This window comes from Psittacula echo (assembly GCF_963264785.1).
Source record: "Psittacula echo genome assembly, chromosome: 5".
Lineage (NCBI taxonomy): Eukaryota > Metazoa > Chordata > Aves > Psittaciformes > Psittacidae > Psittacula > Psittacula echo.
In genome coordinates, this window is record NC_137739.1 from 80088981 (window position 1) to 80365917 (window position 276937).

The 276937-nt window shown below is 43.1% G+C and overlaps 4 protein-coding genes across 8 annotated transcripts in view; 2 read left to right on the top strand and 2 right to left on the bottom strand.

The window, feature by feature from the left end:
• AP5M1 (adaptor related protein complex 5 subunit mu 1) overlaps window positions 1-9080 on the top strand; it is a gene marked incomplete at its 5' end in the record, with an annotated part of 10859 nt that extends 1779 nt beyond the window's left edge. Inside the window, 13 exon segments of the mRNA XM_080618306.1 lie at window positions 2096-2410; window positions 2412-2459; window positions 2461-2608; window positions 2614-2700; window positions 2704-2730; window positions 3860-4087; window positions 4467-4520; window positions 4524-4568; window positions 4574-4605; window positions 5356-5438; window positions 5531-5646; window positions 5915-6011; window positions 7119-9080. Coding sequence (XP_080474432.1) covers window positions 2096-2410; window positions 2412-2459; window positions 2461-2608; window positions 2614-2700; window positions 2704-2730; window positions 3860-4087; window positions 4467-4520; window positions 4524-4568; window positions 4574-4605; window positions 5356-5438; window positions 5531-5646; window positions 5915-6011; window positions 7119-7231 — 1393 coding nt within the window. The 3' untranslated portion in view covers window positions 7232-9080.
• Window positions 9081-48731: 39651 nt separating this feature from the next.
• Window positions 48732-68586, top strand: NAA30 (N-alpha-acetyltransferase 30, NatC catalytic subunit). 4 transcript variants are annotated; one of them, XM_080617197.1, is made up of 5 exons: window positions 48732-48838; window positions 49135-50043; window positions 57606-57729; window positions 59780-59835; window positions 66720-68586. In XM_080617197.1, the coding sequence occupies exons 2-5, from the start codon at window positions 49138-49140 to the stop codon at window positions 66855-66857; spliced, it is 1224 nt and encodes a 407-aa protein (XP_080473323.1). In that variant the 5' UTR covers window positions 48732-48838; window positions 49135-49137; the 3' UTR covers window positions 66858-68586. The 4 variants fall into 4 exon arrangements, with proteins under 4 accessions (XP_080473323.1, XP_080473325.1, XP_080473326.1 ...); XM_080617198.1 differs by having other exon boundaries at window positions 48798-48858; XM_080617199.1 differs by lacking the exon at window positions 59780-59835.
• Window positions 68587-86888: 18302 nt separating this feature from the next.
• CCDC198 (coiled-coil domain containing 198) lies at window positions 86889-98010 on the bottom strand (the record flags this gene model as incomplete). The annotated part of the gene is made up of 6 exons (XM_080620012.1): window positions 86889-88020; window positions 89229-89394; window positions 89849-89947; window positions 90639-90725; window positions 94518-94594; window positions 97794-98010. The coding sequence occupies 6 exons, from the start codon at window positions 98008-98010 to the stop codon at window positions 87812-87814; spliced, it is 855 nt and encodes a 284-aa protein (XP_080476138.1). The 3' UTR covers window positions 86889-87811.
• Window positions 98011-105223: 7213 nt separating this feature from the next.
• On the bottom strand, window positions 105224-239764 carry SLC35F4 (solute carrier family 35 member F4; the record flags this gene model as incomplete). 2 transcript variants are annotated; one of them, XM_080619125.1, is made up of 8 exons in its annotated part: window positions 105224-105465; window positions 108198-108287; window positions 109997-110189; window positions 112037-112162; window positions 119501-119720; window positions 127203-127497; window positions 131681-131869; window positions 239662-239764. In XM_080619125.1, the coding sequence occupies 8 exons, from the start codon at window positions 239762-239764 to the stop codon at window positions 105224-105226; spliced, it is 1458 nt and encodes a 485-aa protein (XP_080475251.1). The 2 variants fall into 2 exon arrangements, with proteins under 2 accessions (XP_080475251.1, XP_080475250.1); XM_080619124.1 differs by having other exon boundaries at window positions 127203-127500.
• Between the last annotated feature and the right edge of the window lie 37173 nt (window positions 239765-276937).

Genomic DNA, 276937 nt, shown 5'->3' on the forward strand with positions numbered 1-276937 from the left:
AAAAACTGAGATCTGAAGGGCTAACTAGTCATCTAATTACTCAGCTAAAGCTGGGAAGATTCAGTGAGAGGAGGAAAAGATTGCTGTGGTATGGGGGACAGCTTCAGCAAATGCAGCAGACAGATGGGGACAAAAATAAGACAAAACTAGACTGAAGTATCTCCCCTTCTTTTGTTTTGGAAACACTGGCCAAAAATAACAGATGCTCACCAAGGTTACATGTAGCTTCTTATCAACAGCCTTGCTCTGGAAGTCCTCACAAATATTCATGATGCAAAACCACTCTGTATCTTTGCACTATAAAGTAGGCGTCAGGCTACAGGGAGGTGTCTTAACTGTCACTTGTATCCTGTTTATGGATTTTGTAGTTCTGGCTTCTTTCTACCTATGCATGCTTTTTCCTTATTGACAAAAAAAAAAAAAAAAAAAAAAACAACAAAACCCAAACAAAAAAAAAACAACCTAGATGCCTGATAAAGAACCAAATTAAAAAGCAGTTGCTGAAAATAGGAAGCGTAACTGCCACCAGCAAGAGACTGCTAAACTCTGCTACACAGTTAAGAAAAGATGATGTAGGTGGGACTTAGAGGCAACAGGATAAGAACCATGCAGGTGTTCAGGAGCAGAAGGGGAGTGCTACATATGTCTGTCATAGATACAACAAAGTACCACATTGATGGAATTACAAGTTTCATGGCAATTTAAGAAACAGGCTGGCAATGTGTCCTTAAAAAGATGGCATAAAAAGGAGATCAAATATGTCTGCATTTTTTTCCCCCATGTTTGTGTGTTAGCATGGTTCTGAGTGCAAACAAACATGCAGCCTGAGAACAGATCTGCCAAGGAGATGATTCATAAAGTGATTTAACTACTTGCCTGGTGTGTAACCTGTGATATGCTCTTTGAAGGTCTGTGGATAACTACTAAGGGAATCCAAAACAGAGAATATAGAAAAGCTAGCCTGTTACCAAACTGAATGTAAGAGAGACTCATGGGAGTCTGCAGTTCCGAAAAAGGATGAAAACCAATCCATTTGTAGAAGTAATAATTTTTCTTTTCTCAGCTATTTATTAAAAGACAAATTCTCAGTTCCTCTTGATAGTTCTAGGTTAGCTTGAGAAGAAATTCATCCTTCTCCCCTTTACAAATAATACTGCTTCAAAGGAAAAAAATCCCAGACACAGCATTAAACAGCTAGTATAATTTTTCTCAAATACTATCTCTAGGAAATTTAAAATTAAATATATACATGGATGCAACATAGCAATTTTGAAATATACAAAACTGTGTGTCTCTGTGACATTATGATTACTTAAATACTTGAAAAAAATGAAATTATGAAACAGTCATAAAAGCTTAAAGTCACATATACAGCACATGCAGTGTGGAATCTGTATTGCTTCCCTCCTCCCAGTCCATGCAGCCCATGCTGGAAAAACTGACTTATGTACAGTGAAATGCTGTTGGATTTATAATGCTTGTTAATCTCATTAATCAATTAAAGCAACTGCTGCAGATCAGTTGTGTAAGTTCAAAACAGCAGTGGTATATTAGCATACTATATCTAGGCAAAAAGCTGTTGTAGTTGGATTTTATTATGTGGGACATCTGTTTTCTTAAGTGTCTGAAAACTTGTCTTCTTGAGTGTAATTTCACCTCTTAGAAATAGTTCACTGTGAAGTTTTGCTGGATTGGTGTGAGTCATGCTTGGGTTCATTAATGTTGTTTAAACATCCCGTACCTTTGTGCAACAGGAACGGTAGACAGACAGGTTCACGTTTTATCTAAAAAATGAGTGAATATGTTTGCTCAAAAGTTTTCAGGAAAAATCCACCTGCTATAATGAATCCTAATTACTTGTGAAATAATTTTATTGGCAGTGATTTAGATCACTGTTCCTGCCACTGTTTCTATCAGGATGCTGCTGGCTTAAATTTACACAAGGTTCCTTTTAGTATCAGAGGGGCCTTTAGGAGTTACTTGAATACCTAGGAGAAACCCATCCTTCATTATAACAGCAGATTGTGTGGTTGGTATGATAATTTGGGTGGGAAAAGATGTGCAGCATTAAGATGCTCTTATTTCTATGTCATAGATGTTACCCTACTGTTGAAGTGTGCACTAAGACCTTCAACAGGTCAACACATGTGCCTGTACCCTCTGACAGTGCTTTTCTTAAAGCCTTGCGTTTTGAACTGGAACTCATAGATGACCATATGTTCGTGAAGCATCGAGATACTTGTACCCGAATCAATCATTCATTGGTATATTCAGTTCGCACCAAAGAAGGGGATCTCCAGCCCATGCTTGCTTTTCAGAAGAGTGGTCCAATATACGCATGTCTTCCAGTAGTTGAGGAGACCTTGGAGACACAGCAACCCCTCCTCACTGTTAGTGGGCTCTTGCAAGGCTCTTTTGTTAGGCATTGTGGGCTACATCTCTTCAAGATGGAAAAATGAAGCTCAGTGTGAAAATAGGCCAGCTTCAAAATTTGCTTATACAGACCTGTCTGCTTGGCACCCCCTTAAACACAAACATACATAGTTTAAACAGCTTGTTTGATGACATTCAGGAAATACCTACAGATAAGAATCAACCGGCTTGGAGATCCAACAATATAAAGGCAAACCTCAGGTGAACATCTGTATCACTGAAAAAGTCAAGTGTATGCAGTATGACACAAGAGATGTTGTGGACATGTAGCAAGTTTATGGAACTGTAAATTGCAACGTGAGAGCATTTTATGAGCAAGTCTGATCAAAGTATTTTTCATACAAGCACACTGGGAAAGTAAGTACTTATGCCATTTTACTTTGGGATGTGAACAGTGAATTTTTAATACTGTAATATTTCTAAGTATAATGAAATATTACTTATTAGACTGATGTGTTAGTGTTTTTTATTTTGATCTTTACTGATTTTTTTTTCCTGCATGCTTTATGCATTTTTTCAGTAACTATTTATGGGACTTAAATGTCCAGCATTCCAAAACCAATTTTCATTGTTTAATATTAAAAATTGGGGAATATTGACTAAATAGATCAACAATAATTATGAAATACATCAAAATTTGTGTTTTCTATAATTGATGTATTTAACATTCATTCTGAATTATGCTTAGAAAGCACACTATGTTATTAGAGTATTTGTAACTGTCAGTGTTTCGAGAGGAGAAAGGCCTAATAAAGTGGATCATGACAATTCAGTTAATTGCAAGAGGTGGGATATTCATCTCTGAAGGAAGCTAACTGCAATTCCAAAGACTGGGCTATTTCCCACCAGTAATGCTGGTAGGAATTATGAGGGTGTACAGCTTCTTGCTCTCATAGGGACAAGTTTCTAGGTCATCTTGCAGAGGGGATAGCCTTACATAAGAAGAAAACCCGGTGTAATCATGCACTGCTGAGCTGGCAATGGATGTGCTGCACATGGTTGTTGTGAGAAAGCTGACGTGGGACCACAGTGGCCATTAATAGCATGCTTGAATCCATTAAGCGGATGTTGTAAAAGTAACGGAATTAATTAGACTGTCAGCAAGCATGTTTATGTAACATTTGTCATATTGTAGCTATACATTAGTCCTTGGTTTGCTTATCTGTTTTCTTCTTGCTAAAGAGTATTTGTCAATTAAGAGACACTTAGCTAAGACTGCATCACTAGCCCTACCACATGGCAAAGGCTACTGAAATGGGAAAGGGACTTGGTTTTGAAAGTATTTGGCAGTACTAATGTTTGAAGACAGCTGAAAATTTTTAGTGTGATTTTATTATTTTTTCTTCTAATGCTTGTATTTGATTTTTGAACATCTAATTCTGACTTGAGGGAGTTAATCTAAAATAACTTGACTTCATTTTTCAAGCGTGACGTAGAGGGATCTGTACCAAACATAACCCTCAGCTTGAATCTCCTGACTAATGGTCCTCCACTCAAAGATACTGTGATCCGTCACTTTGTGACTTCCAGTGACACTGCCATGCTGATGTCCAGTAGTGCGGAACCACTGGATGATTCTGTGTACAACGGACCTTACAAATTTCCTTTCATTCTTCCTTCAGATTCCTTCAATTTGTGTTACCACACTTACCAGCTAGTAACATCGCTGACCCTTGTTATTTTTGACTCTTCAAGCAGGGATAAAAATACCAGTGTTGTTGAACGTGTCTGAATGAGTTTCAGTCTGATAGAGGCAGGTAATGTGTTTTTTATATAATAAACTGCTTGGAAGGCACTTGAGTCATCTGAATCACATTCAGGAGGTGCCAGTACCTTTGCTTGGCATGGCTGCTCTTACTTTAAATGAACTATTTAGATGCCTGAAGTAGAAAAATATATCCAGGCTGAGATATGTCAAGTGCATATACCGCAAGTCTGTGTATCACAAATAGCCTGAAGAGTAAAACAGTATATAACTGATCTTATGATGATGGTGTTAACTTATCTTGAGAATTAATGTATTTTTTTCCCAGGTTCCTGTTCCACCAATTTTGGAATTTTATCAACTTGTTGAAGAGAGATCACAGTAAAAAATAACAGTTAATTTAAAGCTTCATGAAAGCATAAAGAATTTTTTTAGTACTGTAAAGCTCGTATACCTTTTTTCAACAGGTAAGAATAAAGAAATCCTAAATAAATTTCTTCCATTTCTCTGTAATCTTCCTGAAATAAACCTGTCAGGAGTCAATATAATAGATTATGGTCCATCAAAGTACTACCAGTGGATAGTGGCCTTGCAGTGTTCTGATGCCCACTTGGAATTCTTGTAATTTCCAGAAAACAGAATTATATCAGAATATTTGGTAATGTTCTGGGTTCTTCTGTTATGCATCTCGTTCCCCCATGGTATTTTCTCACGGGAAATACTGCCGCAGTCCCAGGTGGATTAAGTCTCAAGATCACTTTCAATCCAGGGCTACCCGTTTCTTAAAACTGCTAATCCTAGCTACAGATCAGCTTATCAAAAATATAGTTGTTTAAAATTAAAACAATAGTTTTCATTTAAGCCTTTCTGACAACTGCCATGACTACACTATCACATAATTATCATGAAAATTTAAAGATTAAATGATACCAAGTTGCTGATGCTGATCATAGTGTTAGTAAAACACTATCAGTGAACTAAGGACAGTTAAAATATCATCTGCTCTTCTTTGATTACTAGGTTGAGACTGGTGATTTCTTCCTGCTCTGTAATTTTTTTTGTTTTCTTCATAAATTAGCTGTGTGCTCAGGTATGATTTGTTTCTGTGCACATAAATAATGTCTTTCAGCATTGTGTTGCTTTCTTTAACAAAATGGTGTTAGCAAATACTGAGCGGTACTAGTTCCAATGGTTTTATTTATCCTCTCTTACTGTAGGGGCCCAATCACTCAGAGTACAAAGTTATGTTATGGCCAACTGGATTTGTCCCAGGAGAAGAGCGTACTGGTTTGGGTCATTGGTAAGCATACCCATGTTACTTCCTCCCCTAGTCAGTTTGTACAGTGCAAGCAGAGCTGTGTAATTTCTTATAGATGCTGTTTCTGACTTTAGGACAGAAGTTCCCTAAATCTTTGAAAGTTTCTCTGACTGGAACCATGGTTTTTGGCACTGCAGGCAAGGAGCACCCAACTGATTATATTTGCACTGGAAATACTGTTTACATAAAAGCAAGTTGCTGACTCTGTGAAAAGAGGACTTAGTAGTCATTTATGTTATTATCTTAAATCGTCTATGAAGATACCCTGATTTAAAATCAGACATAATTATTAGCCTGTTTGTTCTCAGCATGGAGTTTTTTGTTTTCTTGCTTACAGGATTTGATGTCCTGTCATTTTATAGTATGTTTGCACACCAAGAGCATGTAACAGATTGCCCATATTTACACAGCAAGGATGACAATATGCATGTAATCATGTTTTCCCTCTCTTTCTATAGTTGTATTTTAGAATCCCAGACTTTATACTTACTGGATGTTATGTAAACCAGCATCCTGTTGAGATCTTTGTACCAGGAAAACCCAAAATTACTGCTTGTGAGTTGTTAAAAATGTCATTTGTTTAACTGAAACTACATATTGAAGTTATGAACTGGATGTCAGTGACTAAAATTATGTAGCTAATGTTGAACAAAGCTCTTTCCTGTTTGCTTGGGATATCCCAGAAATTTTGTTCTCTGCTTTGTACTTTTTTTTTTTTGCGTGTGTGTGTGTGTGTGTGATGCTTAAAGTGTCTCTGGAATAGGGACTGGCATTTTGCTTGAAGAACGCCCTTATTGCTCTGTTACAAAGTCATTCTGTCCCTTGGGCTCTTTCTCTTTCACCCTGTAATGTTTTACTAGGCTCTGCATAATGGCAAAACTTCTACTGGAGAGCAGAGAATGACTCTCTGCAGTCTGGCCCCTTATTTTGGATCTTTTTGCTTGATGTGATAGATGAATTGGGAATACCCAGCTACAGAACTCAGCTCCTGCATGGAACGTGAGACTGTTGCTGTCAGTGTCATCTCACCAGCATCCCTTGGTGGTTGTGGGCTTATGTGAATCTGTGGAACAAAAACCAGATCTACTTATTCTTGAATTAACACATGACTACTTCCAAGTCTGCACCAAAAATACACTAATTTGGAACCTGGTAGGCACACATTAAATCTGAGCAGTACTAATGGAAGCGTTTTTATTTGTAGCAGTCTATCTGTTGCAGCCTCTTGTCAGTCATGTTAGCGGAGTCTGTAAGTGCCTTTTGAAAACTGTGGTCTACACCACTAATTTTGTGACAGGTCATATTCAGTCCTAAATTGTAACACAGAAAAGAGTTTTTTTCATATTGTATGGTTTATATCAAGTATGCAATTTATAGTCATTGAACAAAATCCAAGCCATCCCTCTGCTTTTGATTTAACCTCTGTTTGAATTTTAAGCTTATGAGTGATACATTAGTAAAGGTAATTGAAGCTAATACTTTAAATGTCTCATTATCAGAAACTATTTTCAAATAATAGTAGGAGTCTTAGCAGTTTAAAGAGGCCATTATACCTTTTCTGTAAACTAGTAAGGATGGATTAGTAGTCTCTTAACTTGGATGAAGTAACATCTGATTGTAAGGCGCCCTGTAATGATTATTTTTCTTGCCTTTTTTTTCTAGCCTGGGAGCTTCTTTCTTCCAGTTACTACATCTGGAATTCCAAAGCACCAGCAGCTACGTTTTTTTACACTGTAGACTTGATTAATTTTCTTGTGAATGATTTTTGCATTTAAACAAAGCAGACAGCTAATGAGAGTAGTACCATGATACAGTGAAAATAAGTATTTTCCAGCACTTTGTATTTTGTATGTTTGCTTAAAAATTTCTGTTAAGGAAAAACAGAAGAAGTCACTTGTCTTAAGAACATAAGTTAGTCTTAAATTGGTTAGTCCTGTGTAAGAGCTTAGAGAATACAATTTGAAATGTACTTGCCACAGCCATTTTTACTTACCATTTTAACGTTAACTGGTACAAAATAAGTACCTATTGATACAGATACAGACTGGTACAATTGCGCTTGTCTTCTGGGAGGACTCCCAATTACTTCACTGGTTTTGTAAGCCAGACATGAATGCTGTCAGTGTCTTATTCCTGTCCTGAATTCACAAGAATCTGATTAGATTAACAGGACAGTTAAAAGCAAGAGTGCATACAGAATACATACAAGTCAGTAATTTACAAGAGTTTTGAGAGGGGGAGTATGACATGAGCAGCACTTCTAAAAAAGGAGAGGATGCAGGAGTCTTTTTGCCTCTGTGAAAAGTGGCAAGTCCCCTTTCACATGTGCTGTGAAGTGCAATGTGTGAACCTGGCTCTGAGCAGACTAAACCAGCTAAGTTTGCTGGATGTTCCAAAAACATCACTGAACTTTTTTCCTTGGAAAGATAGGTGGAAAAGGACTCAATTTACAGAGGCAGACCTTTGATTTTTGAGAAGAAAATTGGTATCTGCAGGAACACTGGAAATGAACTTTAAGAGAGTTATCAGGAAACGAGCAAATTCTGAGAGGCTGGTGAAAAACAGAACGTGGAGGGCAGCACAAAAGAAAAGAATGCTTTCTAACAACTGAGCATGCTGGCTACTCCTGCCATACCTCTTGTTTAACTGTATGCTGTGTGATAGATAAGATTAGTGATGACGTAAGGAGAAGAGTTTTAAGTTACAGTTTAAAAAATGCTTAGATTGAGACAGTAATTTAATTGGTTGATTAAAAATTCTGAAGGGTGGATTAATTTGAAACATGCCATTCAGTTCAGACTGCTGTGCAAATTTATAAAACAGAGCTGTGCTGCTGTGACCCATTTTACATAGGTGATATGTTGTGGAATCATAGAATAGGTTGGAAGGGACCTTAAGATCATCTAGTTCCAGCCCTCCTGCCATGGGCAGAGACACGTCACGCTAGACCATGTTCCCCAAGGCTCTGTCCAACCTGGCCTTGAACACTGCTAGGGGTGGAGCATTTGGGCTACCTGTTCAGTGCCTCACCACCTTCACAGTAAAGAACTTCTTTGTTATATTTAACCTGAATTTCCCCTGCTGAAGTTTGAAACCCTTACCCTTTGTCCTATTGCTACAGTCCCTGGTGAAGAGTCCCTCTTCAGCATCCTTGTAGGCTCACTTCAGATATTGGAAGGCTGCTGTGAGGTCTCCAGTGTGTCTATTTTAATTAGCAGGCAACAGGTGAATTAATGATTTTGCCTAGAATCTAGCCCCTGCCTGTTACAGCCATCTGCATGCCCAAACACTACAAAGTCAGTGGAGAGAAAGGGTCTCTCTTTTCGAAGGGTTTAGATAATTTTCTGTACACCAGGCATCCACCACAGGATTTTAGTGTGTGGTGTTTGCTTTCCACCCGTAAGAAAGATGAGAGCTGTCTGCTCTGCACAGCAGCACTATGGAGGAATGGCTTTTCTTCTTTACCCTCACAGGTTCGCAGATTATTCCCCAGTAAATGCTGTGAGGTAATGGGACTGTCAAAATTCACAGTGCACTAGAAGACACCTTGCATTTAGTAGCAAGGGTTTCCTACCAAATCATGATCCTTTTTGCTTCCCTCTTGTGCATGTCTGACTCTCAAGGTTAGGAGAACGGCAGTACTCGGGAATGGAGGCTGCTGCTCTAGATTACTTTGCAAGCACCTATCGATGCAGGTTTGGAGGGAGGGAGGGGATGGATGATGTTTCTCTTCTAGCCCTGAGCAGTTTTCTACAACTTCATGCAAGCCATGTGCAGTCTTGGGCAACATCTGTGAGACACTCGTGCTGATGGAGAAAGTCAGACAAAGCTTTTCTCCTGACCTGATGGCTATACTTGTCCTTGGGAAGGGGAAGGGCCCATTCTCATGGAAGCTGCATAAATCTTAGTAAGCTGGTAATCTGGTAAAGTAAGCTTAGTAGTGAACTCAGTAAGCTTCATAAACTAGATGAAATCAGGAAGATACTGAGAGCTCGTTTGAGCTTGACAGAGGTGGCATGTAACAGTAGTTCTGGTGGGCTTTAATGATGATTAAACTCTTTGTCAGTGGTATTCATTGAAAAATAAAAACTCTTAAAAAAATCAAGGTTGTAAAATGAGGTTTTTTTAAAACAACAGTTTCTTTAATACAACAGTTTCTTTAAAAGTACTATATATCAAAGTGAAAAAATAAGAATTCTCTTGTGGTACAGATGGCTGTTTCTTCTACAACACTGGAAGTGCTTATAATTTCATCAGAGGTATAGACTGTATGATGTCTGTTCAGATAACTGCACAAAGACTTCAGAAGTGTTGGCCGAAGAGTTCTCCAGAGTTAGTATTGCATTTCAGAGGGCTAGAAGAAAACTAACATGCACATAATTGGAAAGAATAAACATAAGGATGTAAATAAATACTGGGTTGTCAGCCCAACATTTTCCCAAACAAAATAATGGTTATAAATAGTTTAATGCAGAACTCTATTAATAAATTGAATTTGATTCATGTAATTCAAGTTTTGGGGTAATTAAATAATGACAACTAGCATGAACTTAAAGCAAATATATACTGACAAAACTTTCTGGAGGAGACTGCACACTTAGTTGGCAAAGAGAATTGATGTAACAGACCTCTAAGAAATTAAAATAATGCAAAATCCATGTATAACTCACTAAACAGGGCAAAAACTGGCTGACATTTCCAAATGGGAACCATCATCAAACATGTTTAGGAGCCCAACTGTGTTATTTAACACGTTGTGGAAGGAAATTAAGTTCCCACATGATGCAATGGCTGAGAAGCAGCTATTAACTGAAGCTGTCATAGCCCTCATTCAAAGCCTGATGGTTGGAATATTTCAGGGGGAAAAAAAAAATCAATGGTCCAGGATAGGCAGGTACAAAGGTGTGGATCTGAGAACAGATGCCATCGATACAGGGTGAGAGGAGAAGGGGACCAAGGAGTGTCAAAAAGACCTAATATGTGGCTTAGGCATGCGTTGCTGTGGCCAGAAGGACCAGTACAATCACTGAATGCACAAGGGATAAAAATGCAGGAATACCTGGCACTGGTGTGATTCTCACCAGTCCATATGGCCCCCAGTTCTAGAAAAATGTCCAGACCCTGAAGCTTCTGAGAACTCATGATCTCACCAAAATTTGCCCTGTCCTTCACCTCTACTCCCTTTCTACTCCTGGTATAGCTGGCCTCTCTCTCCAAAGTGTTGTGTCCAAAGGTTTGTACCTAGGTGCCACAGTGAAGAGAGGGTTGCCTTCAGGTGCCTTATGTGCATTCTTCCCACTCCAAATCCTGAATTGTACTAGAAGCAAGACTGGACCAAGAAGCCCACCTTTCCTTGACTGGTAGCTACTGCTGGAGAGCAGCTTCCCAGGCCCCTGGGAGCACTCTCCCACCACAGTCACCTCAACGCATCTCCTGAGCTTGTTTGGCATGTTGGGAGGTGGTCAAAAGTGTCACCAATGTGAGACAACAAGTATGTACCCCAAATTCCCATGGCCTGTACATCTCAGTACAGGAGGGAATTAGTCCATCCAACACAGTTCAAAGTTGTCAAATCTGTGCTGGCTGTTACTTATCAGTACTCAGTAATTTGGTGCTTTTATAGGTTTCTCAAAGCCCTTTTCTCCCATGAGGGTCCCGAGGTATTTGGTGACAGCTGCAAGAAGGTATATGCCAGTTCTTAAAGTACTTTGAGTTAAATCCTGTTACTTCAGATAATTTGTAAGCAGCTACTTTTTCTGCTTAATTCAACCCTTCCATCCTCTGTATTTTTATCCTGTTTTTACCAGTGTTAACTACTTTGTTAACAAGTAAGCCTTGAAACAACAAGGCATTAAACATTCAAAGACAGTTGTCCTCTATTTATTCACACTATCCTAGAAATTCGCTACACTTCATCCTATTTGTACAAGCCCTGCTGAGTTTCAAGTCATAATAAAGCTTGTTAGTTCGTGTTCATCCTTCACTACTTTTGCTGTCTCCTTCACTGCCACCTCTCATGCTTTAGAGGATGGCAACACTTTAAAAAAGACCCACTCGTCCAGGCAGCCTTGTTCCTTTGACTTACTGGCCATAGGCTCCTACTTACCAACTTCCTGAACATGCCAAAATTTGGTCCCATTCCTCTTCTTTCCCATGGCTAGAGTTCTCCAAGCTTTGCTTTACTGTCCCAGTCTCCCATATTGCCTTCTACTGTCGCATCGTCTGTTGGCTCCTCAGTCCTCAGACTGCAATCTGAACCTGTTCCACATTGTATCTGCAGTGAGAATTCACCTTGTAGCAGGACAAAATACAAAGTATTACCAACAGCATCTTTTAGGGGAGAGAAAACCAAGCCCACCCAAAACTTGTGTTCATCCTGAGAGCACCATGGCAGGAAATCCCTGCAGCCCTCAATCCCAAAGGAGCCATTAGATGTGAGTTTTGTGGATCGCAGTTTGGGAAGTGCAAGCTTCCTTGGAAGAACTGCTATAGCGCCATATGGTTGTTACTGGGAACCAACAGGGGCACCGTGGGGTTGTTCCTAAATTCAGTTCCCTTCATGGTACCTGTGGTGGGTTGACCCTGGCTGGACAGAGGTGCCCACCAAAAACACTCTATCACTCCCTTCCTTAGCTGGGCAGCAGAGAGAAAATAGAATGGGTTGACATAAGAAGGAAAGTTCCCCATCTATTACTATCATGGGCAAAACAGACTTGACATGGGGAAATGAGTTTAATTTATTACCAATCAAATCAGAGTAAGATAATGAGAAATAAACCCCAATCTTAAAAACAGTCCTTCCTTCTTTACAGACTTCACTTCTGGATTCTCTACCTTCTCCCTTGCCAACAGCGCAGAGGGACGGGAAATGGGGGTTGCAGTCAGTTCATCACATGTTGTCTCTCCTCTACTCTCTACTCCTACCTCCTCAGGGAAGGACTCCTCACACTCTTCCCCTGCTCCAGTGTGGGCTCCTCCCACAGGAGACAGTCCTCCATGAATTTCTCCAACATGAGTCCTTCCCATGGGCTGCAGTTCTTCATGAACTGCTCCAGCGCTGGGTCCCTTCCATGGAGTGCAGTCCTTCAGGAACAAACTGCTCCAGTGTGGGTCTCATAGGGGGTCACAAGTCCTGCAGCAAACTTGCTCCATTGTGGACTCCTCTCTTCACGGGGCCATAAGTCCTGCCAGGAGGCTGCTCCAGCACAGGCTTCCCAGTCCGGTCACAGCCTCCTTTGGGCATCCCCCTTCTCCATCGTGGGATCCTAGATGGGTTGCAGGGGGACAACCTGCCTCACCAGGGTCTGCACCCAGGCTGCAGGTATATCTCTGCTCTGGTGCCTGGAGCAATTCCTCTCCTCCTTCTGCACTGACCTGGGTGTCTGCAGAGCTGTATCACATATTCTCACTTCTTTCTCTGGCTGCAGTTGCTCCTGTGCAGTAACTTTTCCTCCTTCTAAAATACCTTATCCCAGAGGTGCTACCATTGTCACGGATGAACTCAGCCTTGGCCAGCAGCAGGTCCACCTTGGAGCTGTCCAGCTCTATGGGACATGGAAGAAGGTTCTGGCAGCTTCTCACAGAAGCCACCCCTGTAGCCCCCCCCCCCCCCATTACCAAAACCTTGCAATGCAAACCCAGTACAGCACCCCAAGATATTCGGGTGCAGTGAACAGAGAATAGAGTTTTAATTCAGTCTGACTCCAACTGACACCAAGGCTAAAGATTCCTTGGACACAAGTAGGACCCTGTATGGGCCCATTGCTGGCCACTTGGGTAGGTGCCTCTCACAGTATCACAGTATCACAGTATGTTAGAGATTGGAAGGGATCTCAGAAGATCATCTAGTCCAATCTCCCTGCCAGAGCAGGAACACCTAAATAAGGTTACATAGGAATGTGTCCAGGCGGGTTTTGAATGTCTCCAGAGAAGGAGACTCCACAACCTCCCTGGGCAGCCTGTTCCAGTGTTCCGTCACCCTCACTGAGAAGAAGTTTCTTCTCAAGTTTAAGTGGAACCTCTTGTGTTTCAGTTTATACCCATTACCCCTTGTCCTATCATTGTTTGCCACTGAGAAGAGCCTGGCTCCATCCTCATGACACTCCCCCTTTATATATTTATATGCACTGATAAGGTCCCCCCGCAGTCTCCTCTTCTCTAAACTATAGAGACCCAGCTCCCTCAGCCTTTCCTCATAAGGGAGATGCTCCACTCCCTTAATCATCTTAGTCGCCCTGCGCTGGACTCTCTCCAGCAGGTCCCTGTCCTTCTTGAACTGAGGGGCCCAGAACTGTACACAATATTCCAGATGCGGTCTCACCAGGGCAGAGTAGAGGGGAAGGAGGACCTCTCTCGACCTACTGACCACCCCCCTTCTAATACACCCTAGGATGCCATTGTCATGATTATCTAAAATTTTTGTTCCTTATTTCTTCAAATTTCATGTTGCCCTAAGATGCACTGGTCTGCCAGTTTTTGCAGGAATAAGATGGTGATTCATGCAGGGAATAGGATCTGATGAAAAAAAGGGCTCTGTTCTAAAAATACAAATTCTTACTCTTGTGAGCAGCCTGTCAATAAAGCCACTGGCTCTCTCCACCCATACCCGAATCTGACTACAGTTTCATTGCTTACTGCAGCCCTCCAGGAGACAGGATGACTAGTGCCATGTTTCCAAGAGACTTTCAGAAGAAACCAGCATCCTTGCAACTTGAGTGCAGGTCCATAAGGAGCTGCTGAATGTACAGCCCCACCAGTCCATCCCAAGTCAATGGATCAGAGAGGAGCTGGAAAACAGAGGAACTGTGCTTCTCCCAGGGGAAAGATGGTCCACTGTACCCCAAACGCCCACAAAGGGGTTGTGAGGCTCTCCCAAAACACTTCCCATCGCTTCCCATAACGCGTCTGTTTGCGTACATGGCTCATCCTCAACAAACCAAGCCAAATCCTGATGTGGAGGGCACAACCTCCATGGAGTTTTTTTCAAGGACCCACAACCCACAATGAAACTTAAAATCAGGCATTTTAAGGCAATGGTCTGCCTCCTTTTCTCCTTCTTGCTTTCATGGAGCCTCCTAGAAACCAGATTGAGCTCTGGATAATTTTTTGAAAGCCTGATGCCAACTGTAGCAACATGTAACAGCAAAGAACTAAACCCAACCCATTTTCTCCCCAGTGCAATCAGCTGGTCTCTTTTGATTTTCTCTAGAAACGTATCTCTTTGGGATCTTTTTCTTCTTTTTCATTTTTGTTTATTTTTTTCTTTTTTTTTTAAGTCAAAGTCTGTTTCCCGTTTGGTAGGTGACCTGTTTAATGTTTTCCCTGTGTCTGGGAACTCCTTAGTGTAATTAGTGACCTTTGAACTCCACAACTAATCCTGAGCTATTTTGTATTCCTTACTCATCTTTAAGGCTGGACCTTTCTTTTCTTTTGAGTCCGCTGCCACAATTAAAGAAGAAACAGCTGCATTTCAAAGGGATTCCAATTCCAGAAGCTTAATCGTGATTGACATGTTCTTATTCTAAGCTATAAGAAACTCTAAGAGTCCTTTCTTGGGTTAAAACTTCAATCATTTTCTAAAAAATTATCTCAATATGGATTTTATTCATTTTCTTTGATAACCATTCTTTGCATTTTTTTTAACTTGAAAGATGCTTTGAGTTTGTGATGAATATGAACTGCACCCACTGAAAGAATGAATGGTGTCAGGCACAGGCTAGATGCAGAAGTGGCTAAATTCCATTTATTGTCAAAATCTGATTATGAAACCTGACGTCCGCCATATAGCTTGACATCCTTCCATATGCCCGAAAGGTAGGAGAGGTGGAAGTGCTTGCAAATGAACCCCTGGAAGGCTGAGGAGGAAGATGGCATAAAGCGTTCTCCAGAAATCTACATTTTTTAACTGTTTTTCACAGTTTTTATAGTGGAGATTAAAAAGCCATTGCCTTCCAGCCCTGGAAGAGCCCTACTTGTCTCTTTGAGAAATGAATTCTCCATGAAAAGTCACAGCAAAAACAACTGCCATAAACCAGGGATAATTCCTATGGCTTTAAATCATTGCCACAACTGCACAACAAACCCCAAACAAGGCTGCAGTGCTTAAATCTCTTTCAAGGACTGATCATAGAAAATGATGGCAGCCTGTTGGGTCCCGTTATTTAATTATCTCAGTCTCACATTTGAATTGAGCGTGACCTCCGAAAGATGGGCTTAAAAAAAAAAGGAAAAGCCTGAAAATCTATTTGTGTGCATGTTTGCACAGATCCACATGCATGGTGGGCATGCACATCCAGGGGCATCACTTGCAGATGCCAGGATAAACCTGTACAAAATCATCCCAAAGATCCCTGGGTAAGGCAGCCAGCAAGACCTGGTGTTTCTAAGACAAAGGTCAAATAAAAAAGGGATGTTAATAAACAGCCCTCTGGTTTAAAGGGACTTTTTTTTTTTTTTTTAAGGATTACATCTTAAATTCCAACAAATCAGATTTAGGAGTTACTGAAAGTGAAATTGATCCATCCCTCAGCCAAACTTTGCAATACTTTCCTGTTCTGACATCATTTAGATAGTTAGCTGTATTATCAGATTAAAAACCATTGTACAGGGCCGCTGAAAGGAAAAGGAGCCAAAAGCTAAACACTGCCTGAATTCTGAACCTTTTAACCTGGTTGAAGTACGTTGGTCCCTGTTATGCAAATACCTTCAATCCTCTGCTAAGTTCAGTGGAAATAATTTTCTTGAATGACAGGTTTATTCAGCAAGGATTCAGTTGGCGATTAATCCCCCTTTGATCTAAGGTATTTCACTTAACTACCAGTTACCTCGTCCTGACAAAGTGCAACCGAGATTAGGGAGATCACTAGAACACGACCAGGGTGTGCGTTTATTCTCCCCAACCGTTCAAAGCGAAGCACCAAGAATGCAATCTATTTTCCGTATTTGAAGATGGAAAGTCCTGTCTCCTAAGTTAGAAAGTCAATTGAATACCAAATGGTGTTTGGTCCTGATGGAACGGGACAAGTGGCTGAGACATCATCTTCAAACCCAAGATATTCCCACTGGCTGTGATTTTTGCTGTGACCTACCCCCAAACCCTGTTTTCCAGACGGGTTTTCCCTTGCTCTTACAAAGCTGCCTCTTTATTTCAGATTAGCACATGGCACGTGTAAAAGATCCCTGCTTTTAAAAAAGCAGATAAGGCACGACATTTTCCAGTTTTAATCTGCTCAATATTATTCCTTGGGATTCACCTTGCTTTTTTGGTAGAAAAACCCCTTTCTACTTCTCCAGTGAGTACAGGAGTGGTGCAATATTTTTGTGCCAAAATGTGTCCATGAAGGAAAATGCATCAGGAGAGATTAGAGAAGTCATTCCCTAAAATAAAACATTTCAGGCAACTGATCTGTGGCTGTCTGATATCTGAAGTAATAATATTTTTAAAAAAAATTTTATTATTCATTCACTAATATGTTGTCTTTTTGCTGAATTATGACATAATTTTGTAGAAACATAAACTGAAAAATGATGCAGCGACTCAGACGGCACCATGGGAGCGCAGTCCTCATCTGGGGCTTAGCTGGGTCAGCCCGTGAGAAGCTGATTATGGGATTGGGCATAAAGCTCTATTTTCTTATTGCAAGTGGAAAAGCAGAACAATATAATTTGCGGGATTTTTTTTGTTAAAGTGTCTCCCAGGACTTTCACTCTAAACTCTCTGATTTTAAGGGGGTTGTTTGTATGTAAATATGCCTGGGAGAAAAGAGAAAAAGTACTTTATTCAACTTTGAGGACTTTACCCACTCTGAGATATTAGGCAGTTACTTAAATAAATTCCTTGTCCACAGAATCTCTTAAAATCAATATCCTAAAGCGAAACCATGTACATACGTCCTTGAAGAATCAGGGCTGTATTTGGGCATTTCTATGATCCACAGGCAACATTTAAACCACCCTTCAGTTGTGTTATTGGCTTTTCCTTTTTTTCCCCCTTATGTTAAATACTTTGAGTTTTAAAAAGCTGCTCTGAAGGGTGAATACTTCCATGTGAAGGGGCTGTGGCCTGCAATGTGGTACCTTCCACCTCGGTTGTATCCCCTCCCCATTACTCCCATTTCCAATGAAAATTCCCAACATTTCCTTGCGGGACTCCTTGCCCGCAACAGCCGAAAAATCCCCCCAAAGGCTCATCGAAGGTCCTCATCACACTTGATCAGGTCAGTAATACACAAACTAAGAAGGATTTGCACTCGAGACAGTAACAGCTTCTTAAGAGCCATTACAGTGTAGTGGGTTTAAGAAAGAAATCCCTTTTAAGAAATGCCAAAATCTGGAGCAATGTGATAGTCTGTAAAGCTTTAGGGCCTTTCTGGTAAATATAATGTTACATGTACTTACAATTTGGTAAAAAAAAAAAAGGGAGGATTTGAAAATATATTCCATATTTACTATATTGACTATATGAGCTCTGCAACGAGCCAGTGAAGGAAAGAAATTGAGCTTTGAAAATTAGCCCAACTGTTCTGTGCCTAATGTTATAGCACAACAAATACAACACAACAGCCAGAAGCAATCGAAGCAAAGACCCTCAAGCCCCATGCTGATCTCTGTACTGCCTCACTGGTGATAAATAGTTCATGACTCGATTTAGCTAATGATTACATTAAATTATTTAGGAAAATTTGGTTGTATTTATAGGAGATACAGAAAATGGTTCAACTGCATCACTTGTGTTTTTTAAGCAAAAAGAAAAATTGGAGGGGGTGTTCTTTCTTTGCAGTGGTTGTGTGAGTCTGTGTTCATGTATATACAATGTATAGGTATATAAGTATATCTTATAAATAAGAAGGGAAATATCTTAAGGCAAAATATCTGAATGGCATTTATCAGCTTTCTTTGCTGTTTTTCCCAAATTGAGCAGTAGGAAACTTTCATTAAGTACATAGTATAAGATGAAATTCTATTCCAATTACATTAAAAGCTATTTCCTAATTAATCATAGTAATCTGTTGCTTAATTTCTTAAGAAATAGGGTTTTGTTCAAAAACAGAAGGCATCTCCAACATCCCCAGAGTGTGGATAATTTATCTTTTCAGACCTCAGCAGTATTTCTAGAGAGCAAATAACTTAAACCACTGCACAGAGCTCTGTTTTAAATGTAATGTGCAATAGGTCAACCTCCTAATTTCAATAAAGGGCAGAGATATATTAATAAGGGAAAAACTTTCTTCACTTCAGCAATGCTGCCGTTTTCATGAAAAAGGCTGATATTCTTCGAAGGCCTTTTCTGCCCTCTGCTGGTGGCACTAAACCGGCGCTTCAGCTGCTAAAACCTGCCTTGCAGGAAGAGATGGATGGCTTCTTACTTGTCATTTATTTTATGTTGCTTATATATGTCGTGTGGGCTACCCAGCAGATCACTGCTCCACTGGTGCGACTGGTTGCTGCGCCTTATATTGTATGAGCCTTGCAAACTGCTTTGCTCTGCTGCCTTGGATTCAGCCATCTTGATCTTCACCCTTTTTATTTTATTCTTCCATTTACTTCATAGAGTCTGGCTAGGGGTAGCTTAACTTTGGGGATGGAAGAGGGTAGGGAATGATTTTGTTACCAAATTTTGGCATTTTCAAATACTTAGGCTCACTCTCAGCTTAACGTCACAGCATCTCCCATCCCCCTTGAGCCCAGAGCAGCCCGGGACCACAGTATCCCTGGGATGATGGTCCAGGTTAGCAGAGGTACGTTATTCTGGAAAAACCTCTGATGACTATGACAAGCTATACAAAACTTGGAAATAGATTCAGGATTATATTTACAAATTGCTATGAAATCACTTTGCCACTTGCAGAACTTCTACAAGGTTTCTTCCAGTTTTCAGACACCACACCTGCAAGACTTGAGAGCACAATGTTATGTGCCTTTCACCCTTAAACCTCATTAAAAATGTAATAGCAAGCATTAACTATGATTTTTGTTTCCATTCATCTACTTTCTGGCAGATAAGGTGTGTCCATACTTAACCCTCAGCATAGCTGAGAGGTGGTAGAAACAAGGTCAGACTCCAGTTGGTATTATTGTATTTTTGATATCAGTTGGTGAGCTGAGAATGCAGACTAAGCAATTAGAAAAACAATGCTTCACATTGCTAAAATAGACCCACTTGGCCTCAAGCCGCAGAGTGAGCAAGCAGCATGAAATAACAGCAATCCGTTCCTACAAAATCAGTTTTTAAATCACTGCACTCCCAACCCTTGCTATAATGCATCAATTATGCTTCTCAATCTCATTTGTTTGTCCAAGGAGTAGGTTGGAGAATAACTGGTGCCAGATGAAGGGAGTTTTATTGTCCAGCCAAGCTGAGAAGAGATTCAGGGGCTATCACCACGGGAATAAGTCATATCTAGACATTTCTTCACCTTCTCAACAGGTGCATGTATCTGTTTCTGCGGCCGAAGGGAGCTGCTTTCCTACATGAAATCGTAGATCCTCAGGCAAGCTCCTGGTGGCACTTCTAATTCAATTAACTTACTCACTGGAACTACCAGAGAAACTAAATATGACGAGAACAAGAGGAGAAGCTGGGCCAAATTAACAGGATGAGATCCTTTTACAGGCTGGCCAGCAATCCTGATCAGCAGCCCTGAAAAGCAAATTGGAACAAGCAAATTGCTGTTGAAAAATTCTTTCAGCACTCAGCTGTTGCTACTCAGCCAGTCATTGCCAGGAGTCAGAGGTTGAAAAATCTCAGGTTGGTGCTGACAATGGAGGCATTATTATGACAAACATTTACATTTTATTTATTGAAGTGTTGGAGGTAGATTAGTCTCATCTTCAACTGCTCTGGATGGACTGCATCAATTGTGAAGGAAGACTAGCAGAAATAAGCATTTTATTGTCAGAGGGGGAGAGAATAATTATTTCCCACTCCTAGCCTAATGAATGGAAACTCAGATTTTGAAGATTACACTCAGGAGAAAGCTTTCATCCTCCAAGACTCCTTCTTTTTAGGAAAAAGCACAGTACAGGGGATTTTACCTTATTCCAAATCAAGTTCTCTTGAAAAATAATGTAATTTTATGCATATGGCTGACTTGACATGTGCTTTATGCAAAAGTCCTGCTTTCCTTCATGGAGACCAGGGTACACAGCAAACCATCCATTCAAAGTGTCCATTCAAAGCTTTATACAGATGCAAACTAGTGTGTGGATATTGTTTAAGTGGTTGTGTAATTGAATATAGTGATCACATATGCATGGGATATTTGGTAGCTTGTAAAAATAATTGCATGCTCATAGCTGCAATTTCCACTGAATCTTTTGACTTTAAATAAGCAGTGGAGAAGCAAAGGGGGGGGAAGCTGAGTTGGGGAAGTAGCTATTCATAGGCACATCATGAAACATCCTTCTTCTGACTTACATCCCAGATTTTATTTTATAGATAATAAAGTACCAATGCATCTGTAGAATAAAATGCTGGGCGAAAGAAAAGGGAAACATGCCTGGTTAGAGCTCAAGTGAATGGTTTCAACCGGAAAAAAAATTACAGCAATTAAAGAAATTAAAGAAAACTTACAGCAATTAAAGCTGTAGGTTCCTGTCCCTTGTGGCAGTGCTGGCTCTGATGCTAATGGGGCTTGTGTTTCTGGGGAGTGCCCTGTCCTTGGATGTTTAAGCGGGGGGCACCATCCCTCCCGAGTGTGACCTAAAAAGCTTGGTGCCTGCTGCTACAAAGGAACAACATTGATCACCACACTCCTCCTCAGCTCTCATGTGACGGAGGACACAGCACACAGCAGCTCTGGTGCTGATGTTTTTCTCAGTAATGACCTGAAATCCAGCTCTGTCCTTGTCAATTGTTTGGGAAAAATAAGCCCCAAATCCTTTTACTCTCTTCTGCTGCTCTTGCCTGCTGGCACGAGCCAGGGGTGCGCTTGTTCAGGGGAAGATTTTTTCAATTTTTCTATGATTTTCTACTCTTCTCCTTGACATCTGGGGGCAGAGTCTGGGAAGAAAAGATAGTGAGGGCGGCAGCCAGTCCTTGGGTAGGATTTGTGTTGAGTGCTCTTGCCAAGTGAGGCTGCTGGTGACCTGTATGCACAGGCCCTGCCTTTCTCTAGAAAGCTGAGTCTCCATTGGTCTTCTTCCCCAACAGGAGAAGCCACACTTGTCTAGCCTAACTTATGTTATATATATAGGATATATATATATATGTGTATATATATATATATAGGAATGCAGTCATGGTGTCAGGCAGAGGCTATGGCAACACAGTCATGAAGGTTAAGAGCATTTTGGGAGTGACCTTTTACCTGTATGTCTCGAAGGGTAGCACTCCATGGGCCACAGCATCTTTTCTGCACCACACTCCAGAAGCAGAAGTCCCAAAGCAATCCAGGAAAGTGTATCTGACTGTAAACACATGTGTGTTCACTCTGTCTCTCCCTAGGCAGAAAAGTCTTGAACAAGGCACAGCAACCCCAACCTGTGCTAAATATCCTTTCTGTCACTGCCCTTCCATGTTCCCTCTTCCCTCCTGTGTCTGGGAGATGGTGTACCCCAAAGCAAGGACGACCTTTGCTTTGAGTCTTGCAAAATGCTACCAGCAAGTTTCACAAAAGCACAACCTAAACAGCTTCCTCAATCAAAAATCTACAGGTGCTTCTGTCAAAGTCCAGCTAAACTGTATTCTGCACTGGAACTTGGAGCATCATCATGCACTACAGAACTATGGAGAGGAAAGATGTCCACTGATTTTCTTTTGCAAAAGCATAATCTTTTATGGAAGGAATTGTTCCACCTGTTTTAGACTGGATTAGCAATAAGTCTTGATTTATTCCTAGGGAAGGGGTGTAGGATCCCTGTACACACCCTTGTAAGCCTAATGCAACCCTAGCAGTTTCAACAGTGAGACTACTGACACCTAGTCCAAAGAGTAAGGTTAGTATATTAAATTCTTTGGACCCTTTTAATTCCAGTGACTTTATTTAAAGCATTTTCTATCATTTTTGTTTCAGCTTATTTTTAGCCTTTTTTTCACTGTCAGATGTATTGAAGCTGACATAATTATTGCTCTGACTTCCCCAAAGGCATGTATTTACCTACTTGTTAAAAGCCTTTTTCCATGCTGCCATGCTGTTGCTGTGACAAGATGACTTTGAAGGCACAGTAGGTAAAATAATACTGTATATTGCACAGCAACCCCAACAACAAAATGTTAATTTAACCAATAAAGTAACCACATCGTAATTATAATAATCACTATTCCTTATCTCTTAACAGGGCTAAAAGTAGAATTCAGATTTGCCATGTAGTGCTTGTCAGCACTGAAATTACTACACAAATCACTCAGAGCAGTGAAGTTTTTAGTCCCATTATTGACAGAAAGTGAGGAAAGGATTCTCTGGAGCAGACTGGTGTGGTCTCATAGCCATCATCGTCCCACACCAGCTCCCTCTTGCTATAGCTTTCCATCCTGCTGAGATTTTCTTTGTCAATAAATGGGATATTTGTGAGGACATACGAGATTTTTCCATCTTAGTACTTTGCCAGCTGCTATTAATGTATCCCTCTGCTCCATAGTATGAGGAGTCAAGTAAAAGAGCCCTCACTAAAGCAACCAAATTCAAGGTATTAACCCTGAGGAGCAGGTGAAGGGAAAAACCATCACCCCACAGAGCAAGGGGAGCAATCAGTTTGGCCAAGCCCAGCTGATTTCACTTGGACCTACACTTCTTCATGTTCTGTTCTGAGTCTGCAATGCTAGGCCATGGTCATCCTCACCATTCAGACTGGGACAGATTTGGGTAGCATATGACTCCTTTTACAGGTTTTCATCTTCCTTCCATCAAGTCCATGGGACCTGATGAAATCCATTCGCAGGTCCTGAAGGAGCTGGCAAACGAAGTTGCTAAGCCACTGTCCATCATATTTGAAAAATCATGGCAGTCAGGTGAAGTTCCCGACGACTGGAAAAAGGGAAATATAACCCCCATTTTCAAGAAGGGGAAAATGAATGACCCAAGGAACTACAGACCAGTCAGTCTCACCTCTGTGCCTGGCAAAATCATGGAGCAGATTCTCCTGGAAGGCACATGAAAAACAACAAGGTGCTTGGTGACAGCCAGCATGGCTTCACTAAGGGGAAATCCTGCCTGACCAATTTGGTGGCCTTCTATGATGGGGCTACGGAACTGAGGGACAGGGGCAGAGCAGTTGATGTCATCTACCTGGACTTGTGCAAAGCGTTTGACACTGTCCCACACGACATCCTTGTCTCTAAATTGGAGAGACATCAATTTGATGGGTGGACCACTCGGTGGATAAAGAACTGGCTGGATGGCCACACGCAAAGAGTTGTGGTCAATGGCTCGATGTCCGGCTGGAGACCAGTAACGAGTGGTGTCCCTCAGGGATGGGTGTTGGGACCGGTCTTGTTCAACATCTTTGTCGGTGACATGGACAGTGGGATTGAGTGCACCCTCAGCAAGTTTGCCAATGACACCAAGCTGTGTGGTTCAGTTGATACGCCGGAGGGAAGGGATGCCATCCAGAGGGACCTTGACACGCTTGTGAGGTGGGCTGATGCCAACCTGATGAAGTTTAACCATGCCAAGTGCAAGGTCCTACACCTGGGTCGGAGCAATCCCAGGCACGGCTACAGGTTGGGCAGAGAGGAGATTCAGAGCAGCCCTGTGGAGAAGGACTTGGGGGTGTTGGTCGATGAGAAAATAAACATGAGCCGGCTTCAGTGTGCTCGCAGCCCAGAAAGCCAACTGTATCCTGGGCTGCATCAAGAGGACCGTGACCAGCAGGTCGAAGGAGGTGATCCTGCCCCTCTCATGAGACCTCACTTGGAGTATTGTGTGCAGTTCTGGTGTCCTCAACATAAAAAGGACATGGAACAAGTTATTGGAACAAGTCCGGAGGAGGGCCACAAGGATGATCAGGGGACTGGAGCACCTCCTGTATGAAGATAGGCTGAGAAAGCTGGGGCTGTTCAGCCTGGAGAAGAGAAGGCTGCGTGCAGACCTCATAGCAGCCTTCCAGTACCTGAAGGGGGCCTACAAGGATGCTGGGGATGGACTCTTCATTAGGGACTGTAGTGAGAGGACAAGGGATAACGGGTTCAAACTTAAACAGGGGAAGTTAAGATTGGATATAAGAAAGAAATTCTTTACTGTTACGGTGGTGAGGCACTGGAATGGGTTGCCCAAGGAAGTTGTGAATGCTCCATCCTTGGCAGTGTTCAAGGCTAGTTTGGACAAAGCCTTGGGTGACATGGTTTAGTGTGAGGTGTCCCTGCCCATGTCAGGGGGGGTTGGAACTAGAAGATCTTAAGGTCCTTTCCAACCCTAACTATTCTATGATTCTAAAATTGAGGTTCAAGAGCAGCAGTGCTCATGCAGTTCTCAGTCTTGTAGCAAGTCATCCAGGGCTGTGACAGCACATACTCTCTGATCAGGTCTTTTAAAATCAGCTGTAGGATATAGCTATCATTCTTTTGTGCTTCTAAACCTCTCTTCTGGCTTTAGAAGTCCATTTCTTCCTGATTCTCCAAGTTTCCCTGATTCTCATTTCCAATGTCACATAAATAAAAGGACACCAGGTTCTCTTTTAGACTCAGAAATGAGTTACTGAAAACATAGTAAATTTGTAGCAATTACAAACGTTTAGGAAGGCAGAGAGCTTATGGGGGAAAGAAAAGGAGAGAGATGGAGAGCCTTTCTGTGTTTGTAGGCATGGGAAAGAGATATGACAATGTTGCAAAAACTGTCCCTGTCCTTTCGCTGAGCAGCAAGCTAGGAAAACAGTGGTTCAGTGTAGCTTGAGGGATTATATCTAAAGCTGTACAAGGGAATTAGCATGTTTTAATCCATGGCTGCTCCCCAAAATGACAAGGCAGGAACCATCTCAGGGTGGTTATCTCAGCTCCAATGAGGAAGAGTCTGGCACTGCAGATCTCACTGCTTGGGGTGGCAGCAAAAGGGCTACTGGCCCCAGCCTGTGCCCAGTGTCCCACATGTATGGGGAAACCCACAAGCAGACTGGAGAGGTCCAGGGAATGGGCTGTGACTGGGAACTGAGTCCAGCTCAAGTGAAAGGGGCTCATTTCCTGCCCTTACAATCCTGTTCCATGGCAAAGATGGGATGGTCCAGCTGAGCATTAGCTCAGCACTCAGCAAGGGCAAGTTCAAAAGCCTGTGCTGGGAAAGTGCCACAAACCATCCTCAGATGCAGGGCAAGACTTCTAGTGCAAATAGACTTGCATAGGGTGGACCGGAGGCAGCTGCAGGCAGAAGACCCTATAGATCTGTCACCACAGTGCCAAGCCTGGACTAATATCTGCTCCTGCTCCAGGTCATGGCTTCCAGACTGAAGATGCCCACAGCCCTGCCAGACAGGAGACCCTGTGGTACAGGGATAAATTTGTCCCCCCAAGGGTTTGGATCTGTAAGGGATCTCAGGAAAGTCACAACATCCTCTGCAGAGAGGCTTCATGAGGATAATTATGCTACAGGCTGAGCGGCATTGAGATACATCAGCACCACAAGCCCATGTGACATCTGAAAACAGATTTTTCCCTTCTCACATTTTATGGGGTGTGGAAATAGAGCCAATCCACATCCCAGGACAAATACCCCAGCCAGATGCCAATCTGGCTTCTGACTGTGATCCTCAAACTAATACTAACTAATACTAACTAATACTAACTGCTACAGGCAGGCTTTCAAGATACTACAGTCTTTCCCTTGCCTTAAAAAGCCATTGAAACAACAGTATTTCAGGTAGCATGGTGCAGTAAACCTTGGTAAATATCAAACTGCAGTCCTTAAATTGGCCAAATCAGCCCACTAGAAATGAGGCAGCTCTTGGTGAGGCTAATGGATGCTGTAAGCCATGGCTTATGTTGTCCTTTTGTAATATTAGCCAAATCCAGCAATATATTTCCTATATTTCCCATTGCTACTCCCAAAGCTGATCTTCCTTCTCCTCCAGGGATATTGCAGGGGCTGGACACCAGAATATTACCTGCAGTGAATCCATCTTTTCCTTTGGCTAATGAGGAAATGTACCAGTACCTCTTTCCTCTGCGTTAAAAGAGAGCAGGTTTAAGCCACCTCCGCATGCGTTCTCATCACCCCAGCACTCCCAAAAGCATTTAACACCAAATTTGCAACACGTATGGCATTTCCCAGGTCTCAGTGGTGAGAAACCTTCATTGTCACCAGCAAATGCCACATTGTATGTTCAGGGCACTAATGGTGAGAAAATGTAACCATGCCTCTTTTTAATTTTCTCATCAGATTAGAGGCATGTACATCATAGGGGTTAATTGTCAGAAACTTTAATTGTTACCCTATGACTCCTGCTTCCCTTGTGTGTTAGTGGCACGCAGTCAGGGCTAATAGTGAGAAAATTTGATTGTAGCTCTACCACACTCTCTTCATTAGGCTAATGGAACATTTTCCTCTCATTTTCTCCCTAGGGTAACTGTAGGAGTGCTACCTTATAATTGTTGCTCTTACTGTAATTGGCAGTAGTAGGAGGATGTATAATCTCATTGTCTTTCCTGTGCAGTGGTAGATTTATTTATGACCTATTGACAATTCCCAGCCAGCAGCTGTAGCGCAGTGAGTATTGCATTAGCCTTTCCCCCCAGCAAAGGGAAGACTGCGCAAAGGTTGTTATTAACTAGAAAGAACATGAACCCAAGATGTCCCACAGGACCAAATGTTAACATCACTAACAGCAAACAAAGGAGTTGCTGACCCTGAAGATAAATTGGTATCTTATTCCCAGGAATAAACCCAACCTTTGTGGATTCTCATGGTTTCTGTCATGCCTCGTTTCACCTGTAAAACACAAATGGTTAATTCATCTGCAGAGCTGTTTCAGCTCATTAACACCGAAGATGGACCAAGCTGTCTTCAGGCAGATGCCACACCACCCTGCACCGTAGTTTGGTGAGAAAATGTGATCTTGATTCAGCAGACCCTGTAAGTGTGAGGGGATATTCCAGCCTCACTTAGCAAAGCACATAAAGGCATGCTTAATTTTCAGTTCCTGCTTTGGGATTTTGCTGAACAGGGACCTAAATTGGTTTGGCATGAATAAACCTGGTCCTTCTTCCCAAATGTGACTGTTGGGATCCAGAAGCAGCTTGTAGGTCACAGCTGCTGTTGACAGGTTGCTGGAAGACACAGCTTTCTGTAGGTGACACCCTTCAAGAGCTTATTTCCATCTGAATTTGTCAGCGATCTTGTTTATGTCTCCATGTCCTTCCTACCCAGAAGTTGCTGGTCCTCTTGTCTCCAGCTCCAGAGGAAGGCTCTTTGTGTTTGCTCATAGACCAGCATTTTTGTAGCAGCAGCCTCAGACCTTCAACAAAGCTGGGGTCAGGGCAAGTTGTGAAGCTCTGCAGGCTGGAGAAGCACCCTCCTGCAATAGCCTGTGGACAGGCACTTAGCCAACAGGCCAGCAGAGTCAGGATCAGGCCCTGAGCCAGTGTTAAACTGTGTTGCAGGTGTCAATGTGCTACACTGATGCTTCATAAGCAAGGTGGAGATAACAAATAAAGCGAAGTAGTGGTGTCAGTCAGTGGAGGATCAGAACTTGAATGAAGCTAATGCGGACCTCTACCATTATCTGGTTTTCAGTGGGTGAAGTGATTCTCCTTTTTCCACCTCTCATTCTCAAGGCTGAGGCAATCAAAGCAACATTTTGAAAATCTCTGTGTCTCCAAACTAGGGAATAGGTGAAAAGCAAATCTCTCTCCTCCATGTTACTAGCTTTGTTTATTTATTTTTCCATATTCTCTCCACTTTTCAAAAAAGAAAAGAAAAGAACAAATGAAAAAAAAAGAGAAGTAAATAAAAAAATACCCAGATTCACTGGCTATGCACAAAGAAAAAGAAGAGGGAGGAAAACACAAGATGCTTGCATCCTGATCATGCGCTCATGCTTATGACAAGGGTCCTGGTCACCTTCATACTGCTCAGCCAGGTCTATCTGTGCTCTTGACTTTTCCCAGCCCAGGAAAAGCAGGTTCAAACCTGATCAAGGGTATTTCATAGCAGCAGGGTTTTCTGTCACAGAGGCATTTGCCAGCTATGCCTCAGAATGTGACCCGGGTAATGAACTTCGCCATTTGCCATGTCGCATGTGAAAGTTATCATGGGAGCCAAACCAGCTTTCCTTTGCTGCTGAAGTGCTTTTAATTTGGATGGGTTGTCTTAGGAAGGCCTCTAACAATGCAAGCCGTGTCACCCACCCTGACATATTTGGAACAGTTCATGGTGGAAGCTCTCCCAAGAAAGGCTGGGATTTTCAAAGGGAACATTGTATCTCTGGGTAGGATTGGAGATCCCACCCATCCAGAGATAGAGATGCTGGACACGGGGTTGCCCATGCTCTGCTGGAGCCTGGCATTAACATGGTGGGAAACCAAAGCATGTAGATGCTCTGCAGGAGTGAAAGCTTGGATTGTCCCATGAGAGCGGGAGCTATGGTGGCCCTGAGGAGTCACAGCCTGAAAAAAAGCTTTTAAAGAGAAACAGGCACATGGCCCATCTGGGAGGAGATGAATGCAGAGCCTGCCGTCTTTGCAAACCCCCTCTTTGAACCTTGCATACCCTGACAATGGGACCACCCTGCCATATTTCTGAAATCCCACCACCAATCCCACTCCTTGCTCTTTGTCCATGCTCAAGTCCTGATGTTGGCTGCTTGCCCTTCCCACCACTATAATAGGGTCCAGTTTTCCCAGTCTGAGCCTCATGGGGTGCCAGTAGAAGTTTTGCTTGCACAAGAGGGAAAACCCAGTCCTTATCAGAACAGAATCAGCCCCTACTAATGGCAGGATACACATATTGATAGACATGATGGATTTTTGGTGTCAGAAGAGTGGTTTTGCTTATCTTTCACTGCATACAGATGATCTTATTAAAGCAAAGTAGGTCAGGTATATGATATGACAGTATGATCTATGTAAAAGGCACTGGGAGGTGTTCATTGTGCTGAGGCACTCCACACCTGACGGATTATTCCTCTTCATAAAAAAAGACTCTACCAGAGTAAAATCTCCCCAACAAAGCCAATCAAAAGCTCCCCACTAACTTCAGTGAGCCCAGGATTTCAGCATTGTTCACTGGTTTTTGCAAATAATATTTTAACGAGTCCAAAAAAGAAATTATTCTTTCTGGAAAGTATGGGGGGAAAAAAAAAAAAAAAAAAAAAAAAAAAGGCTTGGGTTTTGGCTTTGGTTTTTGTTTGGTTTTTTTTTTAATAATAAAAAAAAAAGCCTGTAAATAAAATGCAGAGCACAGTAATGACTTCAGGAGGAGCATGAGTTTGTTTCTACAAGCTGTAACAGTTCGTGCCATCACTGAACATAATTGCTGTTGCTCTACCAGACCCAGCCTAGCAAACCTGAGATGATGTTTCAGACTCACACCTGAGAAAAAACCATAAAAATTAACAGGATTCTGAATCCCGGAAAAATGATTTTGGAGTACATGAGACTTGTCTGCATTGTGGCTGAGCCTCGTTCTTCCTGACACAGCTGCATAGATGTGAGAAACCATATCTGTCCCCTCATCCAGCTGAGGAATAAACAGGTTTACTACTCCTTCATTCTTAGCTGCATCCTCTTCCTGTCCTGCCTGGCCAGAGCACGGATGCTAATATAAGCCTGCAGGCCAGATATATCCTAGAACTTCATTTCACCTCGTAGATAAAAAATTTAAGTCTCATTCAGGTATTAGCTAACCTTGACATCTCACTGGGAGCAGCTGGAAGTGGTATCTCCTGCAACTGCTATTAGATCCAGCAGAAGATGTCTGCTGCCAGCCAGCAGAGATAATCTCCCTCTTGCGTGCTCCCCAGTGACACACACTATTCAACGTTGTCAAATCCAGTTGGTTTACGTGACTGCCTCTTTCTCAATCAGCAGCTTATTTAGAAAAGTCAGTTTGCTAATTGAGAAAAGTTTAATGAATTTTTGGTGTATGAAAGAAAAAAAAAAAAAAACAACCCAAAAGATTACCTTATATAACCAATGTGTTAATTTGAAAAATTCATTACATTTATGTATTGTGTTTTCATGTAAATACCTCTGCCAAAATATATTAGCAAAGAATACAATATTATGGTTCATGGTTCATGTGGGATCTGAAAGGAATAATTGTATAACTAATGAGTGAAAACAAAGTAAATGTTCCTCTTGAGCTTGTACACTAGAAAACTGAATTAAAACTATCCAGGCTCAAAAATGCAAATACGCCATGTTTCCCATCAGCAAGACAATAAAAAAAATAATATTCAGAAACATACCCGGAGACCTGTGTTCAGCTCTGGGGTGCTCAACACAAGAAGGATGTGGACATGTTGGAGCAAGTCCAGAGGAGACCATGAAGATGCTCAGAGGACTGTAGCACCTCTGCTATGGAGACAGGCTGAGAGAGCTGGGCTTGTTCACCCTGGAGAAGAGAAGGCTCCAGGGACTTTATAGCAACTTCCAGTGCCTAAAGGGGCCAACAAGAAAGCTGGAGAGGGGCTTTTTATAAGGACCTGTAGGGACAGGACAAGGAGGAATGGTTTTAAACTGAAAAAGGGGAGATTTACATTAGATATTAGGAAGAAGTTCTTCTCTGTGAGGGTGCTGAGGCGCTGGCACAGATTGCCCAGAGAAGCTGTGGCTGCCCCATCCCTGGCAGCGTTCAAGGCCAGGTTGGATGGGGCTTGGAGCAACCTGGTCTAGTGGGAGGTGTCCCTGCCCATGGCAGGGGATGGAACTGGATGAGCTTTAAGGTCCCTTCAAACCCAAACCATTCTATTTTATATAGAATGATTCTACATATTATCTATGATTCTATGATATTATGATCCAGTGTCTCTCAGATTTTCCAACAGTATCATCACAAGGCACCAGTCCAGTCTTCGTTCAAGCCACTTCTCTGTACCACCATCCTACAGCTTCGCCAAACAATTCAAAGCTAGTTTAGATTTGTGTAGCTTATTTCTGGAGGAGTGATTTTTAAATGTAACTTTCTCAAATGATCTCTCTAGTGTCAGGGCAGAATGGGAGCAAGACAATACAGGGAAACACCCCAGAGTCCCTTGGAGAACAACCTGCTGTTGAAGGATGCATTTGAATATATCAAAGCAGATAACTGGCATTGATAATTCAGAGAGGAGAGCTGGGGAAATGGACTCAAGCCTGCGCTCCAATCACCAGGTGTGAAATGGAGCAGAGCTAAGGGACTCCAAATATGTCCTCTGCTCTGGGCACTGCTGCATCTCAGCCTAGCTCCAACAGCATCTTCCAGGAACAGTGGGACTCAGTGACTCTCTTCTCTCCGTGTGACAGTCATCTCACAAATGATACAGCACCAGGGCAGAACAATCTGTCCTGTTTACCTGCACAGTTCCTCAGCCCAGACCCAGGAGGGAGAGCTGAGAGGAAGACTTGGAAATATATAAACTCCCCTCTAAGAGCAAAGCAAAGTCACGCCCAGCACGAAGCACCAAGTGGAAACGGCCATTTGCTGGGGAAATGCAGCTCCTCCAAACCCTCAGTGCTTATTTGGGGTTATCTGTAAAATACAGATAGGAAGCAACCAGCAGTACTTCCAAGTTGGAATAATGATGAACTAATGGCAATTAAGTCCCAGTTATTTCCCATTTATATATCTCTATTCATGTATATATGTAGCTCAAACTGGAAGCATAAGACAGCTTTTCTCATTGATATTGCAGGGAATCCCATCTTTACTACACAGGCTGCTCTGAAACCCCACAGATCACACCAAGCAGGTCAGAAGGAGGGAGTTCTCCTGACCCTGGCAATTCCCAAAAAGTAGGGGAAAAGGAAGTTTTTCCTCAGACTACAGAGAACTCAGTGTGGTCACTGATGCTGTGTCTCTGATGGACTCCAGGACCTCAGACCATGCACAGCATGGAGACTCCTGGATGGGATCTGCATGACCTGACAGTGAAGGAATAAAATCCCACAAAAAACAAAACAAAACAAAACAACCCAAACCACATACACACACAAAAAAAACCACCTAAAAACAACAAAAACTGACCAAAACCCACACAAAAACCAAACCAAAACAAAAAAACCCCATCCAATAACAACAACAAAAACCCCAACAAAGCATGAAGCAAGAGGGGGGAGGGGAGGGGAAGAGAATCGAATTCCAACACCACTTTGGGACTTTCTGATCTTCACAGCCAAGTGCCAACAGCTTTTCCGTCACTGGGTACCAGCAGGGCTGATGGGCTTCACCCAGGCTGCCTCCTTCCACAAACCCACAGAAAGCAGAGGTGGAGGAGATTCAGGACAGCCAGGACAACTGCCATGATCACAGGGTACAAGATGGAGAGCATCCAAAGCCACTCACCTGGGGAGGAAGAGTAGGCAGAGCTGCCTGTTCCCAAGATAAACAAAGTCATCCATGAAGCCCTACATGGGGTGACATGAATCCCAAATCTTTTAATGAAGTGAGGACCCCCATCCCTCAGTCCAGCAGCTGAGGTGTCCCTTTTCCCAGCACCACACTCATTCCTGCAGAAGGGCTCATATCCGCAGTGCTAAATTACTCAATTTAGGGCACAAACTCTGCTCTGAGCCGAAGCTGGGTAAAAGCATTGACGCAGGCTGTTAAAGCATTTTGGGGGCTACCGCAATAGCCTCCATCATTATGGATGCAGTGGCTGAAAGGTATTAGCTGGTGCCTTCTCGGTGGGGCAAGTTCAGCACCTGCTGCCAGCCTTGGCCTCGAGCAGGCAGGACAAACCAGAAGACCACCTCTGCTCCTGTGGGCTGCTGTGTGCAGAAATGGCCTCGCTCAAGTGTGCACTAGCTCCCTTTAACCACAAGAGTGTGCCTGGACCACAGTTTTGGGAAATGTTAGCAGTTTCCTATGATGTTAAAACCTTTCCTCATCTGTAACAGAAAGGTCCTGCTCTACCCTCCTACCCACACGGGATCTCCAAAAACACTGTTGTCTTCTCTGGAAGACGCTCCAAGTCTCCTAGCCCCAACTATTACTGCTTCCCGCAACTTGTCCTCCTCTTAGTAAGCACCAGCCATGACATTTTACAGGCTTGGAGTGAAGATCAAGGGTTTTGGAGCAAGCACTGTCTTTTGCTACATGTTTGGGTAGGGGGTTTCTGCCTCAAGGGCATTTTTATTTTCAGGCATATAGCACTGGGCATCAGTAGTGTTTCTTAAAGCTATAAACTCTGGAGACAAGTCCCTGCATCTGCAGGGTGGAATAATTCCCACCAGTCTTTAAGGGGTGTCCTAACTGCTAACTTCATCTGAGCTGGTTACTCAAGTTCTTTATTATAAATAGGCATTTCTAGGGCAAGACCCCTGTGAACTGCTTCAGTCAGTAGCTGTAGGATGAGCATGGACTGCAGGATTAAAAAGCATATTTCAGGCCATGAAAAGGGAGCCAAGGGTGACCCGTCCAGCTCTAGGTGTTGTAGATGCTGTTTGGTCAGCAAACCTCACCTCTGCTGTCTGAGTATGATACGTATTTCTATGACACTTTGGGATAAGGTACCACCTGGGGGATTATTTTAAGGGACACCAAACTGGTTTGGAAATTCACTCCTGCTCTTTGAGACCTGCTTTCCATGCAGGACTGTTCATATCCATATATCACTCACTCATCTGGGAATGACTGCTCTGAGCATGGCTTGATCTCAAATCATTTGAGCATCAACTCCAGTCCCGTACTGCAAGCGCTCTTCTTTCCAGTGTCCTCTGAATCAGCTTGTGCTGATTATTGCCAGAAGTAGGAGGTGGTGGAGCAGTGAGTCAGTGCTGCAATGGCTTCATCTTCTGCACAGATGGGCAGCCTTCTGCAGCCAATACCAGCTGCAAGGCTCAACACATAGGCAAAAAGTGCTTGTCTGCAGGGGCTTCAGAGTAAAGCTCTGTGCCTTTAAATTCACAGTGACATACCTACCAGACTGATAAAAGTAATTGCTGACCTCCACAGTGTTGAGAGTTCTCACAGCACCCATATGGTGGGCTCACTTTGAGGATCTGAGATCTACTTTGGAGCTGAATGCTCACACATCCATGGGTATTTGGATGGAGTTGTTTGGGAGCCACTGTAGGAATCAAGACAAGCTGCCAAATCTTGGCCTTGGTGCAAAGCCGACCTCGCTCAAAGCAAAAATGATGGGGAAGATGGATTTGGGTTGGCAGTAGCTCCCTGTCATTTTCCATTTGCAAATGAAGACCAAACTCTGCCGGCAGTTGCCATCTGCATCAGCCTACTTGGAAGCAGCCATTTCTCTGCATGGGATCCAGGCAAAATAAAACAGCCAACATGAAACATTTGATTCAAAACCTGCTCACAGTCTACCCAGAGCAAAATGACATATTGCACCTCTGAAGGCCAGGGCACCTCCTGGTCCACTGTCTAAGCTTCCAAAATGGGACTGGTGGCCTGCCTTGTCTGCTCATTTATCTTGATGTCACCTTTTCTTACTCATACAGGTGGGAAGACTGAACATAATATACATGCTATGAAAACATAAGAGCAGAGAGTGTTTTGGAAGCTACCTGGCTATTTCATCAGCAGTGGTTTCCTGGCTCTTCATCTATTTGGCTTCTCACATAAGCTCATTTTGAACAGCTTTTTGTCGCATTAGTTCAACAGAGTTGTTTCTGCAGGCCTTTCATGAGGGGAGGTAGCTGGCGGCCTCTGTGCGTGCACTGCAATGTTTTCTCCCTGTGCTTTGGGGGGCAGCAGATTCGGGGAGCATATTCTGACCAGGCTTCCCAGCTCCAGTCTGTGTTAGGACACAGATTCTGCCTTCTCTTTCTCTGCCTAGTGCATTACTTACTTTCTTGTGTTTTGCTAGGAACTGAATACTTGTTTCCATAGAATTATCAATACTGTCACCCAGATGTCTTTTCTGAGCAGGTAGTAGCCATTAACATCTACCATTGCATATATACAGTTAATTAGTTTCTTCCAGGCTTATTATTTGGTACTTATCAACACAGAATTTTCCTGGAGTTCACTCTACAGTCACTAGGTATTGGTATCTATTCTCTTCCCTTGACACAAATCTTTAGCTTTGACTATCCCACATAATTGTGTACTACCAGCAAGATGAGGCACCTCAGAAATCCCATTTCTTCCTGGTCAGCTCATTAATAGTTTGTCTAGACCTTTAGAGGACCCTGCTTGATAACCTCTCTGTGGTGAAAAATGGTCATTATCTCTATTATCTTTCCTCTTTTCATCTGGTAGTAATTCTTGACAGGGCTTCCCTCTTACCCCATGAAAATGTCATTTGTTAAAAAAAATATTGCAATAAGCCTGCTTTCTGTGGTGACTGATCTTCCCTGGTCTCCAATATTTCTAAGTATCCTAGCATAATAGTAGATGATATGTCTTGCCAATTTGCCTGCTGCAGAAAGAAGACCTGCCAGCCTGCAGTTTCCGGGACACCCCTTGCATCACCCAGAATCATAACCACACTGACTCAGACCGATTCAAATTGCACTTGTGTTTTATCTTGTCTCCAGCACTGGCCGAAGTCAACATCTAGGAAAAGTACAGAAACAGGGTGAGCATTAAGTGATGTTTCCTCTGGTACTATCTCAGTCTCCAATAATTTGACTCTTGGGAACTTCCTGAGCCAAAGATGCTCAGAGATAGCTAGAAACACTCAGTCAATGCTTTTCTCTGGCCTCTTGAACCCACATAAACCACTGTCATTCACAGTTCCACTTTATCTACAGCCTTCTACCATCCCCCGAAATATATATATATATATAAATCTACTTTGTCTATATTCATAAAAGAACCAGAACTGAGATACTTAAGGTGGAGTGAGTCATGCATTTACACCATGACATAACAATGTTAAAATCTGGTGTCACATTTACCACTTTCCATTCCTCTGCTAAGCATCACTGTGTTCAGGAGATTTTTTTAGTTACATTTCTGGTGCTTATTTTTTCTCTTTATAAGATTCAAATTCAGGAAGTTTGACATTTTCTACCCTGAATGTTTCAGAGGATGCTGGAAAACATCCAGTACTCATTTTATCACTTTATCTTTTGGCCAGATTTCAGTGCAGCCTTTTTGCTTTTGTGCAGAATTAAAAGATCATACAACAGGTTGGTTTTTCATATGCTTTATTGTTTTAAACAATTAGTTTGATTTAGGCTCCTTTTGTGTTTTCTTTTCACAGACTTTACAATCAATATGTTTACTAGCAAATGAAGATATCATGAATACATGTGTGTATTAGAAGATAAATGCAGAAATTACATTTTGAATTCATTGACAAGAAGCATTCACCCCCAGAACACAATTTTGAGAGTTTAATCAAGAAACAAAAACTTGTGAACCCAAACAAAACATCTTGACTTTCTCATTTCAATTGCTAAATATTCACCCAGGCTGCACATGAATGAATTACCAACCCAAAATTATGTGCATACATTATTTGGCAAACAAGTCTGAGTAATGAACAAATGTGGGTGAATTGCTGTGTTGGGGAAGAGAAAGTGAGGAATGATTCATTCAACCACCTACATGTTATGGCAGATTCCCTAGGCTCAAATTAGGCAATAATCAAGGATCCTACAGCTCCGTGGCTGGGGCGAGCTTGGATGCGCTGTGAGCCTGCAGACACAGGATTTGAGAACTGCATAACTGGGCCCACAGCCTCCAGCACCCAACACCCATTCACAGCACTGAAGTGCCTGGCCAGTTCTGATACAGACATTTGGTTACCCCCCACGCATCAGGAAATTGCAATTCCTGATCTCACTTCAAAATACTCTCATGTGTCTCTGTGACAAATAATGGTCAACACACAGCCTAAGTCAGACCAACTGCTACCTTGTATTATAAGACAGTTATCCCATCAGCACAGGTAAAACCTCTCTTGTGTCATATCCAAGTTTTAGTACTTACAGTGGATACAGAACACGCCCTGAAGGCTCAGGAGGATAGCTCCTGCAAACTCCACTTTTGGCACATCCCAGAGGATAAACCCCAATGAGGATTTGTTTGTGGGAAGCCCTGTCTTCCAGCCTTCGACAGAAAGGGCCACTCTAAATATCCACCCATAACCCTCCACAATGCTAAACAATGAAGCAGAGGGAGGCAGGGCTTTCACTGCTGTTCCCAGGACATCAGCCTGAGCCTTCCCTCCAGTCAACCCACAGTGACTACTGAATCACACAAGCTCAAGCAGTCCCACCATTCTGCCACCTCGCCACCATCTACAAAGCCCTTCCCTGTGCTCTCCTAATGGATCTAAAGAGTCTTTGATAACAGGCTTCCCAGTAAGTGGGTTATATTGCAGAATAAATCATCCCTTGTTCTGCTATCTGCTGTGGGATGACTTCCTGCTAAGCCAAGGAGCAAGAGGCACTATTATTGTTATGCATATCTGCAGAGCAGAACAGCCATTACATGAAAGTGTAAAAATGATGTATAGACTAAATCAGATCCCAATCTGTATTGCCAGTTGTGATTACATAAAATGTTTTGGAGTGATTTAGGAGATCTCTACCTCTTGAATAAGGCTGTCTTCTAACCATTTCTACAAAGGCATGTTCTTTTTCCATGCAGAATTATTGGTCACTTGGATTTGGAGGTTTGCATGGCATTTCTGGAAACCTTGCTCTTGATGAAGGATCCTGACAAACTTGTACACAGCTTATACAGTCAGCGTGACCTCTAACAAACAGCTGCTCTCCATCCAACCATGCCCTCAGCCACACCTCTTCCCTTCTGAGCCAACACAACACACAAAGTTCAGGTTCATCGCTTTTCAGCTGCCCTTCAGCCTCACCAAGCATGTCTTCCATAGTTCTGATGTGTTGGGGAGAAGTGTTGCGCTAGCTGTGCTAGATGGTTACTCTGTGAATTCACAAAACAAAGCTGGCATCCAGAGATTATCCAGGAAGCCAAGGATCAACAAAACACCTTCTGTCCTGAAGCTTTTTGGTTAAACACTTCTCCAGGCAGACTTCTGGCTACTTAGTCTTCTGCTAAATTGCAGGGTGCAATGCACACTGTAGTAGAAGGCAGTATATGGAGGTTTCGTGTGCAAACACCGGAGTATATAGTTTATTAGCATGGGCAAAATTGAGCTATGTTCTCCTTTTGTGTGTCTTCCTCACATTTTTAGGATGTGCTCCTGAAATGCTTACAGCTTTGGTTTTGGCTAGCAGGCTCATTCGGTCCTTAGATAAGGTAGATTCTATGTTCAAAATACTGTGAATAATGTAGAAGCTACTATCCTCATTTTAAAGGAGGAGAGAAAGAAAAGCAGCAAAGAGACTAAAACAAGCAGTCATGTAGAGGAGAAAGAGGTTACCTCTTGTACAAGTTCACTGCCATGTTGATAGATTTACCATTAAATGTTCTCTGTTTGCTGCAAAGGCTGTAGCTATTGTGGTTGGTTTGGTTTTTTTTCCCAGTGCATAACTTTTAAATCAAGACTGGAATTGTAAGTTTTGTCCAGAGTTGTGAAAGGGCACCAGTGAAAGATCAGAGTAAAAGCGTTTAGAGCAACATAAATAACAGGGTCCTGTTATTTTTCTTTCAGGAAAAATGTACAGCAAAAAGAGATTAAACATTCAGCTAAATCTGAATTTTGGTTCTGCTGACCATCAAAACAAACATAGAAGTGAGATTCACAGGCAACTTCCGCTCCAGCCATCCTCCTCCAGCAGCTCCTGATTTCCTGAATATCAGTAGCAGGTGGTACAGGAGAAATCGCCATGGTTCACTTGGAGGATATTTTTGAAAGCATTAAAAATTTTCCTTGAACTATTCTGAGCACTGCAGGCAGCACTTTTTTCCTCAGAAAGGAATGTGGAAACTTGTATTTCCTCACTAAAAGCAAAATACCACTGCCTATCTCTGGCCCCGCATGAGCCAACTAAGCCTCAGTGTAGAATAGGCAGTATGAGCTGAATTCTTGCCCTGGGGAAATCAGAGCTGAGTTATTGTTCAGTGGCATAAGGATTTCATTCAGTGTGAATGGGAGAATAATCAAGGCAAAACTATGAGATCCCAGCCAGCAATATACTTAAACCCATATCTAAGCTTAAGGTCATGAATAGTTGCAAATCAGATACAAGTACTGCATGTACTGGTCTGAAGTGAATAAAAATGGTTTTATGCATGTACAACAATAAATTTTAAGAAGGATGATTTTTTAAGCTGCCTAATTCCCTGCAGCATTTTGGAGTTTCTGTTTCTAGTTATCTGAAATATGTACACCATGATGAAGAGAGAGTGACAAGATCATCATTGCTGCAGTTTGGTATGGAACAAGCGGGTGTTTCACTTCCCATCCCAGCTATTCGCCCTCTCTGCCCCCTGAGGGAGTCCTGTTGACAGGTAAATTTGCCCGTATAGTGTCATATAAGAGAAGTAAGCAACAGTTTCATATGTCACTTTACAGTGAATCATTTTTTTAATACTCATTGTAATGTAACTTTAATATAATTAGATTAGCAGTCACAAAATACTTTGCTAGTCCAGTTCCCAGCAACCTGCCAGTGAAGTTAATATAATGAGTGATATGGTGTTAGTTTCCCATTAGATACATGTGACAGTGATGTAAAATCCACTTTTGACAATAAAAGGTTATTATATTGCTAGAATTTTAACTAAAGCACAGTATGGAAAGACCTCAAGAACCTTCCCTCATCTATTCATGTGTAACAAGGCAGGATCAGCTGTACGTTTTTGTTCTTAAAAGGCTTCCACGATAACCTTCTCTAGGAGCCCATTGAAAGATTTCATTATCTGCACAGTTAACATTTTTCAGAATTCTTTCATTCAGTACTTCATGTCCACCATGTACCAGAAGGAAAGGTGATGGTGTCCAATGTTAGGTGATTCTTTCACAAGCTGAAGAAACCCCAGCATGCTCACTTTTCCATCACAGATGCTGTTTCAAGCCCTCCACTCGTTGTGTGCTTTTCTGCATGCTTCTGAATTAGCCCCCGTTGTTGGAGAAAAGCCCAAAGCTGGGCTCCAGCCGATGCTTCCTGACAGCTAAGAGGAGAGAAAAGGCTGCTCTTCATGCTCTTTTCCAAAGAGCTCCAGCTGTTCCCCAGTTCTTCTACAGCCTGTATTTGTGTAGCTGTTTACTCCTTCCTAAGCCTAGCATCATGTTCTCATCCTTAGCAAAGTGTATTTCTGTATTTCTCACGATCCTTCACAACTCTGGCCCTGTCTTTGCAGCCCATCCTTGCATGGCTTTGCCTCCAAATATTAAAAAAAAAAAAAAAGAAAAGAAAGAAAAAAGAATTCTTTCTAGTCCACTGAAAATATTGAATAATACAGTAGATCTCACAGAATGCCTCTTACACTTCACTGGTGAACAACTGAGAATTATTCTCTGAAATACTTTGCACTCAGCCCCTCATAACTTCATATATACCACATTTCCTTGGCTTTCTTATGACAATGTCCCATCAAAAGTCTAACTAATGTTCAGACTTACAACTTGCGCTGATTCTCCTCTGTCTCAAAGCCTCTTTCCCTGCCATGTAAGCAAGTGAGATTGGTTTGACATGATTTGTTCTTGACAAATCCACATTGACTGTCACTAATCTCCTTGTTTTCTCTCAAATGCTTACAAATTGTTTGAGTATTTGTTCCAGGTTTTTTCAGGAAATTGAAGATAAGCTGATGTGTCTATAATTCCCTAACTCCTCCCTCCAACCTTCCACTTCTTTAATAAGTTTCCATCTCCACCTTCTACATCCTCCACAGTTATTAAAGGTACTTACTCCACCAAATATGTCATACCATAGGCAGTCCATCAGAGAAGAAAACCAGCAAGTAGCAGAGGACCTTCTAAAAGATTATCATACTTTAATGATCAAATATGCTGACTGATATTTTAAATAGCTTTAGGTATATTATTACTGAGTTTTTCAAAGACTGTAGTTCTGGTCTCTTTCTAACGTACAGCTTTCAGCAAGCTCACTTAAAAACATAGTCACATGATTTTTTAATATGCTGTAACTACACTCTCCTCTTGCTTCACAGATATAAAACAAACCCAACTGAAGTGGTCAAACTGAGCCTAAAACTTTTGACAGGTGTTATTGCAAGAAAGCATGCCTGAATTTCCTTCCAGTGTGCTCCTGTCACACAGTAAGCAAGACAGGTCAGAATGTGTGGGTGACCAGTTCATGAAAGAAGATCAACATACTGACTTGCTGAAGTGAAAATACCTCCTTGTGCAATATGGAGAGCACCAAACAATGCTGGAAGGAGCAACCAGCTGGATGAGAAAGACAACCATGCATAATTCTCACAGAACTTTCCCTTCTGTGCCAGGGACTGTTTTCAGCTGAGATCTTAGCTACTGACTTGAGCTTTACAGCTATACATTGAGCTGCTTTCCCGTAGATCATGTTTGTAGCTATCCTCTGAACCTTTCCCTCTCTGCTCCTTTTTGATAAAGGGCTGGGAAGAGAAGAGCTGTCTCCAGCTATTTGCAGTGCAGCACATAATTTTATATTAATAATTCCCCATTAGCCTCACAGGCCAGATGCCAGGCATAGTGGAATCAATCCTCTCCTATGAAATCATCTCCTAATAAACATCTCTGCCCTTAAGTACACATTCAGTGGGTTTCTAAGCACACATCAAGCCCGTGTTCAATAGAAAGGCAGGGGAGATTCCCTCTGCTCTTGCCATTGTTTCTTCCAATACTAGGGAGGGCTGCTCGTCCTCATAAGATCAAGAGAAGTGAGAAGAATCTCGGCAGAGTAGCAAAGACAGAAACTCTTCCGGAAAAGCTCCTTACTAGAAGGAGCATTCATGAATGAGGCTACAGTAACACCTTTTACTCCTTCTGCTGAATTTAATATAATTAGATTAGCAGTCACAAAATACTTTGCTAGTTCAGTTCCCAGCAACCTGCCAGTGAAGTTAATATAATGATTTCTTCCTGCCATTGACAGTAGCACAGGAAACAGAAGTCAGTTCCCAGTTAGACATCAGACATACATGATTTCACCTATATTAGGGGGAAAAGGAAAAAAGGAAAAGGAAAAGGAAAAAGAAAAGGAAAGGCAAAAAGTAAAGGAAAAGAAAAAGGAAGAGGAAAAGGAAAAGCAAGGGAAAGGAAAGGAAAGGGAAAGGGAAAAGGAAAAGGACAGGAGAGGGGAAGGGAGGGGAGGGGAGGGGAGGGGAGGGGAGGGGAGGAAAGGGAAAAAGTTAAAACCAAGAAATTAAATAAATATTGTCCTGATTGACTGATCCTTTACAGGTTTCTGGGTTTTGTTTTGTTTTGTTTTAACCTGTCAAACCTCTCTCGTCATTTCACACTTGGTTTCAATGTAGCTACAAAGGTGGAGATGGCAATTCTGCTTCTGTATTGATCTTGACACTACAAGTCCTTGTCTCACACTGAGAAAAATGTTATCCTCCCAGGGACTGCTGTCAGAAAAGATGCAGTGACTTCCGTAATTTCCTCTCGTAAAATAAACTTGGTTTGTGACACAGGGTCACTGCTGAGGGAATTGCAGAGACGCTGGAGTGCTGTACAACACTACCCCCTTGTGATTTCTCTTGTTACAACACTTAATCGCATTTTTGGTAGGCTGACCATTTCACATGGAAGACTCCCTCTGAGCACGAATCCTACTATTAAACAGCCAGTTTCCTTAGTAAGAACTGAACAGTACTATTCGATACACACACATACATTTTGGTTTTATTGAATGCCTCTTTTCCTGTGCCTATAACCTTGTATAATTCCTGTATGATTCTATATTTGCTGTTTCAGGAGCTTGAACAGATCTGGTGTTTCCACCTCTGCCAGCACATGTTGCATTTCCTCTCTAAATGCAGAGTTCAGTACAGAAATTTCAGACTTGCATGTACATCTTTTCTATCATCTTGCATTTATTTGAGCTGCAGAAGACCAAAGCCAAGCTGCTTTAGTTGAATGACAGCATCTTTGCCCACACAGTTCATGGCTGGGCCCTGAAGAGATCACAGCTCAGCTAGAGCAGCTGATGCAGCCAGTTCAGCTTCTGACGCAGTACATGTGCACAAGTACAGCACCCAAAGTGCTAAAGCTGTGGATGTTTAGCAGTAGCCCTGCTTGAGCTGGGTTCACAAATCTCCACATACCAAGCACTTGTTCATACCCTCCCTCTACTCTTGAAGCATCTCTAAGAAGACACGAAAATTAGCACAAAGATCCCTGATCTCCATCATGAGGTGCAGGCATTCTCTTACACCCAGCTGTCAAAAAACAGCAAAGTTGGATGCTAGTCCAGAAGGTAAGGCCAGCCAGGGGCTAATGTAACAGTGACAGCAAGGCATACTGGGTGGAAAAGGTGAGGGCAGCAGGGTGGCCTCACTGTCAAAAGCACAGCCATCAGTACCTGACAGAGATGCTTTTGTGACAGTGACCAGGTTCAGCTGAGAGTCCAGATTACTAGGCAAGTCCATGGCGATGTTGCAAGGAGAAGCAGGCACAGTCATGCTGGTCAGCCACCAACTGCACTATCTCAAACCTGTCCCTGACCCCAAATGGGCAAACCCCTAGGAAGGGAGATGTCCTCAGGACAATAACACTGACAAGGCCTATGAAAAACTTTTATCTGTCTACCTGAAAAATCAGATTAAAAAACCTCTAAATTATTTTTGATTTGGAAAAGTGGAAAATTGTTGCTTTGCTTCTGAACTCAAGAGTTTAAGAAACATGGTCACTGTTACATGCTGGTTAACTTTTAAAAAGAATCATTGTTGATTAGTGAAGAAAAATGGAGAACATTTTAGCTGAACGAACTCTACTTCCATGTCAAACATTCATGTCAAAATACTTCTCCTTCTTTGAAAAGAAAAAAAAAAAAAGAATGCTTCTTTGTTAAGCATTGAACTGCTGCTACAGTTTATTGCCCAGATTAAGTGCAAATAGATTCCCTAAGGAATAAAATTACCTAAAGCTATTTTTTTGTTTTGTTTTGTTTTTTTAAATGGTGCCAGTTCTGGTTCAGAACACTGTTTAAAAAGCAGCTGTTGTTATAATAAAGACATAAGATAACTAAGAGGCACAGTGGCCATATGACACCTTCCACCTAACTTCAGAGAGTGATGGTGGGGGCATCCATCTGAGATGAAAGTAATTATGCTGAAGTCCTTTTATTTAATGGGATGATGACACCTCCAAAGCACAATTCACTCGACTTGCTTTAGAAATCTACTTTAGGATGAGCTGAATCCCAATACAGAAGTGCTTTTTTCTCCCCCTTAACAGTAAGGGGAATCAAAGGCACCAGCTTAGAGGTGTCTGTCGTACCCACATCTACCTTTGGTTAAACAGATTCTAGCTATGGACAGTGAACTGTTAAAATCAACATCAGAACTAGGACGTTCTCAGTTTGGAAGTGGTTCAACAGGTACTGGAAGTGGAACACAAAACGTTACTAGTGTGTTAAAGAGCACACAAGAGAGGCTTTTTTCCAATGTACCTGTAACCTTATTGTAGGTAACAGTGCTTTTACGATAGGTCAGATCATCTTCACCCTCTCTAACGTTTGGCACTGGATCATCTTCTTAACACAGATATCACTCTAACATATGGCTCAGACACTCTCAATCACACCGCTGCGAGACAGCAAATGAGAACAGAATTTCAGTTGTCTGTACGCTGAGAGACATTTGTTTGTTCTTTCTGTTTAAACTACCCAAGGGCAGTGAACTTAACAGCACTGCCAATGTGCCAGAACAGCCCCGATCAGGCCCACAGGTGTCCTTTGGTGCCTGAAAAAAACACAAAACCCCATTAAAGCCTTGAACAAAATTACGTATGTGAACAAATTCATAGAGCAGATAGACACATCTTAAAATAGATCTGCAGAGCAACTGCAGGACACATAAAGCCAGCATGAATAGAGGTAATATGCATTAATCTCGCTGAATGGAGCTTTGGAAGAGAAATAAATCTAAAAGGATTGAGACCCATTTAATTCTCAAAATTTAAGTATTTCCATCATTAATTACTTTGACTAAAAACCTTACAATTCACTGACTTTAAAACAGGCATTTTACTCTTTTTCTACTTTACTACAGAAGTCAGCAATTCATAAGCGGAAGACTGTAACCACACAGCCTATTTTCTTCCTGATTAAAAAGTCCTATTAGGACATGTAGAGTAGTTGCTGGATTTTCCTTTCAATTCCAGATCTGTCACTTACTTGAAAAATAACTGTAGCAAATAAAAATGAGCAAGTCTTACAACAGCCCTGCAAAGCTTCCATCTGAGAAAAGAAAAAACCCACTATGCAGCATTTTGAGGGGCCATGCATGTGCGTTAATAGTTGTTCAGCGTAAAGAGAAGGCTGCATGAAGACCTCATAGCAGCCTTTCAATATCTGAAAGAGGCCTGCAAGGACGCAATAGAGGGACTCTTCATCAGGGACTGTAGCAATAGGAAAAAGGGTAATGCATTCAAACTGAAACAAGTTCAGGTGAGATATAAGGAAGAAGTTCTTTACTGTGAGGGTGGTGAGGCACTGCTACAGGTTGCCCAAAGAAGTGATAAATACTCCCATCTCTGGCAGTGCTCAGGGCCAGACTGGACAGAGCCTTGGGCGACATGGTCTAGGGTGAGGCACCCCTGCCCACAGCAGAGGGGGTGGAACTAGATTATTTTAAGGTCCTTTTTAACCCTGTTCTATGAATCTCTCATGCTGTGGAGCTGACCATCAAGCACAGCCTCCAGAACCCTTTCCACAGCCCACACCCTCACAGACGCAGTGTTTGCGTGTTACAGAGGAGATTTATTGGCATCTTTGCACAGGGGAAAGCTCCCAGAGGGAATGGACTCTATCAAAGAGGAAGGGCAGTCACTTTCCAAGTAGTAACATTGTGGCTGCATCCAGTGAGAGGAGAAAGCAGGGAGAAAGTCATCTTTGCCGATGCTGTAGTGGTCAACGGCTGCTATGTCAAAACCATCCAGAAGAGAATGCTGCTGCTCTTGGCAGAGGTCCACTGCACGAGGTTCTTCCTTTCCTTGCAGCGTCCTGCACTCTGCCCTTCATTTCCCTCCTGCATGAGGTTGTCCTCATCTGTCCTCAGCTGTGAACACTGCAAATACAGCTCTGTGGATGAAGACCACCTTCAGAAGACCACCTTCAGTGCCCCTAGAAAAGCTGTGTTATAAGCTGATGTTATAGCTCCACAAGCTCATGCATTGCCTGCTCATGGGCAGCCAGATCCTGCACCAGATGCTGGAAGAGGTTGAATGGCTTGGCTCTTTGCAAGGCTGGGGGCAAGATGATCTCCCCAGGAATCTTCTCATTCCCAAAGAAGAAGTGGCCAGCTTCAGCCCATGGAGGGGCTCCAGACACATAAGCTGGCAGCAGACAGGGTCACCTTCCTGGGGACTCCAGCAATCAAAGCAGCTGCCCACCCTGATGGCTGGTACCAGCTCCGGAAAGAAATCCTTTGGCAAGAAATTAGACCATTGGCAAGCAACAAGGAGGCTTTCCACCAGTGCCTCCACTAACTCGCTCTTGGTTTCACAGTTTGTCCACTGACCGCTTGTTGCACATTGTAACATACATGTCCAAATCTGTTGTCTCAGCAGCATCTTTTTCTTCACTGTCTTCCGCCTCTTTGCTGCTGCTGTCCACCTCATAGACCCTTTTCCTAAGCCACCAGCAGAGCTCAACAATCAGGAGGAGCAGGATGCCAGCAATCACCCAGAACTGCCAGGTCCACAAGGCAGCAAAGAGCAGGGCTCTCCAGGTCACACAATCCTGCTCCTTGCTCCTCTGCTCCTGGATCTTCTGCTCCAGCTCTTGCAGCATCAGAGCCATCTCCTCCATAAGCATCTCTGAACGCCGTTGCACGCGGTTACTCATCACCGACCATGGGCATGTTCAAGAATATGCTTTGCAGAACCCAGAGTAACAGCTTTGTGAGAGCCATGGCCTGCAGGAGAAAGAAGGAATCCAGTGGGGCTGGGAGGGAGGGATGGAGGAAGGCAGCTGGTGGCAGGGTAGTGGGGACAGGAGCTGCAGGGAGCTGGGGACAGGCAGGAGAGGGGACGAGGCAGCTGGGAGGCAGCAAGGCCTGCGCCCAGGCCCGGTGGCAGCAGCAGCATGTCCTGTGAGCCTGTGATGCAGGGTGGGTACCCACCCCCAGGGGACCACATTTCTGTCCCGGACCTTGTGCAGCCCAGCCTCTCCCCTGCGTGCGCACTCACCACTGGCCCAGGCATACAAGGATGCTGGAAAGGGCCTCCTCATCAGGGACTACAGCAATAGGACAAGTGGTAATGCATTCAAACTGAAACAGAGGACATTCAGGTTAGATATAAGGAAGAAGTTCTTTGCTTTGGGGTGGTGAGGCACTGGAAGAGGTTGCCCAAAAAAGTGGTGAATGTTCCATCCCTGGCAGTGTTCAGGGTTAGGGTGAACAGAGCCTTGGGCAACGTGGTCTACTGTGAGGCGTTCCTGCCCACGGCAGGTGGGTTAGAACTGGATGATCTTAATGTCCTGTCCAACCCAAACCATTCTGTGACTCTACAAATATTGCTGAGGTATCTACTAGTGGGTTTTTAAAACAGAGATTATCTAATGCACAACAGCAGAGATTCCTTTGGACTTACTTCTTTCAGCTTTGCCAAGTTTCTGCTGTTATCAGTTGCACAACACAGTCTAAAGCCTGTCTTTGCCTATTCACATGAGGAACCACGACTCACATTGTTTTTGAAAGCAAGAGCAGCAGCTCCTGTGCTTTTCTCTGACCTGCAAGTGTCACCAGAACACTGCTGGCATTGTCCTTGTGGGCAGCACCTCTGACCAGCTGGGTATGGGCTGATCAAACCGCAAACACCGATGGGAGCGTCTGCTAGGGTGTGAGTGAGGGCAGGAGAGGCAGCAAAGGGAGGCGTTCGAGGGCAACGGTGCCGCTGCCGTAGTATTCATAGATTCAACTGGTGAAACCTGCGTCCACCAGCTCCCGGCCGCACACGCTGTGGCAGCACCGGGGCTGCGGCCTAGGCCGGGCAGAACCCAAGGCCCAAGCCTGACCCCAGTGCCGGCCTCACCCGGCCAGGTCGCGAGCCCCGCACCACCCGCAGGAGCGGATGCCGCCGAGCTGCCCAGGCCGAGCGGCCGCACGCTGAGGCGTAACGCTTCCAGCCTCATGTCCCGCCCACGTACTCCGCGCGGCCACCCCGCCGTCGCTAGGCCTCGCCGCCAAGGGAGGAAGTGTCGTAACAGCTGACAGGAAACTTGGCCGCGTGTTACGGCAGCGGCGGCCGCGCTTGGCGGCCGCTGGATGAGCGGAGAGTGGGAGCCGCGGCGCTGAGGAGACGCGGGAGTGAGTGGCCGTGGCGGCAGGTGGGGAGGTCGCGGGGTGGCGGGTGGTCGCCCGGGGCTCATGAGGGACTGGAGAAAGGCCTCTGCAGCGGTGGCGGGGGGAGCGGGGCAGCAGGAAGAGGTGGCAGAGGGGGGCGAGGCGGGGCCCGGGCACCGTTTCTGCCTTTGTTCGCGCCCCCCCCCCCCCCCCCCAACCCCCGTCTCGACCGTGGCCCGTGAGGCCACCGCTTTTTCTTCTCTCCCCCGTCTCGTCTGACGCCCTCCTCCTCGGTGAGTTTGTGTCGGTCTCTCCCGTAGGATATGGCCGAGATACCGCCGGGGCCTAGCAGCGTACTCTCCCCGCAGGGGGACACGCTCTCCCCCTTCCCCGGAGGAGGAGGAGGAGGGGGGACTGCTTCCTCCTCCTCTTACACCTTTTCTGCTGCCGCCGCCGCTTGTACCGGGGACCAGGACGAAGAGGCCGAAGAGGAGGAGGAAGAGAAGGGACCCGCGGGCGGACTGGAGCAGAAGCGAGGAGGAGGAGGAGGCAGCGACGGAGGCAAGGGGGAGCAGCAGCACCGCCATCACCATCATCATCCCCCGCACCACAACCACCAGCTCAACGGCCTCATCAGCCCCGAGCTGCGGCATTTGCGGGCCTCTCTCAAGGGCAAGATCCTCAGCTCGGAGGCAGGGGTAGCTCCCGAGGGGCTGGAGAACAAGCGAGCCAGCAAAACAATGGGCTCTGGACAGCAGCAGCAATCATCGCCCCCGACCACAGCACCGTGCTCATCCTCCCTTACCAACCACCTCCCTCCTCAGGGAAGGACTGCACCCTCTCCTCCTCCCTCTCCTCCAGCAGCAGCAGCAAGAGAGGACAGTAGCCAGCCTGCTGCCACAACTACAACTGCTGCTAAGACTGCAGCCGACAGTGGACTGACAGAAGGGACTGGCTTGGAGGAGGAAGAGCAGGAGGAGGGGAATAAAGGAGGGGAGCAGGAGGAGTCCCTGCTGCTACTCTCCGGGTCCTTAGCAGCAGCTTGTAGTTTGAAAGGCTCGGGAACAGATTCTCAGCCCGAGGAGGACATAACGATACAATACGTCCAATATGAGTCAGAGCTGCAGATGCCCGATATCATGAGACTGATCACCAAAGATCTGTCTGAACCCTACTCCATTTACACATATAGGTATTTTATCCACAACTGGCCACAACTTTGCTTTTTGGTAAGTGCCAGAGTGGGAAGGAATTGGGAGTGGTTTGGGGCTGGGTGGGAGAGGATTCAGAGGTTGACATTTGTGGAAATGCTTCGAATAATCTTTTTGTGGGTAAGGCCAAGCTTTTTTTGACCTACTGAAGTTCCCTTGTGACTTGTACATGTACAAGTAAAGCATGCACCTGAAGTTCCTAAGTTGTTAATATATGTTTTAGGTGGTGGGGAAAGGATTTGAGCACAGGGCTAGGATCCAGGAATTCAAGGCTTCTCATCTTGGTTTTGACATTGACTTTTGTGACCTTTGGTATCTCATTTTATCATTCTGTCTCAGTTCTGAGGTGTGTATTTAAAAAAGAAAGTACTTGGTCTACTAGTGTCTCATAGTGCCTAGTAAATCTTGCACAGTGGTTCTAAAACAGACTTGAGTATGGCTAACATACAAATGCTCAGTAATACATGGAGAGACATTGTGAAAGGTTTTGTAGACTTTTTGATCTGTGAGCTTACTTTGTAAAGAGACAAGTACAACTGTATTGTTTCTTACAGGTGTGATAGTGTGTGCAGCATTCAGAAATTCTTGTGCTGCTTAGATTGTCTTGCTGTACTAACAATATATTTAGTTTTATATTCTTCCTATTGCACTACTGTAAAGACTGATCTGGCTGTCACCGTGTCTTCCTAAATATTTAACAAATCTCATGAAGATCTCGTGTCTCAGTTCAAAAGCATGCTTTCAGGATGATAATCCATCCAGAGGTATATAAAACTGAGTATGAATTGACCTGAGGAGTACACATGCACAGTGGGAGCTTAGCTGTGTTTGATTTATTCATAGAAAAATGTAGGTCTGCAAAACAGAACATTTATGGGAGTGTGTGGCACTTGCTATGGTAAATGATGAATTCTTCTCCCTTGATGTTTTAATCAAGGCTGGACACCTTGCTGAAAGGTATGATTTAGCCAGAACCAAGGCACCCTTCAATTCAGGAGTATCTCTGTGAAATTTTAATAGGATATGAATACAGGAGGTGAGGCTAATGAAATCCATCTGGCCTTAAACTTCCTGAATGTTCTTGGTTTAGGGTTTGGTATAATTTATAGCAGGATTTCTATGATTAATGGGAGGATTTTCAGAACTGTGCTTCTTAAAACCCTGAAGAGGGAATACAGTAGGATTATAGTAAGTTGAGCAAAGCATTACCTTCTGGAGCAAAATAGGAGTACAGAAATATTTGCGAACATTGTTTGATGCAAAGTCATGTTTGTCATAATAAGGATGCCGATCAGAGCAAAATGGTATTTTTTAAGCATACAGCTATGTATGACTGATTTACCTCTATTGAAGCTAAATGCTTTTGAGCAACAAATGTTCATAGTTTCCTCATCAAGTGTGTTGCTGGTAAAGTCAAGGTAATGTTGGATACAGTTAGATCACAGTGCATTTGTTTAGATATTAAATCTTTAGGGGTTTTCGGTCAGGAAGTAACTTGAGAATTTTGTAAGGAAACCGCAATGTCATCTTGTTTGACAGAGCAATATATCAGAAGTTTATTCAAAGAAAAGATGTCACTCAAGGAAAAGAAGGTATCTTTAAGCTTATTTTGTAGTGACAGCTTCTCTTAGTTTGGTTTGGGTTTTTTGTTATTGTTCGTTGGTTGGTTTGTTTGGTTTTTTTTGATAACCTTAATGAATCAACAAAGCTTTACTTGAACTCTGTGTATTTGCCTTTTTTTTTTTTTTAAGGGTGGAACAGTGTACAGTACACAAAACTGTAGAGAAGAATATGTGGCTATGAATGACTAAAGCTAGCTGATTGTTATTACTTAATAATTTGAAGGTCTTGCCGTATGTTGAGTCAAATTTGATGGACTTCTGTGACTGGTTTTGGTATTTTTAAGATTTGCTTTTTAGAGATTGTTTTGAAGACTTTCTGTTCTATAAAATTCAGTTATTCCTGCTGCTAATGGATTATTGAACTACTACTGTTTAATAAGTCTCTTTAAAATATTTATCTTCCGTCAGGAACTGCATATTCCAATTAGCAAGAACAGTGTCGGGATACTGAGCAGAAGCATAGTGCCTGGTCTCACAGAATCATTTTTCTTTAATGCCTTGTGTCCTCAAACCCTTCTGGTTCTAGGTTTTGATTGCTTTTTGGGAGAGCGGTTACATTGCAATTTGATCGCTTTTGAAAAGTATATCTGTAGGAATTCAGCTAATTCCTTTACTGAATTTCACCATCATCAATTTTAAAATCCTCCAGTGTATGCTCACATCACTGCACTGTCATGGGCTCCTTTCACCTTCTCAGCATGAGGGGAAAATGCTAACACCATTTAAATTGAAGATGGGATGTGTAATTTCTGTAAATGATCACCAGTTGTTCCTTGCTGACATTTATTCACTAAGCCTCTTAAACACCATCATTTTCCTATCTAGCATTTTGGCTACCTGACAATGCAGAGCTGTTTTCTGGGGGCATTATGAACATTATTCCTGGCAATGATTATCTCATGGGTTTGAAGCTTGCTGAGTTTTAGCTTGCCTTCTCAAGGTGCACTATTGCTAGAGCAACAGAAAGAGCTGCTTGCCTTTTCTTTTTGTTCAACTACCTCTTGTGTTTCTCTGATTTGGGAAGCTAACATAGCCCTTCCACAACCGACACATATTTATGAGTGTGTCTATGTATATGATTTAGGGTCAGGTTTTTGTTGATTTAGGGCTTCAAATAAATTCCTAGCAGGGTGTCACTGTTGGTGCAAGATATGAGAATGCACAATTGGAGGGAAAACATGGTACCAACCCTTACTTGTTAGTTACTACCGTGTTCTGCTGTATCAAACTGCTTCCTAACTATACACTCAAAGAAGTTCATATTCACTTTAAAAGTGCCTGCAGATACTAGGAATCTTCAAAACCTGTTCATTTTAACATCAAATTCATTCAAACTGCCTTCCTGAGTTTAGGGTAACAAGTTGGGAATACTTGTTGATCAGTTCTGATGTGTTAGACTGCAGCATTACTGACTGAGCTGTTACAAGGTAAAAACTTTATTTGTAAACTGCAACTGTCTGCTTAAACTCTGGTTTCACCTGTCTTTGGAAAAGCAGGTTTGTGCTGTGTGCTAGGTGTGGGTGCCCTGTAAGTGACTGGTTTTTACTTATTCTCTGGAGCTCCATCAGCCCAGTTTCTCTTCTACGCTAACTACTCTTCTGTCAAAAAATGATCCAGGAAAAGGGGATCTTTTGTTTTACATGAAGCATTTTTAAGCCTCACTACAACTTTGTCCCCATATGTATTGTAAACACTTTTTAAAAATTGTAGCTTCTTTTTACAGTGCTTTTGTGGCTTCTAGTCCTGTCAGCATCGAAGTTCTGAAACTTCCATTTAGAACTGATGCCTTAAATGTTTCAGAAAATTGTTTTCAAAATACTTTAGCATGGGAGAGGTGAGCTTAGGAAACCTTGCTCTGTGCCAAAGTTTGAGTAAGACAGGACATAGTAAAAGCAGTTCTGGCTGAGTGTTGTAACCTTTCTTGTCATCCACAGTGCTGCACCTCTTGACTACCTTTTAAGAAAAAAATCTGTGCGTCTGGGTTCTTAACTTTGCCACTAGCTATAGCAGCATTTATAATTTAAGCTTTCACAAGTTTTAAAATAACCTATTTATACCATATAAGTGGTTTTAGGTGTGTTATAATCCTAAATGACTGCGGTTAAGATCTTCTTGTTTTATACTAATGCTTTTTTCTTTTTTCTTTTTTTTTTTTTTAAATTGGATTTTATGTAAGAGTAAATATACTTCATGTTGAAATTAAGACTTGTAAGACATTGCCCCTGTTTTTCAGTTGAGGACATAAAAGAACCAGAAAAGTTAGGAAACTGTCTGAGAAGTCTTCCTAGCCTCATGGCAGACATAGGAAGAAATTCTATAACATCCGTTCTCAATTTGCAAACTCTCTCTGTATTCCAGTTTCCTTCAAGAGTGATTGTGGTTTCAGACACAGGCTTGCTGTGCTGCTTCTCACTGTCAGCAGCGTTGTGAAAACTTTAGCCATTGCAGTATGAGTATTGAGTATATACGGGTATTGAGTACGTAACAACAGCTAGTGTAGTTTTCTGGCAATGCCCTAACATGGGAAGGAATTACTTTTGTCCTGTTTCATAGAGTGAAAACAGAGAAACTTAGTGATTTGCCCAGTATTCTAAAGAGCTCTGACTGAAGTGCCAGACTTTAGGTTAAAACCATTAGCCTAAATGTATCCTCTAATGGCATTCAGTAATATGATCGCTAAATGTAAGCCAAAGGATTCATACAGAGCTGTTTCTGTGATACTCTGGGACAGATTTTGGTGCATCTGTGAAAGAGAAGCTGTGTTGCAGTAGTGCAGGTTCTACTGCATTTGAATTGCAAAATATTTCCCTTTCAGGAGCAAGTTGATTGTTTCAGTATTCTTCAAATGGGAACAAATGTCACAGGGTCTGGGTATTCAATACATACTTGGACTGTGGCTGAAAGACTTAATGCCATCTTTGCTAATTAAATTAATGCCAGTTGTTTAATTTTGTAAAAAGCGCTGTTCTTGCTGATTTGCAGACGTTTCTGTGCTAAGTTTTCTGGTAATGGTTGCCATAGGAAGATATTAAAATCTAGTTTGTGTTAAGTATTTAAATTTACTCATAAGAACAAAGTTGATGCAAATATTGGGTTTGAATTCATATATTTTAATACTGCTAATGACCTACGATTGAAGTAAATCTTGTAGTACTCCATGGGGTTTATAATACATAATAGTAACTTGAGCTGCATTCTGTTTGTAGGAACTTGTATGTTTAGAAGTATTGTCATATACCTGAAACAAAAATTTGGCCCATGATTGTCTTTTCACAAATGGTGGTGGGTGGGAATTATGTTTTTCTTTTTCCTTCCAACTCTCACTATTTCAGTAGGTTTTTTGTTTTTGTTCTTATTTACACAGTTTAACCTTTTCCAAGGAATTAAATTACAAGCATCACAGAGAAGTTGTGGGCCCAAAGAAGCTGTGGCTGCCTCATCCTTGGCAGAGTTCAAGGCCAGGCTGGATGGGGCTTTGAGCAACCTGGTCTAGTGGAAGGTGTAACCTGCTCGTGACAGGAGGTTGGAACTAGATGAGCTTTAAGGTCTCTTCCAACCCAAACTATTTGATGATTTCAGTTTAATTTCCAGCACTGGATGAGGTTGGAGAGATGGAGAAAGAAGAGGAAAGGCAATACAATGCCTCAAATTGAGGTGGAAATTCAACACTCCCTCTCTAAGTGGAATGACTTAAGATTAACTGGTAGACCTTACCTTCCTAAAGTCAGAGTAACACATTTAAGTATTTGGAGAATTGGTAACAAAGTCATGCTTCACTTAGCTCTCTGGCAGCAGTGGTAAAACCATTGGGTATTTGCTTCTTTGATCACTAAACATAATTCTTTGCTATTTAGCTTTCTAATTACATGATTCATGAGCATCACTTTTCAGAAAAGTGCCCTAAAGAAGGAAGAGCACAGATACACCATGTCTAGAATGTCACTACTCTCGAAGTGTGTAAAAAAAATATATCTTAAAAATATTCCATATGGCTGATCAACAACTTGCACGTGTTCACTTCGGGCAAAGCATAACTACAACGTGCTAGTTTGTGGTGTGCCTTTTTTTTTTTTTTAGTGAGGTCTAAGATTACATCTAGGTACTCTGCATAATTATAGCAATGTTATGGAGAGTCTTTCTGATGACACTCTTTATTTAACTCACTGGTTTTCTCAGATCTGAGCTGAGATACAAAACTTGCCTTGAGCTGACACTTTACCTGCACAGTTTTAGTATAAGTACGCTTTTCTTTTCTGTGGAGTAAACTGTGTTGTAGAATAAATGAAAGACTGTTCAGAGGCTGTATTTCAGTCCATTTAGATAATGCTACAGTTTTTGCTCATTGTTTTTAAAAAATACTTAATTTAGACTGTTCAGGTTTGTTCTTGGATACCACTAAAAATGTGGTTTCCTGCCAAATAAAAACTTAGAAATTATTGTATTTGACTGATGAGCTTAAACTGTATTGGAAGTGGTGTCAGAATCTTGCTGTATCATAGCTTTAGAACTGCAGCTGGTATGTTTGGGGCTGTTTCATTTCACCTTTGGTACAGCTTCTGGCTGCCAGCTAACCTGGTTAATAACCCACCATCCAGGTAGCGATGCCAGAAGACATTATTCTTCTTGGAATGAAAAAACTGTGTATCCACAGTATAATCTGCATGAATGAATCTTCTGTCTGTAGAGCCTTAGCCTACAAGCTGTGTACAAAAAGGTTCAGGTGATTGGAGGCTTACGGAATGTAAACCATAGATTTTGGAGAAGCAAGTGCTGGGTTCACAGGTGGGCTGCACTGAGGTCTGGCAGCACAGGCTCTGGCAGGTTCTTTCCATTTGATGTGTGTTACTGTTGTAAATTTGGATTATTCAGAAGTGCCTGTGCTAGCACATGCTTGTGCCAATCATATGCTGTAGCCCTGGTTTAGTTGCTACACTTGAGCCCAAGGCTAGTGTCCTCCTGCACATAGAGGTCTATCAAAATATGGGGATCCATTTATACACCTATACTTACAATTATGAGTTTCCTTTTTATCTCTTTCAATCTTTCATTTTTATCTCTGTCAATCTTACTAATAGTAATTCATTCTCCCCCTTGGATGCTCTCCTACTCTGCAGCATTATTCAGTTTTAGTGCTGCAGGTTATAATGTTATTAATCTGATTCTGCCTAATCCTTCAGTTAACATATGACTCAGTTTTTCTTACACTTTTTCTCTAATATATTTCATTTGGTTTGGTGAACGCAGTGGTTGTGCAAGTGGTTTGATACGTGTTTATTTTTCCTCAATGTTTCAGAATGACTACATCTCCTTGACCATGCTTTTTGTAACAATACTATTGGGATTGACTGTCAGTACATAGCTCTTAAAGAAGGAAATCTCTGAACAGTTAAAATGTGTGACATTAACTCTGTGGTTTTTTGTTTGTTCTTTGGGTGTCATATGACTCAAAATGACAGTTTCTAAAGATTAAATGCAGCAACATTTTTCTGTGATCCTTTGTGGCCTTGACATTAAAACCAGACAAAAATTAAGCATTTTATCTACCACAACCCTTGCAGATGAAAATTTAGGAATGGACTTTTCTTCCTCTGCGGCAGCCCATGTGAAAGGATGATTTATGCCTTAACTTGATATTTTTATTTCCTCCCCCTTTTTTCCTATCACATGTGTTTTTGCCTGTAGACTTTACGGATTAATAATGTGATTTTCTCCAGGACAATTCATTGGATGTTAATTGACTTGTAACTTTATTTAAATATAATAAAGAAATAAGAGTCCCTTAACCTTATTTATACTTTTGGAGATGTTTTAAAAATTTATTTACTAATTTATTTTTTTTTTTATCGCTTTATGCAAATGTTGTGTGTGGCTGTTTCACTTAAAATGAACTGGTTTACTACTTTTGGTAGCACTGTAGATCACAAACTGAGAATGCATACGTGTATGTTTGTCTTTAAGGCCATGGTAGGTGAGGAGTGTGTAGGTGCCATCGTCTGCAAGCTGGATATGCACAAAAAGATGTTCCGCAGAGGTTATATAGCCATGTTAGCAGTGGATTCCAAATACAGAAGAAAAGGAATTGGTAAGAATAGCCTTTTTTGTTACTTCTTACTTAAATCCTGTAGTTGGGATAAATGCAGCTGACATAAAGATTTAAGCAGAACTGAACTTCTAGATGTGTGTTTTGTTATCCCTGCCTTACTTGACCACAGTGGCTCCCCAGTGGCTTTTTTTATTTTATTAAAATAACCTAAAATGCCTATGAGATTTACGTGTGGAATACAATGAAGCTTAAACAGAAAGGCAGTTAGCAGCTCCTTACCTCTGTCTGTTACCACTGTCAAATAACAAGTGGGAATTGCTTTGCATTTTGTTGTGTGCCTTCATCACTGGATTTTTACTTTGTGCTCAGTCTATCTTTTTTCAGTGAACTTATCCCCTGGCTTTCCCCTATCAATTATGCATATATTGCCCATTGGGGAGAATGTATGTAGCTCATTGTTGTATTAATAAGTGAAGAAAAATAGTTGTGTGTTGCTACTTGAATGACTGAAACAAGGATCTGTTTTGTTGGGAAATTCCATGATAAAAGAAATCACTTTTGGTAGGGAGTTTGCCTTTCCTCATTAATCAGTTTTGCCCTGGTGAAGGGATTTTCATTCTAACACCAGCTATCCTAGTTGGCTTAATTAAAGATCTGTTCTTATGGACCTTATTTTTTTTGTGTATGTGTTGGTTATTGAGAAACTACATTTTGTAACTTTTTTTTTTTTAAAATTTAAAACGTAGACGTCTGCTTCAAAGCTTAGAAATGTGTTTCACCGCTCATTTACTCTGAACAGCTCATACTTTTGTGATTAAATACGAAAAATTACTTGCAATGGAAAAATATGGTGATGCATTGCAGAATGGTACTGTTTTGTTTGTTCTCTTCAACCCCCCCCCCAATAAAACTCCAAGAAACGTGAAGCACTGCATGTTACCATGACTGTTCAAGCATGTGTGGATTGTTTTGTTGAAATTCAAAAGCCATTGTTAGTTTCTGTAGTGGAGCAGAAGGAAGAGGATACTGAGAAATCGGTGTCTGTCCTTTCCTTTCAGCTGAATAATGAAGGAGCCTGCCATAATTTAATTGCAGGTGCTTGGATTCATAAGTAAATAACAACTAATACTGTCATGAAAATCTCTGCAAGATTTTCCCCTAGTTTTAGTTAGTTCATTATTTTAGAATTACATAAATAGAATTTATATTTAAAGCCTTGCTTACTTCAGCGTTCTGTATGTTGACTTTTTCCTGCATTTGCTACCTTGCTGTTTCTCCACTTATGCTATTAATCTGAAGATTTGTTATAAATGTAGTACAGTCTTGTCATACATTTAATGAAAATCTTAATTGATTAAGGTTCTGAGAATATTTTAAAACATTCTCTAGATTCCTTGGTTTGTTTTCTTTTTCCCTTAGCCACCTTATAAAAGTGAGATTTATGCAATTTTGTGCAATTTCATTGAACACCATTTTTTTCCTCTAATAACTTTGAAATCAACTTAGAATTTCACTCCAATTCTACAGACAGGTAGGGATATTACATTTGCAGGACTGTTGAGAAATAGATGAAAAATAATGATAAAGAATTAAATTAATGCTTGACTGAGGGGAAGGGATAAGCTTCAACCATACTATTGAATACTAGCAAATCCAAATGGTAGTGAGCCACAAAAAAAGTGGTTTCAAAAGCTCTGTTACTAATAGAAGTATTTGGTTTAGTAAGAGGAAATTCCCTTGGAAGATGAATGTCCTTCAAGTACGTGCCAGCAGATTTTGACTTTAAATGCAACGAAAAGGAATGAATCACATCTTGGAAGGCTATATATAATACCATGTTAAACATAGAAGCCTGTTTCTAATATTCTTGTGTTAGAAAAATCTTGCGCTTAAGCTGAGTCTCTGGTTAACTTTATGGATTATTTTAATGTTCAAACTTGAGACTGCAGCTTGACTGCAACTTCTTTCTCCCTTTCTTTCCTCCCTGCTTTCCCCAGGTATCGTGTCATGTAGATAGTGCACATTAGTCGTATATAAACTAGCGTCTTTTGCACTGCAACTCTTGCACTTACTGAAATCTATATTTCAGGTACAAACTTGGTTAAGAAAGCTATTTATGCTATGGTTGAAGGAGATTGTGATGAGGTAAGATTTTATAATCAAGAACTTTCATAATGTAAATGGTTTGCATTCTCCTATATGTGGATTAAATTCACAGGTTTTTCTTCTACAGGACTTTTTTAGGTGGGAAATGGGTTGTTAAGAAGCTCTTTCCTTTATAATAAAAGGAAAAATAAGTCCAAAAAGGCATACGGCACAAATGGGAGAAGGATTTTCTAAATTTATCATAAGTGCTTAAATTCAGTGTTTCAGGTTTTGTTTTACGTTCTGATGCTGTCTCAGCCTTTGATTGCAAGCACATTTCCCTCCAAAGACTCTAGTCTGGGGTGCTAATGACCAGTGTAACTTAACCTGTTGTGTGTAATATTTCCATACTTTCAGAGTACACAAAGATATTGGAATAATACATGCCATAGTATTGCGGAATGTGCTTTTATCACAGCAACTCATCAGGCTGTTCTGACAGTGCATAACTATGTTACATAGCACTAACAGAACTCTGTAATGATTCAGTATGTCAGTGAAAACTTGGAAGGAAAGTGACTGAATCACTCTCAGACTTTCTTTGTACTATATGTTATTACTCTTTCCTTTTAGCACATTGCAGTCCCTACTGTTCAGGGCTTGCTTTATTTGGGTTTGATTATTTTTTTTTTTAACTTGTCTGTTTGAGGGGTTTTGTTTCATTTTTTTGTTTTGTTTTGTTTCGTATAATGGGGTGGTTGGTTGGGGTTTTTTGTTATTGATACGTACATAAAAATATACAAAGCAGCTAACCGTCTTTATATGCTGTGTTTAACCTGTGAGGAATGCTCCTTATATCCATCCTCCTTAGGCTGTCTGTCCTTCTTAGCCAGTTATCTGCCCCTTTAAATTTCATCTCGGTGGTACAATGCATTTGTGTGCTTGTTTCTGATTTATGAGTGCTGTGTCATTTCAGTGTGTCATGATTAAACATTCTTTGATCTCTCTGTTACATTGTTTCAGCTTCTCCCTCAATTGTCCTACTGCGGTGTGGCAAAGTTTCTTGTGTAAAACTGCAGGTTTTGTCACAGGATTTCTGGCACATACTCCTTATTTTTCTGCTTTGTGGTGTTACACCTCTTGCAGCACCCCTGCATGTGGTCTCACTTCATTGTTTGAGATCCATATTCCTCTCTTCAAATTTCTTCATGCCTGTGCTTACTGGTGTCTTTTTTTTATTTTTCTCTCTTCCCCCCACCAGTTTTTGTTGTACTAGGGCAGTATAGTGTAATCTGATAGTTCTGCAGTTCTTTAAGTTCTTTGCTTTGGCTTGTTTCTTCTATCATCATATGTAATATGCTTTGCTCTAATCTGTTTTACTACTTTCTACACTGAACTAATTAAAAAAAAAAAGTGTTGTGGGTTTTTTTTGATCTTTGGTTTTTTTTTTGTTTTTTTTTTGTTTTTTTTTTTTGGGGTAGGTTCTTACCCCACCCCTCTAACTTTTCAGTATGGTCTTGAATTAATTTGCCATTGCTAGAGTATTCATGATTTAAAATATTAAAGAAATAATTGCGGAATAGTATCACACTGTTCACACTGGAGTTGGAGAATTGAAATGTAATTGCCTGCTGTTGTTAGAGTAGTGGCAGAACTGGCTATTTCTATTCAAGGTACCAAAGTTGCAATAATTACCGTATGATTTATGAATGTATATGTACTACACACATAACTTAATTTCTGAATTGGACTAATAGGTATGCACATAGTGATCTCTCCTGCGTCTTTTTCTACAACTGTAATATTAGTCCAAGAGCCCTTCTTACTCTTTTTTATCTTTGGAAAAATTAAATAACTGTCGTAAGGATTACAGGCTAGTCTGCAGTGAGACCTCATTAACTCTTAGTCACAGATTTTCATCTATGGTGCTGTATAAATGCTTTGTACTAAGTGCAGAGGGCGTTTTTCAGAGACTCTTGCTGTCCTTCTTTAATCAGAGGTGCTACAATTCAAGCTCCTTAAAGTGTGTGCTGGACGGGTACAGGCATGTTTCAAAGACTGTGTAACTGTGTTTGTGGGATGATGATTCCAAACTAATTATGTCTTGCTTCTTGGGGGCTTTTGCATCAGCTGAGTCTTGTGCTGGCACAGCATTTTGAAACAGGAGCCCGTTACACCCAGGCAACATGGAGCACAAGCAGAGTATTTTTCCAGCTTTCTACAACAGTTAGCAGAGGCATACCCTCATTGATTTTATATATTTTTGTTGTTTTCATATACAGCTTATCTACAGCCAAACAGCCAATGTTTTCATGCTTTCTTTTTATTACCACCAAATGTAAGCTTCTTCCAGATATACAAGGTACAAAATAATGATGTTGCTTACTTGGTACCACGTAGTGGATTGCTGAGTTTTCTGTCATGACCAGAATCTGAAAAATCAAACTAGCGAGCTGTAAAAGGTCTGGCTCTGTTTAGCTCTGTCCAACAGAGCCAAAACTTTCGCTTCACCAGATTTTACGAGTTGTTGGGAGAAGAGTTTCTGGCCGTCTAATTGATGCCTGGAGCTGATCAAACATGAAGTAGTGCATCACAGCAATGTGTCTTTGTGAGGTGTGTAAATAGTTTAATCATTTCTGCTGCTATTAAGATATTTTTCTATTCACTTAATAAACTGAGAAACACAATGAAAATAAAAAGATGCTGCTACTTGATAGAAGATAACCTGGAATTAAAAAAAAAAAAAAATTGCTGCTTTTTGAAACTTTCATGGAATTGGACTAAAAACACAAATATGCAGCTGTGGGTATCGTCAAAATTTCCAAAGGCTGCTTGGAAACGATTTTCTTCAATCTAATTATGGAATAGGCGCAGTAAATGTACGTAATAATTTGTGGTATATAGTCTGATAAGTGCTTTGTTCGGTGTGTTACTTTTCAAAGTAGATAGATCGGACATTTTGAGGTATCAACATTAAGTCCTGAAAAATAAAGGATTTATACAACACCATAGATGAAAATATAGAAAATTCACTACCGATGTGCTGGCATTTCAACGTATGCTGCAATATTTTAGTGGTTTAGGACATATTTTTTTCCTGTAAACTATTTTTGTGGGAATAAACTAAGCTAAGCTGTGGAACAAGTGATTTGCAGTGCAAGCTTCCATGGTTAGCCAGCTGCCAAAGAGATAGTTTATGCTATATGCCATCCTTCAAAGACAAGAGGCATTATCCTTCCTTCCAGGTTGTTTCCCAGCTTGAGGAAGCTGGGGTAAGTGAAGAAGTGAATTGGCTGGAATGGAATTTGCATGGAGGGGAGGAGCTGGCCATGGCTTACATTAGAATAGAAACAAGGGAAGTGATCTGATGTTGGGGGGGTGGGGTATGTTTGAACTAGAAATAACCTTCAAGCCTGAAGAAAGTACTCAACAGCATGCTTTGAGCTGGAGTGTCTGGGGTATAGCATTACAAAACTTGAGGTATCTTTGCCTTTTTTTTTTTTTTTTTTTTAACTGTGGCTTTCTCAGGTATTTGTTGTTAATGAATTCTAATGTTTGGGGTACTGAACTGAAGGGTTTTAAGATTATAATGACCTGAGTTTCCAATAAGTCACCAGGATGAAGAATAATTTTATGGGCTGGTTGCATGGAAAATATGAACTACAGAAATAGATCAGGTGAAGGTGGATAGTTTTGCTCCCATGTATTTTTCCTGTAGTTTTGCAAGTTGGATTCAGGCTGAGTTTTGTACATTTGCTTAGTTTTTACTGACAAGCAGTTTTTAAAAATTGTAGTGCTTGAGACCTTCACATGGAACTATTCCATACCTTAATCACAATTAGAAAGGAGGAGTTATTCATTCACGGGTTTTCTGTCTGTAGCAAATGACTGCTTACAGTTCATTCACTTTGTATTACTGAAATAATGGACCATGTAACTGGTAACTAAAATAAGACTCTATGAAGTGGAACTTTTAAGAGCTGTTTTAAGCAAAATATAGAATGTGAAAAGGAATTGCAACTTCTCATGAGAATTTCCACTGAAATGTCAGAGTGATTTAAAGTGGGTTTGTTTGAGGGTTTTTTACCACCCCAGTAGGTGTGTCATTTTAATTCAGTACCACACTAGTAAAAATTACATGTATATTTCAATATAATCCTATTGACGTTGAGATAAAATGTTAGGTTTATGAAATTTAAGACTTAGGAAAAAGTAACAACCTTCAGAAAGTTACGACTTGCACAGAAAACGCAGTTAAACCCAGTCAGGCTTTTGCTGTTCTCCAGGAGAGGATATGATTGCATTATTAGAGGATTTAACAGTCAAAACCCTTTTTGTTTTGTACAACAAAATAGACCCTATGAGACCAAAAATAAATACAATAATTGAAGGTTTGGAGCTTGTTTGAAGATCTCACGCAGGTAGAAATGCATCCTTCACAAAATGAAGCTAATGAAATTTGGATAAAATGTGACTGTTTCCTTTTTAGATCCTAGAAATGTATCTTTAGATCTTTGAGATAAAAGCAGTATGTTGAGATCAGGGAGTTACTTTTCATTCTGCCAAGTCTTCCTTAGAAATACTAGAGGAAATCTCTTGCATTTGCTTTTAAGACGAGCATTGACTCAGGTAGTAGGATTCCAACAAACCTGAATTTCAACATTTAACCACTCCCTTAAATTCAATGATCTGCAGTTTTGGAAGTCTTCTAGTATTGCAAGATATTTGAGCTTGCAGTTGGATATAGACTTGTTATATCACTCTGACAGGTTACTAAACTTTTATGAGAGTGAATGCCATTTGTAGCTAAGAGTCTCCTACACTGTAGATTTACATGGGTCAGATTTCCTCTTTGGCGTAATGCTTTGTTTTAATTTGAATTAAGAAGTTGTACAATGTACAAATTGTGTAGGAAATGGCACTTTTCAGGAAAAATGCTGCACTTCCATAATTTGTTATAAATTGTTATACATTTTAATGGATTAAGGATGTTAAGAGTACTTGATCAAGTCACAAGACTTGATGGTAGTATTCTGTGGAGGGCCAGAGAGAGAAATCTTGCCATAAGGCTAAGAATTGAATTAGGTTGTCCTAAATGTGCAGGTACAATGGAGTGTCCTGCTGTAACTTGAGAACTCTGACTTAATATTTTAATGTGTGACTCTTAGTTCCTTTTCAGAAAATGAACTACTTCTGAGTCTTACGTTTTTCATTGGGTTGTTAACTCCAGGTTTACTATTCTTTCAACATTCTTACCCTGAGAAGTGCAGGGAGAATTATCTATTGGAATGTGGTTAGAGTGGCTTGAAACTTGAGTAATGCTCAAATATTAAATGGATTTTTAAATCTTATTGAAGGTGACCAGTCATAACTGCTGACTGCCTACCTCTTTTACATTGGCTTAGCCACTCCTCAGACTGCAGAAAACAAACCTGATGAGGAGAAAAAGGAAAGATTTTCTACCAAGTAGCTTGAAGTAGCTCAGCAATGAGCTTAGTGATATGGCCAAATAGGTGAGGGGAAATGGAAGTGTGTACCTGAAGGTAGTAGGGCCACAGAGTCTATGAAGTAGGTTGACTTAAACTGCTCTACAAATACACACTAATATTTTGTTCCTGGGTTTAGGAGTGCGTGTGGAGGGATGTTAACCAGTTTTCCTCCTAATTGAAAGAGAAGGTTGTCCTGGGTTGTGAGGTGGGATAGATGACTTTTTCTGGACTCAGGGAGTCTTACATATGTAGTTCTAACTACACAGAGTGGATATCTCTGTGTAAAAATAGTTGTTAGTGGACTTAATACCAGCAGTAATCAGTGGTTTGTTGCAGAAGTTGCTTAGGCTGTATTTTCATTATATGTTCTTTCTGCAGTGTCCATCAGCTCTTGTTTAATACCTGAATGTACATTGTCATGGGACTGTATATAGTCTAGTCAGCTTATTAGTTCAGCCTGGGTTCTTGCACAACCATGATTTGTCCTTAATAGCAGAATCATTAAGTAATTGCATTGGACAACAGCGAAGAGGCAAAACAAGGTTTTGTCATTTGGAGTGGGTACACAGCTTGCTGGTTAACAGCAGAGCTCTGTTCAGTGCATGTGGAGAAAAGAAGGGAAAACAATTCAGAGGGACATAGTTCCACGGTTTTGTAATTAACTTCTTGTTAACACCAGTGTAGGGGTTTTGCCTGTACTTGAGACTTCTGGGACAGTTTTGAATCTTTACTTTATTAGGACTACTCTTACACTTGGGTTTGGTCTGAGCTATTTGTGACAGGTCTTCCTGCAACTGGGATCTTACCAGCACAGGGAGGGGAAAGATGGAAAAAGCTGCTTTTTCTTTCCTGGTGTGCGCTCTGATTTGGGTTTGGATGCTTATGTTGAGCACAAGTATTGGTTGCAAACATTGGGTCAGAGAGCTAGTCCTAGAATGCTGAAGCTTATATCTGGGCCTTTATCTATTGAATTAGAGGTCAAGGATATTAAATGACTAAACAAGATCTCATGTGCCAAGTTCTTGTGACATGTAAAGGTTTAATTTCTCATTCAAAATTCAAAATATGTTTTGGACCCTAACATATTTGGTAGGTTGGTTTTGGTTTGGGATTTTTTGAGGGGGAGGTGTTGGGAGGTGGGGCTTATTGGTTGGTTGGGGTTTTTTTCCTTCGGTATTAGGTAAGGAGTTGAAATACTATTTACAGCAAAGAACTAAAATCTTGATATGAATGAGTAGTTGTTTATAGCTGCAATTGTTGATGAACTACTGTTTATTTTTTTAAAATGTGGGAATGGAGAGGGGTTGCTTGAATAAGTTGATTCCACTCATAGCTAATAAGTGTACCCTTAAATAAAAACCTTGAAATTAGTTCAGTAATTATGTGATTGCAACTGCTTTCTAAGATGATAACACATTTTTCTTCTTTCTTCTTGTTTTTTTTTCTCCCTCAAAGGTTGTATTGGAAACAGAAATCACAAATAAGTCTGCTTTGAAACTTTATGAAAACCTTGGTTTTGTGCGAGACAAGAGGCTGTTCAGATATTATTTAAATGGAGTTGATGCACTGCGTCTTAAACTATGGCTGCGTTAAAAGAAACCATCAAATCAAGAAACTGACGTCCCAACAGCGCAGGGTTGTCCTTTGCATGCAATGCAATTTGTACAAAATTGCTTTGCAGGTGGACTTAGTAATTTTCATACAGCTCTTAATCTGTCAGTGTCTCATTGAGTGTCGCACATATTTGTTGCACTTTGGCATGGCGCATTTGTTCAGAATTAAAACCGATTGTTTCAGACTTCGAGTTCTTTTGGTACCAGCAAGATGTGCCAGTTGATAGCCAGGATATTTTCATTCATTTGCAAGTCTACTGACTGTAATACATACACAGTGAACATTTTATCGAAGAACCTGTATGTGGAACACAACTTCTGGTTCCAGAAAAAAGCCAATGTAGATTGTAAAATTCTATAAGTATACTAACATTTCATACAAAAATTGCCATAGTTTTCTGGGAAAAGGCTTCAATTTTAGGTTTTATTTTTCAATATTGAATTTTCCATTCTTAAATATTGGTACCTCAGTGATTAGTGAATGAAAAACTGTATTGTAGGGTGGGGTGTGTGTTACAATGAGTAACAGTAACAATTAAATTGCGTCTGCCAGTGCCTGTATAGATAAGTATATTTGTCTTCACCTCTTAAGTTTGGAGTGCATGCTTTTATTCTTTTACTTTCTTCAATTGTCTTTGCAAGAAAATTTCTGCTTTTATTTAAATTCTGGATTTGATAATAAATTATTTCAGATTTTTATAATTTGGATACTTCTCCCAAATGAGGGTTTGGAAGACCCTTCTTATAGCAAGAAGTGTAAGCTATTTTGAAAACCTTGAGTAGCTGCTAAAAGAGAACCTGATGTCACCAGTAAATCTCTGCTGGTCTTGGATGCACTTTTTTCATTAAAAGAGTGAGGGACTTTTGAAAGAATATATAGAAAATTAATGTAAATTGGTATGATTTTATTTAATCAAAATTATTGCTAGAAGCTCAGAAAAACAGCTGGTTTAAGATAGTTGGAACAATTTTTTTTCAGATTCAGAGTGCTTTGCTTCACTGTTCTAAAATGCTTCACTCTTGGTCTTGGAAATAAATTTCAAGGTGTATTGTATGCATTTTTAGCTGCTCTAATTTTCTCTAAACTTTCATGAGCTAAATTATTGGGGGATTTTCGCCCCTAAAATCAAAGCAGAGGGGAAGGACTTCTCTCTTTCTGTTTCTCGCATTCGCTCTTGCTCTGTTTTTCTCTATTTTTCTCTTTTCTTTTCTGAAATTGGGCTTACATAGGTTTTGCCAACACCCATCAATATTTTCAGTAATTACAGTGTCTAGGCTTTCTTGTTCAGTGTAATTATACAGCCCAATTCTATGAATCAGTTGGATTTTTTCACTTTAGAAAGAAAAAAAAGGTATTAATTGACTTGTGGAAACACCTATGTAACCTGTGAAAAGGATGAACTCTCAATGAATCTGCTTTTCTGTAGCTGAGCGTACTCTTCAGATTTGCCTTACTACACTTTTTTTTTATTATTATTATTTTTGAGGTTTGGTTTGAGTCATGGGGTTTTTTGCTAATTACTGTACACTTAAAAACAAAACCAACAGAACCCCTACCTCCAGTAACATTTGGAAAAGAGCCCTGTGCAGGAAAACTTGCTTTAGAGGAACGCCTTATTTTGCACAGACCAATCGCACATGGTGATGGACATTTCTTACCACGTACAAATCATGAGTTGTATTTGAAAATAAAAGATTTTTAATGGAAATTGGCCCTTCTGAGTTTCTGCTTGCAGACACCATTTATGCTGTTGAGGGGGCTTGTATTCCTCAGTAAAGAAAACATATTTAAAATGGTGCCCAAGAAAAAATATAATAAACTGGAGACTGCTATTCACAGGACATGTTGAGTTCAGCATAAAACCTGTACGTTGCCACTGCTAACTTGTGATGTGCTAAAACCTTTTGTTCATGTCATCCCGATCTCCAGATTTGCCAGTTTTTCTGGGTGGCTTTTCAGGAGGTTCATAGTTCAGACTTAATTGTCAGTAATGTTAAATCAGTCGAAACAGACTTCTGTTCACCATGTTCCAGGTGGAACTGTGACTGCTCTGGCTTGCTTGATCTAAGGGGGCAGATCAGGGAGGTTTCTTACCTTGTTAACAGCTGTTGGAATTGTATCGCACATTGCAAAGGAGGCAATCTTGTGTGTCTGCTGATGTTTTAAAAACTGAAAAGCCAGACAGGCAAGTTTTCTATGGGTTAATATTTAAGCTGTGGGTGTCTTCAGATTCAAAAGCTACCTTAAAGGTTAGCTGAAATCACTTTTCACAAAGGCACTGCCAAAATCATTACTTCTAAGCAAACTTCAAATACAATTCTGTTTGTTTGTTGTAAGAAGTAATTGTCGCTGTGCACATTTTGAAAATACTGCGCAAAATAGGTGCATGTTTCTTTTAAAAGAGCGTGTTACCTGAAAGGTTCTAATATTGCTGCTGTGTAACACACAGTTCACAATGGGAGATTCTGAAGCTGTATGTGTTGGTTCATATTAAAAGAAACAGATTTGTTCTCTGTGTTGCTTGGCATTTGGATATCAAGTGAGAAGTTTTGAATTTGCAAAGAGATGAAAATAAGTTTTCAAAAGAAATCTAACAATGAAAAGTTGTTGGTTTTTTTCTCATGTCTGTTGCTAAAACACAGTTCTCTCACCCTCACCTTTTGCATTGACAAATCTTAACTAAGGAGTTGATCACTTTTATATTTAAATTTGCCCAAATGTTACTATTGGCTGACATGTCAGTATGGATGTTTGTATTGTTTTTTAAGAAATGATCAGGTTCATCACCTTCAAGAAAATAGTCATAACTTAATTGGCATTGCATAGTACATCACAAACTGTTTTTCAGGGCATTGCAAGACATCGCTAAAACTGAGTGCTATGTTACAAAAATTTCAGGTCTTGTGTAACCATTACAACCTATATTGGAGTTCAGGTATCAGGTGGGCATCTGAAAATATCAAGTGTATCTGAAAATACTGGACTGCTGTTTGAGTGGATTATACTCTTCTATCCCTTTATCCTTTTTGATGAGAACAAAAACAGTGGGGTTATGAAATGTACAAGCTGTCTAAATACAATGCAGTCAAATAAATGGTTGTTTATCTATTTCCTTTTTAATGGGAATTTATAATGATTGTTTTACTTTGTCTACAAAATATGAATTCATGCTTATTTTTGAGAGAGAAATGGAGGAAAAAGAAATTGTAAGAGTTGTTTACTGCTACTTGATTTTCATTTCCAGTCCTGTGTTGGAAGCATCTTGAATAGCTTTTACGTGAATGTCAGTGTCATAGGCTAGTTTTTTTTTCCATGTCTATTAAGTTATGACTAATGCAGTCATTCTGGGCTTCCCTGGGAGATAAGGAGTGGGGTTTCTTTTATACTTAAGTTGTAATAAGCAGGAGTTCAGAATTGCTTTGCCTTCCTTGCAGATCTGACAACTGTATCTCTTAAAAGTCTATGGGGGAGTCTATGGATTTTTTTTTTTTTAAATCCTATGTGTTCTGTTCCCTCTACAGTTACATTTAGGTTCCTAAGATTTCCTGGGACTTTGCCAGCAAGCATTGTGCCTCTTTGGCTGTGGGTTTATAAGAGGCATGCAGATGACTGAGAGTTGTAACCAACTTCTGCTAAAAATTGCTGGTTGCCTGCCAGCAGCACCAAAGCCTTTGTTCTTCCAGCTTTTTTTCTGATTCCTTACAGCTAGGGTACCTAAATACTAGAGTTCATTACAAATTAAGGCTTCACAGATGTTTTACCACTTCTTACATTTCTTTCTATTTATCCCAGTGGCAGGAAGTGTACATAAATGGGAATTTATTTCCAGCTTCAGGAACTGAATGCTGAGTGTTGCATGTAACTTTTTACACAGTCATAAATAACCCTGATGCTTTTTTTTACTCCTCCAATTCCTCCAAGTAGTGAATTCCATGAAGATAAGGGTTAAATTATTTTTGTTGTCTTGCACTGCAGTGTACTTATAGCTCTAGTATATCTACTTAGTATACCAGGGCTGAAACAGATTTGAAGAAGCCTAACATTTCTTTTAATGTGAAATTATAAGAAGTATTTTTCTCACAGGGAGTCCAGACTATACAAGACTGGTTAGGTAACATTTTTAGAGATGAGTGTTTTATGTGTTGCCCACCAATGCACACTTTAAACGTTTGATTTCTTTAAATATGCAGTGCAGAGGGATCCTGAGCTATGACTTGTACAGGGAAAGAGGAATGTCAATTAAATTTGCAGACAGGTTTTTGGTAAAGAAGTGTTTTTTCTCCTTCTCTTGCTGTCCGACTCCCTGTGGGACATGGGACTGTGACTACGTTTTGCTCTTGATCATCACACTTCATTGTGAGGCTTAAGGGTAGGGTAAAGAAAAGTGACATTCAAAAGAGTTTAGAATAGATGAAGTATTGATCTTCTTAACTTGATGTCCTACACAGGAGGACAATCCCCCTGCAGTGAAGTCTGTGTGAGCCCTCTACAAAGGAATTTGTGGATGCTTGCTGTTCCTGTGAATTTGAGGATTGAGGGTCTTTTGAGAATGGCTAAGTATACAAACCATGTGAGGCTCAGGAAGCTTCAGGAGCTGAAAATCCTCAACAGCTGGGAGACCATCCTTACTTTTCCTACAGCATCTCCTTGTGGCAACTATTCCTGTATTCCCATAATATGGCCAATGCTTGAGATTGGAGACTGGACTGGATGGACTCTTGGTCTAAGCCAAGGTGCCAGTGTAGGACAGAGCAATACTAACCAAAGGCAGGGAGCTGGCCAGCTCACAGGAACTGCTTTCACTCTGCGGGCATTAGAGGCTGAAAAGGCTCTTGATTTGTAGACTTTGGATCTGGGGCTCTATAGGACAAGTAGTGCTTTTGTGCAGTATTCCTTTGCTCTAATACAGTGCCAGGAAAGTTGCCCTGGATATAAGTAGAATTTTCTATGTGTTTTCCTACCAGGCCAGGGTTCTTTCCTCCTACCAGCAGAGATGAATGCAACACCCTGTTACAGCTAAGAAGTGCTTTCTCACCTTGAATTTTTCTGAGGTGTGCCTTGCTAAAAGATAATCTTGCACCTTGCTGGGAACGCATTTGGTGCAGTCCACTGCTGAAATACAATTGTTTTCTAACTTCTTTCACTGAACATCTGTTATCATTTAGAAAACATTGCTAAATAAAAAAAAACATCCTTTCTGACTCACTGCCAGCAATCCCTATTGATCTTTCTTAGCTACCTAAGATAGGAAAAAGGTCAAATACAATGTGTGATTTATGGTCTGCACAGTCCTCTGGCAAAGCTTGAGGGCAGGTCACTGCATGCTTTTGTCATATATGTATTACTCATAGGCTTTAGGTTGATGATTTCTGGCTTTTAGGTGATTGTGTAGCAAATCAGAGGTTTTCTTGGGTTTAAAGACCTGAGTAGAAAAAGCTTACTGAAAAGTTTTAATAAGACTATTTTCAGAAATTTTCAGGTCTCTGTGAGGACACGTATTGCCCCTCCAATTCAGATTTTGTTAAATCTCAGTATTTTATTTTAAACAAGGATGGAGAAATTTTAAGCAAGGATGGAGAATGAACGATTCCCTGAATTTTTAGGTGTTCCTTGCAGGTGGCTGGAGCTTGTCATCTCGAGATGGGAGATACAGATTTAAATTACACCTCTGCGCTGACCAGAAGTTCCACCCTGGACCTAAGCAATTCTCCAACAATCAAAACTGAACCCAATAAGCAACAAAAAAAATGTCTAAAATGGTTTTTTTTTTAACTTTGCTGAGATGTTTTCCTGGTTTTAGGACCAGCTCATACATTGAGTTTTTGGGTTTTCCTTAAATAAAGGATGCAGAAAATCATTTCTGCTGAAGGGAATGCTTCTCTCCAGGTGCTGCAGGGATGGGAGAAGCTGATGAAGAGAAAGTAGTGGCTAAAGATATAAAATGGCAGCTTAATAGCAACTGGTTTCTGCTTTCTGTCTGTAATAAGATACCACCTGCTGCTTTCTTTTTTTGTTTGTAAAATACCAATGAAGGTGAAGATTGAAAAAGCAAGTGACAGAGCAGCTTTGCAAAGGTGGGAAAGCTTTATGCAAAGCTAAAGTTATTACTGATGCTATAAAGGAGGAGGCCAGAACTGTTGTCCATGCAACACCCTTCCACATAGAACTTTGAAAATACATGTTCTGTCCACGTGAATGCGCTCGTTTCCGTGAGTAATTTAGAGCAGACAACTAATTGAATACTCTTGTGTTGCCACGGCTCCTTCCTGAGGGGTAGCTGCACTGGAAAAGGCTCTTAGTCTAAAGCAAAATTAGTCTTTAATATTGGAAAGAACAAACAAATGAGCCCTCTGATGCAGTACATGTGGTTGATGTGTCACTTCTGAATTGCACTAAGTGTGCTTCAACCTCATTGACTCAAAGCATAAGGGCTTGATAGAGAAGCTAATTATATTAAGAAGAAAACCAGCTGCTCTTCAGCCAAATTAAGGATGTCCTTTCCATCTCCCTTCTCCATGCAATGACATGCTGATCTGAGCATCCTGCAGCTTTCCAGGGAATGAGTGGCAGTTTCATGTGTGCAAAGCTGCCTTTGCCCAGTAGAGACTTGTGCCATGTGTGGCTAATGCTGCTGTTCAGTGATACAATTTGCCAGAAAATGTGATTGCTTCCCCTCCAGTTTTTTGCACACGTGACTTGATCCAGAAGCCCTTCAGTTGCCTTAGGTCCAAAGTCTCGTGGCTGGCACAGAGTGTGTTTTTGCAGTTCTAAACTGAGTTTGTTGAAGATGAGTGAGCTGGGCCATCTAAAAATGTAAACAGCCTCAAAAAAGTAAATAAATTGGGAAGTGGTTCAGGCTGTGAAAGGTGGTTGGAATCCTTTTCTGCAAATAGCAGAGATTTTTATCTTGCTGCCTGAAAGTGACACTCAAAAACATTGCTCCCTTGGGGCTGGAAAAGAAGTTCTTCATTACAGAAAACAGGGCTGGATATGATTAAAAAGAGAAACTGTTCTCCTTGGGGTTTTTTGTTTTATTGAAGTGAAAATTGAAAAGATGCAATCCCTGAGCAGTCAATGAACCAACGATCACAACAGTTTCATTTATAAGCTGACAAATGGAATATGCAGAAGGCATCTGCATAGGTGCTACCTTGCACTGAGCAAAGCTGAGACCGCTATATGATCTCAGGATACTCAATCCTTGCTACCTTGTCGAAATATACCAAAAATACATTTATTGAAATGTAAAACTTCAATGTTTTGGTTCTGGCCATGTAGAAATAGCTTTTCTGTCCCTTAGCAGGAATTCTGTAGTTCTCTGTGAGAGTGTTTTGCAGTAAACTATGCATTCTTGGAAAGTCCTTTTGGAAGAAGTACACTCTGAGAACTTTTCCAACGTCAAAATCCCAGGAACACCTTGAAACCTACAGAAAGAACCCTTTTTTCTTTCACAGTTCCTGGAAGTGACTTCTGTTTTTTGGTCACCAGCTAAAGCGCTTAGTAAATACTTCCAAGCATGGAAATAAAAATCAAAGATTTGGAAAAACATCTTTAAAATATCTTTGTAGAGATCTTTTACCAGCTTCAGCCCTCTTCAACCCCTGTTTGAGCTTGGCAGACTTTTAGTTTTCAACCTATTCTAACACTGAAAGAACATATTACTATGAGTAAGTTTTTTCTGGTAAATAGTTTTCAGGGATCTCTGAATTTCTTTAAGCAGCAAATTGCTGATCCTTGAAATTTAATTTTCTGATGTTTCTTTCAATTGCATCCAGCGCCTAAACTGTCTTCTGTTAATGTGCATCAGAAACCTAGCAGAATTGCTGGGGCTCTTTTACACTGAGTTGCTTCTAAAGCATTCCCTGTTGTCTTACGGTTCTTTTGGAAGCTAGCCCTGATGCTGTGCAGCGATGGCATTCCTGCAAACAAATAGTGAGCATCCAACCTGCCTCATCTTCAAGCAGAGTGGGTGATGGTTGTACCTCCACCTGGATGCAGTCAGCATTAGGCAGCAGTTTTAAGGCAGCTTAGGAAAAGAGCTGCAGTCCCCAGACAGGGAGAAAAAGAGGAAAATGAGGCAGCAGAGACTGAGCGTGCTGGCATCTTTTGGATACACAAATTCCAGAAATCAGAACCACTGCTTCTTTGATGGCAAGTGCTGTCATCATTCCTTGGAATATGTGGATTGTCTGAGTCTTGTACAGATGGGAGGCTTGGGATACACCATGCGTGTGTGTCCTGAGAAAACCTGTCGTTTTCATCCTCCATGGTTTTTTTCTCCTTGTACAAGAAAGAATTACTCCAACTAGCATTAACCTGCTTAAAACACTGGATCATATGGTGGTGGGGAAATGCATGAAAAAACAGAAAGCAAGGATTTGCTAGGAGTTTGTTAAGGAGTTACCTTTTATCGGTATTTAGTTATTAATAGAAGCCTGATGTCAGGGGCTTGTGCCAAAGCAGTTTTTGTGGGGGATTTCATGCAGCCACAGGGATTAATTCATAAAGCTGATCCTGACACAGGATGGGACCCCTGAATCTTGTGTCTAAGGTAAGGTTCGAGGGTTAGAGCACCTTACTTCACCAAACAGAAACCAATTCTTCCTTTAAAATTAAGACTTCAGAGAAAACTAGTGAAGTGCAGCTAATGAAACAGTAATAAAGCAAACCATTCTTTAGTGCTCAACTGGAATAGAAGCTACATCAGAAAATATCTCATCCTGGGTAGATCTCTGAAACCTTCCTGGAACAGACAATAGCTTTAGTTTGCAATGCTAAAGCCCTGCTGCTTATCACAGCCATGCTGGCTGTACCCCTTGCCTTGTGACACTGCTCCCTCTTTCCCAGCACAGATAGCAGAAGGACCCCCTGGCCATGAAACTACAGCTACAGTTATACCTCTGGTTATTTTGGCTGTTTTCCCAGTTTCTTGCTATTGTCCAGCAAGAGATTTCACCAAGGTGCCTGCAGACATGGGCAGTGAAAGCATTGAAGCAAATATGGGGAATAGGGTTGGTTTCAAAGGCTACATGTGTGAAGGTAATAAATAGGAGAATAAAAAGGAGAGTTTGGTGAGTTATTTTCACCATATCAGGTGTAGATCCTCTTAATGTAAGTCAAATCTCCTTTAGAATTCTGCTAGGTTTCTGAATTTCATCCCCAAAGTTTGCATACCATGGTGCCAGCTTACACCTCACACACATGGATAAAAACTACACCTCAGGCTATGCATGATTTAAATGATGCTTACAGCCCACTTTTCCACAGACTGGCCCAACTTGCTTAGAAATGAATAGAAAATGACTATGTTCTAAATTTAGAGGCCAAAGGAAAGTTTCCGTTCTCAGATACGGTGCCGTGTGTTTGCCGGTGACTGACTACTTGGTTTACTGCAGACGTATGGGTGAATTTTCAAACTGTTCGTTATCATGGGCTTACATGTTTAAGTTGGATGAATTAGGCTTGTCTGACTCCCCCAATCACAAGCATGCCAGTATCAGTTTGGTCGTAAACATTTGGATACTGAGCTAGGGGGCTTCGGACTTCTCCATATCCTTGCTCTGAATTCATGGTGGTTATTTAAAATCTCAGGACCCCGTACAAAGGATTTGTCTAAGAGAAACTTTTCATTCAGAGTAGCCAGATTTTGTGCCATGTTAACACCTAGACACCTTTTCAAGACCAAATTTACCACAGTTCAAGATTTTTCCCCTTGTGAAAGGCTCTGAAAAGGTTCTAACTGCTTTACAGTCTGCTGGCTTCTACAGCTGTGCCCCACAATGCTCTTTATCTAGTTCAACAAGTATTACCAGGCTGCTTTCTGAAAATCTGGAGTTTATACAGTGAGTCTGGATTCTGCTGGGAGTCTGCTTTGCTGCTGGCTGCATGATCTAGCTCATATGTGTTAGGTTCAGCTAGTGGAGGGAAGGCTGGGAGCAAACGAAGGGAGAGGTGGACCTCCGCGTATCAGCTGTGATGAACCGAGAGAGCAGCTAATGAGTAATTCTCAGTAAAACCCTCAGAGACAGTTCAGCTCTGAGCTGAATGCTGGCAGCGCTTACTGCCCTCTCTGGGTGTATTCCCATTGAGTAGCTTCCAATTTGGTTACAGAATAACCCAGATTTTACACCCAGATTAAACCCTGCTCTTGTGTACGTCTCCCGTAGGAACAAAAATGCCTGCCCTTCAGCCTCTGGATTTCCAGCCCCCTCTGATTAACCTTTCTTTCCCGCCAGCATGATGCACCAGTGAGGACTCTCTGCAAAGAGCTGGAAGGCAGAGGCAACTTCTCAAGAAGTTGCCCCCCTGTTCTGTGTCCACCGCATCCCCTGCCCTGACATGCACATGGCCAAAGAAGTATCATGATCACATCCTTGTACAAGCATGCTCTGTGTGCTCTACCTGTCACAGAGAGCCGAGCCTCCTCTGGGATGGTTTAAGCAGCCAGATAAAGGTTTTCATGTTTAAGAGCAGGGAATTAATCACACTGCCAAATCCTTCTTGATAAATAAGATTAAGCTTTACCAAGGAAAGCTGAAATTATAAACCCTACTTTTCCATTTCAAAACTCCTCTGTTTCCTTTGAGTAAAGCTTTTTCTTTCTTAAGAACACTGGAAGTTACTGTCTGGTTCTGGGAGACGTATGGTCAGGGCTTCCTCCTCAGAGCCTTCAGAAAGGTGACAGCTTTGTTTCATCTGCTCAGTTCTGAAATACGATGGTGCTCAAGTCCCTCAAGAGGACCCTGAAGGAACTTGAGCTCAAGTCCATGTACTTCACCATGAGGAGAAATGTGTTGGCTTTAAATGACCAAGGACCTATGACTCTTAAACCCTTAGGAAATGTGTCATTGCAGCAGAAGGCATTGCAGGTTGGCAACCTGGGCAGAAGCTGAACAGCCTCAGATAACATCACCTCAGGGGATGGGGAAAAAGCCCATGTGGTTCTTTCAAACCAGGCTCTGCTCTCCTGATCTTCCACTACATTTAACCCAAGATATCTAACTGTAAGAAAAGGCTTGGTTTCATGTTAACAGGCTTTAATTGTGTGGGTAATGCGCTTGCTTCTCCAGGTAGTGGGTTACTGTCTTCTGAAAGCAAAGAAGATTCTCCTCAAGATTAGGAGCCTCATGGGCATTTATTTTTCTGGTCTCCAAAATAACACCTTTCTTCTCGTGGCAACAGGAAGGTGGTGGTCCTTTCTCTGCAGTGAAAAAAGCATGAGCAGAAAACCTGAGATGATCTTGTTCACATATTTGGCGGTGGGTGGTTGGTCTGTTTTTCTGTCTGGGATCTTTTTGTTTGTCTTTTTTAAAAAAGTCATCTTTCCTGGGCTTTTTGAAATGCACCATGGCGATGATGAAGTGCAGGAAACATCCAGTCTCTGGGCATGATTTGTATATTAATGAATGAATTCAGCACTGCTGAATTGTACTACACTTGGACATCAAAGCAGGCCATTAGGGAATGGCTAGAAGATGATAGCCATGGGCCCAGGGAGGTGGCAGGAGTTGCTGGTGGCATTCCCACAGGAGTGGAAGTCCTGGCGGTGAGCAGCGTAAGACTCAACTTTATTCTTGACTCACCGGTGTTGTCTAATAGGAGAATTGCATATGGTTGGCAAAATCTGCCACTGAAGGGAAGTAACTTCATTGGCCTAAAAGCATTACATTATTTTTCTGATGACAGCAGCTGTCTGATGAAGCACTGTGGTATGTTGAGCGAAATTTTACAATGTCCTCTTCCCTGATTTTGTGAAACCTCCTTTGCAAAAACCACCACTATTTCAAAACCACCAGTCCCATGAACCCCAAAGGCAAAGGACTTCATTCTATACAAACAAGCAAAACAAATAGGTAGGGTTGCTATAGGCAAGTGTTATTTTCTTGGTACAGGGCCTGAATCTGAACACATCTGTGTTAAGAGTAATGATTTTCTTTAGAAAAATTATTACTCTGGTTTGGAACTGATTCACCCCCTGCTCCAGGTCTTGGCACCCTTTCGAGTTCCTGATGTGAGCACAAAGGCAGGTCTTATTGTGCTCAACTATAACATCAGTTACAGAAACCAGGCACTTCAAAGGTGGGAAATGAAGAGGTAAGATCTCATTCATTTTAACCATTTCCACATCATAACCACTTACATGTGTTTTTTTTGATGATAAATAAAAGCCCTTTCCCTCTCTGCCACTACCCAATTCTAACTTGGACTGATACTTAGCAGTCTTCTCTGGGTTTGGTTGTTGGGGGGGGGGGGGGCGTTGATACATATAATAGATTTTTTTTACTGGTTTGTAGTATTTTCTGACACAGATGAAGACTGCGCTCCTATAATTTTGACATCTCAATCAGAAAACTCATCAGTGTGTTGCATCAGAAGAGCAAAAATGGTGGGTAACCTTGTATTATGAGTAGCTGAACATCTGTTTTCCCATGGTAAGTGAAGTTATATTGCACCAGCTATGACCCAGGCCCTTCAAGTCCCCCATCCCGATATGACATCTTACTTTGGAGGCCACAGTCCTACCGAGAGGAGACCAAACATCTGATCCTACAGCTGCAAAATTGTAGGCTCTTCCATATTACTTGAAGGGAAGTCCTCTACCACCTTCACAGACCAGCATACTCAGCAGGACCACCATCAACCCCTACAGGTTCTCCCATGAGGCCATAAAGCTTGTTCTTGCTCTCGCACATCATTAGTGCCCTCACATTGTGTTCGCTAGAACCTTTGCCATACCAAGCTCTTTAAGAGGGATGGAAATCCATAGAATCATAGAATACCAGGTTGGAAGGGACCTCAAGGATCATCTGGTCCAACTTTTCTTAAGTTGTGAGAAGGGAACTGATGAAACAGTATTTCAGTATCACCCTCTTGGAGTAAAACCGCAAATAGATTGAAGCTTTGCAGAGCTGCTCTCTTTTGCCTTTAGACTAATTATGGATTTGAACTCTTCGCTCTTTTCCTAGACATTAGCTGAGATGGGGTAAAACATTAATTTTGACATGCCAAAGACTGGGGGCTTTTGCCATGGCATGGTAGGAAGGAAGAGAGAGTCAGAAAAGGAGGAACCCCCCATCCTTAGAAACTGTACAAGGCTGGCTGCCTTCAAAGCAGTTTCCAAACATTAACTGAGCTGCACAAGATCCCTGCAGGTAGTTAATTAAGTATCATCTTCTTTTGAAAGATGGGAAGGAAGAGAAAAAAAATGAAAGTAAATGAGGGCAGAGTGGGTATCAAAACCCAGAGCAGCAATGGGCTCTTCCCAGCTCCTCATCCTCAGCTTCAAAAGGGGGCCAGGTGATTTGTTCTTAGTAGGTAATCCTTCATCCAAAAGGTGTAGGGTCTGTGGGAAGATTTTAATCTTTGTTGCTTTATGGCCACTTCCAAACTCTCTGCTTACAACTGCAAAGTGGGTCTTGAGAGCCTTGGGAATGAGAAAATGCAAAATAAAGGTTAAAAGCAGGGGTTACTGTAAAAACTGGGTTTAGGAATCAAAGAGACTTCTTGGGTTTTTTCCTTTTATTCGGCTCTAGCTTTAGTTTTAGCACAATACTTTCTGACACATTTTTATGACTATTTTTAGTAGCATTTAGCTGGATTGTTGTTACAAATTAGCTTTACAAAGATAGTGACAATAAATTGTTGTGGCTGGAAATTGGGATTTCAATAAATCAAAACCAGAGAAAAACTCCAAACCAAAACCCTGCTTTTAAGCTTATTTAGTTTTCTTGGGTTTTTTTGAGAGTGGCCAACTTTTAGGGAAGAGTGCAACTTTTAAAATGTATTTTGCAAAGACCCACGAACACATTTTGAACAAAAATACTTTTGCTCAGAACAATGTCTACTTTAAATATCAAGTTTGGAAAAACATCCAGAACGATGTCAGCACTGTATGCTAATTCTCCATCTGACCTTAAAAAAACAAGCCTTAATTTTATCAGTCCTCATTACATTGAAGCAGAAATGGGCTCACGGTCCCCATATAGTGCAACATAGTGAAATGAAGCTTCAGTAGCTTTTTTTCAAGTCAGAGAAGCGCTAAAAGAAAAAGCAGCTCCAGCAAGTCTCTGAAGGGGGGCTTTGTGTAGCAAAAAGCTGTATTTTTATGCCAGCTTAGCTAAACTAAAAGAGGTGATTTGTGTGTTAAATATATGGATCACCTGGCTTTTGATCTCAGCTCTTTTTTCATGGTGCAGACAGAAGTCATGAGCTGTGCTGTTTGCTTTTGTGTGGTGTTTGCAACTGGGAACTAGTGGCTAACAACAAGAGACAAGCACTTGGTCCTCAGTGTTCAATGAAAGGTGTGCTTCTGCAAGGGATGACTGGAAAACCGGCACTTCTTGCTCCTCTCTTCTTCCAGAACGGTTGCTATCTAGCATTTTAATTGACTACCAAGCTAATCGAGTCATTTTGGATGTTAAATCATGTGCTGCATAAAACCTGGTTTGATTAAACGGGTCATTTGCAGTCTGCTGGACCACCAGCTGATGCAGCATGAGTTTCTGGTGTGTCTCAAGGTGACTTAGAAGGAACTGGGAAAGTCAAGGCTGGATCAGCAACGCAGCAGTTTTGCTCTACCTCATCATTGAGGGTATGTGTTAGCAAAGCATGCTGCTGATAGGAGTGAAGGAGAAGGAAAGCTGTGTGGATGAAAATGGGAGAAGCTTGAGCAGATGAAGGATTCCTCAGATTTGAGGCTTCTCAGGACCAGCACAGGTATCTCAACACTGAGGACACTTTGTAAAGGCTCGTATTTCTGTAAGAGCCATTGGGAGGCCAAGGGAGAGCATGATTGTTAAGGACTGAGGTGAGCCAGCTCAGCTGAGCTTCACTGCAACTCTGTGTGGGGATGAGAGCGCATCAAAACTGCTGCTGGAGAGATGAGACCTCATTCAACATCTCTGGCAGGAGACACAAACAGGTGCACTTGGCTCTCTCATGGAGGCTGAAGTCCACTCTGAGGAATGAGTTAGCACTATTAGCTTTGTGCATTGCTTAAGCCATCAAAACAGGATTTAAGTGAAGCTTAAGCAATGAGCAGGGTCCTGCAGAGACCTTTTGTCCTCTGATCAGAAACCCTCAGCAGAGCTAAGGAAGAAGGAAGGTCCCTTGGAAAGTCCCATGGGAAAGTGTGAAAGCCAGGCAGAGACTTTAGAGGGAGTTGACAGGGAAAAAAATAAGTAAACTGGGGAAAGATAGAAGGGGAAGAAATCAAGGCTTTGTTTTGCAAGTGAGATGCATGATTTTTCCCATGTTCCTGCTGTCTGGAATGATGAAATGAAGTGCTCAAGGGATGGTGCAAGGAGGGAGTTACAGCAAGGAACAGCCGATCAAATATGTGTTGCTCTCCTGTCAGTGTGCCAAGTTCTGTATTTACTCTCAAGTTCACTTTTGCAGCCTACTCAGCCATTGCTGGATGCACTATCAGTCAGAGCCGGTGCACAATTAAGCTTTTGTGCAGGAATTCACAGGATGAGCCATTCCCACAACATGTCAGTAGGTGGCAAAAAGCTACAACCCTTGTACCAAACAAGAAATAACTATTTTTCCTACTCCTGCAAGAGGAGGAGGTATGTGTGGGCTGCTCTGTCCTGTCAGTGGAGATGGATTGTGTTTCCCTAGACAGAGATCCATGCATCAGCACTGCTGAGAGGGAGGGGGCATCCCAGAAAGTCCAACATCCCATATCAGGAGCAGGCAGAGGCTCAGAAGAGACACGGGAGCTGCCTCTCTCCTCTTAATTCATCAGAGGATCCTTGTGCAATCTCTTGACCTTGCTCAGGAATTATTTAAAGAAAGCTGGAAAACAGAAAGGGCTTAATCACTGTTTCCCGCCTTGGAAAACAACAGGTTTATGGCTGTGCTATCGCAGTGCAGTCTGAGGATACCTAGTTAAACAGATGAAAACATACCACGATTGATATTTTTGAAGCTGATGATAATACTTTAATCTTCATGTACAGCCTGAAATGGAGCTGCTCAAGTCGATGTTCTTAGGCACTTTTCTCTTGTGGCTTTGCGTAAGCAGATTGAAGCAATCCCAGTTGCCTGTCACACACCTTCCAGTGAGGCAGGGCAGATAAAGGATTTAATAAGGTTACTGGATACATCTCAGTGGCTTTGACAGTGAGGGGTTTTTTCTGATTTTGAATGGGGCTGGGGGGAATGGAGGATTTTATATGATGCTGGACACTTGCATTCCTGAGGAGGTCAAATGCTCTGAGCACCAGGTGGGATAGAGCCTAGGAAGGTTAGAAAATGACATTAATCCACACTACTCAATGAGATCCAGTTGCAGCATGGCTGTGTTCAACTTTATTTACCTAACACCTCTCTTAATTAAGTGTAAGTAAACAATTTTTCTGCTCAGGAACAATAACAGAGATATTACAGCAACCCTGGCTACTTTTTAAATACAGAGGTGAGGTTCATTGGCATTTCCTCTAATAGGTTTTACATTTAATTGGTGGTGATTTTCTCAGACATAAACCACTGGTGCTGACTTCCACCAGCTCACCACTCACTCTCTGGTTCGAGACCATCTTAAAAACCTAAACGTACACAAGTCCATGGGACCTGACGAAATCCATCCGTGGGTCCTGAAGGAGCTGGCGAATGAAGTTGCTAAGCCACTGGCCATTATATTTGAAAAATCATGGCAGTCAGGTGAAGTTCCCGATGACTGGAAAAAGGGAAATATAACCCCCATTTTCAAGAAGGGAAAATGTGCGCTCGCAGCCCAGAAAGCCAACCATATCCTGAGCTTCATCAAGAGGAGCATGACCAGCAGGTCGAAGGAGGTGATCCTGCCCCTCTACTCTGCTCTCGTGAGACCTCACTTGGAGTATTGTGTGCAGTTCTGGTGTCCTCAACATAAAAAGGACATGGAACTGTTGGAAGAAGTCCAGAGGAGGGCCACGAGGATGATCAGGGGACTGGAGCACCTCCCGTATGAAGATAGGCTGAGAAAGTTGGGGCTGTTCAGCCTGGAGAAGAGAAGGCTGCATGGAGACCTCATAGCAGCCTTCCAGTATCTGAAGGGGGCCTACAAGGATGCTGGGGATGGACTCTTCATTAGGGACTGTAGTGACAGGACAAAGTGTAACGGGTTCAAACTTAAACAGGGGAAGTTTAGATTGGATCTAAGGAAGAAATTCTTTACTGAGAGGGTGGTGAGGCACTGGCCAGGGAGGCTGTGAATGCTCCATCCGTGACGGTGTTCAAGGCCAGGTTGGATGAGGCCTTGGGTGGCATGGTTTAGTGTGGGGTCTCCCTGCCCATGGCAGGGGTTTGGAACTAGATGATCTTAAGGTCCTTTCCAACCCTAACTATTCTATGATTCTGTGATTCTATTTGTCTCCTTCAGGCTGGGCATTATCGTTTTGTTTTAACATTTTAGCAAAACCAGTTCAGCTGATCCTGAGCTGGAGAAACCTGGTTGGCTCTGGCCACATTTATACCACCACCAGAAACTTCCTATAACCATTTCACTGGGAAGACCAAATGTATTTGTGTTCTGTGCCTGGGATCTACCTGACCTAAACTCCTCTTTCTTCATGGCTGTGCCATTTACCGATACCCACAGTCACATCAACTGTATAAAATCTCCGTTCTTTGTCATTTTGGTGAAAACTGGTAATGTGAATTTTCTGAAGGTGCTGAATCATGGCTGAGCAGCTTCTGCCTCAGCACAGATCCTGAGTGGAAACATGTTTAACCTGCAGGATGGGTTCAGCCTTGCATCAAAGCTGGGTGGGTGGTGCAAAATGCCTTGTCAGCCAGCAGGTAACTCACCCCATCCCAGGATAGACAGGGGAAATATCACCCCCTGAGATACCCCTTACTCCTCCTCTCATGTTCTCAGCTATTAACAGAGTAGGTGGTTGGTTTATATCAGCTTCACAGACCTTAGATAACCTTAGATAGGTCAAATAGCACTCTACTTCCCTGCTGTGAATCCTTCCCTCTTGGCTCTTCCTCCTCTGACTACACAGTGCTCCACACCACCAAAATCAAACCCCATGCAGGTTTCCTTTAAAACTCATCTCACACCTGTGCCTGCCACCTGGGATGCAGCAGTGCTCCAGCCTCTCTTCCTCCCTGTGGAGGCACGCTGGGGTCAAGGTGAGGGGCTCTGCTAAAGCACAGGCACAGGTTTCTGTGATGGGTGACTTGGGTTGAAGCTCTGTGTGCTCAGTTATGTTGAGTGGCAAGTTTCATCCTCTCCATTACAGTTGACTGTAATGACTCAGCCTTCAAATGTTGAGCTAATATCAAGCATTTGGAACCAGGAGCTATTCAGAGAAAAACAGCTCTGTGAAGTCTTCCTTGCTGAGTTGCAGCACACATGTTGTGTGGTTTTCTTTCCATCTTCCATAATTTGTAGAAAAGTCTAAGTTTCACCTTCAGTAAGAAAAAAACATCTTCATTTCCAGCTTCTGGAAAGATGTTAGAAAACAAGAGAAGAGGATGTGTTGCCATTTGCCTCTCTATAGGCTGTAATGAATTAATACAATCTAGAGCAGCACAGTCAAACAATTTTGAGCACCAGATGCAGGAAGCAGGTTTGGTGATTTTATAACCTCTATAAGAGCAAATTTTGCACTGTAAATTGATAAATTAGTGCTCAGAGTCTCATCTCTGCACCATTTGTGATATGGATCAACTGGTCCACATACAGTTCTCCGTGGGCAGCACTTTTCTCCAAGACCGGCAATGTGATTATTGGAAAACTAATCAGCTCTATCTGAGATAAATTGCATTTCCACCAATTATAGCTTAATTGTTGACAGATGGGAATGCAGAAGGGAGATGTATCACATAATTAAGAGAACAGGTGTATAGACAAGTGCCAGATTAATTGTTCCAGCCAATTAAATCATTGACCTTTTCAGCATACCCTCAACATCGAATTCAAGGCTCTCACGGTATTTTCAGCTCACACACAATGATCGTATTTATCAGCAAAGTTCTCAGGAGCATTTTTAAAACATACAGATTCCAGACACAGACTCATTAGCTCTGAGCAGTTCTCTTTCTCTGTGTTTGGGTTTGTTTTCTTGGCTTTTCAGTGAAATCATATATGGTGATTTCTCCAAAGAGCAGTTTTCTCCATGAAGCATGTAGACATGCTGTAATGGGCTATGCATTTAAGGATTCAAAAACAGAGGTGAAATCAGGACAGAGAAGCTCAGTGCTGGGCAGCTCTGCTGGAGGCTCCAGCTTTGATCTGGGGCTTTGGCTGTTATTTCCAGCTCCTGCTCCACACAGGATTTTCAATAAAGCTTGAGCTAAATACTGTTGAAACTGAGTCAGCCATGGGTGTCCAATTCTCCTAAATATGTGTAAAAATGCATCTCCTGCTTTTTTGCTGGCTGTGTAATCCAGGCAGTTGAGGATGCAGCATAGACATATCCAAAACAGCTTTGTGGGAGGTAGTGCAGGTTTGAGACAGTGATGCAGGACATGCTTCATCTGTCCAGAGCTACCTAAGCCCTGAGCTGTCCTGAGTAATTGAGACCTGACTCCAAATGTAGTTATTCTGAATGTCTTAACTTGTAAACTAAGAGGACAAGATTTTCAGCTGAAGGAAATGGAAGTCGCTGTGATGATAATCATGTCTGTTGCTCCTGGAGTCCCTGCCTTCAGGCAATGAGCTGATCTGAAGTGTTTTAGAAAGACCAAGTGGAAAGCAACTTAAGGAGACAAGCAGGAGGTACGAGGAAGAGTCAACTCTGCAACTTCGAGCAGAAGCAAAATTGATGCCGGGTATCAGGCAGGTCTTTTTCCCAGGACCAGGGCTGGTGGTGGATTCTCTCCCTCTCTTGTATAGCACCAGTCCCCTACATATCTGGTTTGCCACATTAAATTGTGTTATGTGTAACTGAAATCTCTTTTTATATATGTACTTGAATAACTTAGTGCGTTCCACAAACCTGATGCATCTGTCCTGCAGTGGCATTTATGGACCTACAAAGACAACCAGATAGGAGACAGGAGAACCGGGTTTTCTTTCAGATGACAAATGATTTCATCAGGAAAAACAGATAATTTTATGAAAAAATGCGGTTTAGAAGAGGTGGAAATTGCAGGAATCTCTTTGATAGATCTATCGCCCTTCATATAACCATCTTTTTCAACATACTTGGAAATGTCAGATTGCAACAGAGCAGCTTTTTCAAATTCTTGGTGGTGCAGCAGCCTTGACCACCACCACCAGGGTATGTGTCTGCAGGAGATGCTGGAGGTCCCTCAGTTTCCAATGTTTGCTGCACAGCACTGAACCCTGAACAGAGAAAACAAGTGAATGAAAACCAGCTTTTTTGGAAGATTATCTGTAAAACTGGAGGTTGGTACTGAAGAAAGCACCTATATTTCTGTGTCTGGGGCAGGGGAGGAAATAATAAAAAAAAGAAAAAAAAAAGAAAAAAGGAATTTTAGAAATGCAGAATATTTATTTTAGAGACTTCCTAAATCGGTCATTTTACCTTACAATTTGAATTGGGCTTTTGTGGTTTAGAAAAGGATATAAGGTTAAAAAAAAAGCTAAACAGAAAGGCTGAGTAACCCAAAGGCAAGCAAAACATTTCATTTCAGTTGGAACAATATTTGGGGTTAACCCAGAATTTTTTCCAGCTTCTGCTTAGGTTTTTTGCCAGCCTCCTCCTCCCTCTACCCCCACTTCATTGTTGCTCAGTCCAAGCCATTTTTCCCCCAGATATTTTAATTCAGACACATAACCCAGGCAGTCATTATTTACTCCACATTTGTGGTCTCCTCATTTCCAGCTGCCCTTTCCTCTGGCCTGAACTCCCAGAAATACTGCTCACTGAGAACATCGTGTCTCCACTCTCAGTCCATCCATCTGGGGGTTTTCAGCAGCACCAGAGCTGGTGCTTTTCTTCAGCACGTCCCTCTCACCCCAAGCCATGCCACTAGAAATCCCTGTCAAAGAAGTCATCAAAGAGAGAAACTCTCTCTGTCTTGGTTCTCACAAGCGTAGGTTTGCGGTAAATCTTCTCTTCCCTTTCCCACTCCTCAGACCCTGTGCTGGAGGTGTCCCAGAACAGATCCCTCATCCGCAGCTCCCTCATCCTCCATCCCTCATCATGCTGCCTGGAGAGCCCTCCATCCCACGTGTTTCCTTGGGGAGAGAGAAAAAAAAAACAACAAAAAACCAACTTAAACGAATCATAATTTTGTCAAAATGCAAGCCCCGTTGCCTGGAGTTTAGCTGGAAATGGCTATGGGCAGCTGGAGGCATGTAAAGAAGATCCTGAGAGACCGCTGTAAGACCAGACCCCATGCTCAAGGCTGTTGGTGGACCATGCAGTGATGAGGCCAGGAGCAAATTTCTGGCAGCTGTTCCTCAAGCAGCTCATTCTGCATTTCTTTCTCCTGGTGAGCCCAGTTCCAGCTTCCCAATGTGCACAAGGTTGCTCTGCCAGAGAAGACTGACTGCAAGGGTCAACACCCAAAATGTATGTGGGTATCTTCCTTCAGTCCTTCCTGCATTTCAAAGGGGGAGAGACAAGGCTGACTCTTCTCTCAAAAAACAGTCTCACAAGGTCCCTGAAAATAACCAATGATCCCAAATCACCCGTTTCCCTTTTACTGCAAGGCAGCATCACACTTGATTTCTCCAGAGCAGAGAAAATTGAGATGCAGTCAATCTGGTGCAGTAGAAGAGCAATTCTGAAGCCCTCCCCAGGGCACACCCCAGGCTTGGGCAGGAGGTTTCTCATGCTGGGGCAGAGGGCAGGGGGCAAAACCTGTTGTAAGCATTGATCTTCAGGAAGTCATTTTCCATTTTTTTTCTCCTTCATTCCTAGGTGAACATACGTCTTGGTGGAGCTTTAGAGGTTTCCCCCAGCCCATGTATGTTCACCTATGTGGTGGTGTCGTATATGCTCACATCCCAGGATACATAAACCTGATGAACACCTTGACTCTCCAAGGATATGGAGCCCCAGGGACACCCTCTGTCCTCACGCTCAGTTTGCTGTGCAGGGGACATGTGGGAAAAGCTCAGACTCTCCTGCCAGTGGGAACCTGCTCCCGAGGAATTTGGCTTTATGCCTCTATGGCTAGTCCACAGCTCTTAATTCACATCTACTCAGGTCCGTTTGGATGCTATCAGGGAAGCAGCCCAGAGACCTGTGCCCTGTTCTGAGGCATCCCAGTGCTTTGCCTTATAAAATATTGCCCAGCATTGTCCTCCCAACTGTTTTAAACCTGCATTATGTCACTGCAGGAGATGAAGCAGCAGAAGCAGCTTCCAAAGGGAAACTTTTCTGATACATTTAAAAGGCTGGTGATTTTTTAATCTCCTTGGAAAATTGCTCTACTTACCATGGTCAGCTCCATGAAAATGCTGATTGTGCTCAGAAGGGATGAGGTCTTGGCTTTCGGTGCTTTTGCCTCTCTGGAGACTGTCAAGGACTTTCTTCGGGCTGAATTCCTTCATGTTTTGTTTATTGATGTTTGCCTCCCTGTGGAGATTTCGCTTCAGCTCTGCCTGGGTTTGCAAACAAGTCGTGAACACAAACAGCAGAGGAGTGAACACGTTTTAGCAGCTCAACATGGCATATCACTAGGGGGTTGGCATTGAAAATAATTACACAGTCAAGTACTTCAACCCAAGAAAACAGTGCTTGCCAAACTGGGTACGTGACAGAATATGAGCCGGACAGAGATTTTGGTCTCTGCATGAGCCACAGCCAAATGAGGGCAAAGCATTGGAAAAATCAGAAGTAACTACAGATCACAGGGGTCCACTGTGATGCTCCCCACCTCTCCTCTGCCTGAGCCACTGAGAAAGCAGCAAAAGATCAAGGTGTCAAGAGTCAAATGAATGACCTTCCAACATAAATCTTGAAGCCTCCTGGTCCATAGGAGAGACACTGGGGCTGGGCAGCCCCCCGTCTGAGAGGGGAAGCTCCAGCCTCTCCCCAAATCCATCTCAGCATTACCTCTTGGCACCTTCGGGTCAAGTCCAGCATCTGCAGCTTGTGCAAGTGCTGCCGCCTACCAGGGAGGTGTCTCAGGCTTTGCCCCTTCTTCTCCAGAGCCTATAAGGTATTTAAAAATGTAAATAAATACACCTGCCCTTTCTCAAAAGAAAGGAACAGCTACCGGCTCTCAAGCCCACACCCAGCCCCTGAGGCTCTCCCCACATAAAGGCAGCGAGCATCTCCCTGCTTGCTTCCAAGTTGCAGAAATTTATCTCAGATTTCCACTGCACTTCACAGTTTTTCTCACAGCTCTGGGGCATGATGAAAAAATCTTCATTAAAACAATGTATACACACTTCTGCTCCTGAGGTGTTACCACATGGAGTCAGCTGCCCAAGATAATCTCATGAACCAAAAGAAGTAAACTCTCTGCATGTTCAAGGTTTCAGGGGTTGTTTAAGGCACATCACCCTTGCAGCTCTCTCCCTGATGACCGCAAGCGATGGGTGTTCATGTTGCTCAGCCATTTAATGGACTGGTCCTCAAACTTTTAGCCTCAAAAATATTTAAGTTCCTGGCCCAGCAGGTCAGCCTCATCAGGGAACTGTGATGCTGGAGAAACTTCTCCTTTATTTTGCATCCTTTCACCCACACACAGGTGTTTCAGCCAGCTCCCACACTCAGCCAGGGACAGGAGTGCAGCCAGTGTGAAACACCAGCTTCTGTTCTTCAGAGTGCCTGAATTCCAAGGGAAAGGAGCCTCCAGTCAGCAGCAGCTCTGTGCATAGGGCTCAACTCATGTGCTTACCTTTGGTTTTGGGCTTGCAGCCACTTCTTGCTGACTCCAGGGCTTTGCAGGAGCGATTGCTTGCAGAGGACAGGTGGGTTCAAGCCTCTGCACGTCCAATATTTATAATACTCAACACTGCTTGTTCCACACAATCATAAAACATGATATGAAACTATATAGCATTTTTCCAGCTCCAATTCTGGCCCAGCTACTTGGGATACAGGAAGAGAGGAAGGAGATTGGCATTTCTAGCAGATGCTCAGTGAGATGAACATCTCTTTTGGTCCTTCAGGAATGGGCAAAACCAAGGGCATCTCCTGCATTACAGTCAAAGCAGCAAATACCCAGTTTGACATTAGTTTCATCCCTGTAGGTATTTCTATACCTATATTGGATATAGGAGCCCAAGGCTCCAGCCAAGACCAGAGTGAAGACACACCCCAGCTCAGACTGCTTCATGTCAAAGCTGAAGTATGGAGAGGTATCATAATTTAATATGAAGTCTTCTAACAGGTCATCCAAGGGCAAATCCCAGTTACCCAAGATGCAGAGCACTGTTCCTTCTGCTGAACCAGTCTCTTTTATGTTGGCCTAAGACATTTATATGCAGAACTGTGCATGGTACAAAGTGCCTTTCGTGGTAGCTAATAGAAGCAGGCAGAGACTTGCTTTACAGATGCTCTGAGCATGGGGTTTTATCCTAAGGAGCTAAGTTGCCTCCTTAAAGCTTGCCAAAACACTAGATGATACTGGGTCATTTCATGGCTCAATATTGCTACTGTGCCTTCTAGGATGGGAGCTCAGTAGAACTTCCATAAAAATTAAGGGGAGCATCATCAAGGACTTCATCAATTAGACCTGACTTACACTTTATGTGGGACACCATTAACTCAAATATGAACAGGTGTCCAACAAACCGTGACATATCTCTGAATGTCTGCACTGAACTGCTGCTAAAGCCTGAGCTATAATTTTGAAGCTTCCTGTAGATCAGTGAAAAAATGTAGGAGAAAAAAAGTAAGCAGCATCATGTAAAGGGAGAATTCCCCATCACCCCTGAACACCAAGTTCACATGTGTCAGCATCAAGAAATCTCACAAAACTGAATATGAAACTTAAAGAATGGCACTAGGTGGCAGCATGTGACACCACAAACTGTGATCCGGGCTGTGCATCACTCCTAGATGCCACCAAGGCTGCCAGCACCAAGGGTGGCTGAAGGTAAATGAATTCCCGCATCTATTGGCTCATCTTGCTGTGCCTGGTGGGGAAGCCAAGTTTCAGGCTTTTGGCTAAAGTGCTGTCCCACGCTGAAAATTGACTCTTTTCTTTCATCTTTGTGAACCTCATGGGATTTTCCTCTGGAAATACTCTCTGACTGAAATCCTCTAAAAGCCCTTGGGAAGGCCACGTCATCCTGCTCTGCTATTTTTTAAAATATTCCCACAGGGAAAAAGGCTTTTCCAGTTGTGTTTACACTCCCCAACACCAATGGCAGAAGCATGGGGTAGGATTAACAGTGTCTGTCCTGCAGTGATCATTATGAGTGTTTTAATAATACATAAATACAGCCATAATGGAAATAAGATCAATGTCTAAAAATTACATGGTGGTAGGAGATTTCTAAAGGAGGCTGTGATTCCACATGACAGTTCTCAGGGTGTAGCTGGGCTCATTCCAGGTTCTGCTGCTTCATCCTCCCCCCAGATCCCTGGACACGTTATTCAATAGTTGGTGGCCACCTATGTTCTCTGAAGCCACCAGTCTTGGCCAGAGCTGCAGCCCTGGGGGGGTGGGTTGGGGGTGATGGTGTTTAACTGATCCCTACTGGTGACTTTTGTGTTCTTTATTATAGTTTAAAAAAAACTTAATCACAGCAAGGAAGGCTTGAGCAAGGACCCCTGCCCTGTAGGGTTAGCTTGGTGCTGGTGTAACCCAGGGCAGCCCCAGGTCTGCTCTACGTTGGGATGACCCAGCTCCTACAGGAGCACTACAGAGAAGTACATGGCCAATTCGGGCAAATACATCTCTTTTATGGGTTAAACAGCCAAGAAGTGTGTTTGCCTCTGTTTATTCCCAACCACACACCACTGAAGACTCACTCCAGCTGCCTAATTAGACTGCTGGCATGCTTATGCAGCTGAGCTCTTAGAGGGGTCTCAGCAGCAGGCACAACATTGGCCCTTAACTGCTAATTGAAAGTCATGCCTAAATGAGAGCATGGGGGGTTGGTTATTTCCAGTAGCTGGGTGCTTCCCCAAGCAGAACACCTGCATTTGGAGATGTCTGTTCAAGTTTTCCCCTTTCTTTACCTGATTTTGGGCCTCTGAGCCCTTGCTCTCAGTTTTGGAGCTCACAGACCTATGCCAAGTAGCAGAGAAGAAGCACAACCAAAAGCCTCAAGCAGGTGCTCTAAAAGAGAAAGATCTCAGGAGTAAAGTGGAGGAGCTGCAGTTCTAGGGCATGTAGAGTGGGGCTTAGCCTATGTCCCTGATGTCCTTTCCCTAACCCTCTGTGGGTACATAAGGACAAACTCAATCTCAGTCAAACACCGGCAGCTTTGCATCCTCAATGTTGAACAAGTAAGAGATGGGAAGTTGGAAGGTGTTGCTGTCTGATTTGGAAGGGTGTGGAGAAGAAATGAAAATTCAGGTGAAGCAGAGAAAGCAATGCATTTTTCTAGGTCTGGGTTTTAAATAACCTGATTTATGGCAGGAGTTGTACAGTCCTGATAACGCAGCTCCAGCTTAGCACTGCAAGTGCGTGACGGGTATTCTCCAAGGCCTGAGCCTCACCCAAGTTTTGTATTGAATAAAAGCATCAATGCAGGAAAATATCAGCACAGAAAATGCATGTAGTGGACTTGTCACTTCTTTTTTTTTTTTTTAAATGAAGTAGCATCTCTAACCCTTGTGCAGATGGGACATTAGCTGCACTCCTTTACCTCCTCTGCAGTAAAGTATATAAATGCAAAGATATTTCTGGAGCTTTACTTATGTTGTAGTGTGTGTGAAAAATTCAAATGCCAGGTCAGGTAGTCATGGATTTCAGGGCTTGGAGGCTAAGAAATCTGGGAAGTGCAGGAAGGGGAAAGGAAGGAGGTGAAGGAGGAGTGAACAAGGGTCTTTTATGTTTGTTTTGGGGGGAGTTTTTTAATATCTAGATATGCGGGGGGAGGTGTGTGCCCTGTATATATCATGCTATTGAGGGGAGAATGTGAAGGTATGCGTAGGCACACAGCGTGCATAGCAATTCTCAAAACCTAAAATAATTGCTCTGTACTTTCATGTGCCCCTATTGCAAATCACATCTGTCTGCTTTACCTATCTCTCTGCCTTTAAGCTGATGTCAGACCTTGACAGGATATTTGGCTTGAAGAGCAAAAACCAGCCCTAATGATGTAAATTGGATCCCTTCTGCAAAGGGCTCTGTCTTGGCCACATTAGCCCCATGAGAGCACCAAGATTGGCTGCAGGTATGCAGACACCACAAAGGGAAGTAGGTCATTACAGGAGAGGTGACCTCATGGCCAGCAGCGGGGCATGCGTCTTTGTTGGGTGTCTGCAGACAGGCAAGACTCATAGAGTCAGGTGGGAGAGTAAAGGCAGGGCATTGCTGCACTGATCCCTCTTTGGCTGTTCTTAGAAGATGAAGTCTTCACCTTGTACTAATGAACCAAAAATAACCTCTCTGTGGCTAGTGTACCTACTGTGCCCCAGGCATCAAAGCTGAGCTCGTGGTAAAGCTCCTACAGGGATGGTCATCAGACAGTAGAACCTATTTACATTTCTGTGGGATATTTGTTTCCCTTACCATGCTGCTGTGACATGTGCCCAAGTCCCCAAGAAAGCCCATATCAGTGAGTCAGAGAAACTCAGAGCTTTTCAAACGCCTTACTTGAGGTCTTCGAGGTGGGTGCTGTTTAATGATGCTGGTTTCTCTTTTTTCTGGCACAGTGTTGAAAGAAAGGGGTCCTTAAAGATGAGAGAAGAAGTGAATGAAGTTACTTTTGGGTGACCATCAACTGCTAGGCTGTACTCTGCAATAGTTTTCTACACTATTTTTTGGTTGGCATGTCCCAGTAAAGTCTCTCTTGATGTACTCAAGGTATATATAATTCTATTAGCTGCAGAAATGAAGTGAGCATGTACCTGTGCCTGCTGTTTCTAACAGATGCCTGCCATGTACCTCTCCTACTTCCCTCTACAACTTCTCATGTATCCTATATGTGTCAATAAACATCCTCTGTGTCTCCTGTGGCCTCCCTGAGCCCCTCAGTCTCCTTTGTGACCAAGGGCTCTCCTCTCCTCCTGTGGCCTGTAACCATCAGGTGGCCAAAAAAACCTCTGAGCATTGCTGTTTCCCCACTGCCTGCCCTTTTAAAGTGTGGAACAGGCAGCAGTTTGGATCTTTTCTTGCTCTTTATTCCCTGAGACTTTATTATTGTTGGTGTTTGGTGGAACTGAGAAATCTCTCTGACGCTTTTACAGACTGTGGCAGAGCTGGGCTACAGCCAGTGGGTTCAGAAGTTAGCAGGTTATGGTCAGACAAGCAGTGTGATCATGGGCCCTCATCTTTGGAAATCAGCTCAAAATAGCATGCTACACACCAGTGATCACCTGTTAGTTATTAAAGCAGTGCTTTGGCTGAGGTCTGAACATGATCTGGCCTTGGGTCTGTTCTGCGCTGGTGCTCTTGGATGGACAACACTGCCTGTGCAGTGCAGAGTGCATATTTCTTTTACAGAAGACTTTCTCTAACCCACCTATTCTCCAAAAAATTGCCTTGGTGCTTTCAAATGCCATTTTATACGTAGAATTGAGTGAGGTGTTGCTGAGCAGCTCCTGCTCCCATGTGGTGGGAGCCCCAGGGTGGCTGCAGCAGAGAGCTGGGGATAAAGTACAGGAATTGCATTATAGTTGATGCCAAATTTAATAGTTGTATTAAAAAAGAAAAATAATAATTTGGAGATCACCTTATGGGGGACTTCAGTGGGTCCTTTGAGTGAGCCTCACAGTGGATTGCCAAGGCAGGGATCCTGGAGAAGTGAGAGGACCATGGAGGGTTTTGGGGAATGGGAGAAGATGGTGACTCCATTGGATAAACGTTTGCTGGGCTCTGTAGAGCACTGGCAATGATTAACTGCTGAGCAAAGCTGTGGCTGCTCTGTACATGCAAGAATGGGTGCCTGAAGTGAAAATTTACAGTGCAGGAGGCTCCTCCAGAGACAAACTTCAGCTGCTGGGAACATGCGCTGAAATAGCAGCTTCTGATAAAAAAAGAGGGGTTATTGAGTTACTGCCTCTCAATCTGCAGGACAAATCAGTGCACAGGGAAATTCTGATGAAGTGAAATGTAAGGAGGTGCCTCATGGCGCCGGGAACATGGGACAAAGCACAGGCAACGGACTGCACCTTGGAGAAACTTGTTCTGGTGAGAGGTATGGCTTTGGGGAAGTTATTTCTCCTGGATGAGGTTTAATGGTTTGTGTTCCGTGTGTTTGGGGTTGTTCTTTAAATTACTCCCCTTTATCTTACCCATGTGTGTGTCTTGTAGGAGATTTGCCCTTATCCTCTACAGATACAGAACTAAGAGCCAAGTGGTCTCTGTCCCTGAATCTGCTTTGTCCTGGGGCAGGGATGGCTCCTAGCATACCTGCACGATGCCAGCAAGGAGGGACCATTGTCTCACTGCACTGGGCTGGCAACACCGAGCCCGAGCTGAAGGTGTTCTTGTGACTTCTGTTTTATTTACCTTTGCACTTTGGTAGCAGCGGATCCTCCCTGATGGAGGAAGAGGGATTTAACACAAGCCAAGATGAGCCCTCATAAGCCAAATAAAACCAATGCTCTTGGAGCCTTTGCTTATTTAGCCAGCAGCTCAAGCTAATACATCACTCCAGTACTCTTGAGCATATTCCTTTTATTTCTGAAAATGAAAAGTAATAGAAAATGACATTTGTTGAGGGAGTTTGAAAGTATGGGGGTTTTTGTTTCATTGTTTGGAGTTTGTTGGGGGTTTCTTTAATGAAAGTACACTTTTTTTCTAAGCACTTGTTAAATGCTAAGTGATAACTTTCCAGAACAGGAAAATTTGGTTGTTCCTCCTGTCATGAAGTACTTGAAATGCCCTCTTTTGCAGCCAGATCTGATTTGTATTCTCCCCCAAGACCTCCAGCTCCAGGAATGTCACTGCTATAATGCTAGAGGTTTGTTTGCTTTCACTGTTCCCTGATGCCTCTTGCTGAATGATCCTGAAGGAAATATCCAGCCCCTGGGGAAGCAGTGGTGCTTAGCGCTGCGTGGCATGTGTCAGAAGTTCATTTTTTGAAATGAAACAGAGGGGAGGAGGGTGCAGATCCTCCTCCCTCTGCGTTGCTCTGTATCAGACCACATTGGCGCTCATGGAAGCTAAGCTCACCTAACTTGGCTGTGGGAAGCCGTTTGTCACTATCCAGCTTGTGCAGAGCCCTGCATCCACTTTCAGATTGGTGCAAACTTCCTTCGTCACCTCAGGAAGCATTTGGGTATGGATGAAGTTTTAAACCTGCTGTGAAAGGCTGTGTGAGAGGCTGTATGATGCTACTTGTAGAAAAACAAACATACATGTTGTAATATATATATATAATAGCTATGCTATTTGCCTTTCCCTGCCTCTTGGCTTAGGAAATTAGCATGTACCAGACATTGCTATAATTTATTTTAATGCTGAGTTTTACCTGCTGAGCACATTACCCAGAATCTAATTCTAATCGGGGAAGCAATATCGACATGTGCAGCTGTGGCAGGTGAGCAGGATGAGTGTATGGCCAGGAGTTATGGGGCTGCTATATGAGGGTTTGCTTGGCTATAGGCTGGTTTCCTCACATGCCAGGTTGATGCTGGGGAGTGGATGTTGGCTGTTCCCAGGGGCATGACTGATGGGAGTAAGGAGCCTGGGATCTGGGCTCTGGTGACTGAGATGCTTTCCAAAACAAGTGGGGAATGGGGTGAGTTGAGTTTTCCCAAATCTAAAACATCCTGGAGATGGCAAAAAGCTACTGATGCAGAAAGGCATCTGTACACACATGTACACACCCGCAGCTGCCCTGCAGTGAGCAAACCCACAGCCCCAGCGGATGCCCCCTGGCTCTCTGCCCTGCACTTTGCAGCAATACAGTGGTGACCTCCTTACCTGCAGAGGCTCCTCCGTACCAGGTCTCCCGGAGAGGTGGAAGTTCCTTGTGAATGGTGGGGTTTCCCCACTTCGCCGCAGCCAGCAGTTGCAGACTGGGCTGTCCCGGCATGCTGGGGTGCCAGTATGGGGTGGTGAGAACAGGTAGGTCCTCCCCAGTGCACATTGGTGCCACCTTGGTCACCTTGGGATGCGCCTTGGAAGAGCTCAGGCCCATCTTGCAGAGCGGTGGCTTGAAAGGAGAAGGAAAATCTGCTCACGTACTGTCCTCCCTGAACACAGAGGGATCTGTGTGAGCAACTGCAGGGCCCACACATCCTTCCCAGCTCAGTTAAACATTGACCTGTTCCAGGCCATTCCCCTGCACGGGTGAGAAGTGGCTGTGGCTGATGGAGAAGTGGAAAGCAGCTCAGAGAGCAAGTGTCAAGCCCCAGGGAAGCTTTGTTTTCTACCTACAAGTGATTTTCAACCAGGCGCACCACCTCAGCTGGCTGTTGGCTGACCTGGAGATATTTCTGTAGGCAGCTGGCTTGATAAATATTAAGATTTTAAAGGAAATTTAATCCTTGGAGCACCAGAAGGATGAAAGCATCTCCCACTGCATGGAAGAAGTAGTGTGGGGATGAGGGCTGGCTGAGGAGCTGCTGACAGCACTGTGCAGCTTTAGCACAAACCCACCTGAAAATGTGGGCCTAAGCGAGCCATATTATGCACTTGGGGAGCTCCTGCAGGATTTGGGCCAAATGCAGCAGGATCAGTGTGTAAGGGAAGGATCTGCACTTCCCCACTGGCTCCCAAGCTGGGTGAGGGGTTCAGGTTTTACTCGGAACTGTATGTAGTCATTCATTTCCAAGGTGGAGTGGTTGGAAAATATGTAGGAGGATTACTTATGCAACAAGATTAATAGTGCAGGGTGGGTTTTATGGCAGCAGTAGGGTTGTGGGAGGAAGTCAGGACTGTGCTGCAAAAAGATGTGGAAACCAGCAAACACAGTGCAAGGAAGACCCCAAAATGGCATCAGAGCTGGGGTTCCTTCAGTGGAAGCTTACCCCACTGGGATTTCCTGGACGGATCCTGTATAGGTTTGGAGCAATTATGGCCTCTTTTGCCTTTTCCTCTTGGGAGAGGAGTGCTGGGAGGAGGATCGCACAGGGAAATGAGGGTTATGGCAGAGCCAAGCATCCAGTACTTACGGTCTGACTGTAGATCCACAGATGAAGCACTTCCCCTCCCCAGAAGTGAGGAGTTGAGTGCACATAGCCACTGGGAAACACCACTGGCCAGGAGTGACTCTTCCCAGAAGAAATCCTGGGTTCCTGGAGCAATCTAATAGGTTCATGTTTAAGCCACAAAGTACCAACATCACTTGTGACTTTGCTTTACCATAGGTCACACAGGGCAGGAGGAGCAGAAGAGCGTAGGTTTCGTTTTAGGTTTTCTTTGTTTGTCTTCTCCTCTTTTTCTAATGCAAATATAGAATCAGCACCCTGCTTTGCTCCTGAGTTTCTCAATGCTTAATGCCTGCTTATCTATTTTTGATTTTTTTTTACTTCCTCCTCCCCTGCTGAGAACAGGTCATTCCTGTTAAGCAGCTTGGGAAAACTGTGAATTAAATGCAATGATGGATGTGTTGGAGCAGTGGAAAAGCCATGTGGATTTCAAGCTAACATACATCCTCCTGTATCTGGGTGTTTCACCTGGATGCAGTGCTGTGGCCCTGGCACTGCTGGAGTACTCTTGAATCCCCCTGCTCCCCATGCTGGAACAACACTCTCTCTTGGCCAGGTTTCTTTCCATGCCATATGGGTTTCCTCACCTGCCACAGCCTGTCATACAGTGATTTAGGGAAGGAGAGTTCAAAGGAACAGATGTACCCAAGGCTGATTTTGCTCCAAGCACTTCATCTTTGGGTGAAGAGGCAGCACCTTGATGCTGCATTAGTTAACGACCAATATTTCCCAATAGATCCCGAAAAAGCAGTCTGCAAAAAGTCGCCCTTCCTGCAGGTTCCTGGGGCAAACTGAAAGCAAGTTTGGGGTTGAACAGGGTTCCATAGGCACCCAGTGTACTGGGAGAGGCTTCCAAATATTATTACTTGCAACTGCTGAGCCAGAATTACCCCTTCACACCTTTACCAGAGCTCCCTGGACAGCAGGGTGCTGTGTGGATGCTGGGGGGTTTGCTGGGTGAGCTTTGCATGTGCAGTGGTAATCATGGCTACTGGCATCATATCAACCTGCTCAGCTTGAGAGAGAGAAGTGGCAGCCCTGCTACAACACAAAGTGATGCTGTGTTAACCCCCTCACTTAAACCTGCCTTTAACACCAACTGATGGATTGGATGAAGGGAAGGATGTGTTGAGGTAGAACAGAATAGACTATTTCAGTTGGAAGGGAGCCACAAAGATCATCTAGTCCAACAGCCTGACCAATTCAGGGCTGACCAAGTTAAAGCATGGTATTAAGGGCATTGTCCAAATGCTTCTTAAACACTGACAAGTTTGGGGCACCAACCACTTCTCGAGGAAACCCGTTCCAGTGTTTGACCACCATTTCAGTAAAGAAATGCTTCCTAAAGTCAGCCTGAAGCTCAGGACTACCTTTATTACTGACCTGCTGGTGATGTGAAGCTCATCCTTTTTAACTGGGGTGTTACTTAATGCAGTCTTTTATCTGTGTTTAAGGTTTGGCTGGATTCCCAAGTGCTGTGCTGTAGAAACATGGTAATGCAAGGAGCTTTGGTCCCATACATCGCTGTTAGGGACAGCATGTGGTCCCTACCAGGAGGGTTGGAAGCTCTTTTCACCTTTCTCCTGTTTCATCAATTGCCTGAAATGCTCCACCAAATTCAGCCAGAACCCATAAGTGACACTGATCTCACCAGAACTGGATTTTCCAGCAAATCTTTTTGCAGTCAAAATGGAAACTGACCCCTGAGTGCTCTGATACCCTTGTTTTGAGGGAGATATCAGCAAAAACTCAAAGGTAGGGCAGTGTCATGACTTGGAGAGGGTTTTTCCCACTGAGAGGCAAAGTTTTTCCCACTGAGAGGCAGAGTTTGTTATTCTTTGCACATGTAGCAGTGGTGAATCAAGGGGAGTATTTGGCATGGGGAACAAGCCTAACATTGAACTGCGAGTTAACTACCTCTGCCTTAAAACTTCTCTGCTTTAAAGATAATTTCTCTGCCTTAAAATTTAGTTTTAAATTACAAAAAACAGAGATACAGGAGGAGACGGAAATGGAGCAGCGTGGATTTTAGCCAAAATAACACCTGGACTTTATGAAAATCTCTGTTGAGAGATGACCATTAATGATGCAAATAGGCTGGCTGTTTATCATGCCTGCAGTGTGTATAGGGAGCAACAGCATGAACAAATGGAGCAGTGAAGAGAGGAAGATAATCCAGCACCATTTCACTGCCTGGGATACATACTAGTGCAGCTAGTGGATCCCATTACTACACATCTGTAAAGTTGAGAAATATGGCTTGTTCCTCCCTCTGCTGCTTGTTGCTTGTATTAACAGGGGATGTTCATCTTAGCTAGCCAAGGCTGACAATACCGGTGGTGCTGAGATAACATTGTCTGCGATGCCTGGCTGTTGAGCCCTCAGGAGAGGACATGTGCAGGCAGCGATGCTCAAGGTGGGTTATTTGCAGCATGTTTTGTTTTCCTTCCAGGGAGCCAGGCCCTGGTGTGAAGGAGAATCTGATGATGCAGCTGCCAGACAAAACTGGCATTTTCCTTGGGGTGCAAATGAGGCAGCACAACTGAAATGAAACCCTCACACTGATGGAGATGGTAGAAGGGCTCATCAGAGACACCCCCAGCAGCGGAACTAACGGGTGTGATTACTGGTTGGCATACCTTTGATGGATTGTCAGCACCATCATGCAAAATAGCCTCCATTTATTGTCTGATTTTTGGGTTTTAATGGGTTTTCTTCAGCTGAAAGTCTGAGCTGAGGAACTCCAGGGAAAACAATTACTTTCCTCACTCACTGGATAAGGAAGAAAAAACTGCAGGTTGGGCAGCAGGTGAAGGAGGGGGCCATAGGGAACAGCTGAGCGGGATGAACACCGGTAGACAGCATCTGGGCATGACGCAATGAACGGATTAGGTACCTGCTTGCCTCTGGTGATCTAGGACACTTGTGGCTGCAGTGGCAGATGCTGCCTGGAGTTGCTGGTGGGGGAAGGATGCAGAAGCAAATCCCTCCTGCCCACCCTCAGCAGGGGCTGGGGGAAGCAAAGTGGTAGCGGAGAGGGGAAAGCCTTCTGTAGAACCTTAGCGCTGTTCACTGTGCAGGCAGCAACATGAGGGATGCTTGCTCCAAACAGAAAGCTTGGTTTGGGTTAGATAGTGTCTGTTAAGCCTGATCTGAGACGGAAGGTGACTGCTTGGCTCAGAGCTACACATATTTTCTCCTGGTGGAAATGCAAGGGTGATCACTGGTCCCTGGGAAAGGGACAGGCACAGGGTCTGCTTGTAGAGAGTGTTGAGAAATACTAGTTGTTAGCTTTAGTAAGTTTTAAATAGAAGAAGTCACTTCTAGAGTTATAATATTGTGTAGGTTAGTATGCTGTTTGCTTAGCTTTACCTGCTTAGCATGAGTAGCTAGATTTGCTGGAGCCTTAGTCTGCAAGCTGCGCACTTTCCTACAGATACGCTTTTGGTTGGAATAGAGTTAGTTAATTTTCTTAGGATTTTTTCCTAGTACGGTGTTGTTTTGTTTTTAGTATGAGAAGAACGTTGGTAATACACTGATGTTTTAGTTGTTGTTGGGTAATGTTTATCTGAGGTCTGGGACTTCAGTGTCCCATGCTCTGCTGGCAAGCAGGTACGCCAGACATGCAAACTAGGAGATAAGGAGGCCACAATCATAAGCAGCAGCTGCAACTCAACAAGATAAGAACGGTTCATGGCCTGCCTTCATGGAGACAGAGAATGAATCCAACAAGGTATTAGGTAACCTGAGACCAAAACCCACCATTGGACTAAAAATGCATGTGAAGATTTATTCACGTGCATAAATCATAAGGGTAGCAGCTTTTGCTGACTGAGAGTGACAGGCTGGCATAGTGACAGTCTGTGTCCCTGGCCATGAAACATCTGAAGTACGAAAAAATAGACTGAAATACAGGTTTTGCATGATGTTCCCTCTTGAATCCTCAATTAGGTTCCTTGAAGGATCCAGTCCTGGGCTTGAAGATGCGGCCATGTGGCTGCTTGCCAAATTTGTACTCAGCAATGCATACTAACAGGAAATGTTTGTTATTCCCATGTGTTCTGTTTGGCAGAAGCTAAATTTCAGTAAAACACATCTCTAAAACTATCTAGTAATGTAAATTAATATATTGAGTCCAAAAATTGACTTGGGCTCATGCCCAAGCTCCCATGTGCTATTTGTTTTCATCCCATCATATCTCCTGTTCAATATAATTTACTTCATATAGAATATTTTAAATGTTTACTCCTTTCAAAAGCAGCAGATAAATACCTAGAATTCATATAGAATATTTTAAATGTTTACTCCTTTCAAAAGCAGGAGATAAATACCTGAGCCCATCTTCTCCAGATGGGTTCAGTGCAAAGGGGATGGTTGGTTGGGTTGGTTTCTACAGACCTAATTCTGCAGCCATGTAATGGAAGAGCCCAAGTTTGCTTGGTTTTGTTTTGGGGTTTTTGTTAGTTTGGTTCTGGCTTTTTTTTATATACACCCAAATATTTTTTTAGCTCTACTGGTTGCAAGGAACAGTTTAGACATGAACATTAAAAACTATCAAATAGAAGAGAGTAAAACAAAAGAAGTGCTTTTGTTGTTATTTACATGAATTTGTTTGCAGCAGTATTCAGCCCTAATGGCCATGGGGACAAACTGGCTGCTCACCACCCTTCAGCCCCACCACTGCCTCCTCTGCTTCTGGGACCAGTCCAGCCCTAGGGCACTGCTTAGAGAACTGAGCAGCTTGGTTAGTTTGTGTTGACTTTTGAAAGACTTTTCCACAGTGGAGGTTAAGAAAACGTACTTGTTGGGCCCAGAGCTCTATAAAATAGGAACTGACATTTCCTTGGGATGCTGGTGGTGCAGGGTGAATCTCTCCTGAGAAGCTTGGTCAGCTGGGAGTGCAGCTTTTCTGGGAGAAGAAGAGCTAAAATAAGGCTATTCTTGGCTTTACTACTACTTACTAAAGGCACCCAAAATCCAGCGACAATGCAGGAAGTTGGTGTTGGGACAAGGCACAGCTCAGCATGGCTCTGGAAGAGATAAGGGGCTAGCGCTGGAGCCTGGTCAGGGGAGAGAAGCTACAGGTGCTTTGGTGTTTCCAGGTTAATAGGATGTTTGCAGCTAAACAGCCACAGGCTAGAGCAGACCATGAGTGCCATGAGTGGGTCTGGTTCTTTAGCAAAGGCTGGGACAAGGTGTGAAGCTGCCTAACAGCTGATCATAGCTCTTAGATCATAGCTGATCATCCTTCTGGAGTGGACGGTATGATCAGCACCAGCTCAGTACTCAGTTTGTGTGACTAGGGCTGCTAGAATTCCTACAAATCTACAAACTAGCAAAACTGTTTTCAACTGCTTTAACCAGCAACAACTCACCTTAAACATATGGTTCTCCTGTATTCAGCTATGGAATTCTCTCTTCCAACTGGACTGGGAAGCAAGGTGTCTCAGCAGTGCCTGCCTATACCGCTGCCCTCAGTCATATCCTGGGTGTCACATTTGTTAAGACATCAGTCATCGGTACCAAGCCATGGATTCCCACTGCCTGCAGGTACAGTATTCAATAGAGAGGAAACAACCTTGCAGAGCCATGTCTCTGACCTAACAGCACTGTAGCATGTCCAGGTTATGTGCAACATAACTTTCATCATATTTCACAATAACACAACATAATGAAAAATTAATGTTTTGCACCTCATAGAATATTTAGTCTGATAATAATTCCTAATATTGGCGTGAACATTGGCCTCTTGCAGAAGCGTATTCTCAAAAACCCCAGGAAAGGTTTGAAATGGCTTTCCAAAAGTACTACCTCACTGAAAGGTCATGTTATTGAAAGTTAAGTTGACATGTTGAATTCTGAGATTTAGTTGGAAATATCCAAGATTTGTATCCTTGAGAATGGCTCTACTTTTGCCAGCAAAAAGAGATAAACAATGTAGACTTGATTCATATTTTAAACGCACTAGTTGAGTAAGACACAAGCTTAAATGGTTTTTTATTACAAAACATTTTATTGTAGTTATTTACACCCGTTCCTTGATAAGTGTATAAATGTAAACATTTATTATAGATGTATTTCTCTTATCTTACGGTCCATCCCTTCTTCAGAGTAAATGTCATTTTTAAGCATACAACTAGTGAGGAAATTTAAGCTATATTCACAGAATATACAGCTGCGTGCAGTTGAAGTCCACCAGCCCTAAGCTAGTGGTATAGACACTGTACCATTAGCTCTACTTCTGCTTCTCATGTGTACGCTGGAGTCTGTGGTGTCGTCGGCATGATCCTCACTTTTCTTCTCTTTCAAGCTGTTGATGAACCGCAGGGTTATTTCATCCCATTCCTCAGGGAGCAGCATGAGCAGAAACCCAATGCAAATGATGATGGTGGCTCCCAATCTCACTACACTGAAGATCATTTTGTGCTTCAACAGATCCACAGCTGTGAAGAAGAAATGACAATGCCGTCAAAACTGCAGCAGGTTGAACTACAGCATCAGACCAGCCCGGCACATGTCCATAACCTGTGTGTTGCACTCTGGCTGTAATACTGGCCATGTCCCTCTCAATCCCCTAGAGTGACCAGCTCCTTGAGTTGAGAACAGCTTTGACCTGGCCATGTAGTACTGGAAGTGCCACATCTCCTCTGTGCTTAACCACCTTCATGCAGGCTCTAAGGAAGCTTTATAGAGCTGGTCTAAACCTCCAGGTTTTAATTTTTGCTATGAGAGGAAAGTACTTTATGTTAACTCTCTATCTACAGCAGGTTACCTCAGTGTAATGTTTCCTTGGGCTGCACAGACCAGTGATGGGGAGAGAGCATTACGCAGGTCAGAAAGCTGGAATCGATGCCTCTGTGCCCAGCCTCCCAGCTCCACAACCAAAAACAACAGTGCAGCTGAGCCCTTCAGCAGCCTCTTTCAGGTACTGACAGTTTAATAGCTCTGACCTGTATTCCTATAAAAATCGATGTTTCACAGTATCACAGTATCACAGTATGTTAGAGATTGGAAGGGACCTCAAAAGATCATCTAGTCCAATCCCCCTGCCGGAGCAGGAACACCTAGATGAGGTTACATAGGAATGTGTCCAGGCGGGTTTTGAATGTCTCCAGAGAAGGAGACTCCACAACCTCCCTGGGCAGCCTGTTCCAGTGTTCTGTCACCCTCACTGAGAAGAAGTTTCTTCTCAAGTTTAAGTGGAACCTCTTGTGTTCCAGTTTATACCCATTACCCCTTGTCCTATCATTGTTTGCCACTGAGAAGAGCCTGGCTCCATCCTCATGACACTCCCCCTTTATATATTTATATACACTAATAAGGTCCCCCCGCAGTCTCCTCTTCTCCAAACTATAGAGACCCAGCTCCCTCAGCCTTTCCTCATAAGGGAGATGCTCCACTCCCTTAATCATCTTAGTTGCCCTGCGCTGGACTCTCTCCAGCAGGTCCCTGTCCTTCTTGAACTGAGGGGCCCAGAACTGGACACAATATTCCAGATGCGGTCTCACCAGGGCAGAGTAGAGGGGAAGGAGGACCTCTCTCGACCTACTGACCACCCCCCTTCTAATACACCCCAGGATGCCATTGGCCTTCTTGGCCACAAGGGCACAGTGTTGGCTCATGGTCATCCTGCCATCCACTAGGACCCCCAGGTCCCTCTCCCCTACACTACTCTCTAACAGGTCGTTCCCCAACCTATATTGGAACCTGGGGTTGTTCCTGCCCAGATGCAGGACTCTACACTTACCCTTGTTATATTTCATCAAGTTTCTCCCTGCCCAACTCTCCAGCCTGTCCAGGTCCCGCTGGATGGCAGCACAGCCTTCTGGCGTGTCAGCCACTCCTCCCAGCTTAGTGTCATCAGCAAACTTGCTGACAGTACACTCAATTCCCTCATCTAAATCATTGATGAATATATTAAATAATACTGGTCCCAGTACTGACCCTTGAGGCACTCCACTAGATACAGGCCTCCAACTAGACTCCACCCCATAGACTACAACTCTCTGGCTTCTGTCCTTCAGCCAGTTTGCAGTCCACCTCACTACCTGATCATCCAGACCACACTTCCTCAGTTTAGCTATGAGGATGCTGTGGGAGACTGTGTCAAATGCTTTGCTGAAGTCAAGGTAGACCACGTCCACCGCTCTGCCATCATCCATCCACAATGTTATTTCCTCATAAAAGGCTATGAGGTTGGTCAAGCATGACTTCCCCTTGGTAAAGCCATGTTGACTGCCCCTCATAACCCTCTTATCCTTGACATGCCTTAAGATGGCATCAAGGATAAGGTGCTCCATCACTTTCCCAGGGATGGAGGTGAGGCTGACCGGTCTATAGTTACCCTGATCCTCCTTCTTGCCCTTTTTGAAGACTGGAGTGACATTTGCTTTCCTGCAGTCCTCAGGCACCTCTCCCGTTTCCCAAGACTTGGTAAAGATGATGGAGAGTGGTCTAGCAATGACTTCCGCCAGTTCCCTCAGCACCCGCGGGTGCATCCCATCTGGACCCATGGATTTATGGATGTCCAGATTGCTCAACTGGTCCCTAACCCATTCCTCGTCGACTAAGGCCAACTGCTCCAGTGACCTGACTTCATCTGAGGTCTCAGGAGTACAGGGCTCTTCAGGACTGCCTCCGGCAGAGTAGACAGAGACAAAGAAGGTGTTCAATAACTCTGCCATCTCTATCTTCTGTCACCAGGGCACCCATCCCGTTGAAAACATGCTCAAATAGCTGGCGTAGTGAGGCTAAGAAGGTGGAGGAGGAGACAGAGGCTATTCAATAAGATACGACTCCGAAGTAAACGTCCACATGTACATCCTGCCTTGCTGCTGCATGGCAAAGTCACCAGCCCAGTGCTGAGCTGCAGCAGCAGCACGCTGACCCCACCATTTCTCAGCAGCAACCAGCAGCTTTGGGCTGCTGGCTGGGGATCAGCCTGCTCTCTCCTCTGCATGGTATGCATGTACCCTGTCACTCCCAGAGAAAGAGGCAAGACAAAACCCAAATACTTTCACCATCTGAAACACCCACCATCACCAGGAGTATCTGTAGAAGCTGTAGGAGACAAAACTGCTTTTGAAACTTGTGACTTTGACTATGTAGACAATAAACTTCTGTTATCTGCATGCCCGTGTGTTTATTTTTCTACTAACAACCATGGTACTTGTACCTGCATTTCCAGGGACGCTGAGCACTGTGCCAATTGAGATCAGAATGGGGTATGTAAGCACGACACCAACATTAACCAGAATATTGAAAGCTAGGGATAAACAGAGAAATTAATATGTGATTTATGGAGAAAAACACTACAGTGAAGCTTTTGTCCTCCACCTTGACCCTACGATACATGCTCAGTATGCACACCACAGTGATGTAGTTGTCACAGTGATTCATTTTTAATTTTTTATATATGAGTGTGAAATGAGGGGCAGCTCTGCATGAGGGAAGAGGGAGGGCTGCATGCCCTTTCACTAACTGTAATACCACCGTTATCACACTGTATTTCACAGCTTTGTCCAAGCTTTAATCAGGTACCAACAACCCAGTTTTGCTGCCATAAGCCATCATTTCTCCTATCAGCAGGATGTGACCTTAGCTTCCCCATTTTGGCTGAGGCTGTGCTGTCCTTGTCTTAGTAAGACTTTTCACTGAGGAAAGGCCCCACCCCTCTCTACCTCAACCACACACCAAAGGTGATAGCAGCAGGAATTCATGCTCTAAAGGACACTAAATACAATTACCTGATGAAGTAAACTGTGAACTACGGAGATCGGAGTGAGATCATGGTCTTTCTGCCACGCTGAATGCAAAATGAAAGCTGACAGAAGTACAAATGTACACCTTTAATTTATGGGTTGGGGTATTTTTACATGACAGCATTCCCAGCCAACTCCAATTTCCTTGAGAGATCAAAACCAAACTGCAAACACTTGCTTTTCACACCATTCCCTAGGGTGCTCCTCCAGCTCTCGCAGCCAGGGACTAGTTTTGTGTGCTGTGGCAGCATCACAAGTTCCCCACCCAGACCTGCTGATGAGTCCTCTACATAAAAGGAGGAAGCCTGCCCACTCTGCAAGGTTGTTCCCTTGTGCCTGGGATTATATGCTTGGGTAGATAGCTGGGTGATAAATTATCCATACTTTTGTCCCTTAGGTGCTCACAGAGCAGCTGCAATTCTGGTTAGAGCAGTTTTAAGGTGCTGTCAGTTATCAGCCCAACCATGTCTTGGGATGGCTGCATGGATGGGCTATGTACCGGCCAATTACATCCTTTTGGTTTCCATTTAATACACTTGTAGTGGAGACAAAAACATCTTCAATTATCAAATAATACAGACTTTACTAAAGGAAAGGATGTTGTTACACCTGGAAATTAAAACGTCCCTGGGCTGAATCCAACTATATATTCTGGCTGGCTAGAGGATAGCAATTGCGGCTCTGAAAGAGGGAGCGTTGTGGAAGGGCATAGGGGAGGTGAAGACCACAGGCAATGAAACAGCACTAGCCTTTGCAGGTTAATGCACAGCTGTGTGAGCTCTGCCCAGAGCCCTGCAGCACCCACAGAAAGGTGCCCCAGCGCTGTGGGTGTCTCTGTCAGTGCACACACTCCACAGAGCACACCAGGAACAACAGGGTACACGCAGCCCTTTGAAACTGGATTTATAGCAATCAATCAAACTGTGACAGAGACAGTGAAATACCAACGAAATTATGGTAGGAATGTAAAGATGAAAACTAGACAATTAACATGACTGCTTCACGTTTACTCTCTGCTGTTAATACAAAGGCTTCTTATGAAAAACATGAATCATTTATCAAGGAGTACCTGTTTGCACAGGGATCAGATTTAATCTATGAGAGAGCTCTGCTGCTTAAGGGGGTGGGGAGAACTGTTTGTGCCTGAGCCTGTTTTTGTATTAGGGTAGGAGGCAGAAGAGCTAGAAAAATTAGTCCATTTTTTATCACATACCTAACCAGAGTCCAGCTACTCCACACAGGTAACCCCACGGCACAGCAGAGAAAGGGGACCAGTACTCCACTTTCGTAAAATACAGTATGATTGGGGTAACAGAGATGAAAATTAAATTGAAGAAGCCCAGGGTAGAAACAAAATGTGCCGCTTCCCCGAAGTTTGCACTTCCAAGAAACATTTTGAACAAAACCTGTAAAGGAGAGAAGAAAGGAGTGTTTTAGACATCATGTTTGTCAAAATTCTCCTTGCACAGAGTCTCCAGTCCCTTGGGGAGACAAAGACACAGTACAGCCCTGATCAGGTCAGTGTGCCACAACCTGGCCCTTTCCTACAGAGGAGTTTTGAACTGGGATCTTTGTTCTGATTTCTGCCCCTTCCTGCATTTTAGCACAGGAGGATACTACCTTATTATGTGGGGATATATCATTCTATGGTTCTATGGCAGCTGAGTCTGTGTAACAAAGCTTAATGCAAAATGCCATGAGGAGCCAGTGTAACTAAGAATTCAAGGACAACACCATGCAACTATGTTATAGGATTTGGGCTGTGCTTGGCACTGTTAGGATTTGTGAGGAGACTCCAGTGACTTCCACAGCATGACCCTGCTGAGAGAGGAAAGCCTACCCTCAAAGGACTCACCTCAGGCTCACAGACAGCACAAGCCTCTGACAGGATCCGCCTATGTGAGCTTAAATTCATACACTTTGAATCACAGAATGGTTAGGGTTGGAAAGGACCTTAAGATCATCAAGTTCCAATCCCCCTGCCATGGGCAGGAACACCTCACCCTAGACCATGTCACCCAAAGCTCTGTCCAACCTGGCCTTGAACACTGCCAGGGATGGAGCATTTACCACTTCTTTGGGCAACCTGTTCCAGTGCCTCACCACCCCCACAGTAAAGAACTTCTTCCTTGTACCTAAGGTGAACTTTCCTTTTTTAAATTTAAACCCTTTCCCCCTTGTCCTATCTCTACAGTCCCTGATGAAGAGTCCCTCTCCAGCATCCTTGTTAGGCCCCCTTCAGATACTGGAAGGCTGCTATGAGGTCTCCACGCAGCCTTCTCTTCTCCATGCTGAACAGCCCCAACTTTCTCAGCCTATCTTCATACGAGAGGTGCTCCAGTTCCCGATCATCCTCATGGCCCTTCTCTGGACTTGCTCCAACAGCTCCATGTCCTTCTTATGTTGAGGACACCAGGATTGCACACAGTGCCCTAAGTGGGGTCTCACAAGAGCAAGGAGGGGCAGAATCACCTACTTCAATCTGCTGGTCACCTTCTTTTGATGCAGACCCGTATACAGCTGAAGTTATGGTTAAAGTTACAGGCGAGTGACTTGTGAATGGTCAGAACAAATTTATTAGAAAGGCAAGCAAAGTCTAAAGCTGGGAGGCAACTTCTTACTGCACTTCAACCAAGTCTAAACTTCTGCTCCTTTTCACCCTCTCCGAGCTGACAATAAATAAAGCCATGTTTAGCTCAGCCTAACTCAGACTCTCCCCGCCTTCTTCATCCCTCACCTTCAAGAGCAGCCAGTACTTTCAAGCAGGGGGCAAGGCCCTGCATCACATGCACCAGGCACACACAGGGGCTCCAAGCCCAGCACGAGCACAGAATATGCAAGACAGCTGCACTGCAGAGCAGGGATGAGCCATCCGTCCCTGCTCAAGGAAAGCAGCACTGCCTGCATTCAGGCTCTCCTCTCTGCTGCAGATGGCAATCCCCTTCAAAATACTGTCGATAAAGTGTGGTACCAGGACATGATTAAAACATTATCCAAACTCCTTGCAGCATAGTGATGGAGATTTCATTAAAGGCTCATAAAGTGAAGTCATTCTGAATATTTGGCAGCTAACAACTAATTACCCTCATCGTAGATTTCCTGACATTGCAACATCTCCTGGTCACAATATGAATGATGCAGGAGGGATGAATAAAATAAAACATTTATTTTAAAGGAATTCCCTTTGCACTCATGCATTTTTAACATCCAATGTTAAAGAACAGAAGAATACTAATAAACAGTTATGACCTACCTTATACAATGCTGATGTAGAGGCTGATCCAACAGCATACGCTACTCCAATAATTGAATCACCCTGGAAACCATCTGCATATGCCATCATTACAATTCCTGTGATTGCCATTATTGCTGCAACTATCTGCACAGACAAAGCAAAGCAATGTAAAAGCTCAGTGCAATTTCATTACACAGAAAGAAATTATCACTGCATGGGGTTTTAATGAGCGTCACTAGCTACTTTCTCTGACTTAAAGCTTTCTTGTTTTCCCTTAAATGGGGAAAATTATGGACATTTGGGAGAGATGTAAAACATAATGAAAGTGTATGCACTGACAGCGATATGGATGTATAGTACTGAAAATTCTCCAGAGACCTACTGAAAGAGCACCCATCATTAAGTATTTTATAAGCTAAACATCCACTTTGGAATGTGACTCCAAGATCAATAAATGTTATGACATTATATTCTACTATACAACAAGAGAAATATTTAACGAAACTAAAACATTTAGATGGCCCACCTTCCTGGACATAAGCCCAGGAGAATGACCCTGTATCGTGGAATACCAGTGTACCACTGGGAGCTCTTACAGGTTGTGCACAACAGCCCTGCCAGCTTTCTTGGACAGGCATGACCACATTACTTTATGAACCCTTTATGTTTGTGCTTAGGTTTTTGCCTCATTTGAAAAAGCCCAGATTTCTAAGCAGATTCAAAGAAAGAGAACAGAAATAATTAACTACACTGTATCTGAAATCCTGGGTCTTGACTCCAAGGACCTTGAGAAAGCGGCAGGGATCACAACATGTTTTGTTCTTTGAAAAACTCCCCCTCTCTACCTAATTGCACTCAGCATGTAAATACGCAGTCTGAATCAAAGACACCAAATAGCTTCCATTGACTGCAGAGGAAAATGTGTTTCCTCAGACTTGTGGAAAATCACAGCCCCAGTTTTGAAAGATAGGGGTTTTTATAGAGATGATTATTTTTTAATTAGTATTAGATTAAAGATTTTATCATTATAAAAAGGATGCTCATGTACTAGAGCTTGGTGTAGAGCAGTAGATGCACAAATGCAGATACTGATAGCTGGCATTTACACAATCAACAGCAACATTTAAGGTTCCAAATCTGTCTTCTATTCCCAGATAACCATTAAATCACACAGCTTCCCAGTGGACAGGCAAGGCAGGCTCTCTCCATTTGCAGAATCATAGAATAGTTAGGGTTGGAAAGGACCTTAAGATTTTTAGTTCCAACCCCCTTGCCAAGGGCAGGGAGGTCTACAGAGGAAGAAACTAATGTGGTAGGTAAAGTAGACAGGGCTCGCCTCTGCAAATACTGCCGTATCAACTGTCTCCCAAACTCAGCGGCTGAGCCAAACAGGGCTTTTCATCTTCTTGCTCCTGCAGCTCTGGTACAACTCCTGAACTAACACCAGTGTGAGTTAGATGCTTCCTGGAAAACCTCATTAAACTTCATTTAAGATATATTTACTACTAGACAAACTTAAGCTTCACATGCTTCACACCACAGACTTTAAAGGCATCTTAATCAAATCATGTGCATCCTTTTGCAGAGAAGCCTGACTTTCAGATCTCTATAGTTTTACCAGAAGTCCCAGAAAACACACTGATACTTGTATAAAACGGATGTGAGCCAGACTGAGACACACAAAAATCCCATGAAACAATTTCAACAGAGCCAGTCTATAGAATAAAACCATGCTGCAAAGGACACACAAGACAGGGACACATGCTTGACTCAGGTAAATGTGTCCACACATGGGGGACAATGGGGAACCAAGAATCACCTCACAAGGTAGAACCAATCTCTGAGACTACAGGTAAAAAAATTAGTGCTCCTAAGTCCCATACATATCTAGGCCAACATCTTCACTAGGGAACTTATCTCCTGGGTGCAGTTTTAAGTATTTCCCTTTCACTGTTAGCCCTATTTTACTGGTAACTTAGTCACACAGGTACCCCCTCACATTGCAGTTGCAGTGCTGAAGGCAGAGTCACAAACCACAGTGCATGTCTGTATAGAATCACAGAATCACAGAATAGTTAGGGTTGGAAAGGACCTTAAGATCATCTAGTTCCAAGCCCCCTGCCATGGGCAGGGACACCTCACACTAAACCATGCCACCCAAGGCTCTGTCCAACCTGGCCTTGAACACTGCCAGGGATGGAGCATTCACAGCTTCCCTGGGCAATCCATTCCAGTGCCTCACCACCCTCACAGTAAAGAATTTCTTACTTATATCCAATCTAAACTTCTCCTGTTTTAAGTTTTAACCTGTTACACCTTGTCCTGTCACTACAGTCCCTGCTGAAGAGTCCCTCTCCAGCATCCTTGTAGGCCCCCTTCAGATACTGAAAGGCTGCTATGAGGTCTCCACGCAGCCTTCTCTTCTCCAGGCTGAACAGCCCCAACTTTCTCAGCCTATCTTCATACCGGAGGTGCTCCAGTCCCCTGATCATCCTCGTGGCCCTCCTCTGGACTTGTTCCAAACAGTTCCATATCCTTTTTATGTTGAGGACACCAGAACTGCACACAATACTCCAAGTGAGGTCTCACAAGAGCAGAGTAGCGGGGCAGGATCACCTCCTTCGACCTGCTTCTATTTAAAACATCCAAGCTCCAACATACGATTCAACAAAGCTGCCTAGCTGTCGCCTAAACCTAAAGATGCCATTAATATCTCCAAATCCACCATGAAATGGCACTTGAAACACAGGTCCCCCAACTTAATGACATGGGATGGAATCATGGAATCATATGTACTCAACAGTCTCTCAGGTGTAATGCAACGGTTTGATGAGATCTGGAAGCGCATTAGCGAGAGATGACCAGATGGCTTCCCTCCCCTCCTTTCCAGAATAACACATCTTTGCAGTTAGGGCATCCCAGGATGAGGGCTTGAGTCTCTTCATCAAGAGGAGGGACATGGAACCAAGACTGCCGTCTCTGGACTTAGGGTTCTCACCATCAAGCTGCTGAGGAGGTCAGAGGAGCAAGTTGCATTTTTCAGTGCCTAAAAGGGAATCTGGCCACCATTTCTTGTATGAGCTGGAGTGCTGGAAGACATCACCCTCTGTTGTTCTCCCTGCTGAAAAGTCAGGGAACATCTGGCACAGGACACACACACCATCACTCATACCTTATTCTGATCCCTGAGCTTACATCTTCCTAAGGATCTGTGAGCAAAATGAAGTTAAATTCTCTTAGAAGAATGAGTTTCAGTCCCATTCAGTGGAAAGGGTCCCTACAGAGCTTCTTCCTCCTATTTTGGTTTAGTGTATAATTCACTAGCACTATACTTGTGCAGTACTGCTGTTCTCCTTACAGCTTATCCTAAGGTACAAATACCACAAAAGCCTCAGCCTTGAAGCAACACAGAATTACATTCAAGGCCTCTCAGACATCAGCATGTTGCCTCCTATGAGTTTCCAGCTACAGCCCTGCTATATTGCCTGGCTAGTTTCATCTCAGCCTGCACTATACATCTTGCCTTGCACATCAATTCAGATGTAGCATTTCAGCTGTCAGCTGCAATATTTCAGCTATAATATTTCAAGCAATATCTTCTATAAGGCAAAACAGAGAAGTCCAATATAGTTATCCCCTCTTTCTGAAGGAAAGGATCGAGATTTAACTCTAAGTGCACTCATCGCTCAGATCCAGCAAGTCCTTTGTATTAATGAAAATGAGTAGATCCATCATCCCCAATAAGAAATTCTTCCTATTGGGAAAAACATCTTCCAGTCTGACTACTCCAAATTTAGAGAGCCAGTTTCCTATTTTAATCAAATATTTAGAAAGCCAGGCACTTTTTTTTCCTGAAACAACCAAAGTGATGGACACATATGGAGCACCATCTGATGAGATATTAGATAAAGACCTGACACCAGAAAGCTGCAAGAACATTATTTAAGTTTCAAAGCTTTGCTTGCAAACTGTACACCACTGCATTAGCACATCTGACCTGCCTAGCAATTGTCATGTGTTTGTTTGAGAAACCTGAGAGCACATCCTGCAGGCTTCTGTAAGCTGACAAGAAGCAGCAAGGTCACAGTGAAACCAAGCTGGTTGTTGTAGCTGACAGCTCATTAAACAAGGCTTTTAATTAATGGAAGAGGGTAGTAACTTTCTTTTCAAGCCTCTGAGGCAAGGAATGAAATTAGCCTGCCTCTCCCCATGGCCCTAGAAGAGAGCAAGGCCAACCAACATTTTACTCAGGAACATTTTTCCCATGTGGAGCACAGCAGAAAATGAGGTGCTGTAGTAAAGAAAGAAACCTGTCTCCAGAGTAGACTCAAGCTTTTGGGGGGTTAAAAGTCCCCAAACTACTCTGTATCTACACAATAAGCAATAATTCAGCTTCACAAATGAAACACAACCAAGGGCTCAAACATGCAAACATTTAAGCATGTGGCTAAATCTAAGCAACACAAGCCAACAGAACTACTCAAATACATGAAGTCTTGTAAATATTTGTGCTTGCTCTCAGCTAAAGCTGTCTGGACTTCCGCATGTCCCAGTGTAACATGGATACATTATCATTTGTGAGATGTTCAGAAGCGTCCAAGCGAAGAAGATTACAGTGCAGTCAGGGGTTGTGCTACGTTTCCTTGTGCAGGGGAGTGGATACTTCAAGGTACCTAAGTACCTGCACTACTTTCGTAGGTAAATAGCTATACAGTCATTGCTGTATATGTCCTTCTCATATGAATATGCTTTCTCCAGCTGGTGTTTTTCTCTCTAGGGTTGGGTGCAAGCATCTTCCCACGCTACAGCATCACTGCTGAGGGCATGTGGCTCTTGCTGCAGAACACACACTCCAGGTACCCAAAATGCAGCCAGGGATAATGAACCTTTGCATGCAGCCCCCAGCAGCCCTTCTGCAGCTAGTCAATGCTTCCACAGGCAAGATTATGCCATACCATAAGGTGGCCATAAAGACAGGCTTGTCTTTAGACAGCCTATCTGAAAATCCAGCCCCCCAGCCTGTTTTCCAGGCTGTGTGGAAGCAGTGTGCCAGCACACAGCCCGGGGACCAGAGAGCCATCATACAAAGGGACGTGCGGCTACCATGCACCCATGGGTGTCTGCGGGCGGTTCAGACAGGCAGACAGGCAGACAGGGAGCTGGCAATGCTGGGTATCTGCCACAGAGCCGTTGAGCCTTGATGGCTGCTGGTTCTCAAGCCCAGGCAGATGAAAGCTGCCTTAGGTACACATGCGCTGGCTGCATCCCCACCTCAACATGCTGCAGACGTCCCTGATGGCTCTGAAGCTCTGAAATAGCTGCTAGGATATGAGCTCCTCTGAAAAGTGGCTGTGCTCCTGGGTGCTGAGTGCTTTAGCAAAAACACTGGCTCAGAGTATATCATTAAGCCCTTATTTCTTTTTGTCTCCTCACTGTCCAAATAACCTAATTACACTGCTCTCTGAGAGGGTGAGGTATAAAAGCAGTAGAGGCATTCAAAGCACAAAAGGCTGGGTCTGTGCTGTTTTGTTGGACTTTAGTTCTCAAACACTTCTGTGTGGTTATTAACATCATTAAGTGTTATTCTGGCAGGAAAGCAGCTGGAAAATGCTGCTAACCACCTTTCCAGCAAAGTGCATCCAGGATCTGCCAGTTAGCAGCAAAACTAGTTTCTTTTATGTGCAGAATTTGCTGCTCACTTTTTCTGCCAGACTTTTCCAGTGCAAACCTCACAGTGTTTACAGCATTAATACTAATGCATATTTATAGCAATGGGTTTTTTTAGTCAGTGAAAAATAACTAGTAACTGAAAATAGCTTTAGTATTTTTCACCTAGGTTTCTTTCAGAGAGTAGGCTAGCAAAATGCAAAAGCAATGCTTGTTCTACAAAGAGGTTGCTTTGAGACAAAAAAATAGCTTAAAAGCTACAAAATTTCCTGTATTTTCAGCTGAAATCTGAGATGATCTAGGGGCAGAGAAGAGAAATTACCATTCCTGTTAATTTCTGTAGAGAAGAACTGAGGATTTTAAACCTTCTGTATTCTTTGTGTTAGTCATCAGCAGGCTGATGTAGGTCGCATTCACCTGATGCTCCTGTATTTTAAGTTGTATTTGAAATAGTTACGCCAGTGGCTGTCTTTAGCACTTCAAGATGAAATGCCTACGTCCTTACCTTCAAGGCTACTACGGCTGAGGTCTGTGAATCACAGGTTCACCTCCTCAACTTCCCCTGGTCTAGCAGACCCTTCATTGAGCCAGTCCAACAAAACCCTCCTGGGAGATCTCTACCAATGAGCTCACTTGTGTGATGGCACACGTCTTGAGGTGTTCAGGTACTGTGCCATTACTGTCCAGTCAGCCCATCTCATCAGGAAATTAGGGGAACTGTTTTACTTTAAACAATTTCCTCTTCCATTCCAAATCCCCAGCACAGTGCTCTCTTCAGTGTGCTGATGGGTGCTGCAAGAGCTAGATCATCTGCTTGTGGAACAGGATGCCTTTTCCTTTCATTTCTGAACCCTTCTATTACACTATTAATAGGAAAAAATCTACTATGCCGATTTTTAAAAAAACAAAGTCACTTGGATCACTGTCCTGATGCATTTTACACTTTTCATGAAAACACTTGTGGAAAATCCACCAGCTGGTGGCCTTTTCTGGTCACATGCATCATACCTGGCCCCAACCAGTCCCTAATGAAATTCAAGTCTCTTTATAGTTCAATCAGGATTGTACTCAACACGACCATTAGGCCTTCAGCCATTTCAGTGGGGGAATCTATCACCAGAAGTGGCAGAAATCCTAGCTACTCCTTAGCCAAGGTATAAAGTGAACAGTTTAAATTGATGCATATTAGGAGATTCGTGTATGTAAAATTACAGGAAACATGCTTGCTTTCCCCCAGATACAGGCACACATTGTTTTGTATGAATTCTTTTCTTTCTTTTTGTAGGGTCCACATTACTGCCAGTGAGTCCTAAACCACTTTGGTTTAATGCAAAATAATTGCTGCTCCTTTTAAGCCAAATTTGGCACATATATATTTGTGTGTAAAAAGTAATAGGTGGCATAAGAAAAATATATTACACATTAAAAATAGCTACCTACACAAACAAGGAATAAAATTGCTTCGGTTAGAACTTAAGCATTCATCACTAAGCTTAAAGTAGAATTAATTGGTTGTACTTCAGCACTGTAAGCCAAGACAGAATAGGTTTAATATGAAACTAGAAGTCCTCCTGTTCCAATTTGTCAAATTACACTTAGCTGTAATAGCTTCTTGAAATTCCCTCACTGAATTACTTCTGGAGCCTGAGATCTCTAACTGATCTTCAGGCTGAGGTTTGCATCATAAAATTAAATGAGAAATGGTTTCATGGTATATATATACCATAAAGCAGCAACACTGTGGCAGCACAATAGCTTATGGATTTAATGAAATTACAAAACCAGGAAAGAGTTGAAAAGCAGGCATGTCATTACCCTTGCTCCCATGAACCTGTCTTTCAGCACAATCCAAGAAAGCAAGAAGACAAAAGCTTTGTTACAACAGAATAGGGCAGAGACGTCTGTGGCTGTCAGCTTCTTTAAAGCCAGTAAATACAGGTAGTTAGTCAGAGTCCACAGAATAGAAAAGGGAGCAGTCCTTTTAAGAAAGAGTTTCAGCGTCAGACCATCTTCACCAAAAATCCGACTGCATTCCCTATGAAAAGAAAGGAGTTTAAAACTCAGCTAGGATTTTCCTTAGCATTTACACCAGCACAGCAAAGATTCATTAGACTTTTATCACATTCAATTAAGTGCTTTTCCTAATTACTCCGTAAACCCATAAGAATCTATTCTTTAATTCACACAGAGAAAATAACCTACAATCTTCTTAAAACAGCACTTTCACAAATAGAAAAGAAGTAACTTACCTGGAATAATCACACTCTATGCAACAATAATCCCAGGGACTCACACACAAAGATGAAGGTTATCTACAATGCACTGGCAGTTCTCAGACTCTGCCTTCGAGGCCATGAACAGAGGGATTATAACTGCAATTTTTTCTCTGTAGCTGACAATTTTTTCTTGCTTTGCTCCAAAACTTGATTTTATTCGTATTGAAATATATTCTCACGTATGGCCAAGTAAGCTTTAAGAATTGCCTAAAGATACTCAAAAATGCTGCCAGACACATCACCATGGTAGGAAAGTGAGCCACCAGCCAGCAGAACTGAGCCAGTTGAACAAGAGTGTAAGAAAAAGAAGGAAAGGGGAGGGAAGGGTATTTAACAGCTTTGTTTTATTACACAGTGCAAAGCTATGTTTGCTTAGAGACATTTCCTTTTGGATTAAATTGCAAACAAAATCTTTAGCTTCCCAAACATTGTCACACACAACTCCAGTGAGCTGTCTGCTTCTCAGGATTTCACAAAAGGGAACGGTCAGCCCAGAAGACACTGTTTTCCAGGACAGCACTCCTGGGCAAAGTGGTACTGTGTGGGCTAAGGGGAGACCAAGTACTCAAGCATGCAGCTTGATTAAAGGCACATCACTGCACCCCTTCTGAAACATCTCTACCTTTCCTAAATTGGGATGGACTTTTTTAGCAACTCCACTGTCTGCATTCTTGGTTAAAGGTATCCCTCAAAATATTCTTCAAGATATTCCCAGTACACTTCATTTCTTGACATGGCAGGCTCTCTGACATGTCTATTTAAAACATGAGAGTCCCACAAGTGAATCCTTCATGCAACTGAAACACCAGTGGAGCGAACTAAGGTACCATCAATCTGCAATGCATCCTTAAGAGGTAACATTAAGTGACTAAATTGCATGCCTCAGGGCCAAAACGTACCCACAACCAAATATGGCTGCATTTGGAAGACTGCTAATATGCAGAACTAATTAGTAACAAGAGATTACACTGCAATGTGAAGTTGAAAACATTTTTTGCTTTTAGGGGGGTGGGAGGTGGCTATGTGATAATTACCTTGATTTGGCTTTGCCTTTAAAGACAATCGTTTTCAGGACCCCTAAACCACTCTGGGGAATCCTGCCGTTAAAAGTACTGCATTTTTTTCACTAATCAGATTGGACACCAGCACTTTCATTTTGAGAAAAGTAGAATAATAACATCTATGGATAACATGAGATCAGCTATGTCTTAACCTAAATGAATCTGTGATTCTTCTTAGTAACTATTCATTCCCTGTTTCCCCTGAAATGACCTGGGTACAAAGCAGTTATTTCTGGTAATAATAAATTCCTTCCTCAAACTCTGTGCCAGGGTGTCCAACAAGATAACACTCGGGCAGGCGGATCTGTTAATTTTCTCATTCACTCTAGTTGACCTTGACGTTCTCAGAAGTCAGCCTGTTCTCCAAAGATCAGAAAAGAAACGTTACATACAGGAAGAGAATAGCTAGTGGTGTGTATCATTTATCTGAGATACAAAGCAAACAGTGAAGCAAATAAATTAATGCTTAAGCTTGACTGTAGGCTTTCACAACACTGATTGCAACAGGAGTTAAAACGGATGAGTTTCCTTGTGTGAGAATGGGCTCGCTGGTAGCACAGACTTGAATGTTTGTTGACATGCAGATACAGCAGTTTACACTTAAAAGATGATTTTCTGCCCTTGAAATTTAGCTGGATGCAGAGTGTGATTCTGAGCTCAGACTATATCTCACTTCAAGACAGGTGGCCTCTGACCTGGGTGCACCATGGTTATGTCACCATTACATGACAACAGAGCCAGCAGGCCCTGTCTTCCTGGCAATAAAAGATTTGTATTGTGAACCTCAGACCTGTATGAAGCCTGTTCTCTCCTGCAGTGGGAATTCTGCCAGCAGTTCTGATGCATTATTTGATCATTACATGGTTGTAAATCCAACCTGTCTCAGAAGTTCTCAGGATCTGTCTTGGAGGAAACAAGCTTGTGTTGTGTTAAAACAAGACAGAAAGATGTTTGGGCTGCTTACAGTAATGCAGGGCACAGTTAAATATCCTAGTGCCATGCTGACAGCATACAAAGGCAACAGCAAAATTATCCAGGCACATCACTCTGGTGGAGTCTCCAAGGCCACAGGAAAAGGTCTTCAACAAATGTGCCATGGGAAATTATACCACAGTCATCCATCATGGCCCCCACTGCCAGAGAGATGATGGGAATAAACCAATAAACCTTGTGCTTCTGCTCCTCCATCCACAAGGAAGGCAGGTGGCTTCCAAAGCCAAAAAGGGTGAGGAGGATGCCAGAATGGGTTAGGTTTTGTTGTCCTGCATATCTCTGGGATGTCTGCACACAGACAATCTCAGAGCAGAATTAGGAGGATGGACTCCAAAGTATCCTGACTGTGAGTCCTCAGAATGAGGAAGACTCAGTGATTATTGTATTATTCTAGGTTGGACTCTGTGGGTTGGTCAACTATTTGGGAGAGGCAGTTGTGGCAACCCTGCAAATGTCACTTATCTGAGTTCTCAGAAGCAGTGGCAGGGATGAGCAGAGATTCACAGCTAGGAAAAGAAACCTAGAAATACTTCACAGGTCCCAGGCAATAGGCTGTTTAAACAGATGGAAGAAACACCATCACACACAGCAGTGTACAATGATCAGACAAAATGGGCTAGTGGTTCCTCACCTCTCAATTAAAAGAATACAGCAAATATCTGTGACAGGGTCATGCTGAGCAAGAAAGAAACTTGACAAATTCACCTCTGTGCCTAGGAGAACTCCATGAATAATGCTCAGTGGCTGAAGAGATAGGAAGAATATTTTCCCAGTCATGGCCACAGTAGATTGCCTCAGGCTTTGTGAGAGCTGGTTGCTCAGTGATTAACTCAGCCTCTTTGGCATGCAACTAAAATTAAACTCGCAGGAGTCATCAGACATGACAGTGATTAAAACTCTGGGGTCAGGAAAGAGGGCTCCATGGATATCTCTCCGGTAGGCTGTTGACTTAAAGGCAGAGACATGTCTAAGGGCAGCTGACCCTGAAACTATGACACAAACTATTTCTAAATGCACAAGAAATCTATTTAAAACCTGCCCTCTAACATAAATAGCTCTTTTTATTTGCAGGTAGCCCTCAGCCATCAGCTCTGGGCAGTGCGCCATGCTCTCAGGAATTGCAGCACTTCAGGCAGTCATGCAGCTTTGCCTCTGGCACCCATTAAATCGCTTGTGTCGCATCTTAGTTATTCCGATGGCAGCCCATGCAGAAGAATGCGTTTATTCGCCCCTGACAAACAGACACCTTTGGAGTGTAATTCAGGCACTGGTTTTAAAACAGCTTACAGAAAACACAGAGCTTACAGATGCTACCTGGGGAAATGCAAATACAGAGAATGTAATTACATCACTCAGATTAAAACTTGGCAAGGCCACCAGTGACATTATGGTAGCAAGAAGCACCGCAGGATCTTTTTTCTGAGCACAAGTTGTTAATATGCCGTTTGGTCCTTCTATCTAAATGATGGCATCTACTGCAATAAAATACCTTCCAGCTCCATTTGAGGAGACAGATGGAGTAATGGTGTTTAAGCAACTGGTGAATTGTTTCCAGGACTGACCAAGTCTGAACACTAGGAAAGAGCCTGGACATCTGTATTTGTCTGTTCCAGAGCTGGAGCAAAAGGATAGGGAATTGTGCATGAACCCCTCACATAAGCAGTGTCTAGATCAGGGGGCAGCACCATAGGAATGCTGCATTCCAACAGGAATAGTTTGAGGGAAGCCCTGGTTTTGGGCACCTTACTGTTGAGCCATTCAGGGTTGGAGCAGCTTCAGGCAACAGAAATCCTCATCTCTCCTCTGAAAAGCCTTTCACAGTGAAGATCTAGATTTGCAGTACATTCTGTAAATGGCAGAGGAAGCTGGACTGAGCTACTGAAGCAACATGGAGAGATTTGTAGGTGAAAAACTTGTAGATGACAGATGACAGCAAGTATCAGCTACTTGGAGCTCTGTTTTTACTAGAAAACTGACTCTTCCCAACATGTTCATATTTGTGAAACCTGCACCTGCCAACACTCAGTGCCAGTGCCTCAAGGCTGCATATCACCTGTAGGACTAACCTCAGCTATTACATTGTGGATATATTCTGACAGAAAGCTGCTGTATGTCACAGTGTTTGCTCTTGAGAAGCCAAGACAGTGGATGAGGAAGCAAAATTCACTGACATTGAAAATATTATCCACCTACTCCAAATTATAACTATATTAAGATCCTATGTCAAGTCTGCGGAGTCTTCTGCTGTGGTAAATACTGGCAGGGTTAGATTTCCTAGTGCTGAGCTTACTGAGCTTCAGATTGTTTTATCCAGAACTAACGCAAGCAGTTTCAAGCTTCTTATGTGGGACATGCCTCTTATCCACAATACTGAGGGGATACCAAGAGCTGCTTCTTCTGCCTCAAGATAACCAAGATACTTTACTGAAATGCAGCATGGAGGTAATAACCATGAGTTAGTTTCTAAGACCACAAAATGTGATCTCCAAGATAAAGTGTAAATAGTAAGAAATATACAATTTACAATCTCAAAAATTATAAACCTTTCAGAAAGCAAATCTAGAGTTGAAGATTGAGACTTCTATCCTTCCAAGTGGAATTTATTAAAGTAACAGTGGCTCTATACAGCTTTGCTAGCCTGGGGCAGCACTCTGCAAGTCACTTGCATGATCACTGACCTCAGCCAGGATATCACAGACAGTGTTTGTTCTGATCCACCAGGAACATCTGCTGGACAAAATATCATATGACTTTAAAACTCCTACTGAGTAACTACATCCTCCAGAAACACAAAGAGAAATCACCTCTATACTCTGAGGCAGGCTTGGAATCACTACAGGATGGGTTTTATTGACCAAGAATTAGCTACTCCACAGAAATAAAAATAGCAAATGAAGCAACAAGAAATCATATAGAATGTAATAAAATGCTTTGTAACAGGAACAATATCAAGAACACAAACCAAGCAATTATACAAACAACTCATCCAGCTTTGAAAATAACTCTGTCCTTGGTAGAAGGTTGGGTTAAAGGACCTCCAACACCCTTTTTGAACTAAATCTGCCTACAACTCTCTAAATGTAAATACTAAAAATGATGCTTTTCATTTCTTTAAGTCACAAAAAAATCAAGTGCTCATCCTGAAGATGTGCCCTTTCCCATACCTAAACTGAAAGAGTTTGGCTTGTCAAGTCATAACACAGCACAGACAAAGTAGTTGATGTCCATAATAAACTCAGTATTTGCCAGCAGTTACCTCATCCCTAGCATGTGAGTTCCCTACATATCTGGAATAGGAAATACTCTGGGAAGATGCCCATCAGCGCTAACACTGGTCTCCTGTTTCCATGCATTCACAAACCTACTTCACATCTCTGTGTGTGCAAAAATTCTTCTGGGCATGTAAGCACGCGTCCTCATCTTTAAAAGCTGAACTCCTAACAGCTTGGGAAATCTATTAATTATTTAAGCATACTTACATTATGCACTGCCACAAATGTTTTGCCCAAAATTTTGCTTTGATGCATATATAATCAACCAACTAACTGCAACAAATCGATCTGCAAGGATATTTATTCTCACCTTCTTCCTTATCTGCTGTGCTTCTGCTATTACTTTACCCCATACCCAGAAGCCAAGCTGACACTGTTAATGTTCTCACAAATACTCCAGCAAGAATCTGAATGAAGGCATCATTAACGTACACTAGGGTTTTCAGAGAAGCAGTTAATTAAGTGTAACTGTTCAATTTCAGTCATGCTGAATTGACAGAAATGAGAATTTAGGACCATATTACATCCCAGATCCTGGCAAAAGCAGCTGAGGGAAGAATTTGGCCCTGCTACACTCCAGCCTGACAGTCGCAAATTGAATTCGCTGTGCATTCAATGACAACTGTGCTGAACCCTGTTAGCAGGAACAAGGTATGTGCCACACGCTGGTTAATACCTTGCAGAACAGACAATTCTGCTGAAGTCAGTAAGATTATTTTCAAAGCAAGTCTGCACTGCAGTAACAGAACTGGGTACCAGCTCAAAATCATCCTGTGAATTTCATCCCTCCATGGGCAAGGTGTGTTATATCTTGGCAAGCTGAATTTAGTTCCATCTTTTAAAGCAGCTTCTACGGCACTGTCATATTGGTAGAATAATGGAAGTGGAGGAGGAACTGGGAAATGAATTGTCCCATACCATGGTGGTACTTCCAAGCCCTGAGGATATGTCAGATATGGCTTTCTTAAGAACTGGCTCGGGTGAAGCTAAGCCAGCTTGGTCCTGCTGCAGTGCTTGTGGCTGGACCCGACGAACTGTTTGGATTCCTCTCTAACCTTGTATTTCTGTGATTCCACAATGCCTATTGAAGAGGGATTTACAAATTTCCAGCCCTGCAGAATAATGTTATAGTTGGTACTATGAGCTCCTTTGCATCTGAAGCTGAAAGTTCAATTCCAACGTACTGCCATGTAGCGTTAGGGAAGGCTGGAGTCACAGGGATGTCTTCCCCTGGCTCTTGCTACACAGAGGAAGAGGTATTTCCACATGGAGCCTGACGGAAGAAGGGACAAAGCCTTCACATCATTTCCTCAGGATGACAGCCACTAGGCTATGCCAACTTACTCCTCAGAGCTACAGTGGGAGGAAAACCTGCTTTAATTCCTACCACGCACAAATGAGAGCAGAGAAGGCTACTAGGATCCTCTTCCTCTGTGCTATGCAGCAGGAGGAGGAAAGGGAAGTTTTCAGCCTGCTATACTGACTGAGCATAGACAGCAAGCCATGGTCTTCTGCACGGAAGCCATCTCCTTAGCTTTGAGCATCTTTCTTCTCAACTATGAGTTGTTTTGGTTCCCCTTTACGCTACTGTTCTATCATAAATAGACCAGAACAGGTTAATTGCCTGATCCAGACAAGCACAAAATATAGAGATATTAGATAGTATAATAGCAAGACTATAAACAAATTACTGACCTTTTCAACTCAGTAAAAACCCCCTCTAACAATTAATGATCCATTTATTTAAGCATATATGAGTCATCTTTTAGCTTTTTGTAAGCTATTTATGAATGAGATTTTCTGCAGCATGACCTTTATTCTGCCTTCTGACACCATGGGTCAAACTGAGAAGAGCAGTGACCTCAGTCCACAGAGATCAGGCTGATCAAAGGGATATTGCCACAATAAAGCCTACCTGAATTTTCTGATTGGAGACTGCTTTTCCTGTGCAGTTGCAAGGTGCCCAGAATAATAAATGGGAAAAACCATAATGTTCCAATTTGTTGAGAACCAAGTCATGAAAAAAGGACAGTCAAAGGTCTCATACGTGATTTTAACAAACTGCGTGGTCCCGACCCAGGAAGAAGAGACGGACAAAATTATCAGAAATCTCCAGATAAGCTTGAGGAATGTGGATGTGCAAGACTGGCATCGTGTCTGTCCTTCAGCTTCTTGGCTGCTGCTCTCTGTGTGTGTTTGTGTTCCTTCTTCTCCTGAAGAAAAAAAATAGAAAAAGAAAAGAGTTGTGTACATTATGAATACATTCAAAACAGTTCTTAGCAGAATCTCCCCTCCGATCTAGACACCAGACACAAACCATCCCTTGCCTTCTCTCTGTAAGTCCCCTATGTCCCACAAACACTGAAATCCTGCACAGAGACCGTAATACTGTTTCTGTCACTTCAAGGGGATAGGAACAAAATACAAACACTATATCAAGGCCTGAGGTAACAGTGTTATGGCTAAGCTACGCCACTATTTACTTTATCAGCCCTTCATTTCTTCTGTCAGCCGAACTTCTAGGATAGAGCTATGAACCTTGGAGCCAACATTATAAAGTCAATTACTGTGCATGTGTGCAACTTAAAAACTGAGCCTGTACATCTGAAGTCAGGAGCCAGTTATTATTATTCAAGACTTTAACTCAAGAATCACTTTTTTATTTCCAAGTTGGGATGGGAGAAGAAATAGTTTGGTGGTTTTATATGCCCAAGTGGAGAAAGTTGGTATATTTATGTTTTCGAAGTTAAAAAAGGAAACTGGTCAAGACTGAAGCTTGGCATGCCTAGAAATAAATCTCTACACATAAACAAGGAGGAATTGGAAAGTTGTCGTTTCCTATTTTAGTGCAGGACTTTTCAGATCTAATCTGCAGATCATCTAATCTGCAGACCATCTGCAGATTTCCTAACAGAAATACAGAGAATTTAATCTTACCAACTGGTGACTTGCTCTCTGGCCACATCTTCCAGAGATGCAACCCGTGAACCCTATTTTGATTTCACAGATACCAGCTGAAAACAGTGAGTTGAACTGCATTGTACACAGAGGACCACTAACACTGTTGCCCCATGAGCTCAGGTGGCAGCACTGAGATCCAACCAGGTATTCCATTAAACCATACCATAATCACAGAATGGTTTGGTTTGGAAGGGACGTTAAAGACCATATAGTTCCATACAACGTAAGTTGATAGAATAAACAGGAGCTCCTTTTAAAAATCACAACCTGCAGCTATTCTTAACTATTACTATCAATTATTAGTCGCATCAACACATGATGTGATATATATAAGAAACAATATAATTGTTAAGAGGATCTATAGATCCACTGCAGCGAGAGCATATGCTGTCCTGCATTCACAGAATCACAGAATCACAGAATCCCAAGGGTTGGAAGGGACCTCAAAAGATCATCTAGTTCAACTTAAATGTGAAAATCGTACCCTTTCAGACTCAGCTTTATTTTCCTTTTGTATTACTGTTCTTGCTACAGCTATAAAGAAATAGCAAACTAAGGTTCAAAGTTATTATACGAGACCAACATTACATCTAAAAACCAATTCATCATAGCAGGAAGCATATTCACAATCAAGAATTTTCCTAACCAGGACATGGAGGTTCTTGTAATTGCAATTGTAGGGTGGAGTTTTTTTCCTAAGAATAATCAGCATTTAAGTGTCGCCATTGTTTAGTGGTGAATCAAGAATTTAAACAAAATTACAGGTTGATTAAAAACATGCAGACACTGGTCTGAAAATGCAAGCATCACTTTAGCATTCTCTTTGGCTGCTGAGAAAAAAAATAGGTATTTTTATGGTGCTAGTAATGACTGACATACTCTATTAAAAGGTAAATCACAGTTTATTTGCAAGTTAGAATGGCTTAAAAAAATATATTATGTAACATCCACTTGCAGGTTTTCCTGCTAAGTAAAACTACCACGCAATTAGTCCTTCTTCATACAACAATGAAAGACTAAAGCACCTGTATCAATGCATTCATTTTCCAATTACCAAATAACTATGTAATTGCTGTTACTATGCATGACACTACCTTTAGCATTTCCCTTGGATTTAACAGGCCCAAATTTGAATATTAGGGAAAGGCACAGGAACATACATTTCTTGCAAGTCCTACCTTGGATTTAAAGACCTATGTAAGTTTTAGCCTGACTAAACATAGTGAGGACTTTTCTTAAGTGCTTAATGAATGGGTAGGATTCATCCCATGTAATGTAGTTAGCAAATACTTGTGTGTTCAGGCCGAATATATTGTCTAGGGGCCCTTTATATTTGATGATAATGCAAGTATAGTATGGTGAGAAGGTAGCAGATTTCATTCTCATATATTTAAGCTCACTGGATGCAATTATCTCTTCCTATACTAGACATTTAAATTTAATTTAAGAAATTCAGATAGAACCCCAGCCAAAGTGACAGAGAGGCTTGACAGTTGCTTTCAAAATCTAAGGGATGTGCACACCTAAATTTTGGCCAAAGAATCAAGAGGACAATATAAGAAATGTCTTTAAAAATAATTACAGGGCTTGAAATAAAAGACACGCAGCAAGCAGGCACATAATTCATACTAAATAGGTTTAATGATTTCCAAGTCATGAAGCTGGGGCTGGAGTAAGCTAGAAAGTAGCACTTGTGTTCAGATACTGAATGATATGCTAATAAGGATAAAGAAACTGATCAGCCAAAGTGGTGGTAGACAGCTTCTTACATTTAGCAAAGTAGAAGAAATCCCTGGTGTCTGCATTTAGTTTGGTCTGAAACAAACCAACAGGCTTACCCTGTCAAGAGCACAGAAACAATCTGAGAACTCAACACAGATGAAATGACAGGGAAAGAATGCAAATGATATTGCAGGTAACAGATTGAGATGACACTGGTCAATGACAAACTGTGTTGAAAGGCAGCTAACAGAAATATCCCTACATGGTCCTTTTACTTATAATTGTTGCTTGGGATGTCCCTGTGACAGGATGGTAACAGAAAAGCATTTTGCTTTCATTTTTCAGCAGAGTGAGATGAGGAAAACCAAGTCCTACAGTTTATCTTCTGAACTCTTTTCACTATTTGCCAACTACATTCTAGAAAATAATATTTTTTATACTAGTTTACCTACCTGTCAGGTCAGCCCTATCTAGACCTCCCTGATCAGGAAGGGAAGATAAGGATAAAAAGAGAAATTAATAAATGCAAAATAAATGTTTAGAAAAGTATGATGTCAAAGCACTACTCTTTTGTCAAGTGGCCTGAAGTCCCTTCTTAGACAGATTCTGATTTTGGATGTACCCTAGTGCCAGCATGCACAGAGTTATTTCAGGCTGATATCTGCAAAAGTTATAATAGATTGGTTTTCTGGTATCTTAGATATCATCTTTACTGCAAGATGCTGCATCATCCACTCCTTGCAGCAACAATCATTTCCAATATTTTTCTGAGGGTTTCCATCAAAAGAGCATTCCTGAAGTATGAGGTCCCTCCATTTTCCAACACAAGAAGAAAATTGCTGGCTCTTGCTGCCATTGGTGATGAAATGACAAGAGGAAGGTTCATCTCCTACAATTCCAGTGTGCAAGGGAGATCCAACCTGTTCTTCCTCCCCTTTTTGCTCACAGTATCTACATAGGCAGTCTTCCAAAGAACTTGGATAGTTAAATTATTTCAGTCATTTAATGTCTGTTTCCTTCTCAACAGTACAATTCAGCAGACTCAAAAGCCTGTGGCTGCATATTTTAACTGCTTCTATCCCATCCCTGCTGGTAATGGGTGGATATCATGGAGAGAGGTCAGTGTACACCGTATCTCTAGGGTCAGTTGAGCTAAACTTCTGTAGTAAAGTGGGTAACATATTCCTGATGGAAGCCCTGATGTGCAGCTGATCGATGATCTGAACTGTGATGGTCTTCCCTAGATATCCTTCCACCTGTTGCTCCTTCTCTTCCTCTTCATCAGACTGTCCATAGTGTGAGCTGAGATTGTCATTATCTTTGAGAAGGAACATGGCTGGCTTTTAAGGATCCTGGTCTCTGGCCAGGCTGAAGCTGAGGAAACATAACCACTTTATAAAAACTAATTTGTGTGTCTGCTTTAATTATCCTTTCAAGATCTTCTGTGCCTAGTGGTCTTATGATTTCTGAGATATCTAACACACTACATGTATCTACTGAGGCTCAGGCCTTTTCCTCCCACCTTTGCTTCCTTCCCACCTAACCCTGGTTTGCTCACAGATACAGGAAGGGCTTTCATGTGGCTTTGCTGTTCACAGCACCGTAAATCAACGTCAACATGCTCAGACTCCGCACCATCTTTCAAAAGACAGACGAAAGAGGCCTTTCGCAGGCATGCTGTGACGCCAGGAATGCAGCTGTTATGCCTACCTGATCTGCTCTGCCTCTCGACTCTGCTGTGCCGACAGATTCCCGAGGGACTTCGATTCTGCAGCTCAAGAATGGGAGCAGCAGAATCTTCAGCAACAGATAGAGGCGAGAGCTGCCTAGTCATGCCTCTGTGTCTGCTGGGGCAGTTGCCTCCTGGCTTGCATTGGATGACAGATGATCGTGAGGCACCTGAGAAAAAAGAGTTTGCATCAGTTTGGCTGTAAGCTCCCTGGAGGAAAGTGGGGCTTTCAAACACTCTGTCAGTGAAATGCATACAAACGATTCAGCGGGAGAAAGGAAGCACACTGCAAAAATCAAGGTTTCAGCTCTGGTCAGAATAAAGTAAATAAGTAAGTAAATAAAGATTTAAATCTCTCCCCCCTTACAGAAAAAAAAAAAAAAAAAAAGAAGTGCTGTATGAAAACCAGCCTTTCCCCTGAAGAAATGAGAGCCCTATGATGCAGTATATCCTTAGCCCCACGGCTCTGTCCATAGCGTCTGAACAGTCAAAGGAATTTGTACTCACGTGGGCCCCTTCCTGAGCACTGACACTGAATCAGGCAAAAGAAGAGGTCACCATTCTCCCTTAGGGTGGAAAGGAGGGCTGAGGAACCACTACCACACAGAGTCAGTGCTGAGAGCCCCTCCAGAAGGGAGTTTTCTCTTTCCAGAATGGTCCTTGAGACTCTTGTACGGAATGTAGTCATGGTCACTGATAGGTCTTTTTGATAAGGACTTCTGCTAAACCACTGAAGTTTTAAGCCTTTACATGCACTATATCAGAATCTCCACATCTTCAGAGAAGTTGCTTTTTCTTCTTCTACTAGATGCAGATCACACCAAGATGCTTCATTTCACATGGAGGCTTTATAGAGGCACAAGGCAGCAGAGAAGACCCAGGTCCAAGAATTACCAGTGCTATCAGATGAAAAATCTTCCACTGACACCGCATTTCACGAGTAAGAGCTTGAAGGCCTGGATTAAGAACCAGCAAACAACAAAAAAGAGTGCAGTGCTGGAATACTGCAGAGTGTGCAGGGTGATCTTGCATGAACTCCCAAATTTATTGAAGGTGTCTGTGTAAGAGGTCAGTCAACATATGAGCAGCACAAGAGAGTCCTCTTCTCAGTCAGAAAGTCAAGATGACAGGCCATTTTGGTAAATATAAATGTGTGTTCATCACCAGTTGAGCTCACCCACTGCTTTTTTTGCAGCTGCTACTTCAACTGGTGACCATCTTACCTAAACTTATGGAATACACATATACCCAGAGCAGCCACTAACCTTGCCATGACTTGGAAGGATTTAATATGATAATCATACCTATTTCACATTTGAAAGAATACAAAAATAGAGACAAAACCCATGTGTAAGGTGCCAAATGTTGCAACAAATTTGGCAGACATCTCAGAGGGCAACATTCTTCATTGCAACATGATCCATTCCAGAACACTACAAATGCACATAACTCCAAGCCAAACAACACCACAGAAGTTCATTCTAAAGCAAGGACTGTATTCAAGATTCCAGAAACTGTATAAATCGAGGCAACACTCTCTTGCCCAAGGAAGCTAAGGCTTCATATAACCTTCAACAAACTTAAAGCTATTTGATTCACCGTGTCTAACTACAAAGATTGCAAAGGAAGAGATGCACAGAATAGGGTATTACACAGAAAAATCCTTTCTCAGCCTATTTATATCCTCCAAGGTCAGTTTTTACCCTTCAAATAGATAAGTGACTGAACCAGCAGCTAACCCCTAGAGATGATCTTTCTCAAACATGCTCCTTCCTTTCTCCTCTGTCCAGTAAAAGGGAACTGTGACACAAGGAGGACACCAAAGTCTAGGTTCCACCTTGCCACATAGTCCTATAAATTCAATCAGTGCAGTATAGAACCCACAGTCTGTGACTCACAAAAGTCAACTTCAAAAAATTAAGACCTCTATGATGTCTAAGCACTGTATTGTCTCCCCAATTTTTGGTGAGCATTACTCTTTACAGAACTTTTTAGAGCCTACTGGACATTTTCAGTGGCTTTGAATTTCAATAGCTTTGAAAAGCTATTCACCTCCTTATATTCATTTTTTATCAATCTAACAATCACAGAACTCCCCCCATAACTTTGTTCCACTCATTCCATTACTTCAAGTGTTACTTCTCCCATTTATCAAACAAGGATAACATTATCTACTTCATAAGACTTTGTAAACCTCTTGCAAGCCACTCTTGAGGTTGAAAAGCACATTAGAAATGGCAGCCCTTGGCCATTCACCCTGCCAGAAGCAGCATAGCACCTCTATTTGACAGCTGAAAGTTAGTTCCAGCCTCCATGAGTACCTCTGAAGGTAAATATTCAAAAAAGCACTTATGATTTTTCCGGTCCCCAACTTATAGGAGTTTTATTTTCAGAAAGCATTTGCTGACCACCTGTCGTTGGAGAAGCAGCCACCAAGGTGCCTTGACCAAATCACTGCTCACTTGATACGCATCATTTAAAGAGGTTTCATTTAGTTGAAGCACACATACTACATCTCAATTCAGATACAATTTAGAAGAAGACCAAGATTCATTTTACGCTCAGCAGAAGTCTAGCAGATGATCCACAACCAAAATCTCAAGGAAATCTATTTTTCCTCACATGCAAAAAGAGCTCCTAGTTATTTATATCTGGTATAACAAAGCAACATCAATCTTTTCCATTGAAAACTCAGCAGTTGAGACCTAAATTGTGATTCCAGAGATTGCATTTAATAGAAAGTCCCTGCTTGATTTACTGAAATCTTCCCTTATACTTGAAAGCAATCATAGCACAGCAATTTATCAATATTTCATTGTTACAGCTAGAAAGCCTGGGCCATCTAATGCTACTGCATCCAACCCTTATGCAATGAGCACGGACATCTTCAACTAGATAAAGTTGCTCAGTGCCCCATCCAACCTGAGCCCCATCACAACCATCCTGAGCATAGAAGTTTAAACGAGGTGGGACTTCTTACCTATTTTGCCTGACCTTCTTTTAACCTGACTACTTGATCTAAGAGGCTACACAGATACCTGTAACTCACTGTGTACAGAAGCCTCATCCAGTTTCTGTAGACTGATGCAACCAATGCTGAGCATGAACACAGTTTGTGGCTTTAGCAGAGATGAATCACATGCTGAGAATGAATCAACATTTTGGGCATCATTTGATATTTTACGGGAATGCTACTGGAAGAGATTGGGAAAACACAGACAAATAGGAAAAGCATTGCCAGACTGCCAGATCTTGCTGCTAGATGTGTTTCTTCATCACTTCATGGCTATAATTGATTGACAAAGTGATGAAGGAGGAAAAGGAGAATTGGAAAGGACCACATATAATTATATCAAGCACATCTTAATGAGTCAAATCCATCTGGATGCTCTTTCCCATTTCCTAAGATTACTTTTAGTTCATTATTCCATTTCAGCAAATCCTTTTCCTTGGCCTGCAAATGTGGATGCTTTATAGCATAAGAAGTTAAGGCCATTTTTCCACATATGGAGACCAAAAGGAAACAAGAAAGGGGAACCCATAGCTTTTCACATGCTTCTAACAAAGTCTGTCCATGTCTTGCACTAATTATTATATACTTACAATATATAAGTGTGCTTCAATTTAGCAAGGTAATTGTACATGTGACTAACCTAAACCACACGATTAATATCACTGAAGTCCATGCCTTTTCGCATCCGTGAACACTATTCTGAGTCCCAGCTGTGGGAGGAGCTGCTGCTCCTGAGCTCAGGAGCTGCTGCTGCTGCATTCATTCGAACTAGGAAGCAGCAGCACATACCTTGTCCTGACAGTCATTTTCACCATCCATCTGTAAACTATGTGCAGCTCTCTTGCCCCACTGAAAGATGCTATACATTACTTGTGGCTTTTCATGTATATACAGACTTCCATATGCAGCTCATAGAGTGAGAAAATACGTCCTCACCTTGGGTAGAAAAAAAATCATTTTCTTAATTTGCTAAGGGGCTTGGAGAGAAGTGGTTATGCTTTGAAGGTCAAGAACCAGTCTTTTCAGATTATCTTCATATATATGACTTATTTAGCATGTGACAGCAGTGCTTGGAATACAATAAAAAACCATTCCATTTCATTTGTGACAACTCTTCTAGTCTTAAACTTGTTACCAAAAATGGATTGAAAGGACTGCAGTAAACTAATCAATGTTAAAAAAAAAAAAAAAAGAAATTAAAAAAAAAACAAACCCAGCCTGGAAGTAAGTTTTATGGCCAGGCCATCACAGAATTGTTTTATTTTTCATTTCTTTTTTAACCAACTGCCCTGATGGAAATTTAGAACCTCTCAAACAGGCAACTGAATTCCCTTCTAAAAGCCATCCATGCATTCATGATATTGGATTACCAACACAAAGTGTTGGCTTATTTAGAGATACCTACACTTGGCTTGCTGGTATGTGCAAAAATACATTCTTTATTTTTGATTACACAACTAAACTGATGGTTAAATAGGTGATATAAATGAGCTGGACAGTTTCTTCATATTATGTTCCCACAGTCCTGCAGAGCAATGGTCACCTGCGGCTACCACAGCAGTTAGGAGACAGACCGCTCCAAAAAAATCAGTCAAGGCACCTGCAATCTACCTTTTACTAAATCAGTATTAAAATATGCTTATTTTACTGTGTCCTCAAAATCTCAGCTCTTAACATGTCATTGTTTTTGCACAGACAAAATGATGTCTTCGTACCACTACTGCAGAAACAATGGCTGGGTTTTGACAGATGGGTGGAGGTAGAACCCAGTCTGGTGTTATGTGGAAAGTACGTCAATTGAATGTTCCTGCTAAATTGGGCCCTGGTGATAGAATTTACAACATTTCCTCTACACTGTACCGTTACTTGTTAGAGTGAGCATTCACGGCGATGATGGACTTGCTCACACATCACAGGCCTATCACTTCCATCAGCCTGTGCACATGCTCGTGTTGATACCAGTTCATGATCATGAGGGCTGGAGACTTTTGCAATGAAATTCTGGTCATTAAGTAGAAGATAATGTGAATTCTGTGGCCAGGGAAATATCAAATGCACATGGCCTTACAGGAAAGGGGACTGAGTTGCACTGCTATTGGTAGAAGTGAAGAGAGCTTATTCTGTTCATTTTACAAGGATAAAACCTCATTAGGTTGAATTAGCCATAGCTTTAACTGGATTGTTTGCTACTGGTAGCACACAACAGGGGGGCAGGGCTATACAACATCGTCAATCCCAACAGTGAGTTAGGTCCATAAGCTTATTTTATTTCAGCCACAGGGACTGCCTGTAAAATGAAATCCTGCCCATCATTACACCAGTGTAAACCCACAGCAAGCCTGTACAATCAGCCAAGCTGTCTGGGTGTACACTGACATACCTGAAGATAACAGCTGACCTGAGAAGTTAAAATTGAACAGCAAACTCTCGCCAACCTTTAATGAGTTTAGAACCACCAGCTTGTCTCAGGACATGAATCCATCATTACATTTAATAAAACCAAGCAAACAAGTAGTAGGGATGGTATCTTTGCAAGCAGCGCGCTACACAAGTTCAAGGAATAAGCATCTCTTGTTCAGTGAAGAAAAATCATTTCACTGTATCTCATGTATTTGGAGATGATGTTCTCCATTTAAGTACATCTCTCTGAGACACTGCAATAGTCTCTGTGCATTAAGAGTTATGCACATATGCCTTGCTCATTTACTATTTTCTTGTTCTGAAAGTTCTTATATTTGAAGGAGACGAGGAGGTTACAACATTTTTTTTTTTGTCCTTGGGAAAAAAAACATGTTCAAATTTTAATGAGAAACAAATGACTCAGTGATGGTGTACAGCATTTCTCTTGTATAATGATTAACTATTGTCAAGAGCAGAAAGCAAAAGAAGCAGATATTTTTGTTGTGGTTTAACAGTGACATCCATCAGCAATTTCTGCCAATTACCCCATCAGTGTATGTACACAGGCATTCACTTCAAATCAGCAGACAGCAACTTGACTTACAAGCAAAAATCTCAGCAACTTCCATGTGCCCTCATATCCTTGCAATAAAGTGAACAGAGAGGCAGCACAGAGAGTAAATAAATTTTACATCCTATAACTAACTTTGTGCCTGATATGTGGATGTGTCACTCTACAACCCTGCACCTAATTACTCTTTACCAGATGAGTAGTTCCCGCCTAATTTTCAGAGGAGGAAATCCAAGTTAGTAAAAAAAAAATCACCTCTGTACACACTAGTCATGCACTGTGCTTAGGTACTGTCTCTAACCACCACCAACGCACTGCGCTCCAAATTAGAACAGACACTGCAACGGCAGCGCCACACTCTCTCCCTGTTACACCATCCAACATCTGGGGAAAGGCCACCCTCACATCTCAGTAGTGATAATACTGAGATTTAACACACACACTGAAGAGTCACGGAGCTTCCATTTATGCTCAACAAAGCCATGTCATATGGGTAAATATATACATACATGATTATTCACCTTTTGCATGTAAGGGAAGTGGGAAATAGTTGCTAAATAAGTCACTCAAAGGCATCTACTCATATTGTGGTTGATTTTCATCTCCTCAGATCCCCACAGGTAGCTGCTGGTCACTGATACTGGGGTTCCCATTTTAATTTTCATATGCTTGATGCTTGGCTTCTGCATTCAAACCTGATGAACACTTGCAAGTCTGTAAATGCATCTTTTTGCACATCATCTACATGTTCTTCTTATGAAGAACCTGCTCTGAGATGGATGCTTTCCAGGGAAACCAGGGAAGATGATGTGCATGGTCTGCATCCAATGCTGTGTTGTAAAACCTCCGAACGGGAACTGCAGCACAAAACATATTCCAGGATGCAACATCCATTATGTTCAACAGCTGCAACCATTAAAACACAAACAAACAAAAAAAGACCTTTTCAGGAAGCATATAAAAGCTTTAGTGGCCGTCAACAACCTGCAGATTGTGTTCTGGGAAGTCCTGATGCATGAGCGTAGTGGCCAGCTGTCTCTGGAGGTCTTCCCAATTTGTTTCTTACTGGAGCAAATGGCTCCTCTTTGTGTTGCTCTGGATCATGACCCTTCCCCAAAACACAATTATTAAAAACCATGAATCTCTCTTCAAATCTTTGTTCCACTTGTTCATCCATCTACATTTTACTGAAAGTATAGTTAAAAGCATGGAAGTTTTCCTTTTCCCTGGCTTTTTTTTATTTCTCCTTACTTTAAGCTGTGAAGACTTCCCCATTATCATTTCAACGTAACTCAAATTTATCGCTGCCTCTGTTTAAGCATTGACAAGGAATTCCATTGATTTGACACTAAAAATAAGACACGAGCACCAGCATGGGGGTGTCTGAACAGATCCTGGAAAAAATGTTTACCCGGGGAATTACAGACCAGTCAGTCTCACCTCTGTGCTGGCAAAATCTGGGAGCAGATTCTCCTGGAAGGCATGCTAAGGCACATTAAAAACAACAAGGTGCTTGGTGACAGCCAGAATGGCTTCACTAAAGGGAAATCCTGCCTGACCAATTTGGTGGCCTTCTATCATGGGGCTACGGAACTGATGGACAGGGGCAGAGCAGTTGACGTCATCTACCTGGACTTGTGCAAAGCCTTTGACACCGTCCCACACGACATCCTTGTCTCTAAATTGGAGAGATATTAATTTGATGAGTGGACCACTCAGTGGATAAAGAACTGGCTGGATGGCTGCATGCAAAGAGTTGTGGTCAATGGCTTGATGTCCAGCTGGAGACCAGTAACAAGTGGTGTCCCTCAGGGATCGCTGTTGGGACCGGTCTTGTTCAACATCTTTGTCGGTGACATGGACAGTGGGATTGAGTGCGTCCTCAGCAAGTTTGCCGATGACACCAAGCTGTGTGGTTCGGTTGATACGCCGGAGGGAAGGGATGCCATCCAGAGGGACCTTGACATGCTTGTGAGGTGGGCTGATGCCAACCTTATGAAGTTTAACCATGCCAAGTGTAAGGTCCTACACCTGGGTCGGAGCAATCCCAGGCACAGCTACAGCTTGGGCAGAGAAGAGATTCAGAGCAGCCCTGTGGAGAAGGACTTGGGGCTGTTGGTTGATGAGAAACTAAACATGAGCTGGCAGTGTGCACTCACAGCCCAGAAAGCCAACTGTATCCTGGGCTGCATCAAAAGGAGCGTGACCAGCAGGTCGAAGGAGGTGATCCTGCCCCTCTACTTTGCTCTCGTGAGACCTCACTTGGAGTATTGTGTGCAGTTCTGGTGTCCTCAACATAAAAAGGACATGGAACTGTTGGAACAAGTCCGGAGGAGGGCCACGAGGATGATCAGGGGACTGGAGCACCTCCCGTATGAAGATAGGCTGAGAAAGTTGGGGCTGTTCAGCCTGGAGAAGAGAAGGCTGCGTGGAGACCTCATAGCAGCCTTCCAGTATCTGAAGGGGGCCTACAAGGATGCTGGAGAGGGACTCTTCAGCAGGGACTGTAGTGACAGGACAAGGTGTAACAGGTTAAAACTTAAAACAGGAGAAGTTTAGATTAGATATAAGGAAGAAATTCTTTACTGTGAGGGTGGTGAGGCACTGGAATGGGTTGCCCAGGGAAGTTGTGAATGCTCCATCCCTGGCAGTGTTCAAGGCCAGGTTGGGCAGAGCCTTGGGTGGCATGGTTTAGTGTGAGGTGTTCCCGCCCATGGCACGGGGATTGGAACTTGATGATCTTAAGGTTCCTTCCAACCCTAACTATTCTATGATTCTATGATTCTATGTTTATTTGATAACATCTGTAGTGGAACTGGCAGCTACAGTATGTATTTTGAAACATAATGGCTACGTATCTTTTAGAGTTACTGGGCCTGACATATTTACAGCTTGAAGGAATACAGAAGTGCTGCAAATGAAGAATGATTTTTATATGTTGAAATCAAAACTTCTGTAACTTCTACATAAAACAATCTACATTGATCTACAGAAAAAAAGATTTAAAACATCCATTTGGAGTGGAGTATTTTGGACTGAATTCTGCTGTCAAAAAGCATTGCTGGCACCTCCATTTGCCTTGGAAAACAAACATTATGTCAAAATCTCATACTTAGCTGTGACAAATCTGGAGTTAGAAGACACTGATCCACAGTAAGGGTATGAACATCTCCTCCTTCAGCACAGAAATTTTCACATGCAACTAGCCCCTGCTTATTGCTCTTTCCTTACCCATCTGGACTCTATCCAGAATGAAGCCTGTGAAGGGCAGGACCAGGCATACAAACATACAAATAGTTGTGTCAAAGATTCTAAGATCCTTCCACACCATGAACATCTCAGAGGGCAACTTTCTGGCTAATTGCTGCCGGGGAAAGGCAAGCCAAGCTGCTCCAGCGCTGCAGAGGAAGAAAAGGGCAGGGGACTGATCCAGCCCTTGGTGCAGTTCCTGGGAAGACCAAGTGATTTCAGTGAGCTTTGGCTCAGCCTCTGAGGGAATACTTCCACACCAGACTGCTCTGTGAGGAGGGAGCTGGACTGTCAGATGCTTTTTTATCCAAGTAAAGCCAATGCATACCTGTCTGAAGGAACAACCCTGAGGAACTTACAAGCATTTGTCCCCTTATTTCAGCCCTGAAGCAAAGATTTTATTTTAAGCTTTTGCTTACATAAACAGTCCCTATGAGAGCCTCTCAACAAAAACTTCCAAATCAGTCCCTTGAACACACATTTAAAGGGATATCCTTTGCTGCTACAGATCTACATGACTTTCTTTTCCCCAAAATACACCTAACCCAACACCAACTCAAACCAATTGTAGGATTAATTGGCCTGGAGTCAGACCAGCTTTTCACCACTTCAGCACTGACTGAGCAACAGATAAACACAAATAATTTGCTTCAAAGCTGCACACCATCCCATTAAAGAAAACCTCTGTACAAACTTTGTAAGGAGCTATACCAGATGCACCTTCAATAGTTTCACAATTTACACACTTTACTCCAAAATAAAAGCTTATGAATCTCTATTAAAAAAACCTTTGACAATTAATCCTGTCATTGCTAAAAGTTAGCGACACTTCCAAAAAGAAACAGACATTCTGAATTGAACTCTGATTTTCACTTTCACTGCAGTAAATCAAGAGCAGCTTCAATGAAAGCAGTGAGGCTGCTTTGACATGAAGTTACTGTGAAAGGAGTTTAGACCCAGGACACTCCAGAAATCTCTTATATGAATTTCATTATTACCTAATTATGATATAGCTTTTACTTTCAAGAAACACCACAATAAATCCAGGCTGGTTTATGGGTCTCCTAAGATCCAAGTGTAAAAACAATCAGCTCACTGACACACAACTCAATATCAAATTGCTTGTATTTATCTCCTACACAAACTACTGCCTCTCCTTTTTGATGGGTGACTCCAGAGAGTGATTCATTCCAGCTTCCTTAGATAGTCTTAGGAGATGAATCACTTCTCAGAGGTGTCTAGCTCTCCTGCTGACTCCAGGAAGCTCAAGACAACTTTCTTAGTACTTACTGAGGCTGACATTACATGCACCTGGATGAGTCCAAATCTGACTGTCTCAGACTCAGTCCATGGCAGCACTGCGGTACACTCATTAAGCACATACTTCAGTTTTTCTCCACTGCCCTTGGGGTAATAGCTCCAACAGGTCTCAGCCCTGCCTTTCCATCATGGTACCTTTGGGATAAGTGTCCATACAACCCACCTGGCTCAGGCACTTGCGCACATACAGCCCTCTTGCTATAGCTGGCACCACGCTTGGGAGCGTGGGATGGCCAGACTGACATGAAGACACATTTGCAAAAGTATCTGGTGGTTGTGATCTCAGCTTGATACAGACCTCATCCTCCAGAACCACTCAGACCAATGCCCCAATCCTTCTTGCAGCTGGCTCTGCTCCATTTCTTTCCACGTAAGCAATGTTTCCTGGCCAGTGATCTTCAAATATCTGGGTGCCTCTGAACTGCTGAAGGAGTAAAGCAGTACTTGCCTGGATTTCACACCATTACCCAGGAGTCAGCAGTTTCTGTGGTTCTACTAGAAGGTATCTAGGAAGCTACAAAACTCAACCACTGAAAGACTGCCAACGTAAAGTGCACTGCTCCCTTGCTCTCCCCCCTGCACACAGGCCCAGAGCCCAAGTTGCTGCAGCATTTATTTCACATGCCTTCCCAATGCATGGGAGTAAAAGGGGGGGCAGGTATATTTGGGAAGCTGGCTGCTCTACCCCATTAGTATTCTTTGGGAATCCCTCATAAAATCTTTGCTGATCTGTAAAACTAGCTGCACACACTCATATTTAATGTATGGGTCCAGTATTAGTTCAGCTTGGTCAGAAGAATGCTTAGCAAGAATACTTCCATCTTCAGCCTACTGGATATGACAAGTGCTGTCATGTAGTCACTTCCACTCTATTGCCCTTTCCTCCTACAATGACTGTATTTTCCCTCCCTGAAGAAACAGGCAGTGCAATATTTGACACTGCTGCTGCAGCCCAGCATGGGGAGAAGGTTAAGACTGGACTGAGACACCTGACAACAGTTGGACTTGTTAAATTGGAGGCAATCACAGCTTGTGAGTTGTCTTAGACCTCACAGGGTAGGGACAGTCTTTAATCCTCTGCATTCACCACCTGCCACGACACGAGTCCAGTCAGTGCTGTGAGCTCTCAGAAAATAAAGAGCAGCAAATCACCCATTTACCCAGCACAGCAAGACAGCTCACCCAGCTGTAACTATGCTCCTTTAAAAGCAGGTGAGTGTATGAATTATAATATCATGCATCCTAAAATCTGGTGCTGTGCAACAGCAACAGATTGACATAAGCAGCAGATTTATCAGCTCCTTCAACCTCCTTTAGAGCATTTTTCCCTTAAGAAAGAAACACCAGGTAACTACCAAGCCTGCAGAATACTCAGTTTCTCACATATACTCCCAAGAAAAATGACACAAACTATTGCCTGCTCTTTCAAAATCTAGCCCCATCTGAAATTTAAGTCAGTTCGACGCAGGTAGAAAGGGAAATCACGCTCTACTGACAAGCACTGGACCGTGTCTCTTGCTTTTTTATCTTGGATGTAGCTGAATTTAACTCACCAAAAGGAATCATATTTTCACTGCTGGTCGGCATAACAAAGCTCAAACCAGAGACGGCAGGTACCTTGCAGTTTTAGGGCTCGAGTGTTTGTCACAACGTACCAAACCTGGTTGGAAAAGAGTTCATTTCTGACAGAAGAAGCAACTTCCCAAAGTACTGCATGGCTCTTTAAAACATCTGACACTGAACATAATAAACTTAAAACAGTGCAGTTAAAGCCTCAGATTTCTACAGATATTTAAAACAAAAACTTGAACTCGAACATTAGCTATATTTTTATAAAAGCTTTCCTTTCAACTTTTTTATTTATACTGCACATATATCTTCTGTGTATTTTCGGCATGACAAGCTTCAGATCTGCATCACACTATAAGCACAGTTGTATCTCACACTGGACAACATCACCACATTTCCAGTTGTCACAAAAGTGTGATGTGAAGTTGGTATGTACTCTTAAAGAAACGAGGCTGTTATGTCCAATTGAGAGTATACAACAAATTTCACAATTTCTTGTGTTTTTTGTATTAAGGAATTGTTTCTAAAACAATCCTTAATTCTGACACTTTAGAAGCTGACACTTCTGAAAATAAGGGGGGGTGGGGGGAAAGCCGTTTAAGGGAACAATTGCTATCTGAAGCTGAGGAATAGCAAGCACAAAGAAGTTGGTGCCTCTGTCTTTGAAGCAAAAAGGACAAATCTACAGCACAATGTTAAAATACTATGGAAAATTCAATAACATTCTATGGACCTAATTTCATATAATTTTAAAAGCCAGAATTGAAGTACACAACTTTATCTATGGTTCACAGTTCAACATTAGCTTCTTCATCAGAAATTATTCACACAGCAGCTGAAATCAAGCAATAGAAATTTAACAGCACTTACCCAGATGGTATTAAAGTGCTAAAAATGCTATCCAAGCATTAGTTACTTTATAAATACACACACACACACACACATTCACATTACTTTGCACAGAACAGAGCATGCAAAGTAAATTCCTGCCTAGTGTTAGATATACAGGAAAAAAAAACATTTACCATCCCGCACCAGCGAATTTAATTCAGAAACATTGTAAGACGATAATGGTGCCACTCTTGCTGAATGTTTCTTCATCCTTTGAACTTGTTCCCCTACTCATACACTCACTTCGTCTTTAGTCTGCATCGCTTTTGGTCCCGAATAGTAAACACTCGGCTATGGCTGGTGGCTAGATGTTGTTCTGGAGATGCTGCAGTAGGCTGTGAGTACTGATTTGCTGTTTCCCTGGGAAACCATTTGCAACACATTCAAACAATGCTTGACCTCTGCTAAGACTTTTCTTTCATTCAATTGTTAAGCACAGCAGATAAAATATAAATGCATTATCTATCTCGCCTCATAAACTTGAAAGCGCAGCAGCCCCTTTGCATGAAAGCCAGGATTCCACATCAAATATCTGCACTGTGTTAGCAAAGCAGACGGGAGATTTCTGAGACAACTGCAAGGAAATTACACAAGGCAATGTGCTGGTTCCTTATACTGTGACAATATCTGGATGATTACAGTAATTATTTTAAATAAACTTTGAATAATATAACTCTTATAGAGCCGCTAAATCAGGAATGCCTTGGGCAAAAGAACTGGTAGCATACAGGTCTGTATCTGATAACAAAGCAATGGTATTGCAGGAGTCTCTTGTCTTTTAACACCCTACAAAAATTGTCACAACCAGGAGATACATATAGGCCGTAACTTTTCCACATTCTTTCCTCACTTCCCTTGAGACTCCTAAGACATTTTAATTCTTCCTTCCCTAGTAACTTCTCTTTTCTACTCCCTTTTTATTATTATCTGTATTATTGGAAGTTGCTCACTTAAAGCAATGAGAAAGTTTCACTGAGCAAACCACTGACAACCCATACAATTTCTGCAACTCTTAGAAAACCCATCCACTTGTGTAACCCAGCAGTGTGCTGGAAGCTTTCTTGGCTAGGAGGTGATTACCAACACCTCTTAAGAGCCCTGACTTCAGAGCTCTTCACCAACAGAACTACTATCAAGTTTTATCCAAGAATTTGTAGGTTGAAAGCTTTACCATTGATATTCAAGGTATCTGCTATAGGAACTATGGGAAACAAAAAGGAAATGGACAGAAAGGCAGCTTAGCTCTAGCAGAATCTGCTAGCAAAGCTGTGGAATTTTTAAGGGTCACCTTTCATCTACAGTCTTTGTGCCTTTGTGTAACACAGTGGGTATTCCTGATTTGGGACTTGGTCCTTCATCCTCTACTATACCACCAAACAGGAAGGTATACTGGCTGTAAAGAAAGGCACAAAGTTATTTGAAAAGGATCAAGAATCAGTGACCTAGAATGTCCTGTGCTGAACTTTCTAAAGCAGCCTTCTGGGATCTCATGTGTTTTAGTAACAAGTACCATGCTCTGGGTATGTGTGAAGAACAGTTCCCTTGACTCACCTGTAAAGAGTCATATGGAGGAGAAGAGGGGAGGAAGCAGAGTCCTGGCTAGACTATCCTTCAAATGCAGCCACAGAAAATCTGGGACATGAGAAGAACTGACCTGTAGCATCCTAATGGATGAAGCAGCTCATGACTCCACTGTACCCAGAGTAAGAAGTGATTACTGGGTCTTTGGGGCAACTAAGCCAGCAGCATAGGACATTAAACACATCATCTTGCCCTGTACATCCTTTAGTGCTGCTTTCTTACTTCTCTTTATTATTAAGATATGGTGACATACTAAGGAAGAGACAGTGATTAATCTGACGGAAGGGAACCAGAAAGTACCTCATCACCCCCTCTCCCAAGGACATTCCGCACTTCCACATAGTGTCCCCCTAGGACACACTATGGAAGAAGTATGGGAAAGAGTAATGTTTACAGAGGCATGGTTTTTCACCCAGCATTTCCTGGAAAGATTGGAGCTATCCTTTAGGATCTTCATTATATCCCTTGTGACAGATAAGGCCATGACAATTTTTCCAAAGCATCACACTGCGTTACATGAAGCTAACCAGCTTTTACTGCTTATCTGCATGCAGAGGATTTCCAGCACTGTGTAACAATCACTATTCCAAAGAAAATTATCTTCGCAATTTGCAGAAGAAATTTTATTCTCCTCTTCAAATAGCTGAGAGTCAGCAGACTTTGTGTTAGAGTAATCACCAGTCAAGTAATTGCTGCTTCTACAACCACAAGGCTATTAATATGTGTCTAGTCCGTCAGCATTTATATAATATAAACAACATAATAATATAACACAGATTGTTTTTAGAAAACCATTTCTGCAAATAGGAGCTTATAATGGAATCATTAATGGACCTTAGCAATGGTGAGGATGAAACACGAGACAATGTCAAGCAATTCAAGACATTTCTTTCAGACAATTTAAAAGTTAATGGCAGGACATGACTGCATCTAAAAGTTGCTGCACTTTTTTTAAAGGAAAACCAGCCACTGTTTCAACACTTTAACTCAGAAGCCACATTCAAATTCATAAAGCATTTTTTCAAATATCTAGCCGAGCCATCTCTGCTTTGTACAACAAGTCCAAGAGAAATGAAGCAGATACAAAACTGTTTTAAAAACATATGTGATTGGTCCCTAGAACTCCCATCAAAGATGGCAGCTTGAAAAGCATCAGCTTCTTTGGCTACACAAGCAAGAGCTTTGACCATCTGTTTCTGTGCCTACTATAAATAGCACGTTGCATTTCTGTATGAGATGCTATTCATATAGGTCCTCTAATCATTCTTATGTACTAAGTGTACATGAGAAGAAAATAATAAAATAATACAGAGTGGAAGTGAGAGAAGCAAGCTCTGTCCCTTTTTCCTGAGCTACACCAGACTCAAATCCACCCACAAGTGGAATGTAACTTTACCAAATTTACCAGAATAGCATGATATTTACTCCACAGACTACAAGTCCACGTGGAATCTGTGGTCCTGTGCCATCCCACTCACCTCATGTTTATGTAAGGCACCACAGTGGGAAAATATGCTTCCCTCCTCCCCCTCTAGATTTAAACAGTAAAATAGTTTCCAGCTTGCTCCTGAAGCTCTGTGCTTTCAGTCTGCAACACGTTAAATTTCTGGCTCACAATTTCCCCAACCATGAGCCCCAGATCACTATCAGCTACTGCCCAGCATGCTGGCTTGGCAACCTAGCCCCACGTCAAAAGCCCCTCTCCAGGTTTCTTGTTGGCCCCTTTAGGCACTCGAAGCTGCTCTAAGGTCTCCCCAGAGACTACTCCTCTCCAGGCTGAACAATCCCTGCTTTCAGCCTGCCTCCATAGCAGACAACCCTCTGAGCAATTTCGTAACCTCCTCTGGACTCACTCCAACATGTCCATGTCCCTTCTATGTTGAGGTCCCCAGACCTGGATGCAGGACAGCAGAAGGGGTCTCATGAGAGCAGAGTAGAGGGGAAGAATCACCATCTTCGACCTGCTGGTCACGCTTCTTTTGATGCAGCCCAGTATACAGTTGGATTTCTGGGCTGCAAGCACACACTGCTGGTTCATGTTCAGTTTCTCATCAACCAGCACCCCCAAGTCCTTCCCCTCAGGGCTGCTCTCGATTCAGCCTGTACCTGTGCTTGTGGATTTGTGTATTGCGTATTTGTGGATATTAATCCAGACAAGAGTACAGGGAAGCTGTGAGTTTGCCAACTCACTAACTAGACAGCAAACCAGCACTGGAAGTGGAGTCAGAGAGTGCTGAATTGCATCCACTAACAAGTACTCCATGCTCACAGCAAAAAGGGGCTGATGCTATCAAAATAAATACTGTTCTCTTAGTTTAAATCATGTCTGTTTTCAGTAGTTATAATGTATATATTATATATGTTAAATATGTATACATCTTTAAATACATGCATTATAATGTTAAAAATGCATTCATAGATATTTAAGGAAGCCACTGCAAAAGTAAAGGCTATTTACGCTTCTTCACTGGAGCTGCAACCTACATCAAAAGCTGTAGGTGTATTTTACATGTCAGCCCCACACGTATGGATATGTGCTTGCAATAACACTGTAGCCATAGACGTACTCAGTTTCTACTGATAAAACTGGTATGAGAGAGTAAAATCATCTGGAAGTTTACCTTATGGTAAGATATAGAGGATAGGGTCCCCATGAAGGACACCATCTCACATTGCTATAGTGTCTATAGTCCTCCTCAATGAACAAATTGAACTGTGTCAGGTTCAGTTTAGGGAGCCATTTTCCTCCATGGGAAACAATTAATAACTAAAATTACAATATTAATATAATCCCAACATGGAATGACAAAGTATCTAAACAAGAGAAGATGACAAGTGTACTACAGCCCCAAGGAGACAGAATCATCTCATCTAAAGGAAAAGAGCTGTACAAGTACACAAAATACTGAATTTTCACATTGATAATGGGATTTACCTCATTTTCAACACCAAAGTCAGAACCAGCTACAGCGAAGATTTTTTAAGGTGAGTGGTGTGAAACTGATGGCTCAAGAAGACAACTTGCCTAGTCTTTCTTAGATATCTATTATAAACTGAGATTAGTAACTCTCTGAAAGCACCCATTTCTTCCCACTGACTGATGGTGGTGAGGTGCCTTGCTCACACCTGGTCATCTGGCTTTTAGACACCTTAATTAGGGCAGATACTCCCAGTGGGAAACACTTTCTGTAAACGTCCGATAAAGACATGACAGGACTTTCTTTGACTCTAGTTGATTTTGGAACAGTGCTCAGATGCAAATCTGTATGTAGTCTTGGTTTTGAACACCACTAGTTACAAGATCCATATGATACCCACTTTGCATGCACTCCTGCAGCTGACAGGTCAGTCCATTCCCAGTCACTAGACTGTAAGACTCTCATAAACATGACTTTTATAGGCTCTTTCAGGTTGAGCATGTGTTTTAAGATGACAAGCTAAAAGGCCATTACCAAGCTCATTTTATCCTGTTGGAATATAAATTAGATGCAAGATGCAGAAGAGAAAGACAGTCAAACAGCAAAATGGACATACCTCACAAAAGGGATTTTTATGTATACCGAAGTCAAGGCTTTAGTTCGAACTTTTACCTTGCTTCTAGCTAAATCAGAAGCATACAGCAAATGTTACTTGATTCAAACAACAACCTCAACCCAAAAAAAAGTTTCAAGGCTCACAGAAAAAGAAGAACTTGCCCTGGTTTCAGCTGGGATAGAGTTAATTTTCTTTCTAGTAGCTGGTGCAGTGCTGTGTTTTGCCTTTAGTCTGAGAATAATGTTGGTAACACATTAATGTTTTAGTTGTTGCTCATCAAGGACTTTTCATGCTCTGCAAGTGAGGAGGGGCACAAGAAGCTGGGAGGAAGCACAGATGGGGCACCTGACCCAAACTAGCTAAAGGAGTATTCCATACCACTGCACATCATGCCCAGCATATAAACTGGGGAGAGTCACCTGGAAGGGACTGATCACTGCTTGGGTTGGGCTGGGCATCAGCCAAAGGGTGGTGAGCAATTGTACTGTGCATCACTTGGTTTTGGGGTGTTTTTTGGTTTGTTTGTTTTGGGGGGGGGAGGGGAGGGAGCGGTTTTGGGTTTTGTGGGGTTTATTTCTCTCTATTATATTATTACTATAATTTACTTTTACTTCAATTATTAAACTGTTCTTATCCCAACCCAGGTTTTTACCTTTTTCCCCCCAATTCTCCTCCCCATCCCGAGCGAGCAGCTGCATGGTACTTAGCTGCCAGCTTGGCTTAAACCATGACAGAACTGTGTATCTCTCTGCTGTGCCCAGTCACACCATATAGATTTTAAGGAATCAAATCCTGAATTCCGTACTTTGTGTTAACTCTCACTGGCTTAAACACTTTTGTATACTCCTTTTCAGCAACCCGGAATATTAGCTCCACCAGCCAGGTGAGCAATCTTGCAATGGCATTTTAGCCTGGGAGCCACTGCTCCCAGCCATCATTTTGCTTGTGGTAAAGACTGCCTTAACCTCAACTTCCCTGATAAACAGGTATGATTTGTTTGAGAACATTTATATTGATGGCACACTAGTTTCATACATTTTTTTCACTGAGGCAGAAACTGAATTTTATCCAGATTTTCTGGTATTCTGCAGATTCCAAGAAGCAGAGTACTCACTGCCTGCTAAAGTCTCACCTAATAACTGCAAAAAATACCTACTAAATCTGAAGAGATTTTAATCCCCTTGGGGTCTGGATCTTTATATACTGATCTCTAGTTCATCTTAACATGGGTTACTATTTTCAGTAAATCAGCCCAGGAATTGACTCTTTAATGCCCACTCTGTTTTCCTAACAGAAAGAAAATGCAATGTTACCTATTTTTAGGTAATAGTATTTTCCCAAGCAGGCAATTTCCACAAATAAGATTAATGGCACCAACTAAATATCCACTCCAAGATGATGATACGAGGGTTTGCAGTGGTACTCAGCTGTCATCCAGGACAGGAAAGCTTCTCCTTGCTGCCAAAGGCAAAAGCTTTTTCAGTCCTCCATGTCCCACCAGACCTCAAGGAGCTGCTAACCAGCTGACAGCTCAACTGCTGCTGGCTTCCACACCACTGCAAAACCAGTTCAAAAGCACTCAGATCACTGACAGCCAGTTGTGTCTTGGCTGCTAGAAACCAGATCCTGCATACACCTGAAAAGCTCCTAATAGTTTTGATGCTACCAAGTGGGCAAGATGTTAGGCACCATCACAACGTTATGCTGCTTACCAAGAAACCCAAACTATCTGATTATTCCCCCACCCCAGTATCACCACCATCACCCCCCACCCTGAGGAGTACTCAACCTACTTGAAAGTACTAATGCTTTCTACTGCACTTTTTTTGGAAAGCTGTTTATTTGCTACGTGATTTTATAGACCTGACAACTAATGCTTCCCTGGAAAGCATAGGGATTAAAATTTAAATTAAAGTAAACCTCAGATTTGCTCAATCATGAGACTTCTGAAAGATAAACTGCTCACCCACAATGATCAGGAGATACACACTAACGTCTCTATCTCCAGAGCTGGCAAAGTAGCTTCTTTGGGTTTTTATTCTGTTGTAAAATGAAAATATCATGCAGTAAAGAAATACTAAGCTTCAAATGCAATTAAAGATATAAGGAAAAAAATATTAACTGCGGGCATGGAGAGTTGCTCTTTAATTTCAGTAAGTCATTCAGCATTTCATGGAAACAAGTAGTACATCAGCTTAGACGAATCTTCAATTATTTTGACATTCTAGCAAACAAGACATGGATTTAAAGTTGACAAAAATACTAAAAGTTATCACCAACATTAGAAACAATCATATTCACAGAAGAATCAGGAGAATAAAACAAACAAAAAAACCTGCTCAACGAAAAAAACCCAAAAAGGATTCAAGAGGAACTTTATTTCAGCTGCACAGTATATTCAGTGTTACTGGCCCCACTGCTTCTGCCAGGTTGAATGGATCCTGCTGTCCTAATCCTGAATCAACAAGACAAAATGTGGTTAGTACTCCATCATAAATTTCAGTTTAGGGGCTTTACTGACACCCAGGAACAGTGAATAGCAAAAACTTCAGGAGGAACATACAGAAATCTCACCTGTAGCATGCACAGACCTCATCTGAGAAACCAGAACTCATCAGACTCCCTGCAATACATTCTACCTCCTTCAGGTGGAAGGAGCTGTTCGTTTAAGAAGCAGCACTGAGAAAATGATAAAGCTACAAGGTCATGCCATGAGCTTTTGACAAACTACCTGGGGAGCCTTCTGCAACCCAGAGTTTGGGCATCCCCCTGTCATGAGTCACCTGAATGTCAAACTCTTTCCAAGTGTAAGAGATGAGAAGGAAGGTTCCTACTTCAGCCTGGACATTCCAAAACTCCCTGACAGTAAAACACAGCACAAGTAGACAATCAAGATAGAATCTGCTCAACACTAAAGAAAAAATGAGGTATCAGCTTCAAATATTCAATATAGTCTTTCCAGACAGAATAATAAAATCAGACACCCTACACTTATATTGTTGGCTGTGGGGTTTTGGTTTTGGTTTGTTTTTTTTTTTTCTGAGGAAAACAGCTTAAATGTAATTGCATGTCAGGTAATTATTTGCCTTACTAATGCTTTATTAACAAAGCTGCCACAAGTGAAATAAGCTGCCTCCATTTTCTGGCTCTGCAACTATGAAATGCCTCTTCTTTACCACAAGAGAGCATTTGAGTTGAGAACACATCCATTTTGTGTTTGTCGTCGTGACTATAGATGACATCAGTGAGACACTAAATCACTTCTCATATTTGCTACCTGTTGGGTAGCTAGCAATTAATTAAATTGCTTAGGGCTTTTTTTCAATACTGTAAACATTCTAGCATAGCAGGCCAGAAATCCGGGGCTGGCTAGTTCCAAAATGTAGCTACCAGCATATTCCAACCTAGGCAGATTCTGCGGCAGGGGTAGGAGCTTACACAATCCAACAGTGCAACCCCTACCACCCCAGATGGCACCACAAAGTTCCTTGCATGAAGAAACATAACCAATTTTTAGGACAAATTACAGCATGACATAATGTTTGTTGTCACATTAGTGGTGCTGCAATACATTTCACAGCCCCTCTAATTTTAAAGACTGCAGAGTTCACAGAGGTTTTGAAGCTTCAGAAAAGATCTGAAAAAGGACTAGAGCAATGTGAGGTCTAAAAAAACCACAGGCTATGTGTGAGGCTAGAAAGAACTGGAGTCAAACAACTTATAGAAGACAGAGGGGACGCAGCAAGTCATCTTCATGTGTGTAAAAGGTTTCTGCACAAAAGAAAGGATTATGTTGACAGGAGCAGGAGCAAGAGACTAATTACGTTAATGGAAATTTCAGTGGGACAGGCCAACTGTTAAACAAGGAGAACAGTGAACCATTAAATGAGATGGCACCAGGTAAAAAAATTCCCATTGCAGGAGAGTTTGCAGAGCAGGCTGTCATGCATGGATGAAGTGGAGTTGGCTGCATCAGAGCATGAGGACAGAGTAGGTACCTTTCTATCATTAAATGACTGCGATAAATAATGTTACCTCTCAACGATGAGCAAATGTCCAGAAAGTACTAAGCATTCTCAGAAATATCAATCTTTCAATGTGACTACATTTGGATACTTAAGCCCTCCTGAAAGTAAAGGCTTCGCATTTCATTTAGCTTGGCCATCATTCACTCAACCTATATTAATCAAGCAATCCTGAGCTAACAATAAAAAGGTGCTAATAATAAAAACAGGTTATTATTAGCTGAGCTAATAATAAAAACTAGGGTGAAGGAAACATACTGTGAGCTCAGAATGAGTGTCAAAGTAGAATGCTCTGCAGAATTCCCAAATAAGCATCCTCTCACTGCAATCAAATCATTGCAAGTGTTTTTTTCCAACCTGTATATCACAGGTAACTCAGGATGACTGTTAAGGACAGGCATGAAATGTTAGAAGACTGAGCCCGCCACCAGCAAGTACTGCTTATTATTTGGACTTCTGTGCCTTATTTGGAAGGAATTTAGATCTCTCAAAATCAAAATAGCTTGACACTCACTAGCATCAGACACTGGATTTTAGAAGATTCCAGAGGCAGATGTTAAGTCTGGTGAAAGAGTCCTGTGGCACCAATGGCATCAAGGCTTCACAGGGACAAAACATGAACAAGCCACACTGTGTCACAGCTTGCCTTCAGGAGCTGATGTTGAACACAGTGTTGTAGGTTTTAAAGGAGAACAACGTGACCAAGTCCTGATTCAATGGGTGATTATGGTTTAAAGCCTTACGGTAACATTGATTTCCAGTAGCTCTGAAAGTTAATCATAAAATCTACCACACCCCTTGGTTTCTGCTGTTTTATTTAAAATCATTTTTATTTTCCATTCTAAGTGTTCATCTGATGCCAGGGTGGCTTTGCTTCTGCAACATTCCAGCTACATTTATTTACTGATGATGAAATAACAGCCCAAAATCTCAGCCACAAGACATCAGCCTTACTCCACCACAGCAAGTCCTTGGAGTTAACAGTTAAGTAACTGTGGTTTTACAACCACAGCCTCAGCACAAAACATCTTCCAACACTCATAGAGCTCTTCTGAAATCAGTGATCACTGCTGTGTGTCAAAGTCCATCTGCATTCATCAGCAGAGGTACCAGGAAGGATGCTCACGATACTGGATACTGGGATAGCTCATCCAGCAGAAGTGAGATCCCACATGAGTTTAATTCCCTCTCTTTTTCCCCCTTAGAATTTGGGTCCCCATTTTCTGGGGGAGAGAAACCCCCAGAAAAACCCAACAAATTGAAAAAACACCCATGACAAGTTCAGCTGATACTCATCTGAAAAATAACCAGTGCTGAAGTTCAAGAGAATTCTTTTGAACAGTAGCAACTTCTTGAATTTACTAGCAGAAATTCTCTACAAATTCTTTTTTTGGGGAAAAAAAATAGAAAAAAAAGTAAAATCCTTGCACTATAGAAATTAAAAATTTTGGTACTAAGAAATCTCAAACCTTTTGTGAGTACTTCTTGTCTAATCTTCATATAATCCTCCCTAATAACTTCCAGTATAAATCTCTGTTATGTGCAACACCTTATTAGTAAGACAATGAAGATAACAGAAGAAAAGTCTCCTGAGAAGCATTAGGGGATTAAGGAAGGATTAAACAGTTGTGACACAATGAAAATGTCAGAGCTGTGTATTCAACATAATTAGTCTGTTTTCTAATACTTTCCCTGGGTCAGGACTGTCCCACAGATCTGCTCCCAGTGTGACAAGTGGTGGCATGACCCAGTCACTGTCTCATGACTGGGGGTTGTTCCAATGTAAGAAGAGGGACACGGACTCTGTTCTTGACATGCATGAAAAGCCAAGTGCATATGCACCAGAAAATGGCTAGTAAGAGTGAAACAGGCTCTTCTTAGAAAAATCTGCTTTACATTTCCTTAGGATAACAACAAATTTTAGTAATGTAATTTTATGGTTACCTGAAGGGCCTCTTTTCGAGAGAGAAACTGGCAGCTCCTATGCACAACAAACCTCTTTCAGGGATACATTGACAGCTCGCCTCCCCACACATATCCTCACCATGGGCTGGGGGAGCAGAACACACCACTGCAGTGACATGTCCTGGGGCCCAGCTCCATGTAAACCTCCTTCAGCTGGTAGAAATGGAAGTTATTTTTATGAGTAGTCTCCTCAGGTCCTCACTCATTTCCAGAACTCACTGGTCATTCAAAACAAGGTTGTTCAAAGCAAAATGGCTTCAGTGAAGGGCATTCCTGAGATCTCTGCCGACTTCCAGTTCTGAGGGAAGAGACGTACTCCTGCTTTCATTGGTGCAGGAGCAGAGATCTGGACCAGTGGAGGCCAACAGCCATCAACAGATGTGATTTGCTCTTTACTTAAAAGACCAGTGTCTCTACCCTTTAAAAATCTATCTGTAATCTGAAATAAATTCTTATTCAATACTTAAAAGCAAGCCTATTTACTGCAACAGAGCACGGTATTGATCTGGCACTGGTTTAACTTGTCAGAGATAAATCAGAGCCAGCAGCAGGACTCTTACTGGAGAACCCACCTCCTCTTTAGGGAACATGCTGTGCTATCAGCACTCAGTCCCTGAAACAATCAATCTGGAACCCAAGCATTCTCTGACATCCTCTGCTGGCTAGTGGCATCTTCAAGCCCAAGATAACCCTCTGTTTCCAACAGCTGTGTGTCAGGATGGCTCATTAATGGGTAGGAATAGTCAGGTCTGGTCAGAGCAAATCAAGGGCAGGTCCTTGAAAGACTCAGCTGTGAGGAGCACAGCTTTCTACAGCCACAGTAGCCCACTTCACGGCTTATTTCTAACACCTCAACATTCAAGTTAAATACCTTAGCAGGGGTTGCCCCACTTTTCCAAAACATTTCAGCATCTGGAATCCATGTCAATGAAAAGTGGTTTTTTGGACCTTTTCCCCCAGTGATTCTGTTTTGCTCTAGCCTTGCAACAAATCAAAACACAACAGCTGATTTTTAGCATTTCTGAGTAGGCACCACATCAGTGTACAAAAAGTACCTCCCAGTAAGTGCTGACCAGGGAACAGAAGGGCCATGGTTAATCCTAGCTCTTAAAATTGCATCTCCTAGTGCCATGTGAACCACACACAGCAAGCACCGGCCACCCATTTACCTTAACACACAGCAAAGTGTTCAGCCTCTCAGAGAGTGGGTGCATTTGCTGGCACTCACGAGCGCTGTGGGCTCAGCTCCCTGGCACATACCACCAGCTCTCCTGGGCTCAGCCTCCAGCATACACAGTGCCTTGGCCCTCTGCAAGCTGCACTATAAAACCAGGCTGGCCCAGCATGCCTGTGACTAAACCAGTAACTTTTGGGGATTAAAAATTCACGAGCTGTCCTGGGTTCAGCAGTAGCAGTCATTTTTTCTCCTTCTTAGTAGCTGGTGCAGTGCTGTGGTTTTGACTTTCGGCCTGGGAACAGAGCTGATAACACCGATGTTTTCAGTTGCTGGTCAGAATGCTTACTCTGACCAAGGACTTTCTGAGCCTCATGCTCTGCCAGGGAGGAGGGGAAGCTGGGAGGAAGCAGAGACAGGACACCTGACCCAAACTAGCCAAAGAGGTGTTCCATACCACAGCACGTCATGCCCGGGGATGGAACTGAGAGCTACCTGAAAGGGCTGGTTCACAGCGGAGTGGGGGCGAGGTATCGGTCGACAGGTCATGAGGTGCTGTATTCTCTTCCCATGTTATTTCCTTTATCATTATTATTATTGGTGGCAGCAGTAGTGATTTGTGTTATACCTTAGTTACTGGACTGTTCTTATCTCAACCCGTGGGAGTTACATTCTTTTTGATTCTCCTTCCGGTCCCTCCGGGAGTAGAGGGAGGGAAAGAAGGGAGGGGAGTGAGAGAGAGATTGTGTGGCTAACTTGATGACAGGGTTTAAACCACGACACGAGCCCAAAACTAGGCAGCAGTCCATTGGTGAGGAAGTGTGACCTTGCAAAGAAAACCACCCCATCAGCAGGAGATTAAAAAGGCCACAAAATTGGGGTATACCATAGGATGCTTCAAGGCCGGCTTCCCAAGATTCAAGCTAGGGATGAACAGATTCAAATAAGCACTGACATCCAGAGGGACCTTGACACACTTGTGAGGTGGGCTGATGCCAACCTCATGAAGTTTAACCATGCCAAGTGCAAGGTCCTACACCTGGGTCAGAGCAATCCCACGCACAGCTACAGGTTGGGCAGAGAAGAGATTCAGAGCAGCCCTGTGGAGAAGGACTTGGGGCTGTTGGTTGATGAGAAATTAAACATGAGCTGGCTTCAGTGTGTGCTCACAGCCCACAAAGCCAACTGTATCCTGGGCTGCATCAAAAGGAGCATGACCAGCAGGTCAAAGGAGGTGATCCTGCCCCTCTGCCCTGCTTTCGTGAGACCTCACTCAGAGTATGGTGTGCAGTTCTGGTGTCCTCAACATAAAAAGGACATGGAACTGTTGGAAGAAGTCCAGAGGAGGGCCACGAGGATGATCAGGGGACTGGAGCACCTCCCGTATGAAGATAGGCTGAGAAAGTTGGGTCTGTTCAGCCTGGAGAAGAGAAGGCTGCGTGGAGACCTTATAGCAGCCTTCCAGTATCCGAAGGGGGCCTAACAAGGATGCTGGAGAGGGACTCTTCAGCAGGGACTGTAGTGACAGGACAAGGGGTAACGGGTTCAAACTTAAACAGGGGAAGTTTAGATTGGATATAAGTAAGAAATTCTTTACTGAGAGGGTGGTGAGGCGCTGGAATGGGTTGCCCAAGGAAGCTGTGAATGCTTCACCCCTGGCAGTGTTCAAGGCCAGGCTGGATGAGGCCTTGAGTGGCATGGTTTAGTGTGAGGTGTCCCTGCCCATGGCAGGGGGCTTGGAACTTGATGATCTTAAGGTCCTTTCCAACCCTAACTATTCTATGATTCTATGATTCTACAAGGACAAGAATCCACTGCTAAGTGTGGGGTGCTTCCCTCAGGTGTGCTGGTACTGGGGAAGGAGTCACCACCAACACGTAGCAGTACCAATGCTGCTAGCTTCTCCGTGGGGGCCTTTTTGCAGCTGGATTTACAGATCCAACAGAAAGGATATTTTGGGAGCAGGGATCCAGGGATAATGGGAATGCAGAGTTACGATGCAGAGGCCTTGGCAGAGCACACAGACTCTTCTTCTTACAGATACATCTTGACTGAAAGAAAACTTTGCATTAGTTTTTCTATGCACATAAAACACCTGCAGGCCTCCCTCTACAAGACCTCTGTAGAAATGCAGTTTCCTGGGAAGAGCTCAGTTGGACTAAAATCCTTTTTTCCTGTTTCCACCAAAACTTCAAGAGACTTGGAGGAGAAGGGGAAAAAAACCAAACCAACCCAACAACAAAAAAACCCAACAGATTTCCATGTGTTATGCTCACCCAAGCCTCTCCAGCTTGCAGGCTTGCACTGCTGAGGCTTACCCAGTGATTCAGGTCTGCATTTACTGGGCACACAAATGGCTCCACCAATGCAGAGTATCTAGTGAACTTGCCCTGGGGAAACCCATGTTCTCTGTATTGCTTGAGCTCCGTTACAAGTGGAGCTAGCCTGACCTCTTTCACACCACTGTCTCATTGGAACAGGAGCTTTTCCCTCATGGATTGTCCCACACTGGTTATTTTGAACCAGTTTTACCCTGCAATATGCCATCCAGGATGGCTTTCCCTGCTCCAAAGAGCCCTATTTCAGAAGAGCTTCTCCAGCTATTATCTGCTGGGGTTTGTAACAGAAGAAAAACTCAGCATTAACCTAACTAATTACTTCAGAAAGAGATTGCAGAGGGTTTCATTCCACTTGTCCTTTTATCTCTCTTTTCTCTTTTAGATAAATTCCCATGGCACCTGCTCTTTCCGTTGTGGGATTCTGGGTATTTATTACAAATCTCCTGAATGCCAAAAGCAGTAAAAAGTGTAAAAGAAGAGAGGCACAGGACAGCCTACTCAACACAAGGATTTTATGAACATTAGCAAGTTGGTCTTCAAAGCAACGTGCAGTAGTGCTATAGCTAATCAAGTTTTGGCCTCATTTTCTTTGGCCTATGAGCATGCCTGTGCCATTGTGTATCTATATATAGAGAGAGGATATGTGTTTAGCCATATATATACACACACGTACATGTAGACTGTGTGCTCCATCACTGCAGCACTGTGAGGCCAGCTGGCATGCAAGACCACCAGCCAGCAGCCCAGGCCAGCCATCCCCTGCCATTGCTGGAGCAATGAAGCATCCCTCCCCTGAGCAGCCAGGGAAGAGGGATGCACTGGCTCATACAACCACTCTGCCTGTCGCAGTGCAAGAACAGGTGCAAGATTCAAGCCCAGCTCATTCAGGCAGCAGTGCCAGTCAGCCCTGGGGCTGGCTTATGCTGTAGAAAACACCCATATGCAGCTAGGATAAGCCTGGACAGCTGAGATTTCCCTGCCTAGCTCCCCAGAGCTATGGGATGGGGCTGAGCTAGGCTCTGACATGGGCAAAAGGAAAGTTAGGTTTAACATGGTCTCCAAATGACCCAGTGATGGTTTTATTGAGGTGAGGAGCTGAAAAACAAAACAGAAACAAATGGCTAAGCATGCACATGCCAGGGATGAGGCTAGACCAACCCTTTGGCACCATGGCCTAAGTCTGTAAACTGATCTTGAAACTTAGTTCTTATTCCTTTCAGAGGAGCACAAGCTACTGAACTCCAGGCTCAGGAGCTCCCCATCCCCACAAGACCGTGAAGGACCCCAGAAGGATGCAGCAGGAGGGGCTGGCAATGGAGGAAGGAGTGCAGCATGGAGGCAGCTCTGGGAAGGCACTAGGTGTCAGAAGGATTGAGAAATCAGCTATAGGGATAAAGGCAAAAGGCAATACAGAGGCAACAGCCCAGGAAAAGAAGCAAGGAGGCAGTAATGAGGGAGCAGTATGGCTGACTGTGAGTAAGCTTGAAGCCCCTGGTGCTGTGGCTTCACACAGTGTTGATAGGAGACCAGCTCTCTAAAATAAAACTTTTGGAAGTCACAATTCCTCCTCTTCCTGTAACCCCTGCTTACTTAAGTAGCTATTTAAACAGCACACTCTTCCCAAAGACAGAAAAGCTGTGCTGCGAGAGGGCATGGAAAACACAGACTGAAGCAGCTGCTCTTCCTCCAGCAAAGCTTCGAGTGGTGGAACAAGATGCCAAGTACTTGCCTTGGCGTATGAGCACAAAGAAGCCTTTGGAGGGGAAGTTGGAGGCTCTTGAGCCAACAAAGAAAACCTCTTTTGGATGCTTTACATGCAAAAATCTTCCTCCTTGATACTCTACCTATGTTTTAGTTTTGCAGAGCAGAGCCCTGGGTTACATAGCTGTAGAAATGAGAAATACAGCAATCACATCCTCCACAGCTTTTATCATCTTTTAACTGTACCTTCCTAACCAGAGGCCCAATTTAATTACAAAGCCTGTGCTAAGCACAGCTGTCAACAACACAGTCAAAAGCCCGAACCTATTTTCCTGGTGGCAGGTGAAGCAGCTACCTCTCTCTGCAGCATCAACAAGCTTCTATGAAACTAGACCCTCCTGTGTCATTCGTCTGTTGCTGCAGCTGCAGCTCCCTCACACTCTGCTTGCAGGCAATCCACACCTCGGGGGCTTTTTCTAAAACACAAAGCCAATTAAAAGACAAAACCAGTATCTTCACTCCGATGAGATTTGGCTATTTCTCCCACTTGCGGAGCCCCTGTTTTCTAACTTGCCCCAGAGCAAGTAGACCCCATAAGGAGCCTCCAGCAGAACAAATGGCATCATCTCCCTTGATAATTCTCTCTTACATGGCTATAGCAGCCATGAGGTCCACTTCCTTATGGTCTTCCTACTGAATTTTCAGATCTTCATAAAATAGAAAAGATTAATTGTTCCCAACACCTTCCTGGCTCAGCAGCCTCATAAGGTTGAAGACTAGGGCAAGCTGCAGAGCAGCAAAGCAATAAATCCTTTGGTTCTCAGCAGTGTGTTCTGAGTCCATAGCACAGCTCAAAAAAAGGCTGAAAAGCACCAGCAAGGTCCCCAGCACCAACACAATCCATCTTAGCTTTAACATGTGGTAGCTGCACTGACCACAGGGCAGCCCCAGGAGCCAAAGCACATCACAAGCATGTGCTGGCTCCCTGTACTCACAACCAGGGCAACAGCAGCAGTTCAGATGGCATCAGTGAATGCCTCCACCCTGGGAAAGACAGGTATCTAGCTACTATTTTCCCCAGCAGTAACAGCTGTATTGAGGTTATTTCATGGCAAGGTACCAGCTCCTTAATATAGGAAGTAATCCATATGATAATCTGCACCTCAAAAGTATTTTCCTTTGCATTAGCTAAATCATTGCTAAATTAGCTAAATCAAGTTTCTAGTGGGAGGTGTCCCTGCCCAAGGCAGGGGGTTGGAACTACATGATTCTAAGGTCCTTTCCAACCCTAACTATTCTATGATTCTAAGATTCTATTGGGGTAATGCCAGTGTGGTACAGACTCTTAAAACACAAACTGTGTTATTCAGTGAGCGGCACCTCAGCAGAGTGCATTTTCAGGAGTACAACCAAGCCACCCCTGTTCAATGTATGTCAAAAAACAAAGATCGGGAAAACTATCTGTGGGCATTTGTAGTTGTGCTTGTTAGCGTGGTAACTCCATGCTATACACTCAGCTGGGCAATCTAATTTAATCTGAAGATGAACCCAAGAGCTGCCATGATATATACACAGCTGTATGTGCCTAAATTACAGATTTTATTTTCTTCTAAAAAAAATTCACATTCAGTCTCCTGACTGAATCCCTTTTGTACACCCTTGGACAGGAACAATTCCAATAACTCTAAGAGAACAGAGCTAGCACCACATTAGGATACTTATAAAGAAACAAAGTTCTGTGGTTAATCTCCAGCCACAACTCATCAGCAACATTTCTGCAGCAGATCTACAGACTCCCACTCCAACAATGTTCAGATCAGGGCAACAGTTCCAGCTTTTGACAAATGTCTACAACCACATTTCACAAAAGCCAAAGTGAAATGACGGACATGAATTCAAGGACTTGGAATGTTTCACCATGTGGATGTAAGCAAGTCTATGGTCACTCATTGAGAATTTCTTATTATCCCCTTTATATGGAAGGAGCCTCCCTCCCCAAAATCCCCACTTCACTCTGCTGCTAGGTAAGGGACTGATCTGAGGCAAGCTTCCAAACCTTCCATGAGTTAGTCTCTCTACCAATAACGCAGTGGTGGAGATCAGGCTCATCCATCCATGCTCAGGACTCAAATATAAAAGTGACCTGATTTCCAGGAGTCCTAAGCATCACAAATTCCCATAGAAATCAAGGATAACAACAAGATTCAGCACCCCAGAAAATGAGAACATGTACACTCTGAGGTGGCTAGGCACAGATTTAGAAGCGCGTTGGAAAATCTGGCCTGCTAATTTTACTTTCCAACAAAATGCTTATTTATAGCTCAGACTGTCTCAAGTATAGCACATAGTATCTACCCAGGAACTGGGGTGAAAGGCAAGAATGAGGACAAAAATGCAAGAGGTATTTAAAAAGCTCTAAAGAAGAGAGAGAGAGGAAAAGCACCAATTCTGTTCAAGCAGATATACACTGGATGTCTGAGAAGAGATACAGCCTAACACACAGGGCAGGGAAAAGACTGATGGTCAAGGCATGCTGTTGGTGTCCAGAGCTACAGATCATCTGATAACTTGAGCAATGCTGTTATCCAATTTTTGCATTCCCTGGCTCAAACTCACCTTCTGGATATCTGCAGCCCTCCTTTACTGATCCATAATCAGATACCAAAAAGCCTACAAAGTACAGCAGAAATAAACAACTTGTACTTTTTCCCCCAAATCACACCTTAAAAAAGGAAGAAGAATTAAATACAGATAAGCAGGTATCTTCATAATGCCCAAAGTCAGCTTGGAGGAAGCCACTGAGACAATGACTCTTACATCTGGGGAAGTGCTCTAACTGCTACACACATATGTACGCTGCTTCTCCATCCGGGCATGATTTTGAAGCAAAGCATTCTGCCATGTGTAAAGCATACTGCTGTGAGATGAGCAGGCGCGTCCTTGTTTGATCTGAAGATGCTGTGTGGCCTCACATCAGAGACTGCAAAGTACCAAGCAGCAAAGATAGGCCTGGACTTGCCCAGCAGCTGATCTGAAGCATCTTGGAAATTCTGCTGATGAACTGGCACTTACAGAACTAGGCAAGGGTTTGGAGGAATCCCTGCTCAGGTCTCACACCCTAAATTCCCCAGTAAACCTTATTTCCAGGTTGAGGCCTGAGCAACATAGTACACACAGCCCACAGCATAGCCCACATGCATCAGCAGGGGGACAAATTTCAGCTTCCATATCAAAGACTAGCATCTGCCTCCAGGGCCATCCTTTCCTTTGTAAGACAAAGGCAGGGAAAACACATAAAGCAAATTTTCAAGGATTGACTACTTATCACATGGAAATATAACCAGGTGTAATTTAAAATCAGGAGGTATGAATAAGCAATGAAGCTTAACATCTGAATAGCAACTAATGCCCTGCATGTAACACATGTCCACAATGGTACCAGAATCAGGAACAACCATCTAATTTTTTGTCTGTATTCTCTTAGCCTCACTTACGGCTAACTAGTAGCAAAGTAAGCCTAGAAGTACAAATACAACAGATGCCTGGTCTGTCTTTCCAGAGCCTACTATACTCCCAAATTTCTTTTCCTGCCCATTCACATGTCTCTTTTATGCCTGGGTGAGTACTGCTATATCTCAGGAGGGTTCATAGCTCCCTCTTGTGTCACTAATACATTCCTGGTACGCACACCCATGAACTCTTATGGCCACCCTTTGCCTTCAGACACCTCGCCTCTAAGCACAAACTCACCCCACGTACATCATAAAATCACTGGAAACCTGCAGTGCCTGCGGCTCAAGCTGCAGTCTCCTATTTCATGCCTCCTGCTTGCACACGGCGCTTTCCAGGCAGCAAGGTCATAGATCAATATCTCAAGATTTGGAGCTGAGCGAGCAGATGAAGTCAGCTTCCCACAGCACAGTCTGGGCAGAAACCGTGCTAGATATGTTTGCAGGAAGACAAGAAAACTGTGCAGTGACATACTGCTGTAATCTGCACCTGATGAAGTGTTTGGGTTTGAGGTTTCAAAGTACATTTGAAGCCAATCTGGGAGAATAGTGTTTCTTACATTTTATGAGCCTAAATTACTATTTATTCCAAAGAAAAAAACAATTTAAAGAAATAAAAATTTAAGAGTCAGGAACAAATTCACAGAGAAAGAAATCAAATAGAGAAGATGCCCCAGAACAGCCTTATTTTTAGGGAAATGTGCTAAGCATCCTGCTTTTTGCAGTAGAGAGCTGCCAGATTGCCCGACCACAGCTACATTAAGACAGTATATTTTCCCCAGCACTCTCCCGATGAGGCTTTTCACACACTGTCCCTTTCTAATATCTCTTCAGATACAGAGGAAGTGAAAGGACCAGCTGAATCAACGCCAAGATGCATTTTCATCCATTTTTGCCCATTGCCTCTCAGTTTATATCACCAATTACATGCTACCATTATGTATGAAATGGAATTAGCTTGTTGTTGAAAGGCAGCTACAGAAGGAAAATGGACTTATATGCTGTCCTGTTCTCTGCTAAACAGCTTGACTGACAGATGTTACCAGGTATTAGTCATCATCAAATGAATCTAACTGAATCATGTGGCCATGCAGGTAATGAATCCTGTTGGAGGAACTGCATTTCAAGGTGATTCCATCACAGAAGTAGTAGTGATCACCACTCCAACTACCTGAGAAAGAATGTAAAGCAGTGGCAAACCAACAAAGGGTCTCTCCCACAACACTGCTAATACAGCACATCTGGAATGACAGGACAGGGCATGTGATAGGAGCACAAGCGTAGGCAACTTCATTCCCCACTCACCCCTGGGAAGTTACACTGTCATTGCCCATAGCTGTGGTTTCCTTTCCATGCCTGCTTTATTGTTTGTCTTCTGCCATCTAACTCCTCAACCTCCTGAATGGCAACCTACCAGCTGGCTCCAGACACCTAAAGGAAAGCCAGTGGATATATACACAGGGCACAGGTAGCTACCCCACCTAAGCACCAGTGCTAAGACAGGAAACTCTTGAGAGGAAAGGTTTGAGTCCATGGAACACATAACTCTTGGATGCATCTCTTGCCTTCACACAGACAAGTCTCTCCTTCACTCTATCCTCTGTGATGAGATGAGCCTGTCTCCAGACGAAAGAAAACACCAAAACAAACCAACAAAAGAAAACTTCATTAATGAGGCTAAATTTCAACTGATATTAAGTGACTTTATTTCGCTGCATCCTCCAGAAGCTCTTCTCAAAGAGAGATTATTCTTGCCAACTCTTCATTACCACAAGCTGTTTGTTATAGTTCGGGAGCACTTGGAAATTTCATCCTATATTCAGGGGTTTATAATCTTCCAATATTGCTCCTTTTTAAGCCAATATTTCTGACACTGGCATTCTGCCTGGAGGTGAATTTCTTTAGAGAAAGTATAACCTGCTCAGTATTTTCTTTATGATAGTCAGCATACATAGTGGTACAACCTTCTGACAACATATTTAATGCAAAACTTTGCTCTTTGTTTTGCTTTAAAAGGAAATTTGTCACAAAAAACAGATAGGGTTTTCAGTGAAAGTAAAATCAAGGTCTTGAATTGAACATCAAGAGATGGAGATGCTCTCCAGCTCTCTCCCTTAGAGTGTATGTATTTCATCCCTGCGCAGTAGCACAACAGAAGCAAAGTGATACACACTCAGAAAACTACTCAAGTGGGAAAACACTGCTACTCCTCTGGGAAACCTAGATGTAACTTCAAGCTTTTATATGAAATTTTACCTTAAAATTGTAATTTTACCTTTAAAGTGGAACTTTCTGGGTACACATGCAGCATTTTGGGTTGCTGCCTTTAAAATGTATGACCATGAAAGGAAGTGAATGTAACCAGGGAGACACAGCTACAATTTGCTCTGGGAATCTTAACAGAATTCCCCAATTTCGCTGCAATTAAAATCTTAAATTGACTTAGAGGGAGGCTGTGTTTTTTCTCAGTCATTTTAATGGAAGATTCTGACTTTACCAGAATCTCAGGAGGTTAGGTCATTATTTACTTTTCCTTTTCCCTTTAGGAAATTTTTAAGGGTAATTTTTATTTTACTTCCTTTGCACAGTGCTTAGTCTTAGCAAGAAAACTGCCATAAACTGATAGCTAGTGTTAACTATTCATACACCATGTTAAAATCCCTTGAGTATTTACCTGACATTGAAAATAAATTTTAGTTACTGCCAGATGTAGGACTTTTCACTGACCATTTACTCACTAGAAATAGTGTGGTAATTGCCTGGCTCTGAGGCTGTATGCAGACACAGATCGTGTGATTCAGAGCATGCAAGAAACACTGGATTTGCACCTGAAGGGCAGAACACCAACACTACAACTCATCTAGACCAGCTTTGCTGAAGGTTGAGAGCCAGACCTTGGGAAACAGTGTGATGGTCTGAGCAAATCTTTATGGAAGTTAAATTTGTACCACTAAATTTGGATGTTTGGAAAAAACTCCAAAGTAAACGAGCATAGCCTCCATAATATGATTTTTTTAAATAGTGATATTAGTTTGACAGACATCACACTTCATGCTTCAAGAGCCAATCTCAGCTCTTGCAAATCACCATAAAAGTGATGTGAAACACATCTTATCTTGCCTCTGCTTTCTGCCAGCTCTGCAAGACATATCTGGTGGTGGCTACCAGTGCTGAGAGGGTATGGAGCTAAATGGCTCAACAGCTGAAACAACCTTTGCAATTCTCCTATAATCCACCCCCTGACTGCAGCCCAGAACCAGACCAAGCCTGTAAGGAGTCTTGAGGGCAATGCCTGCAACATAATTTCCTGCAATAGACCATAAAAATAAAAGTATTCTTCAAAGCTACAGCTTTGAATTACACGAAACAGAACAAGTCAGAGGTTACTCAATCCACTTCTCTAGCAAAGTGAAGGATACACTCAGCCTTGCAGGAGGATGTGCGCTATTTAAACCCTCCAGTAATGACTCCGCAATCCGCTCCAGAGATTCTGTACCCTGAAGAGATAACGTAATTCTGCCTGACTGCAGTTTAAGCCTTTTACTCCTTGTCATGTTCCCAGTGACCACCACAACTAATGCAAGTTGATCACCTCATTCTGGGAGAGTCTGCAAGCTTTTCAAGCTTTACTGTCTGCTCCAGCATGCTTCTGTGCATGATATTAGAGCTATGGTAATTTTCTCACATGTGGCCATGGGCAGGTTATAGCTATGCCCCCGACAGCAGCAAGGGAGAGATTTTCAGCTGCGCTGCCAGCAGTGTTGAAACAGATATGTGCAACGGTCACACTGTGAGTTCTGAGAGCAAAATCCAGGAGGGAAACAGCTGCCCTTACATAAGCAAATACAGTATCAAAGTTTGACAAGCGTAGCTCAGCTTATAAATTAATTAATGAGGGAGTGACACATACTGAGCAAGATTTACACAACTCAAAGATAGATTTTCTTGCACATAAGATGGCCCTGCAGCTGGCGCTTAGTCTGCTCTGGTTAGAAATAGGGAGAATCACCAGTATTTTAAGGAAGAAGGGTTGCCAGGTTTCCCAGTAATTCTCTTTGCCATCCAGCAGTGCCCATCCAAACATCTCTGGATGGTCCCACTGAGGCCACCTGTAGAAAGTGCCCTAAAGCTGTGTGGGTCCCTCCATCAGCACTGCCCAGCACAGGGCAGCTCACACCATCCCATGAGGAACCCTCCCTTCATCAGTCATGGAGGGAGACAAGTTCTTCTAGATGATCCCTTCCAGACCAGGTCTGGAAAAGAATCCTGTCCTCACTTGCTTGTGTGTGTCTCATTAAAAGCATTAAGACTCCCCTCATCATGAAAAGTCAGCTCTCAAAGACACCATATTTCCTTGCCAGCACAGTTCTCAAAAACCTGTTAGACTAGCCTAATAGTCTCTAACACCCCTCCACCCCAACTCCATGATAATATATGTATGCTTAGCAAATAAATCCCACAAGGCTATGCAACTTTCCATTTGACTTCTTCAAGGAAAAGATCAAAGTGTTATGTTCTGATTACTGGAGGGTAATGCTTCACTCTGCCTTTCATCTTTAAGGTTCGAAGGGACCCTGCAGTGCTGCTGCACTGACACAGATACCTGATTATGGAAAGCCTCCATCTGATGGCAATCTGCATCAGAGAGCTTGCCTGTGCAGCAAAGACTGAGCTGAGCTCAGCTCTTCAAGACTTTGAATTTCCATGTAGGAAACCAGATACCTGGGTAGTAAATGGTTCAAACTACTCACTGTTGTTCTAGGCACAGACACTCTGATAGTCACGTTACCTAAACCAGGTACCTGTTACAAGCAGCCTACGTGAGGCTGCAAGCCTGTGTGTGTGAACTGGGGCAATTCAGCCAGCAAGTGTGCATATGGTATTTATCCACCACATAGGGGTGCGGGAAAAAAATCAGGCAACTAATTCCTGAGAACTGTTCCAAGATCCACCAGCAGAGAAAGCCAGAGAAACAGTCCAGCATCATCACAGCTCAGACCCTTGGGGAGGAATGGAATGCTGGTAGGTTTATGGAGATCAAGGTACCAATAAAAGTTATAAAACATCATAGACCTCTTCTTTGAAAATACAACTACTGAACAATGTTAACTGTTTGTCGATCAACTAATGTACATACTTGCCTACTATTTACCACTGTTCTAAATGATCTTAACAAAAGTCAGCACAGTCTCTTGCTGACTCTTTTGGCATTTTGGAAACCAAAGTCTGTATTTTTTCCTTCCAGTTTTCCAGAGTAAGGAGCACTGGTGCTTACAAGCCCTCTAAAAGCCACCATCTCTGCCAGTCCTGACCTCTGCTCCAGAGGCCTTTCAGCCACTGCGACTCTTTTGCTTCACTTGTCTCTAAGCAAGGTATGCATCAGGAGTGTAGGAAACAGTGCCAGACTAGAAAAATGTGATGCTTCACAAACTTTTTAAACAGGTGTCACAAATAACAGTTGCCAAAGTGTGGAGAACAAGACTCTAGTCCAGGATAGTTTTAGTCATTTAAGTTTTGTTCCTGTGCAAAATAAAAGTAAAAAAAAATTAATAAAATGCTGCCCCACAAAAAGGGGTGGCAGTTCTAGTGTTCACCTTGCTGGGTTTAGGACTTGGCCACAGTTATCTTTTTTCTTCTGCCAGCCAATGTACTACAGCAGGCAACATACTCCTAGACAAAACATAACTTGTCTTCACATTTCATTTTCCAGGAAACTGCGGGAGTGGGAGAGATTATCGAAGAGCCTCACTACAATTTACACATCAGTCAGAACCACAGCCAAGCTATCCTGAGGCCTCTCAAACCTTTGCGCCCAAAATGCTTGTTTTGAAGAAACCTCAGAGGATAACACAGGTAGCCCAACAGCACCACAACTGCTGCAAGCCCAAGTGAGTGGAGTAACCCTTGGCTTGCACACAATGTACAGAACAGTACCACTGATTAGGATCTTGAACCCACTGTCCCTTGTTTTCTTAGAAATCTCAATGGGTACAGTGCTTTAGGGCAACCAATGTCAAGGCCAAACTTTTGTCTACAGGAAAGAACCATGAAGTTCCACTTCATTACTGTTTGTATTACAGGAGCTGACCCTGATTGTAGTCGCCACTGCAAGCATACTAAGAGCTGGTTCCTGACCCAAAGAGGCTGTGTGCAGAGATACAAGAGAAATGCTTAAGATGGTAGAGAAAGGGGGTATGTCTTCATTTCAGAGGAGAGAAGTGATACAGTCAGGAAATTAAGCTTCATACACCCCCGAAGATATCCATGTACTTTATTCTTACCAGCTGAGGTACCAAGTACAGTTGCACACTATACACTGAAAGGATGAAAGGGACCAAAAACTGAAAACTGAGACTTCAGCTGCTGCCCAGTGACTTCATCACCTGTCCTCTTCTTCCTCCTGATCTAATGTCTCAAAAAAACCCCAAACCCTCAAACCCACAAAAAACAACCCACCAAACAAAACCAAAACACACAACACCAAACCAAATAAAAACAACCAACAAACCACACTAAACCCCCCTAATCCCCATACTAATCAGTCCCAGGAAGAGATTCACAGTTTAAAGGTCAGTGTGAAACTTAAAATTGCCAGAACAAGACAACTACAGTGACAGCCAAGTGAATCCTGTAAAGGCTTGAAAGAAAATCAATCTGACCCTCAGTACTGCTCTCTGGTGCACTTCATGGCAGGGAAGAGAGAGAAACTGCTTCTCCCTTATCCATGCACCCTTTGTTAAAGTAATAGAAAGCCCATGCTCCCTAGGAAACTCCAGAAACTAACCACAACATTCAATTCCAAAGAAAATCCAAATAAAAACACCTTGTACTAGGGAAAAAAAAAAAAGATAAAAAGATAAAATACTCTATACTGGAGGCATCATTGAAATCATGCAATTACAGTAATTAGGAGCATATCAGTAGGTAGCTTTGAAGCAAGAATCTTTCACCAATATCTCATGGGACATTTCCTATGCCAGGCTTTGTTAGAAACACAGACGATTTGGGATTTCACACATTGTGAAAGCTGAAATGGGTCTGATTTGCAGAAGATAATGGGACTTTGCCTCTGAAAAAGGAATAGTCTGCAAGGTGAAACATCCCAAAATCACCAGGCAGTTTGAAAACTATTGCCCACATTCAGTCTTCTGCTGTCTGCAAAGCCATAGTGAGAGTGTTACACTCCCATGACCATGGGGAACAGGACTCATCTGTACCCCAGCCCCACATACCAACTGCAGAGTGCTGAGAACACCACTCATCCAGCCCTGCCAGACCTAGAATGGCAGGCAACACAGCCAGGGCAGGAAGGAGCAGCACAAACCTCCAAGCCGCTCTCTTGTTTCACTCCTAGGCCCCAGACTGCCAGCCTGGAGCTAAAACTGGACACATTTTTAAATCCATTTGCTTGACTCAAAACCTCATGGATCAGTGCTTCAGTAAGGAAAATCACTGCAGTTGAGTTATGTGTGTATTCAAACCCTCTTGTTTATTCATTTTGGTGCTTAACTCAGTAAGAGCTAGTACCTTCTGTGTCAATCCAACAGCCTGGGCAGCCTCCTGCACATCATATATACATTGTTTTGATGCTTAATGCCAGGGTGCAGGTACTATAGATGCTAACCAGAAGGGACGGCTTCATTTTTGCTGTTTGCAGATATTACAAGATGACATGAACAACCAATAGGGAAGTGCAGAGGAATTAAGGTTTCAACTACTTTGAGGGATAAGGGACAGAGAGAGGAGGATCACTGGCTCAGAGGTGTCTGGGAGAGGGACAACTCAGCTCACCAGTTAGGGAGAGATGATTGGCAGGAATGTAGCTGGAGGAGTCTTATGATGGCCCATGTCCAGGCCATGCTCTGCTTTGCAGAGTCAGAGCTCATTTCCCAGTTTTCCTTCCCTCTTTCCTCCCTCCCCTTCTGCTTCAGTTGTCAAAGTTTCCTTCATGGCAGAACTTGATGCCAAGGTTTTCAAAATCAACATTGCCTCAAGTTAGACACCGCAGACCATGTTCTGCCAGCAACCAAGGATGCCTACTGAAATTACTAACAGACCTTGCTTTGACTTCTGCACCTGTTTACCAGTTGCAGAGACTCAGGTAAGCTACCTAAGCCCAACAAACATGGAATATTTCAACTCCTTTTGATATTGTTTCCCGTTCTTTTATACCTGCGGAAGTACAACCAAGCATAGTAAAAGCAGGCTGACATGTCACCACATAAGCTCCTCTCCCTGCTGTGCTGATCTACCATAACATTTACTCTAGCAGGTAAAAGAAGGAAGAAGATTTTATGGTGATTATCCTGAAAATAAGAGCCAGCATATTTAGGATCTTATTACACAGTGGTGGATCCAGCTGTAGAGATGTGTGAGTTTGCATTTAGCAAGGCTCGGACCTGTGTTAGCTCCGCTTGGGGATCACTGTGTTGTATATGCATTGGCATTGTACATCCAGTCGGCAAAGACTACAGCTTTGAGAATATAGATGCTTTCTCAAAGAGCACAAAACCCCTTACTCTCTTAAGGAAGCTATTAGGGTATTGGAGGTTTTAGGGGGTATATTATTGTTTTTTAGAGGGGGTGGGTGGTTTTTTTTTTCCCTGTTATGGGAATCCCATTTCCGTCTGTACCTACCATTACAACTGACCAAATCCACCAGGTCTCTGGTTCAATACCTTTCATACACAGTACACCCTGCTCTGGGCAAACTCCAAACTCCAAAGCATACACAGACTGTATCACCATGTTTTATATTTATCTGTCTGACAAGCCACCACCTCACTGTGGTAGCTACAGTCAAAAAAACTTAATTGGAAACACTTTCTCCCTCTGATTCAAAGTAGTATTTATCAAGAGAGAAAGTATTTCACAGCAAGGTTTCCCCAGGGTACCTGATGAAAAGCAGGAGTTTCAGGTCACTTCTGCTGACACAGAGTGAAAATATTCAGGAAAACTGACTTTTTAACACAACTGCTTGCTGGGGCTTCTGTTCCCAGAGGCAGTAAGAATAGCGAGATGAAGCAGAGCATCTGGTCAGTCCTGAGAATACCTCAGTCTGCCTTTAAGTATTAGGTGATGGGTTACACGACTTGCTGCAAAGGCTTGGAGACACAACAGGAGATTTTTAAGCAGAGATCTGAGAAATGAGCAGAATGGATGTGGCTGCTTAGAGGATGCCTCCCTCATGCAAAGAGCAGCAGAGGTTAAAATGTGAGGGTACTTTGCAAGAAGTTGTCTTATAGAGGCAATGAAGAACAGCGCTGCAGAGCAAAGACAGCCAGGAGATCACAGACAGGACATGGACAGGTCAGGAGTGCCCCTACAAAGGCAAGCACATCATCTATATCTGAGGCAGTGAAAAAGAAAGGAGCTAAAAGAACAAAGGTACAGTAGCTACAGCACTCCAGGGCAGTGAGCAAGCAGCACTTGGAATGGTATAAAGGAGGCAGAGGGGAATAGGTACACAGGGATTCATCAAGTCCCTGAATTCAGCTCACTTTCCATCTGAATTCAAGCAGCCAGAAATGTCATGACAGCAGCTTCTGAAATTGGATTTTCTCATTCATGCAGTTTCCTTGTATCTCCCTCCACTTGCAGAGCTATAGCAGTGATGGATTTCAGCTCTAGGCATATCATTCATGACCAAGGTTAACCACGTTCTGTACTATTATTATTTCCTTCCCATGTGCTGCTCACATTGGCAGAACATGACCTTTTTGCACCTCAGCACTGTATTCGTTCATATGTATTCCCCTATCTGGCATCTGGTGACAAGTTTACAAACATTTTTCTCTGACAAATCTGAAGCTGAACCCAGCTGAAGAGAAATTGCAGGTCTGATCTGGTGTGCCTTCTTTTCTATACAGCAGTTAAAGCTTGTTCTAGTCTCTGACTGCAACTCTGAAGAGATATAATAGCGACAACTCCTAAACTGCAGTGCAGAGCCCCTCCACAGACTCTGACCCGGGCCCTGGCTGCGTGGTGCATCTCTGCTGTCACAAAACAGCCACGGAGTGGCAGACGAGTTACCCCGGGAGCACATCAAAACACCCTCAGACGGCTGACAGCCTCACAGCAACTGTCTGCAGCATACATCTCCCTGCCCTCAGCACAAGGAGCCCAAGCAAGGAGTCAGTGTTGCAGCCTTGCTGTGCTCCTCAGAGCTAAAAAGCATCAGCAGCAGTTCTGGGACAACTTCAGGTTTTGCAAATCTGCTGGATTGGCCTTGTACAATCCCTCTCTACAGATGACAGCATCCAACCATCCTGTACTTTACTTTGTAAAGGCTATACAAAACAACTGCATTGTAATTAAACAGCAATGAATTACCACATGGAGGTCAGTGTTGTGGGCTGCATACAACAAACTTCCATTTAGCTGAGATCCAGCAACTGTGTTCTTTAGAGAGCAAAAGACAAGGTGATTACCAAATAGCACTCATAGACAAGGTCAGCAGCTCTGTGAAGGCTGGTCGCTCCCCACCATACTACAGGACAATGTTGGGCTGGCCTTAGTATTGTGGTCCTGGTGAACAGCATTTTATCTCCTGCTTCATCCCACAGTACCTCATTTCAGCATAGATCCACTGCCAGCTGCACAAAGTCAGTCCATTTGTATTGTGCTTAAGACAGATGGGGCTCAAAAGCCACAGGTTGAGCATACCAATTGCAGGATTCAGCATAAAACCCTGCACAGAAATGAGTCTCTTTTCCCTATTACACTGAAGGTGATTTGCACATACTAGCCCATAACCCATATACTCTGGCTTTCCACCTGGAGTCAGCAGAAAGAGCTTGCTTCAAATAAAAGCCATGTTACCTTCTGGGAAATACATGTGCCATCATTTGCAGGAGCCAGAAATAGACACTTCAGTGGAAGAGAAGCTGCCTCTGGTACCAGCCAGCTATTGTCAGTCCCCTACTCTATCTCTACTGCAGTTAGAATAGAATCATAGAATAGTTAGGGTTCGAAAGGACCTTAAGATCATCTAGTTCCAACCCCCCTGCCATAGGCAGGGACACCTCACACCAAACCATGTCACCCAAGGCTCTGTCCAACCTGGCCTTGAACACCGCCAGGGATGGAGCATTCACAACTTCCTTGGGCAACCCATTCCAGTGCCTCACCAAAGTTCTCTGCTTACCCACTAGTACTTCCATCCTCGGCTGTCCCACAGTAATAGGAACAGGCTGTAATGCACTACTCACCCAATAAACTTGATTACATGCTTTAAATCACTGAACTATAAATACTAGGAAAGATGCATGAAATCTCACCTAGCTCGCATTTCAGCACTTGTCTCTCAATGGGAGTTTAATAGAAGCCTGAACTTCTCTCTTCAAGTCATGCAAAGAGAATGAGAGAATGCAGGCTGCTCATTTCAACACAACCATCAGAAAAAAACACGAGCGAAGAGCCAAATTGCAAGTGTCAAAACAAGTGATTGGGTTTGAATTATGGGGAAAAGTTCATTCTACTTCTAATCGGTGAGGTGACAGCAGATGCAATATGCCTACGAAGTGCATTCCTCTCAGCCCAGCTCAGTGAAATGGCAGTCTGCTTACAAAAGGTACCATGGTCTGCAGGAGAAGGGAGATCGTGAGGATTTTGTTTAGTATCTGCCTCTGCTACAGACACCCTCATGACTTTGTCCTAATGTATTCACCTCTCTGCAACTTCCTTTTCTGCTTGAATTGGATGCTCATGGGGCAGGATCTGTCTAAAATTCAAGCACATGAACTCAGTTCAGCACAACACACTTCACATTGCAGAGACAGCCTCTCAGGTGCTACCATAACAGGAAGGAGAGTAAATACCAGCTGCAATACTTTAGTACTGTGGGATTTAAGCCTGTCAGATACTGACACAAAAGCAGATCTAAAAAACTGGAAACCCCACAAGCTTCTCAGCTGATAGGCTCCAAAAATTGATCTCCTGTCCCAGTGGGAAGTCACAGAGTTGGCAGTTCCAAAAGTAATTCAAAACCTAGAGAGGACCCTCGCAACTGAAAACATCTCTGGCAGCTCTACCCAGAAACCAGAGCTGGGTTTGGTCCAGAAGCTGAGTATGAGGTCTGGGGAGCTAAACTGTGAGTTGACCAGTGCTTCCCACAGGAAGGACCTGGCTCTTGATGAAGGGTCACACCACACTGCTGCCACAGGAGTAGTCTGAACACTCATGCCTGAAAACCAGCCTGTCCCTGGTCAGTTCCATGCCAAGGAAGAGGAAACTATCCTGAGCATCAGAGAGACTTCAGGTAACACAGATCCTGGGATTTGAGAAGTGACTCCATGACCACTGACGGCAAGGTCACTCATACATCTGGGACCAAGTAATCTCCAGATGGGAAAGTCAACCCCTTGCACAGATCATTTTTTGAGGTCAAGGTCTTACCCAAGGTAGGTCATGAACCTGAGGGCCTTGAAACCAAGGCCAACAAGATAGAGAAGCTTGAAAGCGAGGAAGAGAGTCTAAGCATGGGGAGATTTGAAAATCCGATGCCTTGTCTCCACTGGGACAGCAAAGGGGGTCGGTCCTCTATTGCATACCACAGCAGAGCCAAAAGACAGGACGGAAACAGATCACAGAGTAAGACCAGGGCTTGCTTTACATGGTACAATTTATTGGATATAATTCCAGCACATTCTCTGTTGTTTCTTGGGAGCCTAGTAGCTCCTCAGATTAGGAACTGGTCCGGGCTCATACGGCTCTGCAGAAATAATAATTATTTTTCAAAATCATTTGAACTGCTGCGAAGAGTTTTTTATTCTTCTTTTTACACATTTTTACCTAATTTATTCACTTTTCAAGCACGCAGTAGACTGCTTTTGAAAACAAAACTTCAGAACATATTTAATTCATTGATTAATAATGGGGTAAATTAGTCTGTACTTTTTGCTTAATGACCTAGCAAAGGCCTTGAATTTGGCTTAATAACAGTTCTGCAAGATACTTCAGCTGATGAATTACAGCATAATGATCAACATCCTTGCAGTTGTCAGGCACAAAGCCCAATGATGTAAAAAGCCTGTGCATACACAGGATAAAAAGGATTCCAGTAGCCCAGTTTCATGTGTTTATTGCTGTTATATTGTAGATGATATTTGACATATCTGTAAGATATCCTGAGATTATTCTTGCTTTCAGTTACAGAAGCTGTAAACATGTTTAAGCTCCAGAACATCAACAACAGAATTAATACAAACTGTTAGGAAACAAGCCCTCACCTAAACATTTTTGTCTCAAGAACCCATTAAAAATATCAATTCAAATTTTGCTTCCAGAAGAAACTTCTTAGCATAAATCAGAGACCTGTCCTCAGCTCTACAATTCTCTAACCATCGTTCAGCCTGACCTAAGCCAGAGCAATCTAAAGTAGATAAATGGCTACTCTAATCTATGTGACCCAGGAAAACTCTTTGGAGAGTACCTACTGGCTCAGTGCTCATGTGCACTCCCTGTAAGTCCTACCAAAACAGCACACTGAGCAATGTTTCACTCCTAGCTTTTAACCAAACAGTTTATAATAGTGTGGAAGGCTCAATTTTCAAAAGAAAAAATACTTTGATCTGGAAAGAGGGAAATAATATTGCACACTTGGACAAAGCCACCTGAAAACACAGCCTGTAATCTAATTCTGTACACATGGCATGAGCAAACTGTGAAAGGAGAAGTCAAGCTACTGGTGTAATTGGCCACCTTGACTCAACAGCAGTACCCATCCTCCTCAGCAGCAGTGCAGCTAGCAATTGCGTGCACCTGCATCCACCTTTGCCTGAAGAAAGGTTTAATTGAAGACTGTAATCTCTGTAAAACAATTAAAATGGAAGCTTTGCAGCCCCTCAAGCTGCTAGTCCTCATGATACCCAAGCACAAGTCTCTTTGACTGCCAGGACGTCTAGCCAACATGGAAGCAACTGCTGAATTCTTGCTTCACTTACAAATATGACTATATTGGCACCAGCAGGAATCACAAACTTCCAAGGGCAGAGCGTAAACTTTTCCAGCCTCCACCATGTACCTGATGCCACTTTGTTTTAGCCACTACTAAAATTTATGCATACTGGATAGCAAACAACTCTTTCATTAAAAGGATCGAGTCTGGCAAAATTAAGCCAATTTTGAACGCTTCAAGACTGAGCTTAAATAGGCCCCTCGATTTCTTAGAAGAAGTCTTAGGAATGAAAAGGATGTTTCAGCAGAGAAGATGATCCAGTTTTGGTAGCACTTGCTTCACTGAGCACACTTAAAGAGAACATTTAATCAATCCATTTAACATAAAGTGACTGTTTGCTTACACATGCAGAATTGGGAGCACTTTGTTCTTAGGCTTGAGTGGTAGAACTTCAACCTGACAATAAAAAACATCACAGTGATTTAATGACCACATTATTCTGGCCAACACAGCAGTTTGCTTACATTCTGTCTGTAAAAGCAAAGCAGATGCTTCTAGTCTTCCTTGTAGTGATTTTTAAAAGCAGAGGTTTTAAATGTACCACATAGTAGGCTTCAGGCCCAGGAGTAGCTTTGAAGACAAGATAGGTTTACAAACTTGACCTCGATGACTGTGGCCATAGTCAGGAAATGATTGCAAAAGAACAAAGGACAAATAGTACTTGGTGAGGAAGGGAAGAGAGAACGGAGGTTACAAAGAAAGAAAAGCAGAGATTCTCTAACAGGCATGTGAGAAACAGTGGAAATTAGCATGCAAGAATACAGAAGAGGCAAACTGGAAAGGAGGAAAAACACTGAGAAGAATTAGCTTGAAGAACAAGAGTTTGAGCAGAACCTTTGCCTGCTAAAATCAGAGGCAGAACAGTCAAGAGCTAGAAGGGCAAGAGTTTTGAGACCAGTTACAGTACCTGTATAGCTCTTCCAAGCCACTCAGCATTGCACAGCAAACAGCAATCCCATCAAGCCTCAAGACACTGATCTGCCACTGCCCTGTATATGCTGTAATATATCCCCTTCCAGGGTGACATTGCAGACAGTATTCATACATCCTCAAAAAGACACTGTCAGAGAGATTCTTCAGGAAGAGGATGTGGTACAACCATACACTTCACCATACAGATTTTACAATAATAGCTCTCAAGCCACCATTCCTAAGAACACGTAAAGAAAGCCAAATTTTTAGCCTCTCTCCTCAAGGGCAGTAAGTTCTGAAGAAGGATTTGCTGTGCCCTGGTGCACTCCAGAACGTTCCAGCAATCTTATGATCCAGCGTCTTTCCCATAACATTTAAGGAGCTTTTCATGAGTTTATTGCTATGTTCTCACCCCTCCTGACCCCAGTTCACAGGGACAAAGCAGCATTCAATCACCAGCACTGCTCCACATTACAAAGCAGCACAGAACATCCAGAGATCACCTCCTTCACTGAGCACAGAAAGTTCTTGCACCAGAGCTAGCTGACCGAACTTCAGCCAGATCTCTCCCAGCCTATGACAGGACAGCTTGAGAGGTCTCACACCACACCACCTATCTGGCTGGAAGATGTAAGGATGTTGTCTCCTTACGAAAGCCACATTCTACCTTGGGGGGACAGTCAGCTGAAACAAAGCTACAGCTCTCATGAAAAAAAGTTGTGATGAAAGGTGGACAAAGGAGTTTGCCCAGACAACACCTCATGCTCTGAGGCTACCGTGGCTCAGTGTCCCCAGCAAGCCCAAGAGAGCTCTCTACAGATCTGCCAGAAGAGAAGGGCAGGACAGACAGATGAATGACAGCTAGCAGGGACTCTCTTGCTGCCAGGATACAGGACTGAGCTGTAAGTCCACTGAGGAAAATCTTCACATCTTCTAATGAGGTCTCAGAGGAGACTAGTGGTGACTATCTTTTGGGAGATTATTCTGCAGGTTGCAGATCAGCTGAAATGCTACAGTTTGAAGGCTTTTGAGAGCTCTAAGGTGTCAAGTGGTTTTGGCCTAAAGGGCTCAGTGTCTTTAAAGAGGATTATTTTGGCAGGAAGCTTTGTAAGAAGGGACAAACTAAAGATCCAAAGGCATGTCCCAAAGAACTGGTGACATACCAGATCAGAGACCTCACAGCTCTATCGGGTACACTGCAAGAAGTCCACAGAGAATACTGTGGCTCAGGTGTATGTTGGGTTCAAAGCAGAAATAATCACTAAGCCACAGACGCCGACAGTTGAACTCAGAAAAAACTGCAAAATGCTTTCATGCTGCAGCATGACAAATGACAGGACTCCTTTTTCAAGAAGAAAATGTTACTTTGCCAGCAGCAGGCTTATCACCTGCAATTAACTATAAAGATTAGCGTAAGGTGGGCTGCTAACATCATCACACAAATCCTTCCTCAGAGATATGCTGTAGTAGAATACAATTTCTCAACCCAAGACAGGACAAGCAGGCAGCCTCCTTCGCATAAACATTAGCTAAAATGATGGCTTAATCTTTCTTTTGGACTTCTTAAATCCATGCTTCTTTTCAACAATCCGGAAGGCAAAGTTAAATGCAGATAAGATCACTGCCAGCATAAGCAAGACCAGTGGAAAGGAAAAGCCACAAACCCTTGAAAGTGTCTCAATTATAAATATCTGAAAAGTGTTCAGCCAGTTAAGGTGGTGCAGACTACCGCTGGCACAGAGAAAGTGCAGAAACCTTTCCAGGCTGCCAGCAGAGTTCTTTGAGTTCATATGGAAAAGTTACAGAAAGGGACAAACCAGGGCCTCTTGGCCATGACTAGAGTCACAAACAGGTGTAGCAGCTCTTTTGATTTCCCATCTTAACCAGTGGGAGCAGACAGAAGCAAGCTCATATTGCAGCTTCAGTCACTGAAGGATGAGACACCATCACCAAATCAAAGCTGAGAAAGATCCAAGTTCACCAGGAACAAAAGCAGATAGACTTAGTTGAACTTGGTCATAGACAGAGATTACCAGCCCACAATCGCTTCCCATCTAAATGAGTGTGGCACATAAAAAGGAGACATGTTGCATCATCTTTTCAGAAAGCTTAAAAGGTATTCCCAAGGTCACATGAGGAGCTTATGGAACAGCAGAGAACTAAAACCAGCCCTCAGACCCATTTTCAGTCTTTACCCCTATATCATGCTTTGTCTCCGAGCAAAGGCTCAGCTCAACAGACTCAAGATCATTTGCAAGCTCTAAATAGAGTATAAAGCATGCAAAATAACTTTCAGTGCTGACAGTATTGTTCCTATTTAGCTAACAAGTATTGATTCTTTTTCCCCTCAGCCACTCCAGTGCAGATGAAAGGAGCACAGATTTCATTCTTGTTTAATTCTCTGAATCCAATCAGTGCTACTGATGCTCACACCAGACTCTGAGGACTGATTACCCATGTACTATTTAAAGTCAGATAGGTGCTTACATCTCATTTTATTTGGGACCAGTGGGAACTGTAGGTTATGCAAAAAGTTTTAGCTTTTCTTTCACCTTCTCTCCCCTTTTTTTTAATTGTTGACAAAGGTCTCCCCTGTGAAGGCACAGATCTCTAAAAAAACAAGCTGTTCTCAGAGGAAGAGAACAGATGATGCCTTGTTCTACAGATTTATCCATCATCTACACAAGAGCAGAAACCCTGCTTTCGCTTCTGCCACTGTTCCATCTCTCCATGAAATTCTGAAAAAACTATTATAGTCCATGAATCACCTTGTAAAGCTCTTTCCTTGTCATTTCAAGCTGAAGGAACTCAAGTGGTCACACAAAAGTTTTTCTATCTGTGACTGAAAAACAGAAAGCAGTTGGGGAACAATTAGTCTATGCATCATTTATTCCTTCTCTGTAGTTAGATCTTCCCTTTCCTAATTCAGATACAATGAGCACTCAAGCATTTCCCTGCAGTTTCACCAACTGTCCACATCTGTTATGAAGATGAGCAGCCTTGATTGAGATGACAAATGAAGACGGTAGTTTATCAACTGCCAGTATTTTTGACAGTTTGCATGAAGCAAAAAGCCCCAGTGTTTGCAGGCAGGAGGGTCACAAGGCATCATTCCTAGCCTCACAGCTGTATATCTGAAAGCAGGAGAAAACTTTGGGAGATTTTTACGATCTTTACAATTCTTTGCCCTTAAGGCCATCCCATTGGAAAATCTATTCTGCCTGCTCACACAAAGAACAACCTCATTTGGGGCTTTCTGTTTTAGTTCAGCTTTGATTTTGTGTTGCCAAATTGAGGATGTCCAGTCTTGATGTCTAGATTGCAAGTGACAGAGGATTACAAACCAGGCAGGTATGTCTGTATGCATGCAACATACACATCCAACTACTGTTCTATATGGGCTCATGTACCAGCTGCATTCACTGTCTCTCTACAAAAAACTTCCCCCAAATCAGGTACAGCAGTACATATATCTCTTGAAATAACTGCTAGTCCGTTTCTCACTTTCAGTCAAGGGTACAATCATAGACAAGGTCATTCTGTAAGTAAATACACTAAGCCCCCAAGACAGCTATCACACCTGCATTTCTACAACATCCTTAAGAAACACAAATATGAACCACAGGAGCAGCCATCTAAATTCTTCACCACACTTCTTTCCCACAGTTGTAAATCTATTATCAAATATACTCTCAGACACAATGTAACACACATGCCTGGTGCACTTGGATTCAGGCTATAAATAGTCAGATATAGACAATCATACTAGATATATTGAAGATTATTCGATTAAGCTGGGACTCTGCCCTGCTGAACAGCCTGTGATCAGCAGAGACACCTTGTAGAAGCTGGCTTGGATCAGCACAACCATGTCTCAAGAGCAGAAAGATGCTGAAAGACTGGTTGCACCCTGTGCCCTTGTAGTCCCATGTTCTTTTAGCCCACATGACCAGTAAGTGGAAAATTTCTGTAAGCAGTAATTGAAGAGTGTAGGGCCTACTGGAATGTCCCCTATATACATTCCAGTCTATAACCCTATATAAATCTTCTGTGGTGTTTTTTACTGGTCCCTGCTAGTTTTAGTTGGGGATTCAGGAGTAAGCAGACACTCACTGTTTCGTTCAAAAAATATATATATGTACTTGGCTGGCAGGCACCAGTAGAGACCATTTGAGCATTTTTAAATGGACTTCCTAGAAGGAAGGCAGGCAGGCAGCAATACCAGGTCAAACTACTCTAAATGCACATTATTTTCACCTTATCCAGTATCTCCATACAACCCACAGACACTGCAAAATGTTCAGTATTAGGGGAGCTGCATCGCCCTTTTAGAGCTGCCACATCTCATGCCCTGGGTATGGTGCACATTCCCACAGAAAGAAGGCAATAGGTCCTGCATTGTTGAAATCCGAAGCATTTCAGCCCACACAAGTCCCAGCCTCACCGGGGCAATGGAGAGCAGGACAGCAAACATGGGACTACATATTTAAATGCAGACAAATCTAAGCACATACACTGAACCCACTCCTGTATCACCCCTGTGTGCTCATCTTTTAAGAAACACTGAAAGACAGCAGGGTCAATTCTCCAGTGCTTTGTATCTGGCATTGTCACCCAAACCCTTACAAACCAGCACTGTGCTTTTCTTCAGATTAGATTAGATTATCTGGAGTAATTTAACTCTGCTTTGTTCAGATGTGACAAGTTCTCTGAAAGAAGGTAACAGCCAGGCCAAAGACTCAAGACACTCATTTGGATTCAAGGCAGAAGAGGAACATTCAGCTCATTCAAAACTTATGTTCAAAGTCCAGAGTGAAATTCCCAGCACGGCATTGTTCCTCACTGCAGCCAACAGGGCAGAAGGCTACCTGCCTGCAAACAAGGTAAATTTAATATAAACCAAGCTACCTGCTGTGAACATCCGAGAGCTGTTGTGACTGTTGCTACCACAGTCTTTGCTGGGTTGCTTAGCTCAGCTTGGTTTGCCGCAGCAGTGACTGCACTGGGACACAATTAAGATGAACCGCAGCACCTTGTGGATCCATTTTCCACATCCAGCCCAGCCAGACTGCAGAAATCTGACACATGCACTAGGGACAGTTTGACAAGGTGCTGGTTTTGGCAGAAAAGCCAGTTTCAAGTGTTTACATCCCTTGCCTTCCTGCACATTTATATATGCCACGCTCCCACTTCCAACTGCTTCCTCCCTTCAGCTGCACCACACTTGTGGGCCTACTCCATTAACTGGATCACAGAACTGGCCAGGATTAAAACAGTGCCAAGCCCAATCAGAATTATCACCTCTTGCTTCCAGCTGGCAGGGGATCTATTTTGAGCGCATCTCCCACCTGAACCTTCAGTTAGTCCAGTGACCTGACACATCTGAACTGCTCCGCTATTCCAAGTTCACAAGGCCCAGCCCCCAGAAGTTCGAGGCTGAACTGGTCTCCAGTTAACAAACAGGTCTTTGAAAGCTACTTGCACCCAGGCAGCCACATGCAATCTTGAAAGTGTGAAATGCAGCTGAAGGGGCAGGGGGGGAATAAAAGGGAAAAAAAGAAATTGACAGGCTGAGAGAGCTGGGGTTGTTCAGCCTGGAGAAGAGAAGGCGCTGGGGAAACCTTTGTGCAGCCTTCCAGTACCTAAAGGGGTTAACAAAAAGCTGGAGAAGTACTTTTGAGGAGGGCCTGTCAGGACAGGACAAGGGGGAATGGCTTTAAACTGACTGAGAGGAGATTTAGATAAGCTATTAGGAAGAAGTTCTTCACTGTGGGGGTGCTGAAGCACTGGCACAGGTTGGCCAGAGAAGCTGGTAGTGTTCAAGGCCAGGTTGATGGGGCTTGGAGCAACCTGGTCTAGTGGAAGGTGTCCCTGCCCATGGCAGGGGGCTGGAACTGGATGAGCTTTAACGGCCCTTACAACCCAAATCGTTTTGTGGTTCTATGAAAAAAATGCTAGACCTACCAATGCATCTTACCTACTTACAAAGGAAGGGAGGAAACATTGCTAACAGATTAGAATACTTGAAGGCACACAGTCCTCATGAGGCAAGATTCCTCTGCACTTTATGAATAGGACACTGTAGACAATGACCGGACATTACCAGTCCTGAGACCAGTGATAAACTCTGTATACAAGAAATCTGCTAGAAACACCAGCGTAGTGGAAAGCCAAACATCTGTTCACATAAAATACTTCTGCTTCTAGGGATAAACCCTCCCCGAAAGAAAAACAAAACCAAACTCCTGTCAGGACATATCCAAAGCATCTCCAAAGTCTTACAGATCTTCAGAGCTCAAATAAAAGGTGCAAAGTTAACCTTTAAAAATTATCCTCCCAGCATTAAACTACTTACACCCATTACTACTTCTCTTTAGCCTGTTTTATGGCATTACTAAGTGCATCTACCCAAAAAAAAAAAAAAGGCAGTTAAAACTCCATAACATTTAAAACCCTGTGCACCACAGGGATTAACACTGCCTTGGGCAAATTAATACAAGACCAATCCTGCCAGGTCAAACTAAAGGTCCATCTAGGCAAAGGCCAAAAAGTGATGCCTAACAGGAAGCCTACTACCACTCTGAGTACAGCTTTGGAATGCAGCTCTGTATCAAGAAATCAAAATTTAAATTGTTTTGACTTGAACCATTCAAAAGCAGCACAGCATCATTGTGACATGATTCCCTTTGTCTCTTCCAAGCTCTGCTAAATAACTAATTCCTCAGCAGAACAGCAGAGATGAAGAACGCAAATAAAAGGCACAAAACAGACAGCCCTAACAACTTCTCCCAACACAGCATTCAACTTGCTCCTCAGAGAGCAAACAAACCAAGGTTCCAGTTTTACTTATCCCCACACAAGGCAGCACGGGCCAGGCTTCAGCACTGGCTTCAGATGGCTCCCTTCCAGGCCTACCATCCGAATCCAAAGGAGTGTCACTGTGCCCAAATACCCTGTTGAATTTTCAGCCCCCCTATTATCCCCACTAATCCCATTACCAGTGAAATTCCAACACAGGTAGTGAATGTAAAAGCCAGCCCTTCTTCAGAGCAGGTAATATTTAGGGCTTTCAGAATACCTAAGAAAGTCTTGCAAACAAGATGCCATCATTTGGGAGGAGGGACACCATATCCAAAGCAGATATAGTTAGATTAATCACAACTAAGTATTAATGCAAATGACATTACAGAGGAATATACAGATTCCTTCCCTGGCTGCAATTTCACTCAACATCACCCATGATCAAGCAGAGGCGAAGGTAGGAGCAGAATGAAGGGGTCACAGGCAAAGCAATGAGATGTCCATGACAACCTGATGAGTCATTGTCCTTTAAGGATCACATCACAGCCATCACCCTCATGTGCCAACCCATGGACAACAACAGCACTTCTCGTTATGACCTCTACTGACCTGCAGATGTGTGCATATACAAGGAGGGGTCAAGACAGAGAGAACATCCCTAATCACACATAGGACAGCTCTGTAGTGAAGAGGTCACTTGTCTGTAAAACAATTTTAAAGCACTAACTCAACAGTTGTCTGGACTGTTACAGCAAGGCTCAGAACAAGCCCTGATATGGATGCAGAGAACACCAGCATCATTAGCTAGCCCTCTCTCCAGCCCCAGAAAAGTCAGCCCTTCTCCCCAGGCTTACACAGACATTCCTGCACACAAGACCTGTTCCTAAATCCACAGGAATGGTGTCAGTCTTTTTGCTATAATCATTCAGAATCAAGATAGTTCAGGACCAACAGGATCTTTGCTTTTCTTCCTGGAGATAAGAACCACCTGCTTCTTTATAACATCACTATTTCCTCACTACACATGCATACAACCCACAAAAAGCTTAGGCACATAAAACTATCAGGGAAAGAACTGTGACAGAATAAAACAAATCCTTTGGGAAAACCAGAAGTGAATCCAACAGTAATTCCACTTCCCTGCAGTTTTGCCTCCTGCAGTTACTGCAGTATCGAAGGTGATGCAAACTCAGACTGAAGCATTTCTTGTCATCAGAAAGCGGATAAGGACAAAATGCTTCTTCTTTCTCTTATGTCTAGTAAGGGTTGAGCTCACTCTTGTAAACTTTCCTAGAGCCAGATGCTAAGGAATTCTTTTCTTACATTGCCTGCTGTATGCACAGAACTAACAAAAAGACAATCTCATTGAATTTTAATTGAAAATTCTGGAGGGGATGAGGTTAACACCACACACAACACAATGACAGCAACATTACTTCCTCATATCCTGAAAAAATGAAGTTGTAAGAAGTGTTGCAACTAGTGTTTGAAATACACAAATGAATAGCCAGCATGTATGAAACAAGATTCCAAAGAAAAGCAGTATGAAAGGGTTAAAGGCCAAACCAGTATCTATTAACTGCAAAACGAATGTGCATGAACCAACATCAGGTAGCTTCCCCCATCTATAATTCTTGAAGGCATGTGTCATCTGGAAGCAGCGAAACAAGACAAGGGAAAGGGACTGACGCTACTCATGCAACATTACAGGTCTCGTAGTAAAAATACTCATTAATCTCAGGAGAGAAGTTGAAGCTGGCAAGTGAAACAGCATTTTCTGTCCCTGACGAATCCCAACGCAGTGAGCAATATCAAGCTCATTCAGCAACATTCGTCATTTGAGATAAGTCCATCCTGAAAACCTTCTGCAGGCAAAGCTTGTTTTTAGGCAGGAATACTGTCTTTCATTAGCCAAATTGACATATTGCCATTAAAACTGACACTTAAGCACTTACAGCTACACTAAGGGCCAGGGTTATTTTTAAAAAGTATCACTGACCAGAAGGAGTTTCTCCAGCAAACCACAAATACCTTCAGGCAAAATGGCTCACTTCAAAGAACAAATTCAGCTGGACAAGTTCATGTATTTCAGAGTATTAGCCTTCCAGAGTATTCATTACTTAATGATTAATTAGTTTATTAAGGGCTTAGTGAAATTTCTTTTTTAAGTTACATGCAGAGAATTTTCTGGTTTTATTGTGTTCATAATATGTTTGTGAAGATTGGCAAAGCCTATATCCTATTCCCTAAATTAATAGGTTGTAAGCTTTCTTTCTCAGGACAATAAATTGAATTAAACTCTCTGGGGAGCTGTATTCTCTTGAGAATTCTCACTGGGTGTTTAATTTGAAATACTGATATTTGCAAGTAGTTCTAAAATCTTCTGTTAGATGCCACAGAAAAATCTACATTCTGGAGACATAAATCCACCTGTAGGTAGTCACAATCTAATTTGAGTAGGATTCTGAAAATCAAGTTTGGTTTTTTTTCTTTTTAACGAAGGAAGAGAAGTCTGGTTCAAACACTTGGTGGGGGAGCCCCCTTAGGTAGATTTGCCTGGTTTTAGTTACGTTGGTTAGCTTAGATGATGTCTACCTCAGTTTAAAATCCCTAGGACAGATCAAGTCTCATGAGAAGCAGCTGTGAGATCTGGGGTTATTTAGGTTGGAGAGAAGGAGGCTCAAGGGAGACCTAATCATAGAATCATAGAATCATAGAATAGTTTAGGGTTGGAAAGGACCTTAAGATCATCTAGTTCCAACCCCCCTGCCATGGGCAGGGACACCCCACACTAAACCATGTCACCCAAGGCCTCATCTAACCTGGCCTTGAACACCGCCAGGGATGGAGCATTCACAACTTCCTTGGGCAACCCATTCCAGCGCCTCACCACCCTCTCAGTAAAGAATTTCTTCCTTATATCCAATCTAAACTTCCTCTGTTTAAGTTTTAACCCGTTACCCCTTGTCCTATCACTACAGTCCCTGATGAAGAGTCCATTCCCAGCATTCTTATAGGCCCCCTTCAGATACTGGAAGGCTGCTATGAGGTCTCCACGCAGCCTTCTCTTCTCCAGGCTGAACAGCCCCAACTTTCTCAGCCTATCTTCGTATGGGAAGTGCTCCAGTCCCCTGATCATCCTCGTGGCCCTCCTCTGGACTTGTTCCAACAGTTCCATGTCCTTTTTATGTTGAGGACACCAGAACTGCACACAATACTCCAAGTGTGGTCTCATGAGAGCAGAGTAGAGGGGCAGGATCACCTCCTTCGACCTGCTGGTCACACTCCTCTTGATGCAGCCCAGGATACGGTTGGCTTTCTGGGCTGCGAGCGCACACTGAAGCCGGCTCATGTTCATTTTCTCATCGACCAACACCCCCAAGTCCTTCTCCACAGGGCTGCTCTGAATCTCTTCTCTGACCAACCTGTAGCTGTGCCTGGGATTGCTCCGACCCAGGTGTAGGACCTTGCACTTGGCATGGTTAAACTTCATAAGGTTGGCATCAGCCCACCTCACAAGTGTGTCGAGGTCCCTCTGGATGGCATCCTTTCCCTCCGGCGTATCAACCGAACCACACAGCTTGGTGTCATTGGCAAACTTGCTGAGGGCACACTCAATCCCACTGTCCATGTCACCGACAAAGATGTTGAACAAGACCGGTCCCAACAGCGATCCCTGAGGGACACCACTCGTTACTGGTCTCCAGCCGGACATCGAGCCATTGACCACAACTCTTTGCATGCAGCCATCCAGCCAGTTCTTTATCCACCGAGTGATCCACCCATCAAATTGATGTCTCTCCAATTTAGAGACAAGGATGTCGTGTGGGACAGTGTCAAAGGCTCTGCACAAATCCAGGTAGATGACATCAGCTGCTCTGCCCCTGTCCATCAGTTCCATAGCCCCATGATAGAAGGCCACCAAATTGGTCAGGCAGGGTTTCCCCTTAGTGAAACCATGCTGGCTGTCACCAAGCACCCTGCTGTTTTTCATGTGCCTTAGCATGCCTTCCAGGAGAATCTGCTCCATGATTTTGCCAGGCATAGAGGTGAGACTGACTGGTCTGTAATTCCCTGGGTCATCCATTTTCCCCTTCTTGAAAATGGGGGTTCCCTTTTTCCAGTCATAGAATCATAGAATAGTTAGGATTGGAAAGGACCTTAAGATCATCTAGTTCCAACCCCCCTGCCATGGGCAGGGACACCTCACACTAAACCATGCCACCCAAGGCTCTGTCCAACCTGGCCTTGAACACCACCAGGGATGGAGCATTCACAACCTCCCTGGGCAACCCATTCCTGTGCCTCACCACCCTAACGGTAAAGAATTTCTTCCTTATTTCTTCCTTATAGTTATCAGGAACTTCACCTGACTGCCATGATTTTTCAAATATGATGGCCAGTGGCTTAGCAACTTCATTCGCCAGCTCCTTCAGGACCTGCGGATGGATTTCGTCAGGTCCCATGGACTTGTGTACGTTTAAGTTTTTAAGATGGTCTCGAACCAGATCCTCTCCTACAGTGGGCCTGGGGTCTTCATTCTCACAGTGCCTGTGTCTGCCTTCCAAGACTTGGGTGGTGCGGTCAGAGACTTTGCCAGTGAAGACCAAGGCAAAGAAGTCATTAAGAACCTCAGCCTCCTCCAAATCCTGGGTAATCAGTTCTCCCGATATCTTCCGGAGAGGGCCCATGCTGTCCCTAATCTGTCTTTTATTCACTACATACCTATAGAATCCCTTCCTGTTATCCTTAACATCCCTAGCCAAGTTTAATTCTAACTGGGCCTTAGCCTTCCTCACCTGGTCCTTAGCTTCCTGGACAACATCCACGTATTCTTCCCAGTGTGCCTGTCCTTGCTTCCACCTTTTATAAGCCTCTTTTTTCCTTTGAATTTTCCTGAGCAGCTCCTTATCCATCCAAGGAGGTCTCCTGGCCCTCCTGCTGCACTTCCTTCTAGTTGGGATGCAACACTCCTGAGCTTGGAGCAGGTGATCCTTGAATATCAGCCAACAGTCTTGGGCCCCCCTGCCCTCTAGGGCTGTGTCCCATGGAACCTTACTAAGCAGATTCCTGAAGAGGCCAAAGTCTGCTCTCTTGAAGTCCAGGGCAGTGAGCTTGCTGCACGCTCTTCTCACTGTCCTGAGGATCTCGAATTCGACCATCTCATGATTGCTGCATCCAAGGTTGCCCTGGAGCATCACATTTCCAACCAGCCCTTCCCTGTTGGTGAGCACGAGGTCAAGCATGGCACCCCTCCTTGTCGGCTCCTCTATTACTTGCAGAAGGAAGTTGTCTTCCACACAATTGAGGAACCTCCTGGACTGCTTGTGCCGGGCCACTTTCTGCAGCTACCTGAAGGCCTGAAAGGAGGCTGTATCAAGGTGGGGGTTGGTCTCTTCTCCCAAATAGCAAGTGATAGGACAAGGAAATGGCTTCATGCTGCACCAGGGGAGGTTTAGACTACATATTAGGAAAAATGGCTTCACCAAAGGGCTGTCCATACCTGGAAACATTTAAAGTCAGGTTGGACAGGGCTTTAAGCAATCTCATCTAACTGAAGATGTGCCTGCTCATTGCCGGAAGGTTGGACTAGATGCCTTTTAAAGGTCCTTTCCAACCCAAACCGTTCTGTGATTCTCTGACTAACAGCATGAAGGACCATTTCTTCTACCAGACACAGGCCAGCACTTGCTCTTGAGAACTATTGCAATTAGAAACTAAATCAAAGTTAAACAAAAACAAACAAAAAAGAACCCAAACAAAAAACCTCATCAGTCTACATATAAGGTAGGAGAGAAACCACAATGTTCAGCATTACATGGTTATGGTCCTTAAACAATACCAGTGCTGTACAACCACCACAGACATTTCCTTTACAATGGATCTGCCTGTGCTCTACTAATCCAGAACTGGCCTCTTTAGCAGCTGGCAGTAAAAAGAAAGTGCTAAGTCATCTATTTCCAGATTTGGAGATGATGAAAAGCACTTGAAAATGCTCAGCACTTCTGCAATAATTATAACAAGCACAGTACTTGTTTTGGGAAAGTATAATGTATTCTGGTGAGCAGAATCACATCAAAGAGGAAGCTTTCAGACACTTCAAGGAACAGAATATGAAGACATATATAGAAAGATATAATTATCACCACAGTAACAAGTCCCTCTTAGGCAAGGATTATAGGAAGGAGCAGCAGATGAGTGAATCACAGTGGACATATAGCTGAGGCCGTACATTGGTGTAACCCAAGTTCTCATTACTTGGATATGGTGCAAGCAGTATTTCCCCTGGGACACTTCTCCACAGCTGTCTGCTTCCTCTAAAATGCTCAAAGATGGTCAGCAGCTCCAACACAACCAATCACAGCCTTTTCAAAGATCTTCCTCAAAATCTTCCTGTTTCTTCCTCCCACCCTTCATTTTCCTACACCCGGCTGATCAGGTACCTCTGCATATCTGTTTAGAAGATACTCCACCCCACCACCTAATGGATGTGAGTGAATGTGAGATAAAAAGTCACATCTGCAATTTGCCTCTGACTATAGCTCCAGTCTGGCCTGTTGCAAGGGAAAGGTGGCTAAAATCAACAGAAAAATCAAAAGGATTCAGCTAATGTAGCTGCTGGCTAAGCCAGATTTGGGAGGTGTGGCTAAGTCTTCACTGTTTAACTGGCAACCAAACTAGGAATTTAGTTTAATAAGTTCAGCCTCTTCATCAACAGCTGCTCAAAAATACCACAGGAAGTAACATGCAGCTTGTCCTAGTCACAGATGCAAGCTGGAACTACATGGAAAATGAATTTCCTTTCAGTTTTGCCAGAATCTAGGAAATATGAGGATGCAGCTTCCCTCTGGAGGTACAAGAAAGAAAAAAACCTGGTGCACTCGGGAAAAAAAAAATTAACACAAAACTAAAATGCATTTGAAAACCTTAATTTTTTTGTTTTTCTGCCTTTTGACTTTCAGTCATTGCTGAATATGCTCAAGTTCACTTGGCTTCATCTAGCATTGAAATAAGCAAATATGGAACAGTAGAGACAGCAAAGCCTGGCTCCTGAAGATTTCCCACTCCACACTGGCCTCTTGCATCAGTTACTCATGGAATTTAGAGGATCGTAATACTAATCATTAATTGTTGTTCAAATAAGAATAATTTGTAAGATCAAATAACCTCAAGATCTACACCTACCTCTCTTCAAAAGGAGCAACGGGTTCACAAGTTACTGTTCACAAGTAACCAACACATAATCTCATCCATCTCCCAAGTATTCATGCTAAAATACAGCAAAGAAAGGAATTCTTAAAATGTTTTTCATCCGCCTGAAGCCAGGATTTATTGAAAACACTGTGCAGTTTCTCAGATGCATTTTCTCTGCAACATTTTGGTAGCAGTAACCTGTTATTTTCAGAGAAGAAGATTAAGGACTGAGGTCATTTGCAGAACACTGAGGCTGGCAGCTTTATCTTGTTAGTTAACCACAGAAGTCCTTCTCCTGGCAGGGTGCAAGCACACAAGTACTAAAAATATACAGCTGAGATGGGGCAATGTTTGAGGAAGGGGAATGTGGGCTACAATAGCTACTTGCACATTTCCATAGACAATAAGCTCATCTACCCCTGACTCCTTTCCTCAGATACTCAGGGGGGTTTCTTTAGGCTTTTCATTCAAGTATCCTTTTTTATTCCACAAAAATTCAGCCACGGAGAAGATGAGATGACAATGGCACTGTCCCATGTGGACAAGGAGAAGCAGGGCTGCAAGCTGGACCCCTCCAAATCCCTCAAAATTTGTCTGGAGAATGCACTTGTGACAGGAAATTTTGCCTGCCCATTCTATCCTGTCATTCAAAAGCCTCTCAAGCCCTCATCATCAAACACAGGCATTGAAAAGCCTGTCCTGGCTGGTAACATATGCAGCATGACATTCCCATCCTTCTGTACCTTCCATTAGAGCAGCAGAGACCCTGGAGCAATAACAGGTCCTTGCATTAGAAATGAACATCAATGTGCATTTCTGCTGAGCCCAACTCAGCTGCCACAGCATCCCACAGCAGCAACAGCAGTGACAAAGGGCAGAGGAGGAGGGAATTCAAATCTGCACACAGTAAATGAAAGAAACCTGTATGTTTTCTGCAATAACAAGTCCTCCCTCATCCTATTCTTCCCCATGTGAAGATCAACAGCATCTTCTGGGTCACCTGAAGCAATACTTGTCCACAAGCCTCTTCTGCTCCACCTGCCTCAACAAAGAAATCACAGAAGACAGTGCTGGAAGTGACCTCAGGAGTCCTTCATCCTTGCTCAGCCTTAAGGCAGACTGCTGTATTCACCCTTGCTGACAAACTGCCACCCATCCTGTTCACAAAAGTCACCAGCAGTGGGTACTTCACAGTCTCCTCCTCAGTCAGTCTTGCTGTTTCATACATTTTTCACTACTGAGTCTCTCCTGATAAAAAGCCAAACTCCCTTGCATTATCTTAAGTCAAATTACTTCTTGCCCTATCTACAACAGTCCTGGAGAACAGTTTGCTCCTGTCTTTCACACATTTGAAAGCTCATATATGTTCCTCAGTGCTGTCTCACCTGGACTCAAAAACCCTGTAGGTCATGTTCACCAGCACTCTCAGATGGTGAACCCATAAATACTCCTGGACAGTACTGCCAAAAAGTGAGCCTAATGCTCCTCAAAACCTTCACAGCACTCCCCCAGTGTAAAATGATTACATCACACAGCTGACATGTGATGCTCTGTCTGCACAGCAGAACACAGGACAACTTTGCTCATGACAGCCACGAACCACAGACAATGGCACATCACCAATCTCTCTAGTAGATGCTGGATCTTCCAGAGCTCACACAAGCAGACAGACCAGCCCATACTAATTCCTGAATATGCTCTATGTATTCAAAAAGCTTTTAGCTGCATAGATATGTCAGTTTAACCTAATGGGAGGTGTCTGCAAAGGAGAGACATGGAAAGGGAGGAAAAATTCAGTCAGACAGCACTTAGCAGACAGAGCAGGTTGTTAACGGACAGTGTCCACACTCTCACTCTGGATGGTGCTGCCTTCTCCAACCTGCTACTAAACTGCTTTGCTGAGTGTCCACAGGAAACCACTGAGGGATAGGTCTTTTATAAACCTGCTACAGAACAGCAGGATGCAGCTGTTTGGAAGGTAACAGTAAGCACTTGACCTTGTGCCTGGAAATGCATTAGGATACCAAACAAAGCAAGGCTGAAACATCCATGGGACTGCCTTGTTGACTGTTGGCTTGAAAGAGTTCTTTGCCTTTGTGCCCCAGTGATAACACAGGAAGGCTGTGTGGTCACAGGAGAAAATGCAGGGATGTGACCTGATGGGGGCAAGGATGCTTAAAGACCCTGGGGTCAACCAGGTTGAGACTATGTCAGGAGGACTGAAAACAGAGTCTTACTCTGAACGCCAGCACCCAGAGACCAGGACTGGGATGAGCATGTGGCTGGTCCTGTGATCACCAGTACATTGGGCCCGTCTGTATTCACTGGTAAAAAAATACACAAAAAGGGAAAACAGAGAGTGATGACCTTCAGCTATGTTGAAACTCCTTTATCAGGTAACCCATACATAGAATTTCATACATTTACATGACAGAACCACCTGAAAGAGGGTCAGAAAGTATAAGGAGTCATTTTTCCTGCATGAATTCTTACATGTCAGTCCAAAAGGTGTTAAGAGAAGTCTGAATCCCTGCCCTGCCTCAGACTGCCTGGGTAACCTTGAGCAAATTACTTCAGTTATCCGAGGTGAAATTCCTCATCTGTAAGGTCACAATGACAGAGCTGACTCCATGGCACACCCTCAGAACAACCCAGAAGGACAATGAGTCACTGAAGTAGCAGAGGCCAGATTTGATAGATATCTCCACAGCATCAAAACAGCCACAATGATTACTGGTATCATCACATTCCTAAGATAAACGAGGGCCTAATCAGAGAAGATAAATGATCACTTCAATAGCAAGCCAATTCTTCTAGGAGGAAAAGCAAATCAAGATTTTTCACTTCCTCACTTCAGCCTCTTCATCAATAAATAAGTCTTTTAATTGGAAGCAGCAGAAGCAACTTTTGACCCAATACCATAAGTTGGCTTTCAAATCAACAAAGCAACAATATTCCCTTCCAAAGCAGAAAATTTCTCAGTGTTTCTTTTCCTCATACTTGCAATGGCTTAGTCATCAAAACAGACAGGCCTTGGGTAAAGCCATGTACTTCATTAGCATTACAGAACCAGCTGGATGACTGACAGAAGGAGCTGATCATTGGCAATGCCATTTTTGAGTCTGTTACCAGCAGAGACACAGTCCCTGTGTGGAACCACCAGCACACACACACACAGATGCCAGTGAGATCCAAGGAGCTTATTTTCTCAAAGACACACATCTGGAACCAGGCCAGACCAGCTGGAGCATCTGCTTTGCATTTGCATCACTTCACAGCATCTTTCCACTGCTACTTCGCTGCAGAGATGCATGCAATTAAAATACCTCGAGCTCATGTCTGTTGTTCTACCTGTCTTATCTTGGCTCTCTGATTATCATGGAAATAATCACAACAAAAATTGGAACAGAGACTCAAATTCTGCTCTCAGTGAAATCATCTGAGGCTCAGAATAAACTATGGGCTTGAGAGCTTTGCTGTACTGAGCCCTAAATAACAGAGGTGGGAAGGGAACAGAGTGCACAGCTACTATAGCACCATGAAAAGCTAAGTGTGACTTTGCATGAATAACTCAGACAAGACAGAGAATCCAAACATAACCGCCTTACACATTCTGAATCAAATCATAAAAAACACTGCAGAGCATGACAACACTGTAGCAACACAGACAAGCACAGGAACAAGAGTGCTGCGAACACCGCACACCAAACTTGCCAACAAGCTTCCACCTGAGCAACCAGTGTCATGAAAGCACCCTGAGAGACATCCTCTCTCTGCTCATTGAGAAGCATGAACAGAACAAGCGAAAAGAGCCAGACGTTTTCTAGTTTATCAACTGGGGGGGGGGGGGGGGGGGAGGAAGGAAGAGGGAAAGATAACAATTTGCTCATTTTAGTCTCTCTTGGATGACAAAGTCACAAATTAAAAAAAAATAAAAAAAATAAAGAAGACACTACATTTCAGCTCTCAAAGAAAGGCACAACTGAAGCATCTCTTTTCCTACCTTCATCTTTCAAGAGCTTCCAAGTTATTTTCACCCCACACAAGTCTTACTTCCCATCCACCACTGACCAGCAGCTGGTCCACTCCTCTGATGCAAAGCACATTATCCTTGAGAGTCCTGAGGCACTACAGATTTGAGGATTCCTTACCCTTGCCTCATTTCTGAGGAGAAACAAATCAAGCAAATGTGGCCAGCTGTGGTAAAAGTGACTTGAGATGCAAAGCAGAGGAGGATTTACACAGATGAAGCTTCAACAGGGTCTTCGAGCAGGCAGGCTGTAACTATCTGTAACTGCCTGCTGCAGGCAGGGCTTTGGGTTCTTTGATAACAGCTGGTTTTATAAGGCTCCAGTCCGGATGATGGCATGTGGGAAAGGTTTAACTCACAGAGGCAAAAGGATGCTGGGGCATCAGTTAGCAGGGCTCATTTGGAGAGCTTTAAACTAGATTCGAAGGGGGATGGGGTTGTAACTGGGCTTGCCCCAGTGGGGCAGCACTCTAGGATTGATGAAGACTGGGAGGCCTCCTATAATCCTAGGGTGAAATTGGTGAGCTCAGCTCCCCCTTGAAATGCCTGTACACCAATGCGTGCAGCATGGGAAATAAGCAGGAGGAGTTAGAGACCTGTGTTAAGTCAGGAGATTATGATCTGGTGGCAATTACAGAGACGTGGTGGGACAGCTCACATGACTGGAATATACTCATAGAGGGCTATGTCCTTTTCAGGAAAGACAGGCCAGCCAGGCGGGGTGGTGGGGTTGCTCTTTATGTGCGAGAGCAGCTGCAATGTATTGAGCTCTGTCCAGGAACAGGGGATGAGCGAGTTGAGAGTCTGTGGGTGAGAATTAAGGGGCAGGCTGGCAGGGGTGATACTGTTGTGGGTGTCTGTTACAGGCCACCAGATCAGGGTGAGGAAGTTGACGAGGCCTTCTACAGGCAGCTGAGAGCGGCCTCACAGTCACAGGCCGTGGTCGTCGTGGGGGATTTTAACTTCCCTGATGTTTGCTGGAAGGACTACTCAGCAACCCAGCCACAGTCCAGGAGGTTCCTCCAGTGTATGGATGATAACTTCCTCATGTAAATGGTGGATGAGCCAACCAGGAGAGGAGCGCTGCTGGATCTCGTCCTCACTAACAAGGAGGGTCTGGTCGAAACAGTAAAGGTTGAGGGCTGCCTTGGTTGCAGCGACCACGAGATGGTGGAATTCAGGATCTTGTGTGGTAGGACCAGTAGAATAGCAAGTAGAATTGCAACCCTGGACTTCAGCAGGACAAACTTTGGCCTTTTCAAGCAATTGCTAGGGGAAATCCCATGGGCAAAGCTGCTTGAAGGTAAAGGGGCCCAAGATAGTTGGTTGACATTCAAGAATTGCTTATTCCGAGCTCAAGAGCAGAGCATCCCGACACGTAGGAAGTCAAGGAAGAGGGCCAAGAGACCTGCGTGGCTAAATAAGGAACTGCTGGGTATGCTCAAATGGAAGAGGAGAGTTTATAGGTCATGGAAGGAGGGGCTGGCTACTCAGGAGGAATATAAGGCTGCTGCTAGAGGATGTAGGAAGGCAGCTAGGATGGCTAAGGCCTCCTTAGAATTAAATCTGGCGAGAGGGGTCAAGGACAGCAGAAAGAGCTTTTTCAAATACATAGCTGATAAAACTAACACCAGAGGCAAGGTAGGCCCACTGGTGAACAGGATGGGTGCCCTGGTGACAGAAGATACAGAGATGGCAGAGTTATTGAATGCCTTCTTTGTCTCTGTCTACTCTGCCGGAGGCAGTCCTGAAGAGCCCTGTACTCCTGAGACCTCAGATGAAGTCAGGTCACTGGAGCAGTTTGCCTTAGTCGATGAGGAATGGGTTACAGACCAGTTGAGCAATCTGGACATCCATAAATCCATGGGTCCAGATGGGATGCACCCGCGGGTGCTGAGGGAACTGGCGGAAGTCATTGCTAGACCACTCTCCATCATCTTTACCAAGTCTTGGGAAACGGGAGAGGTGCCTGAGGACTGCAGGAAAGCAAATGTCACTCCAGTCTTCAAAAAGGGCAAGAAGGAGGACCCGGGTAACTATAGACCGGTCAGCCTCACCTCCATCCCTGGGAAAGTGATGGAACACCTTATCCTTGATGCCATCTTAAGGCATGTCAAGGATAAGAGGGTTATGAGGGGCAGTCAACATGGCTTTACCAAGGGGAAGTCATGCTTGACCAACCTCATAGCCTTTTATGAGGAAATAACATTGTGGATGGATGATGGCAGAGCGGTGGATGTGGTCTACCTTGACTTCAGCAAGGCATTTGACACAGTTTCCCACAGCATCCTCATGGCTAAATTGAGGAAGTGTGGTCTGGATGATCAGGTAGTGAGGTGGACTGCAAACTGGCTGAAGGACAGAAGCCAGACAGATGTAGTCTATGGGGCGGAGTCTAGTTAGAGGCCTGTATCTAGTGGAGTGCCTCAAGGGTCAGTATTGGGACCAGTATTATTTAATATATTCATCAACGATTTAGATGAGGGAATTGAGTGTACTGTCAGCAAGTTTGCTGATGACACTAAGCTGGGAGGAGTGGCTGACACGCCAGAAGGCTGTGCTGCCATCCAGCGAGACCTGGACAGGCTGGAGAGTTGGGCAGGGAATAACTTGATGAAATATAACAAGGGAAAGTGTAGAGTCCTCCATCTGGGCAGGAACAACCCCAGGTTCCAATATAGGTTGGGGAACGACCTGTTAGAGAGTAGTGTAGGGGAGAGGGACCTGGGGGTCCTAGTGGATGGCAGGATGACCATGAGCCAGCACTGTGCCCTTGTGGCCAAGAAGGCCAATGGCATCCTGGGGTGTATTAGAAGGGGGGTGGTCAGTAGGTCGAGAAAGGTCCTCCTTCCCCTCTACTCTGCCCTGGTGAGACCGCATCTGGAATATTGTGTCCAGTTCTGGGCCCCTCAGTTCAAGAAGGACAGGGACCTGCTGGAGAGAGTCCAGCGCAGGGCAACTAAGATGATTAAGGGAGTGGAGCATCTCCCTTATGAGGAAAGGCTGAGGGAGCTGGGTCTCTATAGTTTGGAGAAGAGGAGACTGAGGGGTGACCTTATTAGTGTATATAAATATATAAAGGGGGAGTGTCACGAGGATGGAGCCAGGCTCTTCTCAGTGGCAAATAATGATAGGACAAGGGGTAATGGGTACAAACTGGAACACAAGAGGTTCCACTTAAACTTGAGAAGAAACTTCTTCTCAGTGAGGGTGACGGAACACTGGAACAGGCTGCCCAGGGGGGTTGTGGAGTCTCCTTCTCTGGAGACATTCAAAACCCGCCTGGACACATTCCTGTGTAACCTTACCTAGGTATTCCTGCTCCGGCAGGGGGATTGGACTAGATGATCTTTTGAGGTCCCTTCCAATCTCTAACATACTGTGATACTGTGATCTAGTAGGGAGTATTATATGGGACAAGGACTTCAGAGGTGACTTTTGCATCCATCAAGATGAAAATGAAATCACACAGGGAAGCCATGGGACAGGAAAGCAAACTCTGCTGAAGTATCAAATCCCATGAAGGACATCCCTACCAGATCCTCTGGACAATGCTCGTAGCCTTTTAAGGCTACAGCATTTCCAAATGTGAATGCTTGTGGCAGGGTTTTCAAAGTAGCACTGAGCTATAATTTCAACAGAGGTTCAAAGGCAGCCTAGCAGGGATTTGCTAGGCTCAAACATCAAACGAACAGTGAAGACAGCTGGCTCCTGTCTCTGAGGACACCTAAGCCGTGACCTGACATCACCGTGGCCAAGGCTCCCATGTACAAACTACCCCAGCATGTATAAAGAATGTGTATCAGTGAACGTGTTTGTCACTCAGTTTGTCAAAATAGTTGAGAATAAGGAAAAATGGAAATAAATTCTAAAACAAACACCTCCTTCTCTCCCTCCCTCCACAAACCCACAGAAATTTTTTCACAGCTAGCAAAACAGTATGTCCAAAATACTGTAACAACAGCTCCTCAGTGGGGCCCTTGCAATAATAAATGCAAAACACACAAACCCCTGAGCAAAGAGAACACACATCATTATTGGCAAGCTTACACACTAGATGCAATTCAAACTAGATTGCACTGTGTTTAGGTAAAAGGAGGTCATCTTTATTCCCAGCTATGGAGTTTTATTATTATTAATTTCGCTTTATTAGCAGCATGGGACAAATGAGAAACAAAGTCCTGTTTCGATGTGAGCCTTGCACATTGCAGGGGATGCCAGCACAAAGGCAAGAGGCCAAGTGACTGCCATGGAACCAAGAGCTAGGGCAGAGGACTTCAGCCTGTTAGACCTGCAAGGGTGAGTTAATTAACTGAGGGAGTATGGTCTGGGGAACAGAGCAGTGTCTGGGGATGCAGCTGCCCCCAGGCTCTGCTGCTGGCTGGCCTGTGCCAGGGAGGCAAAGCTTTTTGCATCCTTTTTCGTCCCTGTCCCTTCCCACTGGGTATGGAGGCTGAGGAGCTCCCCTCTTTTCTACAGGAAGAGTTGAAGCTATGTCCCCAGTCTCTGCAATGGCAGAAAATTACCCAAGTAAAATAACAAAGCATCAAACACTAAATGCAGTGAGATCCTAGGCAGGAAAACACCTTTTTCCAGCCCCATCAGTTAAGAACCCACAACAGCAGTAAGCAGTTATAAAACATTTAGAAGAGCAAACACCCCGGCGGGCTGAGATGAGGAATATGAAACCTCATCTCCACAGGTACTAAGTTACAAGCAGGCAGAACCGTGACTTTGAATGAAAGAGCCAACTCAGCTTCCTCTGGAGCTCCAGTACTGCCATGCCAGCATAAATTTTAATAAAAGCAATGTAAATGTAGTCTTTTTACCCCTTGAAATGTTGCTGTACATAGAATGAGACTCAGAGGCCTTAAATAACAGTCTATTCAAGCATTACAATGAGCTATTTTGCCCACATAAGTAGGCACTCTATTCCAGCAACCTGAAAGCAATTCAGAGAGCTGCCTTTTCCTACTGTGAGCCAAAAAGCCACTCCGCACACTGACAAACTGATTTGTGAGGTCTACTACTACTACTACAATAGGGTTTTTTTGGCCTGTTAGTCTGTGTCCTCATCACCAAATAACTCAAAGAGCATCTTTATTTAGTTAGTTAGTTTTCAGGAACAACCCCTCTCTCATCTGTCACAGCACCAATTTAAATTGAGATCAATGTGAGAGATCAAAGATAGTGTAAATATATGGTGTTCCTTGTAGATATTGATGCACCATAATGCAAGCCAGCCCCTAACCAGCAGGGGAGGCTGAAAGAAATCTCCTTTGAGGTAGCAATTACTGTGGCATCCCTTGTTGCTTTCATGAATCTACGCACAGCCACTTTCAGACACACAAGGCAGGGCTGGAAGGACTGAGTGACCAGAGCAACTGTCATATTCCTTCATATGCAGTATGCGTGCACAGTAAATTCAGGTACAGACCAGAGTCAAAGAGGCTCTACAAAGATCCTCCATTGCCTGTTACAGCTGTAAGAAAGGTCTATACTACACAGATGCATCTTTATAAGCTTATTTAATTTTATTATATTTAAATTAGGGCATAACCACTGATTTCACAGTTAAGGCGGGAATTAACATTAAGACATTTATTTCTAACTTGACTCAAACAGCTTTCTTCATCACTGGATGCCTTTCTAACGCAAATAGAACTTGGCTTGCAAAGTCTACCAAATCAGGCACAGCAAAACAGAGGCAAGATTCCCTTTTGCACAAACCTGCTACCCTCCGAGAGCTATGCCTCAAAGAGGTCAGCCTAGAAAACCTAGAGCTGCCTTATTTACAGCTCCTGTGTGAGGGCCAGTATTTTAGAATATAAAGTTTTGGGGGTTAAAGGAAGAAAACAGCAGTTGCCAAGCAAAAGTATTGCCTGGTTTTGCTTCCTGCTGACATATTTCATTTGTGGGATTTACGTGTCAGATGACTGCAGTAAAATGGTGCTGAGTGACATGAGACAAGTTGGCATTACCCTCATTGGGAATGTACTGAAAATAGAGATTAAAGGAAAGCATAAGAAAGCATCGCTGAGCAGAACGTGAATAACTTCTCCCCCTCAGATCAGGCACACCAGTGATCTCCACCCAGAATGGCTAAGTGAGATAGGATATAAAAAAATCTGCACCTTTATGTAACCTATCTCATTTTTCTCAGCATTCCTTGGGCTCCTTCCAATACCAGTATTGATTGCAACAGAAACAGGAAAAAAAATTCTCTTGACTTTATCCCAAAACATGTAGAGAGAGGAAGTAATGCAAAGGCAAACAATACTGTAGAGAAAAAAACCTTAGGAAGGAAACTCCTCAAATAGTAAACTGAAATTAATCAAGCAACACTGCAACTGGAGTCCATCAGCAACAAAAGGGACAGGATCCTCTCATCACAAAGGTCACCTGTACTGACCACTGCCAAAGACAGACAAAAAGTAGACCCATCTTGAAAGCAGTCCTGGCACCCTCACTTTCTGTGAAGCAGCAGATTTCAGGACAGAGCTGGCTTTTGGGATAACATCACTTCAGAGACCTGAAGCGGAACAGCTTGTTCTCCTGTCCATGTTTTTCACAACCATGCAGCCTCGGGAGCTTTCAAGCTGTCTTGTGACAGATGGCCTTGTGCCCAACATGGGGGTTCTGGAGGACAACAGGAGCCATGCTGTTTTCACCTGGACAGCTGCAAACCTAGAGAAGGGATAACACAAAAGGGATGGTTGCGACTGTGTCTCCTGCCCACTTCTACCCTGTGCTTCATGCTGTAAAGGCAGGAGCACTCAGATTTCTAACTTCTTCATGTCTCTGAAACAGAGTCCTTCACACAGGTGAATCAGCTCCATGGATTTAGCAAGATATAGTAGTACTATACCTTGTGGTAGTACTACCACAAGGCTACCTTGTGGCATAGTAGCCACTGCTCTCAGTGTATCCTGCTCCAACATATGTAAATCAACCGAAACAGGCTTAGGAATGTGGTTGGGTCTCAGTTTAACCTCTTTTGGTCAAAGACATACCAAATATAACCAAAGAGAGGCTTGTCTAGACTGATCTGGAAAATGCCACTCAGACATCGATCCCTGCATCTCACAGTGCTGACCCATCCTTCCTGAAGAGTGAGCTAACGGCTCATTCCTTTCCTCTTAATGTTTTGAGGATAGACACCACGTACGATCTCAGTCCTCTGTCTTGTACTGAACAAGACAGTGCTTTCAGTCTTTGAGCTCACACCATGTACTTCACTGAGCCACAGAAGGCATCGCCCATCTCCTTTCAGAAAGGCATTGGGGTGACCTTGACAGGACAGAGAAATTGTTATACTGATCCAGATGACTGGCCCGAATTTTAGCTTTCAACAGCTGGGGTGTGATTCTCATTCGCTGAACAAGAAACAGATCACAGCTTTTGCTGAAGACAAGCCTTGCCAAAGGCTGCCAAGCTGGGAGGTACACTCCAGCTCCTTCAGATCACTTCCCCGCAACAAAACACTTGAAACAAAGATTTCTTCCAGTTTTGAGCCCAACGTTAGCACCTATTTAATTCCGATTAGCTTGCAGAATGTTTTGGCACAGCATACACCTTTATAATGACGCTCCTCTGCTCCCCTGCAAGAGCCCTACAAGCTGTCCAGGGGGTGACTACATGGCACAAACAGCAGGCAACTTACAGCTACATTTTCTCTCTGGTCACAAGCCATTTGCATGCATAGGGCCCAGGATTATCACTTCCCTAACCACCACCCAGGTTTCTCCTCTCCTCCATAGGCAAGTCTGATGTCAGAGCCTACAGTACATTCTGCAAAGGTAAGAGCTGCCCAGAAAACAGATATCACAACTTTCACAGTAAGTGGGGTTTTTTTCCACTGAGAAAACTGAGAGCCTACAACATTTATCCTGACAAAAGAGGAAGAGGGGCCCTGCTGTTTTGGAGCAGGGAGCCCCATCCTGCACCCTAGCAACCCAGAGAGGGGCCCTATCTCTTCCTTGCCAGGTTCTTCAATCACTAGAGTAGAAATACAGACTCCCTGTGCTCTCATAGGAGACACCACCTCACCCTAGAACAGCCATCATCCCAAAGCTGGGAACACTAAGCAGGACTTGGAAGACTAGTATTTAAATTATAATGACAAAGGTTGAAGGGGACCTCCATGTGCTTGTCCAGCCTTCTGCTTAGGACAGGACTGTTTCCTATTTCAGCACTTACCTGCTCTCTATGTGGATTTTCTTGCTGCAGCACGTAGCCATTACCTCTTGTCCTTCTGCTGTATACCTCTGAAAAATCTGATTCCATCTTCCATATAACGCATCTTTAACTGACTGAAGAACACAACTACATGTGGTGCCCTGGCCCTCTGACTACTTTGGTGGACTTCACTGCACTTTTCTCCAGTCCAACAATCTCTTGAACCGGAGGCAGAGGTTGCAAAACAGGGCAGTCCAGATGTGGCTTCACCAGTGCTGAGACAAAGGAATTTATCACTTCCCTTAGTTTGCTAGTTACACCCCAGCTAACGCAGCCCAGTACGTTATTAGCTTTCAAACACAAGAGCACACACCGACTCATGTTCAAGGTGCTGCTCCCCAGGAATCCTGGGTCTTGCTCTGCTGTGCTACCACCTACCCAGCCTGCACCAATGCAGCAAGTTGCTCCATCCCAGAGGCAGGACTTTACTTCCGTTCTCCTTGAAAATTCCTTTAAATTACAAGTTTTGAGCCCCACACTCCAGCAGCACAGCCTTAGCACTGGGGTACTGCTTATTCCCTTCAACTGGAATTTCTTCTTTGACCTGAAAGGTATTCCTCATTTGTCAATTCAGATGACACGTTACCACAAGAATGCCAGCCTTCCAACAAATTGCCATCTTCTGGCATCTGTCAGCTGGAAAATTCCCAGCTTGGTGTTATGGGATAAAGCTACTGCTTGCATCCAAGATCTGTCCTGCCTCAATTGGCTGCTCTTCACACTGCACTGTTTGTTGCCCAGAACATATTGATAAAAATGCATGTCTGATACAGGCTGGAAAAGAAGACAAAGTACTAACATTCAGTCAACTTCCAGGACAGCTTCCAGGTACAAACTAATGTCTCTAAATAGTGATGGATGACAACCAAGTAGAGCCAGCTTCTGACTGTTTGTGCACTGACTAAGGAAACAGTACCAGTAATAAAAAAATAGTAATAACCTAAACTTGGCTTAGGCTGTGTGGTCTTATGTGAACACTTGGGGGGAAAGGGGGAGAAGACACCAAGGGGGTTGGGCTTTTATCTGTTCAATATATACCTAAAATTCCGATTCTGAGAACTTTCTCAAATAAAAAGTCCGTATCTGGCTTTCAACCAGTCACAGAAACAGATAGAACACTACCCCATTTTCAGTGACATGTCCCCATTTAAAAAAAGCAACAACAATGATAATAATTTGGGAAACAAGCTACCATCAATTCAACCACTTCCTTCCAGAGAAGCTCAGTGGAGGGTCTTAATCCCTCCTGTGTGTAATGGATCATTGCTAACAGCAATAAATCAAGGATTGGAAGCACCGAAAGCTAATTAATAAACGTGCTGCTGCATCTTCGTTGTATCAGCAGAGAAAAAGAATGACATGAACTTTGTATTTTCTAGACAGGCATGGGAAACTTCTGAAAACACAGGGGCTGTGGAATAGCATATGCTGAATTCAGTAGTAATTAGTGGAAATTTTAGTTTCTAGTCAATTTAAAGGGCCTTTAGCACATCTCACCTCCTCCCTGTATTTTACGAGCCCTGAGAGAAAACTGCCATTGTCTAAACAATTCTATGATTCTATAAGCTGAGAGTGCACATCGATAAGTTTAATCTTAAAGTGGAGGACAGTCATGTTTTAACATTTTTGCCACCTATAAGTAGGATGTGATGACTATGAGCAGCTAATCTAAAAGAAGTTCCTCAGTTTCAGGGCAATATTCAGTATACACTCACATTCATTACGGGATCAGATACTTAGCAAGTATAGGAACTTCTGAGTTAAGATTGCAAATCCAAACCCGTGTTGGATATGCAGGTTTGTGTACTAGCATAATTTAACTCTGCCCCGGCAATCATACCAAGCATTCCACATGAGAAGAATGATACTTCTGAATGTGACAGCAGAATAAAATAAATTGGAAAATTTGGTTTAGACTGCCTTAGTTCTTCAGCTCCTCTCCCCCACTTTCTGCCTGCCTAGTGTCATACACACAGTAGCAAGAGGAGCAATAATCCTGTGGCCAATGAGCCACAATAGTTTACCAAACACAGCACTAGACCCAAAGCCTGGAACTGAAGTATTTCACTCAAGATCAGATGAAGAAATCTGAAGCATTTAGGTGGCTTTAGGAACAAGAATCCTAGCAAGAGCACAACTGTTTCTAAATCCCCTTGAGCTAAGTATTTAGATAACTAAGAAGCACAGACAGATGCCAAACCCTTCCCATTGGCAGAACCCTGGTATTTGGGCAAAACTATCACATGACACTCAGGATTGCCATAGGTGGATGATGCACTGGCAGTGCTGGCAGGGAACCTCAGGAGAGAATCATTAAGCTCCATTTCACTCTGCGGAGTCAGATACTGCATTCTCCCACTCAAGCTGGGTAAATGTGTCCCTGCAAATGTAAAGCTGGGGTGCACGTCTGATAGCTTGTCCTCTGCCTGAAGAGCTGAGATGCTTTGGTTTGCTCTAGGAAAACCCCAAGGGTAGACAAGGACAGGAATAACCACTGCAGGAAAGTGTACCAGAGGCTGAGCTGGCACAGAAGAGCATCAGGTCTGCAGGATACAAAGGACAAATGACTCAGCTATGCTCATGAGCGTGGGAAAGACCCTAAAGTCATTTGAGACATTTCGGAATGAACCACAGTCCTTCAGTCCATTAAAACCAGCACATCCCACAGTCCACATGCAGCAGCACTGTGTCCTTCATCATGCACTAAAAAGGCTCCCAAGCAAAATGGGACATGCATTTGTTCTAGTATCAAAAGCAGGAAATTACAAGTCATACAATGGCAGGACCAGAGCAAAGCCTGCTGAATGGATCATGGGAAACCATTGTTACCCTCTGCAAAGTTTTTCAGGCTTCAGCAAAGTATTCAGTGGAATTATCAAAGGATGAAAGTTACTAAATGTTCTGTGAAGACCTTGGATTATTGTACTGTTGTGTTGTGCCAACAAGAGGGAAATAATCAGAAAATATACCCTTAAAGTAAAATGAGGATTATGCTCTTACCTGCCCCATTACTACACCTCCAAGTAGTCAAAAACGGATATGATTTTGCTGTTCATTACAATGAAATAGTTCAGTCAAAAATAACAGCTTGTGCTCCAACTCAATGTGATGAATCCAACGATGCACACACCAGGCAATCTACTTCAAAAATTTCACAGATTCTCTTTTTTTCCCCTCCCCTGATATGCCGGCATATTGGTAATTACTTAGGATTATATCAGTGCTCATTCCATTAAGCAATCCATTTCACAAAGCATCTATGATTTAGACATAGAATTCTACAACAGCCTTGATGCTGCCCTGTATTTCTCTGGAAATAAGAGGCCAGAAGAACAGGACACATAAGACTGGGAAGTTCCCATCAACTTGAATACCTATGCAGTCTGAGGACTGAGATCTTGGGAGTAATTCTCTGCTGGCATTAGTAAGCAAATTCTGCAAAAACTCCATGAAACTGCCTAAGGGGAATTTGCATTTACCGGTGCAACTGCAATCCACCAGAAGCACATTCCTATCATCCAGGTGTGAAGTCCAGATGTTGCACCATACATCATGGCAACAAGCAGCTCAGATTTATATTACTGACAGAAAGGTGAACACTGAAGTGTAAAGTTACTGCTGTCCTCTTTGCCTCCACTTCATACCACAACCAGCCCAAACGTTCCAACCACGTTTTGGATATGCCCTGATTTCAGAGCAGATCCTGATGACAGGCATCATCTGCTGCATGCAATACCTGGCCACATCAGAGAGTTATCACTAGTCAGCCAGAACAGTGCAATAGGTCTGAGGAAAGCAATCTCTGAAATAAATGCCAACCACAAGGGAGTATTTTAACCCCTTTTCACTGCTGCTCGTATCTTTTTCCCATTTTTCAAATGCTCAATACCAAATCAAACTCACTGGCAGGTGTTCTTGGATCAACGTGTATTACTGTATATCTGAGTCAGCTCCTTCTGAAGACAACCATAAAGTTTGCATTAAAGAGTCAAGCACGGCAAAGCTTTTTATTTGATTTATATATATACATATATTTTTTATTACTGTATTTTATTTCATTTAATTGCAAGGCAAGAATCAGTCCTCCAAATTCAGTTATTTTCTAGAAAATGTGCCTGGTTTTTACCAGCATAGCTGGGCAAATCACAAAGATTCATGTTGACTTTAGTACCTGTTTTACAGGCTGCAGATTATCTGCATCCAGCAGTTAAAGGACCTTCCTCAAGAAAGAAAAAATTAAACTTTGATACACATTTTGCTAGCATTCCAGCAAAAGCAGAACCACCTCACTGAGGAAAGTTGATTGAGTATGTAAGGCATCAATTCTTGCCTTACATATTTTTACTCTATGATAAAGATGTTGAGAGCCAAAAATCCAGCAACTGCAGTAACAGAATGCAAGAAAAATTACTGTAACTAGAAGATAATCTGACCCCAAATTTGAATTTTCTTTCTTGCAAAAGCACAATTAAATGAGAGCAGGCAAAACAAAAATAACCCCTTAAATCTATTTAATACGCTCCAAATCATTTTACACCAGTAAAAAACAAAATTCCGGGAAGTTAGTTGGGAGGAGACTGAAACACAACCTTTGCCTACATGAACCAAAACTGACAGCAATACTGTTAAGGAAAAAAGCACTGCAGAAAACTAAAGCAATAGTCTTAATTTACTGCTGAATCAGTTCTGTTTCCTTCCTTTGCCTTCTTTGGAAAGTGCATGTTTTATTTATGATTAGACGAACTTATCCCTGAAGGGCATGTCTCACCAAGCTGATCTTTTAGGGGACAAAGTAAATTTAATATGAACTTTCTCTGCTACAAATTGACAGAATGTTAAATGAGCCCATATATTTCTATCAGGTTCTCTTATTCGGTTGCTATGTCTCAGTTATAAAGGAAGGAGCAGACTATGCTGCTAGAATGAGGAATGGCTTATTTTCAGTGGATTCCTCCTTTCACCATCAAAGATGTCTTACAGACAAAATAATAATAGAATCCAGAAAGACAAGAAAAGCTTCTTTTACTGATAAATTAATCCAAAGCTCTGCAAAAGAGCTGAGAAAAATAGTTAAAAATCCATGTACTTGCTTTTGTCTAATTTCATCCTACACAGAATTTCAAGAGACAGGTCATTGTCAAAGGTATTCAACAAATCCTTAAAGTAATAAAGAGACCAAAAATAACCCACGCATCGGCCTATACATCTCTAATGCTAAAAAGATGACCTCTTGCTTGTAGAAGTTTACAAGCACTCACGATTCTTTATTTAGCTGACCTGGAACCCTTTCTAGAAGTTACCCTAGACTTCCTGGAACAACTTGGGAAAACCAGCCTTGAACGATGCACGCAGAAAAGGCACATTCCTGTTCCACCAATGGACATCACACATTAGCTGTCTCCTAACCCCAGCTTGCACATTACCAGTAAGAGCAGTGGACACAGTCTCTTGGGCAAGCTCAGACTTTTATTAAGCTCAAATGTACAGTCTTAACATGTGATTAGATGGAGAGTGAATAAGCTTCACTGGAGGATGGACATTTGGTTTAATTTACACAGTTTGCACCTGTTGTAGTGGAACTCTTCACCACCAAAAGCCATACCTAAACACACATTACAAGGTTTTCACTTCTTTTGCTCCACATCAACAAGATGAATATAAAAGGAAGGATGTCAGTATGTTCTCAGTACTTCAGTTCATTTGTTTCCGGCCTCCAGCAGATGAAGGCAATCCTACCACTGGCTGATGACTAAGTAGTTTAAGGAAAAAAAAAAACCAAAACCCTCCCCCCAAAAAAAAGCCAAGGATTAGTCCTGTGAAGCTGGCCTTTCTGCAGCTAATCAAATCCCATTCACTCTAATTTGATCCTTATTAGACTTTGCAAGGAAGATTTTCCTCAGGCCATCTAAAAAAATTCCTTTTTCCTTTTTCATTGTCATGCTGTTTGTAGGAAAAGAATACATTTACATACAAAGAGCAAACTATCTCCAGATTTTCCAGCAACCATCACATGCTGTTCGCATGGAAAATCCTCTAAAAGGAGAGAGGGGGATTGAGAACACCTGCTCCTGCCCGAAGTACAAACTCGTTTTAGTTATTGTTCCTTAAGTGTTTGTTCATTCCATTACAGAACTTTTACCACTTGTAAATTATATGCTAATTAAACACTGATCATTAATCAGTCCTTTATAAAAAGCAACTGCTCACACATGAAATGCTGGAGACATTGAAAGGTCCCTTCCCACCAACTTCTTACTCAGAGTGGTACCAAGTCCAGTCAGGTACCAGATCAGGTCAGCCATGGCTTTATCCAGTCGAATCTTGAAAACAAGAATGGAGATCCTGCTATTCCTCGGGACAGCCCTCTCCAGTACAGCCCCACCTCTAGTGAAAATTCCCAGAATGAGCCTCCTAGGCTGCATGTTGAAGGACACTGTCACTGATCAAATCATTTGCATTACGCTGCAGTTTGCCTCTATCACCTATGCAACACCCTTTCCAACAGACTGCGAGGGTTCGCGGTCATGTCTACCTCCAGCTGAGGCGGCAAGATGCAAAGAACAATTTTGGAGATTCTCAAAATACGAGACAGTAGCTTGTAGCTACTGTAAAGGTTAATACCAATGTAACACTGGTCAAACAGAACAAGCCCACAGAGCACTAAGTTTCTTCAGGTTACTTAGCTTTGAAGAAGTGTTCAGCAACAGAGGGCAGTGGTGGAGCCAAATGACCCAAAATCAGACCAAAGCAAAAGTTTGTATGGCCACATAAAGACTCTAAAACACACTCTCTAAAATGAAAAGTCACAGTTCAGCATGGACTCAATGCAGTTTGAGTCTAGATCTAGTCTAGGTCATGCTTTGCCAAAAAAGGTTGGACCAAATGATCCTTGAGGTCCCTTCCACCCTGGGATTCTGTGATGCAACCCTAGTAGCTATCTTTCAGCTATCATATCTGGGCCAGATGAACACCATTTAGTGAATGAAGCTTCAAAGCTTGGCAGCATGGATTAAGCAAGCAAGATGTTAGAGCTGATCCTATTCCTATGCCTGCTGATGACACATTTGTTGACTGTGCCCTGTTCTTCTTCCTAGTCTCACCCTGTAGTACATCAGTAGAGGGGATGCTCTTTTGTATACAGACATTGTCTGCTGCTGTGTTCTGTGTGCATAGCAGGACTGGAGTCTTCAGGCACTTTGACATAACAAGTAAATTCATTAACAACAGAACATCCCCAAGACTCCACGAAAAGCACCAGGTATTTTTCCTTCAGTAAGTTACTGCTATTGCATGAAGTGTAAACTTCTTTTTTCTCTCTTAAAAAGAACATTTCCTAGGCTTTGAAGCATGAAATAAGTAAGCCCCATAGAGAATGGTATTTTTAGCTTCCAAGAGCACATGATGTGCCAATGGCTTCCTGTCAAGATCATCAGTCTTGCAAATTTAAATTGACTGAAGTAATAAGAGTGCTTGGCAAACATGCCCAGTTGAAACATATGAAAGGCCAAAACTTCTAATCAGACAGCATGAAGTAAATGCAGTCCCCTATAAAACTTCTAACCAATTCATATTAGCGGTACTGGAAAAAGCTTACTGTGTTGCATAAGTATAAAGCATTTTTAGTCCTATTTTTTTAATTTTATCACAACCAGCTAATTTTTTGTCATCACTCTGTCCTTTCTTTCCCACTACTTATACAAATCAATCTCATCCACATTAAAAACTAATTAACTCAGCATCACACAATAATTTCTACTACACAGAAACAGCTGGATACTTGCATTATTCTTATCTTGGATGGATGTGTAATGCAGTAAGCAAAACAGGCAAAAATATATGATTAAATACTTCTACAAGCTTGGATTTATACTGCTCAAAGACAGAACAGCCAGAGAAAAAGTTTAGAAACCCTCCTGGTGCTAGAATAAGCTTGCACACTACAAAACAGTTTACATTTGCTCACATGACTAAAAATAATTGTATTCCCTTTTTCATTGATTGATATCTATAAATACTCACTCTGAGCTTGAAATGACTTTCCCCTAAGCAGAAACTGACCAATTCATGTCCAAACACAGGAGGCCAGCAGCTAGGCACAGCGTCCAAGTTCATAGCAAGCTTGAGGCATAAATTTTCATGTTCTCTTGTTAAGATGCAAAGACCCTGAGACCAGATACCACCAGAGACTCTCGTGACTCTCCAAGGATTGCTCATAGCTTAAAGAAAAATTAACTGACTGATATACTATGGGTTTAACACACAAGCATTAAAATTACATTACATATATGCCATTGTTTATATATTAAATGATAGACTATATTATAATGCTTGTGTATAATGTAATAAAAAAATTAAGGAGGTCAGATTAGACAACCTTAACTGTCCCTTCTGGCCTTAAAAATACCTATTAGTCATAAGCCTTTAAGAACACATACACAGAACCAGCTGATCCAGCTGCCAGGCAAACTCAGACAAGGGAATCTGACCAAATAAGCAGCTCCCTGGTTCAAATGTCGCTAAAATCTAAGGATGCCATTGGTGGTAGCAGACAACCAAAGCTCATGATTCACAGCAAACAGACTGCCTCCAAAAGAATTATTATATAAATATGTTTGCCTATGATAATGCTGCGTGAAACCCAGCAACTTTGGAGGTCTTTATCAGCTTGCATTTCCGAAAATAGGACCCAGTAGGACTCCTTTTCTCTGATGGTACTATGGAGTCCTGCAGCAAGTGAGCACCAGAAGTGGTAAAGTTAAGCAGTTTACACCAAAGGTATTTAAAATTCTTCTTTCATTTTTTCACACATTTTTCATTTTTCACACTATTTTCATTTTACAACAGAAAGCACACACCTGAAGGAGGCCTCTGGAAGCAAAAATGCTAGGGAAGAGAATTCCTTGAGAAGTGGTTCAAAAGTACAGCTGTCCTCAAAAAGATCTCAGAGGATCAATGATATCTTGAAGGCTCCACTACTTGTTCATTTCAGGTGTTATCAAAACCTCTTCCCACACATGCTTTCCAACCAGACACAGTTGGAAATGCAGATGCATTAGATCAGGGTGTACTGGATCTGGATGGACTAGAAGGGAAATCCCACAGAGAAGAAAATACAGCACTAATTAATCATGTTTTCTTCAAGTGTATGGCAGATTAATGAGAAGTAAAATCATTAACAGTCATCCACAGAACTGGAAGACTGCAGAATACTTCCCATTTCCCCTCACTAGCCACCCCAGGACATTCATCTGTAAGTACACAAAAATCACAACTGCTATTCTAACTTCTGTTATGTTTGACTCACTCAACACCTCCCTCCCCCCCAGCAAACACACCAATTTGATTTTTATTATGCTCCTTTTTAAGCAAAACAGCAACAAAAAGTCAGACAGTACAGTACAGAGAGAGGACTGTTGTTCAAAGGCAATTTAAATTCCAAGTTACCACAAAGCACTCAAACTGATCTGTGCTTCTGTGGTCTCCAAGGACTGGGCACTCTGATGCTGGTTACGTCAGTGAAAACCTGAAATGAATTCCTATGCTGTAAAGCAGTTTTTCATAAACAGTTTATTCAGACTGAACTCAAACTCACAAATGGCCACATTTCACACCTTGGAGGGGAAGGTGACAGCTTAACAACGAAGTATTAAAAAAAGCATTTTCAACTTGAGCAAACTCTATGTATTCTGCATTTAAAAACCACCCTGACTGTCCACAGGAGCCTGTGTGTCAGATGCTCAGAATCTGTGCTATAAATAGACTCTAGCAGTCTCCTGAAAAGCATCAAGACATGAGAATTGTCAAACACAGACAGAGCACCTAAATATTTAGTGATCTAATTTTCATCTCACACAAGGTATACACTGGTGTAATGACACATTATTTTTAACGGAAAGATTACTACAAGGATTAAAAATAGAAATAAGTATAGGGTAGTAATCACAAGATTATTTCTATATACTTATTTCTATTTTTAATCCTTGTGATTAATTATTAGTTTTACATGGCATATTTAAGATAATAACATATTGCTGCTCTAGAAAAACTAACAGAGCAGGGTTCCTTGTTTTTTCCAGATAAAGGAAAATAACAAAGGTACAATCTTCTCCAATTTCACACAACAGTCCTGTCCTCCTGTTATCATTAAATTAATAGTGTTGCTATCACTTTGAAACAGTATATAATAGATAAGATTATTAGTCACCTGTTTGCTTTTTTACAAAAAACTCAAACATACTCAGCAAAGCAGTGGCCAAATCTGAACATATCCCAAGCAAGCTGATCTCCCAGTTTTGATTCCTTCTAGTTTGCAAGATAGGATCTGCAGAATTTATCACTGAAGAAGGCAAAAGAAACAGCTACAGGCATAGTGCTGATAGATAAGCACCTGCAAAGTAGTACATGCCAAGATTAAAATTAACTCATTTTATGCACCAGTAAGTACAATCCATTTGCAAGCAGCTTCAAATGAGACAAAACACAACAATGGGAAAAAAAAGACCAAGGCCCTGACTCAAAGGCAACATTCTATTAATTTCAATCATTTTGAAGGGGGCCTACAAGGATGCTGGGGAGGGACTGTAGTGACAGGACAAGGGGTAACGGGTTCAAACTTAAACAGGGGAAGTTTAGATTGGATATAAGGAAGAAATCCTTTACTGAGAGGGTGGTGAGGCACTGGAATGGGTTGCTCAGGGAGGTTGTGAATGCTCCATCCTTGGCGGTGTTCAAGGCCAGGTTGGATGAGGCCTTGGGTGGCATGGTTTAGTGTGAGGTGTCCCTGCCCATGGCAGGGGGGTTGGAACTAGATGATCTTAAGGTCCTTTCCAACCCTAACTATTCTATGATTCTACGATTCTATGATTTTGCCTAGTCTCCAGCCCTAGAACCTTAATTACAGCTGAATAACCAACTCACAAATAACTCTGCCAGCAAACCAGTGCCTCCCTCTAAAACATATAACAGACAGCAAGATTTTTCTTTTCATTAGCTGCTTTTCCATTTCCCCATGACACTGTGAATGCCACCAGCTCCAGGAAATGGAAAAGCCACAATGGGTTCACCACTGACATGCTGAACTCAAGCTTCGCAGCTCAAGCTAACATTAAAACTTGATGGTTCTGGAGAAGATAATCAGCGAGCAGCTGACTCACAGCAGCCTCTCCATACAATGCAAAATGAGACTGGGGCACTCGTTGCCAGAGGTTGTTACAGAGGCCAAAAGCAAAAAAGTTTCAAGTTTTAGTTCTTGAAGTGAGGGACAGCCTGACATTGGGAGGGGATGACAGAAAAGGGTTACTTTATACACGTCCTGTTCAGTTTCCCACAGGCATCTCTTACTGGCTGTGCCAAAAGAGAACCTCTTGCTAAATGGACTTCTGGTTAAAGCACAAAGATTTTCTTATCTGCCACACTAGATTAAGAGCCCAATTATTCAGAAGTATTTCTCAGATGCCAGTTCCAGGAGCTCCACAACTACTTCAAGCTCTTGGCTTTAAAAAATACCCCAGATGTCTTGGGGGCAGGGGGTGTTTCCTAAACAATAGCTGACATTTTGATCAAAAAATATCACATGCACCAGACCACTGCTACAGTCTTCAAAGATACAGGAACAGTAGTTTTAAGACAGATGAGTTGTACAAGGATTTTGATTCTTAAATCAAAGTTAGGCCACCAAGAGTACGACACTTCACAAGAGATAAACAAAACCTAGGGAGAAAATAACAAAAATCTTTAAAGTATTAGTGAGTCTCACACTAACAAGAGACATGCTGATATTTTATGAGCTAAAAAAAATAATTTTCAGCAACCAATGTGGTCATGATCTATTCAGCCAGGGCTTGCTATGTGACAAGCGATGAAGAATGTAGTTTGTTGGGACTTTTCCTGCGGGCGGCTATAGGGAGACACTTCCTCCCGCATACCATTTCTAATGATGTAGGCCTGGAAAGGAGATTCACCTACCCAAGGTGGGAACTAACATACACTATGATAGATCTGCCAGCAGCCTGCTCTAATCTTACCATAGTCACTGCTCCCTCCTCAGAAGACGTTTTTTACAGCCTACTTACAAATTATTCACATTTTTCAGCCACGGGCTAGATGTCAGTTTTTAATTCCAGCCCCTTTACGCTTCAGACCTCTCAAGGATACAGCTGCAACTCTTGGTCCAATTAAATAGCCTTTTTTTCCACTCTGTGATAGAGTGGGAAATGTTTGGCTGCTGTATTCAGCTGCTATTTTAATGGATATCCTTGAATACCCAAGGCCACAGATCAAAAGGCAGTAGGCTACCATAAGGATGGTGAGGCACTGGAACAGGTTGCCCAGAGAAGCTGCAGTTGCCCCATCCCTGGAAGTGGTCAAGTCCAAGTTAGACAGGGTTTGGAGCAACATGGTCTAGTGGGAGGTGTCCCTGCCTACGGCAGGGAGGTTGAAACCAGATGATCTTTAAAGGTCCTTTCCAACCCAAACCATTCTGTGATTCTACATACCATGGATTGGACAAACTCCTAAACATATCTACTACATATCAGTTTATCAGGACCATTAAATAAATTTTTTCTGGTATTTAAACAGTTTCTGTTTCACTATTCATTTTGTCTCCTATAATTAGTTGTGTAGGTGAATTTTTCAACCTGTGCAAAGGTCAGGGTGTTGTCTGCAAAGCACTTAAATCTAATTCCAAATGGTACCTGAATTTTTGCATGTCCTATACCACATCTAACAATGTCAGCATCTGTGAACAATATACCAAGATGTCTTCACTTGCAGAATGCTGGCAAAATACTGGAGAGAAAAATCAGAAAATAAGTTACAAAAGTCACTTCAAAGTCACTGATAACTTTGCCAAAAATTTTGCCTCATCTGCCCAACTGTGGCCTTGATCATATAATAAACATAGCGGAAAATTAGAATTTCATCTTAACATACCCATTTTAAGTTAACAGAGTAATGAAACACTGCATCTTAAACTTGCCTCAGCAGTCACTGTTCTGCAGAACAGTAAATTCTGAAAAGTAATGAGGTGGCATTGAACTAAGGTCTGTCTGGAACTTCTGTATCTAGAGGACTGCATTTGACAGCAAAAATTTTGTCTGGTATATCTAGGAAAACAGCACTGGTCTCAGTTCTGGAAACTTAGTTTAAAAATGTCACAGGGACTTTTGATGGGTAAAAGAAATTCTGAAGAGTGGGAAAGCACAAACTTGAATGAAAAAGAAATATGAGCAGCTGGGAATAACAGGCAGCCTACGTCCACCATTCCCACAAAAATACCAGACCAAATAATCAAAAAGGCTACACACCAGAAAACCAGGAAAATGACAGTCAGAGGTTAGTCAAGACTAAATCCCATCAGACTAATGTAGTTTCTTTCTATGACAGAATAACAGGTTTGTGAATAGCAAAGGACAGAAGACAGTACAGATCTTGACATCAGTATGGCTGATGGTACCACCCAGCATCACAAGTCCAGGAAATTATTTTACTGCGTAGAAGAGTATTCAAGAGCCAAACCCAGGCCTGGTATCAGTGGCTCACTGTCAAATAGAAGGATGCTCAGTGAGGGTCCTTTTACCATTTGTTATTTTCATAATGACAAGTGTTATTTTTACCATGCCAAGTGCAAGGTCCTACATCTGGGTCGGAGAAATCCCAGGCACAGCTACAGGTTGGGCAGAGAAGAGATTCAGAGCAGCCCTGCGGAGAAGGACTTGGGGGTGTTAGTTGATGAAAAAATGAACATGAGCCGGCTTCAGTGTGCTCTCGCAGCCCAGAAAGCCAACTGTATCCTGGGCTGCATCAAAAGGAGCATGACCAGCAGGTCGAAGGAGATGATCCTGCCCCTCTGCTCTCGTGAGACCTCACTTGGAGTATTGTGTGCAGTTCTGGTGTCCTCAACATAAAAAGGACACGGAACTGTTGGAACAAGTCCAGAGGAGGGCCACGAGGATGAGCAGGGGACTGGAGCACCTCCCATACGAAGACAGGCTGAGAAAGTTGGGGCTGTTCAGCCTGGAGAAGAGAAGGCTGCGTGGAGACCTCATAGCAGCCTTCCAGTATCTGAAGGGGGCCTACAAGGATGCTGGGGATGGACTATTCATCAAGGACTGTAGTGACAGGACAAGCAGTAATGGGTTCAAACTTAAACAGGGGAAGTTTAGATTGGATATAAGGAAGAAGTTCTTTACTGTTACGGTGGTGAGGCAGTGGAATGGGTTGCTCAGGGAGGTTGTGAATGCTCCATCCTTGGCGGTGTTCAAGACCAGGTTGGATGAGGCCTTGGGTGACATGGTTTAGTGTGAGGTGTCCCTGCCCATGACAGGGGGGTTGGAACTAGATGATCTTAAGGTCCTTTCCAACCCTAACTATTCTATGATTCTATTCTATGATTCTATAATAGGGAACTTAAGCATTATGCCTAAAATTATATTGAACAGGAAGGCTGCAAGTACTTTGGAAGAAGAACTGAAATTATTTTAACAACATGGAGAAATCACCTGGAAAAAGAATAATTTGCAAAAGTGAAAGGTTATTCCCACCTAAGTGGAGAATCAGCTGTACAGACACATTTCAGGGAATAGCTGCAGTTTTCTTGAAGAGGACAGGACTTTAGAGGAAACCCCACTCTGAAGCTACATCAGTTTTTATACTGTGGACAAAAAGATGCAGAAGTGAGAAGGTTAACACACAGGACACTAAGGATATGAAGTAATTCTCTGCAAGGCTGCACTGGTAAGACCTCAACTGAAGACCTATGTCCAATTTAAAGAACCAAATTTTAAGGAAGGAACAGGCTTGCTTGATAGATTCCAGAAGAAAAAGAATATAGGAAGATTTCCTAGAAAGTATGACTACACAGAAAGAGTGTAAGAATGTGGTTAGTTTAGAAAAGATGAAGGAAGCAAGAAGGAAAGGCCCTGAGATCTAAAGGATATTGCTGCAGAAGAGACCAGTCACAAGGCAACCAAGACAAGTACTGGGTCTGAGCTATACCAAAAAGATTTAGCCATGAGGAGACAACAGTAAATGCAGCACTGAAACAGACTGCCTGGAACGGCAGGCAATCCACACCACCAATGTTTTAAAAACAGATTAGACATAGAATGGTAGAACAGTTAGGGTTGGAAAGAGCCTTAAAATTATCCAGTTCCAACCTCCCTGCCATGGGCAGGGACACCTCACACTAGACCATGCTGTCCAAGGCCTCATCCAACCTGGCCTTGAACATCACGAGGGATGGAACATTCACCACTTCTTTGGGCAGCCTGTTCCAGTGCCTCACCACCCTCACAGTAAAGAACTTGTTCCTTACATCTAACCTGAACTTCCCCTGTTAAAACCCATTCCTCCTTGTCCTATCACCACAGTCCCTGATGAAGTCTCTCTATTGCATCCTTGTAGGCTCCCTTCAGATACTGGAAGGCTGCTATGAGGTCTCCACGCAGCCTTCTCTTCTCCAGGCTGAACAGCCCCATCCTTCTCAGCCTATCTTCATACGGGAGGTGCTCCACTCCCCTGCTCATCCTCGTGGCCCTCCTCTGGACTTGTTCCAACAGTTCCATGTCCTTTTTATGTTGAGGACACCAGAACTGCACACAATACTCCAAGTGAGGTCTCACGAGAGCAGAGTAGCGGGGCAGGATCACCTCCTTCGACCTGCTGGTCACGCTCCTTTTGATGCAGCCCAGGACACAGTTAGCTTTCTGGGCTGCAAGTGCACACTGCCGGCTCATGTTTAGTTTCTAATTGACCAACACCCCCAAATCCTTCTCCGCAGGATTGCTCTGAATTACTTCTCTGCCCAACCCGTAGCTATGCCTGGGATCGCATTGTATCCGTTACGAGTTCTGTATGTGACCCTGCTCATAAAGACACTAGTTATTTATCCATACGTCTGCCAGTTCTGCAATCCTATTAGATGATCACTGCTTAACCCGCTGAGATCACCAACAAATTTTTTTTATAAGTGGCCAAATCCTAAACACTGTGGTCAAACAAAACTTCCTGACTCTGGAATCTGGATCAATGACAAAAATTGTCAAAGACCATGTCAGGCTCTGCCATTCTTAGCCATGTAACTTCATTTGAGGAACAAATAATTTTTCAGCCTAGGTAACATCCCACTTGAGAAAGATGATCACAGCAGACTGACTCACAATTGGGATGACTGTCCATGATTTTGCAAACTTTTAAGACTATCTTTGTGGTTTTACACTTGCATTCAATCTCTACAATTACTTTTAAATATTCTGCTGTAATGGAATAATCAGAGGCAATTATGGAAGGTCAGAGAATGCGCAGGTATAATATACTGTCAGCTACTCCTGATAGTTCATGATGTGTAGCTTCATCTATGGGTCTAGAACACACTGCCAGCCCACTGCAGAAATGCCCACAACACTCTGGCGGATAGCACTGAAGAGATATGCTGCTTTCAGATCTCTTCAAAAAGCTAAAAATGATGACTTCTGAAGAAGTCAAAGGGAATTAGAAACTTTTGCCCCAAAACCCAAATGAGCGCATGCACAGCTGCAAGAATAGGTGCTGTAACAGAAGGATTAAGTCATCTTTCACCAGTCCAGACAGGCAGAGGTCAGCCTTGGTCTAGATTTGCGCTAAAGGCTTCATTCCCAATTAATCCAGCTCTGAGCAGCTCCTTGTTCACTAAGACCAAGAACTGAAAAGCAACTGGTATAATATTAGCCACTTCACAACCTTATGTAGTGAAGATTATAGGCACTGTTATGCTTCAATTTCACTCATCCAACAGGGCAATGTTTGAGTGAACTGTCACCATGGTCCAAATCCCCAGAACTGCTTGAAGAGGGAAATTCAAAACTTTCTTCTCTGCTCATATCACAAGTCAATGCCAGGCAAGTACAAGTTCGAATGTATGGGCTGGCTACCTTTCTCATCTGATCCACTTTGCACACAACATTTTACTTCCCTTGCTTCTTGCACTTTTATGCTCTGATTGAGCAGACATAGATGCCTTTGCATCTCCACCCCTGGAAGATCCTTCCAAGGGCAAACAGCTAAGCTTCTGATTCTGAGCCACACTGCACATTATGGGCACACTAATGAAGAACATATAGAGTGTAAATAAGTTGCTACTTATATCTGTAACAATCAAAATATCACCAAATAGTTCTTAAAATCTATAAAGTCAACTAGTGATGTGGTCTCATCACGTGTTTCTATTTCTGTCTTTGTAAGAACCCTAATCATCCTGACTGTCCTTACATTAAATGACTACTCTGTTCAGAATTGGAAGGAAGAAATAGCTCTTTCTCGGATATGCCACGCAAATGATTTTCCCTATTCTCGACACTACTCGGTCGAACTACAAACTGTCAAATTATACACGATCACAGTTAATGTACAGCTTTTTTCCTCCTGGTTAGTAACAGGGACACATTTGCAAAATTCAGTCAAGAAACTGGTAAATGCTGACACACCTGCTTCTCAACCTCTTCTTTCTGTCAGCAAGTTCTGTCCCCAGTCAGAGCCCACCACACACAGCAGGGCTTATTAGGGCTAGCACAGCTCAGAGTTGCTATACCACCATGGTTTTAACTGGGAGTTGCCTGACATCCACATGGCTCAGCATGAACTGAGAAAATCCACCTCTACCCAAAGATTAAACATACATGAAGAGCTAAATCCTTTGGCTCTGCCAACAAAGCAAACCCATCAATCACAGAACCCCTAGGACTCCAACACAAAGTCTGCTCCAGAATCTGATCTTGGAACAGGAAAATGGAGAAAGCTAAAGTGACTGCAAAATGCCTTGGAGCTACTTCTTCTCAAGCTCTCTAGGCTTCTCTGCAGCCTCTACAAAGTACAGAAAGGCAACTCTAATTTTCTGTCCAGCTGAAAGAGTCAATTCCCAGTTCCCATCAGTAGAGGATCACTAGGTAGCTCCAATTCAACCCTCTGTGGCACTGAAAGCACCGCAAGCAGCACAGTGAAACAGCACAATGAGTATTTGACTCAGCTCCATGCATGTAGCTCCCAATTGCCCTTGTTATGCAGTTTACATTTAAATTGCACAGAAATGAGATTTGTATAAGTGAAACATTTGTTTCACTGAGAGATTTCAGCATCTCTATTCTCAGAGTTCTTTTATTAGCACTTTCAACCTGCTTTTCCCTCTCATGCTCCCAGAGGTCAAAAGCCAGCCCAGAGAACCTGGCTGTGGCACTTGGATGTTAAAACTGCTGTGTCTCTGCCCTCAAGCAATCTCTGCAAACCCAGAAGGTAAAAACAGGAGAGAACTTCACAAACCACCTTTCGTAGGTTTGTATACATTAATTCATTATCAGCCACTTATTTGCACTTATGCTTATGAAAGCAAGACTGAACTTCGTATTTTACCTCCAAAGCAGAGCAGAGTCCTCCAGTCTGGCAACGTTACATAAATTTCGCACCAGTGGGGAGAGTCTAATAGATTTTGTAGGTCAGTGCTTCTGGCAGATATTTCTCTGAAGACTGTGTTTTGAGTCCAAGGGAAAAAAAACCACGCTATCTTTCAACTAGATTTTTGCAAGCAAAGTCCAGTAGAAGTTAATATGAGTGTGGGGGGGAAAACTGAAGGAGGAAAGAGCTCAATTGATTTGTTGTGAGCTCATCTAAAAGTGTTTCAAAATTCAGGGCATACGAGGACAAAATAGAAAAAAATATTCTAGCAGAGAACAACTCAAAAATAAAAATAGCAGCAGTGGCTAAGAACAGTTCTTCAAAGGGATGTCAGACTTTACAATACTTTGTGCAGCAGCAGTATCTAAAAAGGCTTTGTGTTGTCACTACATGGCAGTATTAAAAACCAGCATTCATTTCTTTGGGAAAAAAAAATAAATAACAAAACCACATACAGCAGAATAATAAAAGGCAACCATAGGAAGGTTGTTTTAAATCCTGTTTATAAAACCCTGGGGCACTGTTCATTGTTCAGTACGGTCACCACAATGTCATATTCTAATTTTCAACACAGGTCAGAAATGTTGTAACTGGCAATGCAACGGATGGCACAGGTGATAAAAATAATTTCTAGGAACTTGGTCTTTAAAATAAACAAAATTGGTGGCAGTTCCTTATTGCCTTTTTTAAAGCTAAGAGTTACACTGAGTATTAAATTTGCTAACAGGCAAACTTTTATGCTGTATATATGGTACTCTTGTGCAGCAATGTTTTCCTTCCCTAGGCTCTTAAGGAGCCAAGATGTTTGAAATGATGGCAGAAGCTTCTATCTCGCTAACCTGCAAGAGCAAGGGAAACTTACTTTTTGTTCTCTGAGCACCATGACATATTTGTGAGCCTAATAACATCTTTGCAAACTAGATAAAATATTAAGTATTATCTCTACATTACACCAGCACAGAAATAGAGGGCCAACAGTCAGCCACCAGTTTTTTGCAAGCACAAAATTAACCTTGGATTTATTATTTCAAATAAGAGGAAATTATCATCATGAATATTTTATAATATTTTCTGTAGCTTTAATAAAACAACTACATTCTCTCCATTTTTTAAAACTGCAAAGGGTTCACAACCATTGTCTGCAATGCTCTACAGACCTATACCAATAGCTGTCATTCTGGAAATTAATCTTTTTTCATTGAATTTCAGACAAAAAACCTGAAATTGTCCTATAAAAAAAATTTATGTTTTTCATGTCTCATCCCAAAGCCCCAGACAAAGCGAGGTGCACCCTATGAGACTCCTGGCATTCTGGTATAGCCTGAAGAAGTAGACCAACAGTATGAAGCCATCACTTCTCCACTCAGGCTAGTATCTCACCCATATGCTGGAAGGAAGTATAAAATAAAAGATGTGTTACCTTCACAGGATGCTTATTCACACTGAACTAGTCAATGCTTTGTTTTCTTCCTTCTCTGTCTCCACATATTTTGGGGCAGGGGAGAATGGGGGAACCTGACTCCAAGACTTCACGGGAGTTACACTCATTCATCAACTGAAAAGCTGTATCCAAAGAACCAGCAGCAAGAGACAAGCAATTTTACAACAGCAAAATGGACAGTCACTTCCCTACATAATTGCGCCTACTGGTCAGATTCTTCAGTGTCTTAAAAAAAACTAACCAGGGTGAGTGAATAGGGACAGAGGGATGATGTTCACATGAGATTTCTTTCTGTAAGAAACAAGGTTAAAGGAAAAAAAATTCAACAGATTAGTTACAAGACATTTTGTAACCTGCACACCCAGAAACAAGGTGCAAAGTTCTAACAGGGCATACAAGGAAGTGTTTGACAAGGAGCAAGTGCTTACATTAGGCAAAACAACATCAACTTTAAAAAATGATTCTGTGATAAAAGAGAGACCCAGCAGCAATTCCAAAGAGCAGGAACCTGCTCACTCACAGACTTACCGCAATGCAAAGGGCTATTCTTTCCTTTTTAAATTATCCCTTTTACTCCCTTCCAGACCTTAACAGTCTGCTACAAAAATATCATAAACTACGGAGTATGAGTGATATCAAAGCCTGCTCTCAGAGGGAAGCTGGGAACAGCAATCACGTATTCTTCAGTTGGGGAATACATAGACACAATTTTTGTTCATAGCCTATAAAAAAAGGCTCTACACATCAAAAGCACCAAATGCATTTACTTTCAGATCTTCCCTTCAACGAGCCTACTCTGATGCCACAGACACAGGGAGTGCAGAGAAGCTGGCAGGATGAAAAGGGAAAGTCAGGACCAAGGAGAACAGCTCAAGCCAGTGAAATAACAAGGAAAGCACAAATACAGCAGAAGACCCAGTATCTACATACTCAGTTCAAACTGTGCTGTTATCGCAGCTGGCTTTCAGAGAGACTTGCTTTTGAATACCTGAATGTGACCACAACCCTCAAATAAAGACCTGTGAATCTTCTCTTTATGTGCATGGAGGATATTTGGCAATTCAGACTGCTTTAAACTACAGTACCTGCCCATAGTCCCAAGTAGGGAAACTGAAAAAGTTGGGCAACATTAACAAAATGAGATGACTTGCTTTACCCTGCCACACGCCATCCATTACCCAAAGGGAGGATGTGAAGTGCTGCATCATTAAACCACCAGAGGATTCTTCTGCTCTTTGGTGATCTTTAGCCAGATAACACATCACTAGGACTGCTTCACAAACATTCTCAGCTGTAAACGCCCCACATCCAGGAGCAGCTTCAGAACTACAGCATACCTGAACCCAGACAACTGAGGTCTGTCTGTTCCTTACTATTATTCGTATGACAAATCTGAGATCCCAGCTAAATAAGAGACCAAAACCCACATCTGTCAACAGTGTGCACAGCGATAGTGATAGATTTCTTCTACACTCCACTCCCTTACACAGGGCAAATCTGAGCTGCACCTTCCATTTTGTTTGCCTCCTTAAAGGTACAGACTGTAAAGAATGTCTGATGTCCACAAAGTGCTATGAAACTTCACTACACTGTATAGATGTTTTACATAAATGATAATTAAGGGACACATTTTCAAAGTGCCTCTAAAAGTTACTCACACAAAATTTCACTATGGCTAAATCACATGTAGATGCTCACCAGAGTAGTATTTCCAGCCTTAGAAACTTTGGCTCTCAAAAAAGCTACTGCTGCATCCATGCACACTGCAAATACCTAAGTTTAAGCAAGTTCTCTAGAGTCTGCCCACATAGACACATCTTTTCTTCTAGCTGACTTCTCTAAGCTCAGAGCCAAGTATACCTGTCTTCACAAGGATGCTCAAAACAGTTGCTCTGAATACACTTCAAAGCAGATGTGCACAGACCCTAGCTAGAAATAGAGTTGCCCTAATTTGATCTAATTAATCTCCTTTCCAACACTGAATGTGTGTAAACAAACAAGATGCACTGGAAAACACAGCTAAGCAGCTTCTTCACTGCTTTTGCCTGCCTCAGCGCATCTACAGGTGAAGTACAACCTCAGCCTTTTAAGTTAACCCTCCAAACAACCAGTGAGGTCTGCACTGGAGCACAGATGGCGTTTACAAGGCACATTCCTGCACCCATACCTCCATGAAGACACTAGGTCAGACAACAGTCGTGCACTTAACTACAAACTGAAGTCAGTCCAACGCACCCTGCAAGCATCAAACTTTGCGGCACACAAGCACAGATAAATCCACGCCCATTGCTAAAGGGTCCACCCAAGAAGGGTGACAGAAGGCAGGCCTTGTGCTGGATGAATCATCTTGACAGGGCACATATGGCTCAGCACACCAACAACAGCTCAACTGTTTGAGCTGAAAAATGTCTTTTGTTCCTTCCTCCAAGGTTCTTCTTTCAATGCATGTGAAAAGTGTCACTTCAGTGACATTCCAGACACTTCACCAGTCTGGTATTTTTTTTTCCCCTCAGAAGAAATGTTCTCAAAATGTTTAAAGTTTTCTTCTTACCTAATTTCTCTTTTTTTTTCCACTCCATCCCACCCTAGAAAGAAGCAAGAACTGACAGAAAATTAGAAAACTTCATCAGATGTGTTATTCTTTCCCATTCACCCAGAAAAATGCTCAGTTCAGTCATTTTCCACCTGCTCTTTGTGTTAGCAGCCTCACTGAGTACTGAGAATTGGGTAAGCGCTTTCTCACATGTAGAACCAATCTTCCTCAGCTAGAAGTCCAAAGGTGGCACAGAACACCCCATCACCCCACCCCCCAATGAGTTTACCTGCTTGTACAGGTTGGGAAAGTACCGAACAAGGAGATAAAAAGGGCTTGGTTGTAATAAAGTTATATTTGAGTCTCCTCATCAACGTGAGTCCATGTCGTGAAACGCCACAAATGGTGCACACCATGTGGGGCTTGAAAAGCGGCTAGTCGTCAATCCTGTGGTGTGGCTCAGCAGAACTACATGCTGAAAGGAAGCAAGGGTGTAAGCTGAAAGAAAGCGAATTCAAACCGCACGTGTTGCCTCTCACAGGACAGGGGTAAGCGGCTGAGAATTATGGGGACTGCCTTAACAAAAGAGCAGAGAAATGTCTAGAAGTTTATGCTATAATTTTTAAGCAGTATGGGAAAAAAGTTGACGAGGAAGAACTGAAACATATCCTTCTCTGGGCATCAAAAGCCGATCCACCTATTAATACTGCTAATATTTATACCCCAGAGATTTGGGACAAAATTGGTGTTAATCTGTGGGACTGTGCTACAAAAAATGATAAAGTTGCTGCCACTTTATTGAGCCCTTGGCAAACTATTTCTGAAACTGTGAAAGTTCATGCCGGCTCACAAGCACAGGGGGCAGAAGCGGTACCTTCGGCTCCCTCACCACCGCCCTCTTTGCCAGACCCTGCCGTGAGATCAAAAAATCAGTCTGCTGTTGTTGCTCCTGTGGTTCTGCCGCCTGACAATTCTGATGCTGACCTGGATGGTCCTTTTGACCCAGGGCCTATGGATCCAGAGAAGGAGCCTGATTTATATCCCCCAGACCCTTATGATAAATGGGCAGCCATAAAGGGAGAAGCAACATAGACGGGGGATGCAGACGTGATGAAATACATGAGTGATACTCACGTACCAGAAGTTGGCAAATACAAATATGTCCATGTTTCTATCGACCCTTGGAGACCTTCCTAGCTTGATCGTCTTCACAGGGTCCCTGTGCCATGCTCTGTATGTGGGGCCGTGTAGCAGGGGTAATGACTGTCTGTCTGGATTTTGTGTTTCAAATATTGTAATTGTGCAGAGTGTGCTTGTGGGATCCCGTGTGTGTGTGTGTGTGTGTTGAGGGCAGACCGTGTTCTGTGTATTTTTTGTTGCCGGGTTCGCGTAAAAGTTTTTAACAAGGGGGGGGTGTAAAAAGGCAGTGAGGCCCCTTTAGTTGTTTGATAACCATGTTCAAAAGAAGCTGCCCTCCAATGTGGCTCCCAGTGCTCCACCGGTGCAACAGCCAGGATGGACATCGGAGCCGTAGAGAGAAGAAAAAAAAAACAAAAGCCCTCTCAATCTATTCAAGTATTGGGGCAGTTTGTAGAGACACCACAAACAAAGCCTAAAGAGCACCTGCAACAATTTTGAACAGGGGAAAGCCCATGTTAAAGTACATAATCTTGAAACTCATAAATGTGAAGGCCCGCTCCCTTTAATAACCTGGGGACAAGGGTATGCTTGTGTTTCCATAGATAAAGGACCTCATTGGGTCCCTGCACGATGGGTTCATTCCGTCTTGTCTTCTGTCTCTTCATCACAAGAGGACTGACCCTACCGTGGTTTCCCACCCAGTCAAAAGAGAATATCTGGGCAACATTAGCCAATGTGACAGGACAAGACACCCTGTGCCTGCTGGTTGCCACACCTACAAGTCCTTTCACACTGCTGTTGGACAACTGGACGGTGGCTGTCATTCCCTCAGCAGCCCAAGCAATGGCAGCCTCGAATCCTGTGGACACGTGGGATGGCTGGGTGGTATAACAACCAGTAGCTTTTTACAGCCACAAGAAATTGATTTGTTAAGATCTGTAAAAATGGATATGTATCTGTATTTCCATTATACAGTTCAAAACCAATTGTTAGCACAGAATGTTAACTGTTCTTTAACTATTTATTTGCTAGGCTGGCAGCACGAGTGAAAAAAATGTATTAAGAGTGTTTGGCAGTTTTTATTAGCTTATACAGTTTCTTATTAATCGAGCCCTTAAGCAGGTGTTGATAGTGGATACACAAAACAAAGAAGGGGGAGATGTGGGGAGTGAAGGCAATAAGATTTGCATGAAAAACATTTTGGGAATGAGCTCTGAGGCCTTGGTGCTTCACAAGCCCTGGGGAGATGAGCTGGGATGAGTTGGGGCGTTGAAGGACAGGGAAGGTCGAAAAACAATTCTTGGGTGGATGGGCCTGGATGTGGTTGTGGCGGGAGTCTCAGCTGACAATGTGGGGTTTGTGAGAGGGTCTGCAGCATTGTGATGGGATTATTTACCTGGGGATTTTTACAGGGGCCAGTGAGATTGAACGCGGCATGCTTGTACAGGTTGGAAAAGTATTGAACAGGGGGATAAAAAGGGCTTGGTTGTAATAAAGTTGGATTTGAGTCTCCTCATTAACTTCAGTCCATGTCGTGAAATGCCACAACCTGCCTGCCGTCCATGCCATCAGCACTGAAGAATTTCCTCTAGTGGAGCACCGCAAAGCATCCCACTTGCACCCAAGCTGATACAAATTCTCACCCCTGTAGTATATCACACAACAGGTTATTTCTGTCATTGTGGAGCAAAACCCCAGTCTGCACCCACACAATCTTAGGGCTGCAAACTCCACATGGCAAGCTTTGTGTAGGGAAGGACTAAAACTCCCAGGATTTAGGCATATAAAAGGGTCATAACAACTGCACTGTCAACTGCACTATAACAACTATGCCATCTTACTTCAAGATGCTGAATATATATAACACTGCAAACTAATGCAATCACTTTTCTGTCACAAAGCACTCCGACCGAGAACATGTGTTCCAGCCCTGTTTCACGCTTATCTTACACAGGCACAGCAGCACGCGATGTCAGTATTGTCCTTAGACATTCAGGTATATGATGCCCATTAGCTGGAATGGATGTGCACAGTTGTGTTTCTATGAATCATATGAAAAACCAGTTCCCAGTAGGAACCTATTTTTAGTGAAGTGCACAGCATCTCCAACTACCCCATTAATAATAAAGGTATGTCTTAGCACTCACCAAAACGTTCCTCAGAAGACTAAGCCTCTGCAGGAAGAGAGATAGCTGTATATTATTTCAGCAAGCAATTACTCAAGAACTACTGCTTTAGTGCCATAAACAGCCACTTCCCAGTCATAATGCAAGCACAAAATGCCTAAACCAGGAAGGAATAAAACTGGAAATGTTGCGGGATTGGCTGAAGCTACAATTTCTGTCTCAGTCTGGATGAAGAGATCACTACCACATCTATGACTCACCTAGCAGTGGATTTGGTGGAATTATTTTGGTGGGGTCATACTGACCCATGAACTGCCATGCTGGTGCTTGCCCCTCTCTTCCTCCCCCTACAAAATGCAACTGAAACTTAAATGAGAATCAAAACAGTTATGGGAGCTCTTCTTACATCAGACAAAATAGACTGGACACCTTTGAGACAAGGAAAAGCTCTAAAATTGCCAGAAACAGCAGGAAACATGTACCACCCTAGACCCGAATCCTGCTCAGGCTTAAGAGACCTTAAGGCCTTAGGCTCTTAAGGTAACCAGAACAGAAGCAAATCAGCTTCTGCTTCCTTGCTTCTACAAAAGAAGAGAGACCTTTCTCACTTCCTTGCTCTGCTACCCCTTATCCAGCCCAACAAAATGCAGTAAAGGGAAAGTCCATTTTATCAAGAATACTTGCAAAGGAAGTCTAGGAAGAACCAGTATGTTTTCAAAGTAATAACAGAAAGATCTTTGTGTAGCAGACACAGCTTGACTTGTGACTAGAACACATGCCTCCAGCTTTTGAATAAATTCACTGTGCCACCCAAAGTGCCTGGGATGCTCTCACTTACAGCTCTATCATCACTGAGCCATACCCTGGGTATTAGCTAGGCATAATGTTACAGATTCTAGCTTTATGCAATGAAATCTGCCATTCTGCCAAGGGCCAGCCCAAATTATAGGCCACCAGGGAGTCCCACTTCACCTTACTGCAAGAAAGAAAGATTTTCAGTCTCACTAAGTAGAGCTGGTCCACTTGGTGAATAATTTAACCAATCAGTTAAGCACTCCACTTTCCCCTCTCCATGCCCCCATTCTCACATTTGCCACAAAGAGACACTGACTTTTTTTGCAGGCATTTTCATTATTCATCATTGTGATCATCCAACAGGAGGTCTGTGTGGAAAAATTCCTGCCACCAGTTGTTCAGCAAACAGCAAGCTGCAAATTCACTTTCACAGGTGAATTCCCATGCAGGCAGCTGAGCAAAAGCCAATCAATTCCGAAATGTGCAGAAGAAATAATTGCAAACTTTAAAAACCACTAATAAAAAAGGGGAATGCAAGCATTGGAAGGATAAAAGTTTGGCAGAACCATCTGCCACTTTGGAATATTATTTTATCACATTTAACCAAGACCAGATATGCAGCTGCCTGCCTGACTGGATGGGGAAGACAGTGCAAGGGAAAGAGTGCTGAAACAACAGTCAAAATGAAGGATCTCTCTTCTATGCTAACCACAAGAGTACCAGGAGCTCATACCCAGCTCATTTCTCAATAAGTTACGCGCAGCAGCAACTCTTTCAGGAAAAAGGAAGCCTTTCTGTGAGTAGGGCTGGAGCAAATAAGCACGGGAGGGCAGAGGAACTGAAAAGCAGGCAGAAAGCACACATAGAAAGTTACCAAGTTATTGGAAGCACATGCACCGACCTTAAACACCAGGCTAGGTTCAGAACAAGACCTGCTATGCAGTCACCAGCAAAGGAAGAGACCATTCCATCAAACATTACGGCTTGTTCTGTGCAATCTCTGGCAAACTAACATTCCCCCCCCCACCCCCCCGCCTTACTGTCTCAATTTTCCATGCCAAATAGGAGTAATTTTTCTCAAAATCTTGGCAAACTTCTTTATTAGACATCTTTAAACCTTGGGAAATAATTCTTATTTAAATACTAAGACTGGGAGAGACTTTTTGGCCATTAATTTCAGCCTTCTGCTAATTTCCAGCCTTAATTTATTCATGGCCTGTTCATACCCATTTGTCTGTGTGCCAACATGCTGTTGCAGTTTAAACAACTCTTTCCTACATTTCCCCATTCATTCTCCCAAGATGTATTTGGAGCAGCAGCCACGTTCCCATCTTGGCTAGCCCATGCAAGCTAAGCTCTAACAATTCTCTCTTGGAAGGATATGCTCCTCAATGCCCTGGTCACCACAGTATCCTTCCCAATTTAAATTCATCTCTCCTGCCCACAGTTGTTCAAAATTGGACCCATATGCCATGGCATATGCAGGTACCATGGTTTCACAGCTCAGCTCCCCAGAGATGTAACCCAAAAAGACCAAATCAGTTCCTGACAAAAGGCTGAGGACCAAACCAGTTTCCTCTCCTGCCAGCTACTGAAACCCCTCATCTTCCAAAATACTCTGGATTCCCATGTGAAGGGGAGGTTCCACGCTCCAGCTACAAGTGCAGCGCTGCCATGTCACATGTGCCTTCCAGAACAAACAGAAATCCACATAAAGCCTGACCCTACTCCATTGAAGAATACATACCTTGTTTTGCTAAAATTAGTGGACAAAGGAGTATTTATAAAATCTGTTTTGCTGAAAGAAATTACTGCACAAGTTATTGTTACCAGTGCTGATACACAGCCATAGTTTTGGGGTTTTTTTGCCTGAACAGAATGACAAGCCTTGAGGACAAGCATCCTATGCTATGACATCCCCTTGTGCCCCAGAGCTGGTGGGGAAAAAGACTGTTAGATCTACAGTTTGTGATCCAGCCCCCACTGCAGCACACCCCCCTAAAAGAAGAGCTGGGACTAACTCTGCTATGGAAAATCCCTGTACAGTAGAGAATGGAAGGGCTTTGAAACAAAGCTTACTTCAACCTGCCTAGACCTGCATCTGGAATGCTTGCAACCCAAACACTATCAGGTGGCACAGGGGCAGTTGCCACAACTCGTAAAAGCCAAAGCATCCTCGAGACTTCAACTCACACAGAAGTCGATTCAGACACCACTGCCTCCCTCCTAGACCCCCTCAAACACAGCTCCCCAAAACCAGCCTCATCCACCAACGATTTCAAAGCACCTTTCCTCGACTGCTCCTTTCCCAGTCTCTCCTGTTGTGTGTGCTCTGCATGGAGAAACTGCAGCCTCTGCAAACTGCTGGAGAAGCAGCTGGGTGCCTCCAGGAAACAGACCAAGACTTTGTTCCTCTTACTGGAATTGACAAGCCACCAGGAGGGCATGGTGTTCAGTAAGCACAGAGATGATCTGGGCTTGCCATGTGATTCGTACTGCAGCAGAGCTGCTGGCACAGCTGCTGTAATAACAGAAGAAAATTCCTCCAGTGTTTCAGAGTTAGATTTCCCCTCCACAGCCCTTTACTCTGCTCAGAGAGCAAGACAGCCAAATTGCCAAACCACTGATGCTGGCTCAGCATAACTTAATCCCAGTCTTATTAAGCAAAGTAATTAAGCATGGATTTAACTTTAAACACATTGTCAAAGCCCAGTGGCTTAGTACAAGTTCAGACTTAAGCAGATGCTTAAGTTCAGATTGCTGACTTGAGGCTTAACTTGCCAAATGACACCACGAAACCTCGCTTGAGCTCTTCTAGGGAAGTATGAAAACATAAAGGTTATTCTCTACAGTGACTGTGATACCATTAAGGACAAGTTCAATATTTCTTCACAGATGCCAAGCACCACTAAGGATACACACAGCTATAAGGGCTTTCCAGCTTGCTGGCAGACACATCTGACCATGTAGCTCCAAAGAGGGGTGGCCACCCAGTATCAACACAACGTGCCCAGTATCACAGTCAACAGTCCTGCTGCTGCCCAGACATGAAACACCACCCTCTGCTTGTAGGAGCTTATGGAACTCCAGGGTTTCAAGGCAGGTCTGAAAGAGAGGAGCAGGGAGCTTCAAGCAGCATGGGAGAATGTACAAATGTACAAAATGTACAAAGGAGCTGGTTTAAAAGCCTAGCAAGAGCCTGCTGGAGACTGGCATTCATGACCTGCTGTGGTGGGAATCAAACCCTCCAGATATGAATGCATATTAAGAGAAGCTCTCTAAGCATGATGAAAAGGAGGTGGTGATGTGCCATGTGAAGAGCTAGGAGCACAAGTGCAACCACTGCATTTTCAGTAGTTATGCTGTGCTCACACGGATGTGAGAAAACAGCATTACAGAAATGCAGATCTGCAATGCTGAGAGCCAGGACAAGACATAAGACTGTGGATGGTGGAAAGACCTCCATCAAAAAGTTATTACACAGGCAGACACTGCTTGACTTTGAGGTGGACCTGGTGAAGATTAGAGATGATAAACTTTGGCTGGAGCAGTTTTAATTCGGTGGAAGGCACAGAAAAGGTGTTAGGACAGACTTGAAGGAGAGAAACTTCGTAGTGTGAAAGTAAAGTAGCTTACAGTACTGAGATGAAAGGCAGATGGAGTGGCAGTTGGAAAGAATGAAAAAAGAAAAAAACAACCAAACAAACAACAAAAAAATCACCATCCATACTCTTCAGAATGGAGACATTAAACATGATTGCACTACCAGCAAAAAGTCAGAGAAGGAAAAGTTATGGCAAATCAGGAGAGGAAAAAGGGTTTCCCACTGTTTGCATCGACAGAAAAGCTTGACCAGATCAAATCAGAATGCACACACTGAAAAATGAAGCCAAGGGGTCCCTAACATGTGAGCAACATCTGCAACCCCAGGTCAAAGGCTGGGGCGTCTGATCCTCTCCACACCATGCCCTGGGAAATTATGGAGTAATTCTGAAGAAACACACTGGAAGAGAAACATAGCCCCTTTTCCTTCCCACAGAAGCCAGAGGCCTCATACATACTTTGTACATTTTAAATGCAGGAATTGGGGGATCAAGCCTTGCATCCAAAGGTACAGGGTAAATAGGAATAGAAAGAGCTCTTTCCATCTCAGCACCAGATGGTGGTGGTGGGGAAACTCATGACACCTTGCTCCAATTCCTGGGACTTATTATGCAGGATGTGGGGGGGGGTTTGCAACACACATGAATGTAAGTATCAGACCAAAATATATGTTTCTGCTTAATCAGATTATTTAGGAGGTGTGGGGGGTAGGGGGGGTGGGGTGTATTTTCCTTCTCTAACATCTTTTTTTTTAAGGATAAATAAAATCATAAAAGTAGCCAATTTAAAATTAACAAAAGATTCGTCATATGCACACTCTCATCTGAAGTAGGTTAGCACACACAAATATAGAAGACGAAGCAAAAGTCACTAGAAAATACTGCAGATCTTTGTAATAACAGCTCTTGAACACCGCAGTCCTCCAACTAAGATTCTGTGACTGTGACCAGTCCTTAGCCTTCACACACAGACACCAAGCCATGATCTCCTGTTAAACCATGGAATACATGCCTATCCACCAAGGGAGGGATGTAAATCACCAGCACAATTCACAGAGCCTTGGGGCCCCCCCAAGACTGAGCAGAACAGCAGCCACCACCACCCTGCCTTTACCTTTCATTAAGAATAGAATCATTCCTGTCCCTAGCTTGGCACCACAGGCTGTGAACAAAAAGGAGCCTCAAGAAAGGCAGTGCCCATCAGCAGGCTATCATCATCCAAATAACACCCGCTCTGGTGCTCTCTGATCACACCCAGGTGGTACCCAAGAAGCAGACAGCACAAGACCAGCCTGGGGACAACAGCTCATCCTTAGCAGCCCTCTTTCCCAGGTACCCTTCAAACCAAAGCATGAACAAGGTGACTGCATAAGCAGATGATTGCACATGACAAGGCAATAGCTCCTCTGCCTCTGGGGACAGTAGGGACACAACCTACCTGACATTTTGAGTGCACTACATGCCACCAGCATGCTGCTCTCCAGCAAAAGGCACTGACCAGCATTGTTCAGTTGCACTAAAACTATCGTCACAGCGGTGACAAAAATCACACCCTTGCCAAAATAAACTGAGATACTAAGTACACTAATAATTAGCTGTACAAGACTCCTACCTTGAGTGTTTACATTTTGACAGCACTGTAGCTGTACTCTAGAATTAGCTAAGAGAACTGACAGACAACAGCATTTCGAAGCAACACTACTTGAAGACAATACTCCAGCATAGACACAGGAATGGAGATAGAAATCCAAGCCAGGATCTCCAAGAGTGATTCTCCTTGCCTCAGTGCCAAGAGGCTGTACATTCAAGATGCCTGAAGGATGCCTGTTTTTCCACAGGTAGGGGGAGAACATCTTCGTGACACATGAAAGCACTTTGTAAAGCCAAAACACAGCCACAAGGATAAGGCATTCGCCACATGCAAGCACACCAAAAATTATGGTGATGGTTCCAAAACTCATGAGACTGCTTTAAATAGTGTTCAAAGCTTAGAAGAGGCACGTGCCTTTCATTTACCCAAGGGTATTTACATATTGGGATACCTCTGCAGTACACACTTGCAGTTTTTCTCTTTAAGCACGATGACCAAAAATTTTGCTTTCTTTGAACAGCAAAACATAGTCTACTTTTGTTTTGCCTCAGTTGTCAAAGGTACAAAGGGGTAAGAGATTTGCAATAAAATCCCAAGAGTCAGAACTTTTGAAAGCTTTGTCATCTCCTGGCATGCTTTATCTGATTTTAAGCAGATGCAATTTGCAGCATCTGCAGAAGCTGGTCCTGGACTAGGAAAACTTTTCTTTGCGCAGGCAGTGGTCTCCTGCCTCCCTGATGCACGCGTGCGGAGCACGTACTTGCATTGCAACACTAAATTCAGGTCTACATGTTGATAGAGCGTGGGAGTGCTGCTGAAGATTGAAAAACTGCATTCTGCCACTGAAGCGAACTTGCTGCAAAGTATTAATCCAGTATCCCCATCCTTCTCTGGTAAATCCCACTGTAGAGATCCTCTGGAGCCACTGCAGAATTTGGGACAGAGGTTCCACCTGGCTCAGACCTAAACAGTCCATGGACTGTCATGCAGCCATTCCTCCAGATTGTTCTGAGTTTCTTCTCAACTCCAGTCAAACCAAGTGACCTCACCAAATGACAACACCTGCCATGCTGTTAGCATGCTATGAGTAACAGCTGAATAAAATCAGTGGGCTTGACCGTCTGCTTTTTCATCTGACCATTACACAAAGGAATTCTTTATTTTTTTTTTCTTTTAAGTGGTTTCAATGCACAACTCTCCTCTGTCATAAAAAGCCCACAGACACATTTGAATGATACTAAGAGTTTTTTCATTTTGGTTTTGGGTTATTGTTGTATTAGAGCTGGAGAGTATCGCACTGCCTGTTCTGGAAAGCAGTTCACCTCCTCTGATTCCAAGGGGAGTTTAAATACACAGAAGAAAGTCTGCTCCTTAGTGTTCACCTTACTAAGGTGTGGGGGGTTTGTCCTTGTATTCCCCCCACACCCAAACTGCCTCCATTCTCCTTCCTTTTAGTAAGCTGTTACATATCATAGCTTCTGAAACTACAAAGCAACTATTAGATAATAAAACTCTAATGCATCCATTTCCTCAATGGCAAAAATGATTCATGTCTTTCATTAGCCTAACTTTCCCCATTAAACAGCTCTACAGAACACTGGGACAGCCACAGTTTCAGCAAACACCACTGCTCCTAATTAAAAACTTCAAAAATAGAGAATTTCTGAAAAGATCAACTGCTTTAACTGCAGCTGCTAAAGGAAAAAAACAAACAACCGAAAAACCCAACCAAACCAACCCCAAGCCCCTAAACCACAGGGGTCTCGTATTAAAATGGCACAAAAGAAAACCCCTCGATAACTCCCCACTTTTCTGGAAAAATCTAATTAGGACGATGAAGATTAATTAAGCGAGGAAGCTCCATAACCCAGGAGCTTCACACTGAAGCTCCTTCCCCGGTGGACCCACCGGGACCGAAACTTTCCCGGTGGGGCGCAGAGCAGCCGGTGAGCAAACCCACCCCTCCCAAAGTGGTGGGCAGGGAGAGCTGGAAATAACAAATAAACCCCAAATGACAGCCGAAGGTCCCCGCGCACCTCCCCAGCGCTGGCTGCAGGATGGAGCCGAAGTTTGGCGGCGTAACGCCATGGCCCCCCGTTACAACCGCGCTCCGGCGCGGCCGCATCGGCCCCCTCCCCGGCCGCAGAGCCAACGGCTCGCCCGGCTTCTCAGCAGGGAACCGGGTAGGGAGCAACCTCTGACCCTCCACACCGAGGGGTGGGGAGGGCATTTTGGGGGACCCAGGGCACCCTCAAGGGACTGCTGCCACCACTTTCCCACACACACACACGCACGCACACATACGCTAAGGGCCGGGAGAGGCGGGAGGGTGCCTTACTTTTCTGGCTGGAGTAGCCCGGGTAATATCCATAGTAGCCCGTGATCCGCAAGATCCTGTCCTCGATGGTGGCCACGCCGTTGGGTGCTGCCTTCCCATCCATAGAGGGCGGGAGCGGCGCACGGGGCGGCCGGGCGGGACGCCGAGCGGAGCCGAACCGGGCTGGGCTGGCAGGAGGAGGAGGAAGGCGGTGCGGTGCGGACACGGCCGCTGCAGCTTGCGGGGCCGCCGGGGCGCTCGCTCTGACTCCGCCGCCTGGTGCAGGACGGGCTCCGCAGAGCGGCGGCCCGCGCCGAGCCCGGCCTCCCCCCACCCAGCCCCGGGAGGGAAGCGGCGATGGGAGGGGGGAGGAACCGCAGCTGAGTCGTTATTTAAAGGCAGTGCGGGGAGCAGGAGGAGATGCGGGCGGCGGGCAGGCTGAGCTCCTTCTGGGCCGAGGCTGAGGGCTGGCTGCGCACACGCTGCGGGGTTCTCTCCTCAGAGCAGCGGGCCCGGCTGAGGCGGCTGCGGGCTGTGTCAGTGTTACCCTGTTCGTGCCGAGCCCCCGATGTCCCCCGGGCTGGTGACTGCCCAGGGAATGCTGTTGTCTGTGGAGCTGAGGGGGGGTTACTCCAGTTTGCGGGATGGTCAGCGCTTCCACACACACTGGTAGATGGGGGCTTGATGTGGGTGAGGAAGGTGTCCTGAACTGGTACCGATGAACCACAGGCCTGCCTGGTAACAGTGATAGGACAATCATAGAATCATAGAATAGTTAGGGTTGGAAAGGACCTTAAGATCATCTAGTTCCAACCCCCCTGCCATGGGCAAGGACACTCCACATTAAACCATGCCACCTAAAGCTTTGTCCAACCTGGCCTTGACCACCACCAGAGAAGGAGCATTCACAACCTCCCTGAGCAACCTAGTTCTGTTCCAGTGCCTCACCACCATAACAGTAAAGAACTTCTTACTTATATCCAATCTAAACTTCCCCTGTTTAAGTTTGAACCCGTTACCCCTTGTCCTGTCACTACAGTCCCTGATGAAGAGTCCCTCCCCAGCATCCCTATAGCCCCCCTTCAGATAGTGGAAGGCTGCTATGAGGTCTCCACGCAGCCTTCTCTTCTCCAGGCTGAACAGCCCCAACTTTCTCAGCCTGTCTTCATACGGGAGGTGCTCCAGTCCCCTGATCATCCTCGTGGCCCTCCTCTGGACTTGTTCCAACAGTTCCATGTCCTTTTTATGTTGAGGACACCAGAACTGTACACAATACTCCAAGTGAGGTCTCACGAGAGCAGAGCAGAGGGGCAGGATCACCTCCTTCGACCTGCTGGTCACGCTCCTCTTGATGCAGCCCAGGATACAGTTGGCTTTCTGGGCTGTGAGGGCACACTGAAACTGGCTCATGTTCATTTTCTCATCGACCAACACCCCCAAGTCCTTCTCTGCAGGGCTGCTCTGAATCTCTTCTCTGCCCAACCTGTAGCCGTGCCTGGGATTGCTCTGACCCAGGTCGGACAAGGGGGAATGGCTTTAAAATGAAAGAGGCAGATTCAGATTATGTATTAGGAAGGAGTTCTTCACTGTGAGGGTGCTGAGGCCCTGGCTCAGATTAGCCAGGGAATCTGTGGCTGCCCCATCCCTGACAGTGTTCAAGGCCAGGTTGGACGGGGCTTTGAACAACCTGCCCATGACAAGGAAGTTGTAACTAGATGATCCTTAAGGTCCCTTCCAACCCAAACCATTCTATGATGAAAGGATATCTGCCCTCTGCCACCTGGGCAGGTTGTCCACCTGCTCTAAGGTCACTCCATATGATGTTCTCTAAATCCTTGCCTGCATTTGAAAAAAAAAAAAAAAAGGTGAGAAATTCACCATTTGGCTTTGTAACTCAAAAGCTAACTCTCTTTGGTAACAATTAGGCTTTGAATTACTTGACTTTTTCCCCTACTGGTCCTTGTTATACTTCTCTCTGCTAGACTGAAAAGACCATTGGTAACCAGCCTTTTTTTCCTAAAAGATGTATTTCTATCTAGTAATCAACTCACTTTTGCCCAGACCTCTCATTGTTCTGTGGCTTTGTCATACCTTATCTTCACCTACTCTTTTTCATCCCGCTATTTCCATTAACTGGACATTTCATATCCCTTGCTTCCTTCTCCTCTATTCACACTCATTTCTCCCTTATGTACTTAGCTAAATAAGCTGATGGCACAAAATAGCCTTTTATGAGTACAAACAAATAATAGATGTAATAAAAATAGTTGTTGCTTTGGTTTTGCGTGGGGAATCATTAGCTGGTTAGTGTTCAGACAGTGCTTTGAAAACCAACATTTTCTGGTGTATGAATGCATATGTAATAAATGCACATTTAACTTAAGATATTAAATGCTCTTTTGATCTTTAAATCTTGTCTTCTGCCATGCTGCTAGGTAATACTAAAGGCAGTTACAAATCACTGGTAAATCAACCACCTATAACTCAGGAATTCGAGGCATAGCTCAGTTCACAGCTTCTCCATCCCCTTTTTGGCTAGCTATGAAATAAGATTAGTGACTTTTAATGTTTTTAAATGTATTGATTTTTTCCTATTTGTCCAACAGAAGCACAGATTCCTGCATGCTGAATTTACGCCAACTGACAACAGACATTTTCCTTTTACTTCTCATCTGTGGAGTGTTACAAGCAGCCTGTACCCAGACCATGGGACAGAAGCAGCTGTGAGCCAGAGTATGCTTTAGTTGGCTTTGAGAGGTGCTGGGTCAGAGGAGCAGATAAAGCTCTAACCCCTTCTGCAAGATTAAAATTCTCTGTCCTAGTTAGGGAAGCAGAGTTGATGCAAAAATCACTTGCCTGGTGTGTTGTTTGGAATCTCTGAATAAACGACAAGTCCCCCCCCCCATTCCCAATTTCACCTCCAGTGGGAGTTGGTGTTATGAGACTGTTACCACCATTGATCTCAGCTTCAAAGTCAAATTTTGGGACTTATAAGTGTTACTTTGAAGAGAAGGAAAGAAATTACTGGTTCATTTGAAGGTTAAACTAATGCCCAGAAACAACTCTAAGCCTCAAATTCTTTCCAAAGACCTTAGTTCTGGCTTAATTTTTCATCTCTTCTCTTCCTTTTATCCCTAGGCTTTCAAGGACATGCTGTGCATGTTTAAACATCACTAGACGATAATACAAGCAAAGCCATTCTTGAAATTGCTCCTGACTATGGTTCCCTTCCAACATTCCTCTATGCAATTGATGCACAGTGGCACCTTCTGTCTCTTTGAAAGCGTATAATGCATTGAATGTATTGTTTCTGAATTCTTATTATGCTGACAAATTTTCTCTTAAGAAAAGATTGCTTTTTCTGCAATTAGTCTTTTTGCAAGTTGTGGTTAAAGAAGTGCAGAGGAAACCTAGCCGAGTAAGATGTACGAACTACCATTTATTACCAAAAAATACACACTTAGATGATTAGGGGCACATGGGGACTTATTTGTTTCATCTTTTCAAGATAACTGGCCCATCAAAGTCACTAGTTGCTAACATGATTTTGTTAGTTTGATTTTGATACTGATAATGATTTTGTTACGACTTAATACTTTTGTTACTACATAGTATGCTAACATGATTTTGCAGGAAGATTTGTTGTATTTACCACTCAGTGACTAAATTCTAAGGGTTGATCCAGAAAAGAGCTCTAAAAACATCAGTTTAAACTGGAGCTTGTTGTACAGCTTGAATTTCCCCTATTCTCTACAAATGAGTGTCTTTCTCTAGAGAAATGAAGAGACTTACACCATTAATAGCCACAGAATTTGGCCACAGTTTTTTTAAAAAAAACCCTATTTAATTCCAGGCCGTATGCTTGCAAAAGTAACCTCTCGAGCGAGACAGCGATATAAATGTCTCCTGATCATCTTGCTGATTCTGCAGACTGAGAGTCCCAGTGTCTTTTTTGCTGCTCATAGCTTTCCCAGAGAGCCTCAAATAGAAAGGAACAAGAGTCTGGGTGTATTTCACAGCTGCCTTTCAAATCCCACTGAATAGTGCAGTCATGAAACAGTGAGTATCCTCACGTGAGTAGAGCCTGAAGAAGCAGAACTTTCCTTACTTGCCTGTTTTCTGACCACATTGACTCTGGTTCTTTCTCCATGAGGCAAAAAACCATCATTTTCAGGTGACAGGCAGCTTTGGTCTGTCAGTGCCCATTACTTTCTGAATGCAACTTACCTATAAGCCTCTGAGCATGTGAAAAAAGATAAAAATCCTGCCACAGCAGGAAATGTTTAATGCCAAGTGACTCTTTTAAGTGAAAAAGTAATTATAAGTTGATCATTCCAAATTAACTGTTTTAATACCAATATACTGGGGGTGGGGGGAGAGGGTGTTTATTTGGTTTTGGTTGGCTAGTTGGTTTGGTTTTGGTTTGGTTTGGTTGTTTAACAAAAATGCTCACTTTGGACTGCAGCTTAGCAAAAATTTTTAAAAGTCATGGCAAATAGGACTTCACTCATGTCATTCATTTGGAGAAAATTATTCTGCATGTTATGGTCCCAGTTCTCCTCTCAGACAAGTCATAGGTGGTGTAAAACTAGCATAAACATGAAGAAGCTGGACCCACAGACAGGGAAAAGAAAGTCTGTAGGATTTGAAGTTCCTCTAATTGTCCTCTTAAGTGTCACCTGTGAAAGTCACTGGAGTATAACCAGTTCCTTCTCACTCTGCCTTACACACAGCAGGGATGAAAGATGGACCAGTCTCTCTGCTGACATCAAGGTCAGAAAGGACTCATTGACAATATGAAACCATTTAGTGTAAAGATGCCTGAAGCTGGCAGCTTGGTTTTAAGAGCTTTTCCTCTCTGTTTGAAAACTGGGGATATTCCAGCTTGGAACAAAATTTGAAGTCCACTTCCAAAATATTTCAGAGCATCACCAGATATTAAAAGGTTTTGATTTGGCAATGAGCTAGGCAGCTTTTTTAATGCCAGTTAATTTCATTGACGGGAGGCAGAACAACCATAAGTTCTCTCTTAAACTAAGACACAAAGATGATATTAAGGATGGAGGAGAAAGCTGTCAGAAAAATAACAAAAAGAAATGTTGAAGAAAGAGAAATGGCAATGTGTGGGAAAGGAAAGAAGAGGAATAAACAGAATTCTGAAAAAGGAGAGGGCTCTCAAGCAAGATGTGTCCTTGCAGACACTGGAACAGTGACAGTCTGAGCTAGAAAAAAATGCCTTCCTGATGTCAAACCAGGCTATGGTTTTCACTCCTGGAAAGGGAACAGCTTACTCCCAGCCTTTTGAGCTCGCCTGTGCTCTGAGCCTGCAGCAGGATAGAGGGTGAGAGGAGACACCACCTGGGCTGAATGCACCCATTCCACAGGCAGTGCCTGAAGAAATGGCTTAGGCACATTTTTTCTTAATGTGCACCTGTAGCCCTGAGAGCAGCACAGCTTTAAACAGTCCCCATGCTACAGAGCAATATGTATGAATATGTCCATGCTTTGATCCACTTGGGGCACTAGAAGACAGGGGGGTAGTTAGCATTTGCCCCCAGGATGCATAAAAATGCAAGCCCCCAGCTCTGTACATTTATTGTAACTAAAGCTAGCAAAAAAGAAGCTTTCAGAGCATTCATCATTTTTGTTTCCAAATAGCGAAGAGAGGAGGTTATTCCTCTGAGCCCATGCTCTCAAACACTTGCTGGAAATGTTTGTTTAGCAGTAGCACTGCCAATTTATTGATGCCTGCTTCAAAGCGAGGGGAAACAGACAGAGAAAAGACTCAGTCCAAATTTTAATTTTGCAATTATTTGCTCCCTACCGGTCATTCAAACCACCTTTGCTCAGTGCCAATGACAAAAAAAAAGAGTAACTTGCAGAACTCCATACAAATGCAAATAGCACGCAGCTCTTGTGTTCTGCATCACTTAAGACAGACTGAGACCCATTTTTGCAAATTATTGACCATGCCTTTTGCCTTTTTTCTTTGATGTCTACAGTTCAGCTGATAGACTGGTTTATACCCATTGCTCTACTTTTTCAACTCCCACTTATTCAGCAAGATCTGAGAATGATAAATGGCCACAACTAGGTTCTTCACACTGTTTTCAGTAGAGCTGTGACCATCCATGTATACCAGCAGATCTTTCTTGGGAGCAGTGAGATTTAGGTTTAACAAAGTCTGACTGGCCTTGTAGATTCCAGTCTTATTGCGATTGGAGGGACAGTGAAAGGAAATCATTATTTGTAGAGAAAGCAAGTTATTTTGGCAATAAATCCGTGATGGTTCCAAGGAACCATTTTCCTTCCAGAGCCTGTCCTTCCTATTCAAACCAGGATCTGATTTCTGAACAGTCTTCAGCATTCAGGAGGTGTGGAGGAACTGGAGTTCTACACTGTGACTCAGGACCAAGCTGTGATGAGACCCAAACTAAATTTTTTAGCATCTGGTAACATTTTGTGTACTTCTCCCTGTTCCTGGATTTGGAGGCTGGTGTCATTCAGAAGTGAACAGGCTGATTCACTGACATGGAAGTGTCCAGGTGTCTGGCAGTTGTGACAATACCAAGCTCACAATGCGGTGTCAGAAATCTCCTCTGCCCTGCCATCTCTTGTTCTAGTTTTTCAGTTACTTTTGACATCAGCCCAGCAGGACCCACAGTGAGCACCATTCTGTGTAACACACACAAGAAATCTGTAACACTGCAACAGTTTTACAAAGGAGCTTTCTTGCTGATAATAAAGTTCAGGCTCTTTCAATACCTCGCACCTATAAAGTTTCCCAGAAGGTGTTTTGAGAAGATTAAGAGTTCATGAAAAGTGGCTTAAACCCCCCAAAAATCTCTACTACCTCTTGGTGGCAGAGATTTGCTCTCCTTGCACACAGAAAAGATGCTGATGGGGTGAGGCCTGATCATCTGACATCACTGTAAAGATTTTGCTGTCTTTAGATCTCTTCTATAACCCCTTAAAACTCATAGGGATACATAAGGTATTACCTGAGCAGCAGCTGTCCAGTCTATCCTTAGCTGCTTCTTCTGACACCTCTCCCTGCCTGCATTGCATCAACTCCTTTAAGCTGCTCCACACTTTGGCCAGTTAAGCCAAGACAAAAGATCCTCATCTGCTTCCTTTCTTTTGACATATTTTGTGCTGCTGGAGAAAGCAGCAGACTCAGTCCCAAAAGCATGGAGATTAAAACAAGCAATGTGATTAAGCACAAGCAATAAAAGTATTCCTGTCCCCTGGCCTTCACTTGTCCTTCAGATCAATACTTTATAGAAGTATGGAAGTTCAGCTCCTTCTGATGTCCTAAGCTGAATCTGTACCTGGTGCCTAAAGAGAGGAGTCGCCTTACTGATCATCTCCTGCTCAGGAGTGAGCAGTTGGATTATACAGCTGTGTGTACCATTTGGATTCTCCAGTCCCAGCTCCCAACAGAAGAGCTCGCAGCTACATGCTAAGGATCCTTTTTGCCCAGTCTCCCATCACACAGGTTGAGCTTTCAGTCCAGAAGGCTTCTTAATATGAGTCCTCTCCACTTCTTAGAACCATAGAATCATAGAATAGTTAGGGCTGGAAAGGACCTTAAGATCATCTAGTTCCAACCACCTACCATTGGCAGGGACACCTCACACTAAACCATGCCACCTAAGGCTCTGTCCAACCTGGCCTTGAACACCGCCAGGGATGAAGTATTCACAGCTTCCCTGGGCAACCCATTCCAGTGCTTCACCACCCTCTCAGTAAAGAATTTCTTCCTTATATCCAATCTAAACTTCCCCTGTTTAAGTTTGAACCCGTTACCCCTTGTCCTGTCACTACAGTCCCTAATGAAGAGTCCTTCTCCAGCATCCTTGTAGGCCCCCTTCAGATACTGGAAGGCTGCTATGAGGTCTCCACGCAGCCTTCTCTTCTCCAGGCTGAACAGCCCCAACTTTCTCAGCCTATCTTCATATGGGAAGTGCTCCAGTCCCCTGATCATCCTCGTGGCCCTCCTCTGGACTTGTTCCAACAGTTCCATGTCCTTTTTATGTTGAGGACACCAGAACTGCACACAATAGTTTGAGTGAGGTCTCACAAGAGCAGAGTAGAGGGGCAGGATCACCTCCTTTGACCTGCTGGTCACACTCCTCTTGATGCAGCCCAGGATACGGTTGGCTTTCTGGGCTGCGAGCGCACACTGAAGCCGGCTCATGTTCATTTTCTCATTGACCAACACCCCCAAGTCCTTCTCCACAGGGCTGCTCTGAATCTCTTCTCTGACCAACCTGTAGCTGTGCCTGGGATTGCTCCGGCCCAGGTGTAGGACCTTGCACTTGGCATGGTTAAACTTCATAAAGTTGGCATCAGCCCACCTCACAAGCATGTCAAGGTCCCTCTGGATGGCATCCCTTCCCTCCGGCATATCAACTGAACCACACAGCTTGGTGTCATTGGCAAACTTGCTGAAGGCACACTCAATCCCACTGTCCATGTCACCGACAAAGATGTTGAACAAGACCGGTCCCAACACCCATCCCTGAGGGACACCACTCGTTATTGGTCTCCAGCCGGACATCGAGCCATTGACCACAACTCTTTGCATGTGGCCATCCAGCCAGTTCTTTATCCACCGAGTGATCCACCCATCAAATTGATGTCTCTCCAATTTAGAGACAAGGATGTCGTGTGGGACAGTGTCAAAGGCTTTGCACAAGTCCAGGTAGATGACATCAGCTGCTCTGCCCCTGTCCATCAGTTCCGTAGCCCCATGATAGAAGGCCACCAAATTGGTCAGGCAGGATTTCCTCTTAGTGAAGCCATGCTGGCTGTCACCAAGCACCCTGCTGTTTTTCATGTGCCTTAGCATGCCTTCCAGGAGAATCTGCTCCAAGATTTTCCAGAGTCAGAGGTGAGACTGACTGGTCTGTAATTCCCTGGGTCATCCATTTTCCCCTTCTTGAAAATGGGGGTTATATTTCCCTTTTTCCAGTCGTCGGGAACTTCACCTGACTGAACTGACTTCTTAAGGCAAGTCAGGGCTCAATTCATTGACCTTACATCAACAACATCTGGTATCATTTAAGTTGCTGTGGGGCATTTGAGAAAACTGCGGAGCACTGGCAGGTATAACAGCGGATCTAAGGAGGTGGTGTATTTCTGCACCAGCAGCCGGAGGCTGTGAAGTGTTTCATAGCACATCCCAAATGGCTCTGAAGTTCTGTGCACATCAAGCCCTCAGTGACACTACTAAATTACTGTGTGACTTGACTTGGGGAAAAAAGTCATCCTGATGCTTCTAAAAGCAGGGATATTTCATCCTGAGTCACATATACTTCCAGGAGGCAGAAGAGCAGACTGTTGCAATGTTTCCAGGCTGATGGATTTGCTTACCACATGCTCTGAATTGTCTGAATTTCACCTGGGTAGGTGTAGGGCAGCACAATTTAACAGAGACCAACAGCAAGCACTCAGATTAGCCGAGTAAGTGTGCCCATGCGTGTGCATATATCCCTTGCTGGCCACTCAGAAAGATAAATTATGTGGATAAAGTAAGGCCTCCCGGGCTTAGGGCAGTACCTTTAGCTGTGCTCTGCTTTCCCTGCTAGCCTCAGGAGGCTGAGAACATCACGTTTTGGAGGAGTACAACTGCAAACTGAGCCTTTTTACTTTTGGGAATGAGGTTTTTATGGTGTGAACTGTCTGTGAAGGTGAGGTTTTTATCCTTTTCTTTCCATCTGTTTACCATGCTGGGCTAAGTCAAGCAGATTGTAATTGGTTTTCACTGCCCAGCCTTAGCACGCTGACTTTGTCATGTCGCCAAGCAGCGCTGACATCCCTGACCCCTCTCCAGAAGGACCTCAGGAATTCAGATTCCCTGGATTTCCTGCAGTCAGGTTTGTGATGTTTTTGCACCTTTATCATGGACAGATCTGGTTAGAGCTCCACACACCCTCCTGTTTGGGCTCATACCTGGCATATTTATAGCCCAGCAGAGTGAACTCTCTTCTGCCCCATAAGTGGACATATAGGATTTGTAATCTACTGCTTGATGCTGCGTGTGTAGTCCCTGCAGCAGCACTTCATCACACCCGAAGGGCCTGCTAAAGGAGCCTAGCCACATTCCTCCAGGCTGCAATGAACTCGACCCAGCCTCTTTATCCAGGTCTCATCACATACTGCAGCCCCGTTACCCAGAGTATTCAGTCCTGTTTCTGTCATATGCCTCAAATCTTGGATCTTTCATGATAGGACATTAAAAACAAAACTGGAAGGGTCTGGCTAATACCCTAAAAACATTCGGAGCTTTTTCCATAATATTTGCTGCAGGGCATATTTGGAGACTTTATTTTTCTGCCTTTCATAACCATAGGAGAAAACTTACATCAACTAACACTTTCTCTAAAGGCTCAGTGGGTGAAGCCTGTTTTTTAACATCTGGTTTCTTCCTGGAAACCCCTTGGATTAGACATGTATGTGGGGAAAAGATATCTGGTGTCCCGCTCCCTCTGCTGGTACAATTTTTTAACCATTACTTTGTACCAAAGGCTACTCAGTTTAAGTGCTCCAATGCCTAATCTGGCTCTGCTATTCGAAGATCTATCACTGCATGCAAGGAGAAAGCTTGGAGGGACAGCAGGTATCTCCTGCAAACAGTTTTCTAATTAAATCCATGTTGTTCTCAGATGACATTGCATGTTTTATGGCTGACTCTGAGCTTTCTGCTTGAGCTCTGCTATTTGGAGATTCATTTTTGTGTCCATAGAGAGACCTGCTGCTACCCAGACTTTTCTGCTGGTATTTTTCCTGCTTCCATAAGCATTTCAAAATTCATATGTATCACCACATCTCTTCTCTCAAGATCACCTAGCCTGCTGTTTGTTTTATTTTAGTGCTTCAGCCATTAGAGGTAGGATACCAGTGTGCACATCTCATTCTCCCCTTCTCATTGACATTGTATTTAAAGAGCTTTTGAGACTACTAATAAGCATTGCACAATCCTTTCAGTCCAGCATTCTTATTTATAATAAAGCCTTTTATCCCATGTTTGTCAAATGCCACACATCTTTTTAAAATCAGGTAGAAAATTAGGTACATTGCCTGTTACCACTAAATACAAGTAGGGATATCTCTTCCAGAGACTTGGACCACATGCACATCTCCACATACTAGTGTGCCAGAGGATTACTCCCATCCTCAAGAACCCCAGGGATCATAAAACCATTTAAAGCTGCACGGGAACAGGATCTCAAGAGGTCATTGCAGCCAGGTCTTCCACATCGGTTGGACACCAGCTCTGCCTATAGCCACTGTACCAAAAGAGTCCCACAACAGAGGGTCCATCAACCCAGAGCACCAGGGAATCAGTCCTAGATCATGTGTTGTTAAAAAATAATTTACATTCTCCCTCTTTTCCACAATGCCCATTTCCAGTTCTAGTTTCTTCAGTTTTGTTATGCAAGATATAATTGAATGTGGTCTATAGGGCCAGAAGGAAAATAGCAATATGGTTCTTCATTTTGTCAATCCCACATATTGCATTGAAGTAATTTAAGTATGGTCTTCATGTTTACATCTTCAGGGTTTGGCTTCTGTATCTAGTGGGGCTTGTCAAATATCAGCACAGACCAACGTATTCTGCAGCCAGAACAAGTTGTTATATTGAAATACTGACCCAGATAACATCACAACTATTTGCCGTTCATCACATATATTATTAAATCTTTCATCAGGAGCAGAGCCAGCTGTTAATATATTTAGCTAAATATATTATTTTGAAATTGTAGTGCTTTTTCTCATTTTCCAAACTACTGCAAGTTGACATGAACAATTGTTTCAGTGTCTGGTGGTGATTAATTTTCTGCTGCTCCCTTTTGCACTATTTGAATCTTTATCTTTACAAGAACAAAGCATTTTTCTTTACTTAAAAATAAGAAATGCTCAATTCATATCAGACACTGGCAGCATCAGTTTTCAGTGACAAAAATAGTACTTGGGGTGGCACTGATAATCTACTTCAAAGAGTACCACACAGTCCTGTCTCTGTAGAGGTATTTTATTTTATTTTATTTTATTTTATTTTATTTATTTTATTTTATTTTATGTTACAGCCCAGTGCTATTTGGCAGAAGACACACTGCACGGCAGGAAACCTTCTCCTGTCACAGCCAGGATGGTGCTGGGTTTCTGTCTGAGGGGTAACATGGAAGTAGCATAATTTCTAAAAGAAATAAATTTGCTAATACCAGGGCTGTGACTATTTCACTGTTGAAATTTAGAGCAGTAATAACCATTTCCTATCATTTCATATGAAGAATAAGACTTCCAGTCATTTTCCTTTGTTTGTAATAAATTACCTCCCTGCTAGCGGTTTGATTGTGGTATAAATCAAATGCTTCGATTTCAAAGAGATGCCATGTGTATCTGATACTTCTGTTGCTGCCTCTCAATTTATTCCATTGAAAACAGAGGCCATTAATGTTGAGGTTACAAAGTCAAGCACTAAAAAGTTCAGAAACACTAGACTACAGGTTGTCTGTGCCATCGAGACTGTGCTGGATGGGTTTTTACCAGCTGTTGAGATCATACCCCATACCCAAACTGCTGTTATGAGATGGCTCTGGCAAGCTCCCCTTCCGTGTACAGCTGCCCCACTTCTGAAAGCTGTATTATTTATCCCTAGTTCAAATGACTGCTCTTCCTCCTCACCCTGTCCTGACCCCATGACTTGGACAGAGAGGCATCCCCATTCTTCCTACCACACACTTACCCTGTCACATCTCTAGGACTTACTGAGTATCACAACCTCAAAGCTAGCTTTTACATATCTCCCTGAATTCAAGGCCATATTCCATTACTGCATATTGTTTCTCCTGCAAGTCTCTTACCTCCTGGAGGTGTTGACACAGTGGGGACAAGACACCAAATCGCTATTTTTCAACACTCATTAGCCTGTGTAAGAGCTGAGCCCTTATTTTCTGCATAGCACCAAACGTCTGCACTGAACAGAACATGAATAATTCCTTATGGGACTTTTCTGGGACACTCATCACAGGAGAAACTGCAAGTTTTGCAAAGTGCAAAAGTTACTTTTTAGACTTCATCTTCACAACACACTGTCAACGTCAAAAGACCTCACTGCCCTCATTTTACTTGCAGGGAAGTAAGCACAGAGACAAAGGTACCAATTTTCTGGATATTTAACTGTGGTTTATCACTTTATATATTCAAATCGCAGCTTCCAGTGGCTTCAGTTCCACACTTGGGGAGCTCAAGATATCTCTAAATCAGGCCTAGCGGGTGTTTGAGTGGACGTCACAAAATAAATCACTGATGATCATTAACCGCATAGGAAAATGTGAGGTAAGAACCTTGCCCATCATTCCTCCTCCTGCTTTGGTTACCTTGCCATGGCATGCTTGGCAATGAAACACTAACAAATGTTTTCCTTTCTTAGAGCAAATCTCAATTGCATTAACGGAACTGCAGCCCACTGCTTAGTGCATGTACTGTACTGTTCACCTGGGACAGCATTCGCTTGATGAGATACAGGAGGAAAACTAGAGGCAAAACAATATGTTACAGACAAAGATGTATCATGACTGTGTTAAAAAAAGCCAACAACAACAACAAAACCAACACAAAACACAAACACAACCAATCACTTTGGAAGCAGCCTCAAAATGCTGCTTAAGAGATCACAAAAATATCAAACCCAACCCAGCTGAATCTGTAATATGCAAAATTATTATAGCAGCTGAGGGAACACTCATGGCTTTCAGCACTTTTAATTCCCTTGAGTGTAAGCAATGATAAATGCCAGTTGTGTACCAAAGGTCTGGACTGTCTCTCCTCCTGCCTCTTCTCCACTCTGAGCCACCCTGGCTTGCTCTGCTCCCTCCTGGACCTGCTTATCTTTTCAGGACACCGACTGCTGTTTCTGTGCTTTTCCAACATTGAACCAGAGAATCCAGCTTTTTGCTGACTTGATCACAAGTTGTGCTCATCGCCTTGTACATGAAAGAATTTGTCTTTCTACAAGCCTTGTGCAAGTCAGTTCCAAGGAAAACTTGTCAGAAAGGGTGAGAAGAATTATCTCACCTTCCTTTAGCTATGGTATGGTCCAAAACATAATGGTCCAAAACATTTACCCGAAACCAGACCTTTACATTTCCACTATACTTAAAGAAGAAGGATAAGGAGTTCCAGAGGATGCTTCATCCCATCCTAGTCCAAATGCCTCAGACAGGTGGCATGACATTTTTTCTTGCAACTGCTAAGCTGTATTTAAAAGGACTTTTCTTCCCTGATATTTTGAATGTCTATAGGCTTTTCTATCAACAAAAAGTTCCTTGCATTAAAATGTATATTGTGAAAGGAAATCTGTTTTTTTACCTTAAAACCTCCCACTTGTCCCCTTAGTCTCTCCATAATGAGAAACAATGTTTAATATCTCCCTTATTTGTTTTTGATTTATTTATTCCTACATAATAATGCCTCACATGCTGTTTGCCCTTTTGAGCGCTGCTGAGTCTAGAAGCATTTTCAAAGATGCTGCCACAATTTGAAGATCTCTTTTCTGGATGGTAGCAGCTAACTTAAAGCGTCTTCTTATGAATGTTTTGTAACAATATATTCCTCTGTATTTGCTACCTTTGAACGTCAGCTAGCATTTTGCCACCTCATTAGTATCTAAAGATCTTTCATTTACCATTTGCACTTGCTCTGCATTTTTACCACCCCTCATGCCTTGAAGACACCCTTAATAGATGCCTACCTTTTAGGATCATATACTAATAGACACTTAAAGGAAGATAAAGCAAAAAACTTTCCAAACAAAAATCTGAAAACAACCCGATACTTCCCATGACTTGTGACTCGGGGGAAACATCTGGCTGCCAGTGTGACTTTAGGCCAAATTTTAGCTCCTCTTGCCTCAGGCTTCCTCAGCCGTAAAACAGAGATGCATTTATAGTGCATGGCAGAGGCCAGAAAGCTTCCCCCAGCCGTTTCCACCTTCCACCTCACACCTCACAGGCTGCCAGAGCTCATACATGTTCTTAGGATGATACCCTGTCCCCCTGAGATTTCTCCTGATGAGAATACCAAAGTGACTTGTCCAGATAGATGCTCTCATCATGGAAAACAGAAAAAAAAATTATAAATACTCAATTTATTAACTATCTTAAAAGTTTATTCTCCTTTGGGAGTAGCTCGTAGGTCTGCAAATCCTTTTAAATGTTTTGAAGCATGGTACAGTGAAGGTTAATCAACTTTCCTTCAAGCCAGATACTCCATCCAGCCTGATCCCCAACGTGTTAAGCATGGTACAAGCACAAAACATCACTGCTAGCTACCTGTAATAAAATAATAATTCCATATTTCCTCTATAAACATGTCCCATATTTTTTATGCAGATCCTCTTCAAGAGGTATCCCATCATTTCTGAGCCCTCCATTCGTAGCTCAATTCTGCAATGAAGTGAGGTAGACACTCCACCCCTCTACATTTAGAAGTGTTTAGTCTGGGCTGTTAGAAGGTAGAGATTGCTAGCAGCATGCACAGATGATAATTTATACTCACTATAGGTTTTCATTTGAGTTCTACAAGGGGTAAGCTACCTAATCCAGCAGCCTGGACAGCAAGGGTGATGCTGCATGAACACAATATGTGAAGGCAGAAGAGACCACTGGATCTTCAGGCCAGATCCTTGTCTAGCTGACACTTGGTATTGCTCAGTAAAAAATCTTCTGCCAACCACCACTGAGGCTCCTAGCAGCCGATCCATGAAGCAGCATTAATGTCAGCAGCCAGAGACTGTCAGTTTCAGTCTGCTGGCCACAGAATGTGCCGTGCAAGCAGCAGATGAACAGCAGCATAAGGTGATCAAAACTAGCAGTCAAAAGGACAAGACTCAAATACTAGAGAGTGACTGCTCTAGTGAATACAGTACTTCTGTACAACGGGAGGAGAAAGGGCCTTTGTCTTTGAGCTCCATCTTAACCCTGATTTTGCTTGACTGATCAAAGCTTCCTTGTCATACTGCAAGCAGGAGCTGCTCTCTGTTTTGCCTGCATCAGGTGATATGCAGACAGCAAGGCACAGATGTGAGGCTATGCTTCTTACCTGAAAGACGGTGTGACAAGAAGAGGAATGATCACAGGATCATAACAGAAAGTGGCACCCAGACAGCTGTGACAGAACCTAACAGTTTCCTTGCTACAATGAGTCTTGCCTCTGCTTCAGCAGCTCCCTGGACTACGTGTGAGGGGCTGGATCCAAAAAGACTCATCAGTAATTCAATCCTGGCCATGCTGCCACCATACAAAATCCTCATTATGGCATGAAGCTCCAAGGGTCACTACAGAGCACATAGGAAGAGCTGATGCCAAGAGATGGATGCTCAGAAACCAGATGTATGGTGCAAGGCTGTGCAGAGACTGAGCGAGCTTGGGCCTTGGAAGCAGACCAGACACATTAGTTCAGTGCTTTGCTCACCTTAATTAGCTCAATATATCATATGGCTGCATTCAGTGTATGTGCAAGCTTCACTTAGTGCCTTTGCAGTATACTTCATGCATGAGGAAAAATCAAAGAATTTTGACAAGTCATAAGCAAAAAGAGAAATAACAGATTGAATTAAAGGAATTAAGCAACTAACCTGTTCAAGGATAAACCACAATCCATGTAGGCTGTTAGGACATGACCTTTTCCTGCCTGGGGTTAATCTGTTGCTCGTAACAGAATAAACTCCAAACCAAAAGCAGGCAACAGGCTCCTCAAGTGGGCTTGGACATGAAAATAATCTCCCATGATGTGGTGTGGGGGCTGACACTTGTATCTCCAATGTCCAAAGCATCCTGACCACCAGGACAGTGACTCTTGGCCAGTCTCTTTTCTTCGAGCCCTTCTGTACAAATTAGTAAATGTTTACAGGACCATAACTTTAGTGTGTTTCTGATCTCAACTGGAAGCCTTTATAGAGAAATTGTGAATAGACATAAAAATGGCAACTACTTGGAAGAGTATCTCTTTATAGAGGGTTACTGGCCCTCACCAGTTAATACTGGTCAGCACGGGTTAATTGCTCCTCCAGTTAATTAAAACCAGTTAATACTGGCCAGCATCAGTTAATTGCTCCTCTTCCTTCTCCAAATGTGACTCTGCCAAATGAAATCCACCACAGAAGCTGTCTGTGCACAGTTAAAGAGTTTAGCTTATAACAGCAAGAAAACATTCCAACACTGTTTGGGGAATGATGGAAAACATAAGTAATAAGAATGGGAAGAGCTATATTACAGCAAAGTGCTATATGCTTTATAAATGGAGGGAGTTTGTGAGTCTCTCTGCAATCAGCATCAAAATTTCTAACAGCACAAGAAAACAAACTTACACAGAAAACTTCAGTCATAGTTGAATGAGGTACTTAAGGCAACAGGCTAGACACCTGTGATGGATTGACCCTGGCTGGACACCGGGTGCCCACCAAAACCACTTTATCACTCCCCTCCTCAGCTGAACAGCAGAAAGAAAATACAATGAAGGCTTATGGGTTGAGGACAGGGAGAAATCACTCACCGACTACTGTCATGGGCAAAACAGACTTGACATGGGGAAACTAGTTTAATTTATTACCAATCAAACCAGAGTAAGATGAGAAATAAATCAAAATCTTAAAAACACCTTCCCCCCACCACCTTCTTCCCAGGCTTAACTTCATTCCTGAATTCACTACCTGCTCCCCCCCAGCAGCACAGAGGAACGGGGAATGGGGGTTCTGGTCAGGTCATCACACATTGTCTCTGCTGCTCCTCCCTCCTCAGGGGAGGACTCCTCACACTACTCCCCTGCTTCAGCGTGGGGTCCCTCCTCTCCCCAGGAGACAGTCCTCCATGAATTTCTCCAACGTGAGGCCTTCCCATGGGCTGCAGTTCTTCATGAACTGCTCCAGCGTGGGTCCCTTCCATGGGGTGCATCCTTCAGGAACAAACTGCTCCAGTGTGGGTCCACCACAGGGTCACAAGTCCTGCAGCAAATCTTCTCCAGTGTGGGCTCCTCTCTCCACAGGGCCACAGGGCCCGCCAGGAGGCTACTCCAGTGCAGGCTTCCCAGTGGAGTCACAGCCTCCTTTGGGCATCCCCCTGCTTCATCGTGGGGTCCCCCCCGGTCTGCAGGTGGAGATATGCTGCACCATGGACCATCATGTGCTGCAGGGACACAGCCTGCCTCACCATGGGCTGCAGGGGAATCTCTACAACAGTGCCTGGAGCACCTCCTGCCCTTCTTCACTGACCTGGGTGTCTGCAGGGCTGTGCCTCTCACATACTCCCACTCCTCTCTCCCAGCTGCAATTGCTTCTGTGCAGTATTTTTTCCCCCTTCCACCATCACTGATGGGCTCAGCCTTGGCCAGCAGCAGGCCCACCTTGGAACTGTCTGGCATTGACTCTATTGGACATGGGCGAAGCTTCTCGCAGCTTCTTGCAGAAGCCACCCCTGTAGCCCCTCTACTACCAAAAACTTGTGATGCAAACCCAGTACAGCACCCCAAGTGGGACCACAACACTCTCCTCTTACCAAGCAATTGTGTACTTTTCACTATGCCAGGGAGCACGCCTCCATTGTATCAAACTAGCATATGTACTGTTTGTTGTTTATAGATCAAGAGTGCTTTGTATAAACACTAAAGTTGTGAATAAACACATTAAAGTTGTGAATAAAACATTCAGACATTCTGAAATGACAGAAAAAAACATTGCTGACAGTCTAATAGAGGCCTAAAAATAAAAATTAGAAAAAAAAAGAAGTCTCACACTTATTGCACTGCACAGTCCAACAAAGCCAATCTTTCTAAGCCTTTGCTTCAAGATTCACTTGCGCTGAGGGAGATATGGGAGCAATTATAGTGGCTTCCACAAATTACTAATTTTTGTATTTATAGTTCAGATACTGATAGTAAATATGACAAAAGGGCACTAAACTTTTAAGCAACTCAAAATATTGCTGTGCTCAGAATAAGACAAACAGAAAAAGAAGCCAGAAGAATACTTATGCAGACCATATTATCAGAAACATTTAAGGAAACTGCATTTATAAAGAAAATTCTTACAGTCAGTTATTAGCCAATAAGTGGGGCAGTTCATTGGCAAAGACTCAGCAATACACAGCAGGCTGCTGGAGCTCTTAGGGAAAATACAATTAACTTGGTAACAAAATTAAATATAGTAGATCTATAATAAGTGTAAGCAGCTTATAGTAAACCCAAAGGGAGTATTAAGAATTCAATCCATCAATCTTCACAGCACGTAACCACCCCTGGACAATGCTTCTAAAAACCTGTTCGTAATTTTATGTCTGTTCCAGTTACTGTATGAATAAAGCTGATCTTTGACTGACTTCAACTGCTGTAGCTCCTTGAATTTCAGTACAGAAATACTACCTCACACTAGTCTGACATCTTGATTTTCTTAATTTTTATTCACATATTAACTGTTTCAGTGTTGTAGCTAGATTGCCAAGGTATTTTCAGCCCTGCCAAATGATCTTTGGCAAGATTCCCAACAAAATGTGACTCACTTTCTCCATCTATAAAATGTGGATAACAACATTTATTTCCATTATGAGTTGATTGGAGACCTAAGGCTGCTTAATGGAAATGCGTTGGTAGCACTGCAGCCTCCTTTCCTTCTATCTAACCTAAAGTAATCATGAGTAAGACTGCAAACTTGGTGAAGTTGTTATGGTAAAAATCCCAGCACAAGGAAAGAATGCATCTCCAATCATTCTAAAGAAAGAAAGCATCAATAATACTATTGCTGCTTGCAGAAAACAATCCTGCATAAAAAATTGCTGCCTGCTCTGCCTCACTACAATAATCAAGTTTAGGCTCTGCAGCAGTGATTTGAAATTACAACATGTTCACTCAAATTGTCATTCTTTGCAGACTCCCTTCTCCCTCACAGGGACAGGAAAACACACCCTGTCTCAGCCCTGCAAGAAGGACCCTGCTCCCAGTACACCTCCAACTGTGACAGTGACTTCTAGGCAATCTCAAAGTACAGTTCAACTTATTTAACTGCCCTTGCAGCCAAGGACCAATTTGCTTCACTGATGAGAGTACATGAGTACTCTGATACTCCTGCCAGCCCAACCATTCACAACCCTGACTAAACTGAATTTCTCCTTAAGCTGCCCTGAAAAAATAGAATCCTCTCTTCTTCTTTCTGTTCAAGATCACATTATTCCAGGTAGTTAGAAGTGTCTTTAAATGGAAATCTCAAAGATACTGAAACATTGGCGACCATTCATAAGATTGCCCTGTACTTCCAAAGCCCTCCTGGGGTGTGTAGCCCTGGTGTACACTGGCTCCCTTGCCTCAAGGAAGCACAGAGAAACTGTCGTGGTTTAAGCCCCGGCTGTAAATTAGAACCACGCAGTCTACTTCCCCCCCCCACGCCCCCAGAGGGATGGGGAGGAGAATCGAAAGAATGTAACTCCCATGGGCTGAGATAAAAACAGTCCAGTAACTAAGGTGTAACACAAATCACTACTGCTGCCACCAATAATAATAATGATAAGAGAAATAACAAGGGAAGAGAATACGATACCGCTCGCCGGAAAAGAGCCCGACAGAAAAGAGGACGTGCCCTTCCGGGTAGCTCCCAGTTACATCCCCCGGCATGACGTGCTGTGGTATGGAATACCTCTTTGGCTAGTTTGGGTCAGGTGTCCTGTCCCTGCTTCCTCCCGGCTTCTCCTCCTCCTTGGCAGAGCATGAGACTCACAAAGTTCTTGGTCAGAGTAAACATTCTGACCAGCAACTGAAAACATCGGCTTTATCAAAATTATTCCCAGGCCGAAAGTAAAAACCACAGCGCTGCACCAGCTACTAAGAAAGAGAAAAAATGACTGCTGCTGCTGAACCCAGGACAACTTGGAAATCAGAAAAGGGTGTAGATACTTGTTATGACCCAGGACCTGCAAAACAACAGAAAACAAAAGCATTTGCTTTAAAGCAGAACACTGGTTTAAGATATCAGCCAGTGAAAACTTGGTATCTTACAGACAGCTTACTCAGTGCAAGCCCTGTCTGAAAAGCTGCCACTACCTTCCTCCCCAACAAAAATAAATGCTACCTCCAGCTGGAGCCAAATCAGTGCTAGTCAATGCAGTGAGGGCAAGGGCTATCTGTCACATGTAGCTCTTTTGTGCCCCATGAAAGGTAGACAAACAACGCTCTTGTTATGGGCAAGTGTACTGAGGCCAACACTGCCACCTCCCTGGCAGCTTCCCAGGTCCTTCGTACAAGCTGCCTCTCTTGACGAAGGGAGCAGCAATGTGTCCAACGCAGAGCGAGAGGAGACTCCAGAGACAAGGATGTAGCAGCCTCTCGCTGTGCTGAGGGCAGGGATAGGGAGGGCCAGAATGAGCTCCTGCTGCACAGCCAACCCTGAGAGGCAGCTGAGATTTGAGAGAGCAGGCTTGGACTTCTTTTCTTACCAATCTCCATTCATAAATCAGGGAAAATACTAAAGCAAAAATTGCCACAGTAGGAACATTTTAAACTCAGACAGTCTCCACCCAAGGCAATTACAGAGAGGAGTTGTTAATCACTGAGCAGACAGGCTAACCTTTGAAAATTGTGTGAGGAGAATTTAAGGAGCTGGAGTGAAAGTGTTTGCTTGAGATGTCCTGTTTCTGGCACTGCATTTTCTTTGGAAGTATTGATCCAAAGTACACCTCCCCTCAGGTTCCTCTCTAGGTCAGCAATCATCCAGAAAAAATATTACCACATCCCACTAGCCATTGGTATTACAAAACCTTATTCAGAGAGAAAGTCTACACCAATTGCTTTTCTATAACCAAATGTTTGTAGTCTCCATGCCCTGTGCATTTGGAAAATGCCCATGTTGACTGAGCTGTCAATACAAAACAGAGCTATCATTTCACCCACAGAGACATGGGGCTGCTTGTGCCCCAATCCAGGGCACACAGTGAGCAGAGCCACTCTGGATGACCATCCAACACATACTCTCAGCACCAGCAGCATGACACAGAACAGTTGTGAGAGCAATAGGGGAAGGCACAGACTTTGAATGTGTCAGTGTTGGAGAGGTTCCTCTGTTCTCAGGAGAAACGAAACCCTGGAAGCTGTGCAGATGATGTAAAACCTGGGCCAAAGTGAACTGAAGCACTCCCAGGCATGATAGACTTTCCTTGATCCCAAGCTGGCCACTGCAATGATGGGCATGGAAATGTTCACTACAGGTTTATTCACAACCAAGGAAGGTCTTGTTATGGGCAAGTATACTGAGGCTATATAAAATAATATTAAAGACACTATTAAATATAATATGAAAATGTATAGTTTATAAATATAATATGAAAAATTACATATAGTATTAAATATAATATGAAATAACAGAATATGAAACACTATTAAATTCAGAAAACAGGGAATCAGGTGGTTTTGCTGCCACCCTATGCAGCACTTATTCAAAGGGCCAGGCAGGGTGAGTTGTCTCATTTGCCATGAATAGTAATGGCAAGAGGATGGCTAATAGTGCAGAGCCCACTTACACTGAGTGAAACAGAAGTTTGTCACCTGGGACTTTCTTCAGAGTGCAGCTCAGGTAAAATCCTTAAGCAAAGCAGACTTTAATAGAAATAGGATCTTAATCTCTGAGGAGCCCCTACACCTTGTACGTCAGACATTCTGATTTAAACTGCATTGAGTGCTGTACCCAGCTACAGAGATTTATAGATGACCTTCCTCTCATTGCCAGTCATAAACACTTGAGCCAACTGCTGCTTGGAAGTGCTAGCTGAGATGATTTGCTTGCATGTGAGAGAGGGGTTACATTGGTTTAAATAGGCTTTGGGTCATCCCCCAGATACACTTAGTTAAGCTAGCTGTTTTATTAATTCACTCTGCCAGCACATGCATGCCTGGATCTTGACAGCTTAAGAGAAGGATATTAATTTTCGATTCGGAGCTGCACCTTCATTGGTGAAGAGCCATCTGTAATATTTAGCAGTGCTGCCATGCTTCAGCTGCACCACTAACATATCAATGCTACCACCAATACCCTCTCAGATCAGGAATCAGACTGCACGCTTGGTGAATTACTCATGTCACAGCCTGGGGAGTGACAGTCATGGGCTTTGAGTAAATATGGAAGCAGCCAAGACCAACAGCTACTTGTCCTCTTGCATGTTACAGCTTTTTGTTGTTCATTGCTGGCGAGTTTGCATGTGCCTAGTGCAAAATTCTCCATAATTTTCAATTCTCAAAAATTCCTATACTAAAAACAAAAATTAGAAGGATGGAGAAAATCTTCTCGTTAAAAAGTGTACTTACTACTTATTGCACATAAGCCAGAAAGTCTTTCATAGATCAACAACTGCTGCCTTCCATACTTCTCCCATGTATCCTGTAAAGGCTGCCCAAAAATTTTCTGAAAATTATGGAAATCTGTGTGGATCCTCTTTTGCACAAAGATATTTCATAGCTACATCTAAATAAAATTATGAAACATTGCTACTTACTAGCTTCTGAGAAAGTCTGTGCTGCTGCCCAGGGTATTGTGGCAACTCATACTACTTGGCAGGCAGCAGCTCCTGTAGTCCTGTGATCAGCTGAGAACTGTGTCTTCTCAGAGATGTCTCTTGCTTTTGTGTTTACTGGAAGAGCTTGAACTCATGACAGGATTGGGCACAAGCTTAACATAAAATTCAATTATCTTCTAGAGTTTATCAACAAAGCTTCAGTTTTTGCATTGTAACATACACAATCCACTCATTAAAGGCTTATATCACATCTCACATTTTTTAAAGACTGTGCTTTTAAATAAGCCATTAAAATAATGATTCGGGCTCCAGCTTCACCAAGAGCCACCACAAATGAACAGATGTGCTGCAAGGACACTGTGAACAGCCTCTGTGGTTGCCCAGAGCCGTGACAGCTTTTGGTGACATCCTACTGCTGGGTCCCCATCCCAGGTAAGAGCCTCTGTGGGAGAGCACCAGAGCACTGCTGATGGAAGCAAGCTGCCCCCAGCTCCTCAGCAGCATTTTCTGATCGAACAGAACATACAGGGTGTTTTCTGTGCCCTGAAACATGAACAGATAGGATCCAGACCTCACAGCCTCAGTAACACCAAAGGTCTCCAGGTCCACAGCTGAAGCTATCCTGTGACAGCACATAAAACACACTGGATCAACCCTCTTATTTTCTCCTGGGACCTTTCCTCTTTTACATCCCACAGATCATCTCAAGCATCTCTGAAGCAGAGACCATCATCTTTCTTGTTAAGATCATCACTTGAATATGTCATCATGACCAGGGCTCCCATCCTTCTTTGGTGGAAGGCCAATAACTGCAGCAGATGCTGGTCCAACCAGTTTCTGCCTCAGTAGTTTTCAGCCTGAGAAGGCTTTTGAAAGAAAGTGGAAATCAACTGACTGACCAGCTCCCACGTGCTCAGTAAAGGACCTGATTTCAGGGGTGTCTCCCTGCTGAATGTTGGTTACCAGCAAAAGGTTCTAAAATGGGTTTGAAGTTGATGGGCTTCAATCACATGGTGGAGCTGAGCCAACTGAGGTTCAGTTTATTCATTCAGTCTGGTGGATTTATCCACCAGTTTACCCACACAGGTCTAGATGGTTTTCACCTGCATTCAGCCAAGACCTCTCCAGTTTCTCCTCTCCCATGGTGTGCCCTGGGGGATACCATGTCACTACCCAAAGCTGTTCATGAAGGAAACCCATCAAGCACTTGTGGCCACCACCTTCGCACTGCCTTGACACTGCAGGGGATCTCAGATAGGCCACATATGCAGTGGAGTGGGGGTTGAACAATGAGCCAGGTGGAGAAGCAGGAGGCAGATCTGCTCTCCCCACTCCACATGTGAGACTCAGCAAGTCTGTGATTTGCACTTCCAACTCACTGCTGAGCAAAGAAAGGGATCTCACTTGCCTTGAAGTGGTGGGAGTTTGGGTTCTACACAGCCCCTCTTCTTCCCTTGAAAAGCATCTGTTAATAGAGAGGAGTTGGAGGGGAGCATCAGACAAAGAGGCATCACAAGCATGACCCTCCCTGTCAGTGGAACTGCCGCTTGCCAGGAGGGTTTCTCATGCAGCCTACACCTGTGATGTGCTATTATATTTTACGAAAAGAAGGGGAAATGTCAAGTTTAAAGTACCCCTACTATTTCCAGAGGATTAATGCTATTACAGCTCTGAGATGAGATGCAGTGGAGTCTGCTGCCTCCTCTTAGGAGTCATCTCAGCCAAAACAAAACCAATCCCAAAGGCAGAAGTTCCCCATTTGGTTCATTTCCTCCATAAGCATTCCGCAGATCTCACCTTGAAGTGCCAGTGAGTGTGATCAGAGCACACCTTGGGTTGTATGGACCAGGAAGGGACTGTGAAGGGCTCTGATCCTGTGTGATGGTTCCCACACTATGGCATCCCAAACACAACATGCCATATGGCAGCCTTCTCCCTGTGACCTGAGCAGCTCCCACCGAAACTCTGTGGAACCCTTTCAGCCAAAGGATCCTGACAGCAGCTTCCCACTTGTTCACACTGCCTGCACGGTGCCGTTTCGGGGGTAGGTGCATTTGATTACTAAGCTGTCATGCATGTGGCACCCTTCCTGGGAGGCTGCTCCCAGGGTTTTTCTGCAACTCATGCCACTACCCAAGCTACTGAATTTGTTCTCCTTTATTTAACCTCTTTGTGTTGTATCTGCAGCAACACAAAGAACTGAAGCCTCATTTCCTGTGTCCCAGGTCACTCCTTAGCTACTGAATCATCATTCTGCCTCAGAAGGAGCTCAAAAAATTCCATTAAACCATTTGCTTTGTAGTCCTTTATTAGATACTCCAAGTTTCCAGTTCAGCATACAATTTCTCAGGACACCAGCATTGCAACAACTCTCTTCTCATAGGGGTATTATTTTAAAGGGTAAAATAATTGAATGTCACATGTACGTTTTCCTTGCAGCATTTGGAAAGAAAGTCCCTTTAATCTGAGATATGACACATCCTGATCAGGTACAGGGAGGAGGGTGGGGAAGAGGAACAACAGATCAGAGATATTTTTCTTTCATGTTGCTACAAAATACATCATCATCCAGGGCAATGGGTAGCAATTGTAACTCCCCTTGGAGTTTTACAATACATCAGAGGTCTGTGAGGGCTGAGGTTGCTCGGTAGCTACTGCTCCTTCCAGGCTCCAATTACCCTCCTCACTGCTTTCAGTATCAAAAGAAAAAATTGATTTCTTTGTGCTAAATGATACTCAAGAGTGGAGCCAGATGGGCAAAGGGACTTGGAGGAATTATCACGAGCCCAGGTCTCATCCGTTTCTTTAGCTCCTTCCAGAGAAAGAAGCACAGTATGGAAGGTGTGGGACGAAGGTGCTGCTTTCTGCACCTCACGCTCTCTGTGATGAGTTGGTTACTAGCTTTAGGGGAAAAAAATAAAACAAAAATAAATAAATCTGTGCTCAGTTTCTTCATTGGACACTTCAATATATCAGAGAGGAAGAATCAATCACAGAGAAAAACCTCCTTGCCTTCCAACTCTGTGCTTCCACTCAGGAAAAACACCTGCCCCTGCAACAGTGACTGTCATAGGCAGATGTCCATGTGCATTTCAGTGGAGCCATTTGCCCTCTTGGAAAGGAGAAACTGAGGCTGATTAAATTAATTTGCTAGTGGGTCACCCAGCAACCTTCAGCATATGAACTTTAGTCTCCAGTGTCCCAGGGCTTGCTCCCTCACAACCTGACACACTCCTAGAAGGAGAGACATCCCTTTGCCAACTCTGCATCCTGAGATGAGTTTCCCTCCTTCCACACAGTGCAACACCTGCCAGGACACTCAGCCATGAAGCAAATCACTGTGAGGCACTTGTACTATCAAGGACGTATTCTCCCCATCTATTAAATCAACATACAATGAACTTGGGCACAGGCTGGCTTGGCTAAGCCAAGCGCTGGCTTCACCACACACTTACATGGGTATGTGATAGCAGTCTGCTATGTTCTGTTGGGCTTCAAGCACTTTGCACTTCTGGTGCCCCTTGTAGTCACATGGTCATGCAAATGTTTTCACCACTGCCTAAAATGCTGCAGGTCCAGCCAGCTACATTATGGTGTCCTGGGTTTTGCTGCATGCAGACTTTAATTAATTCATCAGTGGGATTGGCAGTATTTCCAGTGCTTAGGTTCACTTCCAAAATCTAGGCTGTTTACTGGACAACTTCCTTTCTCCAATTGTACCAATTCTTGATCACATATTCACTTATTTATTGTTGACTAGATCCAAAATTACATATATTGCTTCAAGTTTGTCTTACAAGCAGTGGCCGTAGGTGTGTTTCACCTCAGGAAGGATCAGGCAAGCAAGAGCCTTTCCTTCAGCTTCACCATTCTTCAGACCAACTGTTCAGTCCATGAAACAACACTAAAATTTAATTTCCATTGTGTCAGCTGAGATCCTCTTCCTGCAAATTCAAAATACGTGGTTTTCCCATGTGCAGCTCTGTGAGCACCAGCAGGGTTTGCCATGGCAATGGAGCTTGCAAGCAATTCACTCTAAGATTTTAGCTTGAGATTTCTGTCAGACTCTCAAGTTCTAATAGTGCTCAACCAATATGAATTTCCCAAACCACACACGCTTAAAGCCCTCTCTAGACCACGGCACATTTGTAGATTTGACCCTACATTTCTGAGCCATCGCGTGCCTGTGGATGTTACCTAGCACTAGAAGCCCCAGTATGGCTCAGAATGCTTTGCTTTGTTATAAGGTAAATGTTAAATAATACAATGTTTTTCTTGCTTTCTGGCTCCTCAAAGTCTGTACTCTGCCATCCAAAAAAACCATGTACCTTCTGGCTTAATGTTTCTACAGACTCATTTCCTTTCTACCGAGGTATGATCATTTAAAAGTTTCAGGACAATAGCATGTTATTTTTAAGCCCAGTAGGCTGACTGCAAAACAAATATCCAATTAAACACTAATTTTTAATAGATGACGTACTGATGTGTTGCATGCAGCCAAATCCCTTCATTAGCCTTTTATTTTTAAATGCTATTAAACCACACTCTTCAGTTTCAATTTTAAAGGAATATCTTCTCTAGCATATGTTCACCGGCTCATCCACAGCTACTGAGCCTTTAACAATTCACTGCCCTCTCCCTTTTTTTGCTGGAAATAAGGCTGGACTTGGTTATTTCTGTTTGCTGTTTTTGTGACAGAAGACCAATTCTAAATCATAAAAGTCAGCGTTGCCTTTGAGCTAGACATGCAAAGTCACCCCTGCACACCCCAGAGTTATTTTGTCAAACCATTTGGAGAAGTTAAAAGCACAGCAACATCTGTGCTGCTAAGAACACACTGTCTTCACGCATGAGCCAGTCTCCACCCATGCAGCATTAGGGTGACCACCAGGTCTCCCACTTGAAGACCTCACTGATGCTCCACTGCGAATTCCATGAAGGTTACAGGGATAGTGTAGGTGACACTTAATGTGATGACACCTCCAAGGCCATTGTTGTAGACAGATCCAGCTTTCTGCTCTGCCGCATGAGCTCAGCCCAAAGGTCCCTGTGCAGAGATCAGGTGGTCACTGTGTCGCCCCAGCATTATGCGAGGAGCAGAGCTCGTTCATTAGTGTACTGAAATGTCAGTATCCAAGTGAAATTTAACCAGACTGGAGTGTAACAGAAAACCAATTAGCCAGTGAATTGGAAGGATGTTATTTGCTAGCTTTTAATATTAAAAATGCCAAATGTAAAAAACCTGACAAAAACATGTCAGAAGCCCTGAAATTGCTTAAATAAGCATATGTAAGTGCAGAGTAAGTTCTGGCAAGAAAAAAACACATGAGTGGTTTGCACAGGCAGGGTGAGTGGAAAGGGTCCAGTAGCCCAGCAGACTTCAGAGGTGAGCTCAGCCAGTGGTCACTGAGAAAGTGCTCTAGCATGGCATGATCTCACCAGAAAGCAAAGCAAACTAAGTCTTCTCTGCTGGCCAGGAAGGACATGGTGACCCAGACAGAGGTCCCTCATAAACACATGGCTGTGCAGGCATCTGCTTGTAGTGAGTGCCAGAGCCCGTCAGAGATGTTAGATGGTGGCTGTGTACTGTACAAGATGTCATCAGGTTGATGATTTGCTCTGCATGGTGGCAGAGTTGGGGAAGAGGTGGAATGGCTAAGGAGCATACAGGAATCTGAGGAGGAAATTGACTGGTGGGCCCCGCGCTCTACTACTCGTGAGAGAAGCAAGCCAGCCACCCAAAACAAAAGAACTTCAGGATCCCATACCTTCTTGCCATCATGCAGATGTAAGTGACCTAGGAGACAGGGGAGGTTGGAAACAGGTTACTCCTCAGAGTAGACAGCGTATTACCCCCCAGCTCATGTCACCTTCCCAAGTACCCTTTTACAACAGATTTAAGGCCCTGGTACTCCAGGATCAGGAAAGTCAGGAAGATGATGATAAGGGATCATCCAGGTTAGAAGAGTTCCCACAGAAAGGTCAGAGAACAACTTCTATTACTACCAGCTCTACTAGAAAAAAGAGTGGTGATGATTGGTGACTGCACCCTGAGGGGAACAGAGGATCCCATATGTTGGCCTGAACAGACTCAGGGAAGTCTGCTTCCTCCCTGGGGTGAGGGTAAGGGACTTCACCAGAAAACTCACTCACCTGGTACGGCCCTGCAACTACTATCCTTTATTAGTCTTCCAGGTGAGCAATGAGGAAATCTTGTCAAGAAGCCTAAGGAGACTCAAGAAGGACTTCAGGGCCCTGGGGTGACTGGTTCAGGGCTTCAGGAGCCCAAGTAGTGTTCTTGTCCTTCCTGCCAGTCACAATCAGTGACAATGGTTACATCAGAAGAGTGTCACTAATTAATTCCTGGCTTCAGGACTGGTGTCAGCACCAGTTTTGAGGTTTTGACCATGGGTCAGGCTACATGGCACCAGGCCTGCTGGAGGCAGATAGGGTATGCCTGTGCCAGAGGGGGAAAGGGATTCTAGCCCAGGAGCTAGCAGGGCTTATAGAGTCTAGGTTCGAAGGGGGAAGGGGTTAACACCAGGCTCACTAGAAATGAGCCATGGGGTAGCATGTCACTGTTGGGAGTCCATATACACAGGGAAACTTCAATTCATTTATGCCAATGCCTGCAGCATGGGCAACAGAAGATGGAAGCCACTGTGCAGCAGGGAAACCATGACATAATTGCCATCACAGAAACATGGTGGTATGATTCACATGATTGGAGTGCTGCAGTGGATGGCTACAAGCTCTTCAGAAGGGATAGGCAAGGAAAAAGAGGTTGTGGGGTTGTGTTGTATGTCAAGGAGTGCATTGACTGCCTTGAACTCAATGTTATGAGTGAGAAGGCTGAATGATTGTGGGTGAAGATCAGGGAGAAGGCCAACCAAGCTGATATCCTGGTAGGAGTCTGTTACAGACCATCCAGCCAGGATGAAGCTACAAATAAAGTAGTTGTTCTTCAAACAACTGGGAGACATTTCATGATCACTTGCCCTTGTCCTCATGGGGGACTTCAACCTACCAGATACCTGCTGGAAGTCCAACACAGCAAAGAATTCAGGAGGTTCTTGGAGGGTGTGGAGGATAACATCCTGAACCAGCTGGTGAGTGAGCCAACTAGTGGAGATGCCTAGCTAGATTTGCTGTTCACAAACAGAGGACTGGTGGGTGATGTGATGGTTAGAGGCTGTCTTGGGCAAAGTGATTGTGAAATGATTGAATTTTCCATCCTTGGAGAAGTCCATCCCTGGCAGTGTTCAAGGACAGGTTGGACAGAGCCTTGGGCAACATGGTTTAGTGGGAGGTGTCCCTGCCCATGGCAGGGGGGTTGGAACTGGATGATCTTAAGGTCCTTTCCAACCCTAACTATTCGATGATTCTATGATTCTAAGTCAGAAAGAAAGTCAGAAAAACCTCCACCTCAGACTTCTGGAGGACTGACTTTGGCCTGTTTAGGATGCTGGTTGGCAGAATTGCTTGGGAAACATTACTGAAGGACAAAGGGGTCTAGGAATACTGGACACTCTTCAAGAATTAAATCCTTAAGGTGCAGGAGCAGGTGGTCTCTATGTGCTGAAAATCTAACTGGTGGGGAAGAGACCAGCCTGGCTGAACAGGAGATACTGCTTGAACTCAGGAAAAGAAAAAGAGAATTTGTTACCTGTGAAGACAGGACTGTCACCTCATGGAAAGTACAAGGCTGTTGTAAGGTTATGTAGAGAAAAAGTTAGAAAGGCGAAGGCACACATGGAACTAAATCTGGCCACTGTTATAAAAGATAATAAAAAGTATTTTAAAAATGTATTAGCAATAGAAAAAGGGCCAAGGAGAACCTCCATCCTCTGCTGGATACTAAGAGAAACCTAGTGACTGAAGATGTGGAAAAGGCTGAGGTACTTAATGCCTTTGCCTCACTCTTTACTAGTCACACCAGTCAGCCTCAGGGTACTCAGTTCCCTAAGTTGGATGGCAGAAATAGGAAGCTGAATGAAGTCCCTATAATTCAGGAAGAAATGGTTAGTGACCTGCTGCTTCACTTAGATGAATACAAGTCTATGCGGCCAGATGAGTTACACCGAAGAGTGCTGAAGGAGCTGGCAGAAGAGCTTGCTAAGCCACTCTTCACCATCCATCAGCAGTTACTATTAAGGGACTAATGGAAATGTTTCCACTGAGAAATGCCACCATCGTCTCTGCTAACTCCCTGCTGCTGGCTGAGTCTCAAGCCCTTTTCCTGCAGGCAGGGACTGTCCTGCTCATGAGCCCTTGGGAGAGCATCATGGTTGAGGAAAAAAAGGGGGAAAAACACTACAAGCCTTGAGTAAGCTGACTGTAAATGTTCTTGTGCACTACATTTTTGCCCATAGAGGTCCAACCTTAAAGTGCTTATAACCCCAAGAGGCACTGGGGGCTTCTCAGGTGGAAGATGAGATTTATCTCAAAGTAAAGGTTTTAGTGTCTGGCCCCAGGCCCTCAACCCAAGCATAGATCCTGGTGGGCTCAGGTCCAGCAGCAATGACCACCCATGGGTGGCTTTACCACCAGAGCAAGCAGGGAATGCCTTTTGGTTTATCCTTTGGTTTATCCTTTGATTTATCCTCAAAATACATTGATGAAAACAAGCCCAAGCTGGGCTGTCAGTGCTGCTCTGCATGGATGGGTTTATTATGGTCGATGGCCTGCTTGCAATTTAATTAGGCTGAGCCCTGTGCCAGGATGATCTCGTGCTTTGCTCAGCCCCATGGAACCCACACAGGGCAGCAGAACCGACAGGCATATGGGACAACCAGCTCATCCCCTCCATCAGCGCACATATAACCTTCTTTGCTTGTGCAGGTTTTCTGCAGCTTACAAATGGCTCCACACATGGTTTTCATGTGGGATTTTTAATATGGTCCATCTTCTCTCCCTCGTTATCACAAACCTATGGCTTGGCTGGCAGAGTCAGGGACATTAGGAGGATACTGGCTGATGGACAGAGGCTCATAGTGAGGCAGCATGATCACAGAGAGTAATTCCCTTAGGAAAATTTTTTTCCTGTGGAAAAAAAAACGTTGTTGTTTATCTTCTTTCAGCAGGTTTTGTTTTTCATTGGAAAAAGTCAGCAATGCAGCAAACAGCTTCATGAATATACAGGTTGTTTTTGGCAACTGCCAATGAGCAAATAATGTGTTCATGCGATCCCCGAACAGCTATTTCCCTGGGAATTTCTCGTTTTGAACAAGCCATTTTTCATTAGAGAAAACGCACACAGTTGAACAAATAGTTCTTGTTGGCTCTTATTAGTAAAAGAGTGGAGAGAGGCAGGCAGTCACCACCACAGGCTGGCTTTGTGTCTCGGTAGGTCACATTCCCACCCTGGGACCTCCACCTTTACACAGTATGGCAAAAGGAAGCATACCCAGCTCATGTACTTGCAGGCAATAATACAATGCAAGAATATCTGCAAACAGGACTGTGAAGGCAATTCCAAACCCAGCCTGTATACCTCTTGAGTCTTTCTGATTCTTCTGCTTGGATCGCAGGTCCAGAGAGGTGTGTGCAGGGACATTCACCTGCAATAAGGCTGTTTCTTTATGAAACATCTGCAGCACCTGCAACTGAGGCTCAAGATCACCGGTGCCATCTTACTGGGTCTTGAAAGATCACAGGGCACATGGGCACAGACCCTCCTCACAGGACAAAACGTAGAGGACAAATATCCTGGTATGGACAAAAAGATGCCTGGCTGTATGTAAAGAACAATGGTGTAAGCATGTCAGTGTTTAGGCTCATTACAGCTACTGGAAACACAGCTGAGGCAATATGGCATGTTACTCATCACATCCTACAGCCAACACCTACCTCCAGGTAAACCTTACCCAAAAAGTCCCTGCTGCTTGTACCACCCCTGCAAGCCCAGCCTGAGTCCTTGCACCAACCATGCAGCAGGAAGAAAGAAGAGCAACACTCAAATCTTCCAAGCAATTATTTCACAGCTTTACCTGAGAGACAGTGAATGCCATGAACCACCGATCAAGAGACGAGGTGCTTGAAGTCGGGTATGATGGACAGCTCTTTATTTCCCAATGTTTTAATTTAACAAAGTGCTACATTCCATAGTTACAGTATGAGGAGTTGTTCTTGTCCAAAATATAAAATCACAAGAAAGCACGAGGACTGCTAATATCACTCTATGGAAGCAGTGCATTCCAGAGAAACCTTACCTAGGTGAATATCTGGCATTAGAGACACCTTTAAAAGCCAGCAGCTGTATACTGTAGGTGCATTTCATTCAGAGCAAGAGCTGCACATCAGGCAGGCTGGTTCTCCTGCTGGAAATGGGGCTGAGGATGCTAAGTGGTTGTGTGATGCCTACAATAAATTCTGGCTTGTGCTATCAGGAAAACCCAAAACAGAGGCGAGTGACTCATGCCGAGTTGAGAGATTATTATTGCTGCAGCAAAGTTGCTGTTGCAGCTGTGCCTTTGCATGGGGCCAAGGCTGCATTAGCAGTGCCATGACCCACCTCTACATTCAGTGGCTTTGCAGTTCACCCAGCACAGATAAGGAGAACTCTTCTTGGCCTGTTTTTTCTTAAGGTTTTTTTGTCCTGCCTCTTTCAAAAGAATCTGCTTGTTTGGCACTGCAGAGGTATAGATTAAATCAGTAGAGTGTTAAGAGAGTGCAGGCTTCAGCTCCCACCTGAAACCCTCGTCCTCTCCTTATCTGCAATCTGATAATTTCAAGCAAATGAATCAAACTCCAGAAACTGTATAAAGAATATTTTTAAGAGCCTAATCCAAAGTCTAGTGGCCTTGGATAAGAAAGGAAGGAGCTGAATAATGCTTGTGCTTTAATGTGCTGCAGAAATTGCACTGATTTCAGGGGCACTGCAGAAAACCCTGTCCTGTGCTCCAAAGGCTCCTCCACTCTTCACCAGGACCCAAAGCTGGTTTTAGCTGTCCATCTTGCCTCCGCATTAAGAATAGGTAAGCTGAAGACATGGGGAGCCTCCAGGTTCTGAGACAGGTGCCTGACCAAAAACAACGATTCAACAAACACCTCCACTTCAAATGGACACTGGTTGTAATCTCTCTGCACTGCTGAGTGATGCAGGAAGTAGAGCTTCTTCCAACGAGCATCTCCCAACAAGGCACCTCAGCTGACAGTGTTCAGAACCAGACACAGAACTGGGAAAGAAGATGGACCACAGGCAAAATACTTGGGCAGCCCTTCTAGCACATAAATCTGTCTCCAGCACAGACCAGACAGCCAACACCAAACCATGCATGCAGCTGGACCTCCCTTTTGGCTACAGCTGTCTTTTCCAACCTAGTTGATTCTATGATTCTATGACAGGTGAGGGAGAAGAAGAGAGACAGTGAAACTGCCACTGTAGAAAGTCAGTGTTTCCCAAACTATGGATTTATTAGCACAACAAAAGGCCACAGCTCCTCCTTACTAGCCTTCACAATCTATCAAATTGACAACCCATCCATAAAGCTCTTCCTGTGCTGCCAAAGCAGGGGTACTCAGACTGGCCCAGGAGCTCTGCATTTTATCAGTTACTTAACACAACTTGTGTTGTTATCACACACTGTGCAGGCACAGCATCATAAACAAGAAAGTAAGAGGAGACAGCCCTTCACAGGCTGTTATTGCACAAAACCCTGCTGATCTCCAGCTGCTTGGGTCTTGCTGGTACATCTGCTCTCTTCTGCAGTGTCGCTTTTCCAGTGTTATTTTGGGTCTCTCCTTCAGGCTACAGTTGAATACAAAGGACTCATGCCCAGCTCCCATCCCTTCTGCTCCAAGACACATACCCTATTCTTAGAGAGGTCCGTGCCTTTTGTCATTGCTTATTCTCCATACCTCCCTGGCTGGACCAGGGTAAAGTATTTAATGAACGTCTTGCAGCTGCCTACATAGTCTTGTTTCCAGCCTGCCTGGCACTGTACCTAAAAGACAAGTCTTTCTGGAGATACTCTGCAGGAAATTGGAATGGAGGAGAAGTCATTCCAACCTTGCATCCCCCATCATGCCTCGTTAGGAACAAATTATCAAAGAAGAAGGGACAACATTTCCTGATTTTCAAAACTGCAAGACAGCCAGCAACGCACCACTGGATTGTTAGCACCTCCTGACCACCTTCAAGCTCCAAGAGACTTAGGAATGAGAAATAAATAGGGAGAGATTCATCTGGAAGGTAAACTTCTCAGCTTGGATTGATCACCTATTATAGAAGAAAGAGGCTTTGATTTTGGGTAGGGGCATGTGAACTTAACTGCCAGTCAGAGCTTGTTAATAACACAGAGCTGCTTTTAGCAAGGCAAAATTCTCCTGGTCGAAGTTTCAGGAATGAAAAGGGAGAGATGCAAGCACTGTGGAGCCCTGGCTGGGAAAGCCTGTCCTAGAGGGATTAGGGTATGAAGACTCCCCAATATGCTGATGGACCAGGTTTTACCACACATTAAGCAGGATGAATGTGTGAGGTACCACACACTTCAACTGGAAGACTAGCATTAGTAGCAGCATTTTGATACCAGGTTGACCTGCCTGTCCTTCTCCAGGTGACTCAGTAGGCACATGGGTAAAACCTACAGGGAAGTACCTGGGCTCTGAAGAGCACTGCTTGTTCGGAGCTAAACATCACATCTGATGACTTAACACCCAGAGGAGGCCCTGACTCTCTCAAGAGAGAACTCCGCTTCAGAAGGGTCTTCCGAATGTCCTCTCTACCTTGTAAACACATGCCCACAAGACATTTGCTTACTGTCATCAACATCCACCCTTTACAATCTGACAGACCTTTAAACCTTTACAAGGACTGAAATCCTCCATCTGTCCCTCCTCAAACTCTCCTCCTTTGAAGACTCAGTGGGAATTAATTTCAGAATATGTGTGATCTGGCCTTATTTTTCTAATCAGATCTATTCCAGCAACAGTCGCTGTTTCTTGTATAAAGAATGATTCCCACCTCAGAAACATGGATGCCTTGCATAAATGCCAGACTGAAGTAATTTCACAACCAGAAGCCCCTTGTCTAGTTATTTTGATGGAATTTCTGTGCAAAGCAACCCTAGTTTCCCTTGCTCAGTTCCTGTGACACCTCAGACACTGACTATGCAACCCAGTGAGCTTGTCCTTACCCTGTGCCACCCTTGGGCTGCACCTCCACAACCTCTGCAGCCATCTCTTCTACAGCTTCACCTTTTCTCCACGGCCCTGTGTGGCCATGCACCTCTCCACAGCAGACACCTCCCCAGATGTGGCTGCCACTGCTTTCCAACTATTAGCCACTAATCCCTCAACACTGACAGTCAGCTGCTCTGCAACCTTTTGGGCCTTTCTGCATTCAGATCCATCCACATCCCCCAGAGGTGCTGTTGTTCACACACTTTCCAGTGGGTAAAGGCGACAGATGCTCCACTTTCATCTCTATGTGAATGCAGCCTTGTGAGAGATAAACCAATAACTAGTATCCTTCAAGCAGGAGGCAGAACCTGAAGAAACCCCTGACCTGCCCTTCTCTTGCCTACTTGCACACTGATCAAAAGCTAAGAGATCCATGCAAGACTATCCCTCAGTAGGTGAGCGCTGGTATTTATTGTGCTGTAACAGACAGTGCTGGTTGAAAATGGATTAGGATTTTTGTGGTGAATCAAGTGTTGAGGCCATTCCTGTGTGTCTCCAAGAAGCATGGAGCAGAGCTGAAGGAGGAAAGAAGGGGTGAAAGTTGAGGGACTCGAGTGCAGAAA

Excerpts from the sequence above, each read along its gene's own strand:
- NAA30 (XM_080617197.1), top strand. The coding sequence starts at position 49,138 with ATGGCCGAGATACCGCCGGGGCCTAGCAGCGTACTCTCCCCGCAGGGG. Across the intron at positions 50,044-57,605 it reads GGCCACAACTTTGCTTTTTG|GCCATGGTAGGTGAGGAGTG; the intron begins GTAAGTGCCAGA and ends TTTGTCTTTAAG. Across the intron at positions 57,730-59,779 it reads ATACAGAAGAAAAGGAATTG|GTACAAACTTGGTTAAGAAA; the intron begins GTAAGAATAGCC and ends TCTATATTTCAG.